Source organism: Amblyraja radiata, chromosome 16 (assembly GCF_010909765.2).
Source record: "Amblyraja radiata isolate CabotCenter1 chromosome 16, sAmbRad1.1.pri, whole genome shotgun sequence".
Classification (NCBI taxonomy): domain Eukaryota; kingdom Metazoa; phylum Chordata; class Chondrichthyes; order Rajiformes; family Rajidae; genus Amblyraja; species Amblyraja radiata.
In genome coordinates, this window is record NC_045971.1 from 14,525,413 (window position 1) to 14,800,488 (window position 275,076).

The following is a 275,076-nucleotide window of genomic DNA, read 5'->3' on the forward strand; positions in this document are numbered from 1 at the left end:
GGTAATTGGCAGGACCATCTGGACACCTGTACAAGTGATTAAAACCACTCTACAAAGTGGGCATTGACACTCAATCTTATGAGTATATATTTTGATGGAGGTAAATTAAACAGCAATACATAAAAAGTTCCAGAGTTTGACTTTTAAATGTGTAAGTAATCATGCCATCACAATTAAACAATGTGTAACAGAACTTTCATTGTAAAGTTTTGTGAGAAATCGCCTTATCTGGGCATTTTGGAGAATTAAAGTAGACCTGCAGCTAACAGAACAGGAAAACCAAAAATGTCCCACAGACATGTAAGTTTTAGTTAAAGAAGAGTTTTGAACTGATTAGGAATCTCAAAAAAGATTACGCTGCAACAGCATGGCAGAGGAGCAAATTAAGGACTTTGCATCTCTGTATAAAGGAAGATGATGTTGTCAATGTCACTGTCGTAGAAAAGCTAGTTAAGATACTTGAGAGCCTACAAATTGTTCAGAAGATATTAGAAGGACTCTTGGTGCTCTTACTTCTACTCTACTGATTTGCCAGGATGGATGAAATGCATCAAAGATTACTGAGGTAAGTAATAGTGGAATTTGCAGAGCTGCTGATTATATAATCTCGATTTGAAAAAAAGGGATAGTGCGTGTGTCTAGAGAACTACAAATGTTACACCTTATTCTGAAAAGATGATAAGATGTCAACTCTGCACTGATCAACTAAATGTTGATGGTGGGAAACCTGGAAATTATATGCCAAACCATAATTAATCATAACCATAATATACCATATCCTTCGCTCAGTCTGCCTGGACCTACCTGATCTACCAGTTGCCAAACACTTTAATTCCCATTCCCACACTGATTTATCTGTCCTAGGCCTTCTCCATTTTTTAGAGTGAGGCTAAACGCAAATTTGAGGAACATCATCTCATATTACGCTTGGGCAGTTTACAACCCAGTGGTGTGAACCTTGATTTCTCTAACTTCAAGTAACCTCTGCATTCCCTCTCTCTCCATCCCTCCCCCACCCGTCGCACCAGTTTCTCGTTCTCACCCAGCAAATTGCTTTTTCCTTTATCATTGTTACTTTTTTGCACATTTTTCATTCATTTGTTCTATATCTCTCTACATCATCATCTATATATCTCGTTTCCCTTGACCCTCAGTCTAAAGAAGGGTCTCGACCAAAACATGATCCATTCCCTCTCTCCAGAGATGCTGTCTGTCCCGCAGAGTTACTCCAGCATTTTGTGTCTATCTTCATAATTTATGATTGTTTGACAATAAAGGAGAGCTAACACCATTATTTTAACAAATTTGACAGGATTCTTTGGTGACTTTGGAGAGGATTGATGAGGTGTTTTAATTTAAAGATACAGCAGGGAAACGTGCCCTTAGATCCACGAAGTCCACGCCGACCATCGATCACCCGTCCACATTAGTTCTATGTTATCCCTCTTTCTCACCCACTCCCGACACACTAGGAGCAATTTACAGAGGTCAACTAAATAAAACTGCACATCTTTGGGATGCAAGAGGAAACCAGAATACCCAGAGGAAACCCACACTGTCACAGGGAGAGCATGCAAATTCCACACAGACTGCACCCGAAGTCATGATTGAACCCGGGTCTCTGGTGCTGTGAGGCAGCACCTGTACCAGCTGCACCACTGTGCTACTCATGAGATTGATCTGAGTACATTCGATAATATGTACATGATATATTTATCAGCAGCATTGGAGAACATGGAATAAAAGAGGCAATTGTAGCATGGATGCAAAACTGGCTTAGCAACAAAGCATGGTTATGAGATTGTTTTTCTCTCAATAAATTGCACTCCCCAGAGGATGGTGCTGGAGACAAATGTTTTTGACATATACATAAATAACTTGAATTTTGTACAGTGTTTTATTTTAGGAATGTGACAGACCTCACATGAATTTAGAATGGCCGTCACGGGCAAATGAAATATAATATAGGGATATGCAACATGATAAAGTGTTAGTACAAATGATAGTAGAGGAAATAATACAATGGGTGCATTTCTAAAGGGGGTATTGGATCACAATGGTCTGCATGTATGCATACACAGATCTTTGAAAATACCAGGAAAGATTAAAGAGAAGGCACATTGGATCTCAAGATCAAGATTGATATGTAGAACCAGAGGGAGGGATAGTGGTTGGAAGGGAACATGGTGGATGGAGGAAAGTCGGGGACCCAGAGTAGGAAGGGTGCGAAAGATAGAGGAGGGAAAAGGAACTGTGACGGGCAGTGGAAGTGGATCGATGTGCATGGGTTTCTGCTTCTGCAATCATTTAAGTGAGTTTCAAACTCCTGTCACTGGTGGGATATTTGCATTTCGTTGTCTCTGTACTGTACACTGACAATGACAATTAAAATTGAATCTGAATCTGAATCTAAATATTTCTTGGTCTACTCTAATCCTACATTATGCTTCTGCTTTTTTTTACCTCTCTGGCAATGAAAATAGGTCTTTCCATTTACTTTGCCTATCATGATTTTATACACGTCAAATAACTTTACCCTAAGCCTCCAATGTTGCAAAGGAAACAATCCCCATCTATGCAATCCTTTTTTTCAGTCCTGGACACATTTACATAAATGTTTGCACCTGCTCCAGTGTACTCACTTATTTCCTGTATTGTGACCAGAGTTTTACTGAGAACCAAACTACTCTGGCATAACCAACTTACTCTTCCATTGCATGCCCCAGATGACAAAAGCACTCAGTATTCTTTTTTAACCACTTATTGACTGTCTTGCCACCATTAAGGTCATAGAGTCATACATCACAGAAGTAGACTATTGCCTCACCTATGAATGGCTGTTGGGGTCACCCACTGTGTACAGTTTTATTTTCCTTATTTAAGAAATAATATATAACGCCCACATTGGAGGCATTCCAGAAGCAATTCATTGGACTAATTTCCTAGTTGGAAGGGTTAAAATACGTTTGATTGCATTCTTTAGAATATAGAAGAAAGAGGGGTGATCTTGTTGAAACATAAGGGCACAATGGCATGGTATAGGTCAAGATAATTTCACTGGTGGGTAAGTTTTGTATGAGCACACATAATACAAGATAAAGGGACGGTCATTTAAAGATGAGTTGGAATTTCTCACAAAGGATGGTGAATGTCTGGAATTCTCTACTTCAGAATGTTGTGGAGGCTACAATAGTAGTCACTCTGCAGAAAATGCAATGGAATTTCACACAGCTGCTGGTTCTTGGACACGCAATTGTTATAATAAGGTTTTGATTCTTCAGAGAACATCCACAGGCTACACACTGCGCTGCTCTACATGGGCTTAGATAAAGGCACATCGAGCACCCAGAGGCGCAGGAGCAAGCAACCTGATTCAAGGGCAGAGCCCTCAAATATGAAGATCACCACAGGAGGCAATCCATAATGTGAGATGGGTTGGAAGGTCTTCCAATGCAATAGCCGTGCTCACCTGGTAATCGGTTGTAGCAGAAATAGAAGAGAAAGGGAATAATGCACATTATTCTGCACATCAGCAGATACATGGAGCTGAAATCTCCAGTTGGCAAATTTAAAGATGATGTAGCTGTGTCAGGCTACACAGTCATGGATCTAGAGAAAATAAAACAAGACTAAGCACACAACCTTGAAGGCTCCAGTGATGATGGTCAGCGAGCTAGAAGTGTAGTTGTCAATACATTCTGACTAAGGTCTGCTGATAAGAAGTCGAAGAGCCAGTTGCACAGGGACAAACAGTTCCATGAGTTTGACGATAAGATTAGAAGAGATGAATGCTGAGCTGTGCTCGTTGAACACCAACCTATCGTATGGGTTCTTGTTGTACAAGTGGTGCAACACAGAGAAGGAAGACATCCTGCTGTTGACCTGTTTTGGCACATGCATCTCAACCACGCTCTCATTGGGCATAGAGATCATAGAACAATGCAGCACAGGAATGGGTCCTTCAACCGATTACCAGGTGTGCACGTCTATTGTACTGCCAAACATGATATCAAGTTAAACTGATTTAATCTACCTATACAAGATCAATATCCCTCTGTTCCCTGCACTTCCAGGTGCCTATCTAGAGGCCTCTTAAACACCACTATTGTATCTGCCTCCTACACCACCACTGGCAATGGGTTCCAGGCCAGCACTATTCTCTGTATAAAATTCTTGCTCTGCATATCTCTATTAAACTTTCACCCTCTCACCTTATAGTTAGAAACTCTAGTGTTAGATATTTTAACCCTGGGTAAAAAGATTCTGAATATCTTATCTATGCCTCTCACAATTATTTTACTTCTATCAAGTCTCCCCTCAGCTTTGACTGGAGCCTTCGTAGAGAATAGTCAGGCATTCATATGCCAGTGCATTCATACCATCAATCACGTAATCTCCTTTAAGAATATAGATTAGTTCATTGTATTGCTTTCATTTATTTTGCCTAACTTGGAGCACAAATCTCTGCCGCTAACTCTCAGATAAAAAGCAGGCAAACTGCAATTCTGAAAAGGATGCCTGATATTGCACTGAAGTCCAGCAACCTGAAATTAATTAATCACATCAAGTTGTTGAGGGTAAATTATGTGATTGTGATAGCATCAGTATTTTTCCATTATGCTTCAGCAGGACATTTAATCTAATACAGTAACATTATAACTTATCCAATGTCTGCACATTTTGCTCATGAAAATAACCCTGGTTATGTGGCTATTGAGCCAGATGAATGAAATACGCAGAGATTCTCAATGGAAGGAGCTTTTAGCCAATACAGAATTGATCTAATATAAAGAAATATTGTGCCCAGGCTGAGTAAATTTAGCCTAACATTTTCAGCAGTATCACAGAGGAATCATCGTGCATTTTTACATAATCTAGAGTTAAATAAACCTCTGTGTATTTCACTCAAAACTAGCACAATTATTCGAATCCACTGACAAGAGTCTACAGAGGGTAAAGTAAATTATGTGCTCAGGAAATGAGCACTTTTAGTAGTTGTATGAATGTCTTTCAATAGCTTCTGCTTATGTAGTCAATGAGAGAGTAATAGATTCTTTGAAATTTGGCCTCTTATATGGTACTGAAAAATAACTGCGGACATAAGAATGAGCCTGAAGAAGTGTGTCGACCTGAAACATCACCTATCCATTCCCTCCATGGATGCTGCCTGACCCCCGGAATTCCTCCAGCACTTTCGGTTTTGCTGCCAAAAAAAACATTGTCATGTTTGAGGGAAATTAGTGCATCATTTGAAGAAGTATTTGAGTGTGCTAGAAACCAAGTAATTCCTGACAGCATACCTAGAAGCCCCTTCTGTTCAGCATGCCTTTCTGATTTTCCATTGTTCAGGTCCTTTCTTCTTACTCCTCAATTTCCCCCTTCATCTTGTGATTCTTGTTGCTGCACCATTTGCTGGAGGTTCAGGTTTAGTTTAGTTTATTGTCACATGTACCGAGGTGCAGTGAAAGGTTCCTAACCACGGGCTCAGCAAAAACAACTGCCAGGTCTGAATGGTGAGAGCCTTGCATGCTGCTGCAAGGAGGTCTCAGTCATATGATGAAGGCCTGCAGCAGAATGCAAGACTCTCACCGTTCACCATTCACATCTGCCAAAGAGTCATACAGTTAGTCAGCTTGGCAAAAGGCCTGTCAGCCAAACTCGTACATCCATTCCTGAGCTAGTCCCATTTGCCTGAGTGTGGCTCATATCCCTCCAAGTCTTTTCTAGCCTTGTACCTGACCAAATATTTTTTAAACATTGTAATTGTTGCTGAATGATTTTCTGAAATGAGAACATAACATGGTGGCACATCATTTGGTGGTGCCAACGTCCTACACACAAGAAATCCCAAACATAAAACAATTATGTTGGGAAACACTGCCGAAGGAACGACATAGTTCACGTTGATTCAATTAAGTATAACAAAAATGCTTAATTGGTGCAAGTAAGAACAGATAGCATCTGCATACAAAACTGGACAGAAGACAGCAAAGCAGATTATTGGCAGTCAAACAAGTGAAAAAAGAAGTCCAAGAGTATTAGGACAGGTGGGAGGTGTGATCTTTTACCATTTATGAAGGCTGATTGTGTTATGAGATGAACTTGATTGTGAAAGAGATTCATTGAAAGAGCTGAGGATTGGTTGGAAAAATGCATTCAGACTATCAGGTCATGGATGGGTTTGAATGAGCTGCACTAATATAGGGATTTACTTAAGACACTTTGTGGCATGAAGTTCAGATAGAGGAGCTAGGTAAAAGTGATGTAGGATATTTGGTGTAGGATCTTGGTAAAAGTGGCACAAAGTGATTAGGAAACAGCCATTAAAATGGTTTCCAAAGTGACCAAAACCATCCAGCTGGACAATGAAGATGAACAATAGCTTCTACCCAAATTGCAACATTTGTATAAAGTTGTTGAATACATAGTTTTTGCAAAGTTCTCTTTTAGGTTCACGCCTGGATGAATGTAGGTAAGGAAAGCTAGCAATTCTTGATAATTAATGTGTAGAAGACGTTCTAGTTATGTGCTAAACTACCGAATGAGACACCAACAATATTCCAGGCAACCATGGTAAGGTGCTGTCGGGAGGAACTGCACCGAAGATAAAACACAAAATGCTGGAGTAACTCTATGGAGAAAACGAATAGGTGACATTTTGGATTGAGACCCTTCTTCAGATCTTAAGTCGAAACATCAACTATTCCTTTTCTCCATGGTAAGATGCTGCATGGGATCCAACATTGTCTGTGTAATCAGGATAACAGTCATGGAAGAGGAAAACTTCACGGAAGTGTTTGACAGATTGTGTCAGCACATTGTCAAAATTGATCAATCCATAAAGTGGTAATTACATGCTCCGAAGGCAATAGACAATGAATTTCCTGTCACAGTAGTGGATATGGCAGTTACATAAAGAAACCCAATTTAATGGCCAGGTGAAATACTTCATGGCCAGGTGAATTCAGGCACAAATTTGTCTCAAGAGGTGAAGCTGTTTCATTATGGACAATGCGAATTATCCATTAACAAGAACATGGAAGCAAGAAGAGAGTAGCAGAAGCATATATTATAAATGAACTTCACATTTGGCTACAGTAAATAAGAGGTACTAACCAGAAGATTTGTCTATTGATCTGGCATGAGTGAAGATGTAGAATAGTCACTGGATGTACATTATTTCAGGACAATTTAACACAACCACAAAAGCACCATTATAATTATGGAAGTGATCAGTTGGACCATTCCAATGGGTCCAATTCAACAAATGTAGTAAACTTTCAAAATTATGCTAAGGTCTTGCAATGGTTATGGAGAAAATTAATTTGAATGGCAATTGAAATGAAGGATTTTTTTTTCAGAGGAGCAAACATTGTTAACAAATAATTTAATAGCAGTTCCGAAATAAGGTTCTGAAATCTTCAGCTTGTTTCTTAACTGCAAATTGGGTAACAGGCATTGCATGTTTTAAAAACATTTGCAAAGCATTTCAAATTACCTCTTCCTCTTTCTCCCCTCGGGTTCCAAAAACTGCAAGCTATTTCCTAATACTGAGCCATCAAACAGAATTGTAATCGCACTGCAGTCAACAAATGTGTTGCTTAGTAAAACTCCATGCCAATTCAGCTGCATTGGGTGAGAACCTAAATGGCTGAGTGGACAAGAAGTTCTTAGTGGTTGACGGTTTGAAGGGCGATACCTTTTATAAGCAAAACACAACATTTTGTAGGAACTCAGCTAGTCAGACAACATTCATGGAGGGAATGGACAGACAACATTTTACATTGGGGCCCTTCGAAAATTGTCTGTCCATTCCCCCCACGGATGCTGCCTGACAAGCTGAATTCCTCCAGCATTTTGTGTTTTGCTCAAGATTCCAACATATGGAGTTCCTTGTGCACCATACCTTACATGTGGCAACTATCAGCCTGCATCTGCCCCTCCCCTTGCACCTACCAATTCACCATCACATAACATCCTCCCTTTATTGCTTTCTATAATTAAGAAACGTGCTTAGAAAATAATAATAATAAGCAAGTCAATCCAGATTTATGAAAGGGAAACATTTTTGACAAACCTTTTTTGATGTTGTAACTAGCAGAATGAATAAGGGTAAACCTGATGAAGTAGTATATTTAGAATTTCAAGTCTTCAATTAGGTTTCATACAAGACATTATAAATATTTAAAAATGAAGTATGCAGCATTGGTGGTGACATCCTGCTCTGGATTGAGGATTAGTTAACAGATTGAAACAAAGAGTAAGAATAAATGGTACACAAAATTGCTGGGGAAACTCAGCGGGTGCAGCAGCATCTATGGAGCGAAGGAAATAGGCGACGTTTCGGGCCGAAACCCTTCTTCAGACTCAGTGCGTATGTCTATTGTGCTCCATAGATGCTGCTGCACCCGCTGAGTTTCCCCAGCAATTTTGTGTACCTTCGATATTCCAGCATCTGCAGTTCCTTTTTGAACAGTAAGAATAAATGGGTCATTTGGGGGTCTGGAGTGTTCAATAGAGAGCATACTGACTGGTTGCATCACGGCCTTGAATGCCCAGGAGTGAAGAAGACTGTAATGGTTGTGAATACATCCCAGTCCATCACGGGTTCTGACCTCCTCACCATCGAAGGGATTTACCGGAGTCACTGCCTCAAAAAGGCAGCCAACATCATCAGAGATGCACACCACCCTGGCCATAAACTCATTTCACCCCTGCCATCGGGAAGAAGGTACAGGAGCCTGAAAACTGTAACGTCCAGGTTCAGGAGCAGAGTCTTCCTTACAGCCATTGGGTCCTCCTTACACCACAACCTTAAATATATTACACTATTATTTTTCATTTTTTATGTATGTATATATATATAATATGTGTGTGTGTGTGTGTGCGTGTGTATGTGCATATGTACATAGACACACACTGAACTTTTTTTTCTCATTTATTATATTGTTTACAGTGTACTATATTTACATATTCTGTTGTGCTGCTGCACATAAGAATTTCATTGATCTATCTGGAACATATAACAATAAAACACTCTTGATGCTTGACTCTTGGATCTTTGGGGATGCGGGGAACAATGTTGCAATTTAAGCTGTTCACAATCTATATTAATGACCTATGAGGGGATCATGTGCAATATGTCCAAATTTGCTGATGATGAAAAGCTGGATGGTTGTGTTGGCTGTGAGGATACAAGGGGGTTTTAGCGAGAAGCTAGGTTAAAAGAATGAGCGAGGACATGGCTGGTCAAATATAATCTGGAAGAGTGTGGGGTCACCTACCTTGATAGCAAAAATGGAAAGACATGTTATTTTTTAAATGATGGCATTATGAAAAATGTAAGTGTTCAGAGAGTGCTGTGTTAACATGTAGATGCAGCAAATGGTATGTTGCAAATGGGCTTGATTGTAAGAGGACTTGGCAACATCTCAAATGAAAGTTATCCAGCTCCAACTGTACAGAAACCTGGCAATATTAAATCTGAATTACTGTTTGTGATTGAAGGAGTGCAACAATGTTTCATCAGATTGATTCGTGGGGCCGCAGGCTTGTTGTCAGAGGAGATATTAAACACACCCAGCCTATACCGATTTGAATTTAAGAGAAAGAGAGGTAGTTTAACTTGCAAATTTCTTATAGGGCATGAATCATAAGATAGTGTTTCTACTGGTTAGAATGTTGACAGCCACTGGGATCAGTCATTCTGGACTGAGATAAGAAATCCTTCTAAAAGTTTAACTGCTGGGAAATGAGGCAGGAGGTTAGTGAATCTTTGGAATTCTCCACCAAAGACGGTTCTCGAGGCTCAGACACTCAGTGCATTCAAAACAGTGATATAGAGGGCTTTTTTAAAATAATTAAAGGAATCAAGGGATATTTGGATAGGAAAGTAGAGTTGGGGTGAAATATGAGCCATGATCTTCTCGAATATCAATGTCAGCAACAGGGATTGAATGAACTACTTTCATCAGAGAGTATGTTCTCAAATGTTTCCACCAACATCACTGTACACTCTCCCTCTTCACAACATCCTGCCAATTATGTACCACTATTTTCAGGCTTGGGTACTGGCACTGATTTCTCCTAGAGGATGGGTTCCTTGTGGTGAAGCCGGCACTGTTGCTGAGGGGAGATCGTACTGTATTCCGATTATTTTTGTCTCCTGCTGTTTCTGGTCAGGGTTACTAAATATATCTCTACTGCGTCAGCTAATAATCACTTAATAACCTAATTCCCCAAAATCTTCACCCACTCAGAGGTTCTCTAGTACTTTCAATGTGTGGTTGCTGTTGCCTGTTGCAGTGTCAGAATGCATCAGCCAGTTTGCCTTGAGCTGCAATATGAAAGAGAACAGATAATCTTTAACTACAAGTAATCATACAGATCAAGGTAGGGGGCATTCTAGGAGGAGAGGAACCACCTGATTGATGAATTCCAGTTCCAGCCATACCTCTCCAATGGACGAGGGATGAAGAGAAGGAGAGTGAGGTTCACCTTGTTCATGCTGCCGTACTGAATTCTCCAGCAACACTTGGCTTTACCCTATGGATAATAATCCAGCCTGAACCATCACCGGTGAAGATCCATTGCACAAAGCAGTTAATAAAAAAGGGAAGCAAACTGATCAAATAAGTTACGTAAAAGCTGCTGCGTGTGCAACAGGTTAGAGCTTGAAGTCAAAAGGCAGGGTAATTAGGAGAGGAAAGGTGAACTGAAACTGGGTCAAAATTCATCTGTGGTTGAGGTTTCCTTTAGCACTTCAGCTCAACCTTCAATTTATTGACAAAGAGTCTCCATCCTAAAACATTAACTTTCTCTTTCTACAATTACTGCCCGACCTGCTGACTTTTTCCAGCATTTTCTGTTTTTATTTCAGATTTCCAGTATCTGTGGATTCTTTTGGATTGGCTTGTTAGATAACCTTCAGCACCCTATTGCACTAACACTATAGAAATGCAGAAAATGAGACTTCCTCACCCACGGCCCAGAAAAGGTCACCAGAGGGAAGTGGTTGCGTGCGTTGTCTATATGAACACATTTTTCAATTGATTCATTTCAAATGCATGGATATTTCTAGCAAGGTAGCATTTATTTGTCCTTCTCGAACTACCTCATGGACCATTTCAGGGGCACCAGAAATTGCTTTGATCTAAAGTCACTAACAGGTCAGATTAAATAAGGATCACAGAATTCCTTTATTTGCCAGAGGGCCTGAGTAAACCGTGGGATTTTTTTTAAATCCTGACTTTTTGTAGTCCTAATGCAGCCAAATGAAATTAATGGTGATGGGGTAAAAGGTTCATGGTGGGCCAAAGGCTCCATTTCAATGCTGTACATTCAAGGCTTGACATTCTTTGCTAATACCAGCTCTTTATTCCATTTTTGTCTACATGAAATTTGAATTTCCTATGCTGCCTTGGTAAATTTAAGCCACCTCTCCAGATCACTGGATATGAATCTATTAACTTAGCAATTAAAAGCAAAAGAGAAAACCCACATGACTGGAGGTAGACTGGGAACAGATCTGCAATTGGTTGGTTGTGAAGAGAAGCTCAGATGAATGAAGTTCTCACTGACTGGAGAAACATACCAAGTACTATTTGGCAACAGTTTCAGTTGGGCCCTTATCTCTTCGTCGTACCTATTAATAATTTGGATGTGGAAGTGGGGAAGTCTTCATACCAGTTAACAGGTAACATTCAGTTACCAGACTTGGTTAGTAGTTTAGATGTGAGACAGATTTACAAAGGAATATAAACTAAGGGACAGGCAGAGAGAGTAAAATTTAGATACAGGAGAGCACAAACCATAGCGCATCTCCAACATACACTTAGATCCTGTGCCCAACTCCACCTTTCCAAGATCGCTTCATATCCTTTGCTTCCTGACAGGTTACGCTATTGGATGCATACTGATAGTTGTATTTGATTCTCAGTGTTAGAATTTTTTTCCTCAAGGGATTGGTGTATTCATGTTGAACAGGATACTGGGAAGAATTATAGAATCACAAGCCATGCAGGACAGAAACGGCCCCTTCAGCCCACTGAGTCCATGTTGATTATCAACCGCCCATTTACACCAATCCTACATTATTCCCTTTATATTCTCCCCACACTCTCACTCTCCCCAAGATTCTACCCCTCACCTACACACCAGAGGCAGATTGCATGGCAAATTAACCTACCAGCTTGCACACTACACACAAACTCCACACATACAGCATCAGAGATTAGGAAGGATCTGTGAGACAGCAGTTCAAGTAACTGCACAACCGTACCATCTCCTCAAGGAGCAAACTTCCCCTGAGTAAAGTGTGAGGGGGCAGTTGGCACTAGAGTTTTCCACACAGTGGTGATGGTTTCCAATCTTGCCCACGGAATACCCCTCTCAATGCCATCTACTCTAGGTAGGGCTTTGTAAGTGGGCACCAGCAAGTGAGAGCAACTGGAACCAGTGTATCCTGAACAGTTGGGCTGCTGGCCCAAGGAATGGAGGTAATTCAGATAAATGCGATGAGTTGCATTTTAGAAAAATAAAATCAGGGTAGGACCGTGAAGAGTGTTGTAAAACAGAGGGACCTAGGGGTGTAAGTACATTGTTCCACAAATGTGGTGAAGAAGGCATTTGGCAGGCTTTCCTTCATTGGTCAGTGTATTGAGTACAGGAGTCGGGACATCATGTTATAGCTGTATGAGACATTGGTAAGGCCACATTTTGAATACTGTGTACTTTGAATACAGCTCAGCCTGCTGTAGGAATAATGTCATTAAACTGGAAAGAGTGCAAAAAGAGATGTTACTGAGTCTGAAGGATTGTGTTATATGGACAGATTGGTTCTTCTTTGCCTGGAGCATGGGAGGCTTAAGGGTGACCTTATAGAGATAGTCACCTTATAGTGACCTTATAATATCATCAGGAACATAGATTAGGTGAACAGCCACAGTTGGAGTTGATCATTGCCTGTCGTTGCTGTGGCATGTGTTACAAGACATTTATCATCTCCAGCAGATGGTTTGGAGAATTTATTTGTGTGGGAATAGTTGCCAAGGAAACAGTGGTTTACAATCTGGAACTGAAATAGGCCACAAATCTTCAGTCTTATAAACATCGTCAGGATGTTGCCATAAACAATTAATGCCATCGCATTGCTAAATGTCTTTGTTAAAGTCTATCCAGACTTGTTAAGGAACATAATGTAGTTTAAACGTTTAAGAAGTATAGCTGCAGAGGGAGGAGGCCTCGGCCTCCTTTGGCATTCACAGAAATTGGCTCTGTGGCTCCACTCTCTTGCCCTTACTACACATTGCATGCTACCCTTACATACTAATCTCGTCCTGAAATCTTCAGTTCATGCCCAGCATTATACAGCCTTTTGGGGGAGAGACTCCCAAATATCTATTATCCTCTGATTGAAGAGGTGCTTCCCAATCTCACTTGGAAATTGTTTAAAAGGAGTACATGAGTTTGAACAAGCATTGAGTTTCCAAAGTGTTTAATTATAGGTAGGTAAGTAGGAGGTAATTTAATAGGAAGTTTTTTTTAAAGTTTATACTTTGTTAGTTGCATGAATGCAACAAGTGGAAGCAATGTAACGTGTCTCAGCCTGTGGAATGTGCATCATGTGCTAAGTTGGGACTCCAATGTCATGAACAAACAGAGGAGCAGGAATTGGTGTGAGTTGAGGGTGAATACTTTGGGCATCTAGTACCCTTTGACTGAATAAGTCAGCAGAAGGTCCTGGTAAAACTGAACGCACGGGGCAATGAGGGGAAACACTCCAGTGGTTGGAGTCATAGATCACACAAAGGAAGATGGTAGAAACAAGGAACTGCATTTACTAGTTTACAAAAAAAAACACAAAGTGCTGGAGTAACTCCTGGAGTGCTAGGTAAGGCAGCATCTCTGGAGGGCATGTATAGATGATGCTTCGGGTCAGGACTGTTCTTCAGACCCCACCAGGAGGATAGTTATGGTTGTTGGAGGACAGTCATCTCAGTCTCAGCATATCAAAGTAGGGGTTCCTCAGGGCATTATCAGGAGTCAAGATAGTTTACTTTGTCACTGACAATGAAACAATGAAATTCTTATTAGTTTCAGCTTTACAGGCCTCATTAATGCAATATCACACACATATACAATAATCAATAATACAATAAATTAATAATTAGGGCCCAACCAGCTTCAGCTGCATCATCAACAACATTCCTTCCACCATAAGGTCAGAAGGAGGATGTTCACTGATGATTGAGCTCCACGAATAGCTCAATGAATCTATAACTTATGAATCTAGGGAGATGGATCACGATGGTAATTTGGGTTTCACTCTATTCGCTTTGATTGTGAGAGGTCGCAGCATGGTGATTTTTATTGCTCATTCCTAACTGCTGCTGGGCAGATTGAGAAGCCATTTCCCGACTCATTGCAGGGCTTGTGCTGAAGGAACTTGGACAATGTTGTTATGGGCTCAGCTTCAACAAGAGGAGAAGTAAGCTTGCAGGAAATATGTTTCCTAATAAGGATGCTTTGTGGTTTGAGTTTAATTTGCATTAGATACAGTAACTAAGCAACGTCTGGCCTTATCTTTTTGGTGGTGCATGTCAAAGCTTCTGCTTGTGATGAACAGGAAGCATTGGTGAATTATTACTATTCCGATGGTACTTTGTGCATAATGAGGGCATTATGGCAATGTTCGATTACAGTGGGTCTGCTCATGGGGTGGCAATGCCGTGAGGCTGCTTTGTGCATCGTTCTTTGACATGCAGATCAGCCACACCCTAATCTGGTCCCTCCACACTGATGTTGTGATCGAGGAAGCACATCAGCAAATTTCATCTAAGATAATTCAGCATGTCCTCTGTTGAACTTCTGCAAATGTGCTTTGGAAAGTATTCTGACAGGGTGCATCTTAGCCTGGTATGGCAACTGCTCTGTTCTTAATCACTTGAAATTGCAGAGAGTGGTGAACAATGCTCAGAGCCACTGTCTATCTTGACAGTGCATTGCATCAGGAAGGCTGGAGGTATCGTCAAGGATGCCTGCCATCCTGGCTATTCCCCTTTCTCTCTTCGATCCTCTGAGAGAAGATGCAGGAGCTCGAAAGCCCAGACAGCCGGACTTAAGGACGACTTCTTCCCCATGGCTATCAGACTCCTGAACCAATCACTTCTTTCATACCCACTTCATGGAAGTGGTGCCACACACTCTTACTCTTAACTCTACCTCATTTGGTTATTCTGTTAATGTACTTCAATATTTTCTTGCACTACAATCTTTGTCCAATTCTGCTGTTTTGCACTTGTCATTATATTTATTGTTGTATTTATCGCTACTGTAAATTTACTGTTGACTTTTGGAGTACCAAAGAATTTCACAGCACTGGTGTATATGATAATAAAGTAATCTGAATCTGAAAAGGTAAAGGTTTCCTGATGTGTGATATTGCAATCAAATGGCCATCAAGGTGTTTTTTGAGTCACCACCTATTGCAGCTTTCCTGGTCTTACATCCCTTCTTCGTCTTTGCAGTTACATAGCCTCCAACAGTCTATTCCAGTGCCTGAGGAGGCATGGGCGGAAATCTCGGGTGGTATGGGTGGGACTCATCCCTCCCATGCTTTGAGAGGTGTGGGACAATCCCCCCTCCCCCCACCCCCCGTGTTTTGTAATCCAGAACTTCTGTGAAAAAAAAACTATTAAAATCTCCACTTTCTGCGAGACAGTGGGGGTGTTACTATTAAGCGCTTGTTAAATGTCTCTATTAACATCGTATTAACATGATGTGTCACCAATTGTGTTTTGTCCTTCAAGTATTATTGAAGGTATTCACAGAGAATTTTTTAAAGCTGTCTGATGCGGGTACAATTTCACATTTTTCTCTGGAATGTGAGCAGTCCGGGCAATAGGATCTCAACTTGAGCAGTGCAGAGTCACCGGCAAATGCTTAGTGGTCCTGCTGTAGATCTGACTCCAGCAATCAAATAGCCTGTGCTGGAGTGAGTTACCTCAGAGAGATGAGGTAACGTTCTCTGCGATCTGGTAGTGATGGCTGCCGTACAACAGGGACATCGGACTTGGAATAAACACATCATGTGAGCGTCCCACCAATGTGGCACAGACAGACCAAATGGGTTCTTAATGGCCCCACATTATCTGCAAGGTCAGAGTGCACTGGGTTAACATGTGAAACCTTGAGTTTTTAAAGATGCAGATGATCACTCCCCATAGAAAGCCCACAGCTTGAGTAACCTCTGCAAGCTGCCCTGTTTTCCCACTCCTCGATGCCAGAGCTCACAGCAAATTGTGGCACTTGGTGAATTTTATCCACCACTGCCAGGAATGATTTGGAGTCCAAGAGATTCAGGGGAGTAGTGACTTGCAACTTCATAGGCAGTGCAGTGCAGATTGGTTGCATAAGAACATATAGAACAGGAATGGAAGTAAGCCTTTCTAGCAGCTTGGTTGTTCATTTAGACCATGGCTGATCTAGCTCAGTACACCTTTCCTCTATTATTCCCATATCTCTTGATTCCCTCAATGTCCAGGAATCTAGTGATCCCTACAGATAGTTCTGACATAACACAATAATTGTGTTTCTAAAAAACTTTGTGTGATAGAAAATCTAGTTGTAAATACAATTGTATCAATGGGAAAAGGGAGTTTCGGGACAGGAGAGTTTCAGACTCCCAATACCAATTTTTTTCTCTTCAAGGATTTTTAAAAAATAATTATATTTTTATTTAGCAACAAATTATTTTTGTTACTGCAAGCTAAAAATACTAAAGGCTGTATGCGACATTGTTTGACAGAGTATCATTGCACAAGTGTCAATGGAAGCAATTATTATAAATTTCAATGGCCACTGGCAATGAATTGTGTTCTTAAAAGACAATTCACTGCCAGTGTTCTGATTACTGTTGGGAGGTTGCATGTAAACAGTTTATTTTCCTTCAATTGTTTTTTTTTCCAAAACAGCTTTTTGTCTGCTTGTCAATTTCCAAAGTTACTTTTGTGGTTCTCTCATTCCTCCTTATTCTTGCGAATGAAACGTAAACCAAAGGAATAGTTATATCTCAAGCCGGGTGTTGAGCAGCCAGGTTGTTGTCTCTGCGTCAATACTCCTGATAGAGGTTGTGTAATAATTAATTTGGCTTGCGTAATACATATAGTTTTCCTCACTTCATCTATCACGTTGTATCCAATTTACATTATACAACCACCCATTATAGCAGACCTGCCTGTGTTTTGATTGAACTTCCCCAGCCACCGGGGTTAGAGAATTCCAAAGATTCATCTTCGACTGCATGAGAAATTCTACACATCTTGCTCCTAAGTGGCCAAACTGATATTTTGAAGCATTGCTTCTTGGTGCCTAGCCTCTTCAGCCAGGAGAAAATTCTCCCCTGCCCAAGTTGCTGCTTGGCCTTCCACTCTTCAGCCATGGGAAACATCCTCCCTGCACCCCCTTTGCAGAGGTTGAAGCTCTGGCTGCAAAGGGAATCATTATTGGTCATACTTTGAAAACCTTGACCTCCAGGTGAAATGCCCTTTCGACAATTGAGCTAGAAACCTGTTGAAAGCCCATATTTTTGTCCTTTATCATTGTCTGTAAGGGTGGCCCTGCCCTTGGCTTCTCTCGGATGCAAGTACAATGGGATTAGAACTACAATACCCACAATAAAACAAGAAGGAATGGTGCATATGTGGGACCTGTAGATTCACATGGTCAGCTGCAGCCCCAAAGTTCACTGCAGCCGACTCCAACAGACTCTGTGCCATTGACTCCCCAGCATACCTGCCAGCTCAGTGGTGCAGTTGGTAGTGTCCCTGCCTCACCGCTCCATCTGCCAAGGTTCAATACTGACCTCTGGGACTGTATGTATGGAGCTTGCATACCTCCATGTGATAGTTGGGTGCTCTAGCTTCTTGCCACATCACAAAGATATGCAGGTTGGGAAGTTAATTAGCCACTGTAAATTCTGCCTTGTGTGTGGGGGTGGTAAAATCGGGGGAGAGTTAATGGGAACATGGGGAGAATAAAATGGGATGATTGTAAATGAATGCTTGATTGTCAGCATGAATTCAATGGGCAGAAAGGCCTGTTTGGTGTTGTAAGACTGTAACTCTAATTGTTGATCTCTTAAAATCACGCAGTGACTGGGCTGACTCTTGTTATTCATAACTTACATAAGCCTCACTATGATAAGCACTTGCACGTGAATCCACGTCGCAGGTGAGGAATCATTTGTGCATTGATCAACACCACGCTTACTTGAGTGATGAAGCATGAGGCTTGCCAAATGCAACTATTCATGTTTCACAAGCTATTTTCCATTGTGCTTCAACCCTGTACAACAAAAACATGTATTACTTGATTGAACAATATTTTCTTTGTGTCAGTTTGTTGTTTCCTAAAATATATCACACTCATGGGATCATCAGTGGCTTGGCATATGTCAACTACACTTTCTTTAGCTTTCTATTCATATTACCTCGTTATTTGATATTATACGTGGGACTTCTGAACCTCAGAGCTACAAATTAGCCTTTAATTGAACAGATTTTCAAACGCATCTGTGCAGATTTAATTTTTCACAGTTTTACGTGTTCAGCGTTTCTTTATAAAAAATCGGTTTCACTTGAATTCAAAGCCACCATTTCAAAGTGAGTTATAACTGTTATGGTGTCATACAGCACAGAAACAGGTGTTTGGCCCACCCAGGTCTATGTGGAAATCTATAGAACAATCCCAACAAGATGATCATCTATTTCTCAGCTCCACCCACGTAGCCTTGCTGAACAATCTCTCAGTAATGTCATCTTGGTTATCCGCCAATCTTACCAATTGATCAGTATTATTTGGCGATGAAGGTTACCTGCCCCACTATCAAGAACGCCACCAATCTTTTTTTTTTTTTTTTTTGGATTCAATTTATTGTCATTGCACTTTTCAGTGCAACGAAATGGTTTAGCCTGCAGTCATAACATAGAATAAATAACAAACACTCAACACAGTTTTAAGTCCCAAAGTCATTGTCTCTTCCCTCCTTGCTCCACCTCTGCGGTGAGGCAATCCAAGCCTCCGATGTTGCGACCCTGGTGGGTGATGGTAAGTAAGTCCCGCTTCATAACATCAGCAGCATTCCAATCATATGTTATGTCCACATCCAGATTGTTAATGAGTATCATAAACAGGAACGAGTGCAGCACTGGTCCCTGTGGTACATCACTGTTCACAGGCTTCCAGTCACAAAAACAAACCTTGACCATCACCCGGGTGCAGCAGCATCTATGGAGCGAAGGATATAGGTAACGTTTCGGGCCGAAACCCTTCTTCAGTCTGAAGAAGGGTTTCAGCCCGAAACGTCGCCTATTTCCTTCGCTCCATAGATGCTGCTGCACCCGCTGAGTTTCTCCAGCATTTTTGTGTACCTTCGATTTTCCAGCATCTGCAGTTCCTTCTTGAACACTTGACCATCACTCCTCTGCATTCCGTTGCCAAAGCAATTCAGGTTATCAGCTTGCCAAAATTCTTAATTCCCATGGACTCGAACCATATCAAAGGTCCACATGGATAACATCATCGACTTACACTCAATTAAATTAGTCATACACGATCTCCCATTAACAAAGCCATGCTGATTATTCTTGATTAATCTGCCTCTCCAAGTGCAAATTAATCCTATCCTTGAAAATGTTTTACAATAATTTCCATACAACATATGTTAGATTCAACAGTCTATAATTACCAGCCTTATCCCTGCTGTTCTTCTTGAATACAGTTGCCACATTTCCTGTCATCCAGTCATCTGGCATTTCATCTGTGGCCAAAGAGGACTTAAATATCCCTTCATGACTTCAATGATCTCCTCCCTCCCCACTACCCACCCCCCCCCCCCCCCCCCCCCCTCTCACACCCACCCCCAGACCAAGTTGGGAGCCATCATATCAAATCCTGGGGATTTGTCCTTCTTAAGACCGCAAAGATATCTACTTCAGGAATTCTCCTATCCTCCTCCCAGAACGCTTTAACTAGAAAATACTTCTCCTTGGTAAATATGGATGAGAGGTACCCATCCAAGGTCTCATTTATTCCCTCAGGTTCCATGCATGGATTGCCCTTTTGGTCCCCTAAGGGCCCTACTCTTTCCCAGGTCTTAAATGCTTGGTAATTTTCTTTAATCTTGCCCACCAGTGCTATATTATACATCCTCTTTGCCCTCCTAATTATATTTGTAAGAACCCTGTGCACTTTCCATACTGTTTTCACTTCTCCACACCAGCCATAAGCTACATGTTTCCTTTTAGCCAATCCTCATTATCTGCAAGGTTCCAGATGTCCAATTTACCTTTCACTCTCATGGAAACACATTGGCTCATTTCTCAATCTCACAATTTCATTTTAAAATAAATCCTACTGGTCTGTTGTAGATTTAATTGCAAATACCTGCTGTCAGGCCGGTTTTATACCATTAGAATCAGCTTCTCCAATTCAGGACCTTAGTTTCTGGTAATCTTTTTCCTTTGGAAAATGTATACGAATCTTGATTATTTTATGCTTATTGCAAGATGTTCCTTTACAGTCAGATTATTAATAAATTCTGGCTCATTACTCATTACTAAATCTAGTATGATCTGCTCCCTTGACAGTTCCATTTAAGAAAATTGTCCTCGATACACTAGAAATTTATTGTCCTTATGACTTGAGCCAAGTTACCTCGTTGTTCACTTCTGATTTACTTCATACCTTCTGCAATTCTTTTGCTTTCTTTTCTTTCAGATTTCTCTCCTGTCCTATTGATGTTGAATGTACACCAAGATCAAATTCAAAACATCCTGGCCTTTTCCATCCGGGCATTCTTCGCATCTAAGCCTAAATTAGCCTTGACATGGTGATCAATGAGAGCCTGTAAAATGGCCGGAGACATACCTAACACAAAGTAATATTGTTGAGGTTGCTGGCATCTTATCTTCTCAGCCTTGGGCAGCAGTACAGGAATTCCTGTGGGCAATCCTCCAGAAACTGCTGAAGGATTTTCAATCTGAGTCCTTAACTGATTTCTCTATCCACAGAGCCTACTTGACTGGCTGAGGTCTTCCAGCATTTCTCTGTTTGGTTCAGATTCCAATATCTGTGGTTTTATTTGTTTACCTCCAGAACTAAAGTCTGTGAACTACTTTATCACTGACTCTTTATAAGATGTTCACCGAAGACAGAAAACTGTTCAGTTCCATTCCCAACTCCTCAAAAAACCAAAGCAGATCATGTTTGCAACCTGATAACATTCAGGGTTGGATTGATAAATGCAAAGTAATGTTTGTGTCAAGTGACAGTCAATGGTCACCTCCAGCAAATCGGCGGCATATTAGCACAACAGGTACAACAGCAACCTCCCAGTTTCTGTGATGCGATTTTGAACCTAACCTCAGGTTGCTGTTGGTGTAGCATTTGCATGTTCTCTCTGTGACCATGTGGGGTTCCCTCAGCTGTGGTTACCTCCCACATCCCAAAGACATGAGGTTTGGTAGGTAACTTAGTTGTTGTTGGTTATATGTAGATGATTGGTAGAATCTATGGTGGGGGGTGGTGGCAGTTGTTGATGGGAATGTGGGGAAAATTACTGTAAGTGGGTGTTTGATGCCCAGCATGCACTTTGTGCACTCAGCAGGCAATGGGCTTGTTTCCATGCTGTACAACTCTATGTACAGAGAGTTTAACCACCTTCCTTTAACATCCAACAGCACTACTATTGTTGACACCATCAGGATTATTTAGTTTAGTTTAAAGATACAGCATGGAAACTGTCCCTTCGGACCAACAATCACCCATACACTAGTTCTGTTACCCTACACAAACTCTAGGGGCAATTTACAGAATTCAATTAACCTACAAACCTGCATGTCTTTAGAATGTGGAATGAGACCAGAGCTCCCAGAGAAAACCCACATGGTCGCAGAGAAAATGTACAAACTCCATACAGACAGCTCCCGTAGTCAGGTTTGAACCCGGGTCTCTGGTGGACCAGATTGACCCCGGGTTTTAACCAGATCAGACTCAAGGAAATGGAGAAGGGACTCTTTGTGAGTTTACGAAATGTCAGAGGAAGGGTCTCAACACCAAACGTTGAGCATCCATTTCCCTCTACGGGCCTGTTGAGTTCCCCGAGCAGATTGTTATTTGCAACAAGTTGGCAGGCTGGCACAGCAAAGACGGCTGCCTCACTGCTCCGGTGACGCAGGTTCGATCCTGACCTCAGGTGTTTGCACATTCTCCCTGTGAATGCGTGAGTTTCCAGCAGATGCACCACTTTCACATCCCAAAGTCATGCTAGTATGTTTGTTAGCACCAGTTACAGGTGGGTGGAAAACCTGGAGGGATTTGATGGTGTGTGAGAGAGAATGGGTTGCAGTGAAACAAGTGGGTGAATGAGACTAATGGGGTCACTGAGTCTTTATCTCCAGGGCCAATTTGTCACATTCTGTGCCAAGAAAATATAAGGTTACATTTTAACCGGCAGTTGTAGGGTCCCTGGAGATCCCAGGACTATCCTGGGGAAATTGGTAATCCTGGCCCAAATCACTTGCAGAAGGGGCCATCAAAATCAGTGGGGAATGAGCAGTGTTTTAAAAGGTAGTGTACCTAGCTAAGGAGCACATCCGCAGCCCGCGTCTAAGAAAGGGAACTGGTTCTGTCTCAGGGGCGATGAAGATAGAGTTGACAGCAGGCAGCGTCTGAAAGGAATTGGATGGTTTGAGCCAATCAACAGCCACATCCTGCTGACAGGCGCTTGTTTGTGCCGGGGGCTGACACACGGGCAGAGAGGCTACAACTCGGCGACTGAGGAGCTACTCGGCTATAAGCTCAAGCTAACGGCTGCCTGCAACCGGAGGACACTCATGGTGAGTGCATGCCCCCTCCAGCCCGCGGGAGCGCCCGATGCAGAGGGAAGGGGGAGAAAGAAGGGTCCGGGCACACATTGCATTTGCATTTGCATTTGCATTCCCCAAGTGCAATGAATCGGAGCAGGCTGGAGAGGGAGAGGGACCGCCCGGCGCCTGGGTGCATGCATACAGCGCACAATGAGGCTCGGGTCCATTGTTCAGCCCGGCTCCCTCAAGCAGCTCGTCTCCTCGCATTGCCCGGCCCTCGCTCTGCCGCCGGCCGGCTGGAGGAGACGGTCCCTCAGCCTTGCCACTGATGCTGGGAGCCGGCACTCTGCCAGCGGGCAGCTGCACACTCGCTCTCTCCCTCCCTCCCTACCTCCCTACAGGCGCAGTGACCCGGCTGCACCGCCTGCCTCCACGGCGGGGAAGCGGAGCGACCTCCCATCGGTCGGGCGGCGGCGGCAGCCCACGCTTCCCTCGGGCGGCCCCGCTCCGCTACACTTGCACCGAATCCGCTGACCCGGCCGTGGCTGATGTTGCGGTTCCCCCCCGGTGTGGGAATCAGTGACCGCCCCCAGTAACTGGGTGGCAACGCCCGGTGCCAAGGTGGTCAGATGTCCGTCCCCCTCCAGCTTCACTCACACCGAGAGATGGGGGCGACCAGAATCGCCGGGGGCTGGCTGTATCATGTGTATTGCTGGTGTGAGCATAGCTCTCCCCCTGATCACTCAGTGGATCTTTGTGTGTGGACACAGTACTTCACTCGGCGCCCTGAGATCGGGCGCTTCTCCTCTCGGGCTGCTGCGGCTGTTTCTCAACCATTGCTGTGTGGGCAGCAGTCAGTCGTAAAGGGGACTCGCATGCGGTGGTGTCCTCCGCCATCGCACCATTGCCACTCACTGTGTGCTGCCTGGCTGCCTACTGTTGCTCTGTGATGTGACTTACTCCCTCATCCACTGTCCCCACAACTGGACACATATGGTTCCCATCCCTTAACCCCCGCTGCAAATCCGATGTATGGCGTTGTGATCTCCCTCCACGCCGAGCTTGGACAGGAATGTGTTTGCATGTGGGTGTATGTTTGTACCAGGGTGGCGTGCGTGTGCATGTGCATGCATCCATGTTGGTGTGCACAGTGCACAAGTGGGTAGAGTGTACAGGTGGTACACACAAAAATGCTGGAGAAACTCAGCGGGTGCAGCAGCATCTATGGAGCGAAGGAAATAGGCAACGTTTCGGGCCGAAACGTTGCCTATTTCCTTCGCTCCATAGATGTTGCTGCACCCGCTGAGTTTCTCCAGCATTTTTGTGTACCTTCGATTTTCCAGCATCTGCAGTTCCTTCTTAAAAACAGAGTGCACAGGTGAATATGCAAAGTTTGTCGATAGCATACGCATGCAAGTACGCGATCACTGTTTAAACATTGTGCTGATACATGCCCCATCCCATGCCTGTACTTGTACTTGGCGTGTGTTGGCAATGTATGCATAATAATCACATTTCTCATGTATCGCAAAGTGATTTATAGCCAAATTGTTGCAGAAACGGGGCCATCAATTTGCATATCACGTCCATAACAGCATGTGAACACGACCAGTCTTTTACTTCATTTGAGGGAAGTGGGCATTACTGACGAGAGCAATATTAGCCATTAATGATTACCCTGAGAAGGTGCTGGTGAGCTGCCTTGACCTGAGGTGGTCCTTATGATGAAGTTACATAATTATGTGTTTGGATAGTGAGTCCCAGGAATTAGATGCACTGATGATGAAACACTGTGGTCCATTTGCAAGTCAGGATAGTGATCCTGAAGGGGAACTGCGGATGATGGTGTTCCTCTCTATCTGATCCCTTGTCCTTATGGCAGCACCGTGTGCAGTTTTAGAGGTTGCTGTTAAATAAATGTTGATGAGTAAATGCAGTGTATGTTGTAGATAGTACTCATTTAAGCTCCGGTATACCGGGGGCGAGGGGATGAAAGTATACAGGGGTGAATAGAATGATGCCTTGTCTTCGGATGTCTTATTTTGTCAAGCTGGATGCCTTGTCTTCGAATGTCTTATTTTGTTGAGAGTCATCCAGACAAGTGGAAAGTATTCCATCATACTCCTTGCGCTTTGTAGATGATGGAATATGTGACTGGAGTAGTTGAGTCTTTGGTCAGTGAAGACCTCCAGGATGTTGAGAGTGGGATATTCTGCAATGATAACGGCATTCATTGTTGGGGTTAGATTCACTCTTGCTGGAGATGGTCAATGTCTGGAACTGTTTGTGGCACAAAGATTCCTTGCCACCTATCGGCCCATTGCTGAATATGTCTAAGCCTTAAGACATGCTGGTGTGAACTGCTTCATTCGCTGAGGAGTTGTGAATGAGGTTGACGGCCTTCAAACTTTTTCTGACTTTGTGATGGAATGAACGTCAATGATAAAGCTGATGCTGACCATGCTCTTGTTCAAAATGGTGCCTGAGATGTTTCATATCTGTTTAGAATAACAGACAAGGCTTTGGGTTGCGTGTAGATTTTTGTGTTCAATAATCTGGAGTAAGCAGCAACTTTTGACTCCAGGCTTAGATGCTGCAATCTGAGCTATGACCAGCACAGCATGTGTAAATAAAATGGAGACACAAGGGACTGCAGATGCTGGAATCAGGAGCCAAAAACAAACCTCTGGAGGAACTCAGTGAGTTGAGCAGCATCTGAGGAGGATGGGTAGGAAGAATTGTTGACTGCATCATGATAGAGAGTGTGAAGGTAAAGATGGCCGTTCTAAAGAGATAGATGGAGGTGTGAGACGGGCCTGTGGGCGATAGATAGACTAGGGGGGTGGGGGGGTGAGGGATGATGGGCAGAAGGAGCTAAATGATGGAGGCAAATACTTGACAGGTCGGGCAGCCTCTGTGCAAAGGGAAACTGAATACATGTTTCAGATTGATGACCTTTCATAAGAACAAGGTCTTTCATTAAAACTGTGTCTCAACACAAATTAATCTCTTTCAAAATGGTCTGCCTTTTTAAGTGTGCAGAACTCATCTTAAATGCCATTGCACAATGCAGAAAGCATATGAAACAAGTATATTTTTGCACTGTATGTACTACATTTTGTCCATTGGTGAGGCAATCTTCCTTAGTATTGTTATATTAGAAAGTATAAAACAGAAACGAGTTGCAAGTGGTGGATTATCCTGCAGAGATGAGTGTGATATTTTGGAGATTCTGCTGCCATGAAGAACATGATATCATTTCTTTACTACAGAGGGGAGTGTGGTTTGTATGGTGGGCGATGTGTAGAAGCACATTGTCGGGTGAGCAGAATCATTTTTATGTGTCACAATCATCACAGTCTATGTGCTCTCAATTCACTGATTATATATTAGCAAGGCTAATATATTACTATTTGTTTTTTTATTTGCTAGTGTAGGTGGGTGGGGGGATGAACTGGGATGGGGGCGAGGGTGGGGGGGGGGGAGACGTTGATGGGTATGCAAGAGAGAATAAGGTGCTTGGGAATGTAAATGCAGGAATGTAAGTCGTGGTGTGCTCTAAGAACCAGCATAGACTTGATGGGTTGAATGGTCTCTTTCTGTATTGTGTGAAACTGTGAGAATGAGAATCAATACTGTTCTGACTAATCCAGTAACTGAAGGCAATGTAGGAGAGAGATGTTCTCTCTGGCCCTGGTTTCAGTTTGGGGTTTTGAATATCTTGTACATAATACAGTTGAACAACCATTGAAGTAACCCCCAACCCCACTGCATCTTCTTTATTGTGACCATTTTAGGGCAATGTAGGATTCTAGATCCTTGAGCAGCTGCCAGTCATTGTGTCCCAGAGCAGAGACTCACCAGGGGTGCAGGGTTCAAGATCATGTGAAGTTCTCTCCTGAGACAGTTGTTGTCAAACAGCCCGCTCTCTCATGCTGTCCAACTCACAGTGTCAGTGGAAATAACATGCACAACATACTCAACACTCACGGCAGATGGTGGCTCTTGTAAAGGATGTGTAACCAACCACCTATATGCCTGCATCTCAGAGCAATGTGCCGCAAGCTTGGGATTAAAAAAGCAGTGCCTTTAGGGAAATGGTGCAATGATGGTGTGCGTTACATTGGCAGAGAAGAATCTTCCTGTTGCTCTGTATTTCTGGTATAAGTATCACAAATCCAGAGATGATCCAGACATGTCACTGAAATACCTCGAGTTGTCTCGCTGAGTGTGTCCTCGCTGGCAGACACAGACATTTCCTGTGAAAGTCCATTCCCCCTAGTTTTGTACAGCTGGGGGCAGAGCCTGGCTCTGCAGCCAAACCCAACTGAACATGACTGTAAAAAAAGGACACAAAGTGCTGGAGTAACTCAGTGGGCCAGTCAACGGGAGAAAATGGATAGGTGATATTTCGGGTGTGGACCATTCTGTATGTGGGGGGATAGGGCGGGGGGGGGGGGGGGGGGGGGGGGGGGGGGGGGGGGGGGGGGGGGGAAGGGTTGGCTCTGTTTTATAGTCTCTAATATAACCAATACCAAGGAAGGTTGCCTCTAATGGACAAAATGTAGTACATACAATGCAGAGTCTACTGGTATCATATGCTTTCTGATGAATATTGAGTTTAGATTGTGCTCTGCTTTATCTATAATAATAATAATAATAATGGATGGGATTTATATAGCGCCTTTCTAATACTCAAGGCGCTTAACATCGCATTATTCATTCACTCCTCAGTCACACTCGGTGGTGGTAAGCTACTTCTGTAGCCATAGCTGCCCTGGGGCAGACTGACGGAAGCGTGGCTGCCAATCTGCGCCTACGGCCCCTCCGACCACCACCAGTCACTCACACACATTCACACACATTCACACACAGGCAAAGGTGGCAACGACTTTCCGAAGTCTGGTCCAAAGGGAGAAGCGGGAGGATTTTGTCTGCAGGCGAGGCAGCCCAGTCATTCCTTTATTTGCTGTTGAGAGAGTACATTTCTGTTGAGCTGGTAAATAATTGCTGATGCCTAATTCTGTTGTGCGTGTTTTCCCTTGCATGAAACCAAGTGCAGAGGCACACAATTTCTTCACTTACTCACTTATTATGCCACAGAAGGAGGACATTCGGCCTATTAAGTTTATGTCAGGTCTCAGCAGAGCATCCTGTTATTATTGCAGTAAATATAAACAATCCATTTTTTCAGCCAACTAAAGTTGAACATTGCTGTTGTCCCATTCCAATATTAGTTGCCTCTTAAACCTTGAAGAAATGCATTTGGTTGCTAATGTTAGTTTTGCTCAAACCCCATAACAGTAATAATTAATTATGGCATATCAAGTTTCATTCTGTACTGGTGTGTGCTTTTCTTTAATTCACGGCATTCTGGTGAGAGCTATGAGGTAAGGAAAGCGTTTTCCAGTACAGAAGGAAACTTGATTCCAACACGAACTAAGAAACACAAATGATAAACATCCACCAAAAACTGTAGTTTCAGCTAAATTGTACCTTGTCATGTTAACATATAAAGCATTGGTGAGGGTTCAAAATCATCAAGTTAAAGGAAATAAAAATCTTTAATAAGAGTTGGTTAAACCAGATCCCTACCCTCTGCAAGGTCTCTTGCAGCCTCTCACGATATATTATAACTAGATGGGATCGGCGTTCCCACAACAAGATACTTCTATCTCTGGGCTGAGCATCCTTGGTGCTGTTGTAGGGAATTGTTGTGGAAGAAAGACAATTACAGATTTTTTTTAAAGGCCATTCAGCCTACTTGAGTTATTTCATGTGATAGGAGCAGAATTAGGCTATTCGGCCTATCAAGCCTACGCCATTCAATCATGGCTGATCTGTCATGCAAATGAGTATGAAGAAGTTTCCCGACCCGTCGCCTGCCACATCCTCTAGAGATGTTGCCTGAGTGACCCGCTGAGTTACTCAAGTACTTTGTGTTCTATGCAAGTCTTTCATTGGTGACATACCTCAGTGTAAGGAGGCAGATGCAAACCAATTGTGAACTCTGCCCAGTGGCCGCTTAAGCTGATTGAAAACTCAGGAAAGGTTTAATTTTGCCACTGAATACTACCTGACGGACAAGAGCATCTCCCGCTCCCCCATCCCATTCCCTGACCAGAACTGCACATTCTGAGGCCTGTGGTTTTGCCGAGATCCCTCCTCGGCTTAACCCATCGTCCTTGGACTTTGGGGTCCAGAGCCCATGCGCTGTGAAGGATCTTCTCAGCCTCCTTGGAATCATTATGGCTGTCTGCACAGCATTGCCAGAAGTTTTAGTGTGGGGTCTTCTGCTGGGTGGTGGCTGAGTCTGCTCTAGTCGATGGGGATGTATCACCCACTGTCACCCTTCTCCATGTGGCTGAATGTATGTGAGCTGGACCTTGCGGAAGAAAGCTCCGTGACTGGAACACACACTCCCAGCAAGGATTAGGGATTGAAGTGGAATTTGGTGTCTATGCCTGAGACACAAACTGCTGGCCATCACTTCTGGATTAGGAGATAGCTGTGACAAGTTAATGGCTGCTAAAGAGAAAAGCGAGAGACTTGCATTCATATGGTCACATTGAATCTTGCCAAATCTCTTCACAACAAATGGAGGATTCTTTGTTGTGTGGTCATTGTATTAAGAGAAGTGAGGATGGTCAGATAATGTACTTCTCCCGTGACTGCGTTACACCATGTTCCTCAGAAGGAACACAAAAGAATATTTTAGGTTCACCTAAGAGGCAGTGAGTCCAACTGTTCAGCAGCCCCTCAATGCTTCATGAAGTATCAACCTGGGTATTAGTGCTCGGGTCACTGGCCTAGGGCATGAAGCTTTTACATAGGAGGCAGGCGTGTGCGAGGCTGTGCCAAGGTTGATTTAAAAAAGACACGCTAGTAATGCTGACTTGGTAAAATGATCCCTTCTTTGCACCGTGTGAGTAGGAGCATTTTGTGCTAAATTTGCTTATTTGCTGAACAGCTCGTGTTGCTGCGTGCTGTGTCAGGTTGTGGTCGGCCTTCCATGTGAAGCTGGGAGCAGCCTGACTGACATAAATGCTCCGTCACCGCACTATCCTATCCTCTCTGTAAACCAAAGTGTTCTGGGAATTATAGCATAAACAAAGGCAGTGAGTCAGCTCAATTTAAACAAAACCAGAAGGGATTACAGCAGCAGTGTTTCATCTCAATTGTTTTGGTGTTATCCTGGAACGTGTGGGGTCGGGTATAAAGTTTAATCTTGTATTTCCCCCTTATGTGCAGTTGCTACTGGTCTGACACCTGGTAGGGTCAGGGAGAGTTTGTTAATCTGTTCCTCGTGAGAAGGTTGGTTTAAAGTCCAAACTTTGGCATCTGATTCTGACTTAACATTCAGCCTGCAATCAAAACTCCAAACTCCAATAAGGCCACGACATCGAAAATTGGTTCGCAGGCTCCCAAAATACCAACGAGAACAAATATTGGGTTTAATTAGAACCACATTTCTTCCAGTGCGGGTTGGATTAAATGCACATGAGGGTAAAGAGGACAAGGCAGAAGCAGAAGCGCAGAGTTCAAGAGGCTCCACGCCTACATTCAGTGTGAGCCGCTGTGGATGAAGTGGGACCATTGAGATTTGATGTTTCCATCAGGTGGAGCTTGGACTGAAGAGGTGATTGTGTGGTTGGAAGTCTTACACAGAATCCTGGATTAACTGTAGGTTGTGAAGAGTAAAGTCTACTGAGAAGAATACTTGAGAAACAGATCGTCATTTGGACATATATCTATATCTACATGAAAAGAAAGTGTCTAGTGAGCTATGAGCCAAATGCAGCTAAATAGGACTAGACAAGTATGCCAACTTGGTTGGCATGGACAAAGTGGGTTGAAGGGCCTGTTTCTCTGCTCTATAGCTCCATGACCCAACGGCTTAAGGCAATGAGATCAACAGCTCGAGGGATGTGGAGAGGTGGAATGTTGATAATGAGTGTCTGGGTTATGGGGAGAAGGCAGGAGAATGGGGTTAGGAGGGAGATAGATCAACCGTGATTGCCTTGATGGGCCAAATGGCCTAATTCTGCTCCTATCACTTATTACCTTATGGGAATGTGAGTTACTTGTTGGAGAGATCAAACTAAGCTCAATGGAACCCAGGACCAAATTCTCTACTCAGCAGTACTGACTAGTGCTGGCACATTTAAATAGAGGCTATTTAAATATCAACTGCTCCCTCGGTAATGCTCTTATCTCCTCTTCTGCCACATGCTGTGAGTTCAAGTTCCATGAGAGAAAAATTACAGAGAAAGTAATGGAAAGATATGCTGCAGGATAGCTGAAGATGAGAAGAGGAATCAAGTGTCAACCAGTTGCCACTGTTTGTTTGTTGTGAAGCCAAAGCAACATTTAAAAATAGGAAGAGGTCCCGCAAGGGAATGCAAAGGGTTAATTCTGCAGGATGCAGTCGTCTTCTAATTCTCAGCTTGAGAAAGATGTTTTGGCACATTTCCACAAATTTTCACGCACCATGAGTTGGCATTCAGATAACACTGACCATTAATGTCAGTGGACTGTGGAAGTCTGTGCACGAAAGATATGTCATTATGAGTCTGTTTATAGAGGCAGATGTTGGATTTAGACTCTAGTTACTTTAACCCCTTATTGTACTCCAGCTTGGTTTAACCATTGGGGTCTTGCCACCAATTTTAACTCATCTGGCCAAACTCAAGAGAGCGAAGTCCAGAGCAGGTGAGTCTTTCGCTTTGGAAGAAGAAATGGGGCAAACACTTAAGCTGGTCCTCCTGGAGCGGTTGTTGCAAAGTAGCATTTCCTAAAGCAAAGATATACTGTGAGCTCTTTCATCAAATCAATGGAGACAAGTATGAAGGATCTTGTGTCATCAAGAATGAGACTCGGGTCATAAACATCAGGCAATCCAGCCTTGATAAGGTGCCAAGCTCTGGAATTCCCACCTGAACCTCTCTTCTCACCAAACCTAATATCGTCTTATGTGGCTTGATGAGATATTTGGGACACCAACGATGCTGTGAAGCACTGGGTTCATGTCCTGTGTTAAGCCACTGTATAGACTGCTGAATAAACACAGGGAACATACACACGCTTTCCCTCTCCATCTCAAAGGTATAGAAGGCACTACAGCTGCTATCCACAACCAAGATCAGTGAATTGGCACTGACAGGAATGAAAAACAAGTCCTCCACTGTGCAGCCATCCACTAACAGGTTCACAATTTCCCCCCTCTCATGTTCACTAGATTTATGGTATATCTATCGTACAATGAAAGTAGATAAATGATTAGCAAAACCTCAGGAACTAAGAAGATGTAAGGCTTTGTTCAAAAGCTCCAGCATTGCAAGGGAACCTACTGATGAAGTATGTTCAATGTTCCAACCATCTCATTCAAATTTACTTGACAAATGTTTATCGCTGATGAATAACACACACGTATATGCAGACCCACATGCATGTAGGGACACATGCACTGAAAACACATGTATACATAGACACACACAAACACATATACACGCATTTATACACATACACACCCACAACATCAAAGTAAACATCAACATGGTATTGAAAAATAAATCCACAGCTTTTTGATACCAGTGACCTCAGATCAATTAGCTATAATATAGGGGTAAGTTCTAAAATGGAGCACGGCTAACTTGCATGGGATTCCAAAAGTTGATTCGAGTTGGTTGTTAATGGGAAAAGGGGCGTACAGAAAATGGGATGCCTTTAAATGTAAGATAAGGAGAGTTCAAGGTATGTGTGTATTTTGTAGAGTGAAGGGCAAGGCAGGTAGGAATAAGCACACTGGATGACGAGAGAAATTGTGGTTCTATTCAGGAAATAAAAGGAGAAATGGGTCTGGTATAAGCACCTGAGATCAAGTGTTTCTCTGGAGGAGTAAAGGGGTTGAGGAGCATACTTAAGAAAAAAATCACACGGGCAAATGAGGGGCATGAGATATCTGTAATAGAAATGATTAAAGAGAATCCAAAGGGATTTTATGTATATTATTAAGGGGAAGTTGCTCCCTGTGTATTTTATGTTATACCGAAGTAGAGTGATAAAGGAGCTGGAATTGCAGGGTGCATTCAATAGAAAGGGATGGGATCGTAAACTGGCTGGACTGGTGCATTTTTCTTCCTTCTTTCTTTCCCCACCCCCTATCAGTCTGAAGAAGGGTTTCGGCCCGAAACGTCGCCTATTTCCTTCGCTCCATAGATGCTGCTGCACCCGCTGAGTTTCCCCAGCAATTTTGTGTACCTTGGACTGGTGCATTGTTGTCTTTACACAAGCAGTCAATGATGCTGGCTTTGTTACTTGGGACGGGGTAGGCAAGAGTTTGTTATTTTGAGCGGAAATAGTTTGTGCTCATGACATTCTAGTCAGAGCATGAGCGGCAGTCGTGCCTGCCCACAGATGTAACACCCAGCTGCACAGTGGTCACAGTGGCGCATCAGTAGAATTGCTGCCTTACAGCTGATGCAGCGCCGGAGTCAATCCCGACTACAGGTGCTGTCTGTACGGAGTTTGTAAGTTCTCCCCGTGACCTGCGTGGGTTTTCTCCGAGATCTTTGGTTTCCTCCCACACTCCAAAGACGTACAAGTTTGTAGGTTAATCGGCTTGGTAAATGTAAAAAAATGTCCCTAGTGGGTGTAGGATAGTGTTAATGTGCGGGGATCGCTGGTTGGCGCGGGTCTGGCGGGCCGAAGGGCCTGTTTCCGTGCTGTTTCTCTAAACTAAACTAAAGCAGAAAGATTTGCACACCCAGTTATGCAGCCAACACACACTTGATACGACAGAGAGAGTATTGAAGGTTCGCACACTTCGGGTCATGAGCACAAACCATATCCGCTCAAAATAACAAACTCTTGCTTCCCCAGTCCCAAGTAACAAAGCCAGCATCATTGGCTGTTTGTGAAAAGACTACAATGCACCAGTCCAGCCAGTTTCCGATCCCATCCCTTTCTATTGAATGCACCCTACAATCCCAGCCCCTTTATCACTAGCTTGGTATAACATCAAATGCACAGGTAGCAACTTCCCGCCACTTTGGCTGAAGTCCAAACCAATGGGCTGTTCTCCAGCAACTTGTAATACCCTACTCCTGTCCATTGACCGCAAGCAGTTACTCTAAGTTCAGTTGACTTGATAAGCTGCCCTAGTCCTTTATCTGTTCCGTCATCTCACAGGATATCAGTGCTCGAGCATTTCTTTGATTGAAGAGCTGTTTGCCAGTTTGAGCAGAAGGCTGAAGTTGCTTGTGGCATTTCTGTGAATGTATGACACACCAGCCTGCAAAGGCCACTGCGTTTGCACAGGGGCATCAAGCTCATTGCATACAATCTGTGCAGATGTTCTACTGTCTCCAAAACTCATGAAGATGCTGGAGAGTTGAAGCCTCGAGTAACAGGTGGCGTGCCCTGGGGGCCTCAACCTTTCACAACATGTACAGAGAACCTTTGCCCACAAGCCTAACCTATCCACATCCCTTTGTAGTAATGTAACAGGGCAGTCATTTGGAAAATGGAATATAGCGTAGAGAACTGCAAAGTTTTCCTTTTTGGCAGGAGAAATAAATTAAAAAATGATGCTTATCATCTCTGAGGTGCATAAAGATCTGGGTACATGATTTGTAAAAAATAATTTGGGAAGCTAACAGAATGTTACTGTTTGTTGTGATAGGATTGAATATAAATTTAAAGAGATTAGGAGGCTTCAGTTACATGGAGCTGGGGGTTAATTAGCCCGTATGCAGTTGAGGGGTAGAATTTAGAGGAAGGTAATGGGGCAGAACAAATATAGGATTTGTGGATGGTTGGTAGTTGGTAGGAGCATTAAGCTCCTGCTCACCCCTTAATCACCTGTGCAGTCATCACCTTTGTGCATCTACCTCTTAGCACCTTGCTTCTATTACCAGCATCAGCCTCTCTCCGACTTGCCTGACCACCTGCTCAATCTGCCTGACTCATACGTCTGAGCTTCTGCCCAATGCCATCCCCTAACCACGCATCGATCTTTACTTAGGCAGAAATGTCCCCAACTCTTGCGCTGAGATTTGAAGTCTGCCATGGCAAGAGGTTTTGTAGAAAGGGCCTGCTCAACTGTGCATGCGTTCCTGAGTCTCGTCCATTGTAGAATACCTGAGCTTCCTCTTAAGTGCGCTTCCCCTCAATAAGCTAAGCCATGAGAAGGTGGCACAGTGGCGCAGCTGGTGGAGTTGCTGCTTCATAGTACTGGAGACCCGGGTTCGATCCTGACCTCGAATGTTGTCTGCGTAGAGTTTGCCTGTTCTCCCTGTGACTGTGTGGGTTTACTTTGGGTGCTCTAGTTTCCTTCCACATCCCAACGACGTGTGGGTTTGCAGGTTAATCGGTCTCTGTAACATGTCCCTAGTGTGTAGGAAGTGTATGAAAAAGTGGGGGAAAAAGAGAACTAATATGAATGGGTGGTCGATATGAACTTAGTGGCTGGAGGGCCTGTTTCCATGCTGTATCTCTAAACTAAACTAAAATTAGTTTTTGTTGGCTGAGTGGTCTTGGTGTCCTTGTTGGCAGGCTGATCCGTTGACATTAGCTTTGAGCATCGTTTGACAGGTTCTAAGATGCACATGTCAGTGTCATCTCACTCGAGAGGTTGCACAAGTCAAGGCAAAACAGATTATGTTGCAAATACTCCACAGTTCAGGCAGCATCAGTGAAGAGAGAAATGGAGTCAAGGTTTCAGGTCAAGGACCCTTCATCACACAATCACCCTTCATGGCACAAATCAAGTGTTGTCCAGAGCAAGGCAAATTAGATGTAGTCTAATGAGAAAATGTACTTGGTGGAATCGTTCGATTTTTGGAAAACAAAAGTCAGAAGTTTTTGCGCATATTTTCCATGACTTAATGTAAGTTGAAAGAAGCCAACCAGTTCTTGTTGGAAGAGTTCAGTTCCAGCAGTTGAATGTTAATGAGATTGGGGCCTCCCTCCTTTCCCTCCCAGGCAAAACTGTGCACCTTCAGGACTGGTGGATGAAAAAAATGGTTTTCATAAGCACACTATAAGAACAAGACAGGGGCTCCTGATAACTGCCTTTAGTATATTGTTGGTAACATGAGCGATTCAGATACCACCACACAACAAGGCACAGTGCTTTGAAAACATGTCACTACTTTGTCTGATGGTAAACAGGAAAATGGTTTGACTTTGATAAATTACAAGATGACACAAAATGAAAAGTGCTGTCAAACAGAAGAGGAAGTAGGTAAGTGGTTTGATGGAAATGTGTTGCAAGAGTCTTTCATTACCTATTTAGGAAATGTTAGCAGTTCTCAATTGTGTTGCTGTTCTCAATTGATTTAGTATTTAATCTCAATGATATTCTGTTCCTTTAAAAGTACGTATTATGACAAACTGACAAGTCAGAAAACTACTTGACTATAAATAAACATGCAGAATTCTGTGGGAGTTCAGACGTCCCAGCAAAATTCCACGTCCCTCAATGTTTGTGTTGGCACACACGGATATATTTCGCAAATGTCCACTCTCAGCTCAGCGAATATGCACACATGATTCCAAAGTGGGGGGGGGGTCGTTAGATCTTGGAGGACTTTTCCCCCCAATCTTCAGTGTCACCTTGTCCATGAGGGAGAAAAGGTAGCCAGGATTTCCAGTCTGTCCTTTGGTCTGACACACTTGTCAGAGAACCAGTCTGTGTCGGTCAGCTAAAGGCAGGATCAGGAATAGCTCAATGTCTTCCATTCCTCTTCCTCTGCTCCTGGCTCTAGAGATTTAACATGGACATGTTCTTACCAAGGAACAGAAGGAAAGAACTTCCACTGATGATGCACAGTGTATTTTAATAGCAATTTGAATTCCTGTATACCACAAAGTTCCAGAATGGAACTATGACCAGGTAAACTATTTCAGTGATGCTGGCCATGGGATAAATGTTAGTGCAGTAAACAGGGAGGAAACTACTCTGCTCTTTGTCAAAATTTCCAAGAGCCTTGGGTCTAACTTGAAAGGTCAGTTCGGCATTGAATTAAACTCTCCTCCAAGTGACACCTCTAAACAGTTTTTAACCTATTTTTTTTCTGCTCTTTCAGGAATAGATGCCAGTATGATTCTCTTAAATTTCTTGTTCCGTTTGCAACTTTATGCCAGTATTAATTATAGTGAATATCACCATGCTGTGATAAATGAGTAATGAGATTGCAAACTTGCTGAAGTGTCTGCATATGTTATCAATAATCAGTGTAAAATAATACTTTTTAAAGTTGTTGTAGTTTAGATAGTGATGAAGCATTTCACCTACTACATTTATTTTGCTTCCACAGGTAGGTTTAATTAGGAATCTTATGCAGTTTTGCGCAATTGATTGGGAAGAGCAAGTCTGAACTGATCTCTGGAGATACTTAATGTACTTTGGGCTTCACTTATGTCAGCTAACTTCAGATTGCTACATTGGTCAACAGCATTGGCCAGCCTTTTAGATGTACCCTTTTTTTAGAGGCAGCTGTAGAGGTGGTATAATTACAATGTTTAAAAGGCATCTAGGCAGGTGGTGGGAAAGGTAGAAAAGAGGGAAGTAGGCCAACCTTGGGCAAATGGGTCTAATCCAGGTAGACAACATTCATTGTGGGCGGGTTGGGTCAAAGGGCATGTTTCTGTGCTGCACTGAGATATTAAAGAAAATATGTTTCCCCAGCACCCCACCATCGCCTTGTCAAATGTTGGTTAATTATATCAGGGGCACTGAGGGGATGGGTGTTTGGAGAAGTGGTTTAGGGGCTGGTAGTCATGAATCATAATATCAAGTAACAACGTGTTTCCACTTACTCTATTTGAGCAGGAAGACATAGATGGATATGTTGGGAAACCAACAGTGTGAGGGTGGATACACAAAATTGTTGGGGAAACTCAGCGGGTGCAGCAGCATCTATGGAGCGAAGGAAATAGGCGACGTTTCGGGCCGAAACCCTTCTAGGCGACGTTTCGGGCCGAAACCCTTCTGGGCGACGTTTCGGGCCGAAACCCTTCTTGGGTGAGGGTGGAGTTGCTGATCCTGTGATGAAATCTCGAGGAATGTGTTAAACCGGAATTGGTAGCCCTTCTCTCTCCTTTAGTTTAGAGATACAGCACGGAAACATGTCCTTTTGCCCACCAAGTTTGCGCCGACCCAGTGATTCCTGTACACCAGCACTAGCCTACACACTAGGGACAATTTACAATTTTTACTGAAGCCAATTAACCCACGAACCTGCACACCTTTGGAGTGTGGGAGGAAACCGGAGCACCCAGAGAAAACCCACGCGATCACGGGGAGAATGTACAAACTCCGTAACAGACAGCGCCCGTAGTCAGGATCGAACCTGGGTCTCTGACGCTGTAAGGCAGCAACTCTACCTCTTCGCCACCGGGCCGACCATTTAGGGCATCAGATTAAGATTAGAATTTGGGAACAGCATAGGATCTCAACATCAAAGTAACAAGTCAAGTCAAGTCACATTTATTTATATAGCACATTTACAAAAACAACTCTCGTTGGCCAAAGTGCTTTACATTTGTTATAAGAATAGTATAAACAAACAAACTACATACATATATACATATAGCCCTCGCTCAGTGGACGTCAGGAAAGGCTTGGGAGTATAGATAAGATTTTAGTCTTGACTTAAAGGAGTCGATGGAGGGGGCAGTTCTGATGGGAAGGGGGATGCTGTTCCACAGTCTAGGAGCTGCAACCGCAAAGGCTCGGTCGCCCCTAAGCTTATGCCTAGACTGCGGGATATTCAGTGATTGCTTCAACTGGGCAAATTGTGTTAAAGCTTCTCTTTTTGTTGCTGTCATTAATTGTCACATACGTAGGTAGTTACAAGTCAAATACATTCTTCTATTTTCTTCACCATTAATCTTATAAACATCAGAGGTTGAAGAATAGGTACCATGTTATGATCATTGTTACTCTGTAAGATGTTCTGTATTAAAAGGTGGAAGTTCCCCTTTATTCCCTCATTTCTGGGGAATTGCTGATTGCCTGTGTCTATCTTGCATTGGAAAGGTCAACATGTGGTGAATTATGGACAAAGATCATTCACGTTATTGCTTCTCAGTTCAAGATGTTAGTCTTTCATCAACTGACAATGATAGTGTGCCAGACCAAACACTCCAGGACAAGCACAAGATCTAAAGTGGCAGCCCAGAGCACCACTGAGCCATCTTACATATTACATACACATGTAACATTATTTATACAACACAAGCTTCTTCACACTCTGTTTTCATCTGGCCCTATCAGTATATTCTTCCATTCCTATCTCCTCTCCTAGCTTTACTGTAAATGCATCTATGCTGATAATTTGTTTTTACGTATTAAACTATAACCCTTTTTGAATAGGAGCGGTAGAATTCGTGTCTATGTTCTGACCAATATCTATCCCTCGACCAACACTGTTGAAAATTAACTCTGCTACATGATCGACCTTGCTGTGTTCTTCTTCCTTACTCTAGAAAGTGAATAGGCTTCAAAAAATACTTAGTTGGCTGTGAAGTCTTTCAGGCATTTTGAGGTATTGAAAGATTAACTTTATAGGCTTTCTTTTCAGTTTCATTATCCAGAAATGGGTGTACTGTGGATCATAGGAATCCCAGGGCACGTAGAGAATATACACAGTTTGATTGTTGCACATGGAAGACTAATGCTGAACATTGAGCAGTTGCCATGGTAATTGGTTAAATGCCACTGAGATCAGTGTGGCTAATATCGCAGCATTTGTTTTATTTCTTTCAGATGATGGTCTTATGTTAGTGCTCAAGGCAATATTTAATGCTCATGTTTGGTTTGGGTAGCATGTGGCTAACGTCATGGATAAGCCAGCAAGGGAGCATCAAAACAATCTCAGAACTTGTAATACATTTTTAGAAATTCCGATCTTTTATTATTTATTTTGATGTTCCAAGCAATTTTTTTTTTCTATTCCATTTCAGAATCTAAGCTTGTGGATTAAAAGCGGAAACTGCTGAAAATACTCAGCAGGTCAGGCAACACCCAAGATGATAGAAACAGCGTTAAAGTCCCATTGGCAATGCAGACAAATCACATAGAAATCATAAAAGGTTGGCAGGCAGATGCAGCAAGTAGTTAGGGAGGTAACTGGTATGTTGGCAAGAGGGGATGGATTTAAAAATTGTTGAGTTTTGTTTTAATTTTACAGGAAACTGGTGAAGCTAGACTTGGAAAACAGCACACCGTTTTTGCTCTCATCTCAGGAATTACCAGAGAATAGGATAGGAGTCAGTCCAATGATTCACTGGGCCAATTCCTTGGAAGAGACGATTGTCCTAAGAGAGAATAAACAAGTTGGGCTTGCCATCTTTAGCATTCATGAAAAAGAGGAGTGACCTCACTGAGACGTATAAGATCTTCAGGAGTTATGACAGGGTAAATATTGAGATGTTTTCATTGGTGGGAGAGTCTTGAAGAGCAGAATAATTTGCATGGTAAAGGGCTGGTCATTTAACATAGAGATACAGCAACCCGTTGCTTTTACAGACCTCTTTCCAAGGGATTTTGGTTATAACGGATGGACCTACCAAACCTCACCACCAGCTGGACTGCCGATGCCACCCCCCCTCCGGCTGCCACCGCCTCCCCGCCCGCTTCCTCACCATGCCTGCTGTCACCACAGTCTGTATTACTGTATTGAGACCTTGGGGCTTTGTAGCTAACAGCAGGCAAGGCTTTGGTCTTGTGTTTCAGATGAAAAGAGGCGCCTCTGCCAGTGTAGTTCTTGCTCAGCCTCAGTGTTATTGTTGGGTCCCTACACATGAACTGCCTTGTGTCACACTCAGTTATAGTCGACAATTGGCAATAACAGACGTCATCCTCCCCCCGCCTCCCACTATGGTCCGTTATAATGAGGGTTTACTGTACATGGAAATTCCTTCTCGCAGAGAGTGGTGGATCCATGGTATTTTCTATCATTAGATCATGAGAAATATGTAAAGCAAAGGTAGATAACTATATTGAATGCATATGTATTAGATTTTTAGAAATGATGGTCTTATGTTAGTCATTTTTCTGTGCATGCCGGCGGCCAACCCCTACTCCTATTCTTCTGTGTTCCAGTTCTCTTTGGCTGCAAGCATGGCTATGGAACATTAAACAACACTATGTCAAGAATCAAGAGTGATTTGTTGTCATATGTCCAGAAACAGAGTAATTAAGTTCTTACTTGCAGCGACTCGTTTCTTGCTTTCATTAGCTATGGCATTGATATTCAAGAGTGGAGAATTAATGGCACAACTTTATAAAATGTTGGTGAGGCCATAGCTGGAGTACTGTGTACAGTTGGTCGCCACACTATAGGAAGAAGAAGATGTACAGTTACAAATAGTTCCTGGATAGACTAAGTTTTCCTTGGAGTACCTGAGGGGAACTTGATAAAGGTGTACAATATTACGAGGGACCTATGTATGATTGATTGGAGGAAACCTTTCCCTATAGCAGTTATCTATACGAGTGGGCATAGGTTCGGGATGAGGGGTGGTGATTTGGAGGGGATCTGAGGAGAATTTGTTATCACTTAGTTGGTGGTTGAAATCTAGAATATACTGCACCCGAGAGTGGTGAAAACAGGTACGCTCACAATAATAAAAAATATATCTGGCTAAGCACTTATATTGCCAAGCCATTGAAGGCTACAGGATGGGCCAACATTGAATGGTGAGCCATGCTACCCACTGTATGGCTCTGGTGCTAAATTATTGGGAACAAATTCTGAGAATGGTATAAGTCAACACTTAGAAATGCAAGATTAGTCAAGGACAGTCAGCAAGACTGTCTCAAGAAACGGTTGTGTCTGACTGAAGATTACATTTTCTGAGACGACAGATGAAAGTAGTGCATTCTAAGTACATGAAACGGGTTTTGGCGTATTGTTGACAAAATGTGGCAGATTGATCAGAAATGTAAAATTCTAGGAGTTTAGGGTAAATTTGCATATTTGATTAAAAATTACCTCAATTACTGAAAGTTGAGTAATGATCAACAGGAGTGTTAATGACTGAAAAGTTGAATACCACAGAGCCTGGTGATGGGTTCCTGAGGTTTTAGGGCGTTAGCTAATCTGTACATCTTTTTAACCGCATCATCTATGTCCCACTATCTTTAAGATTTTATTTGTTCTTCCACACCGTTTTAATTAAGTACGAGGAAATGCACTGGGGAGAAGCAACAAAGTAAAGGACTATACAGTGTAAAATCCTGTTGCTACTCGTCTGCCCAAATGACCTGATCATTGATATCTCCATGCAATCTAAACCAGTCCAACCACAAACCCAATGTTTGTGTCATATGCAAACTTCTTTGACCCAACCCCTAAATTTAGGTCTAATCATTTGCATAGCACAAACAGGGCCGAGTACTCACTCTGTTGAACCCACGCTGGTATACCCCCAAGATATCCTTTTGAAATTTAGTTAGGGTCTTGTGACACATTTTCAGCACGGCTGATTGTTATTTTGATGCATGCTCTCCATGATGGAGATTTTCTTGGTAACCAGTTTTATTGCCCAGCAGCAAGGCGAAAATCAATGAGAAAAATTCACCTTCCTCCCCCAGTACAGATGGGGGTGTTTGGATGCAGCAGAAACAAGGAACTGCAGATCCTTGCAGGATACTGATCCTCCTGATTATAACTAAGATTCATCAACAACTACGAGGCACCTGAAATGGGCAGAAGCATAGGGACTCTGGCTCTGAAGCAAATGGTGCCATCGGCTGCAGAACATGAAAGTGTATACCTGATTCCAATCTGGTTGAATCGCAAGGAATGTTTTCTGTGGAACCTCTCCATATGCTTCCTGACTCAATCATTGCACTTTCCAGTTTATTATGGGGTGCAGCTGTGTTTATTTAAAGATTGAGAGCACTGGCCACTGGGCTGCATGTTGACTTACTGTACCAGAAGTGGGCTTTTAAAGGACGGTTTGTAGTGGGGAGTGGGAATAGTAACCAAGAGCCCAACACTGTGGGAAAGGGTGCAAAGCTTCCTATCTGCTTCATGCATCCTGTCAAATGAGCAGCAATTCAGCAACAGGCAGCCTGGCTTCCACTGGAGCTGAACCGCAGAATCAAATCATCTCCCAATACACACCAGGCATCAGATATTCATTTCAGAGGAGCGATTGGATGTTTATAGCCCCAAGCCATTTCTGGCAGGATAGAGAGATATAAACAGGCTGTTTATGAAGAGAGACAGTGTCTCTGGGGTTTACTGAGGCCAAGACTGCCATGTGATTGCATCATAAGGTTGCTTTTTGTTTGTTCAATGTTCGACATCTAGGCATCACTGGTTAGGCCAATTCTACTGTAGAGCTCTAATTGTCCTTGTGAGGTGGTGAGTGGCCTCCATGAACTACTATAGTCCTTTTGGTGAAGGTGTTTGCACTATGCTACGGGGAAGGAGTTATTTGATGAATAAAGAGTGATATATTTGTAGATGGCACAGACTGCAGGCACTGTGTGCCAGTCTTAGAGGGGATGAACGTTTAGGCAGATCGATAGGATGTTGTTAAAGCTGCAGTCATCCAGATAAAGGGAACATACTTAATCATGCTCCTGACCTGTGCCCTATACATGGTGGAAAGGCTTGAGAAATTAGGCCACAAGATACCTGATCTCTGACCTGCTCATGTCGCCACAGTATGAATGTGACTGGTCGGAGACTTGGCAGTGGCATTGCCATTCAACATCAAGAACAGAGCAATGGAGGTTGCCACAAAAACAAATCTATTGTCCCACCGAGTCCAAGCCGACTATAAGACACGCATTTTTACACTAATCCTACCCTAACTCATTTTATTCTCTCCACATTCCCATTAATATCGCCCAATTTCCACCACTTATCTACATACTGTGCATTTTACAGCGGTCAATTAGCATACAAACCTGCTTATCTTTGGGATATTGAACGAAACAAAAGTACTCATAATGGCAAACATATTCTTTTTTGCCATTATGGCAGAAAGATGATAGGTGAAGTAGCTAAAGATGGTTGGGCTGAGGACACTGCCCAGAGAAACTCTTGCAGTGAAGTTGTAGGATTGGGATCTCCGACAATCATCTTCCTTAGTCCAAGATAATAGACTATAGACAATAAACAGTAGATAATAGGTGCAGGATTAGGCCATACAGCCCTTCGAGCCAGCTAGGCTGATCATCATGGGATGATCAACCATGTGATCATGGCTGATCATCCCCAATCAGTATCCCGTTCCCGCCTTCTCCCCATATCCTCCTGACTCCGCTAATTTTAAGAGCCCTATCTAGCTCTCTCTTGAAAGCATCCAGAGAATCCGCCTCCACCGCCCACTGAGGCAGAGAATTCCACAGACTCACCACTCTCTGTGAGAAAAAGTGTTTCCTCTTCTCCGTTCTAAATGGCTTACCCCTTATTCTTAAACTGTGGCCCCTGGTTCTGGACTCCCCCAACATCGGGAACATGTTTCCTGCCTCTAGCGCGTCCAAACCCTTAACAATCTTATATGTTTCAATGAGACTTCCTCTCATCCTTCTAAACTCCAAAGTGTACAAGCCCAGCTGCTCCATTCTCTCAGCATATGACAGTCCCGCCATTCCGGGAATTAACCTTGTAAACCTACGCTGCACTCCCTCAATAGCAAGAATGTCCTTCCTCAAATTAGGGGACCAAAACTGCACACAATACTCCAGGTGTGGTCTCACTAGGGCCCTGTACAACTGCAGAAGGACCTCTTTGCTTCTATATTTGATAATTGATAATTGATATAATTTAATTGCCACACAACCAAGGTCGGTGGTATTTGGGTTGCCAGCAGCGGTACAATAATAAAGAACACAACCACAATAAAAAATTTACACAAACATCCACCACAGCATTCATCACTGTGGTGGAAGGCACAGAGCTTGGCCAGTCCTCCTCCATTTTCCCCCGTGGTCGGGACCTCCACCCTCCACAGCCGTTGCTGCAGGCGTCCAGATGGTAAGGGACAAAGTCAAAGTCAAGGTGAGTCCAGGATCGGCTCTTCCCAACCAGAGACCGCGGCTTCAGGCTGGTGTAGGTCGCAGGCCGGCGGTCAAAGTTTTAAAGTACCTGCCGTGCCGCAGCCGGAAGCACCGCAGTCTGCAGGGCCGGCGGTCGAAGCTCCCCTCCAGGGGAGATGATAAGTCCATACCACGCCCACGGTAGAAGATGGCCGCGGGCCGGCAGTGAAAGCTTCTTCTTCCACCCGGGTCCCCAACGTGAGATCCCGGGCTGTAGATGCCGCACCAGCTGGAGTTCTGCAGACTGCGGCTTCAGGCTGCCGGCTGCCGCGGGCCAGCGTTACGGAGCGCTCCCCTCCAGCGAGGTCTCACCCGCTCCGCGCCGAGAGTCCACGCTGCGCCCGCCGCTGAAGCTCCGGGCACGTCTCCGGGAAAGTCCGCGCCGATCCTTGCTGTTAGGCCACGGGGAGGCGACCTGAAAAAGTCGCCTCTCCATGGAAGAGGCGGCCGAAACGGTTTCCCCCTCACCCCCCCACACCACCCCCCACACATAACTCACAAAGAAACATTAAAAACACACTTTTAAACATACTAAAAAAATAAAAAAAGTTGAAAAAAGACGGACATGCTGCCGACAGGCTGCCGCCAGTGCAGCGCCCCCTACCGAATTTGATTCCTCTTGTTATAAAGGCCAACATGCCATTCGCTTTCTTCACTGCCTGTTGTACCTGCATGCTTATTTTCATAGGCTGATGTACAAGGACCCCCAGATCCCGTTGGACTTCCCTTTTTCCCAACTTGACGCCATTTAGATAGTAATCTGCCTTCCTGTTTTTGCTACCAAAGTGCTACCAATATATGACTCCAGCTATCAGCGTTTTTTTCCCCGCTGAAAGCCCTTTGACTTACCACAGATTCTGGATGTCATGTCAAATGTGGTCTTGATGCCAAGGGCAGTCACCCATCTCAGCTTTGAAATTCAACTATTTGGTTCATGTTTGATCAAGAATTTGCCGAGACCTGAAGCCCTGTGATCCTGGCAAAAACCCTGTTGTAACCGCAGGAACGCGAGACCAAATGTGCATTCCTAACTATATCAATAAAGCAAAAGTATGTTCTTTTATTTAGAACCATTGATAAACCTGTCTATTCCCTCAATGCAAGCCTTCCTTGTGTCTTTATCCTGTCTGATTGCTTCTGCAACATGGTTGCTAAGGCTCTGACCTTCAGTGAACGAGACTGCTGTGGTGCTGAAGAATGGCCTTGAATAGTCTGCGCTCAGAAACCGTGTTTAAGATTGCACCATCTCATTGTCAGCATCAGTAGTCTGGAATGGTAACAGGATGGTCGCTGACACCACTATGAGGGACCACATCGCAACCCCCTGAGGTGGATAACAGGTTCATTCTCCATGGGCTGCATCTGATCATAAGCAATCCTAACAATATCTGCTTCATAGCCAGGGATATCTGCACCATCAGTTGTACACACCCTGCCATACAATGTGCAGTAGAAATAAGGAACTGCAGATGTTGGTTCACAAAAAAAGGCCACAAAGTGCTGCAGTGATTCAGCAGGTGAGGTAGCATCTCCGGAGAATATGGATAGGTGACTTTTCAGGGTTGGGAATCTTCTTCAGAAGAAATATTCTTCAACTGTCCCGAAAGGTCACCTCTCCATGTTCTCCAGAGATGCAGCCTGATCTGCCAATCTGTGTTTTTTATGTGCCAATGAATGTTGCACAATGACATGGTAGATTAGCAGGCTGATGTGACTTGCAGTAGTGCTCAGCGTGTGAGGTGAGGTATATCTAAAAATGTTATCCTTGAATTTTGATTAATAAAGAGCTTTTTAGGTAAGGGATTGATTTGGTGCATGGGCAGTGTCCATGCTGGTGATGCCTAATGGTGAGATATCGCATTCACTGATCTAGAGCACACACAGGTCATTAAAGTTCCTACAGAATTTGCACCTTTGCAGCATTGGTATTGGTTAATTATTGTTACATGTACCAAGATACAGCAAAAGGTTTGTGTGCTGTTCAGTTAAATCACACTATATGAGTACACGCAAGCCATATACAAGTACAACAGCTAGTGCAAAGCGAAAAATACCAGAATGCACAATATAATGTTACAGCATTATCGTGTTACAGTTATACTTCATGGGAGTAATCAGATCATTTTACCTTTGGAAGGTTTGTCAAACGAGATTCATGGATCCTTGTGGATAGATCACATTTCTCCTACTCCCTACCTTCTTCTGAAAATCCATCAGTGCAATATTCCACAATGTTGGAACCCATTCTCTCCTAGGTTGTCTCGTTATGGAACAGGACAGCACAGGAACAGGCCCTTTGGTCCACAATTACTGTGCCGAACATGCCACGTTAAACTAATTCCTTCTGCCTGCATGTAATCCATATCCCTCTGTTCCCTGCATATTCATGTTCCTATCGGAAAGCCATTAAATGTCTCCTGCATATCGTATCTGCTTCCACTGCCGTTTGGTAATTAAAAAAAACTTGCCCTGCACATCTCCTTTAAACTTGCCTCCCTGTACCTTAAACCTATGCCCTCTAGTCTTTGACATTTCCACCCTTGGAAAAAGATTCTGATTGTCTACTCTTTATTTTCCATTTCAGAATAACTTCAACCATGACTTCCTCTTTAAAGGGTTCAGACTGACCTTTATGAGTTCAGGCTAATTATAGGGCGATTATAAAAATTGTCCCCTGCTGAATGAAAACCATAATGTACACATACAATTACAGTGCAAATTAACTGGTAACTAGCTCAAAGTTTACAGACTGCATCAATTGCCTGGCTATAGCAATATAGAAACATCATGAATAGGAGGAGGAATGGGCCCTTCGTGCCTGCTCCGCCATTCAAATCGTGAAGATGGAGTCAATGGGAGGACGTCTTGTCAGTATGATAGACTGGGCTACATCCACTCTGCAATGTTTTGCAGATTTGCGCTGAGTTGTTCCCAAACCAAGCTGTGATGCAAGCCAGCAGCATGTTTTCTTTAATGTATCTGTAGACATTTGTAAGAGTCATTGGAAACATGTTGAATTTTATCCATCTCCTCGGGTAGTAGCGACATTGGTTTGCTTCTTGGCTGTTAGTGCCATGTGGTTAGTCCACAACGGATTGATGGTAATATTTACACCAAGGGACTTAGCTCTCAACCATTTCCACTTTGACACCATTCAAGCTGATTGACCCTTGCTTTCTGAAGTTGATAACTAGCACCTTCATCTTGCCGACGTTGTTTGTGGAAATGTAGCGCACTCTGAGCCAATTGCTGTATTTCTTTATTATTAAATATGAAGTTACTATTGCGCTACATGCAGCCATTGTGTGCAGTTACAAACATCAGTGGCAGTGAGCTAACTCTTCAACCAGAAGAAAGCTGCAGTATTACTGTCTGCCACCCTTAACAGGCAAATTGGCTTTGCACTGACACTGCTGCTGTAATTGGACCTTGTTTCCTGCTTGTGTCCCTTGGTTCCTTCTGCTACTCGCAGATAGATAACTTAGATAGATATACAGGCTGATAACTTGCCCACAGCTGTTACTGTACTGGTTTATAAGTGGCCTGTTGCAAACTGTAGACAAGGAACCCAGGGGAGTTCCAGGCTTTACTCAACCCCTTAAAAGACACTATGGCCTGGATGGGGAATGCCACATGGACAATGCAGATCTCATCCTCACTGCACAATGTACTGAAGGGCCCTGTACATGGTATTGAATGCCAGTTATGAGCTTCTACTTGTGATCACTAGCACAAAGCAGGAGCATGTTCAAAAATAAACGGAATGAATTCGGCAACATTTTGATTTTGTGTGCAGAGGGTAATTGTAACCATTAAGATAGGTGCCTAGACATTGTGTTAAATTATTATTTAAAAAAAGGGATATTTAAATAAGATATTTATGTAGGAGATGGAGTTACTGCAGATTTCTCAGCCACAAATGGTTACTGAGTGCACATATTCTGTTACGAGAATAGTTACACAATATCGTGGAATTAAGATGTGTGGCATCAAATGAAGTACTCATGGGGGAAAAATAGCAGCCTCGTGCTGATCTACAAGTTTCTGCATGACGAGATATGTGTTCAAGGAAGTGTTCTCTTGCTTAGCTGCAGCAATCTTGATGAAAGACCAGAAGGAACTTTGGATAAACTGGCAAAATTCTCAAAGCTGAACAGAAAGGTTCCCCTGAAAATCGTAGCATTGAATTATACTGTGGTGTCTTTTACACAAGAGGATCGGCATTGATGCAATGCACTTTCAACTTTTATTGCTAACTCTAATGAAATGAATAACCAGTGGCAAAATCCAAGCTGACTCGAGCAAATGGGTGCTCGGTCTTACTTATCTGCAAATGTTTACTTTGCATTGGTGTCATGCCGGTCCTGATTCCACATTTAGACAATTGGCAATGAAACTGGGGAGCATGAAGCTGAACAATTAAAAATCCTAGATTGATACAGCACAGGAGGGTGCCATTCAGCCCCTCTGACCTATTGTTTAGTAGTTAACTACTAAAACCCTCTCCCTATAACTGTATATATTTTCTCCTTTAAATATTTAACCAGTTTTGCTTCTGCTTCCAGCAATCTTTTAATGTTCCAGATTATATTCATTGCATTTCTTGTTTTAAAATAATTTTCCTCAAGTTGTCCCTGCTTCTTCTGCCCAACATAAGTTTGTTTTCTCTGGTTAATGAAGCGTCTGACGTCTCTCCATATTTACTCTGTTAACACTGTTCATAACTTAGAGCATCTTAATCCAGTCTCCTCATACCTTCGCTGCCTTTAAACAGAAATTCCTAGCTTTTCCAAGTTTTTCTCATCATGTCCATTCAGTTAAGTCCTCACACTGACGCTGCTGTGGTACAATTAAATGAAGTGAAGGACGTGATTGCAGACAGGAGGATATGATGGAAGGCTGCCCTCTTCTGGTGGACAAGCTATTTACTGGTTTTACTGGTTATTATTTTTGTCACGTGTACCGAGATAGTGATATTACTCAGGCAAATCATATCATACGTGAATGCTTCAGGGAGTGCAAATGCGAAAGTAAACTGAGCACAGAATTTGGTATTGCAGCCGCAGAGAAAGTGCAGATAAAAAATGTGCCAGGATCACAACGTGGTAGATTGGAAGATCGGCGGAATAATCAGGATGCGAATGATCCTTGATGTTGTTGTCTGCTTTCCCAAGGCAGTGAAGTTTAGGTGGAGTAGTTGTAGGTGGAAGGCTTGTGTGATGGACTGGGCTACATTCATAACACTGCAATTTATTTGCGGTCTTCTGCAGAGCAGTCGCCAAACCAGTGCTTTAAATTGCTTCTTTCTGAATTTACTAGAAATGCCTTGATAATTCTGGAAGATCATTGCCTTGAAAGCCTAAGTCTCCAAAGATGCTGTCTGGTCTGCTGAACATTTCCAGCATTATCTGCTTTTATATCAGATCTCCATTTTCTCCTATATTTTTCTTTGAGATAATTCCTAGGTTCAATGAGAGTAATAAGCATGTCACTTCCAGAATCCACGCAGTGGTGCCAATCCAGGGCATCAACATGTTCCTACAGTCAGGAGCATTCCCACATCCAAACCTATTGCCAAGCAATAGAAGTGATGAGTGTAGACTCATGCTGAGGGTGAGTTAAAGCCTGATGCCATCCCTGCCTGCTGAACGAGAGAGAATGCGAGGTAACATACTACCAGTCAAGGCAACTGATTTGTTGAACAGATTCAATTTCCTGCTGTTAGGATGTATATTGAAATACATCTCACATGAGGCAGTGCAGGCCAATTCACTGGATGTTTTCAGGAGAGAGATATAGCTCTTCGGGCTAACGGAATCAAGGGATATGGGGAGATAGCAGGAATGGGGTATTGATTTAGGATGATCAGCCATAATCATATTGAATGGCGGTGCTTGCTCGACAGGCCGAATGGCCTACTCCTGCACCTATTTTTCCATGTTTCTAAAACAGGAGAATTCTGTTTAGCTGGGCGTGGTCAGACACATGGTGTCAGTGTAATTCTCAGAATGGTAATGAATGGAGAAGTGGTGAGTGCATAACGCTGGTCTTCAATCTGTACAGTGTTTGTACCACTGATGCCCATTGACTGTGGTCTCTTCCAGTCCATATTATCACTGTGGAAGCACGGAGGCACCCTTCATTCCAGCACTGACCAACGTCTCAGTTCAGAGCTAGCGATTGAATTGAATTGAATTTCTGTATTTGTCATTCAAAAAAAAGTTTGACTTGACTCAGAAAACGCGATAGATCTGACTATAGAAAAACATAATAAGATAGCAGTATTAAAATTTAAGCTACATCAAATTCTCTCGGCAGGAGTTATCAGACTATTTCAAATTACTAAACAGGAAAATTTTGAATTCGGCGATAAACCACAAACTTCTAGCACGCCAGTTGAGAAAAGTTGAAAAGGACCATACTATCCAAAAAATCAAATCAGATAAAGGTGAATTGTTAACACTTCCAAAAGACATTAATGAAAGATTTGCACAATTTTATCAAAATTCATATACATCCAAAACATTTGGAGCATAGATTTCAATTAAAGAAATAGAAGAGACAATCAATTCATTGAAGAATGGCAAAACACCAGGACCAGATGGGTTTAGTAACGAATTTTATAAAAGATTTTACGAGGTAATTTCCCCGCGTTTATACAACTTTTATACATACGCATTTAAAGAACAGACATTACCACAAACATTAGCTGAATCACACTTATACCCAAAAAATATAAAGATCTGGAAGACCCGGGATCATACAGAGCAATCGCCCTGTTAAATACAGATCAGAAAATATTAGCGAAAACTTTGGCAAGAAGATTAAGTAAATACATTAATAAATTAATACACTCGGATCAAACGGGGTTTATACCCAAGAGACGCTCGTTTAATGATTTGAGACACCTTTTTAACATAATGTACTCACACAGAACGATAAAAGAAGACATCAATTATTTCATTAGATGCAGAAAAAGCATTTGATCAAGTAGAATGGAAATATCTTTTTACAGTATTGCAAATATTTCAGTTGGGAGAAAATGTTATCTCATGGATAAAACTGTTATATGATAAGCCGACTGCCAGAATACTGACTAACCATATACTCTCACCTACATTTCAGTTATCCAGGGGCAATAGACAGGGATGTGCATTATCACCCCTGTTATTTGCCCTTGTGATTGAACCTCTAGCGGAAAGTATAAGAGTACATCCGAACATTCATGGCTATGATACTAAATACTCCAATAATAAAATATCATTATATGCAGATGATGTATTATTATATATCACCAATTCCCAAGTTAGCATTCCAAGTATATGAAATCTTATAGAGGAATTCGGTTCCTTTTCAGGATATAGAATAAACTGGAACAAAAGTGAAATTATGTCAATAAAACCTCAAGAGCTGATACACCTTCTAAAATTTCCTTTCAGAATTGCTACGGAAAAATTCAAATATCTGGGTGTTCAGGTAACCAGAAAATATACTTCTCTATTCAATGCAAACTTCCCTCCTTTAGTTACTAAATTAAACGCTCTTATTCAATTTTGGAAAACACTTCCGATGTCTCTAATAGGTAGAATAAATGCTATAAAGATGATCTTCCTCCCACAAATCCTGTATTTATTCCAATTAATACCGATACATCTTCCTAAATTTTTTTTCCAAAAACTTGATTCTCTGATTACAAACTTTATTTGGGATTATAAAACACATAGAATTCATAAACGGCATCCATGTAAACCCAAAGAAACTGGTGGATTGGCTCTCCCCAACTTCTTATACTATTATTGGGCAACGAATATTAAAAATGTAATTACTGGCTGGACAATACAGGCCAACAGGTAAATTGGTTAATAATGGCGAGAGAGGATTGTTCGCCTTTTAACATAGGCGCGATTCGTCTGTCTCCAATAAATTTGAAGAACACACTATATGAGAAAAATCCAATTATCCACATTACTTTACGAATCTGGAGACAAGTGAAATCAACCTTTAAACTGAGAAATTTATCTCTTCTTTCACCAATTGCCAATAATCCTTTGTTCAAGCCATCTATTTTAGACAAAACGTTTACATATTGGGAAAGATTAGGAATCAAAAAATTCGATCTTTATGAGATCATTCTCTCAAGAATTACAGTCGAAATATCACCTGAAAGGTAATCAATATTTCAGATACCTTCAAATTCGAGACTATCTGAAAACAGATACCCAAGACTACCAAGCTTTGCTGCCAGACATACTAGACGAATGTATGAATAGAAATTCAGAGTCAAACAAGTTAACATCATATCTGTATAACACCCTTTTAAATATAGAAATCCCATCGTCAGAAGTGATTAGAAGAGCGTGGGAAGAGGAACTTGGCCTAAAAATTCTAAAAGATAGATGGGAAGAAAACCTTTCATATATACACAATTGTTCGATTAACGTTAGACATTCGTTAATTCAATTTAAAATACCGCACAGACTCTACTACTGAAAGTCTAAACTGAATAAGATCTTTCCAAATGTATCTCCTATTTGTGATAAACGTCTCCTTCAGGAAGCATCTATAACACATTCCTTCGCCTCTTGCATAAAGTTACATAATTTTTGGAGAGGAATTTTTGAAATGTTCTCAAAAACATTAAAAACAAAACTGGACCCCGACACGGAATTGATTATTCTAGGTACGTCAGTAGCCAGCTCTGAGCTATCATTATTTCAAAGACGTTTCCTTAATTATGGCATGACAAACGGCAAAAAAACGAACACTCAAATTTTGCAAACATACATCTGTCCCTACTCTTAAAATGTGGATTACAAACATGTCTGAGACGCTACATCTTGAAAATATTAGACTTGTCTTAGCAGAAAATCCAGATCATTTTCCGAAGACATGGACACCATTCATTGATTTATTACAAGGATAGTATGGTACAACACAATTTTGCAGTTAAATCTAATTACGGATTGGGTGATGGGTGGGGAGGGATGCGAGGCAGGTATAACATCACTTTTCTCTACCTTTCTTTTTTGTCCTTTTATTCCTCTATTCCTTTTTAATTTCTTTTATTTACGCACTCTTTGGCTACATCACTTTGGTAGTCTAGGGGTTCTATCCTTGCACATTCCACTTTTTCTCTCTCTTTCTTTTTCTCCTTTCTTTTCTCCTAACCATAGCTAAAAGTCAAAATTGAAGCTGTACAATAACTGTATTATGTCATATGCCGTTGGTTATATTTTTGTACACTTGCTTCTAATAAATAAAAATTAAAAAAACAAAAAAAACAAAAACAAGTTTGAACAAAATGTTGTTGACATGCAGTCATTAGAGTAAAAAAGCAACAAAACACACAATTTAACACAAACATCCTTCACAGTGACTCTCCAGGCGCCTCCTCACTGTGATGGAAGGTAAAAAAAGATTTTGCAATTGATCACTGCTATTTTTCCATGGGAACTTGTAGCAATGCAGGTCTCTGCTATTGCCCTTTATTTTTCCAAGGCTCAGGCTAATGAGGTGTATGTATTTTACTTTTCATTCCAGGCATTTATGAGGACCACGCCACAGGAACTCTGCACTTCCTGCAATAAAACGGTGTATCCCATGGAAAAGCTGGTTGCTGATAAGCTTATTTTCCACACCACCTGTTTCTGCTGTAAGCATTGCAAAGCTAAACTGAGGTGAGATATGAAATTAAACTCTTGTAAAATTCTGCACTCAGCTCCACAATCTACGACACCAGCCACTGCACCAATAGCTCAGTTTAGCAGTAGGTAGAAGTGCAATTCACACCAGAAACCTTCCAGGTTAACTCCTGGTTTGTGCTGAGATATTAATGTGAACTGGCCTCATGCTCCATGAGGTACAGAGGTGGGTACAGCCAGCTGTAAGTGGCTATGGGTCAAGGTGCACATGGATTAGCAGTACTGAGGATGTGATGCCCAACGCCAACACCTAGCTCACCAATCCGCCATAACTAATTTTGTGCATGGATGTTGCTGCTGTAGTGAGGAACCTGCATTCACACCACCAAGATTGGACAGGAGCCAAAACAAAAACAAACAAAATCTGTTGTTGAAATGAATCATAGCCTCCAGGTCTCCAGGCTTTAAATGGTTAACTGCAGCTCTCGTCAATGACTTGCACCAACAGGTTACGGGATTCTTGCTGCTTGAATAGTGATTTGTGAATTTTCCGCAGTGGGCATAGGTAATGATATGTGAATCACTAGATATTGTTAATAGAGCAGCTTCAGTAGTTTAGCGTTGTTCATCTTCAGCACCTTCGCTGCTTGAGTAACTTTCTTTCGCTTACTCTTTCACTCCCAATCCACCTGCATGTTTCACAATTCCCTCCAGAAAGCATGGTTGCAAGGGAAGCAAAGGTTGGTACCAGACCCAAGGTCAGTGCCGCTCAGTAACTAATTATGGTAATGTGGCGGTCCCTGGGGGGTAGGTAGGCCACTCCTTGGATCATCCCCCTCGCCGATTGAGGGACAGGGGCATTGGTCTACCACGGGGTTTCCAGACGACCCTGGGTTTAGTGCTCTCGAGGTGTGTGTGTGTGGTGTACTCTCGCTGTAGGGATTAAAAGACTACTGTTTGAACCCGCCTGGCGTCTGGCCTTTTCCTGACCTCGGCCAGGCCGCTACACTAGACTGTATTTGTAGCTCATCCAGTAGCTTTCCCTCAACTCATTGTTCATTGTGGAATTATGGTGGCTCGAAACAGCATTCTGCAGTTGCCTGTGGCCTCCCAGGCTTCTCCTGGGAAAGTTTATTTCACCAGAAGCTCTCATTTGTGATTATTATTACATTAATGCTAATTAATAGTAAAATAACACGAATGGGATCATCTCAGAGACTCCATGATAGGTGAACCTTCGGGGTCAGAATGTGCACTCCATTTCATCCAATTAGAAACCCAGTTGGGTAGATTCTGCATCGGCATGGTTTCAAGATTCTTAATCATTTCATTGATGCGTCAAACAAGTGTGAAGACAACATTCTCTCCCATCTTTGGAAGGGCGAGGGGCATGGAATGATCTCTATTTACCAACCACAAAAGGGTAAAGAGAGTGGTCAAGATATTGGGAAGAACCTGAAGTAACATTTATGATCAAGACAGATTGAAAACTTATTAAGAATGATCAGACTAGAAGCCACTGCAAGTGATTTATTTAAAGTTCATTTTTTCACAAATGGATTGTGTTAGCAAGGCCTACATTTATTCCTGATGATAAGCCATCTTCTTAAACAGTTGATGGCAGTGGGGGTGGCAGTTCTAGGATTTAGACCCAGCATCAATAAAGGATTAATGATAGATTTTGAAATCAGTATGGCGATCTGAAGGTGGTGGTTGTTCCCAGGTGCTTGCTTTAGGAGGTACAACCAGGGAAGTGGGAAATATTTCATAGCAGTTCATCTTATCCATGAACCTGACCAAATGACTTTTAGACATTGTAATTGTACCTGCCTCTATAGATTCCTCTGGCAGCTCCTTCATACACCCACCACTTTCTGTGCAAAAAACCTCCACCCGGGTTCCCTTTAAATCTTGCCGTTCTCAGCTTAAACCTATGCACTTTTGTTTTAACTCGTTTACCTTGGGAATAGGATTTTGACTACACACCTTATCTTGAACACTCAACCTTGTTTCATTAGGCACAACTGTATCAAAAATCTGCCAAACTTTTTCAAAACGCCTATCTGGATTTTGCCATTTGAAGTTGTAATGTTTGATTCACCTGCAATGAATGAACTTCAACTGTTAAATAAATGGTTGTAAACTATTTTATGTAAATATTGTGAATCAGTTGACTTGGAAATGTAATGCCACTGAATGTCAAGTATAAGTGATCAAACACTCCCTTGTTAAAAATGCAATTGCTTGACACTTTAAGCCACAACTGTAAATTGAGACTGATCAATTCATGTTGTCAAAGTGTTGCCAATATTGACTGCTTTGTTTTCAGAGGTTGAGTGGAAATATATAATCATTAGCCCACTTATAATAATAATAATAAATTTTATTTAATGGGCGCCTTTCATACATCTCAAGGACACCTTACATAGTAATCGAAATAAAACATATAATCGGAATAAAACAAGTAATTAAAGACATCACAGTGACACAAATTAAAAACAGAATTCAATCCAAAAACAGAAAATCAAAAACACAGTGTGAAAAGAGAGCAGCGGCAGCCAAAGCGCGCCAGCGTCCACTCTCTCTTCACGGCAGCCATCTTGGACACAGACCTACAGGACTACAATTAGACAAAAAAATCATCCCCCCACAGTGGATAGCACTGTGGAGGAAGGCACAATGTCCAGTCCCCACCCCATGTTCACCCCAAAGTCAGGCCTATTGAGGCCACCGCAATTGCCTCTACGGAGGCCCGATGTCCCTGGCCGTTCTCACCGGGTGGTCTTGCCCCGGCGTCGGGAGAGTCCTTTCGGCGGCTGGGCCACTTGGAACGGCCGCTTCCTGGTTGGAGACCGCGGCTGCCGAAGCCGACAAGGCCGCGCCGGTTTGGCGCTCCCAGGCTCCAGATGAAAAAGTCGGCGCCCGCTCTCCGCACTGCCGCCTTGCCGCCTCTACGCACGCCGTCTCTCCGCACGCCGCCTCTCCGCTCCGCAAACCCGCAGCCCGGAGATGTTGCTCTCGGCGGTCCAGCTCGCCAGAGCTCCAGCGCGGCGACCCAGGCAAGGCATCGCCCGCTCCGCTCCGCTCCAGCGCTCCAATGCTGTGCCGCCACCCAGGCCGAGGTGCTGGGTGGTTCCCGCCAAGAAACGGCGCTCCAAGCCCGCTGGTAGGCCACGAGGACGGGTCGACGGGCAGCCCGGAAAAAAGGCTGCCACACCGACCAGGTAGGGACCTATAAATAAAGTAACACCTACCCCCCCACATTAAAAGACCATATCCCCTACAAACAAAAAAACAGGACTCACTAAAAACTAAAAAAAAAACGAATTTAAGACGGACGGCTGCTGGCTAGCAGCCGTTCACCAAGATGACCCCCATAATGGAAGTTAAGCTCTTTGATGAAACCGTGTAGAAGGTTGAGCCTGTGGCATTGATTTAAGATACTGCTGAAATTATGTTGTGGGCCTGGAATTATCGACTTCCAATATCCTTCTTTGTGCAAAGTATGACTCCAACCATTGGCATCTACCCCTTGATGCCCACTGACCTGAGATTTACTAGGACTCATTGATGCTACACTTGGTAAAATGTTCCCTTGATGTCACCCATGATACGATACGATAAAACTTTATTTATCCCTGGAGAGGAATTGAGTCTGCCGACAGTCACAGCACACAAGGTACACAAAAACGTGAAACTTGACATCCCAACTCGGCATCAGTAAGCAGGTTATTGGAGAGGAAGTGCTGTGCTTTAATGCAACAACACTTTCCATCAACTTGCTGGTGGAGAATAGACTGATTGGGCAGTAATTAGTTGCTTCGATTTGTCCAATTTTCCACATCGTTAGCTGGCTGCTGGAGATTCCATGTTACAAATGCTGGATGTGTTCAATCAAAATTCCCTCTGCTTCATGCCCTGCAAAACCTCGGGTAGGAAAGAGTAGCCAGTCTTTATAACTCTTTGCTTGTGCTGCTGCAATGGGGTGAGCTCACTGCCACCTGTGCCAGTGCTGACAACGAGACAAGAAAGAGGTATAGATAATGGACATCCCCTTGCTAGCTTGGTTTACCATTTTGATTTTGATTGTAACAATGCCATGGTCGTGAAATGTATGATGTGTTCCCATTTTGTCCCCTCAGTCTGGGAAGCTATGCAGCACTGCAGGGTGAGTTTTACTGCAAGCCTCACTTTCAACAACTGTTCAAAAGCAAGGGGAATTACGACGAGGGCTTTGGCCGGAAACAGCACAAGGAACAATGGCAGCAGAAGACGGCTGAGAGTGGCTCCAAGTAACCACTGCAGCATTGCTGGGGGATGGAGCAGGTGGCTAGCAGCTAACCAAGCGGGAAGCACTGGCACCTCGCCTCTCTTTAACTAGGGGCACAGCAGCTGCAATTCGTTAATTTGCTTTAAATAGCGTGTAATTTAGGGGCCATTGCTAACAAGAGGGAAGGATTGCTGTTGTTATTGTGGGTAGCGACATCATAAAAAAGGTCATGGGGAGGTAGTTACACAAACAACCAGCGTATGTCTGGGTTTATAGCACCCATCCAGGAGTATCTAAGCCTGTCCATGGACAACGGCAGGCCACAGGCCGAGGCATGCTCTGTTCATTGAAATCCCTGGTATTAACAATTATTCCATCTATTTAATAACGGAGGAAAATTGAAATGAAAGTATTTCTGGAAATACTGGAACAGGGTCGCCAGAATTCCCCGTCCTGATAACTTGTACCATGGACTACATGTGGCTTGTACATAACTGTAGTGCTACCACACTTTAATCAGAGCAATTCTTCCCTCATTACACATTGCTATGTCTTTGGAATGATAGCCCACCCCAGTGGGAACAGTTTGCAACTGCACAGAATACTCTCAACGATATATCTTTAAAAAGGACGGTATGATGCAGCATGATATGCCAGATATTACAACTGTGCTTTATAGAAAAGACACAGTGCCAGTTACGCATCAGTTGTGACTGAATTATCTGCTAAAGGATTCATAATCATAGTGCATCACCTGTACCCCTTGCTACATTGTACACTTCCCTCATTATCCAGAAGCCTACAACCCAACATAACTATCCAGATCACTTCTCTGGAGCAGTTCCTTCTAGAGATAGAGCAGATCTGCAAGTGATTTCAACGGTGCCTTGAGCATTTTGTAGTCAGACACATTACTCAGCAAATTGGACTGTAGTTCCACTGCAGACCCTTGCCTCATGCACCTCTCTCTTCTCACTCACATACCCCCAACCTGTAGCTGTTTCAGAGAACATGCACCCCAGCTGGGAAGAGAGCCCTGTTACAGTGACCAGTTACCCTCCCCCACGAGTTATTGTCTACCTTGTCTCCCATCCTGGTAGATGTCCGTGCTCTGCTAACCACTAGTTGCCATGATGCAGGTCACTGCTGCCACAAGTAAGAACTTAATTGTCCCGTTTTGGTACACATGACAATAGAACACTCTTGACTCTTGCTGCTCCATCTGCATACTATGACTCAGCTCTGGAATGAAACATTTATCTCCATACAGAAAGCAGACCTTCCCCATCACCAGCCCCCACCCCCTCCTCTCTATCTCTACCACCCATTTCCATTTAATTGCTGGTTGAATAACCAAGGATTTTAATCAGCCTGAAGAAGGGATTTGACCAGAAACGTCCCCATTTCTTCTCTCCAGAGATGCTGCCTGTCCCGCTTAGTTACTCCAGCATTTTGTGTCTACCAAGGATTTTAATTGTCAGATTTAGTGATGTCTGTGTCATTTTTCCCAGCTTGGACTGTTTTTATAAAGCGAACATGTGTCTGAAGTGCGTGGGATTTCAGTTATGTTCATTATCACAATGTGATATCCTGAACCACAGGCTCAGCAGATGGAATGCATTTTTTCCAACTTAAACTGTGCTTCAGTAATGAGTTACATATGAAGAATAATATTTTGGTACTTAAATGTTTACTGTTTGTGAACCATTGCATTTTACATTACAGTTAATAAGTCATAGATCATTTCTGGGTTTCATTCAAAAAAAATCACTGGTCTTTTATAAATAGTTGCTATGTGGCCAAGATTAGCAAACCATCTGAAAAATGCTCACGTTACTCTTCCCCAAACTAAAGATTGAAATGACTACTACTGAAGCCAAAGGACAGGGTGCTAGACCTGGACCAATGTCACTGTGATTAACAGATGTCCTACCCTTCATGCATTCAGCAAAATGGTGACAGTGTAGCACTCATTAACACTGCCTCACTGTTCCAAGGAATCAGGATCCATCCTGATCATAGGTGCTGTCTGCAAAGTTTGCAAGTTTCCTCTAGTTCTCATGCATATCCCACAGATATGATGGTACATTAATTAATTATACTATATTCCCACTTTGTCTAGGTTTAAGACAAAACAAGAATCAAAGGTGAGAGCATACATTGCACAGACAAATGAGGAGAGGGGGAATGGGGTCAATGGGATTTGTTTCCATGGCAGTTGGCCTGGACTAAATGACCTCCTCCTAATCAAAACAAGATCTCAATCATTCTCCAGTTCAGCAGCAGGCAAGACAATCAACACTTTTGCCCTTCATAGACGTGGCCTAGGAACTGGCCCAGATGACTTACACACTTCCATTTTCGTGGAAGTCTAGTGGCCCTTGCACTCGCATCCACCTACCCGCCCCTTTCCCATAACTTCAATTTGCCGTCTATTTTGTGATACGTTGCAATTCGAATGCCTGGGTATATGCAGTGTAGATGGCATTAATGGATTGCTGGAAGCAATAGGGCAGCAGCTGGAATGAGTCAAAGTCCAAAACAATGGCAAGGTCACCATGTAGACATTATCATCCACTATTTTCATCTACTGCTTGCAGATGAAGTCAGCTTTGTATCTGAAAATTCACTTTTTGCCTGTGAACCAAGGACAATGAGAATTTCCACACTGGCTTAGCATTATGCCCATTTCCAAATTTTTAGGCCATACTTGTGGATGAAGTGCACTTCATCGACAGCAACAAACGAATTAAGGCTATAGCTATATTTCAACCACTTTTAAACGGGAGTGCGGGGCATTCCATATTCATGTTGTTCAGCTTCCCTTATTCATGATTTCATGAGGATCGTACCAAAGGGAGATACTTGATTTCAGAGCTCAGGTTGAAAAACAATCAAATCCCCACAGGATTTCTACTTCGACCCATTTTCATCTCAGAAAATGGGGTGGATTAATTGCGCTGTTGAGGCTGGTGTGTTCTGCATTCCCATCACCTGGCCTAAGTTCTTAAAACTCGCAGTTCTACTTTCATTGGACCGAAGTGATCCTGTTGCACCTCACAACGCCATCATTGATGTGCAGTCACATCTACTATCATCCATAAGGAAGTGACTATACAACCAGAGCCTTAAAAGTTCTTCCATACCACAACTTCTCCATGAAATAAATAGAAAATGCTGGACACATTCCTAATCAGAGAGCATCTGTGGAAAGAGAACACAGAATTTTTAGTTGACATCAAAGACAATTGCTGTGCAGAATGGCAATCAAACACTCAATATCCACTACTCCTCACCTCCAAACCATCGTTGATTATGTGTATTCTGTGCAGCTGCGAGCTAAACACTCTCAGGTAAAACAATAGGGAGATAACAGGTGGTCATTCAGCCCCAGACCCGTTCTGCCATTGTAACATTATGGCTAGTTTGTATAATAACTCAAATTTGCCTGTCTTCTCTATATTCCCTGAATGCTCTTAAGGTAATTGAAATATTTTGATCTCAGGCTTGAAAATGTCAATGCCCCTTCATTTATGTCCCTTTTGTGGTGCTGAACTCCATCACTTCTTCTGCAAACATCTTTGCCTGATTTTACTCTTAACTGGCCCGTTACTAATTTTAAAGTTTACACGCTTGTTCTAGTTTCCCCACCAGATTTTCTCCCCACCCAATAAAATACTCACCCTAAACACAAAATACTCTCACCAACTTGATGAGAAATGAAGTGTTTTTGCAGATTAAGATCAATGCAACCTGGAAACTGAGGTTTTTAAAAGTGTGATGTTATTTTGAAGAAAATCTTTACTGCATGCGTAAATCTGTGATCAGCATTTCGGGACTTGGTGGTATATGATGTTTCCCCAAAGTGAAAAATGTTGAGTGCTGTTTTGTAATGGTTGCATGAATTTATTATATTGGTGGTTCTTGTTGTTTAGACACTTTGTTCTCAACAATGGGATAAGTGGATCAGGATCCCCCACTAACTACCCAGTTATATTGGATCTAATCAATATTGAAATTGGAAATTATTAAATACAATAACCGCAGCTACACAGCTCAGTTACAGATATGCTGGCCTTTGCCTAGTACATCGCATAAACGAATTGCTAAGATAAACAGAGTAATAATTTCCAAACCCTCATGGGTGGGGCCTCAGTGTTGCCAAGATGGTACAGAAAACTTGCACAATGATCAATACTGCATGTTGATGTTAAACAAGGAAGGGATGGGGCTTGGCTTGATGGCCAAAACAACCTGCAAGATGATTGTATTACATACTTACTTAAGAACAGCCACAATGAACTGAGGCTCTTGATTCATGTGCAGTTGCAGTTAACCCTTTCAGGAGGAGGGAAAGATGAGAAAATACAATCATTTTCAGGTATTTGCTGATCGCACAATATTCGATCATGGTCAGAAAGAAACAAGCAATTTACTCCAGGGCTTAGGTTTCAGACTGCAGTGATCTGGGGATTACTTACCAAACAACTTATGAAACAACCCTACATTATATACTTTGAATGTGAAGGCCTATTGCATTTGGCCTGCACCAAGTATTAGTGGGCCACCATACACTGCATATTGAACTAATTCCACGTGATATACGGGTCTAAGTTTGTTAGTACGCATTGCACACATTACTGTGAATTATCATATATTAGAGACACAAAATGTGATTAGAGACTGTAGTTTACAATCAGAGTCTGAACACATCTTGCTCTGTACATCAGTTATATATGGTTGTCACAATCACCTCTTTTACTTGCAAATGTTTTGTTCTAACTTAATACATTTACATGTAAAACAATTCACTGCCTTTTTGGTCACTCTGTATTTCACAAACTGTCCTGAAGGAAGCTGTCACTGGCAGGTTACTGCATTTACAATATTTTTTACACAGTAAATATGCCCCCAATATACATGCCTTATAAATATTGTATGTTTGTATCTTTTTTACTGTTTGTATATCTCTGATCACGACTGTTAAAAGTGCTGCTTTGAATCTGTGAATGCACCTCTGCTTTACAAATGTTAGAGTTTTAACATTAAAATATCCATTGTGTAACTCTGTGTGCAATATGCTACAAAATAAAGGGGGGGGGGGGGGGCAGTGGGAAAAAGGTAAGACTCTCCACACCTTCCTTGATATCTTTAATGTTCATTAGATGGTATCAATGTCCATAGAAAGATCAGTTGCCCAGAATATATATTTCCATTTTTGGTTCATTAGAGGCTAATATGAGATTCCAGAAGTGGTTGATTGTACTGATCCATTAATTAAACATAATATATCAGAAACAGTGCTTAGTAAGCATTGGTTCCATGGCAGTAGAGAGACACACAGAGTAGGAACATTTAAAACATTCAACCCCTGATCTGCCATTCCTTTGAATTATGAATGATTGGCAACCTCATTTAGCTAAATTAGTCCATAATCATTACCAATTTAAAAAATGCTAAATCTGTATCTTTTTTAGGAGAGAATTCCATATTTATTTTTCTTTGTGAAGAATTCCCTTGTAATCCTCATCATATTAGGAAATAGATTTAATTTACTAACTATTAGTTTATTATTTTTAACATTGCGTTTATATTACTCCATTACTTCCTATACTCAAAGCATTTTACACCAAAACCATTTAAGCCAGGGCATAAATTTTTATTCTGAATACTTTGTGTGTCGAATACTTTGTGTGTCTTATGCACAGAGGTGGAACCAACATTGGTATACCCAACAGCTTGGAAGCTGCTGCAACGCTATGATATAATGACCTTTGAAAATCAGTGGAGTAATCAATGGAAAAAGGACACCAAGTGCAAGGGTGCGACAGCATCTCTGGAGAACATGGATAGGCGACCCTTCAGGTCGGGACCCTCTGCAGACATAGTAATTCTAATTATGAATGGACCTGCTTCATCATCCAAAGACTGCACTCAAATAAACTATTAATCCTGACTTTGCCTGCTTCAGATGACAGTGGTAGCACAATGTTCAGAGGAAATAGAGATAAAAGAGACTGGAAATGCTGAAATTGGGTGCAAAAAAAACAAACTGTTGGAGGAACTCAGTGGGTCAAGCAATAACTGGAGGGAGAGGAACTGTTAACATTTCAGCTTGCAACTCTTCATCTGGGCTGAGAATGGAGAGGGAAGGTGGCCGGCGTAAAGAGAAGAGGTAGGTGAGACAGAGTCCTTGGGTGATATGTGGACCAGGGGGGGGGATGAGGAATGGATGCAGGAAGGGTGGAGTTAGGAGGCAGAAGCTGATGGGTGGAACAGATGAGAGAAAAAAGAGAAAAGATGAGAGCATCTGAAGAAGGGTCTTGACCCGAAACATCACCCATTCCTTCTCTCCAGAGATGCTGCCTGTTCCACTGAGTTGCTCCAGCATTTTGTGTCTACCTTTGAGAGAGCAGATTGAGCCAGATGGGGGGCGGGGGGGGAGGGGGGGGGGGGGAGTGAAGGTGAAAACAGGATGGAGGATGTCAAGTAGGAGCACAAAGGCTGCCAGTGCTAGAATCATAAACAGAAGTGATGTTGGACACAATTTAAGAGAGGGAGATGGACAGATAAAAGCAGAGGGGCGGGCAGAGATCCAATGGGTGATTTTAGTGGATATGTAGGTGGATGGAACTAGGTGTGGAAAGGGTTAAAACGGAATGAAGGGGAGGCTGTGTGGGAGGTCAAAGAATTAGGAAAGTAAGGGGTGAGGATTATCTTAAATTGGGAAGTCCAATTATAATATTGAGTCATAGACCTCTCACACATAAACTGAGATGTTCTTCTAGTTCACTTTTGGCCTCACCCTGGTAATGTAGAAGACCAAGGACAGACAGGTTGGTGTGTATATAGGAAGGGGGAGCTTAAATGGTATGCAACTGGGACCTGGTATGGCCATTAAAGAGCATAGGTGTTCTACAAACAGGTCGCCTGGTTTGCGCCTGGTCTCACCCAGTCCAGTCTCCTAGAAAAATGCAACTTCCTCATCCACACATAGGAATCCATCAAAGATAGACACAAAATCTTTTGAGTCTTGCTTTTAATTGTATGACTGACCTGGCCAGTGAAATTCCTCGTATGTTGCAAAACATACTTGGCGAATAAAATCTGAATCTGATTCTGAAAATGCTGGAGTAACTCAGCGAGTCAGGCAGCATCTCTAGAGAGAAAGAATAGGTGACGTTTTGGGTCGAGACCCTTCTTCAGACAGAAATAACATAGATAAGGTAAGAAAGGATGTGGGGAGGCTGTATGGGAGGTCAAAGAATTAGGAAAGTAAGGGGTAAGGATTATCTTAAATTGGGAAGTCCAATTATAATATTGAGTCATAGACTTCTCACACATAAAATGAGTGCCTGCATTGCACTATATGAATAGTGAAATTACCTAAACTGATGCAATTATTTGGATCTGATTAAAGAAGTGGACAGGAGATTGTTCATGGATTGAAAATCTTAGCTTGCTGGATTTCTAAAATAAAAACAGAAAATGCTGTAAACGCTCCACATATCTGGCAGCATCAGTTGAAAGAGAATCATGTTATAATTCCCTTCAACTATTCTCTTAACACTTCTTGTAACACAGCCTGATTCTATAACTCCAACATCCTGGATTGAAGGAGGCTGAAGAAATTGGTATAAATTGCACTGGCATACAGCACGGAAACAAGCCTTTCGGCCCAACTTGCCCATGCTGCCCCATCTACAAGAGTCCCACTTGCCTGCGTTTAGTCCTCTAAATCTTTCCTATCCATGTACCTGTCCAAATGTATTTTAAATGTCATAGTAGCCAGCAAAACGACCTCATCTGGCAGCTGCTCGTTCCATATACCCACCACCCTTTGAAAAAGTTGTCCTTTAGCTTCCTATTATTTTACCCCTCTCGCCTTATTTTCCCCCTCTCACCATCAAAGGGATCTTCAGGAGCCATTGCATCAAATAGGTGCCGTTTCGGGTAGGGACCCTTCTTCAGACTGAAATGTCTGACCCGAAACCTCACAATCCATGTTCTCCACACATGCTGCCCGACAAGCTAAATTACTCCAGCACTTTAACGTCTACCCGCGTTGGTTCTTCATGTTCTCGAAAAAAAAGACATAATATAGGGTCTCGACCCGAAACGTCGCCTGTTCCATCGCTCCATAGATGCTGCCTCACCCGCTGAGTTTCTCCAGCATTTTTGTCGACCTTCTTATATACTTTATGAACTATTGGAAGTTCAACAATATTGAATCCACTTCTTGTAGAACGACGGACGTTCTCCAAATTTGCTGCCTGATCTGCTGTGTTGGTCCAGCTTTTATGAAGGTGAACGGACACAAAAAGCTGGAGTAACTCAGCGGGACAGGCAAGGGTCAGTCTGAAGAAGGGTCTCGACCAGAAACGTCACCCATTCCTTCTCTCCAGAGTTGCTGCTGAGTTACTGCAGCATGTTGTGCCTATCTTCGGTGTAAACCAGCATCTGCAGATCCTTACTGCACACTTACGAATTCACTTATTGATTCTCATAGCTGAAGTCCTCATGGCCCCCAGCACCGCCCCGCCAGAAGAGCGGCTGGTCCTCCAACAGATTCCACCATGGGCCGTTATGACACCGTTGCCATCTTCCTCACTTCTCCGCTTCCCTCTGCAAATTGGCTGAGGCAGCAAATGGCGTTAAAAGGGGGGAAGAAATGAAGCAGTGGGTAAAGCGGGACCGGGCACCCGGCGTCACCTGTTTCTTTTCACCAGAGATGCCGCCTGACCCGCGGAGTTACTCCAGCTCTTTTTGTCCATCTTCGGGTTTAAACCAGCACCTGCAGTTCCTTCGTCAAACCGCCCGCGTCAAGGAGAGAGGGGCGTCCGCGCGTGAGCGCACGCAGCGGGGCCGCGCACGTCAGAGTGAATGTCAGAGGTGCGAGTCAAGGAGCAGCGGGGGCCGCGCACGTCAGAGTGAATGTCAGAGGTGCGAGTCAAGGAGCAGCGGGGGCGCGCACGTTAAGGTGAAGCGGGGCCGCGCACAGTGGCTGCTGAGAGCGGACAATTCCACAGGAATTCCACAGGATGCCGCCGTGCATGCGCACCAGGAAATCCCGACGGCTCCGGCCGCACGTTGGGGCGCACGCGTAGAGCGCCGCTGTGCAGGTTGGCGGCGCGGATTGGTGGGAGTCGTCTACTGAGATTCGGCGTTGGACGGATGATTGCTCGCCGTGCGGCCGTCTGCAGTCCGCCCGCCCGCACGGTTCTGGGGGCTGGGGCCCCTCTAACTCGAAGCCGCCATGGAGTCGCTGGGAGTTGCGCAGCGCCGGGGCTGAGTCTGCAGGAACTGTGGGGCGCGGGGCCCAGTGCCCCGGGATCTACCGGAGTCTGGAACGAGCAGAGCGCGGCCCTCGGCGGGACTCAGCCGCAAAGCCGAAGAGGGCCGCGAAGTACCGAAACCTGAAGCATTGAGAGCAGCACACATTAATGCAGGTATGTGGAGATCAGACGCCGTGTAGCGGAATGTGCGTGCGTTGACATGTTGAGCTGTTATTCACCAAAGTTAGCTGTCGATTACACTGGGGTGTCCAAATGTTCGTCTGCGAGTTTTGGGTGTCACTTTGATGTATTGCCCATTCCCAGTTACCTTGAGAAAAGTTGGCGACGAGCACCGTTCTGGCAGCCTGCGGTCAGTGTTGAATGTTGGGGAGTGAGTTCCTTGATTTTCACTCAGTTATGGCCCTTGTATTTTATGGCGTGTGTTTTGGGGAAATGTCCAAGTGAGAGCTAAATCAGCCACCCTTGCCCTTCCGGATTGTGGATTTCGGAGGGAATGGTACCCAGTGGTTGGAAGTTTATCAACTGTAACTTGTTTAAGAAAGGTGAGAGAGGTAAAATGGGGAACTATAACCTCAGTCTGTTGTCAAAGCAGGAGAGATACTAGAAGTGACTATTAAGCAATGAGTAACAGGGCACTTATTAAATAAGAACAGGATTGAGTAGAATCAACACAGATTTATTACTGAAAAATCACACTTAATCTTACTTTTTTTTAGGTTGTTTAAACAATAAACCATTGTAAAGAAGGAACTGGTGTATTTGGACTTACCAGGCATCTTGAATAAGATGCTGTGTGAGATTATTAAACAACATTGGAACATGTGATTGGGGGATAATATAATAAGGATAAATTAATAGATAGAAACCAGTAGGAAAAAATAGGTCAGTTCTTAGGATGGGAGGCAATGACCTTTGGGGTACTGCAAGGATCGGATCTTGTATACCAGTTGTTCACAATCACTGTCAATGGTTTGGATGAAGATGTCAAGTGTATTATTTTAAAGTATGTTTATGATCCCATGGTCAGTGACATTGTGGGCTGTGAGGAGGATCATAGAGAAAATACAGACAACAAAGAGATTAAAGACACCAAGGGATTAAGGAGATCAAGGTCATGGCTAATGGAATATAATGTGGAAAAGTGCAATGTTATCCACTTTGGTCAAAATTATAGAAATATGGCAATTTTTAAATGATGGCTGATGGGTGTTGATGTTCGATGGGACCTGTGTTGCACATAAATCTCTAAAAGTCAAAATACAGGTGCAACATACAATGAAGACAGTATGTTGACCTTTGTTGCAAGTCTTTTTGAGTATAAGGGTAACAACTCTGTATAATTGGTGCGGGAAGTTTTGTTGAGACCGTATGTGGACGATTATGTGCAACATCTGGACCGATATACTTGTGTAGAGGGAGTCTAGTAAAGATTCACCAGGTTGATTACTGGTATAGTGGGTTTGTTGTATCAGGACATATTATGTGGGCTGGGCCAATACTCGTGTTAAGAACGTGGTGTGGCAATTGAAACATACAAAGGTTCTTAAGGGATTTGATAGGGTAGACATGGTTTTGATGTTTCCCTGGCTAGGAAGAAAATCCCTGTAGTCAATGGGGATGTTGCATTTTTTCAAGGAGGCTTTGAGTACATTCTTGAATCTTTTCTGTAATTCAGCTGTTAATCTTCTCCCATGACAGCTCAGGCTCAACTGTCGGTTTTGGGAGTTTGGTGTCAGACATGCATATAGCATCATCTACTTAATGGTGCCGCCTGAGTGTCATTTGGGCCTCAGTGCTTTGGGATAATTTTGGTTAATATATCTAAAGGGTGCTGATTTTGTTTAATTTATCTTTAATCGCACCATTCATTCAGTTGGTAAAAGGCTGTGCCTACACTAAGATGACAACTTGTATTATCCCAGGTCGTGCTATGAATCATTATTGTCATACAGTGGGGCAATGTTGATAGAGTATGCTTCATTTAATGAGTTGACTAATTTAGAATTTGGCATCAATGTGCACAAACACAAATGTCATCTGTGCAGCTGGGAGGTTGATGTGACCTTGGTTTTGGAGTATAAGATGAATAGTTTCTCATATGATGAGATGCAGCAATGCAGTGAGAAAAAAAATACAAAGATAGACGCAAAATGCTGAAGTAACTTAGTGGGACAAGCAGCATCTCTGGATAGTAGGAATGGGTGATATTTTGAGTCTAGACCATACACAATGTGTTGGGACAGTTGCACAGCCTAGCTTGACAAAGATCTGTTGCAGACCCAATGGTTAAGGCCTCAACATGCATGCTTTGAAGTAAACTAATTCATGTGAGCAGCTGAATTTGAGGAGGGTGCTCCACAATTCCATCCACTTGACAGTGAAAAGGCCATTTTTACTAATCCTGGCATTTTGCTTGGAGTTGGTATGTTGATGAGAATCATATCCAGATGGATAGAAACCACACTGAAATTCATGGAGGAGCTCTTTGACCACTGGGAGAAAGCATCTGCGGAACACCCTCGCAATGACGTTGCTGGCAGTGAGCAGAGAGTTTACTCTCATGTTGCCACATTGCATTTCTTTCCTTTCCTGAAATGGGCAAATGGGCATGTTTATGGCGTCTACAGTACATCCTCCTCTTCCCTGATGGGGAAGCTGAGATCACAATTGCTCTTTGCTGAGCCTTAATACTTCAGCTGGGATACTGTCTGGTTCAGAGGCCTTGCTTTTTAATTAACTTGTCAGGAATGGAGGCAAGGTTGGTCCGAATAGGTTGCTGTGGAATGGTCTTAAGGGTACTTGCATGAAGGATAGAATTGCAGATTGGAAGGTCATTAAAATATTCCTTCCTTTGAACATTGATTGTCTTTCTATCATGGAAAAGTTCACCTCTGCTCTTGATTCTCTGTGGGGAGGTGTCATGGGTGTTTGGGTTGCAGATGACCAATGAACAAAACTGAAGGAACTGCACTCTTTCCACTTGCTATCTGTTGGCTTTAGTTGACTGGTTTTCTGCTGGACATCGGTCTTCATGTGTTTGTTGAGCTGTTATTTTTTTTCTTTGAGGCATGGTGAAACATCCAAATAAGTAGTGTCTTGTATTTTGAGTTAATTCGTTGCTGGATCTTGTACCAATTCTCGTTCAACCAGTCTGGACAGAGAACCCAGTCACTTCATGGATGTTAATTATTGGGACTTAAATGTAGTCCATGTGCAGTGGGATCTCTGGGTTCTATTGGCTGGGAATTGAGAAGGAGTCTTTGAAACACTGTCCTAGAGCTATCTTTATAGAGAACAAAAGAGCTAAGAAATTGATTTTCTTTAGCAACTTTTCTGTTGCTGTTTTGGGACCCGGTTGCTGGGGGTAACATAGCAGACTTAGTGGTGATCATTGCAACAGTTATTAGCACATGTTGTATGTGGGTGAAGCAGAACAATAGCTGTAGCTTCCAGGATTGCAACGTGTGCTGATGGTGGTTGGTTCCGAGGTTAGAATGAACTGAAGGTTCATGAGCCATTCACAAATTCCACCTGTTTTGTAGCTGAGACCTCTGATTAGCTTATTCTTTATGGTGAAGCCATGAAAACAGCATTTCTTTTTCTTTAAGTTTGCCTTCGCAGAAGAAAGTAGGTATGCTTGCTCCTTTTTTGAGTTGACCATCTCTTGCCTATCATATCTTACTACGGGCAGCAATGCCATTGTATTGAGTTCCTTATCAATGACGTTAGAGCAATGTTCAGGTTTGTATATTAGGGTTCATTAGGGTTCTGACGTTCCAGGTCCCAAACATCATATTGATGTGTGGACGTTGTCTGTGTATGATTTATTTTTACCTGGCACAGCCATTACACGCACCTACCACATGGATTTGACAGGGAGAGGCCTTGATCTCGAGGAATCTTAGATGACAGAAAACCAGACTGATGCATGGATGTTAATGCGCACACATTGGTGGACCTTCTCCTTGAGTATACTGCACTCCAGTCTGCCTTTATTTCAGAAATCGAGAGGCCTACATTAACCAGACAGATGTTCAAATCTCATCAAAACAGCTGTGACATTTAAATTCAATGAATTAAACAATCTGGATCTAAAAAAAAATCTGCTTCGTCGTGGCCCATGAAACTACCTGATTTTTCTTGAATAATAATAATAATAAATTTTATTTTACCATCTTGCTCCTTATGCCCTTGAAGAGAAATGACCTGCCAAGTGTATTGTGCCTGGACCTAGATAACTTGATCTAAATTCAGCGTTGTGATTGAATTAGAGTAGTCTGAAAATGTCCTGCATCCTGCTGCATCATCAAAAATGCTGGTTTGCCTATACCACTATCTCTTCTAGGGCAGTTTGGGATGACAAGAAAAGGCAGGTTTTATCACTGATGCCGTAAATCTGGGAAAATGAATAAGATTATTAATTATTTAAGATTATCTCAAACTTGATACTTTAAGCACAAACTCAGATTGACAACTGGCAGCATCCGAAGCACTGAATTTGGACTTGCAAAAAGATTACTCCCAGTCAAGTTCACCACGTAAATCACCCCATGACAACCTGGGATACTGGCATTTGATTTGAGAGGCATTTGGACAGACATGTGAACAGGCAGGGAATGGAGGTTATGTAGACCACTTGCAGGCAGATGAGATTAATTTAATTTGGCATTTTGGTCGGCACATATTATGGACTGATGGGCCTGAAGCTGCCCTGTGCAATAATCGATGAATGGTGTACAGTACATTGGAATAAATGCAAGTCATTGTAAAATCATTGCTTCACTTGGAAAGACTGGTTTCCTGGATAGTGGGAAGGAAAAGTATGAAAATACATGTTATACATCACTTGCTGTTGCAGGAGGAAGCGCCGTCATAAGATTGGCGGGAAGGGAAGAGTGGACCATAGAATCGCAAAGCGAATGGTCCTTAAGAAATGTTCTTATCGGGAGATGGGGAATGTGGAATTTCTTTGAAGGGGGCTGAAATTGAAGAGAATTATCTATTGAATAGAGAATGGCCAGCTGGAATATGATGACTGGGATACTTGATCCTTGTTCTGTCTCAGAGGGTAAGAACAGAGACATGTGAAAAGACAGGACTGGAGGAGAAAGGATCGAGTCAAGGAAGAAATAAGTGGGATAAGAGTGGCTGAAACATTGAGATTGTCAAGGCGATAGAAGCAGGCTGTGTGAGGCTGCAACACTCAGGCTGGAAGCTGTGGCAAGAGGGTTCCTGAAGAAATGAGGTCCATAACTGGGTGACCATACCTGATAATAGCTATTGTCATGATCCAAAGGAGCTGTGAAGAGATGTCTGTCAGCTGATGTTTGGTCTCTACTAAATATAGGTAATTCACCAGATGATGATAGCACCACCCTTAATGACAATATCAGGGTTAGTTCGAGAGTGGAATGTTACAAGTTCAGAAGGAGGTGGGTTAGAGCGTGACTATCAGTGTGTTTCTGGCATTTCTGTTTGTAGGAAAAGTCCACACTGGGCCGAAGAGCTTGTTTCCACACTGTACCTCTAGACTAAACTAAACCAGAAAGGTTGACTTTATTTCTCTTTACAAATGCGGCCTGACATGCTGAGTATTTCTGTCACCTTTGTCAAGACAATCTAATTGTTTTGGTCATTGTGACTAGTGTTAGTTTACTTTTATTTCCAATTCATTAAAGGGCCTGTCCCACTATACGAGTTTACCCAAGAGCTCTCCCGAGTTAAAAAAAAAATCAAACTCGTGGTAAGTACGTAGCGGGTACGTCGGAGCTCGGGACGTCTCTTAGCGGCTCGTAACGCTAACGGCAGGTACTCGGGAAACGCGGTAAGGTCATGAAGACTCATGAAGATTTGTTGAAAAATGTTCACGAGAGCCCCGAGTACCTACGAACGGCTATTACCGTAATTCTCCGAGTTTGAATCAGGGGAGACTCGGGAGAACTCTTGAATTACCTCAGGTTCACAAAAATGCTGGAGAAACTCAGCGGGTGCAGCAGCATCTATGGAGCGAAGGAGATGGGTAATGTTTCGGGCTGAAACCCTGAAGAAGGGTTTCGGCCCGAAACGTTACCTATCTCCTTCGCTCCATAGATGCTGCTGCACCCGCTGAGTTTCTCCAGCATTTTTGTGTACCTTTGATTTTCCAGCATCTGCAGTTCCTTCTTGAACGCTCTTGAATTACCTCGTACAGTGGGACAGGCCCTTAAATTAGTAATTTCCCCAACTGCTATGGTGGTATTTAAACTTTTATTTTCAGACCGCTATTTAATACCATTACTACCTTTAATACCATTCCTGGAACAATCCTACTTCTGAACTTTTGACTGGAGAGAATGTCATTAATGGCATGGATTGGGGCTAGCATACTGTCCTTCAGTAGCTCCAACAAGCATAGCCATGTTCCTTTGTGCTGATTATGGCACCAGCCAGTGATGAGTCAACACCATTAACTTCAATTTTACCAGGCTCTATGCCAAAATCAATCAAATGCAGCATTGGCTCACTTCTAATTTCACTCTTCCATGTTACCAGCTTCAGCCACTCGTTTGTTACATGGTTTGAATTCACGTGGTGCTGAGCAAGATTTTGGCTCAATAGTATTGTTAATCAGCCACCTTTATTTTTGAGTGCCAATTTATGAGATCATACCTGACTACTTTGGATTTTTTCCTTTTTATGGGCAGAGGATAACATTGAGAAATTCTCTGCTTGGGGAAGATGCTAGACTTGTAGCCGTACAGGGACAGCCTAGACGAGATGCAACACATTTTTACCACAGCCTTTATATTGTCTGAGTCCTTAATCTTTTCTAGAAACCCACTGTTCCCCAGTAGGATTTGTGTACACATTTAGTAATAGGATTGTGTCATTAATTTACAAAACTCCAGATTTCTGACCACATGTGCATTTAAATGTTTGAATGATGAGAAAATGAAATTCTACATTTACAGAGTTAATGCCGAAAGTAAGCTAATGTAGGGTTCATCAAGCGAGTAGCTGTACAACATCTCATAAGCTATTCATGTATGCTGACCTAGTGTAGAATATTTTATTATTCAAATACAAGTAAACTGAACTGTTATAAAAGCGCTATTGTGTAGGACAGGTAATAAATCCTCCTAATGATTTGCAGACTAATAATTTGCATCCAATATATACCACAATATTAATTTGTGTGTACAGGACCTGCAAAATGACACCACTGCACAGTATGTAGTTGGATATATTGATGGATTTATAAGCAGGTAGGACAGCACAGAATGTACTGATGTTCTGACAAATACAGGTATAGTGTTGGTACTAATTTCACAGAACTAATGCAAAATACATGGGGATATATTAATACAGTTATTGAAATGACATGTTAATCAAAGGTATTATTGTAGGCATTTTGAGCTACCACAGTTTATACTCTGGCAGATTGATGCATTAATTGCTCAAAGGCTTACGTGCAATGAGACAAGTAAAATGAATTAGTTGGGCATATTTCAGTCCTTGTCCTTGTGTAGAAATGGCTTAGTACATGGATTTTTGCATTGTTTACTAACATAGATGAATAAAGCCAGTGTAAACATTGGCAGGAAATACTATACTAGTGTTGATGATGGGATATAATAATGTAGAGAATACTGAAAGTACTAAGATAAAACAGCTCTTGTAGATTTCCGCAGTGGCCTCGGAACTGTATTGGTTCAGCCTTGTGGTCTGAAGAAGGGTTTCGGCCCGAAACGTCGCCTATTTCCTTCGCTCCATAGATGCTGCTGCACCCGCTGAGTTTCCCCAGCAATTTTGTGTACCTTGTGATATACTATTGTCTACATGTACAGCCACTGTAGAATATATGGTAAAATCAGTTGGCAACATAGCAAGACTTTCAGAAGCAAAGTCTGGGGAAGGGTTCCAATCTGAAATATCACTAATCCTTTTTGGATAAAATGCTGTCGCTAAGTTACTCCAGCATTTTGTGTCTATTTTCAGAAGGAAAGGTCTGATGGCTTTTTGTGTTAATGAAAGATTGGAGTATACTCAGGTCAAATGCCCTGTTTTCATGCTGTATCACTATGTGACTCCGTTGGTTTGGCAATAGGTGGGTAAAGTAGTTGGAAAGTAGGGGATTGAGGAAATGATCTGTGGAATGAAAGTACTGAAGATAAATTGAGAAGGAGTGTGCCCACTGGAGTGGGAGTGAGAGATCATGCACCATCGGAGAATGAGGCTTTAATCTGCAGCTTTTGAAGAGGTAAGATTTGATCTGTCTGCCTTTTACAATATTTGAGTAAGAGGAGCATTGCGATTAGGAAGTTGTGTACTGTATTGAGTCTGCAAGATTGGAGGGGAAGAGTAAAAAATAATTGGAGAAGAGTAAATTCTGTTTGAGCGGATGTATTTGCCCAAAAATACTACTGGAAGAATTTAGCAGGTCAGGTAATATCCGTGGAGTGAAATTGACAGACAACATTTTGCATTGGGATCCTTTCTCAGTAAACATCGTCAGTCTTTTCCCCCCCACTGGTGCTGCCTTGCCAGCAGAGTTCCTCTGGCAGTTTTATTTCGCTGAAGATTCTAGTAGCTGCAGTCTCTTATATCAGCAAAATACTGTTGATTGTATAAATCTGAAATTAAAATAAAACAGTGCTGGAGATACTGAGTAGATCAGATAGCATATGTGGTTAAACAAAACAGCATTTCTAAAAGATTAAGGAATCTTAAAGATTACCTGTTTTTGCCCATTTTAATGTTTGTTGTGATTTGGAGTTATGAATGGTAAATGGAGGACAGATATACTTCTGAAGACAGGGGATTACAATGAAAACTGGAAGCTGCCAGTAGTAGCTTGTCTGAGAGGAGACGCAAAGCTTCCATGCTGCTAATTAAAATGACAGAATTAGCAATTTTTAAAATGCGATTCAATTATGAGTTAATTATATATAACTATGAATCCAGTTTTATTTTGAGGTATTTTTGATCTTAATGACGAATCATGTTCATCCTTCAATCGCCCTGTGAACCACGATGATTTTGTTGTGTCAGCCATTGAATGGAATAATTGACGTAATCATGTTCTTGGGTCTGAAATGGATTAATATCACTAGCATGAATACAAAAAGCTACGATTAGCTACTAAACCTACCTGATCTCCCGGTTGCTACACACTCCCCCTCCCATTCCCACACTGACCTTTCTATCCTGGGCCTTCTCCATTGTCAGTGGAACATCACCTCGTATTTCACTTGGATAGCTTACACCCCAGAGGTATGAATATTGACTTCACTAACTTCAAGTAGCCCTTGCTTCCCTCCTCTCACCATCTCCTCTCCCTTCCACGTTCTCCGACATTTGATCTGTGTGCTTTGTTATTACCTTCTCCGAACTAACAATGATCTATTCAACATTTTCCATGATCTCATTCCCTTTGACCTGTTTTCACACCTTACACATCCTTATCTTTGCACCTACCTCTCCCCTGGCATCAGTCTGAAGAAGGGTCCCAACCCGAAATGTCACCTATTCGTTCTCCCCACAGATGCTGCTTATCCCGCTGAGTTACTCCAGCATTTTGTGTACACGATACGATTTGATAAACTTTATTCATCCCCGGAGGGAAATTGGTCTGCCAACAGTTACAACACACAAGGTGCACAAAATGTTGAAATTAAAAGTGGAAAAAAAAAAGAAAAGGACAAGCGACTGTTGGCTGGCTGCTGTGTGCACAGCGCCTAAAACGGAATGAATGAACAAACAAATGAACGCAGGCTTATCCCCTGGGCAGAGGATTCTAAAACGACAGTGCTCCTCCACATCAGGTCCCTCTTTGTACTCCCACCATCCCTCATGGTGGTCCCCCCACGCTGGGTCCTCCATTATTCTTCACGACGGCCTCCCTACGCTGGATCCTCCATTGTTCTTCATGGCGGTCCCCCCACGCTGGGTCCTCCACTGTTTGTCACGGTGGTCCCCCCGCACTGGGTCCTCCATTATTCTTCACGGAGGTCCCCCCAGCACCTCCAGTTTAAATTCCATTTGGAATATTTTTGAGGACCAAGTAACCAAGAACCCCCAAACCGGGTCCCCATTTTCTTCCACCCCACCTCATCCACCACCGCCACCTAGCCCCTGAGGCCCCTGTTGCTGCTGAGGCTGCCGCCGAGGCTCCCATCGCTGCTGCTGTTGAGGCTTGTTCAGCTCAGGCAGGCCTCACCACCGGGATTCTCCGCAGTTCCCTGGGAGGCTGGTGGGGCGAGTCAGGCCCACTGGGGCTATCTTGCAACTATAGGCTGGTAATCAAATAAGAAACGTGGAATGCTTTGTGACCTAAGCTCAGCCAGGGCCAGGATGCTGATATCTAAATATGTCTGGGATGATGAAGGGAAGAAACAGCTAGGGTAAATTAGGGTTCAGTAATTGAGTGTCTACATCAGACAAGAACCCAGCTATAAAGCACCCACTGTAAAGTGTAGAAATATTCATTTTGAATTGCTAGTGTTATGAGTGAGATCACAACCATGCAATTACTTTCTGATTGCGCTATGAAAGAAGTAGTGAAGAAAAGGTGAACTGAACACCCTCTCTTTATGGCAATGTTGCACTTAACTACTTTGAAACCTACATATATGCTGCCTTTTGAAGGGCAGACTTTTGCATTCCAAAGTTAGGACTGATACCACATTTGCCAACCTAAAATTGCTTTTGCTTTGTACTGTTGCAATGATTTTGGTTCAAGCTACACTGGTCAAAATAAATTTGGAATAACACTGAAAAAATGATTTGCTGTTGTATTTCTGGGACAATTTTTTTTAGACTGGCATGTCGAGGAGTCAACTGGGAATAGGCTATTCTAAATTTGGTAAAATGCAATGAAAGTTGATTAGTTATTCATCTTGTTGTGCAGTGTCATGTAGGAGAGAGTAACCATTATGGTACAAGACTTAGTCATGTGCCCTCTACCTCTAAAATTGGACTAATTGTAGGTAGGGGGGGGAGAAGTAAACTGGAAGAGGGGTGGTGAGGGACTTTCTTCAACCCCACACTCTGTCTGAAGAAGGGTCTTGACCCAAAACTATGTTCTCCAGAGATGCTGCTGTACCCAGCACTTTGTCCTTTGCTGTATTACCCAGCATCTTCAGTTCCTTATTTATACTTCCTGTTCGGCTCACCTGTCAACAAGGAAGAGGGGAAGCACATTTGTCATCCTCTAGTCATCCTCACTTGCGACAAACGGAAAGGTAAAAATCTCAGCCAGAATGCCAGCACTCTTCCTGGCCCTCCCACAGCAGCCTGGGATACATTTCATCCAGCCCCGTTGGTTTACCTTTTATGCCCACTAAAGCATTGGGTATCTCCTCTTTATTTTTGGAGATGTGCAATAGAATTTCACCACCTTTTTCACTGAGTTCCTCAACTACGAAGTTTGTTTCCTTTCTAAATTAAAAACATTTATTTAGGATCATTCTGGCTTCATGCCACTTGCTCCTGTTATCACTAATGGGCTTTACTCTTTCCCAAAGTATTCTTTTTATCCTTCATGTACGTAGTGCTAGCAGTTTTAAAGAATGGTTAAGGTGGATTAATCCCCACGGTCTGACCAAGTGTATCCTCGAACATTATGGGAAGCTAGGGCAGAAATTGGATCCCTGGCAGAGAGATTTGCATAGTCCAATTTTTTTCTATAGAAACAAAACTGAGTTTGTGAGTTGAGAAGGATGCAAAGAGGCAGATTAAGAGAGTGATCGTATGCATGGTAGATACAATATAATGTGGTATATATGTGAAGTAATAAAAGCCGAGATTTACTTGAGTCAATTGATTGTGAAGTGTTGATGTACAAATGATCTGGATGTCTGTACACTTATCACTGCAAGCAAAAGTGTTGGTGTGGCAAGCTGTTAAGATTCCAAATGAATTGTTGCCCTTCATTGCACAAGGTTTTGATTATATAATGGCAAGAATGTTCTATAATAATTTACTGCACCGGCAGTATTAGTGTGCAATTTTGCCTCGTTATGTATATTTGTCTGAGATAAAGTGCAACAGAAGCTCATTATGCTGATTCCTCAAATGGCAATCTTATGGGGGAAGATTGGCTTGACCAGGTCTGTAGCTACTAGGTTTAAAAGAATGAAAGAAGATGTCATTGAATGTACACAAATTGGACATATGTCTTCCAGCACGGAGGATGATTTCCCTGGCTATGATGCCTGTAACCAGAGATGACAGTTCAATATATAGTTTTAAGATATTTAGAACCAAAGGTGATAAATCTATGAAATTCTCAACCGCAGAAGGCTATACAAGGCAACTGTGATTGTGTTGATTGGTGGCATGGACACTGAGTCAAACAGCCTACACCTGTTATTTTTCTATCTTCTACACTCCCAGTTAGCAAGTGTTTGAGTTTGCTCCATTGTTTCTGTTGCTAAATCCAACTTTACGGGTCAATTGTGCAGGAAGGAACTGCAAATGCAGGTTTAAACCGAAGATAGACACAAAAAACTTGAGTAACTTAGCGAGACAGGCAGCATCTCTGGAGAGAAGGAATGGGTGACATTTTGGGTAATGCCCAGTCTGAAGAAGGGTCTTGACCCGAAACGTCACCCATTCCTTCTCTCCAGAAATGCTGCTTGTCCCGCTGAGTTACTCCAACTTTTTGTGTCTATTTACTGTGCAATTGGCAGACTTGTAGATGCAACATCAACTGGCACCAGTTTTTGCATTTGGGATTAAAAAATGGGATTTATTCTTTAAATGCCAGCAGTTGGTTCAACGACACTGGATTTTTAGCATCTAAATTCAGTCGAAAGTTAATTGATGTTGCACCAAATTCATTAAGTGTGACTAAGCAGTTGCTTGACACGATTTTATAAATGTGGCATCTTGGGAAAATAAACATTTTGGGTATGAATACTTGTTTCCAAAATTGGAGGCTGAGGCTAACTGTACTGAACAAATTTTAAAAAGCGAGTGGAAGAGCATAACTATACCTTGTATTTATACTGTGCCTTTAAATTTGTAAAATATCCTAAATGCCTTGGCAAGAGTTTCATCAAATTAAATTTGACAACTAACCTTAAAAGGAAATCTTAAGACATGTACGAGAAAAAGCTCGGAGATCTGATTTTGGAAAGTATCCTATACAAGGAGAGATTTTGAGTGGCGTTTGAACCTCTAGTGCTGTTTGGAGTTTGCACATTCTCCCTGTGTGTTTTCTGTGGGTGCTCCAGTTTCCTCCCACATCCCAAAGACTTGCAAGTTTGTAGGTGAGTTCCACCATGATTTATAAGAAGTGTGTGAGAAAGAGGGATAACATGGGACTAATGTGAACGGGTGATCAATGGTCAGCCTGAACTGGGTGGGCAGAAGGGCCTGTTTCCATGCTGATTCTTTAAACTTAAACTTTTGTGTGCAAAAGTAATAAACCAGTGAAAACTGGAGATTGTAACTATGGTAACGTCAACTTAAAGAGGTACCAGAGTAAAATGTACAGAAAAAGTATGATCAGAGAACATAAAGGTCCCACTTGGGTGACCTAATTGGCGAGTTTAGGAGAGTTTGAAAAAATGACATGTTGAAGACCAGCTACAACTAACTTCGGGAAAATTGGACACCGAATAGTGGAGAGTGATGATGACCTCCTTCGACCTACCTTCGACTGTGATGAAGACTATCTATGACTACCTTCGACTACCCTCGATTACCTACGACTAACATGCCGACCTACCACGACCTACTACAACTAAACCTACGAGTAAAAAAAGTATCGATTTTTTCCATGGTGACCTTTTTTTACTCACGGGCATTTTTCAACATGTTGAAAAATACGGCGCAACCTAGCTGAGGCTTCGAGTACGCGGGGACCACTCTCGAGCATGAAGAAGAGTTACAAAGACCTCCTACGACCTCGTGTCGACCATGCTGCAAGTGTGAGTCGAGGGCAAACTCGCCAGAACTCGAGGATTAGGTCGCCCAAGTGGGACAGTCCCCAAAATTTGTTTTATTTAGCTCAGCAAGAGAAGGGTTCTTGCTGGATTGTGCTTTGGGAAATAAAATTTGGCATGTAGAAAAGGGGTCAAGAGGATAGCACATCTGAGACTAATTCAGTTAGATTTAACAGTTATAAATTGGAGCAAGAATTTTTTTATTAAGATGAGAAATTATTTAGTAAAACAATTACATGAAGATAAGTCAAGAGTAAAGGGAAGAATTCAAGGAGGTGTTAAAGAAAATGCAAAACAAATATGTATCCAATAAAGAAATGGTGGTGCTTCTGATTCCCTTTGAAATCTCTAGAGATTTTTACCTGATCGTTTGGACAAGAGACTAACAAATCAATAATATGAAGGCTGGCAATAAATGGTGTGCTAAAGGAGTGGGGAAATTTTGGGGGATCACACAAATCAGCATTTAGAAAAATACGAGTTTCTTAAGGTCAATCATCGTTGATTGAACTTTTTGAGGTGGTAATAAGAAGCATTTATGACAATGCCCATGGATGTTATCAAGATGTTTAGACAAATACACCCATTTGCTATTGGTCAAAAATATTTAAATCACCAAATGGAAAGTAACAAATTGGTTTGGTGACAGAATGCTAACGATTGACTGGAATTTTCATGAATGGGGAGCTGTATACCTTAATGTTCTGCAGGGCTCAATGCAAGTTTTTTGTTTTACTTCCGTACAAATAAGGTGGCTGCAATTAAGTTTGTTGCCAATTTGAAAATAGTTGATAGTGAGAAAAGGAAGTTCTAGCCTGATCAGATTGCCACAAAAGTGGCAAATGAAATTTCTACAAAGGACAAAAAAGACTAGAGAATATATGAAGATAGACACAAAATGCTGGAGTCACTCAGCGGGACAACAGCATGAATGGAGAGAAGGAATCATAATCGTAATTTTTTAGCCAAGTATGTTTTGCTACTTACAAGGAATTTGATTTGCCATACAGTCATACAAAAAAAGCAAAAAGACACACAACTACATAAAAATTTGACATAAACATCCGCCACAGCGACTCCTCTACATTCCCCACAGTGATGGAAGGCAATAAAGTCTTATCTTCTTTCCTCCTTATCTCCCGCGGTCGCGGGAGTTGAACCATCCGCAGTCCTGGCAACGGAAGCCCTCGCGTCAGGGCGACGGACGCTCCCGCGTCGGGGTGGTCGAAGCTCCTGTGGCTTGGAGCTCCCGAAGCCGGCCCGTAACCAAGGGCCGCAAGCTCCCCGATGTTAAAGTCCGCAGGCTCCCGTGGTTGGAGCTCCCAAGGTCGATCCCCAGCAAGAGGCTGCCAGCGTGGACGGAAATATGACACAGAAAAAATCGCATCTCCATAAAAAAAGTTTCCCCGCCACCCCCCACATAATACAAAACTAAAGATAAACTAAAACATACATTTTACAACAAACTAAAAACACAAAGAAGGAAAAAGACGAGACAGACCGTTGGCAAGGCAGCCATCGTTCGGCGCCACCTGGGTGAAGTTTCGGGTCGAGATCCTTCAGACTGACAGTCAGAAAACTAGAGAGAGTTGGATAGAGCTCTTAGGGCTAACGGAATCAAGGGGTATGGGGGGGAAGGCAGGAATGGGGTGCTTGAATGGCGGTGCTGGCTCGAAGGGCAGAATGGCCTACTCCTGCACCTATTGTCTATGTATCCAGTGATATGGAAAGGTAAGGTGTGAAAGCAACAGATCAAAGTAGACGATGAACAAGGAAGTGTAAAAGGGCTCATTATTGGCTGAAAAGAAGGTGACAACGAGGCATACGAGCAGTAATATTAGTCAGGAGGATAGTGAAACTAGACAGAGAACTAGGGGAGGGGAGGGGGAACAGAGACAGAGGGAAAGCAAGGATTGTTTGAAAGTAGAGAAATCAATATGCATACCGCTAGGTTGTAAACTGCCCAAGCAATATACAGTAGGATATAAAGGAATGCAGAGGAACATGAGGATCTTGAAATAATTGCCCATAAATGTCTGGAGAGAGCAGAATAGGTAGATAAGATGCTTAAGAAGACAACTGTGATCTTTGCCTTTTAATGAATGCAAAAGCTTGTGCTAGAACTGTGCAAGACATTAGCCAAGCAGCAATGAGGTGCTATCTTTGATCCAAACTACAGAGAGGATGTAACAACACTGGTGAGAGTGCAGAGAAGATTTGAGGATGTTGCCAGGAATGTATTATAGTTACTGGTTACTCTGGGAGTGAAAATGGAGGGAGTAGATGAGTGGTGTTGGAGGGGATTTAGAATTAGAGGTGTTGAGAAAAATTAATTTTACTAAATGAGTGGTAGAGGGTGGAACTTGCTGCAGGGAAGAATGCAGAGGCCAAAAAACCTCACCACATAAGGAACACCTGGAATAAGCACTTTAAAAACATGGAAACATAGAAAATAGGGGCAGGAGTAGGCCATTCTGCCTGCCAGCACTGCCATTCAATATGATCATGGCTGATCATCCAAAATCAGTACTCTGTTCCTGCTTTCTCCCTATATCCCTTGATTCTGTTAGCCCAAAGAGCAATATCTAATTCTCTCTTGAATATACTTTAAACCATAATCTGCAAGGGTATTGCTCAATCTTTGGGAGATGAGATTAAATTGGCCCATGGGTACAATAAGGAAGTGACTCTTTCAGTGGTGTAAATTTCTGTGAGTCTTGTGCATATCCTTGGGTTGCTTTCTATATTATATTTTGGGATTTGTTATTTTGTGCTTTTTGGATGAGAAGCCAGCATCTCCCAGCTTCTATTTAAAGCCCCTAAACCACATATTTCAGCGGCACTAAAGACAGACAGTTGTATTTGTTTACTTTAAGAGTGATGGTTTGAATATAATGCACAATGAAATGTAGTTTTGGGCTGTGGCAAAATATTGATTAGCTGAAGGTACACAAAATTGCTGGGGAAACTCAGCGGGTGCAGCAGCATCTATGGAGCGAAGGAAATAGGCGACGTTTCGGGCCGAAACCCTTCAGATGGAATCGAAAGGGAAGTGGAGCTTGCTGAATGTTGAATATGTCATCTTACCTTCAAGACCAAATTCCTCAATTTAAACTTGAAAGCATTCTATCTTTTATTAAAATAGCAAACCTGACTGCAGGCTTTAGTTGAAAAATGTGCCATTCAGTCTTGGTCTCCGTACATTCCTGCCGCAAAATATATCAGTTTCCTGACCAGCACAAGCTGCCTTTTGTGAAGGGAGAATCTGAAATGGTATATTGCTGCAAAATGTGTCTTTGTAAATCTGCTTGCGCTCCCTTATGGTGGTGAGAAGAGGGAGCCTAAATCCTTCCAATCCTTGGGCTGGGCTTCATTGACGAACATTCTGTGGTAGTAATTAAGGAACAGTTCAAAGCCAGCCGAAAACTAACAGATGCTTTCAGTTAAGCCGAGAGAAGCTATAGTCCATGATGAGAATATAGCGAATATTTAACATTGTCAGTGCCAACTGCCAGTTGCTTCTAAATATCTGTGAATTATGATTTTCTAAGAACACAGATAGAATATTAATAACCTAGGAAATAGGAGCAACAGTAAGCCATTTGGTTCTTTAAGTCTGCTCCAACATTCAAAATAAACACGACCGTCCTTTCACTTCAGTACCCCGCTCCTGCTGTCTGAATATCCATTAATCCCTTTAGTATTAAGTAATGTTAAGTAACATTAAGTAATATATGCAATATTTATCTGCCTCAGATATGTTTAATGACCTTTATTGCTTAAGTGGTAGAGAAGTTTTCATATTCACTATTTTCTGGATGAATATTGATCCTGATCTTGGTTCTAATCCCTCTTCATTCTTCAAAACTCCAATGATTATACTTCCAATCAACCCAAAATACCGTTTCATGTCATTCGGGAAATTTGTCCAATGAACCATTATTGCACTTCATGGCCAGAACATTCTCGTATCAAAAGGAGATGAAAACCGCTGGTTTAATGAACTTATGGCCATTAAAGATGAACAATCTGTGTTTAGGACCAAGGTGGAAAATCTTACATTTACCCATGTATAATTCTTCGATGCATTTGGCCATGGCTCAGCTTGTTAAAGTCATGTTGAAGCCTCTTTGCATCCTCTTCAGAGCTCACATTCCATCACCCATTTTACCCACCAACCTTCAAGCTTTGTGTCATCCCAAACTTAGAAATAATACATTTTGGTTCTCTCAATCAGGGATATGTGATCCCTGTAGGCATCCTGTTTATTACTGCCTACCACCAAGAAAAAGATCAGTTTATTTCCAATCTGTTTCCTGTTTGTCAACAAATCCTCACTCAATGCCATTGTCACCAATCCCATGTGCTTGAATTTTTCCTCTTACAAGTGACCTTATCAGAACCCATAAGTCCAAATACACCACATCTAATTGAAGAAGGGTTTCGGCCCGAAACGTCGCCTATTTCCTTCGCTCCATAGATGCTGCTGCACCCGCTGAGTTTCCCCAGCAATTGTGTGTACCTTCGATATTCCAGCATCTGCAGTTCCCTTTTGAACACATCTAATTTATCTACTGGTTCTCTCACCTGCTCTATATTTACATCTTCAAAAAATAAAAGTCCATTGGATTTGCAGAGCATGATTTCTCTATCATGTCCCCATGGTGACTTTGTAGAATCCCACTAATGCTTTCCAAATATTTTTTTTCTATTTTTTTTTCTACTTGAATTTAACATTTTACTCATTGCTGGTGTTTGGCTTACTGAACTGTATTTCCTCCCTTTCTCTCTTTTTTAAGTAGTGGATTACAGTCCCCCTCCAATGTGTAAGAACTCTCTGGAATCCAAAGGATTTTGGCAGATGACTCAATGTATTCACTAATTCCAGGTGCACTTCCCCTGGGTTGCAGATTATTAGGCTATGGGGATGTATCAGTCTTCAGCTCCATTAAGTTCTCTCACACCATTTCTTTAACACTGATTTCCTTTAGATTCTCCTTCTGAATAGACCCTTGTTCCTTAATGTGTCTGGGAAATGCCTGTCTTTTATGAAGACAGAGCCAAAGTAGGTGTTTAATTGTTCTGAAATTTCTTTGTTCTCAATTGTGATTTCCCCCTTTCTTCTGCAGAGACCTACATTTGTAACCCACAACATTTTCTTCATCACATAAGCTTTTATGCTAATTTTTTAAAATGTTGTCAGAAGGTTAAAGCGCATGGTGCATCTTCCCTTTGTTGACATTTTTTTGCATGTCAAGTTTCCTTTAACTTCTATGGAAATGGGGGCTTTGGAGTGCTTTCTTGGCCGTACTATTATCCCCTTAGAGATTTGATGCTTGTAAATGTTTGTATTGGTGGTTGATGAATTCCCTGTTCAAATCACGTCCTTTCCTTTGTTATAGGCATTGATTCTTTTTAAGATTGCAAGCCTTTTAGTCTTCACCTCAATTACTTTTTTTTTTGCACGTGGGCACAGTTAGTAAATGTGAAATATATCAGGCTAATACAAAATATATTGCCACTAAGGGCTCTAGGTTTATATGGGAAACCTAGAGAATAGTAGATATAATTTATCATAACGGGAACTGGGACTGTAACTTCAGAAAAGCAAAGGGATTCAAAAGGCTAGTTGGCTTTGCTAACACTGCTAGCAATCCGTGGTAGAGCCTATCTACCCAACCAACGTGCAAACTAACCAAATTAGTGTATAGAAAGGAAATGCAGACGCTGGTTTAAACCAAAGATAGACACAAAAATCTGGAGTAAATCAGCGGGACAGGCAGCATCTCTGGAGAGAAGGAATGGGTGACGTCAGTCTGAAGAAGGGTCTCAACCCAAATCGTCGCCCATTCCTTCTCTCCAGTAATGCTGCCTGAGTTATTCCAGCTTTTTGTGTCTATCTCCAAATTAATGTATGTTGAGATTAATTGGATGTATAGTCTGGAACATTCAGGCTTGGTTTGTCCTCTGCGCAGGTCTGTACTTTTAACAGGTGAGGGGTGATTTGCTTCGTACTACCATTCCTGATAGATAGCGACAAATGTGCAGTAAAGCAAGTCTTTTCTGAAAATGCCGCTGGGTCTGGTCAAATGTAAAAAAGTACAAGGGACTCTGTACAAGAGATTGCCAATGCTGGAATTTTGAGCAAAAAACAAAAGGCTGGAGAAACTCTATAGGTTAGGCAGCATCTGTGGAGGCAGATGGATAGTGAATGTTTCCCATCAATGCCCTGCATCAGAACTGGGAAAAGTTGATGTTTCAGGTCCAGACCCTATCAGAGGTTGAGTTGTGTTTGGATTAGCAGGGTTTAGGTTTGTTTTACTTGTGGTTAGATTGGGAACACAATTAATTTAATTCCTAGGTAGCCCCCTAATCAGTGAATCAAAAATGATTACATTTGGCTTACCATTTTTTGCAGTCTCTGTTTTACTAGGCTAGATATAGACACCTCTATATTTTAAACTTATAAAAAAAAAATGCTAATTAATGGGCTTTTTCATAATTTTCTCTCACCACTAATCTAGAAATACTTAAATTTAACAATCTGAAAAAATGTTTAGAGGGATTAATTTGAAATTGATTGAACTGTTTTATTCCCCCATTAATAAAAGTGAAACATAATCTGCTGCATTCCTAGTTTAATGAATACCGTGTCTGCTCTCATAGTTGCCGTAGATGCCTGTTGAACAGCAGAAGTTCCACACCGACGTGAACTGAATTCTGGGCATTGCCTGCTTCAAACATGGGTAAGTGTTTGAGGTCCTTTCTTTGCAACTAACCTATTTTCCTCAAATAATTTTAACTCCTTGAGGTGTATTTGATTGGAAGCAGTCTAGTGTTTAAGCATAACTGCATGGGTTTATTAAAGAGGGAAGAATCTACGGTGCTTTTTGTATGTGTTAAATATCTGCTGTCATTTGAACTTTTCAGATGAGCAGGAAGCTTTAAAGTCCATCATGAAGGACCTTGTGGCCCTGCAAATGGGCCGAAGGAGCCGAATGAGCGGCTATGACAGTGTGAAGAGCAAAGGCAGCATCCATGCCAATAAGCAGGTGAGAAAATCTCTGGAATAGATTGATGTTAATATTGAAATGAAGTAATATGTTTGCATGACTGCAGGAAACCATGTTCTCATCAAAGTGCACTTCCTTTTATTGCAGAATGATGTTCGAATAAAGTTTGAACATAATGGCGAAAGAAGGTATGTAATTTTGCAATATCAATAAATTAGGACACTGTATAATATTTTTGTATAATCGTAAATGGGAGTCTGTCAAACACAGTTGATTCCTACTCCAAGTTTAACTTTTTTTTAGGAATCATAAATTATATATATTTTTGGAGTTTGGTACATATCAAAGGTAGACATAAAATGCTGGAGTAACTCAGCGGGACAGGCAACATCTCTGGAGAGAAGGAATGGGTGACGTTTCAGGTCGAGACCCTTCTTCAGACTGATGTCAGGAGTGGGCGGGACAGAGATAGAATGTAGTCGGAGACAGTAAGACTGGTGGAGGAACTGGGAAAAGAAGGGGATGGAGAGAGGGAAAGCAAGGGCTATTTAAATTTAGAGAAGTCAATGTTCATACTGCTGGGATGTAAGCTACCCAAGCGAAATAAGAGGTGCTGTTTCTCCAATTTGCACTGGGCCTCACTCTGACAATGGAGGAGGCCCAGGACAGAAAAGTCAGATTGGGAATGTGAGGGAGAGTTAAAGTGCTGAGCAACCGGGTGATCAGGTATGGTAAGGCGGACTGAGCTAAGGTGTTCAGCGAAATGATCGCCGAGACTGCTCTTGGTCTCATCGAAGTACAGGAGTTGATGCCTGGAACAGCGGGTATAGTAGATGAGGTTAGGAGGAGGTGCAAGTGAACTGCTGCCTCATCTGGAAAGACTGCCGGGGTCCTTGAATGGAGTCGAGGGGGGAGGTAAAGGGACAGGTGTTGCATCTCCTGTGGTTGCTGGGGAAAGTACCAGATGAGGGGGTGGTTTGGGTGGGAAGGGACAAGTTGACCAGGGAGTTGCAGAGGGGATGGTCTCTGTGGACAACAGAAAGGGGTGGAGATGGGAAGATGTGGCCATTAGTGGGATCCCATTGGAGGTGGCAAAAATGTTGGAGGATTGTATGCTGTATGTGACGGCTGATGGGGTGTTAGGTGACGACAAGGGGCACTTTGTCCTTGTTACAAATGGGTGGAGGGGGAGCAAGAGCAGAGCTGTGGCATATCGAAGAGACCTTAGTGAGAGGCTCATCTATAATGGGAGGGGAACCTCCGTTTCCTAAATAATGACGACAACTCCGATGACCTGGTATGGGAAACCTCATGCTGGATGCAGATGCAGCGTAGACGGAGGAATTGGGAGTAGGGGATGGAGTCTTTATAGGAAACAGGGTGGGAAGAAGTGTAGTCTAGATAGTTATGGGAGTCAGTGGGTTAGTAATAGATGAAGTTTGAGAAGTCAATCTTTTTCCTTCTTACACATTTTGGCACTTCTCGAGATGTGTTAATAATTGCATGAGTTCTGAGCTTAGAATATTCAACAAAATAGATTTTCTTTGTTGCCTTCCACAAATTTGCACCATTGATTTCAACAGACCTTTTTAGGGGCTCCATCCTTTTGCCGAGGTGACAACGTATTTTATGTTTTCCAGAATTTTATTAACTCCGGTAAACTTTTTACTCAATTTTTCTGGAGTATTCGAGTTACAAATATCTAAAATCTATTGTGCTCCGAAAGTATTCGGTAACGGATGCGACACTATCCTTTTGTGTTACGAACGCCAAAGGCTCGCCCCATTCTGAGTGAAGAAATTGTATCTTCGGTCCTGAATGGTCAATCCTTTAATTTTAGACTGATCTCTGTCTAGACACCCCAGCTGGAGGAAGCATCACTTCTGCCTCCACCCTCGAGCAATTTGAGATCATCTTTCATTCTTCTTAACTCAAATGAGCTTAGACCCAGTCTGTTTAATCATTATTAAGATATACTCACCATACCAAGAAACAGTCTAGTAAACCTGTGGTGCACTTCCTTAATTGCAAGTCTATCCTTCCTTAAGTTGCGAGACCAGTCCTGTAGACACAAGAAACTGCAGATGCTGGAATCGTGAGCAAAACACCGAGTACTAGATGAACTCAGCAGGTCAGGGTGCATCTATTGAGGGAATGGACAGACAATATTTAGGAACTGGACCCTTCAGGCAACCTGTAACCAATATTCCAGATACATTTTCACCTAGGATCTATAGCAAAATATCTTTATTCTTGTATTTTATAATGAAGACCGTCCGCACTGTAGAGAGCATACAGAGTTAAAACCTGGGTTAATTAATCTCTACCATGAGCGATCAGTGTCCCTAGACATGAACCTGCCCCCTTCTCAGTCTTGTGAAACAAAACTCGAGCACCAGTCTCTGAGCCTTGCTCACTTTTCTGATTGCTTGCCCCAGGCCAGATAATAATCTAGAAATTTTGAAACTTTGCTGTTCTGCTTTATAATTTGGATCTCATCAACTTTGAGCCATGGCTATCAGCTTCTACATACCACAGCTGAAAAACATGCACTGCACTGCCCTGCTTTATTTAAAGTAGTCATTTTGATTTCCCCTGTTTTACCCTTATCTCAACAAAATTGCTACACTGTATTCCTAAGCTACACTCAGACGGTACCGTGCTTTTTAAAATAACTTTTCATTGGATTGGTTGTGTCCTTAAATTACTTTCCAGTATATCATTCTTTCCGTGACATGAATTCAATGCCCCATGTCTAGCTGGTTGCCAAATTACCTGGGAGTCTAAGTTTACTTGTTTACCACTTCAATCAAAGAGTATGAGGTTAAGACAAATTCCACACTAATGTCAATAAATGCTTTATGAAAATAAACTTTTCAAAATATACACTATGTATGCTGCACTTTGAAAGACCATGCTAAAAAAAAAACACTATTCTTTTGATGGTGCATTTCCAAATGCAACTATCCTCTATTCAATAATGAGCTCTCTCATCCCTGGAGTATCCTGGTAACTCATTTCTGTAACTAACTGCTGATGCTTTACAGCTGAAATAAAACAGAAAAGGCTGGAAATATTCATAAAATAAGTTCTGATATTTTATCAACCTGAAGCATTAACACTTTCTCCCTCAGCGACATCTGCATGATCATCCTGAGTGTTTACTGTTTTAAATCACTTCAACTTCCTTTTTAAGGCATCTACTGATGTGATGCTCCGAACTGTCCACAATATAACAAATGAAATAGAAACCGTGAGAGCAAAGTTCTAATGTGATCTTTTTTGCTTTTGTGTTCTGTTCTTTTAATTATGAATAGCAGTAAACTGGAAGGTTTATTTATCATTTTATGAATGCCATATTTTCAAGTATTTTTTATCCAAGTTATCATATTATTCTGCCTGAACTAAGTGTTGAGCCTTCCTGAGGTGTCGTGGGCCTAACTCAAAGAAACGCCAGTGAAGGGAGGTGCCTACTTGATATCCCCAATTATATGCATCTACATGATCATTTTTTTTAATGTGCTTGTTAACATGTAGGTAACTGATTATTGCATATGTCCGTAGCATGAGTTTGTATAATCAATTTAGATAGTGCTTTGGGCTTGGTTTTCTTGGTTGTTCACTTATGCTGGTGTTATAGTGCAAGTACATTGTGTTTTAATTGTAATTTAATGGGGAGGAGAAATGCAAGCCATTTATTGTTATTTTTTAAAATAGTGTAAATACATATTTTGCTTGTTCAAGGACTTCTGAGAGCACAACAGATCATAACAGGATTAGAGTTATAGAGCTCTGCAACATGGAAACAGCCTCTTTGGACTATATTTTGGCCCATCCCTTTAAACCCTTGTTTATTATGTGATATTATTTACACAAAATACACTATAATCAAAATCCATTATAAAGAGGCACATTAAAACAAGGCTTTACCCTAATGTAAATGGCATTATTACCCTGCTAATTGCAGACTTAGTATTGCTACATGCTGTAATTTCAACCATTGTGTAATATTGGTCTCCCTTGTATTTTACTGAGTGCTTTGCTTTATGTTTCACTGAGTTGCACAGAACTTGAGTTTGATAATCACACTAAGTAGATAGACCTCAGAAATGTATTAGCCTACCTTGGGCTAGGACTAGAGGGTAGGATATAAATCTTAGTGTAAAACAGTTCAGCATTGAATGGGATTAGGTGAATCCTATGATTCTTTGCCAAGAGAGGGTTGACAATGGAAATAAAACAACCAGTGCAAAGTTAATGCCCATGACTTCATCACAAAGCTGAAGGCTCTGAACTGAGGTGCAGAGCGTACTTAACAATAAGGTAGACACAAAATGCTGGAGTAACTCCGCGGGACAGGCAGCATCTCTGGGGAGAAGGAATGGGTGACGATTCGGGTCGAGACCCTTCTTCAGACTTAACAATAATGTGGCACATTCCATTCTCAACAAATAAACATATAAACTCACTCTGATCTTCAAATGTATTTAGTAAACTAGTTATGTTTTGCATTAAATTTTGCATAGTTTGTGTATTAAGACGGCAAATATTTGTCTAAGAAGGAGTGCATTTCACAAGGGGTGGGGGTATAGTATTGATTCAGTGAGATTCCCTGCCAAGTGGCTGGCAAAATAGTCAAGTATTTTTGTTCAATTGCTTTGTTATAATTTTAATATTGATAAGATTGTTTAGGGAGAAAAAATATATAATGTTAGTTCAGAGTTTATACAGGAGCTGGTGACATTCAAGTGTGAGGTTAATGGCTGGGTCAGATTGTCACACTCATTGTGTTAAATTTGGAACAGGCAATGTGGTTTGAGCAGGGATGCCATTATCCAACCACAGAAATGCAAGGTAGATGGAAGGAATTGGGGCTCAAGCACATAATTAAAAAACTTAAAAACAAAGTTTGCCATTGAATTGTGCACTAGAGTTGAGAAGCATGTATTCATTTCCGAACATTTACAATGTGTGTTCTGAAAACAATTGCATCAGTAATTGCATCAACTATGCAAAACATGGGGAAATGTGAAAAACAAATTTGACCGACAAGAAGTAGAAGGCACTGGAATGCTTCTACTTCGAATATTTGTTTGGCAGCAGTCTTTATGATTTGAAGGTAAAAGTGGAAGGATAACCTGGTTTTAAGATTAATGAACTGTATGTTGATATTGAACCATACATCAGAAGATCTGAATCCTAACTAACGTTCACTTATCACCATTACGCACACTAAATTTCATTGCTCCCTGTCGAACAGTGCCTCAAATTAAATATTTTCTTTATGTAAAAATCTCTCCAAGGCTTTATCCTGCCTGTTTTCTATAACCCTCACCAATCATACAAGTATAATCCTCTGATTTTGACATCGTGCCCCTTTCTCACTTTCATCCATTTACCATTGGTTTTCATAAACTTAGCTCCCTTACCCTTGATAGCTAGGTCATGGTAGATCACACTACTCCTTTTGCTTTGGTTACACAAGAGATGCCCACATTGACACATCAGATATGTATAGGGGTCAAGAAAAGAGTTGGACTGATATGGATATCACAGAAACCTAAAATCTCACAGAATGAGATCACCACAGAACATTATGTCTCCATTTGCTTTTGTCATGATTTTGAACACCTTCATTGATTTTTTTTTCTCTAAAACCTGTCTAAAGAGAATAAACACAATCTCCACATTTGGGTACAATTCTGGTGCAATAAAGACTGAGAAATACTCAGCAGGTCAGACCATGTCTGTAGATATTGAGGTGTGGTCAAAGTTCCAGGTCAATTACCACATATTCTGATGAAAGTTCTCCAACCTGAAAGAAACTGCATTTCTTAAATGCCGTCTGACCAGAGTAATTTCAGCAATTTTGTATTGGGTTTTAGTTTTCACATATTAGCAAAATTCTGCTGCTCCTAAAATTCTAAACAAAATCTCTACTGCACCTACATAAAAATTGACACCCTTCCTAAACCATGTTCCGTTTTCCACCAGAACCCTGTTTCATAAAATATACTATCTTTTTTTAAGTTGCTAACTTAGTTTATAACATTTTAAAAGAGTGTATGTGCGCCAACTTTCTCTGCATCTGTATCCATTTTAAAATTGTACCATTTAATTTACATTAACTAGAACATGTTTTTCTTTGATTTTTTTTTTACATCTATTTTCATCTTTAAATGTTTTTAAAGAAATAAAATGTTATGAAGTGTCAAACTGGAGAATGAACTACATTTAATAGTTTGTATCTTTCATGTCCTGTGTGTTTAATTGTCACTGAGCTGTTAATGCTGTTTCGCTACCTATTATTGTTGAAATTGAAGCAGTCAAAGTTTCAACTGTCTTGAATTGTGTTTTAACATTTTTTTTTGTCCTCTTATCAGAATCATACAATTCAGCCGTCCAGTCAAATTTGAGGAACTGCACCAAAAAGTCAAAACAGTATTTGGGCAGCTAATGGACTTAAACTACACGAACAATGAGGTAATTACCAGCTCAGACTACTTTTACACTTTTAAATTTCCTCAATTGAACCTAATGTCTTTGTCTGTTCATTCCTCCCCATTGTACTCTACTTTCTGGAAATTTCTCACTTCTACAAGTATCTGTTAAATAATTTAGTTTGTGAGTGGCCCGCATGCTCTCTGAATCTTCCCCCTCTCTGGCCAGCATCTTGTCATCGGTTTCTCCTCACCCATTTTCTTTTCTCACCCATTTTTCACTTTTTTTCAAAGATGTTTTAACATTCTTTTTTTTTTTAATAGATGTTTTAAGATTCTCATTCCACAATCGGTCTCATATGATATCATCTTTATTTTCATTCCTAACATTCTTCATAAGTTCATTTATGTCACATACACCAATTGGTGTCGTGAAAATCACTGGCCAGGCCAGTCATACAATTTAAGAAAGCAACAGACTCAAATAAACACGTTTTAACATAAACATCCATCACAGTGACTCCTACACATTCTTCACTGTGATGGAAGGCGAAAATAAATTTCTTGAATGAATTATTACAATCTGGCCATATGATCATTTCACCGCACGCGCTGCATTTCCTCAGAGATGCTTCTTGTACCTTAATCTCTCCAGCCTTTGCCTCTCGTCTGCAATAATTATTCTGCAGTGTGTCAAATTTTCACGTGTCAAATGTGACTATATCTCTCCTCACAATTCATGTCACCAGGTTGTCGGCTCTATACCTCTTGCCAGTAAGAAATCCTGGGCAAGTCATAGTTTCCTGCAACTTCACTTCAGCTCTTGCCCTGTTGCAAACTGTACCTTTTTGTACAAAATGTAATTCCATTTTCTCTGGCTACTTCAGGCTTGCCCTTGAATAATACATTGGGCTTTTAACATCAAATCTGCCTCTACCAGATGGACCACTTTCAAAGAAAAAACATTCTAATTTCCAATATCTTTTAAGTTCTAAATGCATATCAGAATAATGGTTGGTGAGCTGAAAGTGACAATAGGGATGCAATACACTGATTCTATAACAAGGGGTGTTTAGCAGGTTATAAGAGAAGTGTTGAAACAAATGTTGATCGTGAGGAGCATGGTGATCTATAATCAGTGTTGCACAGTTGAAATGAACCATATTTTAGTTGGGTTTTGATTTCAATCTGGGTTTCAGCTTTGGGGGTAGCAGCTTTCAGGGCTACTGCATGAATGGAGAAGTTCTGAACTTATTGGCTGACTTCCACCATTGATTTTCCATCCATATTCTGTCACTGGAATCTAGTAGCAGAGTAAGAGATTGCTGAGATATTTCAGCATTTAAACCAGGGAATCTGATCTCATCTCTGATTCTGTGAGAAAGAAGGGTAAGGATTTATTTTTTATTTTTTTAATTAGTTGTTTTTGATTTTTTTTTGTTTTTTGTAAATGTGTTTTAATTGGGTGGGGTTTGACTGGCCAACCAATATCTCCATCAGGTGGATCACTTTTGATAAAAACGTTCTAATATCCAGTATCTTTTAAGAGCCAAATACAGATAAGAATTGTGGTCAGTGAGCTGAAAGTGACAATGAGAATACAATACGCTAATTCTATAGCAAGGAGTTATATCTCAGCTTCCCTAGTATTTCCAGGTAAATTAAGTTCCTTACCCCCAGAATTATTTTGGTAAATTTCCTCTGCACATGATCCAAGCTGCCTTATCTTTTCTAGTGTCCAGAATGTTTTGGTTGTGATCGATCAAGTTATAGAGTAATACAGCACAGAACCAGGCACTTGTGCCCAACTCATCCATGCAGGCCAAAATGCTCCATCCAAGCAAGTCAAATTTGCCAGTGGTTACCCATTACTCTCAAAACCTTTCCTATTAATGTACCTGCCCAAATGTCTTGTAATGCTATTATTGTATCTGCCTCAATTAAGTCCGAGGGCAGCTTATTCCAAATACCTACCCCCCCTTGTCTTAAACCTCTAGTTCTTGATTCCCAACCGTGGGAAAAAGACTGAGCATTCATCCTGCCATAGTGCATCATGATTTTATATACCTCCATGAGAACATCCTCGCTGTCCTGTGGAATTTAAGTTCTAACCGACCCAACCTCTCTCTGTACCTCAGGCTCTCGAGTCCTGGCAACATACTCTAAAATCTTCTCAGCACTTTCCAATTTAATGGAGATCTTTTCTGTAGCAACATGACCAAAACTGAACATAATACTCTAAATACGTCCTAACCAATGCCTTGCACAACTGTAACATAGCATCCCAATTTCTGAACTCAATTCCCTGACTGATGAAAGCCAGCGTGCTGAAAATCTTTACCACCATGTCATCATCATCGGTGGTCACTCGAAACGAGTATGACTGTCCTCTCATGGAGGATGCCTGTGCGTGACTTTGTTTAACGTGGGGAGACTGGTGCACAGACAGCCACCACACGGTCCTTGACAGATCTGGGTCACAATCCTGTGGCATGGAATCCAAGACGACCGGGGACCCTTTACTTCTGCAGCCTTCATCCGCATTCCCAGCCGTTGTGACACTTATCTAAAGTCAGCCATCATCCTCCGCCTGTTCCACCGTTGAGGTTGTGGTTGGATTGCTCTTTGTCAGAGACCTCCCCCTTGACCTTACCGCCATTGGTGGCCCTACCAGGAGCATAGCTCCAGACGTCATCGCTCTCAGGATCTCAGGACCACACAAGCTTCTCCACCATGACAAGGTGAAAATCCATGGCGAAGACTGGTGACTGGTTAGCATGCAACAAAAGCTTTTCACTATTCCTCGGTACACGTGACAATAAACTAAACTAAACGTAGCCACAGTACCACTGCTCCAAAAGGAAAGGTATTGTGGACAGCATCTGCCACTCACCAGGTCTCTGAATTCCCATCTGTTTTATTTTCTCCTGATTCCTGAAGGGAACGTTGCATGTCCTCGTTGTATGTATAGAAGCTGGTGATGTTGTCCAGCGCACGGAACCTGGGTCTGCTGGTGTCCCAGCGTTTCCTGCAATTCCCGGAGGCATAGCTTAGTTTAGTTTAGAGATAGTGCAGAAACAGGCCCTTCGGCCCACTGAGTCCACTGTGCAGTGACAGTCTCTTACGACCTCTCAAGGTTTTAACCCCCGATAGTGACTAATTTGCTGACCATGGTTCAGAAGGTAATCTTACGCATTTCACGAGCTCTCCACGAGACATTCAAAGCCGTCAAAAGATGAATATTCCAGAAACAGTCTCTTGATTAATAGTTTATTTATTGTGGTAGAACAAAACAGTAAAATCACTTATAAAAACTTCTTCTTGTATAAGTACATCGTCTTCCAGCATATATACGTTTCATTCGTGATCATGGTCGAAAACTATATCTTCCCCATGGTCTTCATCGAACTAAACTATCTGGAAGTCTGTGCCAGAATCCTAGCCACAAACACGCCCAAGACTAGGTATAAATCCCACCCACATAATTACTGGCAGATAAAAATTAAAGGTAACCAGACATGATTACAATAAACCTTCTAAGCTAAATGGCTTCTACACACCGTATCTACTTGCAACACCACTTTCAGGGAACTATGTCTGTGTTCTCCTATATACCTCTGCTTTACAATGCTTGCCAGGGCCTCGCCACTCACTGTAATGATCCTACCCTGATTTTGACTTCATAAACAACCAACACTTTGTACTCGTCTAAATTGAACTCCTTTTGCTATTCCTCAGCTCACTTGCTCAGCTGTTAAAGATCCTGTTGTAATTCTTAAGTACAGTCTGAAGGACGGGGTCTTGACCCGAAACGCCACCCATTCCTTCTCCCCAGAGATGCTGCCTGTCCCGCTAAGTTACTCCAGCTTTTTGTGTCTATCTTAATAGTTTGATCATTTGACACCACCAATTTTTTTTAGTGTAGTGTAAAGTTTCTTCATGACTCATGGCTCACTTTTGTGCGATTGCATATATCTATTCTGATTGGGTTTGGTTCTCTCCCCTCTTCCAGTTATTAATTCCTTTACGAAGCCAGGATGATCTTGACAAAGCCATTGATCTGCTTGATCGAAGCTTCAGTATGAAGAGCCTGAAAATCTTGCTTGTAGCTCAGGAGAAAAACCACGTAAGTGATCTTATTTTCCTTTTCAAGATCCTGATTCTGAAATTGATAAAAAAAATAATGGGAAATCATTTGTGGAAATGTTGGGTGGTAATTTGAGTTGTGTTGTAAAAAAAAGTTTCATTTATATTTTTTGAGAAAAATCTATATTATAAATGTCCATTAAACAATCTCTCAGATTATATGAGATTGGCATGCCAGGAAATCACAGTTGCTGGCTGAAAGTGTGACATGGTAAAAACATTGCAGTAAAGCTGCCAGAGTTCCTTCAGAATGCTGCAGTTCAGTTTATTCAATAATTTGTTGTTATTGTACATGTGTCAACCACTTTCTATGACGGCTCATTCCGTATTGGCAAAGTCCTTCTGAATGGAGAAGTTGCGTCAAATGTCTCTTTTAAACCTTCCCCCGCTCACTTTAAACCTATGCCCTGGTTCCCCTTTCCTGGGAAAGAGACTGTGTGAATCCACCCTATCTATGCCTCTCATGCATTTATACACATGTATGAGGTCACCCCTCCAAGCAAAGCCCTGGCCTGCTGACCTACCCCTGTAACTCAGGCCTTCGAGCCCTGGCAACATTCTTGCAAATATTTTTTGCACTCTTTCTAACTTAATGACACTCTTATCGCAGTGTAACCAAAACTGTACACAATACTGCAAGTGCAGCTTCAGCATAGTCTTGTACAACTGCAACATAACTTCCATACTCAATGTCCTGACTGATGAAGGCGATTGTGCCGAATGCCACCTTCACCACCCTATCTTCCTGTAACTTTCAGGGAACTATTTACTTATGGCCTCGGGTCTCTCTCTTCTGTGACACGCCACAGGACCCAGCGTTCACAGTAAAGATTCTGTTCTGGATTTATTAATAAAAATGCAACACCTCGAACTAATCTGTATTGAGCTCTGTTAGCTGTTCCTCGGGCCACTTACCTAGCTGATAAAGATCCCACCATTTCATTGTCCACGAGACCCTGGGACAACTGGTCTTTTTGATTTGGTGCTGGCGGGATGAAAGAATGATACATACTTAGAATGCAGCATGGTTTTCTATGAAACCTATGTGACATAGAAGCTGTGACATTTACAAAACGTAGTTGATGAAGGATGGCAAATCAGTAATACCCTGCTTTTATTGTAAAAGCATTCAACAGTTTCAATGATCCTTGTTAATTCAGAGCATTCTAACCACATTTAGAAATATTTCATTTTTTCATTCAACCTGCTGTTATTGTGGAGTAATGCTGGAACTGAACATAATTCACGAGAGCTCCCCCATAATGATGGCAATCCCTTTTTGGGTGTTTGCTGTACCACCAGTGGTTTATCCATACTCTCAATGGCTGCCATCAAAATTTCACTTAATGAGAATAGTGTGCGTATGCTCACCTTTTGAATATACGTAAATGAGTAATTCAGCAACATTTGGGGTGAACAGCATGTTGACTAATAATTGCCCTAATAGTTGATCAGAACTAGTGCTGATTTAATGTTGATCTGGTATTTTGTGTCTTTAAAGGGGCTGTACAATTACCTTCAATGGAGGAGCATTTTCTATACCATAACAGTTCATAGAAATTCTCCTTATTTCCACTCTTTAGGCAATTAATGTAAGCATTTCCATCAAAACCTTCTCTACCCTGAGAAAACTCTCTTCTAACTTAGACCCTCTGCCTAACCACGGTCCCATCAAGTACATTTGAATTAAGAAGGTATCCTTTGGCCCAATTATTGTCATATAGTGGCTGCCTGTCACCGAGAAAATATCATAAATATAATGTCACAAAAATCCACCAAGGATATCCAGGAATAATACACAGAAAAGTAGGGCTTATCACACATGATGTAAGAGAGAGAGATATTAAAGGGAGAATGGATAATTTGTTATGAATAAATAAAGGAGTCTTGGCATAGAGTTGTGCAGAGTGTAAACATCTCATAGAACTGTTGGGATGAGTACCCTGTGTAAAATGGGGTTTGTGAAATAAATAATGCATTGTGTGCATTATTTTTCCCTCCACTTGCCCCATCCCTCCTTGCTATGGATTAGTTCTAATTTCCATTGAGGGTACTAGTAGTAAATGGATACATTTCATGCCAGGTGTTCCAATGAATAAAGAAGATCAAAAATGAAATCCCTCCATGCTATAAATACACAGACGTTTGCATTTCCACTGAAGCCCATCAGAACTCAGTTAATGTTTATCTTTCCGACAAAATGAGATTCGTTGTGAGCCGTGGTCCAGGATTTATTGCTTGATCCTGTTGTTCTCCTTCAGAATTCTCAGGTTGGTCAGTGCCAGAAGTGAGAAGGTTTTTGTTTCAGATTGCTGGCTGTTTTTTCCTTGTGCTGTGAGTAATGTAGAAACACATGGCAGGTTTTCACAGAAATCACTGTTCTTCTGTGAGCTGCTATTTCCTGTTCAGCACAGAAATTTATTGGGACACTGAGATGTGTTTTTATTTTAAGCTTCTCTGCGTAAATTCTGTTGGCGGTCTATGTAAGTCACTGCATAACGTCACCTACATCTGCTGACTAAACATTTTTTCAATAATATACAAAGTTTGTTTTATTGGTGGATTAAAAACAAGTTAAGGGAATATTATATAGTGGGAATAGATACACAGTAGTATTTTCTTACTATTCTAATTTTCTCATTTTAGGAGATTTAATTTTAGATTTGTGTGTGCCAGTAAATCACCACATTTGTGTTGTGCAAATAACTAAATCAGGTGTAGTGAGTGAAATTTGAGCAAAAATACATTTAACTCCTCAAAGAAATTTCGAAACCCATCATAATCATGATATTTCAGAGGGAACTGGAGCACCTGGAGAAAACTCACACGGTTACAGGGCGAACGGGCAAGCTCCGTACAGGCAGCACCTGTGGCCAGGATCAAACCCAGGTCTCTGAAGCTGTAAGGCAGCAGCTGTGCTCTTGTGCCGTCCCCAGTGTGTCAGCCACATTTTTGTGAGTTCAGAGGTTACACGTGGTCTGACCAGGCAAGATAATATATATTTACCCCTGTGGTGGCTAATAGCAAACCATTGCCACAATCTTTTCAGTTCTAATTATCAATTAACATTAGAATAACTGAATTTAAATTCCACAGCCTCATTGTGGGGCTTTAAGTCTGGTTTCTAAATTGTTAGCCCAGGCCTTCGGTGTATGAGCTTGCTGGTAACTTCACCAATGTGCTATCACCAAATTACAGTGAAGCGTGAGGCAGCTATGCCTTTCCTTGTGGTCAAGCATTATCCACTTGTTATGCTTGCTGGCAACTGGTAATATAAAGAGAGTCTAGGACTGTAACAAATGAAGTTATTAGAAGGAACTGAAATCATTGGTTGTGCTTATCTAATTTCTTTTTTCAAACTTTTAGACAACACATGCACCTCCTGCTGTTTCGAAACAGGTCCGCATAAAGGCCTCTCAGTCTGTCGGGGACATTCTCAACACAATCTACCAGCCGCCAGAGCCACGAGGCCGACATCTCTCTGTCGGTGAGTATATAGGTATAGAGTCATAGAGCTATACAACAGACCCTTCAACCTCACTCGTCTCTGCAGATCAAGTTGCCTAACTGAGCTGGTCTCACTTCCCTGTGACAATCCCATATCCCTTTATGCATGTACCTATCAAAGTGCCTTTTAGCTGTCATAATTTGTACCAATCTGTGCCACTTGCTCTTAAAGCCCATATTTACACCACTCTCTGTATGATAAATTTGCCCATGGGTCCCTTTTAAATCTTTCCCCACGGATCTTAAACCAATACCCTCTAATTTTAAATCCCCTGCCCAGCGGACAAGACATGCTGACATCCTCATAAATCTTTCATGTGCCCTTTCCAGTTCAATCATACCTTACCAACAGGAGGGAGACCAGAAATGTGCACAGTACAGGTCGAATACCAATTTTGTTTTTCTGCCACCCTCTGGTCCAGAGCCTTTCTAGATTATCCGTTTTTCCGGGTCAACAAAGATGACATGATAATGAAACAACAATACACCCCAGGCTCGCTAATGACACCTCTCCCGTGTCTCTAAAGCACCATAGAGTGCCAGGAACGTACAAAAAAAAAATAACATAAAATGTAAACTGAACGTAAATGGAATGACCTACCAATCCATCCCCGGCTCGTACCGTCTCCACGGCCATTTAAAGTCCCGACTTCTGACCCACTTCTGACTGCTTACCACTCTCGACTGACCTCTTGCATTTTTTATCGCTCTACATTTTCCAATTTTTTTTTAAATTGAAAGAGAAACTACATTTGTTTTCCCAATGCCTCAAATTCAAGAATGTAAGATCCTAGCTTGTTGCTTTCTATCATCAGCCAATAACCGGTAAATCCCCAACTGCTCTGCGGCGGTCCCACTGGAAAACCAGGAGTTCTTTCCTTTTTGCAAAAGGGATCCCCACTTTCATTTCAATTCTGGGCTGGAATCAGTCAATCAAGCTAGTATAAATTTGATTTGATTTTCTGTCAATCTGTCAGATGGTATGGTTGCTCTTGGCACAATGATAGACAATAGGTAGTGTGGTATATGATGCATGCACATTCTCACCTTGAGGGATCTTGCAATGCACCTTGCCAGATTTAAAAGAGGAATGTGCAAAGTATATTAAACGAGTAAATACTACAGCATCACCTTTTTGATACTGTTTTGTTATCTCTAGACTTCAGTAGCTGAATATTTAAGCATTTTCCTAATAGTGTCTGTGGTGCTTTTGCTAGATTAATCCTTGCTGTTGATTTTTTTTTTTTAATACCCACTAAGTGTCATGTTATGAATGTTATGCTTGTTTTACAGTGAGGGTGTAAGAGATCTCAGAAGGCCTGTGATGCAGCAGTAGCATATTACTCAGCTGTGTGTTTATCTGTGAACATGATATGAGTTTAGCTACATTTGTATTTGTGGGAGAGATAAAGATCGGGCAGGATGAAAATGGTCCAGAGCTCAATGCTCTTGTTTTTCCATCCACTTCCTTTGATATACATGGCTTTGCGAGACTTCCCCTTCCTGTTAGCGAGATGTTGTTTCCACAATAATATTTGGAGGCTGGCCAATCAGATAAGGACTGCTTTTAGTATTGTGTGAAGGAGCGTTTGAGATGTGTTGGAAAAAGTGAAAGTTGTGGGGACGTAGTAATGCATTTGAGCCAAATGTTACATTATCTTGTTGGTTTGTTTCATTTGGAAGAGAATGAGAATGTTGAAATAAATATTTTGTATTCCTGCGCTGCCAATAACCTCATGGAGTGCTGTTTCATTAGTCTAATTCTCCAGCTTGGAGATGAAATTGTGAAACTTTTTAATGGCCACTTTTCCAAATCACAGAAAAGAAAACTTTGATTTCAAAGTTAACACCAAGCCTTTGGTGTATGAAGACTGCAGTGAAGAAAAAGAAAAAAACTTTATAAATCTCATTTGTCAAATATTCCAGGCTACTCATTCTGGCCCTTGTGATTCCAGGGTAAATGGTGTGGTTAATTCTTAACAGTCCTCATTGTTAACAAATCATTGCCACTGCCCCTTGTAACTGCATTTATTGCTTCACCTCTTCCCTTCCCCATGGTTCAGGGACCCAAACAGAATTATCTGTGAGGCAGTGATTTACTTGTACTTCCAATCTCGTTTACTGCATTCTGAGCTCACAATGTAGTCTCCTCTATTAAGTCCAGGTTGAGTGATCACTTTGTGGGACACCTGCATTCAGTCCACAGGGGTGACCTTGACCTTCCCATTCCATGCCGCTTTAATTTCCCATCCCACTCTGATCTATCGTGCTGTGGCCTCGTGCTCTCGCGGTGACACCCAACACAAGCTTATAGCATTCAAGAAGGAACTGCAGATGCTGGAAAATCGAAGGTACACAAAAAAGCTGGAGAAACTCAGCGGGTGCAGCAGCATCTATGGAGCGAAGGAAATAGGCAACGTTTCGGGCCGAAACCCTTCTTCAGCTTATAGCACCTCATTTGTCTGGGCACATTTCAGCCTTCTGGACTCGATAATAAATTCTACAACTTTCAGATAACTTCACTGAGAAGTGGGAAAGGTGTAGCAACACTTATAGGGGTGTATTATAGACCGCCAAATGGGGAACGAGAATTGGAAGAGCAAATATGTAAGGAGATAGCAGATATTAGTAGTAAGCACAAGGTAGTGATTGTGGGAGATTTCAACTTTCCACACATAGACTGGGAAACACATTCTGTAAATGGGCTGGATGGTTTGGAGTTTGTAAAATGTGTGCAGGATAGTTTTTTGCAGCAATACATAGAGGTACCTACTAGAGGAGGGGCAGTGCTGGACCTCCTGTTAGGAAATGAGACGGGACAGGTGGCGGAGGTATGCGTTGGGGAGCACTTCGGGTCCAGTGATCACAATACCATTAGTTTCAATATAATTATGGAGAAGGTCAGAACTGGACCTAGGGTTGAGATTTTTGATTGGAGAAAGGCTAACTTTGATGAGATGCGAGATGATTTAAAAGGAGTGGACTGGGACATTTTGTTTTATGGGAAAGATGTAGAAGCGAAATGGTGGACATTTAAAGGGGAAATTTTAAGAGTACAGAATCTTTATGTTCCTGTTCGGTTGAAAGGAAACAGTAAAAATTGGAAAGAGCCCTGGTTTTCAAGGGAAATTGGACATCTTGTTCGGAAAAAGAGGGAGATCTACAATAATTATAGGCAGCATGAAGTAAATGAGGTGCTTGTGGAGTATAAGGAATGTAAAAAGAATCTTAAGAAAGAAATTAGAAAAGCTAAAAGAAGATATGAGGTTGCTTTGGCAAGTAAGGTGAAAGTAAATCCAAAGGGTTTCTACAGCTATATTAATAGCAAAAGGATAACGAGGGATAAAATTGGTCCATTGGAGAAACAGAGTGGGCAGCTATCTGCAGAGCCAAAAGAGATGGGGGAGATATTGAACAATTTCTTTTCTTCGGTATTCACCAAGGAGAAGGATATTGAATTATGTGAGGTAAGGGAAACGAGTAGAGTAGTTATGGATACTATGAGTTTCAAAGTAAAAGAAGTACTGACACTTTTGAAAAATATAAAAGTGGATAAGTCTCCAGGTCCTGACAGGATATTCCCTAGGACATTGAGGGAAGTTAGTGTAGAAATAGCCGGGGCTATGACAGAAATATTTCAAATGTCATTAGAAACGGGAATAGTCCCCGAGGATTGGCGTACTGCGCATGTTGTTCCATTGTTTAAAAAGGGTTCTAAGAGTAAACCTAGCAATTATAGACCTGTTAGTTTGACTTCAGTGGTGGGCAAATTAATGGAAAAGATACTTAGAGATAATATATATAAGCATCTGGATAGACAGGGTCTGATTAGGAACAGTCAACATGGATTTGTGCCTGGAAGGTCATGTTTGACTAATCTTGAATTTTTTGAAGAGGTTACTAGGGAAATTGACGAGGGTAAAGCAGTGGATGTTGTCTATATGGACTTTAGTAAGGCCTTTGACAAGGTTCCTCATGGAAGGTTGGTTAAGAAGGTTAAACTGTTGGGTATAAATGCAGGAATAGCAAGATGGATTCAGCAGTGGCTGAATGAGAGAAGCCAGAGGGTAATGGTGGATGGCTGTTTGTCGGGTTGGAGGCAGGTGACTAGTGGGGTGCCTCAGGGATCTGTGTTGGGTCCACTGTTGTTTGTCATGTACATCAATGATCTGGATGAAGGGGTGGTAAATTGGATTAGTAAGTATGCAGATGATACCAAGATAGGGGGTGTTGTGGATAATGAAGAAGATTTCCAAAGTCTACAGAGTGATTTAGGCCATTTGGAAAAATGGGCTGAAAGATGGCAGATGGAGTTTAATGCTGATAAATGTGAGGTGTTACACCTTGGCAGGACAAATCAAAATAGGACGTACATGATAAATGGTAGGGAATTGAAGAATACAGTTGAACTGAGGGATCTGGGAATAACCGTGCATAGTTCCTTGAAGGTGGAATCTCATATAGATAGGGTGGTAAAGAAAGCTTTTGGTATGCTAGCCTTTATAAATCAGAGCATTGAGTATAGAAGCTGGGATGTAATGTTAAAATTGTACAAGGCATTGGTGAGACCAAATCTGTAGTATGGTGTACAATTTTGGTCGCCCAATTATAGGAAGGATGTCAACAAAATAGAGAGAGTACAGAGGAGATTTACTAGAATGTTGCCTGGGTTTCAACAACTAAGTTACAGAGATAGGTTGAATAAGTTAGGTCTTTATTCTCTGGAGCGCAGAAGGTTAAGGGGGGACTTGATAGAGGTCTTTAAAATGATGAAAGGGATAGACAGAGGATGTGATCAAGCTTTTCCCTTTGAGAATAGGGAAGATTCAAACAAGAGGACATGACTTCAGAATTAAGGGACAGATGTTTAGGGGTAACATGAGGGGGAACTTCTTTACTCAGAGAGTGGTAGCGGTGTGGAATGAGCTTCCAGTGGAAGTGGTGGCGGCAGGTTCGTTGGTATCATTTAAAAATAAATTGGATAGGCATATGGATGAGAAGGGAATGGAGGGTTATGGTATGAGTGCAGGCAGGTGGGACTAAGGGAAAAAAGTTGTTCGGCACGGACTTGTAGGGCCGAGATGGCCTGTTTCCTTGCTGTAATTGTTATATGGTTATCAGTCAGTATGTCATCCATCTGTAATATTGGCTCTTTTTTCTCTGCAGTCGAGGCAAAGAGAAAATTGGAAAGCAAAATCATACAATAAGCAGTTTAAAGATTGCTTATAGCTTCCACTGTGAAATCGCACAATAGACACATTTAGATGCTAATTTGCATTATTCATTGAGAGGCTTGCAAAACACCAGCCCATAAAAAGGATCTTGCAATATTTTGTCTTTTCTCAAGTGAATAGGGTATAAAATGTCGAAATTCCTCAGATAACTTTCTGGATATATTGACGATCCAGACAGATGCGTCAAACACAACCCTTTATTGCACTGATCCTGCACAGTTACTTAAACATATGCAAACTGAGCCTATTTTATTAGGCTTGACATAAAACTGGGGGGACAGATACAAAAACACATTAGCACAACAACAAAATTATACAAGAAGATAGATATAAAATGCTGGAGTAACTCAGCAGGGTCAAGCAGCATATTTGGAGAAAAAGAATAGGTGACATTTGGGGTCGGAACCCGATTATACAAGATCTCTCATGATCATTTTAGATTGATTGTATGCCATCTTGCTGCATTATATGTCTAGTTATTAGATAGAGATATCAATAGCTCTCACTCAACCACTTGACTGTATTAAACTCTTTCTTTATCCCCATCATGATTCTAGACTCCGGAGTGAGGGGCAATGGCATGCCTTCATATTCCAAGTCAAGCCCCTTGGTCAGTTTTGATTGCACTCCCACTATTATTCTTTGAATACTCTTCCACTATTATACACCTGCTGTACCTGCACATCAACACCCAAGTCCTTCCGAACAACAATGCTGCAATCTGGCCCATTAATAAATACGCTGCATGCTGATTTGTTTTACTTGGTTAGGTGTTTCTCTATGTGTAGGAAAGAACTGCAGATGCTGGTTTAAATCGAAGGTAAACATAAAATGTTGAAGTAACCCAGTGCGACAGGCAACATCTCTGGAGAGAAGGAATGGGTCTCGTTTCGGGTCAAGACCCTTCTTCAGACTGATCAGGTGTTTCTCTATTGCAGGTTCTCAGAACACTGGTCGAAGCTCCCCACCCCCAGGGTATGTTCCAGAACGGCAACAGCGGATAGCTCGCCAAGGGTCCTACACCAGCATTCACAGTGAGGGGGAATTCATCCCTGAGAACATGGAACAATGTGTGAGTAAAGATTTTGGCCAATAATGTGCACTGAAATACAAGAAACAAAAGTCATGATTTCTTACAATTATTTTACCCTTTGAGGATATTCATTACATCAGTGATTCCCAATCATTTAAATATATGGCCAACCTGTTCACGCATTGTAAAATATAAATCACTTTTTGTTTAGCTATACAGTTGTTTTTATTCTGCTTGTCAATTCCAAAGTAGCTTTTAAGTTGTTCTGTATTTCCTGATGGAAATAATAATTTCATAACAAATTTAACCCTGTTACAGTGTTGCTAATTCATCAGTCGCGTTAGAGCCAATTTGCATTATGGAAATACACATTACAGCAGAACTGCCTCTACCTCCTACATTCATATCCACACCATCAATGTATATGACAGTCATTAATGTATTTCAGTGTATTAATAGCAGACAGAGTATCGCTCTTCAGCTCCTTGTATTCTGACTTAAGCTCCCGTGTTAAGGTCACAAAATTGAAGTGTGTCTGCAGTTGGAATGGCATTAGAATTTCATGCATCAAAACCTGCTTGTGCAGATCAACCTCGCTCTACAGGAGGTCTGACCGGATACATCCTCTCAAGTCAGCACTTGACCAGCCACATTTTGGGCTTGTATTCGATAAAGGAAAATGTTATTAAAAATTCTATCTTGTATTGATGCTTAATTTCTCTTCCAGTGCTATTCCCAAATGGGTAGACGGGCAAGAAATTGATAGCACGAATCAACCAGATAGCTAAAAGCATCAGGCAGGGAAGGAATTGCCAATGTTAAGTAAACCTAAACAATAGCTGGAACGTTGGAAACCTGACTCCTATGTGATGCGTCAAAAGCATCTGAGCAATGTCGATAGTTATTGACAAGATCTGACATCTCAGAGTTTTGTCAGAAATATTGCAAATGAGCCCCTTCCTAATGATTTCTCCGTGTGTGGTGGATCACTCAGCCAGCCTCATCAACCTTGTAACGTCCTTATTATCTTTGCCTAAACTTCAATCCTTTGATACAGTTTATGATTCTGCAAATCACTTAAAACACTCTGCCAAAAGAAAACCTAATTCATCAACATGCTTGCTGAAATGGGTCCTGATGTGCCCGTCTCATGCAACTGAAAATTAACTAATTTTCTAAAAGACAATAATAATTAACCATTTTCTTGATTTTTATTTTTGCTCAGTTATTGCCATCCGGACTGTCCCAGTAATTGCTTTGTGGTCACTTATGTGGTGCAAATTAATGTCAATATTTACATGTACAGCAAACAGACACCATGATGTTAGTACTTCATTCATTTTCATTGGCCAGTTGCTGACAGTTTTACAATATCCTGGTTGTAGCCGCTTTATCCAGTAATTGTTCAATTTACAAATGTTTTATTTGCTCTTTTGCAGCAACGGTATTTTTGCTATAAAAATAGTGTGACGTTTTGACGAGCACAATCTATTAAAATGCGCTGTATTGAAATACCCAATCTTTAAAATTTTTAAAATAATTATGAAAGGTTTTCCAGGAACCCCTCTCTTTCTTAAATTGAGGAATGACTTTACGGAGATTAGCAGCACTATTTGCCCTTTAAAAGGCAGGAAGGAAGTGTCCTCCAAGACCCGTGAGGTTAAAGTGCAGCTTCTGCTGCTTCCCAAATAGGAGCTGGGAGTGTGACTAACTTGTTTTCATTGTGAGTGAATCATCCCAGGTGGGCCTCTGATTTCTGGCTCAATCTGCAAAACCTCTTGGCATCAAATTAATATCGGCTACAGTCTTAAAAGTGGAAACAAAATGGTATAGTTGGGAAGGGGAGACATCGAAAAAAAAGTGTCGCTGAATGTGAACAATTTGAGAATTCCACATGTAGCTGAGTAATTTCTGAATGGATGCTTGTTATGAGACAATAGGTTTTATATAGACTGTGGAAGTCAGAGCCATACAGTTGGAAACAGGCCCTTCGGCCCAATTTCTTCATACCAACCGAGATATCCCATCCAAACTTGTACTGTTGGGCAAATATGCCTCCAAAACATTCTTATCCATGTAAAAGCCAAAATGTATTTTAAATGTAGTAATTGTAGCTGCCTCAATTTTCTCTGGCAGCTTGTTCCATATACACATTGCCCTCTGTGTGGGAAAACGTTGTCCATGAGTTCCTATCACTTACCCTCTCACCTCTTAAATCTATGCCTTCTAATTCTTCATTTCCCCTTCTCCGGAGAGCAAGATTCTGATCATTTACCCTGGAAAAATGACACAGTGCATTCACCCTATCTATTCCCCATATAATTTAATACACCTGTTTAAAGTCACCTCTCAAAGTGTGCAACACAACAAACATCTATAAATGGCTGTGTCTTCATAATTATTGAATCAATGACAACGGCAAGTCACTTATTCTACCATATTCAGCTCTTCCTGTTTATCCTTGTGCAGTGCCCGCTTGTGCAGTTGCTGTGAATAGTATTGCAGCTCACGTTGGCTCTGAACATGTAGACTTGTTCCCACTCAATTCAATTCAATTCAATTCAATTCAATTCAACTTTATTGTCATTGCACAGATACAAGTATGGGTACAACGAAATGCAGTTTAGCGTCAGTCCGTAGTAATAGTGCAATATAGAAATAAAAATACAGAATAAGCAAACAATGTGGACGGAGAGACTGGAGAAATCTATCGGCGGGACTCCGAGTTCAGCAATGTGATAGTGTTGTTGTAGAAGCTGTTCCTCATCCTACTAGTACGAGACCTGAGGCTCCTGTACCGCCTCCCTGATGGGAGGAGGGCAAACAGTCCATGGTTGGGGTAGGAGGGGTCTTTGATGATCTTCCCGGCCCGTCTCAGACACCGTTTTCGGTGGAGGGCATCCATGGCAGGGAGCGGGGCACCGATGATGTACTGAGCGGTTTTCACCACCCGTTGTAGTGCCTTCCTGTCCGCTACGGTGCAACTGCTGTGCCATACCGTGAAGCAGGTGGTCAGGATGCTCTCGATGGTACAGCGGTAAAAGTTGGTCAGGATCTGGGGGGACAGGTGAGCTTTATTGAGCCTCCTCAGGAAGTAAAGGCGCTGCTGCGCATGACTCTATCGCTTGTCTCCTTGCCACTTAAACTGGCTGCCTGTTATCTAAATACCCCTCTGTGCCCACGGGTTTACTGGAAAGGCTGCAGTTTATCTCTCTGATGTGAAAGCACCTACAGTTGCACAGTTCTGATGTTTTGCTGTTGTACTTTCTTAGCCAAGTAGCCTTCCACAGCTTTCACTTCCTGTAACATTCTTCTACACAGAACACAGACAGACAAGCTATCTGCTTGCGGGTCTCTGCTTGTGCTGCAGATGGTGGGACCCTGCCAGAACCGACCTCACTGACTCACCATCTGCTCTTTACCTCACTGAGAGTATATATACTTCATTCTTTCTGCATAATTTATTTACTCTGTCTGGGCCTGAAGGAAAAACTTATGTCATTTGCCATTTTAAAAGAAATCTGAACTTGCATTAGCACAGGACTTCTCATGAATTTGGGGTGCCCCAAACCACATCAGAGTCACTGAATTATTTTAGCTATCTTTGAAGTCCAGTCACTTTAACCACATAGGAAATTCAGCAAATAATTTAAGCATAGTAAAGATCCACCAACAGCAGTGACATTGAGACTAGAATATATTTTTCAGTGATATTGGTTGAACATTAAATGTTGGCCAAAGAAGCCTGAACCATGAGTTAACATTTAATATGCAACACAGCTTGTTGGGCAGTGCCTTGACTGGGGTGGGCCCAGAAGATTAGTCATGAAGGTGGTACGTGAAAAGGTGGAAGCCCTTCTGCTTTGTGATATTAATTCTCACCAGTATTGTGATGTTATCTTGTGTCTTCACGGATGAGACTTCATAGAAAGCAAAAGACTGAGCTTATCTTCTGAACATGTGAAAGTGCTTGACACAAAAAAATATTAAAGTCATTCTTCTCTCATACTTAGCCAATCTGCACACAGCAAAATCCCAGAAATAGCCCGTGAGTTTTATTTTGTTGCCATTGATAATGGGGAGGTTACTGAGCACCACACTAGGAACATATTCTACCCTTTCAGCCGTCTCGGGATAACTTGCAGTACACATACAGTTTATGCACATCGTTAATGATGCATCTACAAACCTGGAGCTATTAATGAAACCTTTGCCTTTGGCTTTCTCTCTTGCAACTCAAACAGTTCACTCCCTTGAGCACCACTTTAACCATATAACCAAAGTTACTATAACAACAAGAGAGCTTTTTGTAAATGATAGTAGTTTAATGATTTGTAAACTGAAAATGTGAGGTGCAGTTGAAGTTATCAAGAGTGCAAGAAAATATGGTGCAGCACAACAAATTATAACTAAATTATAATGGTGCTCAATCCATACAATGGAAATGCTTCTACATTTTGTACGAATATAGTCAGCTATGTTCCACATGGTGAATCCTCAGTATGTGCAAGAATTTACATATAATTTAGGGAAATATTAATTGTTCTCATTCTGTTCATGTAAGATGGGTTAAATAATACATTTCAGGAGTTAGGATTCCATTCAAAAATGTTAAATCCAAAGGTTGCCTGTAAACTGGAGGCCTTTAAAGTGCAGATATTTTGAATGCGCATTAATTGTATTCCCATAGGGGGGGAAAGGAAGAGCATTCAAAACTAGAGCTTCCTGGTTAAGTTGATTGAAATTTAAATTAATCAGTGAAAGTAGAACCCAAATGAATAGAAAGTACAGTGTACTTTAAAAGGAAATAAAAGGGCCAGTGAGGGTGTGTGATTTATTGTATTATTGGTGACGTAGATGGAAATCCAAGGTATTTTATGAACATATAAGTAATATAAAAGTAATGAAATAGATAAGTTGAGCTAAAGCCAAAAAGTGATTCTTGTTATAGAAGCAGCGATAAGCCTGCGAAAGATAGGTGGGTATTTTGCAGCAGCCTTCCATTTAAAATGAGAGAAGGTATCATTCTTACGATATTGGAAAAGGTTTAAAAGGTTATCAACACTAAAAGTAGAAGAAGAATGTGGAATTTTTTGAAATGTATCCTAGATTCCACACGTGGTAAAAGCGGAGACTGGAGAAGCTTTGGTTAAAATCTTTAAAACCTTCTTGGATAAGGCAATGCCACCAGATGTCTGGAGACTTGAAATTGTCATTTATGTGCTGGAAAAAAGGGAGAAGGATTAGCCTGCAAACTCATGTTTTAATTAACAAATAATATGGATGAAGATTTTTGTTGGTGTTTGATATTGTGATTGCCTGGTGTTACATTTCAAAATGTTTTGAGCCACAACCAAATATGCAAAGGGTTAGAAGCATAGCATAGTGATTTAACAGGTCTCAAATACGTAGAAACATAGAAGAAACATAGATGCAGCAGTAGGCCATTTGGCCCTTCGAGTCCGCTAAAATCAGTACCCGTTCCTGCTTTTCCCCCCCGTATCCCTTGATTCCTTTAGTCCTAAGAGCGAAATCTAACTCTCTTGAAAACATCCAGTGATTCGGCCTCCACTGCCTTCTGTGGCAGAGAATTCAACAGATTCACAACACTCTGGGTGAAGATATTTTCCTCATCTCAGTCCTAAATGGCCTACCTCTTATTCTTAAACTGTGACCCCTGGTTCTGGACTCCCCCAACATTGGGAACATTTTCCCTATATCTAGCCTGTCCAATCCTTTCAGAATTTTATATGTTTCTATATGATACCCTCTCATCCTTCTTGTATTCACTGAAATTTAGGCCAGTCGCCCCATTCTTTTATCATATGTCAGTCCCACCGTCCTGGGAATTAACCTGGTGAACCTATGCTGCACTCCCTCGATAGCAATAATGTCCTTAAATTAAGAGACCAAAATTACACACAATACTACTGGTACGGTCTCACCAGGCCCCTGTACAACTGCAGTAGGACCTCTCAGCTCCTAAACTTCATCTCGTGATGAAGGTCAATATGCCATTAGTGTTCTTCACTGCCTGCTGTACCTGCATGCTCACTTTCAGTGTCTGATGTACAAGCACACCCAGGTCTCGTTGCACCTTCCTTTTTCCTAATCTGACACCATTCAGATAATAATCTGCCTTCCCCTTTCTTGCCACCAAAATGGATTACCTCACATATATCCGCATTATATTGCATCTGCCATGCATCTGCCATGCATCTGCCCACTAACCCAACCTATCCAATTCACCCTGCAGCCTCATCGCATCCTCATCGCAGCTGACACTGCCACCCAGATTTGTGTCATCTGCAAACCTGGAGATGTCACATTTAATTCCCTCGTCTAAATCGATAATATATGTTGTAAATAACTGGGGTCCCAGCACCGAGCCTTGCGGCACCTGAAATACATATTGCGATTGGAAAAGCTTGACAAATGTAACAGTATTTTTGCTAAACAGGTCCCTGTGCAAAAATTCAACTTTAATTATGAGCTACCTAATATTTGTCCTTCCGATCTGCCTCTTAGTTTTATCCTCTCCTCTTCCCTTGCTTCCAAACACCGCCCCCTGGTACAGGTTCCCAAATTTTGGTTGTAGGAGAGGAAGTTGATAACTGTCTCTGGCATATATTCCCAAAGTCCTTCATGCACCTCTTTTCCCTACCTCAAATCCACTCCCATATCTCCAGTGTCCTCTCTCCCTGCTCGCCAGCTTGTTGCACATGCCTCGGGCGTATTTGTGCCCACCCCATTACCACAGTCTATCATGTTTTTCAGAAACAAATTATCAAAATGATTACTTTTACCATGGCCCATTGTAGTCTTAAGTTCATTGTGTTTTTTCTTCCAGATATATGACCCACAGAGCAGTGCTGAAAACTCCATATCGAGCAGCTGTCAGTCTCTGGATAGGCGAGCAGATAGGTAAGTGCAGGCAACAAGCTGTCACTCTCAGTTGTTCTGTTGGCCCCTTGAATAATATTTTTGCCGATTATGGTGACAGTAACTACATGGATTCATCACTACCAAAGCCAGCGGTGGCTAAGGCGTGATTAGTAATGTGAAACTATAATCTAGCAAGATTTGCTGAAGGAATTCACCAAAGGAGTTATAACCAGTAGAAAAATTAAGAAGATCCCTTTTTACAGGAATGATCCCAGGAATGAGTAGGTTAACATATAATGAGCGTGTGACGGCACTGGGCCTATATTCACTGGAGTTTAGAAGAATGAGGGGGATCTCATTGAAACGTACAAAATAGTGAAAGGCTTGGATCGAGTCGATGTGGAGTGGATGATTCCACTAGTGGGACAGTCTAGCCTCAGAATTAAAAGACATTCTTTTAGGAAGGAGGAGGAATTTCTTTAGTCAGAGGGCGGTGAATCTGTGGAATTCTTTGCCACAGAAGGCTGTAAAGGCAAAGTCAGTGGATATATTTACGGCAGAGATAGATAGATTCTTGATTAGGGTGGGTGTCGGAGGTTGTGGGGAGGGCAAGAGAATGGGGGTTAGGAGCGAAGAGGTAGATCAGCAATTATTGAATGGTGGAGTAGGCTTGATGAGCTGAATGGCTAATTCTACTTTTCTCTTATGATCATGAATAAAATGCATGTTCCAGGGATATTTTCTAAGAGCAGTTCAAAGGTGATAATGCATCTAAAGGTTGTCACATGCAAAATATTTTATTTTGTTTTAAAATACAAAATGTTTCACCTTATAATACAGCGTTTCTCAACCTTTTTACTCTTGCGGAACCCTTGAAATAATTTTCACGTCTCAGGGAACCCCTACATTAAAATATTATATATCTTTATTAATCTCTTTCTTTCTCTTTCATAAACTTAAAGTTCATAAGGCAAACATAATATATATTTCGATAACTGGTTTAAGCAAAAAATTACGTACGTTTTTCTCAAGTTTATTGACAATGCAAAAACAATAACTGAAATCAAACTGCTTGTTCAAAACTGAAGCAAATAATGGCAAACAGAACATACCTTGGAGGAGAGAGAGAGAGAGAGAAAACACACACTAACAAAAACATACATAAATAAACTTTTGATAAACTAACACAAATAAACTTAAACGTACTTTATTTAAAAAAAATTAATATAACATGAATTTACATGTTGGGTGAATGAGGGACTGTACATCCACGCCAGGAAGTACAGACAGGACTGATGGAGACCGTGCATGCGACTGTACTCTCTTTTCAAGAGAGAGCTTGATAGGGCTACCAAAGATAGCAGTCAGGGGATATGGGGAGAAGGCAGGAGCAGGGTACTGATTGTGGATGATCAGCCATGATCACATTGAATGGCGGTGCTGGCACGAAGGGCCGAATTGCCTACTCCTGCACCTATTGTCTACTCGAGTGACTCACTTGATGATACACAAATCCGTCACGTACAGCTCCACAAAAGGCCGTTTCACACTGGCGCCTTATAGACGTCGCTAAATATGCCATACGTGTATAATAAAATTACGAATATGAAATTAAACACAAAATTGACTCGTGCATTTACATAAGATTAGCCTATTTATCACTATTTCTCTCGGAACCCCTAGTGACCTCTCGCAGAACCCTAGCGCTCCGGGGAACCCCGGTTGAGAAACGCTGTTATAAAAGTTGAAACTGCTTCTTCTAATTATTGCATCTGTCAGACGGGAATCCCAATTATGAGAGTTTGAGTACGACTGTTGTCCATTGCCCAAACTAGTGGCTCACATTCTTCAACAACACCATAATAAAGATGGCGTTTATCTTTAAAGATCAGCGATCTATATTGCTCAAATCTTTTGGCCATTGCTTGAAAGACTGCAATTGCATGTACTGTTTAAGAAATAACTTAATCCAGCATGGATTGTCAGTGACAAAAGCAGATGGGTGGGACATGGTTTAGAACCTGCCAAATCTCTTCCAAGGAATGTTACTATTTCTGTTTTGCACAGAAATAGCCTTCCTTGGGGCACGTGGGGTTGCAAACAAACACAAAAAAAAGAATAATTACTTTTGAGTCTTGTGTCCATATCTTGCTTTCAGATATTCTTGGTTTAGCAGAAATAATAATCATTTCACCAGTGGTGTTTGTTAAATCACATTAGCTGTGAGGAAGTTGTAGTCCACTATCTTGTAGATAAGGTGGAAGCTATGGTGTAGTTGCACTGTGGAAACTACAGAGGGGTCACCCTGCTTTCTGCCTCGTGGAAAGTCATTGCCAAGGACATCCTCAACCACAAGTGTGAATTGGAGTATGAATTATATCCATCCAGAGCCATCCAATCCATACTTGCATTTGTGCTCACTCAAAGGCTGAGTTCCGAGCATCGGCAATTCATTCACTGTGTGTATAATGACCTTCCGAACAATGCTTGGAAGACAAACGGCTCTCCGTCCCCCTTTCTATGCAATGCAACCTTCTGATTATGGCAAGTTCCTTGAAAACATGGACCACTTCTCTTAATATGGCAGTGGCATCTCAGCTAAGACAGACATTGATGATGAAATTCATCATTACCTTCAAAGCACCAGCGCAGCCTTTGTTAATTGAGAGAAAAAAAGGTGCCCATAGTTCAAGACTTCAAACCCAGATAATGCACATGGTCTAACAGTGATTTTGTGCTTTTGAGATCTGGACTGCAGCTATTTTAAGACTTTAGAAAGATGCCACCAATACTGTCTCTGCAAATTTTCCAAATTCATTGGAAGTTCCAATTCCAAGGCCAAATGCCCCAGCAATGACGCTCTTATTGCACTTGTGTCTTCATGAGACAGAATGTTTCATTGGTATGCCCGGTACCAGACTTTCAATGCAGACACTCCCACTGTGTTACTGAAGTTGTTATTTTCTTTTTAATTTACAGTCCATCATATCGGAAGTCTCGTATGTCCAGAGCACAGAGCTACCCTGACAACAGACAGCTGTACTTGGGTATGTTTGCCAGTTATATCCTGAACTTGCAGTTTTCTGCACTTCTTACCAGGAATGGGGAACACCTTTCATTGTCGCTTTAAAATGTTGCAGCTGTGGATTGAGTAGAACCGGCAGAAAGGGTTAACTGAAGATCAGTGTGATGGTCTATTACAATATCTATTTCATTTTTGAGAACTTGGCTTGCGTTCATTCTTATAAAGTCACAATGGTGAATACTGTGAGAATTGGAAGTCACACTGATGTGGGAGGGGTGTACTATTTTATTTCCAAAAGAGTGGTTAACAACAGTTTAGCACAGTAGAGAACTTCACCCCGGTATGCTGTGGCTTTGTGAAAGTACTTTCATGCAACGTTTAATTGGAGATTTCTTGATTTCCGCGACATCTGACGAGTGCTTTCTATCTTGTGATTACTCGATCCTGGCGCTATCATGTGATATGTTCTTTCCCAACAGGACAGGCTCGGGGCATAATTATTGGCATTGGAAATAAGCATTGAGTTTTCTAGAAGAGTATAGATTTATTGGTAGAATATATTTAAAATCATAACTTATTCCTGTCTCCATATTCTTTCCTTTTGAATCAGACCGTGAAAATCATGTCCCTGATAAGGCAGGAAAAGGAGGGACCTTTCCCCGACATTTCCACATACCTCTTCACCAGAAGGATTATGGTGACGGTGAGTACGAAGTAGTGGACTCATAGTATTTGTAAAACCATGTGTGTGGAATAATTTTACAAAAGACGCATGCTTATATGTATATGGATTGAACGAGCTTCAGGAATAAAAATAACTCTGAATGAGTTTAACTGCAGTGGTCCCTGTTTCAAATTTAATCGACAACACTGATAAATATTCTTTCCGCCCTCTAAATCCTTTTTTCCATCTATCCTGTACCTCATTTGGGTGTATGTTGTAGGATATGTAATCGAGCTGCCCAGCTGCAGATAGAGCAGCACTCCTACCTGAGCTGTTTCAACTGGTTCAGGAAAGCACCAGCAAACCTCATACCAGAAGACAGCTGGCTATCATGCTCCAGTGCCCACAGTTATAATTCTGCTGATTCTAGAAATCTACAAACGCGTTTATTTTCCGACCTGGTCCTGGATTATATTTGTTGGAGTGCAAGATGTTGCTAAAGAATCGTTCCTACGGCCGTTCTGTGTGTTTAAAAAAAAAAAAAAATTCGCCCGACATGTTAATTGCTGGAGTGATTTTAAAATTTGCTTCTGAAGCCGTCAATGCCGACAACGGGGCCGGATTTTATGTAGGGGACAGGTAAAAGAAAGCAGTTTATTTTTATGTATAAAAGTCTTTCTTAAGATGCATTTAATTCACATTTTAAGTTGCGAAACGGTGATTTTTTTCCCCGAAGAACCGGCAGTGTATTTGCTGCCGATATGGGGACTAAAATCACCGCAACCTCAGCGTTCCAAATGGTCCCGTTCCAGAAAAACCCGCAGGCAAGTTGATTTAAATGGCCATTAATTTACAGGTATTAAACATTAAATTCCTTCCATTTGGCCTATAAACCCATGACAATGAGATGTAAAAATTATGTTATATTCTGAATTCTTGTGTGAATGTTATTTGGACACTTAGGCTATTTAAAAATGTTAATCTATTCTTAAGAAATGGATAGATGTTTAGATCTAGTAATTGAATTTTGTAATTAGCTACAATTAGGTAACTAGCTAATTATATGCTTTAATTTCAAGTCATCTAAGTAAGATTGTTTCATATTTGTTTCAGAATGCTTCAATCTATAATAACTGAAATTTTATTTCAGTTCTCTTAAATTTTAAGAATGTTATGGGCTTTTACATGTCCTCGATCACAGCTTTCGTGTTAAGTCAATGAAAAAGCAATAGGGAACAAGATGCCAATTTCCGAGTATGAAAATGGCCATAACGTTTTTAATAGTGAAGATATGAAAGTGAATTAGGTGTCAAATTAAACTTCTTTTTATGCTTTATCTGATGGGATAAATTAAAGACTTGATTTTTTTAAATCACAAAATGTTGTAACGTTGCTACTATAACGCTTCCCTTCCTATGTGTGTGTTTTGCTGGTTCATTTAAGAAGGCAGGCACGGGTTATTGGGGACGATCAGTCATGATCACAATGAATGGCGGTGCTGGCTCAAAAGGCCGAATGGCCTCCTCCTGCACCTATTTTCTATGTTTCTATATATAGTGCATCCATTTGCAGGGATTACTACTGAAATTAAGCTTTCCATTTGTATTTCCGCATTTGTTGTATTGGGGATGGTGCCAGCCTGTTGGAAGAGAATGCATCTCAGAACTGTTTACATATTTCTTTGAATGGCTGGTCTCGGCTTCTTTCCTATTTTGGGAATGGTTCAAATGGAGGTCATGAGGGGAGAGTGGAGAATGCAAAAAAGCTCATGGACTTGAAGCATTAATGTTATTTCTCTTTCAACGACTGCCTGACCTACTGTGTATTTCTACATGTTTTTGTTTTTTGTGAATGGATGCAGTAATTAACTGTTTCTTTGCACAGCTGATTTGTACTAAGGTATTTTCATATGGGCATTCAGTCCTTCCCTTAACCATTTCTGCACAGCTTGACCAGGTTATGGAGTTCCCACCTTGCATCTGGTTATCAGGTAATGTTATCAGGAACAGAGACAATGGTGGATGCTGATGTGCTTAAGCACTACATTTCACAGCCCCACTGCCCCTCCCCATGATCAGCCAACATATGACTCACCAGATGTTTGAACCTGAGCTACTTATGTCCTTTCCGTCTTGGGACCATTATAATGTTAATGTTTATTTAATGACTTTCTATTTAAAATGACACATTTTCATTTCCTATTTCCTATAAATCACTTTCCAGAAAGGAGTTGGTGGATAGTGATCATAAATAAAATCCTTTAGAACTTAATTTAAGAGTGGTGAAACTATTGTAATGCAGTAAAGGAAGATTAGTCAGCAGTTCTGAGTTATATTCCTGGCCTTGATTATGGGCTTCTAAAATGTAAAATAAATTGGATGCAATCCAACAACGCTGCTTGAGGAGGATCCTGAAGACAAGCTACGGAGACCACAGCACAAACGCGGAGATCTACCGGGAAACTGCAACAAAGCCTCTCAGCCAGGACATAGAGGTACTAAGGATGAAATTTGCAGGACACGTACTCAGAATGTCACCAGAACGTGCACCTAAGATAGCAATGACATGGCTATCTGACGGAAGAAGGAAAAGAGGCCAACCAAAACTCACATGGAGGCGAACATTCCAGAAGGATTTGGAAGCCCGGGACATAAGCCTAGCGAGGGTGGAAGACGTCGCACATAACTGGACAGAATGGCGAAAGCCTGCTGCCCAATGCACTCAACAGTGTGGGAGGGTCTAAGTAAGACTAAGTTGGTGGATTTTAGCTGAGGCTGGAGTTGGCCTCACAATTACTGCTGGCGACTTAGTGAAAAATCAGCATATGTGAAAGTTTGGGTGAGGTTAGGATCACATCCAACTTTCACCGGGGTGAATAATCTACCATTGTTGTCCCTCAAACATTAAACGTGAGGCTCAAGGATGCATCTGGTCATAGGTCTTCCTGTGCAACTTGTGTATGCTAACCAAGGTGCCTTCCTGAGCTAGTTCCACTTTCCTGCATTTGGCCCTATTTTGCTGTAAACTTTCCCTACCCATGAACCTATCTAAATGTCTTCTAAAAGTTGTAATTGTACCTGCCTCAACCACTTCCTCTGGATGCTTGTTCCATATACGTATCGCTCTCTGTGTGGAAAAACTTGGAAAAACAAGGACCACGCTGATAAGCATTTATTTTATCATTCAGGGCGGAGAACCTTCCCAAGAATTCGCCGACAGCAAGGGAACCTGTTCACTCTCATCCCATCCAGTCGGTCGCTCAGTACAAATGGAGAGAACATGGGTTTGGCAGCTCAGTACCTGGACAGCCGAGGAAGAATCCGCAGCGGGGACAGCGAAAACACGCTCTCAGTGCAAGAGAGGAATGTTTCCACTAAATGTAGGCTACTCCTTATTTTGTTTTATATGCTTTGTACACATGTTGCCTGCACAGAGTGAGTTCAAGTCTGTTTTACTTTCTATTGGTGTAAGAAAGAACTGCAGATGCTGGTAAAATCGAAGGTAGACACAAAATGCTGGAGTAACTCAGCGGGTGAGGCAACATCTCTGGAGAGAAGGAATGGGTGACATTTTGGGTCGAGACCCTTCTTCAGACTATTTACTTTCATGTTTTTTGGTGTTTGAGCACCCTTACATGGACGTGAGCATATCTCTGGGGGTATCACGAATAGGTTTGGGTTATGTGAGCACTCTCCATAAAGGGTGATCTAAAGCAGGAATAGATTAAAATCAGCTTTACAGTTGGAAGAGACCTTTCACGGAATTCTGACAATGCTGTAAAGTCAGTATTTATTGACCTCTGTGTTTGTGCAGCGATGAAAAATCAGTGCACTTCATCATATTTTCCTGCCTGCTTCCCCATACCTATACAAATTTCTCCTGTTTTTAACATTTTTCCGATGTTGATTCAAAAGTTATTACGCATGTAATTCCACCACCAGAGTTATGGTGTTCTCTGCCCCTGTAACTCCTGATGTAAAATTCTTTAAATATTTTTATTCACAATCTAACGGCCTCTAGTACTACTAGCTGGAAGTGTGAATTTTCCTATATTTTTTTACAAACCTTCATAATGTTGCTATTTGGGCTCCTCTTAATTTTTCCTTTTTCAAATTGAGTGACACTGAGTTTCTGTAAACCCTGCACATGACTGAAGCTGCTTATTTATCTTTGTAATCATAGTGTCTCTCTTCTGCATCATTCTGCAGGCTCAGCATCTTTCCTAAAGTAGGACGTCCAAAATGGGCAGTGTCCCAAATGCAGTCTCATCAATTAATTAAGATAGGTTACAGAGTGCAAAAGTAAAAAAATACTAACTCAATCCCTTTGTACTCTGTAACTCTGCTTAATAAATTAGATCCCAATTATTTTTTTTGATGTCTGAATTTGTGAATCTGTGACCTTTGAAGTTTTACCATTCAGTGCATATTTTCTCATTGTTTGTCCATCCAAAGTAATTGTGCTCCCTGTTAAAATTTTAATTTGTTGTCTATCTGTCTGATCTATCAATCAGCTTTTTCTCGAGAAAGACACAAAATGCGGGAGTAACTCAGCAGGTCAAGCAGCAGCGCTGTAGACCATGGATTAGTCACCTTTCTGGTTGGGACCCCTCTTCACTCTGAAGAAGAGTCCCGACCCGAAAAGTCATCTATTCATGTTCTCCAGAGAAACCAATCTGAAGAAGGTTCCCGACCTGCAATGTCACCTGTCTATGTTCTCCAGAGATGCTGACCCACTGAGATACTCCAGCATTTTGTCTTTCTTTGGTAAACCAACATCTGCAGTTCCTACTTATCATGTATAGTCTTTTCTCCAAGTCGTTTCCAATAATTTACACTTTTGGTTCAACTCTCCCGCCCAAGACAGCCAAATATTAGAGCATGAAGAGCAATAACATGAACACTATTCCCAAGGAAGAGTAGTCTGAAAACAATGCAAAATCTTGATTGAATGACCAGATAGGCTGAGGAATGGTTGGAATTTAATACAGAGAAATGTGAGGTGTTGCATTTTGGGAACTCTTAACATGGACAGGACTTACACAGTGAATGGTAGTGCTCTGGGGAGTATTGTAAAGCAGAGGGATCTAAGAGTGCTGGTGCATGGTTCCTTGAAGGTGAAGCACAGATAGATAGGGTGGTCAGAAAAGCTTTTGGCACATTGGCCTTCATCAGTCAGAGTATTGTTGTGAGGTCATGTTGCGGTTGTATAAGATGTTGGTGAGGCCATATTCTGAGTATTGTGTTCAGTTCTGGGCACCATGTTAGCTATAGGGAGAGGTTGAGTAGGCTGCTTCTATTCCTTGGAGCACAGGAGGATGAGGGGTGATCTTATGGAGGTGTATAAAATCATGAGAGGACTAGATCGGGTAGATGCTTATCGTCACTCAGAATAGGTGAATCGAGAACCATAGGGTTAAGGTGAAGGGGAAAAGATTTAATAGGAATCTGAGCAGTAACTTTTTCACACATAGGGTGGTGGCTTATGGAACAAGCAGCCAGTGGAGGTTGTTGAGGCAGGGACTATCCTGATGTTTAAGAAACAATTAGACGGGTGCATGGATAAGACAGGTTTGGATAGATATGGACCAAACGTTGGGCAGGTCGGACTAGTGTCGCTGAGACATGTTGGCCGGTGTAGGCAAGCTGGGCCGAAGGGCCTGTTTCCAAGCTGTATCACTCTGACTCTATTTACTGTTCTTGATTTTCATTTAGTGATCTTACCTACTTAACATTTTATCAAACCTCCTCCACCCCTCCACAATAATTGTATCTTTTAAAGATCTAATTTTACAATGGCCACCTTATATTCTTCCTATTGATGTATTTTACATTTGTCAGACATTATTCGGGAAATAAAAAATGTAGGCATATGAAAGCATTAAGGAAGGCATTGGAATAATACATCTGGATTTTCAAAACTTTTAAGGTATCAGGCATTAGATAAACTGATTTGAAAAAAAATACACAGAACTGTTCTAACATTTGAGTATGGGTTTTTTAAGTTGGGAAGCGGTTCCCAATTTGCAACAATAACTCGGATGAAATTTTGCCAAGATTGCTAATCGTATATAAAAACGGAACAATTAGAAGCATAGATAATTTGATTTTGTAGTCCAAAAATCTTAACTATTTGTAATGAGCCTGATCCACTGCCATGCTTCAATTAGTTAAAATTGCAACATGACTCACTTCTCAAACCTGATTTAATTGTTAGCATTTAATCCAGGGAAAAACTGGTCCAAACAGGATAGGGCTTGCGTGCCCGTATGTTCTTCAGAACAGTGTAAATGCAATACATTTATTTCTGATGTACTTCACATACATCGCAGAAGGTAACTTTGACAGAATAAAAGATCTTGGAATCAGAAATAGGCCCTTCGACCCAACCCATCTATGCTGACCAAATTGCCTAACTGAGGTAGTCTCGCTCGCTTGTACCTGGCGCATATCCCTCCAAACATTTTCGATTCATGTACCTGCCTTAAGTGCCTTTTAAATGTCATAATTATATCTGCCTCAACCACTTCCTCTGGCAGCTCATTCCATATGTGCACCACCCTATGTGGGGGGAAAACTCCCTCGGAGCCCGTTTAAATTCCCCCCTCGTATCTTAAATCTATGCTCTCTAGTTTTAGATTCCCCAACCCTGTTTAAAATCTGCCCTTGTATATCTTGCCAAAATGCAATATTTCTCATTTTCTGAATTAAACTCCACTGTCTGTCTCCACTGTCAAGCTAATTTTGCATCCCATTGGCTAGCTTACGCTGGATCCTTTATGGCATCGTTTTTACATGCATCTTTCAACTCAAATTAGCAATTACTCACCAAATTATAGTGGTGTATATCCAACAGAACTTCTGTTGAATAACGATGAGCATTCATCTAACACAGATGCAGTGATTCTTTAACAGGTTCACATCCATCTAAAGTTAAGCTAATTATTAATACACAATAGATATATACTGAATAATGTCTAAAGCCATCAAACAATAAATGGGTCACACGCTACTAAATATGAGGATATTCTTGGGCGTGACTTTTCAGGTTGTAATGCATCTTCCAGTGAATTACATTTATTTTGCAATCTGCTTTTAGAACGGTCCAGCCTGTGTTAAGATGACTGATCTTTAGTTGCCCTTTCTCCCTCTTTGCCGCGGTGTACATTGGCAAGCTTCTAGTCCTCTGGCATAGCAGCTATAGCAAATGATGTCTGAGTCTTCTGGTCAGGGCTTCTATTTCCTCAGCATTCTAGGATGCAGGTTACACCCATTTAGGGAAGGAAGGGTGTGTTTAACAAATAGCTAGATGCTATAATGATAGACACTAGATTTGGCATTCAGGAAAGGATGAGATCAGGTAAATTGGGGAGTGTTCTTCAGTTTCACATAGTTTGAGGTTTGACCTGGGGTGCTGCTTGGAATTGGATTGAAAGTGGGCCTCTTGGATACTTCCCTCAGAATAGTGGGACAGATTCAAGGCAATGTTATATCTGGCAACAAAACATTTGCCTTAATCTTGTATTCATAATCTGCCAGGTTTTGAAAAGCTTCTGAAAATTGATATGTGAATTTCTCAATTTACTGACACCTACAGACTTGCTGAAGATTAGTGAAAACTCCCGAGGCAGCACACATTTGTCTGGCAATGCAATTGGGAAAGAAGAATGCATGGTTCCTGGGATAATGTAACAGGATGAGTGCAGATTGTGATGAGGATATTTCGACTCGGCATAAGGATTCTCAGTCGTAGCTTGAGCGAGTGAGCAAAATCTTAACAAATCCAGTTTAATGTGCAAAAGTGTGAGGAATGACTGCTCATTGGTAGGAGGAATCTAAAATCAGGCTATGATCCAAATGGGGAAAGCGTAGAGAAGAACGGAAGTGTTCTTATGCATGAGTCACAAAAGGTTAGCAGCCAGGTGTTGCAAGTGGCACACAAAAATGCTGGAGAAACTCAGCGGGTGCAGCAGCATCTATGGAGCGAGGATTTTCCAGCATCTGCAGTTCCTTCTTAAACACAGGTGTTGCAAGTGGTTAGGAGAGCAAATGGCACATTCACCTCAATTGCAAGAGGAATGAGGAAGTATTATTACAGTTGTACAGGTTGTTGGGGAGGCCAGACTTAGACTACAGTGGACAATTTTGGTCCCCTTGTTTATGAAAAGGTACGCTGGCATTGAAATAGAGTCTAATTTTTGGGATGAGAGGATTGTCCTTTCACAAGCAGCTAAAGAAATTAAAACTATGTTTTTCAGAGTATAGAGAATGAAAGGGAATACTGTTGACACACATTAGTTCCTGTGGAGGGATGTCAAGATGTTACGCTTAGTGAGAGGATCTTAAAGAGGACATGTTAAATGATTTAGAACTTGGGTGCAGGGAAGGGGAATGGAGCAGGGTGAGTGGAATGGTGGGGGAAATGTTTGCGCTTCTAGGTTGGGAGGGAGGGGGGGCGGGTGGGTGAGGGACAGGAGAAATAAGGGAGTACTTGAGATTGGAGAATTCATGTCCTTACCATTGGGTTGTATGCTTTCCAAGCAGAATGTGCTGTTCTTCTAGTTAGCATGGCCTCACTTTGGCAATGGACGAGACTGAGCGGAAAGTCGCCCTTCTGTCCATGTCCCTCTCTCTGGCTTTGCATTTCACTTGTCTTCTTTCCTTAACTCGCATCCTTTGGCTCCTTTTCACTCCACCCATCTGCCAATCAATCTCCTCACCTGTATCAACTTATTACTTGTCAGACTTTGCTCCACTCTCACCTCTTTTTTTCCAGCAGTCTTTCCCCCTCCCCAGTCAGTCTGAAGAAGGGTCCTGATGCAAAATGTCATCTGTCTATTCCCATTGAGATGCCTCCTGACCCATTAAGTTCCTCCGGAAATTTGGATTTTGTACAAGATTCCAGCACCTACAATTTCTCGTATTTCCTTACACATCTTTGACTGATGTTTATGAGCAATCATTGGAACTAGAATTGAAGTTGAGGACTAACTAACAGAGTGTGAAAAACAACGTTGATGTCCAAGTAATTTTGTGATACAGGCTTGTTGATAATGACTAAAAAAAACTTAAATTTGCAACTGCACCAATACATCTCGGTAATCTGTATTCTCTTCATCCCCATCCCTTCACAGGCTTTCTGTTGTTTTTTCCACCTTTCCTCTTGATTTTAAAACATAGTGGGGTTTTTGTCACTTTCCCAATTTCAATGAAAGGCTGTCAACCTGAAGCAAGAACCCTATTCCTGTCTCCACAGCTGCTGCCTGGCCTAAGTATTTCTGGTATTTTCAGGCTTTATTTGGGATTTCTGGCAGAGTTACTCATGTCGTTGGAAAAATGTGTTCAGTTCTGTTCAGTGCTTTGGAGAGGTGATTGAATGTACACATTGTGAGTATGACTGGGAGCAGCTGTGAAGAAAGATGAGAACTTTACAGCAAAAACAAACTGCTGGAGAAACCCAGGGAGTCAGGCAACATCTATGAGGGAAATAGACAGATGCGTTTCGGGTCAAGACTCTTCTTCAGACTTGTGTCTCCAAGAGAACATTTATGTATTTTGCATCAGACATTTAAGAGCTTAAATTCATCAGCCCCACCTATAAACGCATCTTGAGATAATTCAGACCACCATTGTTTTTTCCTGACTATTTAAACAAATACAGCCACCTCCCATTTTACGCAGGGGTTACATTTGAAAATCACAGCCTATCTATAAAACGTGTAAATTAAACATAATTTTACTATTTATGTAAATAGCACGTTAGGGGAAAAATCATACCTGTCTGCATCACACAATAAATAGTTCATTTATGACTGCCATTATTCTTTCACCTTATTCATTGATGAACAGTTAACAACCAAAAAAACTGCAGTAAAGACATCTTTAATAAACAATGTTTATTGGTTATTTAAAATTTATTTTTGTAATGTAAATGCAAACACTTTCATTGATGACTGGCGACTACTGCTTGCCCAAGATGGCGTAGGTGGAGGGTTGATGAGGAAAGTTACTGGGAGTGGGGGTCCTCCACATCAGCTGGTGAAATTGGAAGCCAAGGCGAGGGTATAAGTGAATCAGTGGTTGAGGCAGCAGTAGGCTGAGGTCTGGCGATGCCAGAGGTCGATGGCTGAGATTCATTGCTGCCAGATGTATTAGATTAACTCCCCATACTTTCGAGAAATATGATGACAATGTCTTTTGGGTGGCTTTTATTTCGTTTTCTTGCAGGATTTCTTTGCAACACTACTGTTCGCTTTCGACTATGCAGTCTTATTGAGAAAGCAGTAAGAGGCAGCCTGCTGAACGCCATCAATGTTGTACTGCACAGTACCTTGCCAGGCGTAAATTTGAGTGCGTTATTTCAAAAATACGACCGTGTAAATAAGGCTTTGGTATTAATTAAACAAACGAGTTTAGTTTAGAGATACAGTGCAGAAACGGGTCCTTCGGCCCACTGAGTCCACACCAACCAGCAGAGTGTCTTCCTTGCCGATTGGTGGGTTGAATTTGCCCCTTGCAGCCAGGGATCTGAAACTCTGAGCCGGCACATCCATTCCCAGAGCTGACTTATGAGGCTGACTGCAGGCCAATATCTCGGCTGCTCAGTTGCCTGGGCGGACTCGGGGGCCATGGCCTCTGTTGGTCTGGCAAAATGGATAATCCAGAAAGGCACTGGAACCAAGGATGCCAGAAAATTGGTGGTGGACATGTATAGTAAATTTAATGGCAGTCCCTGGCTGTTATTCCAGTTTGATATATATGCATCATGTTACATGTAGTGCCTTTGACCTTGAAATAAATCACACAATTAACATCTATCAAATGCACTGAACATAGAACAATTTATAACTAGGACTCGGTCATGTTTTAAAATCAATTATACATTTTTTTTTTCTCACTTAAATGTGTTTCTCCTCAAGAAACTCGCAAGATCTTTGAAATAATTTGAAAATCTCCAGGAAACTCTTTTCAAGACTTTGCAGAAAGTTAAGGTGCATGGTACTGAATAGATTCCTCCACTTAGAACCAGCATAGATTGGATTGGTCAAATGGCCACTGCCTGTACAGCAGTAATCTTAGCAAAATGCAAGTTTCTAAGAATGCTCTCAGATTTAGTTCTGACTCAAATTGGGTTAATTATCCAAGTTTGAATTTTTCAGTGTACAGAACTGAAATAAGTGTCTGTTCGTCAATTTACATTAGCAGGGCTTTAGCCTTTGATAAACATGAGAACTAAACATTTCAAGAATGAAACTGAAATTTGGAACGTCTCCAAATCCATTTATGCTAATTTAAAATCTGGGATGAATATGTTTTTGTTAGCCAAAGGAGACATGGCCAATATATTGGGTCGGGTAACAAAATAGCCATGATTTCTCTCATTGGTGGAATGTCCCTGAGGGATTAAATTACCTACCTACACCGTTTCTCTTTTTCTGACCCCATTGCCAACACCACATTCTGCACACCCAGTACTTAGCTGTATCATAACAATGTCACGTTCAGAGCTGACATAATTCCTCTAGTGTGAGAGCGGCATGTTTGGAACCTCACTTCACGTTCAGTACACTCTACACTATAATTGACATCATTTTTCAAGGGAGTATATAATTGTTTTACTTGCCTCTTTAAATTTAAAGCCCCATGTGCACCTACCAACTGGAGGAGAGGAAAGCTGCTTGGACAGGGGGCATTTGGACGCGTCTACCTCTGTTATGACGTGGACACTGGAAGGGAACTTGCTGCAAAACAAGTTCAGTTTGACCCTGACAGCCTTGAGACCAGCAAGGTAAGTACTGTGATATGTAATCCTAGTTAATCAATAGAGTAAGGTGCAGTTTAAGACACAGATTAATTGTTCAGCCAAAGATTGAAGATTTGATTTTAATCTTTGGCATATTAATAATCTCAAACCTGGAATCCTTGCGGGTCGTAGAGTTGGGATTTATTTTCTTTCCTTTTTTATAATCACTGCTGAAATAATCGCTATATTGTGTTCTATGTTCCTCTTAAACCTCAGTCATGATGCTCCAACTAGCCATAATCTCACCATCTTAAATGAAGGCTCAACGCAATCTTCTGCTAATTCCTACCTCCCACAGCCCCTTCAATTTCTCTGCAGACATCCATGTTCTCTACCTCAATCGTCACCTCAACAACTCTGCCCGTATTGTTGGCCTTGATACCTCCCCGTAATTGAGCATTTATTTCGTACATTCTAAAGGGGGAAAGGTTTATTAAAATAGCAAGTACCAATCAGTTATTATTCTGTAGAGCTAATAGGACTTGGTGTTTCAATCCCTGTAATAAGTCGGCACTCATGCTATTTACAGTGGGATTGGGGTGGAGAAAGGTAGGGTAGGTACGTCATCGGGGTCATCAGGTGGGCACCCTCCTTCATCAAATTACCTGTGGCATGGTACTTAGAAATATGCTGACCATTTTCATATCAATTCTGCCGACAAGGGAATTGCTTCCTGTCTAGAAGGCAGCATATAGGCGATCAAGCAATTAATTAATGGGTTATTTCCCAACAAAAATTAACAAAATTAAGTTATATATCATAAAGAATTATCCCTAAAGGATTTGTGGTTTATTTGTACAGTCAGAAGACATTGAAGTTTCCATTTTAATTTGATTGCTATTTAATTTCTCCAGAATTAGATGATTATGATTTATCAACCCCCTTGTTGTGTCTTGGGATAACTAATTTATCCTGCTGTTTCCTTTTAAAACTGAGAAAATATTTGGCACTTCCTGTGTGAGGGGAAAATCCACTGAGCGTTACATGCAGAGTGTTGGTGAATATAATGAGCTGCCAAGTCAAATGGCTGGATTTATACTTTGAGCCGAGGTGGCTTTATCTTCTCTGCAAAATCTACTGAGTCTTGTTGGAGCTTGGTTCAATATTTGATTGGCAGCCTCACCTAAGCTCTCAAATGCTCATTTACCAGATTGTAATTTCTCTCTATCCACCTTAACTCTCTAACTACCCTAATTGTAACGGTTTGTTAAATGTGCACTCCACTCCATTATCAGAGCTTTAGGGAGGAATGACCATAATATAGACTTTTGCGTCGGAAAGAACTGCAAATGCTAATTTAAATCGAAGGTAGGCACAAAATGCTGGAGTAACTCAGCAGGACAGGCAGCATGTGTAGGAAAGAACTGCATATGCTGGTTTAATTGAAAGGGAAAAAAAAATAACTGGGACAGGCAGCATTTCTGGGGAGAAGGAATGGGTCGACCCGAAACGTCACCCATTCCATGTACAGTTTTGCACTGTGTTTGAAAATAGTAGGTAATTTGAAACTAGGATCTTAAATCAAAACAAATATTCCGAAGGTATAGGGTGAGTTGTTTTTGGTAGATTGGGAAATGCCTTAAAAGGTCTAAGGGTGCACGGGGAATGGTAAACATTTGAAGTAATGTATAATTGCAAAAATAGAGTAATATTCCTCTGAGGCACAAAAAAACAAAAGGAAAAGTACTCCATCCAAGGCTAATGAGAGAAATTAAACCCCTCTCATTCCTTTAAACCCTGGCGAATACAGGTCTATACGCAAGATAGACACAAAATGCTGAAGTAACTCAGTGGGTCAGACAGCATCTCTGGAGAAAAGGAATAGGTGACGTTTCGGGTCGAGGCCTTTCTTCAGACTCAGACCCTAGTCTACGCAAATATCCAAGTGATTTTTTCCCCCTAAGTCTTGCACAAACCATTACAGGCATTGGAGGCACAGTAAGACCTCAAATTTCTACCATCATCTGCTGTTTCAACTTTGTATGGCACTTGAAGCACTCTTTTAAAACCACTTTCTGTGACCACACTAGATCCCGGGCTATATTTTTCTTCCCCACTTCACTAGTGGAATTGTTGCATTGCTCCTGAAAGTATTTTGGAAAATTCTAGAAATTGCAACTTCAATTACTTTGGGCTAGTAGTCTACCCAGGTTAACAACTGCCAACTGGATGGTTATTTTTGTATTGAATTCTGACATTGGTGCTTTGCCAATATCCAAATGTAAGTTTGATTTTTTTTTTTTAAACTCAATAATATTCAAGCTGTGTTGCGATCAACTCTGTCTCTACTTTGGCATTGCTCCAAAGTCTAATGCTGAAATAATATGCTAGTGTGTGAAGGATGAAGCAATCTGTTGGACTTCCCTCAAAATTATATTTGTGCCAATACATCTGCATGTACCATACCCATTCCCTATGTTACTCATAATTTGATCCTCTCAAATTGCTTCAGCACCACTGGTACAATAATGACCACATCCTGCAAACCTGCAGTTAGTGAGATATTCACCATGGCGCTGCACAGCTGGGGATATTTTTAGGCATATCAGCAAATATCACATCTCACTTCACTCTTGGAAGTTTTTCTCTGGTTCATGTGGATATTGTTGATGTTTAACATCCCAAAGAAGTGAAGTTATGTTGACTACATCATGAACACAACTGGCATAAGGAAGCGTACGAAGCCTTGACATGATTTCTGCTTGGAATCCCTCACTAGGAAGTAAGTGCTTTGGAGTGTGAGATACAGTTACTGAAGAACCTGCAGCATGAGCGGATAGTGCAATACTACGGCTGTCTACGGGAAAAAGCAGAGAGGACTCTTTCGATTTTCATGGAGTATATGCCTGGGGTGAGTAAAAAGAATAAAGAGCTACTCTTATAATTTCAAATCCATGGCATGTAACATTTGTGAATTGTGTTCATTAAGCAAATTGTGTGTAAAACCACAAGGTGTGGTAAATAAAATGGTAAAACTGCATGTACAAATAGCTATTTGAGATTGCGGTAACAAAGATATTAAAACATAGCTATAAAGAAAAGTATTGGGCTTATAATATTCCTGTAAAGAAATTCTAGAAAGATGAGGAAAGAAAGAGAATGAACATCCAATCCCGATTCAGATTAGCATCATATACACCAGGGTGCAATGAATGTCATTGAAGCTCTTAGAGTAAATAATATACATTAATGATAAATACAATGAAGAGTGCAAACTAGCATAATGGTGCAAGATTGTAGTGCAATCTGAACTAGTGCAAAAGAATATTAAACTACAACTACAGTTATATTAAACAGCATAACTGAATGAGGTAAGTTTAAGTGTAAGATATGTGGCAGCACCCCCAGGAAACCGTATAAAACAGCTTTTGTTTAAGAAGGAACTGTAGATGCTGGAAAATCGAAGGTAGACAAAAATTCTAAAGAAATTCAGTGGGTGAGGCAGCATCTATAAAGTGAAGGAAATAGGCAACGTTTCGGGCCAAAACCATTCTTCAGAAAGAGCTGATTTGTTCAGGAGTTTGATAGCTGTGGGGAAGAAGCTATTCTTAAATCTGGGCGACCAGCTTTCTGAAAAGGACACGTTAATTCCTACTCTTTGCTTCCTGTCTGCCAACCAGTTCTCTATCCATGTCAATATCCTACCCCCAATATAATGTGATCTAATTTTGCACACTAATCTCTTGTGTGGGATGCACACTAATCTCTTGTGTTTTCCTCAAGATTCACTTAGTGAAAAAAAGACGTTGTGTGTTCCTCAAGATTCTAGCATCTGCAGTTCCTCTTCTCCACTGTTCTCTCTCATGTTCCCATCAACTCCACCTTAAAAGCATTATTTTGTTTTGCAGGCTTCTACAATTCACTGCAAGGCATAAATCACATAGAAAATAAAGCAGTAAAACCTACTGAATCTATAACTGAACCCATAAATTATTTATGAAACATAAAATCATTTTAATCTTTCAAGCAATCTCCACATGAAACCTGTAAAATTTGGCACTTCGCCATTGCAATGTGATGTGGGTTTCTTAAACTGAAGAATTGGGAAAGATGGTGGCCAAATCATTTAGAATGAATAGAATCGCTGCCAATTAATTGGTGATAGGATTTGTGGTTTTAATTTACTGAAGCTACAGAAAACACTCTATTTGCTCAACAGTTTCCAAGTTCTTGACTAAACTTGCAGCAGAGTCTCTGCCCATGATCAAACACAGCAGCAACGAGAATCTCTAGAGACATGAACATTGCTGCAAAATAATTCTGTGGAAAATAGTTACATAATACAAACTAAATGAGTTACACAATACACACATTATAAAATCAATCTCAGTTATCTACAAGAGGGTTAAAACAAAAAGATGTTCACAGAGAAATAATCCTGTCATCTCCAAGTTCAACTGAGACATTTGGTGTCTTGTGTAGCAATTGTTTTAAGGCAGTTTGTCAAAGAGCCGATCAAGAGAGATGTTTTGCAATAGAAAAATCTAAATATTTTGGAAAAATCTAAATATTTTCTCAGCTCAGCTGCCAATCAATGCTAATTTACTTTTATCATCAAGCTGGAAGTAGAAAAGCATTTAACTGTTGGTTCAGACATGAAATCAAAAATTGTTTACTTACAATCTGGATCCACATCTAAATTCAGATCTTCAGTCTCAAAAGAAATTATATGGCACTTCACAAGAGGATTACAAAATTTGAAACTGAATGACATACAGGAGTATTATGCAAGAAACATAAAGTTTCAGCTAGGTGGTAGATTTTATGAATCGTATTAATTAATAGTGAAGTGTTTAATTGGCATAATCATCAGGAACAGAACAATGAAATTCTTGCAAGCTGCATATTTATCACACCATATCACAACAGATAATAATACAATAAAATTATCAGTTGTACTAACAGACCATAATAGTAACCATAGTACGCAGTGTAACCTACATAAAGTCTATAGTAGTTTGTTGCTGAGGTGGGGTATTAGGGGACAATGGAAGCAAGATTTAGGAAGGGGAGATTTATGGAGCTGAAACGTGTAGCTGAAGCCATGTGCATGAATAGTGGTTAAAATCAGGGATCTACGGAGGACCGGAGAGCCCAGACAGACTGAGGAGAAATGGGAGAGCCAAAGCCATGGAGCCATTTGAAAATGATAATGTGAATTTTACAATCAATATATTGTTTCAGTATGGGCAGCACCATGGCGCAGCTAGTTGAGATGCTGCCTCATTGTTCCAGCAACTGGATACGACCCTGAATTTTGGTGCTGTCGGCTCGGACATTCTCCTTATGACCACATGGGTTTCCCTTGGGTGCTCTGATTTCTCTCCAACATTTCAAAGCTGTGCGAGTTGCTAAGATAATTGGCCGGATGTAAATTGCCTCTGGTGTGTAGGTGAGTGGTGGAATCTCGGGAGTTGATGGGAATGTAATTGGTGCATGGTTGCTGCAAATGAGTGACTGATGGTCAGCACAGGCATGGTGGGCTGAAAGGCCTTTTGCATGGATATACACATGTACAGCAGTTGGCATGTATTGAGATAAGGACAGGCGAGTAGTAAATTAGTTCAAATTTATTTATGGGGAATGCTTTCTATGAGACCAGCAGAGAAGCCTCGGAATGACAAAGGCGTTGCAATGCAGCTGCAGATCAGCTGAGGGAAAAAGTGAATCAGACCGTGTCACAGATATACGAGGAAAATGCTTGGTAACGCTACAGGAATGTTTGTCGAGCAAATGGTATCATTTGGTGCCCCTAACCACAGTTTATGTTATAAAATATTTATAGCACAGAAATAAACTTTTTGGCCCATCAGATATTCTCACAAGCTTTCCCCCCTTATTTCATTGCATCTTAATATATCCTTCTATCCCTTTCTCCCATGTATATGAATTAGTTTCCCTTTAAATACGTTTACACTATTAGTTTGTTACACTTTTTAAATGGATATCCTACTCGACAATGCAGTGGTATGCTAAACTGCACTTTGTTCATCTGAATCTGTTCTAATCATGTGCAGCATTTTTAGCTGCGTCATTGTGCGTTTTTATTTTTACAAATTCCAGTTTAGTTGTGTGGTTAGCACTGCAACTTCTGCAATTCAACCCCCAGTACAAATGTCATCAATAAATCTGCAGTACAGTACTGAAGTACTGGTGTTCATGAGATATCAAAGCAGGATGTATCTTTCTGCTGTAAATGTAGGTTTGCACACTTTAAAGTGGAATAGGGCTTTCTCTTGAACTCCTTACAAGGTTTGTTTCCACAGCGTTACCCCGTCATTGTTTAAAAAATAAATTATACTGCTGTTAGTTTATTTAATATTTGTGGGATTATTTTATCCACAAATTGGTTGCCATATTTGTTCATATGACAGAGATTTAAAAAGAATCTGCTTGTTATGAGGAAGGGTATGATGGTGACACAGAAGTTAAGTTACCGGACTATTTGGTCAAGAGGCCCGCGTTCAAATCCTACTGGACGGAGTGTAGCAAAGATCCACCAGACTTGTTCCAGGAATAGCAGGATTGCAGTACGAGGAGAGATTTAGTAGACTGGGACTATATTCCCCAGAATCTCAAGAATGAGAAGGGATCACATTGAAACGTTAAATGATTTTAAGGGGCTTTCCAGACTGTATGTGGGGAAGACATTTCTCCTAGCTGAGGAATCTAGGACCAGATAGCACAGTTCCAAAACGATGAATTGAGATGACACTAATTTGCTTCCGGACTGAGTTTACAAGAAATGCCTTCATACAGTAGATGGTGAACCTTTGGAATTCGCTACCCGGGAGTCCTGTGAGGCACAGTTTTGTTAATTGACTGAACTGACAAATGTTTTGACATCAGGGGAATCGAGCGATATGGGGTTACGGCAGGAAAATGAGGGATAAGATTAACCATGATAATTAATGACCGAACAAGCTTGGGTGATCAGGTTGCCTACCCCTCCTATTTTATAATTAACTCAGTGTGTTGGAGCCTAGCATGATTACTTACACAATAAATGATAATGTTACCAGATCTTAACCGCAGGGACATGAATTAAGTGCACAATATTAAAGGGGAAGTGAACTACAGATTTAAATAAATGTATTATTTTGTACGATATTTGGTCTGCCTGTTCACCATTGCACAATAATAATAAATTTATTTATGGGCGCCTTTCAAGAGTCTCAAGGACAGAAGCCAGTTTGGTATTCTGAAAAACACAAGGAATCATGGGATTTGTCAAAGGTCACTCGCAACGAAGCGCTGGCAGATTTATGTGTAATAATATATTTAATCTGAGGAACAGGGGTGCCAATTAGCGGTAGAGCGGGGTGTAACAGCGAGACAGAGGGGGCAGATGCGAGTGAGAGACTGGACCGGCGGAGAGACATTATTGGCAGCTGCGCTCACACAGACCCGCGCCTCATCCGCAGCCAGGATCGACCCCGGCGCCGCAAGTGCTGCCGAATCACCACTGGACTGTCTCCTCCCCCCGTCCGTCCGTGACCCATCCTCCCGAGTGGGTCGGAGACGTCCAGGGCAATCCTGGACCAACGGGACAACGGCCTGGAGCAGCGGCCCACAGACGGCGCGGAGAAGTACCAACCCCAGCTCAACTCTGCCTGGACAAGGAGAGAGACCCACTGGGGAACAGCCTCTTTCTCCCCCCCCCCCCCCCCCCCCCCCCCCCCCCCCCCCCCCCCCGGGAACCGGAGCCAGCGCCTCCACCTCCACACCCCCACCCCCCCCCCCCCCCACCCCTGCACCGGCTGCAAGCCCGGTCCGACTCCTCCGGCCGGCCCTGGACTGGGACGGGACACCCGGGAAGGGACGGGGACAGCCCAGCAGCAACTCAACGGCGCTCGCAGCGCCGGAGACCCGGGTCCGACCCCGACCTCGCTCACTCACCGAAGCATAAAGCAATAAAAACGACAAAATAATCTTAGGTTTTAACAAAGGAACAATAAATACAACGAATTAATACCTAGAAAAATCACAGCTGGAAAAAACGGATGAAACATGTACACCGCTCCACTGCTTCCAGCAATGTTTATCCAGAGTGACCTTTGACCTGGGCATGTGCAGTCAGAATTACGAACTCGCTTATTCTGTAGCACTGATTTCTTTCTAAACATAATTTGGTAGCCTAACTGCTCCAAGTCCTTGTGAAGTGACCTAACCACAGATTTTGAAAATGTTGTCATAGAAGTAGTTCTATGTGTCGAGCTTATGTGTCGAGTTATATAATGATATCTTTATCATTAAAGCATTTTCAAGTCTTGGCTCAGATCTGATCTTTTCTAGCCTTTAGTAAATTTGTGAAATTGGCATTTAATGTTGTTCTTCGAGCTACATGTCCATGAATGGCCCTTTCTATCTTGCCAACCAAACAGCTAAACAGAATATCATTGTGGAACCTTCCTGACAGAAGTTCAGATTAAACTGGAATATGCCAAAAATTCTCAATATATTTTTTCTTTCACAATAATTGCTATGTTGATAAACAGAGACATCGGTTGCACATTGCTACGTCTTATTATGAGCTCCTAATCACACAGGTTTCAGGAAAACAAGTGGGCATGTGTTTGTTTTCATGGGGAGAAAAAAAGTTTTGGAAATGAGTAATACTGAATTGCTGCTTTGCAAAATAAGACTGTAGATATTCATGAAAAAAGGGAAATGAGAATTTAAGTGGAGAAATCGTCTCAATCTCTTGTTCTGTTGCGGTTGGGCATTACGTCTCCTATGACAGAATTTGTCCCAGGACTCGAGCAACTGTGCCAAATGGCCAACCCAAAAATCTTTCCAACTTTTTCCCATCTCTATTTTAAGATAATGAATAGGTTAAAGGGAAAATTCTGGTCTCATTTCTGATGATTGGTTAAGTTAGGTTAGGTTTATTTTTGTCACATGTACCAAGGTACAGTGAAATGCTTTATTTTGTATGCTATCCAATCAAATCTGACAATACTATACATAAATATATTCAAGTCTGACTCGCGTACAATAGGCAGAGCGAACGGAAAGATAGAGTGCAGAATATAGTTAGTTCTACAACAGTTCCAGAGACAAAATCCACAATTAGATAGCGGAGAAGGAAACTATCCCCTCTTTTATGGAAGAACCATTCAAAACGCAGATAACAGAAGAAGCTGTTTGAGTCTGGTAAATCATGCTTTCAACCTTCTGCCCGGCAGGAGCAGGGAGAAGGAGGAATGACTAGGGTGGGAAACGTGTTTGATTGTGTTGGCTACTTTCCAGAGGCAGTATGAAGTATTGATCAGGGCTCGAAATTAACGGTTGCCCGGGTGCCATTGGCCACCTAACGTCCTGCCGGGCAACCTAAAAGTTGTGTCATTTTGCCCGGCTTGGCAAGCACCCGGGACACCTGCCGTTCAACTCTGAGCGGGGCCCCCCTCTCTATCTCTCTCTCTCTCTCTCTGTCACTTTCCGTCTTCGCCCACCATCCGTGTCTGTGTGCGGGCCGCCGTGTCTCCGCTCTCCATTCTCCGCTCGCCGGCTGCTCCTCATCCGCTGGCATGGCCGGCCGCCTTGCACCTGCGCACAACCACGGGCAGCACATCATTGGCCGCCCGGCAGATGCGCACTGCCACGGCAACTGGTCGGCGCCGTGCACTTTCTCCCTCCCTTTGCATTGTGGAAGATCTGGCCGCCATTGCTGTCCGGTCGCAGCCTCGCCGCGACCACTGAAAACCAACGCAGAATCACTCCCTGGAGCTGGACTAACTCCCTGGAGTAACTTGCTTCTGGTTTCCTGGTCCTCCAAAAATATTCTAAATGGAATTTAAACTGGAGGTGGTGGAGGGTCCATCACCAAACTCTGGTTCTTGGGAAATAAGAGCTACCTTAAATTTAGTTGCGTCTGGTTGGGTAACTATGGTAGGGTGAAGACTATTCCATGCTTTAATTGTGCGAGGGAACTCCATGGAGCAGCCAACATCTCTGGATAGAAGAAATTGGGTGATGTTTCGGGTAGAGACCCTTCTTTAGACTCCCTCTGGTTTTCGTGATTTTAGTTTAATTTAAAGATACAGCGTGGAAATAGGCCCTTCAACCCACAGAATCCACACCGATCACCCGTACACTAGTTCTATCCCACACATTAGCAACGTAAGTCAAGAGTGTTTTATTCTCTCACGTCCCAGTTAGAACAATGAAAAACTGTCATTTGGCAACCTAAAAAGCTGCCAATTGCCCGGCTGACAACAGAGAGAAAAGGTTAAGCGAGAGCCCTGTAATGGTGGAGAGTCTGGTCTGCGTCATGAACGGGACTACATCCACTACTCTCTGCAATCTCTTGTGGTCTTGTGATGAGCTGTGATGCAACCTGGCAGTAAGCTTTCAATGTTGCCTCTGTAAAAGTTTGTAAGAGTCTTTGGAGACATGCCGAATTTCCTCGGTCTCCGGAGGAAGTAGAGGCTGTTGTTTCATTGTGATTGATCCACAACAGATAGTTTGTCAGATTTATACCAAGAAACTGGAAGCACTCAACTGATTAATCAAAATGGTTGCCACTTGAAGTCACTTTCAATATCTCTGCCTTTCGGAGAAATTAATTTTGTAGTGCATTGGTTGAGTAGAAGGTCCTTTAACTGGAGAAGTGGCTGCTGGATTAGCTTTGATGTTTATCTGCTGTCTGGTAGTAAAATGCTGATAACATCCGTGCTTTTTTTTTAATCTACTGCAAACTTTTAAATAGGCTGGTAATTTATTTGTTGATCTTGTAGGAAAGTGTACACAAGCTACCCCAAAGAGTTACTTAATTATCCTTTGAAAGACACAAAAAGCTGGAATAACTTTTTATTCTTTCAACTGAAGAAGGGTCTCGACCTGAAACGTTACCCATTCCTTCTCTCCAGAGATGCTGCTTTTCCCAATGAGTTACTCCAGCATTTTGTGTTTATCTTTGGTTTAAACCAGCATTTGCAGTTCCTTCCTACACATGTAAACTAATGATGTATATTCTACAGAAGTTTAAATCGCCAAACCTTCCAATTTATTCCTTGCTATCTGTATATGCCCCTCTTCGGCAATGTTGAAATTGGGTTATTATGAGGTGGTGACACGCTTTAAAAACATCCAAATTGCAAGAGGTATTTAATGCAGACCACTCAGTAGCTATCTCCCCCCCCCCCCCCCCCCTTCATTTCACATGCTGAGAGATTGTAAAAGTTTTCTTCACAGCGAAACAAGGAAGGGTCTCTGACCCGAAATGTCACCCATTTCTTCTCTCCAGATATGCTGCCTGTCCCGCTGAGATACTCCAGCATTTTGTATCTATCATTAGTTTACACGTCTCTTATAAATCTTGAAGGTAAAATGCTGCTTTAAGTTCTCTAAAGTTTATTATCTACTTGTTGGAAGGTTAGTGAATTGCAGCCCTAATTGCAGCTTTTGCTTTGTACTACAGCGCTTGTATGTCCCAGTGCTGGTGCCACTATGACTGCCAAGTTCTGCCATGTAATTGCATGTCACATGACAGGATACTGTGTACAAACTTGTAGTAGATTCAGCAGACAGGAAGAGTGTTTTAGTAAGATATTACACAGGTTAAATCTCCTTGTGTATATAGTGCACACATGATTCCATAATGGCTATAGTAATTCTATACTTGACGCCTTGCTACTCCACTTTGGCTTCTAGCTTGATTCTGCTTAAACTGTCAGAGTTTTGTTATATCCTTGTCTTTTATTGTAGTGTGTTGCATATTTATGATGTCAGTAATTGTACTTGTTTAATTGAACAAGGTCTATTATCTCTGTATTATCTCTGTGCCTTTGCACGGATGAATTTATTGTTGAGGAATGGCTGGTGCAGAATGTTAATGCATAGTAATTTACCTTTGGGATCCAGTCAAAAGTGACGCAATGAAAACTTTGAATTTCTGTGGTTTTCTGTTGACATAAACTGATTTTGGGCATGTTTTATTCAGTTTCTCAACAAAACACCTGGTTATCCTGCAAGAATTAACCCTAAGCTAGAAATATGTCAGTGAAAGTCTATTGAGATGTGTGGAATAAGTAAAGTGAGAGTTATAGGCGAGTTCGGTATTCCGAAAAACGCAAGGAATCATGGGATTTGTCAATGTTCGTAAGCTATAACGGTAAATAGATCTCAGCACTATAGATACAGTTAGTATATTTTTGGTCCGTTTTTTTTTGTTTGTTTTTTTGTTGGTCTTTTTTTAAGCTTCTATTTGTCTTGGCTGATTCAAAGTACCAAGATATGAAGCTGGAAGATTTTATGTCATGGAAAGTCGATGCTTTGAAGATTTTTTTAGAGGAGAGAGGGTTAAAAAAACGGGAAGAAAAGCTGAACTTGCAGGTCTTGCTGTAGCTGCAGCAGCCATGAGGAAGCCTGTGCTGCCAAATGCAAGTGAAGAAAAAAGGAACAATTTAAATCAGTACAAATAACTCCTTAAAGTCTATTGAAAGTTATAGAAATCATACATTTACTTCCATTCTCCCCACTCTCAAGAAAAAAAAATGCGTGTCATTTACTTTCGCGATCTCGCTCACTCATGGAGGCATGAACCACTAAAAACAAGAAAAACATCGCAGCTTTGTAGAAAGGCAAAATAAATGCAACTAATTAATAGTTTTATAACAGTATTTCCTTACCTAGAATAATGAAAGATCGAAAATACAGAGGAAATAAAGCCCTGTTTACACAAAGCAGCTCAGCGCCGCTCAAGAGACAGGGCGAGTGGTCTACACTTTGCTACACTATATTCCATCTACAACTTCGCTGCCCAATCTTCCAACCTATCCAAGTCTATCTGCAGAGACCCTGCTTTCTCTACACTACCTGCCCTTCCACCTATTTTTATTTTTTTTATCATCCGCGAGCTTGACCACAAAGCCTTCAATACCTTAATCCAAATAATTAAAATACAACATGAAGAGCAGCGACCCCAGCACCGAACCCTGCGGAACTCTGCTAGTTACTGGCAGCCAACCAGAAAAAGTCCCCTTTATTGCCACTCTTTGCCTTCTGCCATCCAGCCAACCTGATATCCATGCAAGTATCTGCCCTTTGATACCATGGGCTCTCATTATCCTTAGCAGCCTCCCATGTGGCACCTTATCAAAGTCTTTCCGAAAATCTAGGTGTACAACTGTTGTTCCTATATTCCATAATAAGTTTGAAACAATCTTCCTGAATCTAAAAAAAAAAAATGATTACTGTTTTCTCTAGGGTTCAGTGAAGGACCAATTGAAAGCGTATGGAGCACTAACTGAGAATGTGACCCGGAAATACACCAGGCAGATTCTGGAGGGAGTGTCCTACCTTCACAGCAACATGATTGTACATCGGGATATAAAAGGTGAGTGTGGCGCCCAGAGGTTTTTCTCGTACTGATGAAGCAGGAATTTATTGCTATACCTCATTATCCTGAGCATGTGATGTTGGATTGATTCCTTTAACTATAAGAACATTGAAGAAGCAAAGAAGTGGCCTAGTAGCCCCTAGAGGTTGCAAGGTGATCCAGTAATCATCTCGTATCCTGTATCTCATCCACTTTCACACCCAATGGTTCTCTTAGTGTCCAGAAGTATATCATTGTTAGTATTTAATGAATGTAATGACTAAACATTCGTAGTGCTCTGAGCTGGAAAATGTTCTCGCTTCATAAGATCATAAGTGATAGGAGTTGCATTAGGCCATTTGGCCCATCGAGTCTACTCCGCCATTCAATCATGGCTGATCTATCTATCCCTCCTAACCCAATTCTCCTGCCTGCTCCCCATAACCTCTGACACCCTTACTAATCAAGAATCTTTATCTATTTCTAAATGACCAGCCCTTTATCATGAGGCTGACTCTATTATAGATTATCTGGGTAAGATTAGGGAACCCTGGATGACAAGAGTTTTTGAGAGTTTGAAGAAGGGGGAAAAAAAGAAAGCTATGACAGCTACAGACAATTGAAAACAGGGAAGTTCCTTGAGAATGTACTGAAAACAAAATTAGGAGGACAAAGAGGAGACATGAAATATCACTAGCAGACAGGATTACGAAGAACCCCAAGGTATTTTTAGTATGTCGGGACCAAATGATGAGAGTAGGTCCCCTGAGGAAACTAAGGGGTTCTCTCTCATATGCTCTTATGTATCTTTTAACCAGATATTTCCATCACCATTATCAACTTGGCCTCAACTTTTCAGAAATATTCCCTTCATACTAAACACACTTGTTTTCTTTCCTTCACAGTTGTCGCAATGTGCCGTTAACCTGAAATATTAACTCTGTTTCCCTTTTGACGTTTACTGCCTAACCTGATCAGTTTTTCCAAAATTTTGTTTTTGTTTTGGATTTACAGCATTATACACTCACTCATAATGTTGATCATTGCCCTTAGTTTCATGCAAACATTTTAAAGTTGCCTTTCCCCCCCTGTGCTACACAAACCCATTCTATAACCCATTATTAGTTTAGTATTCTGTAATGTTATGACCACATTTCCTTAGGGGGTCCATGTTATGTGTTCACTAATTAACCATTGCAGAGATGAGGTCTATAATAAACTGTTCCCTTGTTGGTTCATGACACATTGTTTCAGAAAAATATACCAAAAACATTTTATAAAATCAAACTGACATAGCAATGGTGGATTAAAAGCATAACCAAGGAGGAGGGGTGGGGAAAGGGAAAATTTGGAGGGAAGATCAGAAGTTGGGTCAGATCCTCTTCAAATGTCAGAAACCATTCCATGCTTCACCCTGCTGTGTCTGTCACTGTTTGATGAATCTGAATGGCATAACCAGTTATTGGGGAGTTTAAAAACCTGCCATGTTTAAATGGGACTGGAGCCACTACTGGCATTTAATTTTGGTTCCCATTTGTTAAATTGAAATCAAATTCTCACTCTGACATGGAATGTTAGTGCAAGGCACACACTACATTATATCAGTGTATTATGCCACTTGCTACGTGAATATTGTTATTTTTTAAAACCTTGCATAGTTTGGTGAGTTTTGCTTAGAATTCGTTTTCTAATTGCTCTTTACTGTAAATCATTTGACCTATCAATGAGCACAAACAAACTGGTTATATTACACTGTCAACAACATTTCATTTCTTATAAACTGGTGTGGTAAGTAGTCCTGCTTCCTCATCCACATTGTCTTCATTGAGCTTGCATTGGAGGCTAAGTCAGTGGATATGTTTACGGCAGAGATAGATAGATAGATTCTTGATCAGTACACGTGTCAGAGATTATAGGGATAAGGCAGGAGAATGGGTTGAGGAGGGAGAGATAGATCAGTCATGATTGATTGGCAGAGTAGACGATGGGCCGAATGGCCTAATTCTACTATTCCGTATGATATCCAAAAGGCAGTGCATTAATCACCAAGAGAACGGTTATGAATGAAAGTTCAGTGCTTTGCCACGTCGGATAACATATTTTATTTTGCTCTTTGCTATTTAACATGAAGTTTTTGATCTATTCGTGTCCAACGTAAGAATTAAATATTTGATTATATAACTACTAAACTCTCGAGTCTACATTAACCTATGTGGTTTTGAAGCCGTGAGCAGTAGTCTGGTTTGGTAGCGCTTGGTCTTACTTTCCAATGGTCGCAAGGTTAGTTTTAGCCATTACTATTGAACAACTTGTGCCTCAGGCCACGGTCAGATAATTGGCATTGCATTGAAATTATACAAAATCTAATTGTATTACCAAATTAAATTACAAAAATCAATTGAGAACGATCAGCTTAATTGTTTGGTATATAGTCATACGCAAACAAGAAACTATTAAATTTTTCCAAAAAATGTTTTGGATTTCTATTTTCTTTTGTTTGTAATCTGGCTTGGAGCCAGAAGGGAATTACTTAATTGTTTGTAAGTGCTCTTCTGTGAGTTGCTGTGACCTAGATTGTTTACCAAGCGTGGTTTCTAGGAAGAATTAAAAATATATAATTGTTTGATTGTATTCTGGGTAGAATGTGTTCAATAAGAATGCCATTTGGGTCAATAGAGATCTGAAATTTCCCAGATCTTGTCATTTCAACCACCTTGCATTTACAGAATTAATGCAAGGACAGGTTAAATTAATCCAATTCCATCGTCTTATCATAATTTGGGGATTTAAAGGTATAGAAAGCTTTCTTTGTGAGTATCTATGGCTGTGGCTGGATTAAACTGCAATGTTGCTCGTCACTTCCTGTTGAACTTCTAGTCACCGATTGCTGTAACGGTTTATATATTGAAGGATGAGCACTCATATTATGGTCATGTGAAATCTTGGCATGCAAATGGGTCACTTGGCCCATAGTGCCCATGCCGGATAAAATACAGCTATTTAAGTTCATCCCACTTCCTTGATCTGTCTTTCAGTTTGACTCTTCAGTGTTCATGCAGGAATTGTTTAAATATTCTAAATGCTTTTACCTACATCATGCTTTAAAGCAGCACTCATAGTCACCGTAGAATAGAAATGTTCTGTCCTCATACCAATTTTATTACCAATTAACAAAAATCTATGCCCTCCAGTTATAGACCTCACTACCAAGGGATCAAAGTACTTCCTTTTCACCCTGTCGAAGCTTCTAATAATTATATTAATCTTGATTAGATGGCAAGAGCTCATGCCTATTCAGTCTCTCCTCATGATAATGCTGCGGTCATGGGCATGTCACAGATAATAAGGTCAAAACATAGAAAAATAGGTGCATGAGTAGGCCATTCGATCTTTGATGCAGGAAAAATGTTCCCGATGTTGGGGGAGTCCAGAACCAGGGGTCACAGTTTAAGAATAAGGGGTCAGACATTTAGGATTGAGATGAGGAAAGACTTTCACCAAGAGAGTTGTGAATCTGTGGAATTCTCTGTCACAGAAGGCAGAGGAGATCAATTCACTGGATGTTTTCAAGAGTTAGATTTAGTTCTTAGGGCTAAAGGAATCAAGTGATATGGGGAAAATGCACTTACGGGGCACTAATTTTAGATGATCAGCAACTAGCCTGTCCAATCCTTTAAGAATTTTATGTTTCTATCAGATCCCTTATCCTAAATTCCAGTGAATACAAGCCCAGTTGATCCATTCTTTCATCATATGTCAGTCCCGCCGTCCCAGGAATTAACCTGGTGAACCTACGCTGCACTCCCTCAATAGCAATAATGTCCTTCCTCAAATTAGGAGACCAAAATTTCACACAGTACTCCAGGTGCGGTCTCACCAGGGCCCTATACAATTACAGTAGGACCACCTTGTTCCTAAACTCAAAACCTCTCATAATGAAGGCTAACATGCCATTAGCTTTCCTCACTGCCTGCTGTACCTGCATGCTTACTTTCAGTGACTGATGTACAAGCACGCCCAGGTCTCGTTGCACCTCCCCTTTTCCTAATCTGACACCATTCAGATAATAATCAGCCTTCCTGTTCTTGCCACCAAAGTGGATAACCTCACATTTATCCACATTATTATACTGCATCTGCCATGCATCTGCTCACTCACGCAACCTATCCAAGTCACCTTGCACCCTGATAGCATACTCCTCGCAGCTCCCACTGCCAGCCAGCTTTGTGTCATTCGCAAACTTGGAGTTGTGAGGACCTTTCTGTCCTGGGCTTCCTCCATTGTCAGAGTGAGGCCCAGTGCAAATTTAGGGAACAGCACCTCATATTTTGCTTGGGCATCTTACGCCCCAGCAGTATGAATATTGACTTCTCTAACTTCAAGTGACCCTTGCTTTCCCTCTCTTTATCCCTCCCCCTTCCCAGTTCTTCCACCAGTCCGACTGTCCCTCTAATTACATTGTATCTCTGTCTGCTTTGATGTCACCTTCTCCTAACTAACAATGGCATATTCTACATTTTCCTTGATCTGCATCTCTTTTGATCTCTTACACTTCCTTATCTCTGTAACTCCCTCTCCCCGACACTCAGTCTGAAGTAGGATCTCGACCCGAAACGTCAGCAATTCCTTGTGTCCAGAGATGCTGCCTGTTCCACTGTTACTCCAGCATTTTGTGTCTACTATGCATTGATGAAGTTCTCTAGAGTGTATTTTAAAAGTGCATGCCTAGAGCTTCTCGTGCTGCTTGTGGCATAGTAGTGTGGTGGAAGAGCTCAGCACCAATTACCATTTTGGTCATTGGCTCTAGGCTGAAACTTGTAGTTGTGTTAGAAGCCACAACACATTGGCCATTTTCTTAACAGCGACTCAAGCGTCCTACCTGGCAGACCAGTCAGTAGATTGGTGACCACAAGACCAGTTGGGTCGTTGCAGTGACGGGAGTGAGTTGGAAGGGGGTGATGGCACGTTGGGAAGCACAGTGTTATGGGTGGAGCGGAAGTGGATAATTGTTTTTTTGTTTTGTTTTTTAATCAAAAAATATATTCAATTATTAAAAAATAATATTTACACTACAATAAAACAAGACAGAACCCACCACCATAATACAATACAAACATATACCCATAATAAACTACAATACAACTATGTTACAATCCTTATTGAGGATACATTCAACACCCTGTGGAGCCCAGCGGTCCCGGAACTCCCTCAGGGTGCCCGTGGACAGGGCGTATTCCCTTTCTAACCTCACCCGGGCACGGACGTAACCCCGGGAAAGGGGCAGGCAGCCGTCTCAGGTGGAGCCCTCCACCGCCTGGCGCCTTGAGCAACCAGTGGATAATTGTTGGAGGGGAATGACATCAACCCCTGTGCCCCGTTACATTTGGAAGAGTGGCTGAAAGCAGGAAGAAAGCAAAGGGATTTGCTGAGTGACGTGACCGGATAGCTCACTCACATCAGTAGAATGTTTGTTCAAAATATCAGCACCTTCAGAAGAAAACAATTTGAAGATCAGAAATGCAGTCAAAAGGACTTGCTTAATATATGAATATAACACATCGCCTTTAGTGATATTTAATTGGATTTATTGTTTAGATTGCTAAATTATTAAATTTTGTGAGCTACAGAGCAAGTCAGCTGAACCTTTGAAAACCATTGATCAACTGCACTCTAGACATCCACATTTGGAGATGTCAGAGAGGAAAGCATGTGCAGAACATGTCAGTTGGTGAAGAATGTGCAACATGAATAAGATGGGGAAATGGAGATAGTGTAAGGACTGGGTAATGTGGCTACGTGGCCAAAGTAGCAGGAAACTGAAGCAGGAAAATCGTGGCAATGGCAGAGGTCATGACTGACATCTGAGCCCTTTGTTGGCTTCGAGGTCTGGAAGGGGGAAGAGAAGTGTGCCCTACTCGCCCTGCCTTTCTGATAATCAGCCTAGAAGTCTGGAGCAGGAAGCCAGTCTTAATCTCTACTTAAGCAAACAAATATTTTCCTGTGTTTAAGCTTCTGTAGGGCTGACTGAAAACATTGTGTCCATTTGGTGTTCAGAAAGAAGATATTGAGAAGGGGTAGAGAGTAAGAGGGAGGCTTTATTTTAAGATAAAACAACAAAATAAGTATTTAAGAAGGAACTGCAGATGCTGGAAAATCGAAGGTACACAATAAAGCTGGAGAAACTCAGCGGGTGCAGCAGCATGTATGGAGCGAAGGAAATAGGCAATGTTTCAGCCGAAACCCTTCTTCAAAATAAGTATCCAGGTTCAAACTGAATTGAATGGAGGGATAAATGTTTTCAATTTGGCAACAAACTTGGAAGGAGATAGGCAGGTATATTAAAACATTATTTATGTAGACCGTGGTTAATTGGCATTAGGAGTCCAGTGGTGTCGCATAGCTGTGCAGAATGGCTTTGGGAAACAGGCTAAACTCTAAGATATTGTGCATTTCCTGCCATGGAAGCCTTGACTAATTCATCAACCGTCAACAATGAGAGATTGAAAGATACGTACACAGAGAATATTTGACCTGTGAAGTACAGAGGAAGAAGGGGTCGTGTAACAGTATTGCTGACTGAAGAATACAAGGCCATGCATCACACAGAGTTTCTGCTAATGACCCAGCCATACTGCAGTTGTTCATCTTAACCAACATACAAGCCCACTGCTTTTTCAAAGTTCACGTAAAGAACATGCATGAGGGCAAAACATAACTGGCATCCATAGATCCTTCATAAACTGTAAAGGAGTGGACTCACGTTTACAGATCAGTTAGGTTTGACTTAAGTGATTGGCAAATTATTGGAATCAGTTCTGAGGAACAGGGTAAACCGCCATTTAGGAAAATACAGATTAATCGGGTGATCAGGAGGGATTTTCTGCCTGACTAAATTGATTGTTATTTTGAAAGGATAATGAAGCAATACATTTGATGTAATCTACATGCATTTTGGCAAGACCTTTGGCTAGGTTCTGCGTAAAGGGGTTGTCCCACTTGGGCAACCTAATCCACGAGATCTGGCGAGTTTGCCCTCGACTCGTACTCATAGCATGGTCGACATGAGGTCCTAGGAGGTCTTTGTAACTCTCCTTCATGTTTGAGAGTAGTCCCCGTGTACTCGAGGCCTCAGCTAGGTCGCGACGTATTTTTCAACATGTTGAAAAATGCCCGCGAGTAAAAAAAGGTCGCCATGGAAAAAAATCGATACTTTTTTTTACTCGTAGGTTTAGTCGTAGTAGGTCGTCATGTTAGTCGTAGGTAATCGAGGTTAGTCAAAGGTAGTCGTAGATAGTCTTCATCATAGTCAAAGGGAGGTCGAAGGAGGTCGTCTTCACTCTCCAATTTTCCCGAAGTCAGTCATAGCTAGTCTTCAACATAGTCGAAGGAGGTCTTCTACGTGAAATTTTTTCAAACTCTCCTAATCTCTTTTTAAGTCGCCAGTTAGGTCGCCCAAGTGGGACAGCCCCTTAACAGCCCAATCAAAAGAGTAAAAGCTCCTGAAATTCAAAGGAGAATCAGCTCAGTGACAGGAAGCAAAGGTTAATGGTTTAGGGTGTTTATGTAACTGGAAGGCTTTTGGACTTTGTAATACATTTGAATGATTTTGGCTTCACTGTAGGAGTATGATAAAGAAGGTTGTGTCTGATACAAAAGTTAGCCTTGTGATTGACAGAAAAGAGGAAAGCTTTAGACTGGACATCACAGATGATTTGGTTAGTTTACAAGAAAAGTGACAACTTGAGTTTGATTCGGAGAAGCGAGAGGTAATGCATTTGTACAGGTGCATCAAGACTGAGAGGAATGCAGGCAGGTCATGCTAGAACTGTGCACAATACCAGTTAGATTGTGGCCTGAACACAACATTGCAGGAAAGATATGATTGCGTAGTGAACATGAAGATATTGCCAGCTGTGGAAGACTATAGTTATGAGAAAGGTTTTAGGTTTCTGTTGGGTTTGGGTTTTGAAAATTCTGAGATTTTCTTTGGATTAGAGGGAAGAATTAATTGGTGGGCTGAGGGAGAGTTAAAAGGAAGGACTTCACCTTAGTCGAGGAGGCTAAAGTCCGGAACATAGATTTAAAGTAATCGGCGGAGGGTTAAAGGAGCATTGAGGAAATAGCTTATCAGCTAGTGGATGGTCGGGATCTGGAGCTTACTGCCTGAAAAAGTGACTGAGGCTAATGTCTTCATCACATTTGAAGTGTGCTTGGATACATGTTTGAAGTACCATGACCGCTGGGATTCTGTGCAGTTCCTTTCGCTTTCACTCTTGCTGTGAAAAGGTGAGACGGGTAACTGATACCACAGCACAGCTACATCAGTGCATTGTGTAGGCCCGAGTGTCTATCGAAGTCATAACTCTATCTCTTCAGTTTTCTCTCCATTTGTGACATTTTGAATGTTATAAATCTTTCCAATCTGCTTCCAGGAGCCAACATTCTGCGAGACTCTGCCGGGAATGTAAAGCTGGGTGACTTTGGAGCAAGCAAACGACTACAGACAATATGCATGTCGGGGACAGGGATTCGCTCAGTCACTGGGACGCCATACTGGATGAGCCCAGAAGTTATCAGTGGCGAAGGCTATGGAAGGAAAGCAGATGTTTGGTGAGTAGATGTGGATTTGAGACTTTCCAGTTTTACACAGCAGAAACATTTAATCCAACACCACTCTGCCCAAGCCACTCTCTGAACTGCTTTCAGGCTGTGAATTCATGTAATCCTGTCATCCCTGTATCATCTAACAATCATCTAAAATCTTTAAAAACAAGACCACCAAGATGTCTTTCTTGACTATGATGAAAAGTTGTGGCTGAACTGGGGACATGAGCACACCTTGTTTCATTTCATTAATGGCTTGCAAGCTACACACAATTCATGCCCAGCCTAGTGAATATGAAAGAAACAATTGCAACATTCATAATTCTTTAGTTATTATTTGGTTGACAATATTCAGATCAGTTGCTTTTAGACTGAAATATAGAATGCAGTTTAGTTTAGTGTGGAGGTACACCGAGGAATTTGTCCTCATAACTAACCCCCGGCCCCAAGATGAACATAGCTGAGAAATATCATTGTTGTCATCCACAAGGAAGAGTACATTTAAAAAATAACATTGCACCTGTGTTAGTCTCAAAACACATCCCCCTCCCCACCATGAGCTCAAGTATTCCTTCCCCTCCTCCAGATTTAAATGACCCCTCATGCTTCCGTTCCATTATCCTGGTGTAGAGGGTGCTTCACCACGCCCTCTGTTGTCTCTTGTCGCACATCGATCCAAGTAAGCTTAAAAAATCTTAATGGAGTCTAGGTCACTGATAGTGGAAGCCACCTGCCCATGCACAGTCCAGAGCATAAACCCTTTGTGGTATATTGAGGGACACTGTTTGCTGGTGAGCAGCTTATTGGAACTAGACTTCTGGCTGAACGGTTTTGGCGAGCTGACTATTTTCCACGTGTGGGTCCCTTGAAGACAGAAACAGGTGAATTTATTATGGGGAACAAAGAAATGGCAGACGAGTTGAACAGGTACTTTGGTTCTGTCTTCCTTAGTGAAGACAGAATCAATCTCCCAGATGTACTAGGGGACAGAGGACCTAGGGTGACGGAGAAACTGAAGAAAAATTCACATGTCAGGAAATTGTGTTGGGTAGACTGATGGGACTGAAGGCTGATAAATCCACAGGGCCTGATGGTCTGCATACCAGGGTACTCGAGAAGGTGGCTCTAGATATCATGGACGCATTGGTGATCATTTTCCAATGTTCTATAGATTCTGGAGCAGTTTCTGGAGATTGGAGGGTAGCTAATGTTATCCCACTATTTAAGGAAGGAGGGAGAGGAAGCAGGGAATTATAGTCTGACATCAGTGGTGGGGAAGATGCTGGAGTCAATTATTAAAGATGTATTAGTGGCGCATTTGAATAGCAGTAACAGGATCGGTCCAAGTCAGCATGGATTTACGAAGGGGAAATCATGCTTGACTAATCTTCTGGAATTTTTTTAAGGATGTGACATGTAAAATGGACAAGGGAGAGCCAGTGGATGTAGTGTACCTGGAGTTTCAAAAAGCATTTGATAAGGTCCCACACAGGAGATTAGTGGGCAAAATTAGAGCACATGGTATTGGGAGTAGGGTATTAACATGGATAGAAAATTGGTTGGCAGACAGGAAACAAAGAGTAGGGATTAACGGGTCCCTTTCAGAATGGCAGGCAGTGACTAGTGGGGTACCGCAAGGCTCAGTGCTGGGACCGCAGCTATTTACAATATACATTAATGATTTGGATGAAGGAATTAAAAGTAACATTAGCAAATTTGCAGATGACACAAAGCTGGGTGGCAGTGTGAACTGTGAGGAGGATGCTATGAGGATACAGGGTGACTTGGGCAGGTTGGGTGAGTCAGAATTCATGGCAGATGCAGTATAATGTGGATAAATGTGAGGTTATCCACTTTGGTGGCAAGAACAGGAAGGCAGATCATTATCTGAACGGTGTCAGGTTAGGAAAAGGGGAAGTACAACGTGACCTGGGTGTCCTTGCACATCAGTCACTGAAAGTAAGCATGCAAGTACAGCAGGCAGTGAAGAAAGCTAATGGCATGTTTGCCTTCATAACGAGAGGAGTTGAGTATAGGAGCAAAGAGGTCCTTCTGCAGTTGTGCAGGGCCCTGGTGAGTCCTCACCTGGAGTATTGTGTGCAGTTTTGGTCCCCTAATTTGAGGAAGGACATTCTTGCTATTGAGGGAGTGCAGCGTCGGTTCACGAGGTTAATTCCCGGGATTGAGCGACTGGGCTTGTATTCACTGGAATTTAGAAGGTTGAGAGGGGATCTTCTAAAAACATATAAAATTATTAAGGGGCACGCTGATGCAGGAAACAAGTTCCCGATGTTGGGGGAGTCCAGAACCAGCTGCCACAGTTCAAGAATAAGGGGTTGGCCATTTAGAACTAAGATGAGAAAAAAAAAATTCACCCTGAGAGTTGTGAATTTGTGGAATTCTCTGCCTTAGAAAGCAGTGGAGACCAATTCACTGGATGCATTCAAAAGCGTTAGACAGGGCTAGCGGAATCAAGGGATATGGGGAGAAGGCAGGAACGGGGTACTGATTGTGGATGATCAGCCATGATCACATTGAATGACGGTGCTGGCTCGAAGGGCCGAATGGCGTACTCCTTCACCTATTGTCTGTGTATTTATGTAAAATGGTAAATACCAACAATTAAATATCTGCTGGTCGGGTAATCAGAAGATTCAGGCACAAGAGACTGCAGTTTTCCTCCACTGATGCTGTCTGACCTGCTGAGTTTCTCCATCAGCTCTCCTTATTGCAAGCAGGAGATTCAGCTCATTTGGCGCCACAGCATGGCAACTCTGCATGTTGGTCCCAGAGGAGGACCTACTATCATCCAATACAACTCTTCTACTCTTTTAAATCTCTTTTTTTTTTTACCTGTAAATCTAGCACCGTTTCTAGTTTTTGCTACAATGCAGAGAACTATAATCTGCACTTTATTATATTTTCCTTTGAGTTGAGCTTGATTGTATTTTTGTATAGTATCATCTGATCTGATTGGATCGCATGCAAAACAAAGTTTTTCACTCTACTTCAGTACATGTGACAATTATAAACCCAAACTAATCCCATTTTCTGGAGTAGCCCTTGCTTGATTCAAGCCAAACCTCCAATGGCCGAGAGAACGAGACAAAATAGGGTCAACTATTAACGGCCATCAACAAACACCCTCGTTGGGAAGACGTCTAAGTTAGACCAGATTTCAAGGAGGATGCTTTCCTGATTGTGATTGGATGAAGCACTTGAATGTTCAGCCGCTGCACGGTTTCTTGGTTCACATGAATTACCATTTTGGTGACCGACTGAGAGGTCCAGAGGCTTATGGAAGAAGATTGGATATTTAGCTCCTCAAGCTGTCCTAATCAACATGACCTTGTACTTCCCAGTGTTAGAGCAGCACCCTGAGGAACCTCGTGTTACTGCAATCAAATAACAGCATGGTTGTTTGGATTTGTAATGTAAAACTCCTATCGATCGTGCATGCAATGAGTGTGGTACAGTGGATCATTGTAAATATTATGCAGAAAAGCATTTGCTTTAGTTAACAGGACATCGATTTCAATTTCAGTAGAACTTGCAGGCCTGAAGAACTTCCCCCATCTTCTCCACTATCTAAGCTAACTTGTTTTTCTCTTTCCCAGTTCTGATGAAGGGTCCCACACCTGAAACATTGTTTCTCTCTCCACCTAATCTGCAGCTTTTTAGCTATTTCTGTTTCATTTTATGATTTGAAGCATTGCACAGCCAATGGGAAATATTTTTAGACTGCAGTTACTTCTGTAATGTAGGAAACACAGCAGCCAATGTGCAGCAAAGCCCCTGATGCTAACCAGGTAATCTGTTTTAATGATGTGGATTAGCTAAGAGATAAATATTGAACAGGTTGACCCCGGCTCCTCGTCATGCTAGTGGGATGGAATATTTTACTTATTCCTGAGAAACCAGGCAGAGCTGAAGGAGAGCGTACACTTGCTCGTTCTTCCCAGTAAAATTCCAGCCTTTGTGTTCAAATTTCTGGGGAGACTTAAATCCTTAATGTTCTTGAGCTGAACTATTACTATCATCAAGCTCTATAAATTTAGCAAAAATATCAAAAGTATACACAATTCAGAGGGGCGCAGATAAAGTGAATAGTCAGTCTTTTTTCCCCCAAAGGATTCTAAAACTCGAGGGCACAGGCTTAAAATGAGTGGTTTGAAAGGGAAATCGGGCAAATTTCTCACTCAGACGGTATTCTGTATCTGGAACGAGCTGCCAGAGGAAGCCATAGAAGCGGATACTATTACAACTTTCAAAAGATATTTGGACATTTGTATGGATAGGAAAGATTTAAAGGGATATGGACCAAATGCGGGCAAATGACACTAGCCCAGAATAACAACTTGGTCGACATAGATAAGTTGGGCCGATGGCCCTGTTTCCACCTATGACAATCTGAGGCAGAGTAGAGATGAGCATGATGGATGTGGGAGACTGTTTTTATGTTTATGTTCCATGTAATTCTTTAATTGGGATTTAAAAAAACACACCTGAATCAATAATGTATTGACTTTAAATCAGAATATATATTGAATATTATTTGAAACTACTGTGATATTGCTTCAGGATATTTGGACAATTTGAATAAAATGTGCCACAATAGTTGTGATTTGGTGATTGGAATTTTGCCTGGAATCATAGAATCAAATTGCATGATTAGTCCCATTTCACTGCATTTCCTCCACGGTCGTGCTAATTATGTGTTGGTACATTATTGTAGCTTCAGGCTCCACCCTGGAGAAATGACCAGCTGAGCAAACCTGATGTTCCAGTGCTCTTTTAAAGATGTACTGCTGAGATGTTAAACCATGCCAACCTATGCCTGTCGAATATGGTTGCAAAGGATTTCATGTCACTTTTCCCAGAGTTTTACTAGTCTTCTGGCCAACATATTTTCCAGTCAAACAAATTGTCTTTTTTATGAAATTTCCTTTTAAGCAGCCTTTTTAGTTCAGTTGTGCCCAAATCAGCCACTTTCTTTTACTTGTTTTACAACTGTTACCACAATTTCAATAGTGGCACATTTGACTAAATCTATTTGGAGCACCCTGAGAATGTAAATAGCATGAAACAAATACAAAAGCCAAATATCCCCCCTTCTCTGAATTATTTTGAATTATTAAAGTCAGATATACTGAGCTTAGTTTTGATTGCTTTTATTAAAGTGATTCAATAGTATAGTGAATAATGGGGCGTTAAGTTGCATTCCACTTAAATCATTGTAGTCTCGTGTTACAGGTTATTTAATTAATGGGAAGGTCGTGCTTTTAGTTAGATCAGTGATTAATGGTAGCTTTATACATATTCAGTGTGATTGCTTGCAGGAGGCATTTAATGTACCTTGATAGCCAGAATATCTATTGGGCAATTGATGCTATTTCATAACACTCCTTTTGTAAATTTGCTACAAATGACCATGTGATGCTGGACACAGTAATCCACCCCATTCTAACTTCAACACACAGCAGATGTTTGCTGAATATTATAACATGAATTCTGACAAGGTCCATTCTTTCACATGGACTTTTGAACTTTTTATGGGTTTTTTGAGCAAGAGAATGACGTGAACATGACTTGATCTTTGATTATTATCTATTGTTATTATTATTGAAGGAGGGAGACTGGTGTCTACAAAATGCTTTAGCCTGCCTTGTGTGGCCCTTCATTACGCCACACTTATAGAATGTAGAAGGACGGCAGAAAAGACCCGCGTCCCCAAGATCCAATGTAGTCTGTGTGATTTCACAAAGTGAATGGTCTCCACATTAGGTTGGCTTGTTTTGATCTTATTCCTTGTGTAATGCCTTAGTGGATTGGTAGATTTTCATCAGGAGATTTGGATCTGGCAACGAGTCAGGACTAAGTGGCTATTTATAGGGTGGAATTTTCCTATTTCACAGGCTACAGTCTGGGAGCACAGTAAAGAAAATAAGGAAATGTGGCAATGAAGGGAATGCAATGCCAAGTGAGTTTGTTATTCCAAATGACATTTGACATGGTGTTTTTGTTGCATTATTAGGAGGAATTTTCCATGATAGAGAACAGCAGCTCAATGTTCCAGTACACCAGACCAGCCCTGCGCATTCAATTAGATGCAGGCTAACATGCCTGGTTAAAAACGTATTGAAAAGAAGATAATTTTCTGAAGCTGCAAGGCTTTTAACTGGGTATACAATAACAAGGAACTGTAGATGCTGGTTTACCAAAGAAAGATACAAAATGCTGGAGTAACTCACTGGGTCAGACAGCATCTCTGGGGGACATGGATAGATAACATTTCATGTTGAGGCCCTTCTTCAGACTTGCAGGGTAGGGGGAAGTGAGCTGCAAGAGTAGAGGGGCAGAAAAAAGCACGGCTGCTCTTAGGTAAACACAGGTGAAGGAGATTTTTAATGGACAGATTGTTGGAAAAAGGCCAGAGACAAAAAATAATGTGAGACAAAAGGATCAAGTTATGAATTGTGAAGCTTGAGGATCAAATAGTTGTGAATTGTGAAGCTGGATTAAGGAATGGAGAAATCAGTGCAAGGTCAGCCAGGGTTCAGGAGAGGGGAGTGAGGGGGAAAGCAGGTTCAATGTTGGGTTGTAAGTTACCCAAGTAGAATGTGAGGTGCTGTTCTTCCATTATGCATGTGGCTGCACTCTGGCAATGGAGCAGGCCCAGGACCGAAACGGCAATATGGGAAGGGTAGTTAAAATGCTAAAATTTTCATTAGGTGTGTTCACTTGCATCTAAATAAATGTACAGGACTGGACTTTATTTCTTTATTTTTTCCCCTTTAAGTTAATACTGGCTCCATTGTGAAGTCTGGGATTCTAACAGTTTGCCATTGTGTTTATCTCTTCAGGAGCCTGGGGTGTACAGTGGTGGAGATGCTAACAGAGAAACCTCCATGGGCAGAATATGAAGCAATGGCTGCCATTTTCAAAATTGCAACTCAGCCGACAAATCCCCAGCTGCCTCCACACATTTCAGATCACTGCAAGGACTTCCTGAAGAAAATATTTGTGGACGCCAAGCAAAGACCATCAGCAGAGGAGCTGTTCAGAAACCCATTTGTGCAGATCATTCACTAATGGAGGTCGTTGCTGTGGAGCTGGGATTTACTTTTGGAAAAACTATCGTTTGGTTATTATGCCTCATGCTTTATTCAGTCACTATACTCAGTAATGAGAGTGCCTATACCCAGGATAGCAGTTTAGTCCAGGGGTATAGTGTGAGTGTGAAGAGTAACTGGACATCTGTGGGGTTCTCGATGCATCTGTGGACACCACTGATGGGCTATTCAGCAGAGAATCACATCTCGGCACTACGTTCCATCGGAGAAGGGCCGGCCGGATGGGGTGTAGCATTTGGAAGGAGCGTTGAAGCAGCTCAATTAAAATTTGTGGTATAACAAATGCGGAGCTAGAGATTATGACTGTGGTGAAAAGTATGCTATCTTTGTCCATAATGGAAGTTACACAACCTCTCCGCGGAATATATTGAACTAGAGTATCTTACAAAACTGCCTTTTTTACTCTCCGTCCACCTATCTTCATCTAGAATTATTCCATGTAGACAAAGCCTTCCACCAGGAGGTGTACTTTAGGTTTTCGAAAGGGGCTTTGGCCTATAGAATTTCACAGCTATATTTGTCTAATTCATGCTTCTAACAGAGGTGATATATTCTGTGTGTTTGTGTATGTGTGAGGCATCACGCACATGCACACACACACACCCCACATGCGTTCACATACATGTACATACATAACATGTATACCAAAGTATGATTATTTTGATTCTATTTTGCCCAAACTTGAATGTCCTCCTTGATATGATGAGATTTAGATCAAGTTAAACCATACTGTGGTTACCACATGTCTAATAACCAGTTGGAGCCTGTAGAATTCAACAATTGTCGAATCCATTGTGCTTTTACCAATGTTGTGGGTCTTCATGTTGTGGGTGAGAGGGGCAGTTCATTTTTTGCACACGTTAAAGGTGCCAATCTTCCACAACGGAAAGAAATGTATTAATTCCCCCATTTTAACCCTGTGCCTTCTGGTTACTCTGTAAAAAGAAATAATTTATTGCGATTCTTACTTTTTTGATCTGCCAGTGAATCCTTCAGTTCAACAAAGTAATGACACTGAAATTAATTTTAGAACTTGAGATTGTTGAATGACTCCATGCAGCAGCAGAGCAGTAACCTCACTAAGTATTGCCTCTATGTAATTCAGTTACAACATTGCTGTGTAACTGACAGGGTTTTGGTGATTCTTTGGTATCTGTAGTGATGGGTAATTTAGCTCGGTGCAATCAGTGTTTCCGTTTTATTTTGAAGATTCCCACCCTATCTCTTGACACATAAGCAACAGTCCGCAACAGTTTTCTCCTCCCAGATGTGCTTGTGGTCTTCTGTGGTGTTATAACCCCCACCAATACTTTTAGCCAACACTGTTATAATCCTGCAGGTCTGCTGGAAAGTACTGAAAGACCATACTTGCAGCACGTGTACAACGGTGTTAAATAATGGCAAGCAACATTCTCCACATAGCTATTGTGGTTTGAATGAGTGTCTGCCCTCTATTCCTGGCATGCCCAACTGGGGCTGACTTGATACCATTGACAATCTCATCAAAAACACTATTCTTTATCCAGTTGATTTTAGCAAAATGTCATAATGGATGGAAGTGGAAGCCATGAGTTTTAAGCTTTCTCTCTTTGGTGTGGCAACCATGTCATGAAACAGACCTTGTTCCACCCAAGTCTGACCACCTATCCTCAGTGTTTTTTGAATGAGAATCTATGCACATTGCAGTTTTATTTTCATTAATTAAAGGAATGGTCATCAGGACTTTACCACTGATATGAACCCCCTGTACACTATGATCAAATAGCAGTCATATTATTGAAATGAAAGCCCCTGCTGTTGCCACACTTTCTTGTGTCAACTGAGCATCGAGCTTCAGGAAAATTCTTGCATAGTATTGATATATTTTTAGAAAGAGTCCCAGATCTAAATATCCACTGGCCAGCATGTGCTTCGAAATCTTCATTTAATCATCAAACTTATTGCTCGACGTCATCAATCGATCACATTTCAAAAATTTGTCTGTGAATTCAGAGAGACAACAGTGACTTCAAGCCAATTCTTTGAAAACTGGCCCCACCATCCCTATCCTGACATAAGAATACCAGCCCATTATTTGTGGCCTTCCAGTCTCATATACACCCAGAATGATTGTACCAGAGATATTGCCCATCACTGGAACCATGAGTTGTAAAACAAATGGACAGAGATCTCTCTCCCATTTTCTGAACAAGACGGCTATCAACTGCTATCAGCTCTGTGAAGATGCACTTTCTTGAATGTATTTTGTACTGAACTTATTTTTTAACTTTCTCTTTGCTGATGTAATTTATGCCTCTTTATACTTTTATTTTTTTATTTATGAGATGCTATTTGGTTTAATATATGTATGTGTATATATCTATATATACATATATATGACGCAAGACTGTTGCATAAATCTAATGCAATTACGGTGCCTTTAAGAAAAAGCAACTGGTTTTGCAGATATTGGCAGGAGACTTTAAATACGTTCTGTGCTATCCAGCATGTTGTGAAGTAATTTTCACCAAAATGGGAGCAAAGTGGAGAATGTGGTAGAGGTGCAGACTGGGAGTGTGCTAATTTTGTGTTAAGTACTTGTCATGAACATTAGAAATTATTATGCCAGAGGAATGCAAGAGTACAAATTTTGAAACGGATAACAGTTCTCAATTGAGAGCTGAAAGTATATTTTTTCATAGTTTGTCTTCAGTAAGGTGTTAAATGTGTTTTCACATGATAGTGGGCGAAAGCATGAGCAGCTTTCCTTGTCACTGAAGCTATGTCCCTAGCTTGGTCCAATGTTTTGATTCCAATCATTCTTGATATGACTGCACTCTCCTTGGCCTGCTTCCTTCAGTAATTGTTCTACTTCCTCCTCCCCCCCCCATACAGCACAATGCTTATTCTACCCTCTCTCCTATAAGACTTACCTCCCCAACTTCCAAAATCCCCTCAAGACGTGCAAGGGCATCTTTGATTATTTGAGGCTTAATAATCTATCTATAATAAAAACAGAAAATGCCTGAAACACTCAGCAGACGAGCTGAAACATTAAATGTATTTCTCTTTCCACAGATGCTGTCTGACACGCTGAGAGTTCTGCTTTTATATCAGATTTGCAGCACCTGATTTTTTTTAAATTTTCATTTAATCTTCTACCTCCACATTCTCACATACTACTGATTTGCTTAATCAGTAGTATCTTGCATTTTTGGATTTAAGACCAACTCCAGAGAATTGAGCAAAAATAGGGTGACTCAACAAGGGGCACTGCACTTATCATGGTGGTATCTTTTGGATGAGTTATTAAAAATGCTTTCTCAAATGGATGTAGATAAAATTTCAGCACTATTTCAGACAAGCGCAAGGAGGTACCCACAATACTGGCCAATATTTCCCAACAATCTACATTATCAGGCCACTATCACATTGTTATTTGTGTGACATTACTGCTCACAAATTGACCACCATTTTCTCCAGTGAGTTAAAACAGTGTCCGCACGTCAGAAGCTGGGATAGAGCATTGAGCTGGACAATGAAAGATGTCCATGTTTCACCACCTTTAATCTTGAGTCATTTTGCTTATCTCGCACCTGTTCATTCCGCCTCTAAACCCTCTGAAATTTACCAGAATGTTCTTTACGCTATTTTAGACATTCAGGAGATGCACAATTTGAACAAGTAACAATGAAGTACTTAAGAAGTAGGAAAACAAGGGTCCCGACTTTCATAACAAGTTCCTTTCTGTTCTTTCCTGTAGAACATGAAAAGCCACCAATTCCCAGCTCTTTCATTTATTTTTCAGAGTTCGGAGAACTAGAGATTCTGTGCATTGCTGGTGTATGCAGGGTTTTGAAAGGTTGAGTATTGTTTTTCTCTGTAATGTTGAACAGCTGTCGGCAGGAAAGGGGAGTGATTATTCCTGGCAGCACACAACCTGGTCTGCACAGAACATCTGCGTAAAGTCTTCAATCACGTGGGCATGGCAGGCTCAAAGAAGCACGAAAGGCTTGCGGTGTAGTCACTACATTGTTTATAAATAATGCCTCATCACTATTCATATTTTTGATAAGTAGAAATGCATTTACACCATTTAATTTTTTTCCAGATTACTATTTTTCATGATACTTGAATGTTTTAATTGAAAATAGTCAGCCAAGTCTACTTTCCTTTCATCCTTTGGCACCAATTTCTCTCTGGCCTAACTGTTCCAAAGCAAGTGTCTAAATTCAGAGACGTTTATAGGTTAATCTAGGTTGTTTCTTCAGATGGTTTCTCACAGCTGCCTTTGAAGGGATTAGTACTTTGAAGGGTTCAAAAGGGAACTGCAGATGCTGGAATATCGAAGGTACACAAAATTGCTGGGGAAACTCAGCGGGTGCAGCAGCATCTATGGTTAGAGAGGAGGTTGTGAATGCTGCTGCACCCGCTGAGTTTCCCCAGCAATTTTGAGTACTTTGAAGGGGTTTGATGCACACAAACTGTGGTGACCTGTTACCTTTGAATCTTTGCAGCACTTCAGGTCCAGAAAGTACATTAAACATTTGAAGTCACAATCAGACAACCTGTCTGCATTATAGAGGCATCAGAAGCTGAAGGTCAGCTTTGAGATCAACAGTGGGAGAGGAATGTTTGTAAATATATTGGCCTGCAGCCCAGCACAGGTACATTTGTTGTCAGAGTATCTAAGGATTTGTTTGATCAGAGTTTCCTTCCACAGCTCCAAATCCATGACAACCAGAGACCGAAACACCAGGCTTGCAGAAGCAGATGTCAGATGATTTTGAGCATCTGGATCACAATTTGCCATCTCCATTTTACTCTGTTCTTCACTCGGTGTTGGTTAGTTTGACCATGTGTGACCAGAGTCTGAGAAAATAATCTGTTGAGCCCATTTTAATGATGCATCTTCTCTGGATGGTGTGGTGCAATGCAACCTGCGCTCGAGCTTTGGATACAAACCAATGTCCACAAATCCCCTCAGTTTATGCCTGTGGGAAGGCATTTCATGTGAATTTTGGGGTTGCAGGCTGGGCAGTCACCACATTAATCTCTCGCATACCTGGCTTGGCAAAGAGCTGCGGAGTTCTGGATGAGAGGCATTAAAACAGCCCCCCCCACCATGGTTACAGTGAGTTACATGGTGGAGGATCAAATCAAATCTGCCATCCTCCAGAAAAGTTGAAATATTCACTTCGCGAAGTAAAATAATCATAGTACTTATTAAATTGCCAATGTAAGAAGAAATCATGTGCTTTCAGAGGCCCACTTCTGACTAGATGTTGTGTGAATTACTCAGTTAATTTTTTAATACCAAAAGTGCCCGGTCTTCACTTAGAACCAACAGCAGACGGTACTGCTGTTGGTGTCCAAGTATATAACATAACCACAAAGCCAAAGACATTGTTGCATAGATGAGCCTGAACTGTACAGAATCATGTGACCCAAGTCCTTTCCTGACTTCATCTCGTCCTGTGCACTACACGTGGAGTGGGTTGGGCACTTTGCATGCCCACATGCTTGCTAAACAATCATCTTCCCCACTACCCCCACCTGCCATTTTCTTCTTTATATCTCATGGGGGGGGGGGAAAGGTCTGCCATTTAAAATGTGACTGCACAAATCTTTTACCCAAGTGTGAATTACCACCTGAAACTGAAACATAAATTTTGAACAAAGCCCTAGATGTAAAGTATCCTTTATTGTCAATTAAGACAATATTTGCTAATTAAGACTTGTAACAGGTAGTTTGGAGAGATAAACTTTGTAACAGGTAGTTTGGAGAGAGAAACCCATACGCACCTCTGAAAATCTGCCATGGTTTTGGTAAGGTGCAGTGAGCCTGGAATATACAACTTCTGTACAGTGTTAGAGGTATGGAGATATGTTTCAGCAAACTTGGATGTGCTTTTTACTGCATTCCAGAATGGAAACTTAAGTCATGTATCATGCATATTCCTCTTGGGGAAGATTTGCTCCATGATGCACTCAATTCAAACTGCTTGCACTCTTGGTTACAGAAATGAACACTGATAAATATCTATTTAATACTATTCACAAAAGTTTTTTTTTTTAAATGAGTATTGTTTGTCAGAAAGAGAACCTTCGCATATTGCCAACTCCCAGGCTGGAGAAAGATTGCCATAGTTTGATACTTTGGTGTATATAATTATAAAAGTTGTTTTGCAGAATATATGCTTGTACAGTTCTATATATTTGTACAATGAAGTGCCACAATGCAGTTTTTCACTGCGGCTTTTACAGATTAGACTCTCGGTCTTCTAACGGCTGATGGATTCATTATGGTCATTCGGACACTAGATCAGATTTTGGTTTGTTTGGCAAGTGTCCAATTTAATTGAGCTGGATGGATCATTTTCCCATTTCCTATCCATCACAATGGCTTGTGTGTTTGTTTTTCACTGATTGGCAAGCACAACTAAAAATTTGGAAATAAAATTGTAATTGTCTGCATTTTTCTTCCACCGGGGTTTATACTAAGGCTTCCAAGAAGACTGAGCAATGCTAGCAGTAATGCTTAACAGTTGTCAGCCTGCTACAGTATATCTTTGTTGTACCAATATATGTTATACCCTGACTTTCATCCACCCACCCTGACTGCCATAACCTTGTAATTCATTGTGGGGTGAGTTGGAAGGGCCAGGGTTGTCTGCTGGCCAAATCATGCAGTCGATATACTGTAAGTGATGTCTGTGAAACGATGTTTTGATCTGTGTTTCCATCTACACCACAGACATCACGGCAGGCGCTGACTTTCTGGATTACTTGCAGAAACATTTCCCATTCCATTTTAATCACAATTTGGCCATCCACCACACAGCATGTGAATGCTTGTCAGTGATATCTGCAGCCCAATGAAGAAATGTACACTAAGCAAGTTTGAGACAAACTCATCCAGAATTTCAATACTGGAAGAAATGTATCCCATAATTGGGATTCGGATTACTCGTTAAATGGGTTCATGGTCACAATGGAAGCAGGTAGGGGTGGCACAGGACCAGTTTGGGATTAAAATTGACTTTAGCAAAACACTCCTGTATGTCAGTGACCTTTTTGAACTCACCTCTGCCCATTTCAAAGTGATTGTGAGAATTGGGTGAGGGGTTTGCAGCAAACTTGCCAAGAGCCCTCAGTACCACCCTGTGGAATACGATGCCATAGGTGCATCAGTGGAAGTCTTAATCTGTAGGTATGCACTTTGTCGAAGGGAGCTTGGCCTCGTGCTGGTCTCATTGAGTGTGCATCTCCCCTTTTGTACTATTCCTACAGTGTCGACTGCAAACCAAGAAATTTAAAATTATGTCTGCCCATTCCATTTCCAAAAGGAATTGTTACTGCAAGCAATTATACTGCAGCCAGCCAAAAGGGGGAACAATTTCATGGATTCATCAGTACTTTAAACCAAATACAGAATTGTTAAGGATTAAAATGTAAAAAAATGCTGGAAACGTAAAGGTTTTTTTTTTATGCAAATTGCCAGACCTGTGCCATAAGACTGTGCTTATCAGAATCTGAAGGGTCTCTGTTGAAATGAGGGTCCCCATGATATTAACAACTTGCAAGTTTTATTTAATGCCAAAAACCACAAACCACTAACACTTAAAATATGATTGCAGATCAGTGAGTTACCATTCAAAGAATGAGGAGATGAGTAGGGACCGTGATAGAATCTACTTGGCGAATGCCTTGTTTTGAAGTACAGTATTTTATGTATTTTGTAAGTGTGACTCACACTGCAGCAAATGTATGTTTGATACATTTTCTTTAAAAAATGCTTTCTGCATACTAATATATGCACTACATACACTAATGCAGTTTATTTTGATAAGCTCTTACACTCAGCATTTAAAATGACTGTATAAATTGAACAGTATTCTGTATTGATGTAATATAGTTTTTAATCTTTTATTCCCCGATTGCAGTATTTTATACATTTGTTTATTGATGCTTGTACGTAGCATTATATGTTTTTAAAAGTTTTACAAATATAGACAAAAATGATATCTTGATACTGTTATTTGGCTTTTTATTTGCATCGTAGGTTTCTGTATGTTTTATTGTCTTTCATGGTCTAATTGGGATCAATCAATTATTTCCACCATCCTTCCTTTCATTTGACCCTCCGCTACCTCTGAGACTTTAGGCTGATCCTGACCCACTGCACAGTACATAGCACACATAGGATTCAATAATCCATTCTCTGCAGCAAGAGATGATGAAATTATACAAGGAAGCTGGTTAAAGTGCCCTTTAATATGATGATTTAATTATAAATACCATCTGAATGTTGAGTTAAGACTGGTAGCAAAAGCCTTGAAACTGTAGAGGCTTCTTGGTGCCATCTGTCTAGCCGATTGACTGGTCAAAGCTCTTCTGAACAGCCACATCACCCGATCAAAATGGCCTGGAGTTTGGATGCTACTGATATTTTCATTGGACATCTAACCCCAACAGTGGTTGGCATCCAGCCCCAACAGTGGTTGGCATCCAGCTGCTGTGCCCATCTTCAGAATTTCTAAACAAATGTTTTTCACTTGAATGCTGACTTTGAATATGCTTTCTTTCCTGCACCCATTTAAACTCATTTTGGCACACTTTTAACCTTATTTTAATCTAATCTTTAGCACCGTATTCAAAAAATCTGATTATCTTTTAATAACAATTGCTTTAATTCTCACATTGTAATCTTTATTTCCTAAAGAGAGGATGAATTGTAGGTAGGACAGTGATGAGAATGGAGCTTGTGTAATTATCTGGCTGGTAATCTGAGGATTTGGACAGTTAGCATCACTTGAGTTGCAATGACTGTTCAGATTATTCTCATCTCGAACCCACAGCGTCCATTAATTTACTAATTCTATCACTTGTATATTAATGATTTGGATGATGGGATTGAAGGTTTTGTGGCCAAGTTTGCAGATGATACGAAAATAGGTGGAAGGGCAGATAGTGTAGAGAAATCAGGGACTGTGCAGAAGGACTTGGATAGGTTGGGAGAGTGGGCAGAGAAGTGGCAGATGGAATATAGTGTGGCAAAGTGTGGAGTCATGCATTTTGGTAGTAGGAATAAAGGTGAAGGTTATTTTCTAAATGGGGAGAGAATCCAGAAATCGGAGGTGCAAAGGGACTTGGGAGTGCTGGTGCAGGATTCCCAAAAAGTTAATCCGCAAGTCGAACCAGTAGTAAAGAAAGCAAACACAATGCTAGCATTTATTTCGAGGGCTTTTATACTAAAACAGGGATGTAATGCTGAGGCTCTATAAGGCGCTGGTTGGACTGCATTTGGAATATTGTGAGCAATTTTTGGCACCATATCTGTGCTGGCTCTGGAGAGGATCCACAGGAAGTTTACACGAATGATCCCAGGAATGAGTAGGTTAGCATATGATGAGCATTTGACAGCACTGGGCCTATATTCGCTGGAGTTTAGAAGAATGAGGGACCTCATTGAAACGTACAGAATAGTGAAAGGCTTGGTTAGAGTGGATGTTGAGATGATGTTTCCACTAGTGGGAGAGTCTAGGACGAGAGGTCACAACTTCAAAATTAAAGGACGTTCTTTTAGGAAGGAGATGAGGAATTTCTTTAGTCAGAGGGCTGTGGAGGCAGTCAGTGGATATATTTAAGGCAGAGAGATTCTTGATTAATATGGGTAGAAGGCTCTATAAGGAAATTGCCCAATTGGTGCATGTTGGCAGAGAATCTGTGAGTTTGAAAGTGAATAATTTAGTCAATCTATAGCTTTAAGATGCTTTGCTACTTCGGAATTATAACTCCATAAACAACCCTGCCCCGTGTGTGGTTGATTGTGAAGCAGTCTGTTTAAGGGATGTTCATATCACTAAAAACTGACGCATCAAAGCAACTAATTCAAAAATCACTACTAAGTTATGAGATGGAACCTCATTGTCAATACCCTAGATTGTTTATCAGGAGTGAAAGAGTGAAGAGATGGCCACTATAAATAGAGGAGGTAGCCACAACAGCCAGAGCGCAGGTAGTTCACTATGCCGTTGCCTCATCTGCATTTGGTCTCACTGATGCAGAGCACAATGCAATAGACCGGGGTTTGGGGAGGTGCACGTGAACCACTGGTCACCCAGAAGGGCAGCTTGAATCCCTGTTTGTTGGGTTTTACAACAGGATCACACCAGTCACTCCCCACCTTATCTGCTTTCCACAGGTAGCACTCTGACACCCTGTTTTGTTCATCACTCCCCATCCTCGGGCATTTTCTCCTTCATCATGTGAGGTGTGACACCTGTTGCTACACCTCCAGCTCCTCCAGGGACCCAAACAACCCTTCCAAGTGAGACAGAGGTTTACTTGCACCTTCGCCAGGAAGAAGAGTCTTGACCTAAAACGTCACCCATTCCTTCTCTCCAGAGATGCTGCCTCCTGCTGAGTTACTCCAGCTTTTTGTATATATCTTCGGTTTAATCCAGCATCTGCAGTTCCTTCTGCTCCACTGTGGAATCTCTACTATGTCTACTTTGAAGAAGTTCTCTCTCCGCCGAGAGTTCTGCAACATCCTCTCTGGCTGCTCTCCCTCTGTGATTCCTCCTGCTCTCCGATCACATTTTAACCCAGACTCGCTACCACAGCCACATGTTTTCTCTGTGCTTGCCTGCGCCTCTATCTTCTACCTCGGGGATTCCAGCTCCGGTTCCAGGCATCCTAGTTCAGACCCAACCCGGATTACAGGTACCGATAGTCAATCTGCCGCATTTCGCAACAGTTCTCATTCCGTGCTTTGCGTTCTAAAATGGCTACGATGCGCTGGCACTAGCAGGCCCTTGCTGACTCCCGCAGCTCCGGTTCTTACTCACCCAGACCTGCAATGGGCCCCAACTGTACTTCATTTAACGCCAGATCCACACCCTCTACCAAGGATCACAATCCTGCCCGCCTCCGGACGTTCCCTCCACCGACACTCCTCGACTCGACCACCCGCAGGCCCGGGGCTTCACCGCTGGATCGCGCTTGCCGACTCTCACCGTCTTCCTGGGGCCGCAGCTGTTGCCGACCTTCACTGTCTCCCCGGGGCCACCGTTGCTGCTGCCGCCGACCCATATCTCTACTCCAGCCTCCGACGGGCCTCCACCAGCGACCCTGGCGAACCTCGCCTCTCCACGGCTCACCAGTGGGCCTCATCTGAGTTTTAGGCTCAGCACCAGGCCCACAGCCTCCACAATGCAGACTCCATCCTTCTGCATCCCCTCCCCCTACAGGGAACCTCAGTAATGATTGGTCTTCTACTTCTTCTTTGGAGTTTTACGGCAGCCGGCATCCACAATGTTGCATTGCTGCCACCTTCTGGCTTCACTCCAGTCCTCATGTCTTTACATTATATCCTTTTTATAAGGCCAGAGGCCCTCAAGAAATTAAACAACACCTTTACTCCTTTTCCTTCCCCTCCATATTCTAGAATGTTCTTTTCTGATATATCTGTCATTCCAATTTTCTTCATTTCACTGATCAAAACTCTTCTTTCTGTTTCATATCTTCTACATGCAACTAGAGCATGCTGAACTGTTTCCGGCTGATGGCATTCCTCACACAGCCCAGTAGGGTGTTTTCCCAACATTTTTAATGTGCTGTTCAGGTGAGTGTGTCCTATCCTCAATCTTGCTAATACTACCTGTTCTCTCCTGTTCCCCCCTCTTCTTGCTGTAATGCCCACTCTATTTTGTAGCGAATAGAGGTGTCTCCCCTTTGTCTCCTGTTCCCAGTATTGTTGCCATTCCTGATTTATTTTCTTCCACACAATGTGTTTTCCTTCAGATTTGGATAATTGTAAGTTTACCTCTATGTTCTCTTTTTTAACGGCCTCTTTTGCTAATTTATCCACTTTTTCATTTCCTAGCACACCAATGTGTGCTGGGACCCACAACAAAGTCACGTCACTGCCCTTCCTTGTTACTTGGCTTAATAGTAGTAGAATTTCATACACTAGGTCAGGCCGCCTATGGGATGCACCAGACCCAATACTCTGGATTGCAGACAATGAGTCACTACATATTAATACTTTGCATGGTTGCACCTGTTCTATCCACCGAACTGCCATCAAAATAGCGTACAGTTCCACTGTATATACTGCCAAATAGTTATTTGTTCTTTTGCAAATCTCAACATTCATCCCTAGCACTACCACAGCTGCCCCTGTTGTTTCAGCTACTGGGTCCTTTGATCCATCTGTGAAAATTAAGAGGTGTTCCCTGTATCTATTATATATATGGTTATGTTATTCTGTTTTTAGGTCCGAATTTTTTTCCCTCCTTTTTGCCTCCCATATCTCCAGATCAACTTTTGGGATGTTCAGTAACCATATTGGGACAGATGGCCACAATACTGCAGGGCAGAACTCTTTGTCCTCTACTTCCATGTCCCTTGCCACACCTCCTCCAACCCAGCTGAAGCTTCCAGACTGAGCCACCCCTCTCTCCCAGCACTCCTGTACTACCTGTTTTGTTGGGTGGTTCTCTCCATGACCCTTAAGGCTTAGCCAGTAATTAGCCATTAGTTGTCTGCGGCGCAGTCTCAACGGCATCTCCCCAGTTTCCACCTGTAGTGCACATACAGGTGACGTCCGCACACCTCCTATACAGATTCTTAGCCACAATTATCTAAAGCCACTCTGATAATTAGCCACTATACCGTTTTTTTCCATTAGATGCATTAATCTTTCATTTACCATTCTTTCCATCAGTTTACACATGTGTGCTGTTAAAGCTATAGGTCTATAATTTACTGGATTACTTGCATCTTTCCCTGGTTTCCTAATAGGCACAATGATTGCTTCCTTCCACCTCTCCGGTATTCGCCCTTCTTCCCACACCTTGTTATATAGTGCAAGTATCTTTTGGAGTCCCTCCTCACTTAGATGCTTTATCATTATGTAGCAAATATCATCCTTCCCTGGGGCTGAGTTCTTACACTTGGCCAGAGCTCTCTTTAGCTCCCCCAAATTAAATGGAATATTGTACTTGTCCTCTGTGATACCTTTCCTTTGTAAGGCCTCAACATTTTCCTCTCTTGTTCTTTCCCTACCTCTTCTTCCTTCATCTGATAAGTTGTGGGAGCTGTGAACCCTACTAAAAGTGTTAACCATTAGTTCTGCTTTGTCTTTATTTGAGACTACAGTTTGATCTCCATTTGTTAGGATAGGATAACTCCACTCCCTTTTATCACCTTCCATTTTTTTAATCATCCCCCATATCTCCCCTACCTGTAGGTACACAAAATTGCTGGGGAAACTCAGCGGGTGCAGCAGCATCTATGGAGCGAAGGAAATAGGCGACATTTCGGGCCGAAACCCTTCTTCAGTCTGAAAGAGGGTTTCGGCCCGAAACGTCGCCTATTTCCTTCGCTCCATAGATGCTGCTGCACCCGCTGAGTTTCCCCAGCAATTTTGTGTACCTTCGATATTCCAGCATCTGCAGTTCCCTTTTGAACACTCTCCCCTACCTGTGTTGTGTTTCCAATTGAATCACAATACTTCCTCCAATATGCTCTTTTTGTTTGTCTTATAGTCCTCCTTACAATTGCCTGAGCCTGTTTGTAATTAATCATGTGTTGGTAGTTATGAGTTCTTTTTAATAATCTGAATGCTCTGTTTCTATTCACCACTGCCTCTTTACATTTATTGTCCCACCATGGCACAGCTTTCCTTTTTGATCTTCCTTTACTTTTAGGTATGGAAACTAATGCTGCTCTTTTGATACCTTCTGACAATTTATTCTCAAAGTTTTCTATATCTGTCTCTTCTTGTATCGGTTTTACATATCTATCACTTTCCTCCTTAAATTTCTCCCAATTAGCCTTTCCAAACACCCATCGTCCACTTCTGTTTTCTTTACTCATAGTTAAAGTAATATTTATTTTGCATAGCACAGGATGACGATCACTTCCTATGGTACCCTTTTCATATACTTCCCAGTTACATTTAGCAGCAATCCTATTAGAAACAAGTGTAAGGTCCAACACAGACTCCTTCCCTGTCCTAACATCTACCCTGGTCTTCTTTCCATCATTTAGACATACTAGATTACCATCATTTAATAATTCCTCAATTACCTGTCCATTATTATCTGACTTTCCACTGTCCCATAATGTATTATGTGCGTTAAAGTCCCCATACCAAATAACATTAGATTTGCTCTGGCCTTCTACTTCCTGTAACTTATTGACCTCTAATCGCTTACATGGATTATAGTAATTTATTACCACTATTTTCCTCCTCTCAGACCACACTTCTATTACCACATATTCCTGTTCCTGCCCAATTCCTAATACCTTGTATGGTATCCCTTTTTTAATGAAAGTGGCACAACCCCCTCCTCCCCCATTTCCCCTATCACATCTCACTGCAACATAATCATATAGAACAAAATCTAAACTTGGTTTCAACCAGGTTTCCTGGATACATACGACATCTGGTTTTTCCTTCCTACTGTCTATGAATTGCTTAAAGTCTTGCCCATTGGCTAACAAGCTTCTTGCATTCCATTGTAGGATTAACATTAATATTATTAACCCACACATGTTGACTCTTGGCTCGCCTGGATACTGAGACCATCATGTATTTCCTCCCACTTCAATCCTGCCATGACCAAGTGGTGGACTGCAGCCTTTACAATGATTTGGATCCTTTCTGTTTTGGATTTTACTTCTGCTGTCGCATTTATTACTCCTGCTATAAATATAACCAGGTTTTTCTTTTCTTTCCATATACTCTTTTCTTTTTCTTTTATTGTTTCCATTATGCCCATATCTTGCTCCCTCCTGATCCTTCTTTCATTCATCTGTTTTGTAGGGTCAGCCTTTTTTGCTGCCTCTGCATAGGAGACCTTTTCCTTCACTCTTATGTTTTGTACTTCAGCTTCACGTTTCATCACCTCACAGCCCCAGTAAGCCACACTATGCTCTCCTCCACAATTACAGCACTTTGGTCTGACCCCCTCTCCACACTGACCATATTCATGGTCCCCACTACACCTTGCGCATTTCCTCGCCCCCTTGCACATTTTAGCTATATGCCCAAATTTCTGACATTTGAAGCACCTCATTGGTTTGGGTATGTACTCTCTTACACTATATCGCATGAATCCAAAATGGACCACTTTTGGAAGGGATTCTGTCTTGAATTCAAGCAGGACTGACTCAGTTTCCTCTTTCTTTGCTCCTTTGGTAATTCTTTTGGCATTCATAATTAATTCACATCTCTTTCTGAGTTCCTGAACCAGTTCACTCATATTGACTTTGAGAGGGATTCCATAGATAACCCCTTTACACCCTGCCCTCCTCCGTTCTCCCTCTCTCACTACTTTGATTATTTTGATTTTGTCAATCTTGTTCATTTTCATTGCCTTTTCAACTTGAGCCTCACTGTTGCACCCTATTAACATGTTTCCATCTTCCAGCACTCTTGCATACTTTACTTCCCCAACCTGGGCTCTGATTATTTTTGTCAGCTTCATTGGCTCTATCTTCTTTACTCCTCCTTCTCCTTCAAACCTCACCACTACATTTAACGAAATTTCCTTTTCTGGTTCATTTCCTGGTTCCTTGTCTTCACTCTCCGATCCACCAATATTGCTTTTCCTTCTTTTACGGCTGCTCTTCCTGGGACTACCCCGTGTTCCCACGGTTTCCCACTCCTTCTCAACATTTCCTTCATTATCCTCTCCTCCACTGGCCTCCATACCACTAGACCCTCTCTCCTGTCATTTTGTAACAGCAGGGAATATTGCCAGAGCACCGTTTACCGGACCTATACAGGCCGTCGGCCGATACCCCAATACAATATCTCCCTACTATTACTACTCAGTGTCTCCTCTCTCTCTCTCTCCCAACCTCCGGACCGGCGCGGTCCCTCCCTGCAGCTGCACTCAATCGACAGCCAAACTCCGTGAGCGGCGTTCGAGCCAACTCTCAGAGACGGTGATTCCCGACGCCTCACTCCAGCACGAGGAACTCCTCCGTAATGATTGGCCTTCCCATTCCCTCTCTTTTAACCAGGTTACCCCGACCACACCCCATTCATACAAGAGTCCTTATGCCCCCCTCCTCTCTGAGCACCCACCATCAGATCTCGCCTCGGCCTTTGTCCACTCTCCGGCCCCTTCCCCCCCCCCCTTGATCCCAACCTTGTGTGTTCACCATCCCCCATGACCTCCCCCTTTCTGATACGGAATGGTCTGTCCTCAACAGAGGCTTCACCTTCGTTCCCCTCCACCCCCACCTCAACGAGTTCCGGGTCCACCATGACATAGAGCTTTTCTTCCGTGGAAGGTGGGTCTCGACCCGAAACGTCACCCATTCCTTCTCTCCAGAGATGCTGCCTGTCCCGGCGAGTAACTCCAACTTTTTGTATCCTTCTCCATCCTTGTGCTACATTCAGGTGATGTTGACATATCCAACACTACATCGGTGAGACCAAGCGTAGACCAGGTCAACATTTGCCCACCTCTTACTCCATCCCTTCTCACCTAGAAATATCTCTGTCTGGGTCTCTGCTCCTAATCCTCCCCCTGCCCTAAGCCAGGGTCTTGACCCCAACCATTGCCTGTCCATTCCCTCCAGACGCCGCCATGCAGTCCCCGCGTCTCGGTGAGTGGGCCAGCAGAGTTTTATTTACGGAACCGTGTTCGTAACATAATACCGTAATACAAAGTACGTATTAGTATTATGAACATTGCTTGCGGAACAATAGCGCGTTTACTTACAGCAGCACAACAGGTATGTTCAACGGTGCTTGTACTGTCACGTGTACTATGTAAACAAAGTACGGTGGGAAGTTGGGCCGAATGGCCTGCGCTCCACGGGGGAGGATGGGCGGGAGTTACACAAGGGGACTAACACTAGTTAGTTACCGCGGTAAGCGCTAGTTATGAGCTGGTTACCGAGGAGCTGCCGGGAGGTAACCAGGCGCAACTAGTTACTAGCTACTGGGATAAGCGCTAGTTACTGGGGCTGCCGGGAGGTAACCGGGCGCAGCTAGTTAGTTACCGGGATAAGCGCTAGTTATGAGCTGGTTACTGAGGAGCTGCCGGGAGGTAACCAGGCGCTACTAGTTACCGGGATAAGCGCTAGTTATGAGCTGGTTACTGAGGAGCTGCCGGGAGGTAACCGGGCGCAACTAGTTACTAGCTACCGGGATAAGCGCTAGTTATGAGCTGGTTACTGAGGAGCTGCCGGGAGGTAACCAGGCGCAACTAGTTACTAGCTACCGGGATAAGCGCTAGTTATGAGCTGGTTACTGGGGCTGCCGGGAGGTAACCGGGCGCAGCTAGTTACTAGTTACCGGGATAAGCGCTAGTTACTGAGGCGCTGCCGGGAGGTAACCGGGCGCAGCCGCTCCTCGGCGGTGGGTGACGTTGGCGATGACGCCTGCCGGATGTGACGATACCGCGCGTTAGTGTTGGGAGGCGGGGCCTGGAGACGGAGCTTCGCGGATCGCGCGTCAGGTAAGCGGCCGCCTCGGCGCACGGTGCGGCCCAGCCTAGAGTAGAGTAGTTCAGGCCCCGCTCACCCTCCCGGTCACACGGCCCTCGCTCACCCTCCTGCCCGCCCGGCCCAGAGCGGGCCCCGCTCACACACTCCTGCCCGCCCTGCAGGTCTCACTCCGGCCCGGCGGAGCCAGTCACCCCCCCCCTTGTGGAGTGGGCCAGGGGCGATCCCCCCCATGAGGGGAGCTCTCTCCCCGCGGTCTAACTGTGCCCCCACCCCACTCTCTCTCTCCGCCTCCCCCCGGTCGAGGCAGCGGGTTTACTTCCCGCTCCCGCGCTCTCCTTCCCCATAGTTCCTTCATTCTGGTCTTCGGCCCCCTCACAAGTGCACTGTAGTGACTTTCATTGAAATCTTGCCGTTCATGTCCTATCCAACACACAACAGGCCAGTTGCTTTCCCAGTTTGGGCAAACGTGGTGTAATATTACCCTCTCGTGCAGCGCGTTTTGCGAATCTCTCAATTTTGCACGGACCCACTCAAACTTGCATGTAAGGCAGAGCGTCATGGTTTCTATCATGCTTGGCGTTCAGCTTTCCAATTTTGACCTCTTAATTTCCTTGTATAGAATTGAATGAATTAGTGACTTCCATCACTGCTGAACATGGCGAGTGATTTTTGATTGCTTAATGTGTTTCCGGTTCACCATGCGAAAAAAATGATCATAGAGTTGAAGGGACTACATTCTTTCAATGTTTTACATTGATTTTTTTTTAATCGGCACTCGTCCACCCTTAGGCAAGTGGTATCTACCTAAGATACGGCCTTGCAATACCACCTTGAGGTGTGAGCAGTTTTTGGTGCCACGGGTACTGGGCATGGGGACTACAGATTTATCAAGATGTTGGTTGTAATTCAAAGGTGAATTCACACAAAAGGAAGATTGTACTCCGTGCATAATAGTTTGAACTGAAGGGGCAAATTGAAACACTTTCAATTTGATGAATTTTGGTGAATTTTTACTGAGTAAAAATTAGAGCTAGAGCTTTGACAGGGAAGTTCAGAAACAAACATACGAAATGTGATACAATCAGGAAACCTCTGTTACCAATAACGTGATGTAATATCAATTGTACATCAGAATTCTGAATAACATATTGTGAGAAAACATATGTAGATGATGTCTACTTGAATGCTAGTAATGTATTTGGTAAAGTTGTCCATGGTCGGCCTATCCAGAAGATTAGGATGCATGGGATTTACAGCGACTTGGTCATGTGGATTCAGAACTGGCTTACTCGTAGAAGATGGCATTGTGGTGGAAGGGCATTATTCTGTCTGGAGATCTGTGACCAGTGGAGTTCTGCCGGAATCTGTGCTGGGATTTCTGTTTGTGATTATATATAAATGACGTGAACATAAATGTAGATTGGTTGGTTAGTATGTTTGCAGACAGCATCAACATTGCAGGAGTCGAGGACAGTGAGGAAGACTGACAGTATAGCGCGAGTTAAAGATCAGCTACCGAAATAGGCTAGGAAATTATATGGATTGTAATCTGTATAAGTGTGAGACATTGCACTTTACAAAGGTTGAATATAAGGCAAGAACCGTAACAGCATTGAGGTACAGAGGGATCATAGGTCTGGGTTCACAGCTCCCTGAATGTGGCAACACAAGTACAAGTACGAGTGGGAAAGAAGGCGTTTAGTACGTTTGCCTTCATTGGTCAGAGCATTGAGTATAATTCAGGAAGTCACTATGCAGCTCTATGAGACTGGTTAAACTGCATCAGGAGTATTGCATACAGTTGTTGTCACCCCATTACAGAAAGGAAATGGACACTTTGGGGAGGGTGCAGAGGAGCTTTCTCAGAATGCTGCCTGGAATTGGGGGACATTGGCTACAAGAAGAGGCTGGACAAACTTGGATTGTTTTCTCTGGAGTACTGGAGATTAAGGGGAGCCCTGATAAACGTATATAAAGTTATGGCAAGATCTGATAGAGAAGACAGACAGAACCGTTCTTCCGGGGTGAAAATGTCAAAGAGATAGCTTCAAGGTGATGGGCAAACTCGTGCAGAGCAGGGGTTTTTACACCCGGGTGTTTGGTGCCTGGAACACACTGCCAGAGGTGGTGGTTGAGCAGATACTATAGGGACATTGAAGAGGCTTTACTGGGGGATACTCTGCAATTTATTCTGATTACAACTGATTGTGCTCAGCTCTGTTTTTTGTCTCGCTACAGTAACCATTTATTCTCTTACATCATGCATCTATCCACTTCTGCCTTAAAAATATTCATAGGCTCTAGTTCCATTTTCCTTGAAGACAGTTCCAAGGATATAGGACCCATTTGAAGAAATTTAACTTTCACTATCTTAAATAGGTAATTCCAACATTTAAAATAGCAATAACCACCTAGATTATCACAGGAGATAAAAATGCTCTCTTTACATCAATCCTGTCGCAATCCCTCAGGAGCTTGTTGCCTCTTACTCTTTCAAAATCTAGGGTCTACCAGGCTTTTCAGTCTAAGCTTTCTGATACCATTACAGCTTGGACTATTTTCACTGAACTGTTTCCAATGCATTTCTATCCTTACTTTATTGGGGGCACGCAGTATAAGGACTCCAGAAGTGGTCTCACCACTGCTATATGTAATTGAAGCATAACATCATTACTTTGTATTTTATTCCCTTAATAATAAGTGACACCATTATTAGCTTTCCTAATTACCCACTGTACCTGCAACATCTACCTTTAACAGACCAAGAAATAAGGCGCACAGTTCTATTTGCATCTCAGCTCTGCATCTCCCATTGCTCAGATAATCTTAATTTTCCTACTAAATGGGCAGCTTCACATTTTCCTGTTCACCAGTTCTTTTGCTCACTCACCTTTGAAGTCCACCTTTATCTACAAACTTAACAAGCATACCACTGATACCTTCATTCAAGTTTGGTATATCAATTGTAAAAGATTGAAGCCCCAAACTGATCTCTCTGGCACACAGTGTTGCATCTCGCCAACCAGAAAAAGATGGTCTACACTTTCCTGTTAGCTATTCAACTCCACCACCCACAGCATAAGATTTATTTTTTTGCAAAAGATGATTTTGATGTAACACTTTATCCAATGTCTCTGTAAACCTAGGTTTAGTGCTTGTTCCTCTTCATCCATAGTGCATATTATTTTTTCAAAGGACTCCAATAGGTTGATCAAATTTGATTTCCCTTTCAAAAAACACATTGGCTTGGCTTACCTTCAGTTGTTATAACATTTTCCCAGTGATTTACAGTGCCCTCCATAATGTTTGGGACAAAGACCCATCATTTATTTATTTGCCTCTGCGCTCCACAATTTGAGGCTTGTAATAGAAAAAAATCACGTGGCACATTGCAAGATTTTAATAAAGGCCATTTTTATACATTTTGCTTTCACCATGTACAAATTACAGCAGTGTTTATACGTAGTCCCCCCATTTCAGGGCACCATAATGTTCTGGACACAGCAATGTCATGTAAATGAAAGTAGTCATGTTTAGTATTTTGCTGCATATCCTTTGCATGCAATGACTGCTTGAAGTCTGCGATTCATGGACATCACCAGTTGCTGGGTGTCATCTCTGGTGATGCTCTGCCAGGCCTGTATTGCAGCCATCTTTAGTTTATGCATTTTTTGAGGGCTAGCTAGCCCCCTTCAGTTTTCTCTTCAGCATATAAAAGGCATGCTCATTTGGGTTCAGATCAGGTGATTGACTTGGCCACTCAAGAATTGATCATTTTTTAGCTTTGAAAAACTCCTTTGTTGCTTTAGCAGAATGTTTGGGATCATTGTCTTGCTGTAGAATGAACTGCCAGCCAATGAATTTTGAAGCATTTGTTTGAACTTGAGCAGATAGGATGTGTCCATACACTTCAGAATTCATTATGCTACTACCATCAGCAGTTGTATCATCAATGAAGATAAGTGAGCCAGTACCTTCAGCAGCCAGACATGCCCAGGCCATAACACCCCCAACACCGTGTTTCACAGATGAGGTGGTATGTTTTGGATCTTGGGCAGTTCCTTCTCTCCTCCATACTTTGCTCTTGCCATCACTCTGATATAAGTTAATCTTCATCTTATCTGTCCACAAGAGCTTTTTCCAGAACTGTGGTTGCTCTTTTAAGTACTTCTTCGCAAACTGTAACCCGGCCATCCTATTTTTGCGGCTAACCAATGGTTTGCATCTTGCAGTGTAACCTCTGTATTTCTGTCCATTGACGGTCAGTGGTCATTGACAAATCCACACCCGACTCCTGAAGAGTGTTTCTGATCTGTCGGACAGGTGTTTAGGGGGTTTTCTTTATTATAGAAAGAATGCTTCTCTCATCAGCTGTGGAGGTCTTCCTTGGCCTGCCAGTCCCTTTGCGATTAGTAAGCTCACCAATGCTCTCTTTCTTCTTAATGATGTTCCAAACAGTTGATTTTGGTAAGCCTAAGGTTTGGCTGATGTCTCTAACACTTTTATTCTTGTTTCTCAGTCTCATAATGGCTTATTTGACTTTTGTTGGCACAACTTTGGTCCTCATGTTGATAAACAGCAATAAAAGTTTCCAAAGGTGATAGAAAGACTGGAGGAAAGACTGGGTGCTGAGAGTTCTCTTATACCTTCATTAAGCAGGCATTTAAACACACCTGATCAATTACAAACACCTGTGAAGCCATGTGTCTCAAACATTATGGTGCCCTGAAATGAGGGGACTATGCATAAACACAGCTTTACAATTTCTACATTGTGAAACCAAAATGTGTGAAAAACCGCTTTAATAAAATCTGACAATGTGCACTTTTAACCATGTGATTTTTTTTCTATTACAAATCTCAAATTGTGGAGTACAGAGGTTAATAAATAAATGATGGGTCTTTGTCCCAAACATTATGGAGAGCACTGTATGTTTAGCTATCTGATCTGTAATTTCCTGCAGATCTATCTGCATTTAAATGCAACAGAACCGTTTCTGAATCTGATACATTTTGGAAGATTAAAGGCGAGGTCAGGTGCCACATTGCCTGGTGTCCTCAAATATTTGATGGATCTAGTATTTTGGGAAGAGGTGCTGTTTGCCAATTTTATCCACTAATATAGGTATGATTCATAAACCTTACCTTGTGGTACTAATTTATAAACAACGGTGAATAAAAGATTTCGCAGTGCAAAATCATATGTGTCATGTTTTCTCAGCATGAGAAACCATATCCAATCCAGTTTCCCAGCCCTTTTAATCCCACATTGTCTTTTCCCACTCTCCATATCTTTTATCAGTCCTGCAAATCCACTTGCCTCTCCTCCCTCTCCATCTCCCTTAATACTTGTCTTATCTTGAAATCTCATAATCCTGATGAGAGAATTTGCAGTGTTGGCATTCTTTGGATTATTCTATTCAGGGTGACTATGGGTACTCAGCTGTGGTGCATTTTCAAGACTGGTCAAAAGATTTTGGGATAGATATCAAAGGATTTGGATTTACAGGTGGGGGGGGAGGAGAGTGAGAGAAAATAAATAAGAGACCAGCTGTGATTTAAAGAAATTATTTGCGAGTATGGTGTTTGTTTCCACATTCAGGCCAGCTGATTTGTAATTCAGCATGTAGCAAAGTTTATTTTAGTGCCCTGTTGAATGCTGTGAGGAGAATCCAAATTAAGTCCGTGACTTTTTAAAGTGCTTGGATGGTACTCTTATTGAACCCAAATTTATCCAAACATAACCAGCTGCATCACCTAACAGTACTTGTCTGTTCTCCAGGTTTCTGTCATGTGTTAAGTTTGATAACTGACATCTAAATTTTGTGTTATGCATTTAAGTGGTGTACTTTTAACGAAGTTATGAAAACTCCTTTAGCTGATATTATAGTGAAAGAAAATGAGACGTGCTAGTATTGGAGCTGAGTCAAGAGCTTTTGTTTTCCCGTGTTCTGTTGCGTAGGAAGAAAGAGATGCTGATGGGCCCTGATATAAGGGAACAAGTAGTTTAGACGGTCTTCCACAGCAAAACTTGAGGTCTTGTGGACTAATCTGTCTTCCAATTGTAGACTGGTGTTAACTGAGAAGCCAAGATAAAGCTGAAATTGCCAAGGAAGTGTGGATGTTCTCATTGACCCTCTTTCGTGTCTTATCAATCTATTTGTATCGCTCATCCTTGTTATTGAATCATTGCTTGTAGCATTTTGTTACACATGCACATTCAAAATGGCATGCTGATTATATTGTACATTAGGTTAAATATTGTGTCCCACGGAGTTTTTGAATATGCCCTGTACTTTCATCGTCTTTGTTTTCTGGCTATTGGAGTGGTGGTGGTGGGGGGGGTGGGGTGACATTCAGTTACTCGTGCTCCTTGTAATGTCCCATGGATATTGAAGATTACTTTCAATCTGGTTCTGTGGGTTCTGAGGTGGCTGATGAGGCCAGTGTGGAACCCAGAAAGGGCCACAGTCTGTCTTCTGCCATTTATGTTGTGCTCCTGTGTACTACTGATGTATGGACATATGGTTCTCAATGCCAATCAGATACTACTTCTCCACTTTAAGCAGTCATAGTCCAGGGATTCCAGAAGTCAGTACGACATTGCACATTGCATTTTGATGTCTTGATTATCAAATAAACTTTTCCTCAGATGATCAAAGTCTGTGCTGACTTACTGAAAGTGAAGTAGAATTTCATCAGTGTCTGCCTTCGCCAAGAAGGCAAGATATGCGGGACAGTCATGCTTTACAGGGTCTTTCCAGGGGCCTTTAGGTTGGAAGGCAGTAGAGGCAGAGTTTTTGAATGTTTTAAAGCAGAGGTAAAAAGATATTTGTTGAGCAAAGAGGTAACCAGGAATATGGAGTAGTTGTTGGATCCTATCATCCATGATCTAATTAACTAAAGGAACAGGTTTGAGGGGTTCAAATGGCTTACTCTTACTCATAATTCTATGCTTGTAAGTTAACCAGCAAGAAATAAAAACAAAAACAGAGTAAGGACATCAACAAGAATACACAGTTGAACAGCACAGAAACCAGCCTTTCAGCCCACCCATATCAGCTCTTTTGCGCATCTACATAATCCTGTTTAATTGTTTTAAACATGTGATTGTATCTCATTCCATCACCTTTTCTGGCAGTGTGTTCCAGATACCAACCACTATCAAATCACCTTTAAACCTGCTTCCTCTGCCCTTGAACTGGTGCCCTCTTGTTTTTGATACCTCTAGTGTGGGTAAGTGATCCTGACTATCTCTCCTATTGATGTCTCTTATAATTTTAGACATTTCAATCGGGTCATTCTTCAACCACCTTCATTCCAAGAAAATCTAGCCCAGCCTTTCAGTTCTTCTCAAACCTACATCCACTAGTCCAGTCAACATACTGTCTCCAGCAGTGGAGAATCTCTCTGCACTTTCTCCAGTGCATGTATAAAATATACAAAGGAAGTGAATGGCACCGTTAATTGTTGGTAAAGTAATTGGTAATAAGTAAATGACAGATATATTAAGGGATAGCACCTGAACATTAGAGACAGCCTGTTAATGAGGGATGTCACGATGCCTTTCACTTATGGAACAGTGGAAACTTAGAATTTGCTTTCCTAAAGTGATGTTTGGACAAGAAAATTTTGAAAATGTCAAAAATGTGGTTGGTGTGATTTTGTTAAGCAGGGGTGTTAAGGGTTACTGAACTAAGTAAGGCCTGTAAATGGATTTACATTATAGATCTGTCAAAGTCTAATTGAATGATAAAATAGATTTAATGGTCTGAGTAACTTCCTTTTCCCGACGAAGATGAAGCAGATCAGAGGAGTCAGTGCTTTTATACACATTCTGTCTGTTCTAACCATCTATTTCAGGCTGAAGCACCATGCGGCTCTACCTTCTGTTTCTCCTCCTCGTGCAGGGCTGTGGCCTTGTTGTTGGCAAGTTCGATGACTTTGATGACACGGATGACATTGTAGAGTACGACGACAATGACTTTGCAGAGTTCGAAGACGCAAACGAAGATGCCGCCGAGGAGGTCCTGCAGAAAGTCACTACTGTACAAGATGACGAGGAAGAGGCAACTGTGGAGCTGGAGGATCAGGAGGATTTTGAGGACCCAGACTCAGTAGGAGTAAGTGTGCTACCACACAGCAACCAATTAATAGCTATGTCTCCAGCAGTGGAGACTTCTGTTATTGGAGGAGGGTTGGGAGCAGTACTGTAGAATGCAGCACAGCATCTGGACTTTATGCCTATAAAGACACCCACTATATTTTTATCCACATAACAAGCTCATTGATCTAATCCCAACTGTCCCTATAATCTTAATGTTCTAGCAGTTATCTGTTTCCTTTTTGTGAACACTTTCAGCGATGGCTTGTGACAGAGAATTATACATGCTCACTAAAATTCCATCTAACCTTTTACTTTTGATTATTTTAAACAAATATCCTATTGCTGATACTTAAACGGATCTGTCACGTTTCACCTTGTAATTGTGAACCTCTTCAGCATCCAAACCCTATTTTAAATGAATCCATCCTCCACCTAAAATAGTCTTAAGTAACATGACCATTTCCTTACTGCTGCTCAGCTCAATACAAAAGAGGGTCTGAGTGGACTTTCTATTTCAGGTTCCAATGCTAGGGTGTTACTTCACTATCACACAAATTCCATTCCTTCCAGTCTCTCTGGGGTATTAATTGTCTGGCCAGGTTGTAGCCTTTTTTCGTTAATTGCCTGATCTCTATTTTAATATTTAAACTCCGATTGTTTTTGATTGGTGTTATTCTCTGCATTTTCGTATTGAGTTTTCACTTGGACAATTTTTCCACCGATTGCTGACCAATATCATTTTAATACAATGTTGTCCTGTTTGAACTCTTGCAAGGCTCGAAATTAACAGTTGCCCGGTTGCCAATGGCCACCTAAAGTCCTGCTGGGCAGCCTAAAAGCCATGTCATTTTCCCCTGCTTGGCACTACAGATACTGGTTTATACCGAAGATAGACACAAAAAACTGGTGTAACTCAGCGGGTCAGGCAGCATCTCTGGAGAAAAGGAATAAGTGACGTTTCGGGTTGGCGGCGGCGATGGCTAGTGCGGGGTGACGGAGGGTCGGAGCGAATGATGGGCCCCGCAGTGCGGCGGTGGCGGCTCCACCCATCCATCCTGTAGTGATCACCCCATTCATCTTTTTCTGATCCCACCATTCATCCTGTACTGCTCTCCCCCATCCATCCTGCACTGCTCCCCCCATCCATCCTGCACTGAACCCCCCCCATCCATCCTGCATTGATCCCCCCCATCCATCCTGCACTGATCCCCCCCATCCATCATGCACTGAACTCCCCCATCCATCCTGCACTGATCCCCCCCCATCCATCCTGCACTGATCCCCCCCCATCCATCCTGCACTGATCCCCCCCATCCATCCTGCACTGATCCCCCCCATCTATCCTGCACTGATCCCCCCCATCTATCCTGCACTGATCCCCCTCATCCATCCTGTACTGATCCCCCCATTCATCCTGTGCTGACCCCCCCCCCCCATCCATCCCGTACTGACCCCCCCCCCCCCCCCATCCATAATATGGAGTATCAGTACTGTAGTTATTTAATGAGCAACATTCACAACTATGGATTTATCCAGGTTTTACTTCTACAGTCGGTCATATACATCACGAATTTGGTCAGGAGATAATTCAGTTGAAATTTTAACATTAATTCTGAAGTGGGAATGATGGAAACAGCGTTTATCAATAATTTTTTTTAAATCTGGTGCGTACAAACTGGGTATCTTCATTGCTGTTCACAACACATACATCTAATCTGAATGTCCGGTAATGTGGCGTCTTGACACCTTTAAACATATTGCCAAAAGAACATTTGCTGCAGTTGTGTCCTTTGGCCATCTATTGTCAGTTAGTGTAATGTTTAACCTGTCAGATGGGTATAGTCGTTTTAACAGCTATTATCTTAAAATGAGTTTAGAAATTTCCTTGCAACCTGCATATTTTGTTGTGGATAAATTATGTGGGAAGCAAGAGTGTTTCTGTACCAATAGCAATAACGACCCATGCTATGGCCATGTCATGATAATTTTCGGTCCTTCACAGAAAACATGCTTGCATCAATCTGTAGTGTGCATGGTTAAGCATATATGTTACAATGGTCCAGGATTTATTGACACAGGTTGATCATACGCTGAATAATCCAACATTTTTGTTTGGAAGTGGAAAGAAATAATATAAATTGCATTCATTGCAACGTGTAAAAAGAGTTGAGATACTGTATTATAATTTTGCTGCATGCCATTGTGGTATATATCATGTCTTGATTGGTGAATATGTTTAGTTTGTGACTATTTGAAGCAGAAATAAAATGTGAATGCTTCATTGAGCATAATTCCGACTGGTAACTACGCACTTCGTCTGTGCACATTATCGCACGCGTCATGCAAGCCGTCTTAAATGACCACCTAAACTCATTTGGCAACCTAAAAAGCTGCCGAGGTTGCCCGGCTGGCAACAGGGGAAAAAAGTTAAGTGAGAGCCCTGTCTTGACCTTTATACCTCATTATTGCACGAATCCATACACCTGTGTGTGTTTTCTCTTTCAAGCTAATCATAAATTATTCATTCATTCCAATAGTTTAGTTTAGAGTTACTGCGCAGAAACTGGCCCTTCGATCCACCGAGTCCGCACCGACCAACGATCCCCACACTACTCGCACACACTAGGGACAATTTTACATTAACACCAAGCCAATTAACGTACAAACCTGTACGTCATTGGTGTATGGGAGGAAACAGAAGATCTTGGAGATAAACCACACAGGTCGCGGGGAGGTTGTTCAAATTCCGTACAGACAAGCACCCGTAGTCAGGACCAAACCCAGGTCTCTTACGCTGGAAGGCAGTAGCTCTACCACTATGCCACCGTGCTGCCCCAACACCCCAGCCCCAGCATTTCACGCAGAAATCTTTTATCAAATCTGAGGAAAGGAATTTGAGTCCCCTTCAAACATGTTCCTCCATTCAGTTGGATCATAACTGATCTGAGCATGATTTTTTAAATTCCACCTTTGCTTCAAAGGGGAAAAAGCTGCTTATTTCAGTTGTTAAATTATCAGGAGCGACAGCCCTTTGAAGATGAAATCACGAAAGTTGCTGCAAGTGTCTGAAGCACCTCTGATCGGTAGTGTAACTTATTGGTCAGTATTGTGTTCAGAAAGCTGTGCTTAGTATCTACCCTGTCAGATGGCTGCTGCTTCTTGCGTATGGCGTGCACAGCCTATAGTTGTAGGTCAACTTGTTTTATTTGATCTATTTGTTTGTGCACGTCGGGTTGATTGCATTAGTCGAAACAGGGTGGACCACGCAAAGGTTTCAATCGCCCAACCCTGTCAGATGGCTGAAATGAGGGCACAGGATGAAACGGTGTAGAGGAAACCTTGACTTGCTAACTTTGCATCTGAAGCTGGAACAGTGCAAAGGCAGCCTTATTTTGTCCATCTTGTGAACCGTTGGGAGTGGGTGGGGGGGGGGAAATAATTTGCTAATGGCGCATGCAATCAGCTTGTGATCTAACGTCACCGCAACTTCGGGAAATGGCCTGCAGTGGCTTTGGATTGTTTGATGCGGAACTAGATCAAGAAAAATGCCATGTTTAATTTCTGATCTTGTCAGAAGCAGTGACAGAAATAGTTGTCCTATTGGTACCTACATTTTGAAATAGGGAAATTGATAATTCCCATTACACTTCACTATCCCCTGAATATAGTGCATGTCTAATCTCTAAAAAGGTGAAAACTGAGAGGTGGTCTGCCTGAGATGTATAAAACGCTGAAAGGGTTTATTAATAGGATGGATTGCAGAGATGTTTATACTTGAGAAAAAATGCAAACCCTGAGTACAAAACGTACTCTAAATGTAAACAAAAAAATCAACAAAGGAGACCATCAGGAACTTTTGCTGCAGAGAATGATGAGAATATAAATTCCGTGTCAATTGGTTGAACAAATGGCACAGATGCATTTAAGAATAAACTAGATTGCTATGATGGCAAAGGTTAGGAGAATATATTGATAGAATTACATACAGTCAGTTTGAAGGTGCCTTAGTGGCGGATGAACTTTGCAGATACCAAGTAAATCAATGGTCATTTTCATTATACCTTCTTTGCAAACTTGCAGGCTTTTATTAAATAGCATGTGGAAGCTTTGTGTAGAGTTCAAAACAGTTGTGATTAAACAGCCTCGTTGTTTCACATGAGTTATAAGATCTATGAGGAGACATTGTGTTATGCCAAATGTTGAATCACAGTCTAAGAAGTCCTTGCTTTTACATAGCACCTTTCACGACAGACGTCCAGAAGTGTTGCAGTCATTTGTCTTTTTGATGTGCGGAAATTGTGGTATCCAATTTGTGTGAAACAAGTTGCTTGCTGAGGGATAAATATTGACTCTAGATCACCTGCCTGTGTGCTTTGAATTTGTGCCATCCAATCTTTTGCATCTTCTTGAGAGAACAGGAGGGGTCTTGATTCTCCAAAGGTCAGTGTCCCTCAGTACTGTACTGACTGTCAGTTTGGATTATGTGTTGAATTGTCTATGGGACTTTAAATCAATGCCTACCTCTGGAGAGAACTACCAATAAACTAAGGTGCAGCTAGATCACTCATGATCTGTTATTAAAATTGAGACTAATAAAATGTCACTTTAAACCAGTTCCACTATTTGCTGGGTTTGATTTGTTGTAATTTGTGTGATACATATTTTTGCCCTTGTGTTTACGCGACAGGAAGGAGATGCAGAAGGAGAGCCGTTCGATGATGAAGAATTTGAAGGTTATGAGGAAGCAGACAGACCTTCCAGCAGAAGCAAAGATCCAATTAAAATCGTTAATGTAAGCACGCAGTATTAATTACACTACATTTTATCATCTACTGCTTACAACATTTGGGCATTGCTCCAGGGTAGCTCAAGAGACAAAAATGCATTTCAGTCCGGTATCGAATTTCAGGAGCTGAGGTGCTCAGGCTGGATTCCCAAGATGTCAGCTCATGTGTACTAGGACAGCATGCATGATGGCGGAAGAATAGCCAAGAATTCTCCTACTGTCCCCACCATGCACCTTTCCCTTTTTCTTCACTGAGCGGAGTATAAGGTGCTGAGAGCCAGTGGCAGAACTTGTAGTCCAGTGCTGGTGGTAGCAGCAGGATATATGCAGCTAGGCTTTAGACTTTAGAGATACAGCCTGTAAAAGGGCCCTTTGGCCCACGATGTCCGTGCCAGCCAGCGATCACCCTGTACACTAGCACTATCCTACACACTAGGGACAATTTACAGAAGCCAAATAACCTACAAACTTGTATGTCTTAGGAGTGTGGGAGGAAACAGGAGCACCCAGAGAAAACCCACGCGTTCACAGAGAACATATAAATTGTGTACAGACATAACCCGTAGTCAGGATTGAACCCAGGTCTCTGCCGTTGTAAGGCAGCAACTCTACCGCTGCGCCGATGTGCTGTCCACACTGAGCTCGCAGAGGAATTTAGTGCTATGGGGCATCTTGTTCTGCATGAATCAGTTGGGCTAAAGGGCTTATTTCCAAGCTGTATGATTCTAAACAGCATTGTCCAAGGACAGCAGGTACAAGACCCACACTCCTAATGTGCAAACTGCAGAAATGACAATACTGAGCCCGAGAGCTAGGCTTCCATGGTGAGGGGAGATGTGGGGACAGGGTCCCTTGGAATACAGTATTGGAGAAAGCCGTCTTTAAAAATTAACGGTTAGGTTGTTCAGAAAGTAGCAATCTGTTCATGCAAGCTTAGTTTAGAATAAACCTAAAGACTGGAGAAGGAACCCTGTCTCAAGTTCTTAGAGCCAAGGAAAGTTTGGAATTTCATGGATTCTTTCAATGCATGCTTGTGTAGTGTACAGAGAATGTAGTTACTTGAAGAGATGATGCAAATCAAGTTAGGGACATGCTGCCATAAGGATACTGTAATTACAATGCTGGATTCATTTAATTTTGTTGAATTAAATCATGTTTATAACTGCTTGACTTCCAGGTTCCTCATCATCTACAGAACAGCTGGGAGAGCTACTACCTGGAGATTCTGATGGTGACAGGCCTTTTGGCTTACATCATGAACTACATCATAGGCAAAAACAAAAACAATAGACTGGCTGCTGCTTGGTTCAACTCTCACAAGGAACTGCTGGAGGGTAACTTTTCCCTAGTTGGTGAGTCCCCGATTCATTGATTATTTTGGGATGTGGTTTATTCCAAAGACGGTGTCTGGGGTCTGTAACCGAGAGTGTTCTCTACCTGCATCTATGGTAGTTACATGGGTGTTATTCTTAGTCTATTACAGCAATTGTGTATGAAACTGGAAGCCATATTGACCCTCTGAAGAAATATCTCGACCCACATGTTCTCCAGAAATGCTGCCTGACCTGCTGAGTTACTCCAGCACTTTGTGTCCCTTTAACTACTAAACTATCTTTACTTTTCAGTGTTGGGAATTGCGCTGGAATTTATTTTGAGTTGCAGTGTATAATAGTTTATTTTCTGTTTTGCACCGTAAGATGCAGCAGCTGATGTAAGTTCTTTATTTGCAGGGGATGATGGGGTTAATAAGGAACCCACCAGCACAGGGAAGCTGAACCAGGAAAATGAGCACATCTACAATCTGTGGTGCTCGGGGAGGGTATGTTGTGAGGGAATGCTAATTCAGCTGAAGGTGAGGACACTACTTAAATTTAGCCTCAATAGGGGAGAGTTAGAAAATCTGTGAATAAACCATTGCATACGTTATGGGTTCTGCCCAGCTTTAAATTTGTGTCATGTACAAACGGGTAAGTGGTGAAGAAAGCTGGCGGAGGGAGAGTTGTGCCCTTTACAATGTGTCACCAAATACCCCCGGCACACTTGGCAAAGGTTAAATGGAGTAATTGCCTTGTATTCTTCCATTAAAATGTATAAGACAAGTACAGCATGAGAGAAACTAATTATGCACCACATTATCGCACTCCTTTGACCCCATACTCCTTTATTTCAAATAAATCATAGTTGTGACTTTCTGGTAGTTGGATTAGATATTCATGCATTGGAGTTCAATAAGAAGTTGGAGTCTGGCAATGGCAGTAATGCCTACACTGCCCTGTTGAGTTGGGACAACCAAAAAAATGTATTTGTGGTTGCCTACTTTTAATTTACTGGGCCTCTTGGATAAATCTCAAGTAGCTGCGTACCAGTATATGGCCTTAAAGTCCAGGAAATCATGTGGGAAGCATGTTAAAAAAATAATGAGAAGAATGCTATTTCAGTGCAAGTGTTTGAAAAAGACATGAGGCAGTTCCTTGGTATTCTGTTAAACCTGTGGCATGTTTTGAAGTTGCTAGAACAGAACTGAGCCAGTTTAATATCTTATTCCTAAGAATGCTGCCACTCTAAAGGCAGTAATTTCTCACTGCTGACCTAAGATGATATCCCTGACATGGGAGGAGGGTTTTCATTTTATCCCTTGGGGCTGAATTCAGACAGCTGTTAAAAGAAGTCAGCTTTAGTGAAAGGATGGAATGCTAATAGGTCCACTGCTTGTCAGCATGTAGCTCTGCCAGACTACAATCAGAGTAGGATTTAGAGATTGTGAACTGCCAATTCTGTATGAAATATCAGTTTGTAATGGAGCAAAGAACTGCAAATGCTGCAGTTTGTAATAAGAACAGGGTACATTGGAGCCAGTATTTTGTCAGCATTTGAAAAAAGAAACCCTTAGGTTTCAGGTAAAATCATGAGTGTTCCATTTCAATCAACTAATGTCTGAAGGCTAATTGATAAAGTGAAAATGTGTGCTGCAAAAAGTTGAATAAATTGGGAAGCAGATTACACAGGCCACTTCCTAAGGATTCCAGTTGTAAGGATGTTTGTGATGTTTGCCTTGAAAGCAATTGCATCTCATTGTTAAAGTAGTACTAATCCCCATTTTCAAATTGTGCAAGGAACAAATGTGGGGAAGATGTGTTTTTTTCCTAATGAAAATACCTTTATGTAATCTTTTGCCGTTTGCATTTTGTTTTTAGTTCTTGAAACGGCAGGATCTCCTGAATGTACTTGCAAGAATGATGAGACCTGCCAGTGACCAAGTGGTAAGCATAATATTAATCTTTAATAACATATTTATGGTTTCTCTATGATATAGATCAAAGCAAAGTTTTCTAGGGTCTCAAAGCTTAGATAAGATACTGTTGTCAGTTGCTTAGGGAAAAATTGTTAGAAAGGAATTCCATTACAGTAGCTTTTGAATCAATGCCAACTCTTCATTCACAAAATCTTTCTCCAGATCTCCCAGAGAACAATGATTTCCAATGCCCATTAGGCTGCATCATCCACTGATAATACTCCGCTATTTCAACCTATTCCCCATCTATTCCAAAATCAAAATCTTAAGGGTATTTAAGTTTCACACTGATCTTTAAATTTAAGAGGATACATTGAAAAGCCTTTGGGGCGGGTGGGGGATGTGCTTAGGATCCTTATTTTTTATTAAGAGGCACGCAGTACCATTGTAGGACAGTTATGTTAAATTATAAATCATTAGCTGAACAACACAGTGTTCGATTCTGGGTAATATAGCATTCACTAGAAAATATGCCACGGTCTTAGAGAAGCAAAAGAGTTAAGAGTTATACCGAGGAGAAAGGAGCAGATAATTTGGCAGACTGGAGTTATTTTCATTAGAGTAAGTAAAACTGGACATCTGAAGAATTCAAAATCTTCCAATAGTTTCAATACAGTAAATATGGAGAGTTTTACCTGAAGGCTGATTGCTTAAACTGTTTGGTGAATGCACCCGTAGTGGTGTGGAATATGTTATTCCATGGTGTTACACAGGCCTCAAATACCTCAATTCTATCATTCCTCCTCCTTTCCTTAACTGACACCCTTTTGACTCGATTTCTTCTCTAGCTTACTCTGCCCATCTGCCAATCAATTTTCCTTCTCCTGTAACTACTTATCACTTGTAAAGCTTTGCCCCGTGCCCACCTCTTCCATCTTTCTCCCGTTAACTGTCGGAAGCAGGGTCCCGATTAAAATGTCATCTGTCCATTCCCTCCACAGTTGCTCCCAAACCAACAGGATTTCTCCAACACTTAGCATTTTCTCATGATTCACGCATTTGCAGTCTCTTGCGTCTACATAGAAACATTCCCTTTGGCCCACAATATCTGTGCCAACCACCATGCCTGTCTATATTAATCCCACTTTCCTGCATTAATTCCATTTCACTCTATGCCCTGCTCATTCAAGTATCTATCAAGGTACCTCATAAAAGTTGTTACAGTTTCTATTTCCACTGGTTCATTCCAGAGTTGTGATCTGCAAGATACCGTCTGAAAGTATTCGATGATAACCTTAAAACAAATTGTATAAATATGACCCACATCAGCATTGAATTATTTGTTTCCATGATCAAATTGAATGGCAGTGCTGGCTCGAAGGGCCGAATGGCCTACTCCTGCACCTTTTGTCTATTGTCTATTGTTTGGTTACATGGTTTCTTTATTTTGCACCACTGTAATGTTGCTTCTTTCTATCCCTATCATAATCACGAAAGATTAATTGTATGACACAGTCTGGTGGGAAAGAAGAGATTACATTACATGACCAGTAATGAGTCAGGGCTAAACTAATAATCTAGGGGACCAAATTCAAATCTTACCACTGCCGCTGTGAAATTTAAATTCAATAAATAACCTGGAATTTGGCAAAACAACAACTCGTCTTACCAACGGCAAACATAATATCTGTCAAGTCTTCTAATGTTTTTGCAGATTCCCCGCTTGAAAGGGATTTGATTTATCTACCCCGAAATCATGAACTGGATTCACTCAAACCAAACACTTCTTTTCCACCTTTATTATTTTCTCCTCCTTTTATTTTGGCAGATTAGTCTTTAGCAGTTTTAGTCTTTACCAGGTGGAAAACCCCGGCTGCTAATCGGGTCTGTAGAAAATCAGTCCTGCTTGCCTTTTCTGGCTATCGCGGCAGTCTTTTCGGACAGTCCTTTTGATTTACTGTTCAAGTTTTGCCGCCCGCAAGTCTCTTCCGTCTTCTTCCCTGGCTTCTGGTGCTGTGTGCCCTTTTGACCCCCGGGCAGAACTCAGCAGGCTGGGGTTCCGCCCACTTTAATCACTGTCTCGTGATTTCAATGTAGCATTTCTCTGCACCTGTTCTTTCATTTCAGTTTGACTTGACACCTCCCACTCGATCTTCCAATGGAACCACTTGGGAGATCGACGCTTTAAAGTCAAACTTTGAAGTCTAGGTTTGAACTTGGTCTCCTGATGCATTTCTGTCTTGTTCTTCTACTGGAAGTAAGCCAACCAGCCGCCTAACATCCCTGTGAACAGTCGTGGCTTGGATCCTCTCCTTCCCCTGAGTGGAATGCCTTGCCCTTCCTTTCAAAGCCTTTGTCAGAGGAATGGAGTAACTTGGAAAGATCCGTACATTAACGTCTCTCACGATGCCTTTGCGGTCTGGATTGGAGCTGACGACTCTGCCCAGCTTGAATTGCCCCCCTCAGTGCATTTTGGTCACTTAACCAGACAATGTCTCCGGCAGTGACATTTCTCTGAGTGGTGTGCCACTTGCTGCTTCCTTTTATGACCCAAGCCTTTCTTCTCATTTTAAGCAAGGTCCCAGCCACTCCGTCATGACTCTCCCTGTGAGCCTCCTGAGCTAGCAGCATGGACACCCAGGCCTCAACGAGCAGGATGGGAACAGCAACTTTATCCTCTTCAAAGCTCTGCACTCTACCACCACAAACCATCAGCCCAGAATCTTGGTCTTTATAGGCTACCAGTCGATCTGTTGTGGTGCTTGGGAAAGTTGTGCCCAATTGCGCAGCACCAAAAATGTCTTTTAGAGCATTTTCTCGTTCTCTTACTGTAATGACTCCTGTCAAAGAGATGGCCTCCCACTTTGGATTGTTTAGGGCTTTGTTCTTGCCAAGAAACCTCTTTGCTGCTCTCCAAATCCATGCGACTGTCTTGATCAGTCGAGTTAGAATGCTGAACCGCTTGACATCAACAAGGTTCTGAATAGCTGACCCTGCAAGTGGTCTCTTTGGGTTTGTTGGTTCCGGTTCTTGGTTCTCTACTTTGGCTCTTGATAGTGCTGCAACAAAAGCTTTCTTCTGTAACTTGTTGATGTTCTCTCTGGCAGTGGCAGCCAGTTCTTTAGCTGATTTTATTGGCCACTCACTCACAGGCAATACCAGGAACTTCGGTCCATTTTGCCACTCCGAATACTGATCAAGGTCTTGAGGGCTGGCACCTCTGGTGATTACATCAGCGATGTTTTGTGGGCCAGGAATCCACCGCCAGTCCTGAATGTTGGTGCTTGTTTGAATCTCTCCAATCCGATTGGCGAAGAATGTCTGAAATCCGTAGCTTTTTCGCTGCATTGCACCAAGAATTGTTTGGCTATCCACAAGATGATACCACTTCTCCACTTGAATTCGACTATGTAGCTCAAAATACTTCTTTAAGCATGAGGCGAACACTGCTCCGCACATCTCTGCTTTATCAGCGTCTCCTCTGTGGTCCAAGGGAGTTAACTTGGCCTTGGATTCCACAAGTCTGACAATTGGGCCATGGTCTGAATCCCTTCTCAGGTACATCACTGCCCCGTAGGTGTGCTCACTTCCGTCAGAAAAGGTGATTCCCAAGGGTTCAGTTGCGGAGCAAGAGGGAGTCAGTGCCCTGACGAACTTGACTTTTCCAAGTTGTACGTACTCTTCAAAGAGCTTAATTGCATCCTCCCTGAGTCCATCTGAGAGTGCCATGTCCCATGTGTCTCTGACCGAACAGCTTCCCTCTTTTGCTTCTTGGAAAGCTCTGCGTACTAGAATCGCTCCCTTTTGCTTAACAGGAGCCACTATGCCGATGGGGTCATATCGCCCTGCTACCTGGCTGAGAAGCTCTCTTCTTGTTAGGGGATTTGGCGTCTGAGTTTTGATTTGCTCTTGTAGAAGGCCTTGACCAAGCCGCATCTTTTTCTTTCTCTTGGAGAAATTGATTCCCACCATAACGTGGAGCATGTCCTCTTCAACAATGTAGCCCAGACCAAGTGCCTTGTTATCATCATCATCATGCATTTGGTTTGGTAGGATCATGCATTTAGTTTTGCTTTTCTTTAAAGCATCACTGTCCTCCTTCCTCCCACTTTGGCCAGACAGAGCCCAAGGCTTGAGCTCAAATCCACCAGCTTTTAGGATTCGTTCCACATTTGCTGTGATGATTCTCAACTGGTCGAGGCTGTTGTGAGATGTGAGGATGTCGTCAACATAGCTGTCTTTCTGGAGTACTTGCTGCTCATCCTTGAGGTGGGTAAAAGAAGGAAGATTAGCAGTCTCACGCATTGCCAACTGTGCAATGCACCCCGCAGGTTTGTCTCCGATGTTCACTCTTGTGATAGCATACTCTCCCAGCTCCTCGTCCTCGGAATCTCGCCAGAGGAATCTGTGTAAGTGTACTTCACGGTCCTCCAACCAGACTGAGTTATACATCTTCTTTATGTCTCCCAGAGCAGCATAGATTCCGCCTCTGAATCTGAGGAGGACAGGCGCGAATTTGGTTGAGGACGTCTGGACCTTTCATCAGCAAATCATTTAAGCTGACACCATTGCACTTTTGGCTGCTGTTCCACACTAGTCTCACTGGGGTTGTGACAGAGTGGGGGTTTGGAGCAATAAGGTGACTCACATACCACACTGGTCCCTTCCAGTTTGCAATCATGTCTTCGGACAATTTGATTGCAGCCTTTCGGTCTACCATGTCGTGCACCTGAGCTGTGTAGGCACTTTTCCATTCAGGTTCTCTGGATAGCTGGCTCTCCGTCCTGAGAAATGTGGCTTCCACTGTCCTTTTATTATTTGGTAGAGAAGCTGGGTCTTCCAACCAAGGATAGCTAGCATGCCAATGTGGGTCTTTACTGTGACGGTCTCCTGTTACGTAGGTGAGGCCTTCCCTTACCACTTCGAGCTTTCTCTCTTCAGCAAGAGTCATTTCTTTTCCGCCTGGCTGGCAGTTTCCACAGCGGCAACCCCCGCACTTTGGCTCGCATGCTGCTCCAATGCTATCCCACTTCCACCAATCCAAGAAGTCCCGATTGGCGGTTGATGTGCGCGACTTCTGGACTTTGACGGCGACCTGTCCGTTTGGTGAAAGTTCCTCAGGGACTGGGGCAGTGAGCTCCTCGTACTTTAAAGCAACTGCTCTCATTGATCTTGCGAAGTGTGTTTTGGACATGTGGGCTGACATGGTAAGCTTCTCAAACAGCTCAGGATGACAACCTCCAACAGTCTTTCCCAGTGGTCCATCCCACAGAATGAGATCTCCAACAGTTCTAATCTTCTGAGGCGCTAGCTGACCTTCTCTATGGCTTATGAGCAAATGTATCTCTTTTGGTCTCACAGGTTCCTCAAGTGGGACGTCTGGAAAGAACTTTTGCAGCTGCTGTGGTGTCACATGTTTGTGAACATCTGCAATGCTGTCCAATCCATAACAAACTAACTGGTGCGACTTGAGTGTGCCCTTGGGAGTCTACACTCGGATCTTTAGAAGGTAGCGCCTCGTCTCTACGTGGACCTTCATCCCCCCCCCCAACTCCATGGACGATAAGCGTGATGTCTTCACTCCTAAGGTTCAGTCTACTCGCAGCCTTGTGAGTTATGTAGTTGGTATCTGAAGCCAAGTCAATTAATGTCCCAACCTTTTGTCCAGCATTTGCTACGACCTCCAGAAGCATCATAATCACTGGATGCTCTTGCAGTCCACCTTCCTTTAGGAGGCTTGGCTGATGCTTTGCAGTTTTGGCGCCGACCTGTAGGGGGTATGGCTGCCTAGCCTGCAGCAGTCTGTTTTTCATTTCTTTTTTCTTATTTTTAGTTAGTTTAGTGTTTTGTTTTTAAGGAGTTCTAGTTTTTTTATGTGTGGGGTGGGGGGGGGGAAGGGGGAAACTAATTTTCATGGTCCCTACCTGGTCGGAGATGCAGCTTTTCTCCGGGCTGCACTTTCGACCCGTCCTCGCGGCCTACCAGCGGGCCTGGAGCGGTATTTCCTGAGTGGACCGCCCGGAGCATCGACATCGGCGGCGGCGGCTGCGGAGCTGCGGGTCCGAGGAGCGAGGGGACCGCCCGGAGCCTCGGCATCGGCGGCGGCACCGGCATCGGTGGCGGCAGAGCAGCGGGTGTGAGGACGGCGGTGCAGCGCTGGAGCGCCATTGCGGGGCGGGCGGTGCCTTGCCTGGGTCGCCGCGCTGGAACTCCAGTGAGCTGGGACCGGCGTTAAAAACATCGCGGAGTTACGGGCGGCGGCGCTGAACTTTACATCGGGAGCCTGGGATCTCGCGATGAGATCGCCAGTTGAGCTCCATTCGGCGCGGCCTTGTCGGCTCCAGAAGCCACGGTCTCGAGGGTTCCCAAGCCGCTGAGAGGACTCTCCCGACGCCGGAACATTATCACCCGGCGAGGACGGCCTGGAACATCGGGCCTCCGTAGAGGCAACTGTGGAGGCCTCAATAGGCCCGACTATGGGTGGACATTGGGGATGGGACTGGACATTGTGCCTTCCCCCATAATGGGAACCATTGTGGGGGGATGTTTTTATGTTAAAGCTATTTATTATTGTTATGTTTGTATTCTTTTTTATGTGCTGCATTGGCAAAAGGACTTTCACTACATCTAGGTGTATGTGACAATAAATCAACCTTTGACCTTTGTTGAAGGCTCTTGATGCAGTGTTGGAGAACACATCTCGGCATTGTTTTGCCAACTCTGGTGGAAGTTTGCTGAAAAACTCCTCTTGGTCCACTGTATATTTCTTCTTGCCTTTATCTTCCTCTGGACCAAATTTACTCCTTCTCTGATCCACACTGCTTTTCCTCATCTCATAATTGGGGCACAGATAAAAATGATGCTCAGGAGTCTGTTCATCCTTGCAGATTTGATTTTTACACAGATATGCAGGTTTGCAGTATGAGCCATCATCATGAACTTCAAGACACTTTTTGCATGCTCCCAACTTCTTTACTGCAGCTCTTTTCTCTGTCAGCTTTAGCCCTCGAAGCTGCTTGCAGAAGTACAGCTTCCTTTTATGCTTTACGTCACCACAGACTACACAACTTGTGTGGTCATTTCCTGACTTGGTAGACTTGGTTCTGGCATGTCTTGGTTCAGTCCGAGTTTCCTTTCTACTCGGCTCCTCGTCCCTCAGTTGCTCGAGCTGTTCGTATATGCTCTCCTGCTCTTTGAGAAATGACAAGAGACTGTCAAACCGTTTCTCTGGTGCCACAGCATTCCTCTTGTCAGCTACATAAACCAGCCATTCCTTCTTGAGGGTTTCTGGAAGCTTGGTTTCAATTGATTTTGTCATCAGTTGATTTTTAATAGCGCCTGTGTCTCTGAGATAGCTCAAGTCCTTAAGCGCCTTTTCCACAGCTTGAATTAATTCCACTATTTTACGTGGCTGATGTCCTCTGACAGGTGGGATTCTCTGAAGCACCTCCACTATCTCAATAGCAATAGCTGTTTGATTTCCAAACCGGTTTTCTAGGACACGAAAGATATCATCTGCAATGTTATAACTTGTGAGGCGGAGGTCTCTTGTAATTTTGTCCTCCAGACTGTCCAGCAATTGAACCTTCTTCACCTCATTTGATCCAGTGGGTTCACCTTGCTTTTGCAGTGCTTCCCAATCCTTCCTCCATCTATAAAAGTCACGCTTGTTTCCAGTAAACTTAGGAAGGGCCGTGGGTCTCAGTCTGATGGCTGGTGAAGGATAATTGAAAGCATTCGCCGCTTGTGCTAATCCTTCAGCGTCCTTCTTTATTCTTGCCTGTATGAAGTCAGCCTTCCTGGAAACCAGCTTGGGGACGAGAAGCTCGAGTGTTCTTAGGTGTTTCTGGAAGCTCTCTTGCTCATCCAGAGGGACCCAACGTTTCCACCGACTGTACGTCTCCTTTGCAGTCTCTACCAGTTTCTGCAGGTGGTTAAGCATGAATTCATATGCTTCTTGGTTGCTATTTGATGGTGCGGTGGCAGCAGCAAGTTCACATGCACCATCTGCTGTCTGTAGTGAGGTGGATAATTCAACATTTCCAAAGTTTGCCCATAGAGTGTCCTGGATGAGCCCTTTGACCTCTTTTAGTTTTGACTCACACTCCTTTGCAGTCTTTGCCAGGTCGGCTTTTTGCTGTTCAGTTAACAGTTTCCTCATCTGCGTCCAGCTCCGCCTCCAGCTCTGCAATGAGTCCAGCCTCCACATCGTCATTGGCTTCCATGACTTTTTCGGCCTCCTGCATGAGTTTGTTGAAATTATTCCTGAGCTCCTCTTTAGACATTTCTTTATGGTTCCTAATGATGCTGTTAACAAGGCGAGAGAATGCCCGTTTTGCTGTTGTCCTCTCCACCTTGAGCTGCTCACCTGACTTTCCAGTAACTTCATCAGCCATGATTTATCTTGACTTAACTGTCTCTTTTCCAGGTTTCCAGATCTCCTGGTCACAACGGTTTTTCACTGTCAAGTCTTCTAATGTTTTTGCAGATTCCCCGCTTGAAAGGGATTTGATTTATCTACCCCGAAATGATGAACTGGATTCACTCAGACCAAACACTTCTTTTCCACCTTTTTTTATTTTCTCCTCCTTTTATTTTGGCAGATTAGTCTTTAGCAGTTTTTAGCAGTTTTAGACTTTACCAGGTGAAAAACCCGGCTGCCAATCGGGTCTGTAGAAAATCAGTCCTGCTTGCCTTTTCTGGCTATCGCGGCAGTCTTTTCGGACAGTCCTTTTGATTTACTGTTCAAGTTTTGCCGCCCACAAGTCTCTTCCGTCTTCTTCCCTGGCTTCTGGTGCTGTGTGCCCTTTTGACCCCTCTCAGCAAGCTGGGGTTCCGCCCACTTTAATCACTGTCTCGTGATTTCAATGTAGCATTTCTCAGCACCTGTTCTTTCATTTCAGTTTGACTTGACAATATCTACTAGATTCTTTTAAAACCCCACCTGGTTCACCAATATTACTCAGAGGAGGAAACCTACTGCCTTCACCTGGTCTGGCATCATTGTGACTGTACTTATTTTGACTCTTCAGTGACTTCCACTTTAATACCATTCAATTACACCGTTTATTTTCATCAGAATTACTGCAGATGTTAAAAATGACAGCTCACTACCTCCTTAAAAGCAGTTAGAATGAGCAGTATATTACTCACTTTATCATCATTCACAATGTAATAATCAGGCCTGTCGCTTAAATTTATTCCAACATACTATAATTTCCAGATTATCTCAGGCCTTCTGCAAATGCACACCGTTATGCAAGTTAGATACCATTTTTGGAGGAACAGAAATCCATTAGTTGACTTTCCAGATATAAAGACTCTTTTTGGAATGTCTATACAGATTATTTTAGATTTCTGTGGAACATGCAGTATTTTGCGTTTTGTTAATCTCATTATATTATCTATTTTTGTCCTTGTCCAAGTTTCTGCCTTTTAAAACTCTCGAGCAAGTACTCCATCCAGAATTATTATTCAGCATCAAAAAAATATCTTCCATTACTAACACAGTAATTTGTGAAAAGTGTTTCTTCCTGAACAGTCTGATGTGATACATTAATTTTCCAACCCCACATTCTGAATTTCTCCCATCTTTTTCGCCTCAGTTTATTGTGCTCATTTTAGTCTTTCAAAAGTAGAAATTAGAGTTTGTTGTGATTCCTTCTGTAGCAAATCAAAGTAACCATGAATGAAGAAGATATGGACACCTATGTATTTGCCATTGGGTCACGGAAGGCCATGGTCCGAATGCAGAAGGAAATGCAGGATTTGGTATGTATTTGTACAAGGAATAATGGACAGTGTCTGTGGCTGCTGCCACTAATGAGCAAATTGTTTACTATGGTCCATTCCCAGGCGATCAGATTCTTACTATTGCAACAAGCATTCTGCTTGGTGTTCTATGCACAACGTAGTACACTATTACTGACATTCGATTGATAGCTTTTAATCTTCTGATAAATAGATTTATTATCAATACAATCAGTTCTGCAGATGTGGCTCAAAGACTGATAAATTGTGTTAAGTGAATCAATGATGGTCAGAATTTGAGCAATGAATCTGATCCAGTCACCAAAGGGAAACATAAGTAGGCAAATTAATAGTTGTCTTTAATTGCAGGAGGTTTTTTAATATAGGAGCTAAGAGGATACCTTTAAACAATTATGCAGGGCCTTTGTGGCACAAACCTGGAATATTGGGTACATCAAAAAATTGTAGATGCTGGAAATCTGAAATAAAAACGGAAAACGATGGAAATACTCAGCAGATCAGGCTACATCTGTGAGAAGAGAAACAGGGTTAACTTTCATGTCGAAGTACCTTGGTTGGAATATTGCACGCTGTTTTGGTCTTCATATCTCAGATGACATACTAAGCATAGGGAACCAAACTGCACTCACAGGGCTTTTGTATGAGGGGAGATTGGATCGATCAGACTTATATTCACTCCAGTTTAAACGAATGTGAGAAGATCTAATTGAAATGTACAACATTCTGGTGCAGCTCAACTGGCTGGATGCAAGGAGGATGTTTCACCTTGCTACAATCTCCAGGACCGGCTTCAGAAAGCGGGATAAGTCATTGAAGACTGAGGAGAAATTACGGCACTCACAAAGTGGTGAATCTATCTACTTTTCTAGAGAGATTGGAGTCATTGAATATGTTTAAGAAAGGGTAGATGCATTTCTATGTACAAAATATATCAAGGGAAATAGGGAGAGTGCAAGCATGGTATTAAGATATTTTTCCTTTTCTTTTCTGACATTTTATAAATACTATAAAAATTATATTATTGAATGGTAAAGCAGATGTGGGAGCCTTGATCAGCACTTCTTAACATTGTAGCATAACAGGAATTGAATAGATTCCTGAATACCTGAATGTTTTCCTTTGAATTAGAGAATGGAAATCATTGAGCTAGCTGCCCTTCAATAGTCTCTGCCACTAAATGCAGATTTTAAGCAGGTTAATACATGCAAAGATACATGTTTGACAGGTGGAACCGATTGCAGAGTTTTCTGTCACACTATAACCATTGCTGGAAATAAAAATATGGACTGTGGCCTTTGATACTAATACTTAAATAAGGGCAGGTGGTGTGAGCATATTCCTGATTATGTGCAATCTCCAGTGTTTTTAGTGGATCGAAAGACATTTGGACAGATATATAGATAGGAAATGTTTACAGAGCTGTGGGCCAAAAGCAGGCATATGGGACGAGACCATGCTTGGTTAGCAAAGACAAGGTGGGACGAAGGGTCTATTCCCATGCTGGATACCTCAGTAACTCTAATAACTTACTGCTGACCTTCCAATCTTTTAACTGGAGCACTATTTCTTGCACATATGGTCACAGTTAGAATACCATCTGCTTTGTTTTCAGAGCGAGTTCTGCAGTGATAAGCCCAAATCAGGGATTAAGTTTGGGCTTCCTGATTCGCTCTCTATCCTGTCTGAAATGGGTGAGGTCACCGAAGGTATTTTGGACAATAGGGTGAGTATGCTGAAATGGGCAATGAGTTGAACTTGTGTAAAAGCTAACAACATTTCTTATCAAACTCAGTCTTAGTTTGAGATTTGCTCCCAGAGCTCAGCTATGCATGTACACATCTATGTTCAAGTGTGTGTGGTATTATTCAATTTTATATTGATGCTCTGCACAATTACCTGAGATAAGGACGAAACCTTTGTGACCACCTTTAGCCAGAAATGTCAATTAGATATTCCATCTCTCCTTTCTAATAATAATTATTATATATTTTATTGTCATTGCACATAAGCACAACGAGATTTGGTATGCAGCTTCCAAACCGATGTCATAACATAAATAACTAATAAAATTTGGATTTAGATATTGATATCCCGAGATTCTCCTGGGATCTCTACCGTCAGTGAAGCTAATCTTTAAAAATTGAAAAGGCTTTGCAAAGTGAGATAGGAAGAGCTCAGAGCCAGCATCCTCTTGTTAGAGTGAAAGGCAAGGCTGGTAAGATTGGGGGATCTTGGCTGATGAAGGATATTGAGGACCTGGTAAAAAAAAGGTGGCAAATGTTAATTATAGGCAGTTGGGATCCATCAAGTGCCTTGAGGAAAATAGTTGATGTAGGAGTACAATAAAGATGGAAACTAGGGCAAAATGAGCCATGGTATATAACTTAAAGAAAACTCAAAACATTCTCTAAGTATGTTAAAAGAAAAAAATTAACTAGGGAGATAGTAGGTCCCTTAAAGATTCGATGTAGTAACCTTTTTTTGGTACCCCATGCTGTGTAGCTCTATGACACGCCTTTTCTTTCTGAACCTAGATGGTGCACTTCCTTTCAAATCACGCCGATAAGATAGAGTCTGTTCATTTCTCGGACCAGTTTTCTGGGGTGAAAATTATGCAAGAGTAAGTGTCAATAAGATCTGCATGACAAATTGTGCTTAACGTTTTGTAATAATCAATTATTGCCATTGGGAATCCTGCTTCAGTAAAGATTGTTTTTTTTAAGAATTTTCATTGAAACACTTTTCTGGGTTAGAATTTGTAGTTTATTTTTGCACTGGAGTGGAACAAGATTGTGTATATTATAGCAAAAAGTAAACTGATTGAACTCAGTGGGCCAGGCAGCATCTGCAGAGAGAAATGGATGGTTGACTTTTTGGGTTGGCACCCTTCATTCAGACTAAAGGAGTCTAAACTTTAGAGGAGTTTTGAAGAGGGGATATATACAGTATAAAGAGGCGAGGGTGAGAACTGGCAAGCGATAGCTTGATCCAGGTGCAAGGGGAATGAATGACAACTGTTTTCAGAAGGGGAGGGAAGGGCGAAGATAGTGGCAGAGGCAGCGAGGTGATAGGTAGAGACAACTGGCTTCATGTGGTGGAATCTGATAAAGGACAAGTAGAACCAAATAAGAGAGGGATGACAGGCTGATGGGAGCAGTGGGTGAGAGTATAGGGTACCCAATGGGAGGATCTGCCGATCAATCTCTCCTCACATGATCCGTCTGTCATGTGCCACCATTTGCCCCACTCCTCTCTTCTTAATATTGGCAATCTTGCCTGTCTCCCCTCTACTCTTTCAGTCCCGATGAAGACTCCCAACCAGAAGTGCCATCTGTCCATTTTCCTGCAGTCATGCACACTTGAGTTCCTCTACAAATGTATTTTTCGCTCCAGATTCCAGCATCTGCAGTTTCTTGTGTCTACATTATTTGTATTGGGGCCATGGAAGTGAGATTTGTTTGGAGCCCAGGATTAATAGATTTTCCAGCCTGTGGGTCTGGAGATATCTAGCAAACTGTCAGAACACACATTTGCAAAGCTGCGTTCCATGATCTCTGCGTCTCTTTATGAACATTTCTGGCCTATGAATATTGCCTCTTCCTCGTAGAATTATTGGTGTCAGTAACTTCTTGGTTTAATAATGTAATAGTCCCTACATGATGTAGATGATGGCTTCCCAGCATGATTTGTTGCTGAGGGTACGGGTCATCTTCTTCATGCGTATGGCGTGTACAGCCTAAAGTTGTAGACACCAAAACACAACATCTAAATGTTTATGCACGTCGGGTTGCTTGCATTAGTCGTGACAGGGTGGACCACGCGAAGATTGCAATCTCCCACCCCGAGGCCACGGTGCACTGTTCATGCTCATCACATAGTTACAGAGGTCTCTGATACATCCTCTATCTCTGAAATAGACTGATTAGTGGTACAGACATGGTGGAAAAAATACCTAGGTTCCGAATGACTCTAGGTGCGTGTGTCAGACAAGTGCAGCATTGGGCTTGGCTGTAATCCAGCCCATGGTCTTTATTTGGAGATATGAAGTACAGGAGTATGCTGTTTGTCTGAAATCTGCAAGGAAACATACACTCCTTTGCGAACAATAAGATGGAATAAACTTCCTCTGACTAACCTCTAACAAAAGTGGAATATTAAACCCATGCTGGAGCACTTCCAGTGGTGGCCTCTGAAAATGTTCCTTGAACCTGCTGGTTTCTTCCAGGTTTTGGGATGGAAGGCGTAGTGAGGAGGTGGTGGATTTCAAGTGGGCCAAGTTAAAACATTTGTTTTAATAGTCATTTTTTAATTCTTTGTCAGTGCATAATAATTGCAATGCTTAATTTGTTGACTGCCTGAAGTCAAAGTTGGTTGAATTTCTCTTTTCTTTTTTTATTCAGAGAGGGTCAACCCCTCAAGCTGCCTGACACTAAAAAGACACTACTGTTTACATTTAATGGTAAGTGGGGTAATTTTTATTGCCATTGATTCACATAGCTGGGAGCGAGCCTCCATGCTCCCCTGGATCGGGAGATGTTATGCATGCTCGGTGAGTAGTGTGCTTCCATGCCACTGTCAACACAGCTATGTTGCCTGTGACTGACTTGGATCAGCTGAATTTTAGGGTGTTACAGACTCTGAAGATGGCCATCCTGTAAATACAGTAGTATAAAGAACTGAGATGTCAGGCCCTTGAGAAGCAGCCAGTGTCATTTCATTGAGAGCTGGTACAGAGACAGCACAGGAGCTGGCCCAAGATTTGCATGTAAAACCCTTAAACAGTCCAGATGTGATCCCCACAGTTGCTATAGCCTTTAACTGACCAAATGTCCCATCGACCTCTGGACCTCTCTGCACAGCCTTCCTGTGAAGCAGAGTAGTCCATGAGGGACTTTTCTTTGGGTAGCTGACCCAGCAGTCCTGTTGCTACACTCCCTTGATGGGTGTTAAGAGTTCACACAAAGGCATTTTTAACTGTTTCTAGATTTAAAATAGCATTTTAAAATGGACTAAATGGATTTAAAAATACTACTTTTAGTTTAAATGGTGATTCAACAAAAGCTTTAATATTCAAAAAAATAAAGAAAGCATCTTCACTTTATGAACTGCTGGCAAAAATTACACTTCAGCCAGTGATTTAGAAGAATGTGGAAAAAATCCGTTGGCCCTGTCCTGAGATTAAATTTGACCAGTTTTCTCGTCTTATTTTTGTATATGTAACATAATTTATTGTGATTGAGCTTGGATTGTGTATCTGTTTCCCCGCAGTGCCTGGAATCGGCAACACTTATCCAAAGGACATGGAGTCCTTGCTACCATTAATGAATATGGTTATTTACAGCATTGACAAAGCAAAGAAGTATCGTCTCAACAGAGAGGTAAGAGTACAGTGCATCATCTTTGCTTATGTCTGATTTATCTGCAGATCAAAAACACTCAATGGCCATCTGTTGTACCTATTTTAATGCAATGGGACCAACTAGTAAGATAAATGAACTCAAAACCTTAATTAACACTTAGAAGACATTTGGACAGGTGCATGGATAGGAAACTTTTACAGGGATATGGGCAAAACGTAGGCAAGTGGGACTACTGTAGGTGGGGCATCTTGGTCAGCACAGGCAAGTTGAGGCCTAAGGCAAAGAGTGGTCATGCTACATCACTGGCCGACTGGATTAAGGTAAATCCAAATGTGTTTTATGTATATTAAGGACAAAAAAGAATAACCAGGAAAAGAGTGGGGACCTTTAGGGATAATGCACAATCTGTGTGTGCAGCTGGAAAGTGTAGTTGAGATTCAAAATTAATACTTTTCATCGGTATTCACAAAAGAAACAATTGGCAGTCACAGTGAAAAGGAAAGTGAAATGCAAATGTATAAATATAGAAGTATTCGATGTCTTGGTGTTAAAAGTAGATAAACCCACGGGACCAGGTGAGAATTATCCCAGGCTCCCATCAGTGTAATATATGTGACGAAGAAGGTGCACGTGTCTGAATCATGCATTCTTCTCCACTACTCCCAAAACAGGGTAAGCTGAAAGCTGATAAAAATCGTGCTCGTGTGGAGGAGAACTTTCTGAAGATGACGCATGCACAGCGTCAGGAAGCTGCTCAGATTCGCAGGGAGGAAAAAAAACGGGCTGAAAAAGAAAGAATTATGAATGAGGAGGACCCAGAAAAACAACGCAGGCTTGAGGTACGGAATAATCCTGCGTTGGCAATTATGTGATCAGGAACTAACCAGTGGTATCTCTTAAACCAACCAAGGAATGTCAGCAGCAAGGAGAGTTACTTGGTAGGACGTAAAGGACATCTTATGTTGACGTTGCCCATCGATTCTGCGGAGGTTGCATTACACAGTTCCTCGTGTCAGTGCTTACAAAGTAGGAGCAGGAGCAGCACATTCAGATCCTCAAGCCTGCTCAGCCATTCAATAGGATAATATCTGACTCATTGCAATCCTTCCTCTGCAATTCCGCCAATTCCCTGTGAGAATCTTATCTCCCTCTGCCTTAATAAAAACATTCAAAGAAACTGCTACCCCTGCCGTTTGAGGAAGCTGTAAAGATGCAACCTTTGATAGAATACAGCTGAACTCTGCGTTAAATGGACAACTATTTTTGAACAGTAAAAGCAAGTTCCAAAATCTCCCATGAGAGGATTTTCCCCATGTTCATTGTATTGAAATCCTTCAACAGAGTCCCCTCTATATCCCTTAACTTTCCTCCTTCCCTGCTACCACTACATTCTTGTTTGATCTCCCACTTCACTGGTTTCCTATATCATGGTGTTGTGGTCATTAGTTTACCCACCCTGCAGCCTTGGTTAATCGCTATTGTCATTTCAGAACTGTTTGCACATATGCACAGTTGGTTTGCACATATTGTGATCCCACAAATAATAATGTAATGATGTTCAGATAAGTTAAGGTTGAGAGAATAATTTTGGTTGGATGTGGAAGAGGAACTGAGGGAATTCTCACCAAATTGTGGCAACAGATTGAGGAGAAACAGGGCTTCAATTCATCTGAAAGACTACTTCAGTGATGTACTACTCCCCCAATATGTGTCCGTCTAGGTATTGAGCTGAAATCTCCATTGTAGAAGGAAACCCCAACTCCCCGTGACATATGCCCAATTTGTTGCAGGGTTTCATTTCTCCCTTGTGCCCCTTGCATGGTTTAATTGTTTCCTATTCCTCACAGGAGGCCGCTCTCCGTCGTGAGCAGAAGAAACAAGAGAAGCGGCAGATGAAGATGAAACAGATCAAAGTGAAAGCAATGTAGAACCACCAAATAACCAGGGGCTGGGAAAGGTGGGCTGCTGTCTGGAGACAGCAGACCACATCAAATTGAAATGTTTGATTTTATTGAGAAAAAAAAACTCAGGGCACTCAAAAGTTGGTTCTGCAGTTTTTACAACCTGTTCCGTATGCTGTTCTTGGACAATCTTGAGTAGTTTACTCTTCTTTTCTCTTCATCTACTCTTGTCCTCAATTCTGCATGAAAGTCTTTATATGTTCTATATGGTGCTGAGGTCAGGCATGGAGTTTAAGCTGATGGTTTGGGCATTTGTGCCACATAGCAAACAATGGGATTCAAGTGCTGTTGTGGATCCCAGTTTAACCCTCTAGTTTACAGCAGACCAAAATTGCAGATGATAGATTTATCACACTGGTACACCCTGCATATTCAGCGTTTTTATTTAATGAAGAACCTCAAACAAGTTTCATTGAATTCGAATGGTCATTAAAGACTCTTGGCAACACTGAACTGCACGGATTAGTGTGAAAGCTGTGATCTGTCCCATGCAATATGAATCCTGTGGAGAATGAGGCTGCAACCCAGTGACTGAAAGCAATTCTCAGTTGCTGGACTGGTTACTGGGCTCAGTAGTTTGGGCTGTAGTTCTAAATCTCCTATGTTGCTGCACTAGAGTGGCAATGTCTGCTGGGTTTCTGCACCTGAGCATTTTCATTGTTCTTCTTTGCCTTCTTTACTACTTCATGGCTTCTTCTCACGAATTGCACTCTTGGACATCAGGCAAGGACACGGTTATTGTATCTTTGCATTAGCTTAACACATTAAACAGATGATCAAAACTCCACATTAGTGAGTGGCCAATTTAATTATGAAGAGTAGACATTATTCTAGAACAAAACCATGCTTAATCTGTTTCAAAGAGGGACTTTATGTTGGGTGGGGATGAGAATGGAAGGAGTGTGGAAAAATGTCATTCTGGCCCGTTGCTGCAATTTGGACCATGCCTGGCTCCACATATCTGAATCTTTGGTCAGTGAGAAACATCCTCCTTTGTTCATTCAGGTGTCTGGACATCTCCAGCCACAAAGCAAGTAGTTTTTACAGTGTCCTGGTGGAATGAACAGGCCACACGCTATCCAAATCCACAGCGGTGCATGTTCCTCTTGTCAAAGGCCACTGCTCAGCAGCAGTCATGTGATGGGAACTGCAAAATGTACAGGAGGCTGCAGATCTTCAGCTTAAGGCCTTGAAACCTGTCATTTTATTCATCCCTTAAGTTAAGTTGTTGGGACTGCCCTGTGCATGTGGCCAACAAAGGCAAACAATAAAGATATGTATCTCCGTGTGATGGAAAGCATTTGGTTCATGTATTGGCTACAGATTTCATGGCACCATCTAACAAAGATAGCATAGATTTTCAAGGTCCAACAAGTGCTTAATATGTGCTCTCTGAATCTAGTCAGTCCCTGGCAGGCTTTCATATGGATTTATCTGGCATGGGGAAAGAAGCAAGAGATGAAGATGTTGGGTCAACAATGCAATCACTCTTTCCAACACTCAGTTTGCTGCCTTGTAACATTCACCAGTAATCCCAAAATACACAAAATGCCGGAGTAACTCAGCGGGACAGGCAGCATCTCTGGAGAGAAGGAATGAGTGACCCCACCATCCCCCCCAGCACCAGACCTCACAGGGTCACCCATTCATTCTCCAGAGATGCTGCCTGTCCCGCCGAGTTACTCCAGCATTTTGTGTCCATCCCAAAATACATGTTAACATTTCCAGTGGCCTAGCATCTTTCCCATTCAAGATGTATTTTTGGACTTGGCTACGGACTGTGTTAGTGCTGGAAGCGTTAGTGAGCTCTTTGGAGGATTATCTGTGAATTCAAGATGAGGCTTACCGAGACGTGTCACCTAACTGAAGAATTGATTTGTCAACCTGTTCCTCAGCTTCAGCCATTAACTCTGTTGCTGACATAATCCTGCATCTAAACACCACATGGAGGCCAGAACTTGAACTGCAATATCAGATATTTGCCCCTCGACTGATGAGAATGTGGTGAATAAGTGTTTTGGAATCCATCCTATGGTACTGCATTCTAGGACAAGCCTCCACAATTGGTTTTAAATGTGGTTTTAAAAGGAGCGTAGACAGTCACTCAGGAGTATTTAGTATGCAAAGGATAATGCCAAGCCAATGAGTTTAATACATAATTCCTGTAAAGTGGTTAAATGATACATTTTAGTAGAATATTTTAAATCTGCTTTTTGACATGTTAAAATGTTGGACTTTCAATGTCTTCTGACCCCTTTCATCTGAGTAATTCTCTCCTAAACTATATTGCCTTGACATTTTCTTTCTCACACCACACACTCCCACCTTATGCCGTCAAAGTTCCAGATTTCTATTGTTTATATTAATAGGTGCTTCCTGATATCACTTCAAAATTGCCCAATACTCCCTGAAGCCTGAATTTTGCACATGTTGCTCATGCAATGGTCCTGGATTTTTATAAAATCAGCAAGAAACTGTTTAACCAAATGCTTAAATATATATTAACCCTGTCTTCCAGACCAGCCATAATATGGGATTCAGGTGGTATGATGCCAAGCATCAGCCTCTACATTAGAGCAATGAACCAGTTTAATCTTAAGCACCATTGATCGGTTATGCAATTTAAACTACATGTGCAAGGTATTGTGGTTTTAAAAGGAGCTTAGACAGTCACTCAGGGGTATTAGTATGCAAAGTAAAGTACCATATCAATGAATTTGGTATAGTTTCTGTAAAGTGGCTAAATTTGGCCAACAGTAAGACTCAAAAATAGTCATGAGCCAGACACTACTGGCTGGCCTTGTGTGCTGGTACCCACTCTTGAATAACCCAAGAGGGTTCAGGTTGCGCCTTCAGTGGGTTAGTTCATCTCAAACCCTCAATCATGGGTTTGTGTGCACAAAGATCCTGGGAAGGGGGTCAAAAGAGTTGCATCCCAGCAGTGTTAACATGCCCAAGATAGAAGAGGGGGAAATGGGTAGAAAAATAGTTACATATTCAGTTGTATATTGGACTAGAGCCTATAAAATTCAATATGATGTTAATGTTAAAGTAAATTTCCACTTGTACATTTGAGGCGAAAGGAACTTTCCTAAGGATATGAATCCAGTCCTTGGAATTTACAGCCGCAGGGTACAGCCGTGACTAATCTCTGTTCTGGGTGTAAAGCCTAAGCCCTTTGCCACTTTACACTAAAATTGCTTCTCCTGGTATTTCATGCATTGTATCTGGCATTTTAAATCAATGCTGCAGAGTCACACACGTTTGAAAGAGGGGAGGGTGCAAGCAGAATCTTTATGTTCTTGAGTTTATTTAAGTAAATGGATAATTATTGAATCTATCATGGTATGTGTGTGGTAAGCATGGACTTAATAAAAAAAACTTTTATATTAGAAAAAAAGCCTTGCGTTATGTAGTTCTGTTTTTCTTTGGGTTTGAACTAAATGGATTTCCATCACACCCAAATACAGCAGAAGCTAGAAATAAAAGCAAGAAGCCATAGTATCTCGGGCAATAATAAAGTGAAATGTATAACATTGCAAGTCAAAAATCTTCCATCACAACATGTCAACATTCTTTCTTGCAAAAAATTGTTCTCTGCACTTTTTTTTAAGGAGTTCCCAAAGCACATTGGGAACATAGCTTTAATGTGAATTTTGTGCTGATCAGAATGAGGATTTTGAGTAATGACAGATCAAACACGCCCAACAATAAAAGCATTCATTTTTTTCTTTCCTCGTGGCATTTCCAACATTTTCTGATTCAATGTCGGTATTCCACAACTTTTAGCTTTTGGTTGCAAATAATTAAGGACAGGTACACCAAAGATTAGATATATTGTGCTTCAACCTAAAGGGTAGTAACTATAAGGAGTGGTTGCACAAACTTGGACTGTTTTTTCTCCTGGAGCCTTCAGTGGCTGAGGGGAGACCCGATGAAAATACTTAGATTATGAGAGGGTACACACAAAATGCTGGAGTAACTCAGCAGGACAGGCAGCATCTCTGGAGACTGTAGAAGGGTCACGACCCAAAACGTCTCCCATTCCTTCTCTCCAGAGATGTTGCCTGTCCTGCTGAGTTACTCCAGCATTTTGTGTCTACCTTCTATTTAAGCCAGCACCTGCAGTTCTTTCCTACACATAGATTATGAGAGGCATGGATAGGGTGGACCGTCATGACCTTTAACCCCAGGTGGAAATGGCAAATACTGGAGGGCACAGCTATGAGGCCAGCGAGAGAAAGTTTAAATGAGATATGTGGGGTGGATTTAAAAAAAAAACAAGAGTGTCAAGTGGCATGTGACTTTTAAAGAGGTGTTTACATAGACAGATGAACAGGTAAGGAATGGAGTGATTAATTTAAATTGGTATATTGTGCAGCACAGCAATGGTGGGCTGAGGGGCCTGTTCCTGTGCTGTACTGCTCTATGTTCTAACTATTGCCTGTTCTCCATGAGTGATAAGATTACATTTTCAGCACCAGTTGTTCTAGGTGAATTATTATTGGAGTAAAAAAGAGTTCAAAGGTTCAAAAGCAGTTTGTGCTGACTGCTTATTTGGAACTAGATTGGATTTGAGAATATGTATCCTGTGACCCAACGCTTGTTTAGGAAGATTCACTTTGGGGTGCCTGCCAAGGAGTTATATAATGTGTACTGTAATTATGTACATTTGAGTTTTGCTCGTCTGGTAAATGAATTAGATTAATTGAAATGCATCCAATCTTCATATAATTTCCATTAGTGCACATAATTAAGCTGCTCTGATAGATTAGTTCTTTCAGAAATCATGTAATTGGGCAACAGTAGCAAAAATTAATGTACTGAACTTGCAAATTAAAACGTTGGATTTCAGAAAAGAAAATCCAAATCACCATGACAGCTGGGCGACTCAAATAGTTACATTATGGAATGAAAAGTTAGTATCAGTGACTGTGACTTTCACTATTCAGATCTACCAAAGTATATTACTAATCTTCCAATTGTCTACATATGTAGGGATGGTGCCTGACGACTGGAAAATTGGAAATGGTACACCCAATTGCTTTGATTTTTTTTTAAACAAAAGCTAAACTCCAGATCAGTCACTTTATATCTGATAGGGGGGCATACCAGTAATAATCAGAGGCAGAATTAGCTGTCAAATTAATAAGTGTGGATTGATTAGAGAAAACCAACAATGGATTTTTTTTTAAGGCAGACAGACATTAGCCTAACTTGATTTTCTTTTGATCAAGTAACAGAGCCCATGATGAAAATATTTTAAGGTATAGGAAACTGGCTTAAGAAATGGGAAACAATAATGGGAGTGAAGTGTACACTTGAGTTCCCCAGGGATTGGTAGTTGTCTATTGTCTCTTCTAGTATATCTAAATTATGTATCTTGATGCATTGTGGAGGAAGTGAATGTTTAGGGTAATAGATGGGGTACTGATCAGTGGGGCTGTTTTTATCGTGGTTGGTGAGGAGCTTAATGGGAGTTGCTTGCACTGCACTCATTCAGGGAAGTGGAGATCATCCCATTATGTCACTTTTATCTGTCTTTATGAAAGGCTTTGACGCCCTAAGAAAATAGGAATCTGCCACAGAATGCCCAGCCACTGGTCTGATTTTATGGCCACGGTATTTATGTGGCTATCCAGTTGAGTGTCTGGTCAATGATGACCCCCAGGATATTGGCGTGAGGACGGCCTGGCGAGGGGCCGAGACGCTTCCGTGAGGGGCTGTGGCACTCCCGTCGGAGTGGCCCAGCCCGTGGGAGGAACGGCACTCCCGTCGGAGTGGCCCAGCTCGAGGGAGGAACGGCACTCACGTGAGGGCGATCCGGCTCGGGGCTGGAACGGTGCTCCGGTGGCTGGGACGACGTTCTGGCGGCGGTGACCTGAGTCCTGGGTTCAGCTGCGGGCCAGCGGCTGCGTCCGCTGGACTGGAGGGCGGCAGCTTCGACCACCCCGGGCCGCGGTGTTTGAGCCGGCCCGTTGCGGGGTTCGGTGAGCCGCGGGACTGATTTACCATCGCCCGGTGGGGTATCGCCTCAGCGCAGAGGGAGAAGAGGAGGGAAGAGACTGCAGCCCTAAGATTTTTGCCTCCACCACAGTGAGGTGCTTGGAGGACTCACTGTGGTGGTGTTAATTTGTGTTTATTGTTGTTATTATTGTATGATTGTATGTATGACTGCAGGCACGAAATTTCGTTCAGACCGTAAGGTCTGAATGACAATAAAGGCATTCAATTCAATTCAATTCAATTCAATTGATAGTGGAAAACTTGGTGATAATAATGCCATTGGTTGTTAAAGGTTAAATTCTCGTTGGGATGGTCATTGCCTGGCATTTTTGTCATATAATAACCATATAACAATTACAGCACGGAAACAGGCCATCTCGACCCCTCTAGTCCGTGCCGAACACATAAACGTTCAGTGTGAACGTTACTTGCCACTGATCACCACATGCCTGAATGCTATTGAGGTCTTGCAACATTCAGTCTTGGACAGCTTCATTTGCTAAGGAAATGTAAGTGGAACTGAAAACTTATGCAATCATTGACAAACATATCAATTTCTGAATCTATGCTGGAACAAAGGTCGTTGAAGTAGCTAAAGATACTGAGAACACGGCTCTGCCTTGAAGAACGTTTGCATTGATCTCTTGGTCCCACTATAACCATCTTGCTTTGTACAAGGTATGACCCCAGTGGAGTGTGTTCCTTGTGATTATTATTTGTCATAACAAGATTCCTTGCTACCAAGAACAGTCACTCAACCTTGGAATTCAGGCTTTTGGTCCTCGTTTGGATAAAACCTCAGATGAGGGCTGGATCACGGTGTTGCTGACACGGGCTCGTTGGGCCGAATGGTCAAATTCTGTTTCCATTCTGGTTTATACCTACCTCTGCCCGTCTCCCTCACAACTCCCGGTCCTCTGTCCCACTGTGTAGGAAGGAACTGCAGTTGCGGGTTCAAACCGAAAATAGACACAAAATGCTGGAGTAACTCAGCGGGTCAGGCAGCATATCTGAGGAGAAGGTATGGGTGACGTTTCAGGTCGGGGCCAGACTGAGTTGCTCCAGCACTTTTTTTGCATTTCCTTGTTTCTACAAGAGTCCATGACCCCGAATCGTAAAGATAATTCAAGAAATGCTGGAGAGCAGAGGTCGTTGGAAACAGCAGGTTAGGCACGATCTGTGGAGAAAGAAACATTCAAGTTGAATGAAAGGTTCCACTGAAAGGTTTTGTGCGGAAAACAGAAACGTCATTCATTCCTTCTGTCCAGAGATGCTGCCTGTCCCACTGAGTTACTCCAGCATTTTGTGTCTATCTTCGATTTAAACCGGCATCTGCAGTTCCTTCCTACACATCCCAAGATGTTTCACAGGAGTGACAGTAGACACAGTTTGATAGAGAATCACTCAAGGGTGTGTTAGTGCACATGGCCAAAAGATAACCCAAAGAAGTTTTAAGGTTGTCTTCAGAGATGAGAGAGGGAGAAGTGAGATTAAGAAGGGAACTCCGCTATTTACTTGCAGTTGGCAGCAAATATACTAGAGGCGCTCTCCTCTAGGATCTTTGGTTGGCAGTCCCACTGTGTCAGGCTGGGCTACTGTCGCGCATGCGAGCTTGCTCCCCTGCCGGCGCCGCTCCAGTGCGCAGGCACAGGCCAGGTCGGCGCCGCTCCAGTGCGCATGCACATGCCACGGCCGGCACCCGACTGCGATCGCTCGTCTCGTCCACCGGATGTCTGTGAATGCGCGGGGAGCCGGTGAGTGAGTGAGTGGCGAGGAGTGGCCCGCGGCCGGGCCTGGTCATGGCGGATCCGCAGCGTGTTAGCTGGGGCTGCTGGGCGACACCCGGGCGTCTGAGTCTAATGGCCCCTGTTCGTTGCGACGGGCAAGATTGGAGCTGAAGTGGAACTCTCGGCTCTGGGGATTTTAGGAAGCGGCAGGATGTCGTTTGTGCAAAATAGAACATGATCTGAACGGGACTGAAATGTTGACACGTTGACCATTAAATTTTTGCAGCCAACACAGAAATTGTCGGAGTTGTGGATAGTGAGGGAGGTCGTCTAAGGATTCAACAAGTAAGGTCATGGAGTTATCTAACAGTGAAACAGGCCCTTCAGCCCGACTTATCTATGCTGACCATTATGTCTACCTGGGCTAGTCACATTTGCCTTCATTTAGCTCATATCCCCATAACCTTTATGCGTGTACAAATGTCCTTTAAACATTGTAATTTGTACCTTTCTCTGGCAGCTCCTCTCTACCCGGAGAAAAAGACTGACTTTTCATATTGTCTCCGCCCCTATGGTTGTGTAAACCGCCATAAGATCACATCCTCAACCACCAACACACCAGGAAAATGTCCCAGCCTATCCATTTTCTCTATAATTCAAGCCCTCCGGTCCTGGTAACATCCTTATGAACGTTTTCTGTGCCTTTACCATCTCAATTACATAATTTCCTATTGCTGAGCAACCAGAACTGCATGCAAAACGCACAGGATCAGTCTTGTGCTTTAAACACAGTACTCAATAGATAATATAAACAAAGATAAATCAATGTACATCACAATTTCACGTGAATGACAAAAAGGCAATGCATGTTAAACTTGATTAGACCATATGGACCACAATGAAGAACAAATAAATTGGTAGGGTCAATCATGGCAATCAGTACTCAAATGGGTTAGTCAATTTTATTCAATGATGTGTACGAGTGGCATAAAATTAATGCTACAAGCAGGCACAGAGAGATTGGTTCAATGAAAAATTATAAGATACAGATTGAGAGGTTATACCTACCTGAAAAAAATGAGGAGATTTTGCCCACTTTATGTAAAAATTAATAGAAAAGCATAAGGGATGTTCTAATACAAGATGTTATGAAATAAATTAATGGACTGGATAGACTTCCACTTCTGGGGATACCAAAGTATATGAGCAGTACATAAAATGGTTAGTAAAAAAATCCAATAATGAATTTGGGATAATTAACTGGTGTGCTGAGATGCAACTTCCTGAAGGATGATTAGCACTGATGTATTTCAGGGGGATATACATGAAGGAGGGAGCAAGGAGTAGAAGGCCATGGTGATGGGGTTGAAAGAAGAGGGGCCGGTTTTGTGGAGCATAAACATTGGGATGAACCAGCTGTGCTGAATAGTTATTTGTTCATTATTCTAGTTTGTCCAGAATAGTAAACTTACTAGAAAAAAACAATAAATAATTGGAGAGATTCAGGCATGATTTGTGGCTGCTATTTGCTCCTGATCCAACACCTTCAGTCCCTTGTGTTCATGTTGTTCATCCTTTTTTGCAGCTGGTCAATCGGATTTGCCACCATGGCTAGAGTTGCCACATTTCGAAGTGTTTGCTTGCGGAATAGAAACTACCTCCTGTCGTCACTGTGGAATTCAGCCGAGTTGGTGGCAAAGCGCAGAGCTCTCTCACCGGCCTCCATTTCCCTCTGCGCCCAAGCAAGCTGCCAGTACAGTCTCCTAGTGCCGTGTGCTGAGATCCACATGTCTGCAGCTAATCATGCAGGACATAACAAGTGGTCAAAGGTGAAACATATCAAAGGGCCAAAAGATATTGCCAAGAGTCAGGTGTTTGCCAAGCTTTCAATCATGATTCGCATTGCAGTGAAAGGTAATGTGGAAACAGTTCATGAATTTTGCTTTTAGCTGAATATGTGTTTACTTATTTTGCTATAATACATTTTATCCACTGGATTCATCTGGTTATAAGAATAACACTAGCAAAAAATTACTGAACTTCTTATGAATATTTGGCAAAGTTTTCTTTGAATAAAAATTATGGAAATATTTGATTCTAAGATTTCCATTGCACAGTTTTAACTGCTGCAACGGGTTGAGGAGAGCTACTATGCTATTTCTATACTGAAGTCCCAGACACAAATTCATTTTATTATAATTATTTTTGCAGAAGGTGGTTCAAATCCTGAGTTTAACTCTCAGCTGGCAAACCTCATTGAGCAGTGCCGAACCAAGAACATGCCTAAAGCATCTATTGAAGCTGCAATTAAAGGTGCAGTAAGTATTGCATTGCCATCTTGTAACTATTTCAACTCCTGCTATATAGAATCTTTACTAAACAATTTCCTAATTTCTCCTCCAATTCTTCTATCACTTATTTTAAATATAAGCCCCTCTGCCTTTTGACTCTTCTGCAAATGGGAGATTGGTCTCGCTTATTTTCTCAAATTATACCCTCATTATTCCCTGCATTTCAATCTCCTCTATCCCAAAGAAAATATAATATCCAGCTTAATGAAGTCCTTTCTATAGCAGGGCATAAGATCTGTACTCCAAATATGGCCTTCCCAACATCTTGTGCAGCTATGTCCCAAGTCGGAAAAATGTACTCGCTTCTTCCTTGCAGCGTGGTGACCAGAACTAAGTGCCGAACCCTTGCAGTATTAAGAAGATGGCGGCGCTGGCTTAACAGCTGCGGCCCACCTGCAGTCCGTCTGTTTTTTTCTTTCGTTTTGTTCTTTGTCATGTCTTAGTTAATTTTGTTTTATTAAGTTGTGTATGTGTGTGGGTGGGGTGGGAGAAACATGCTTTGGTCTCTTCCTTCGGGGGATGCGACTTTTTCTTCGGTCGTATTCCCCGTCTCCGTCTGCGCCGAGGCCTAATGGCGGAGCTGGCGGCATTGGAGCTGTAGCAGCAGCAGCAGCGGAGACCTGACTCGGCCCCGAAGCTGTAGCGGCGGCAGCAGCAGCAGCGGAGACCCGGCTCGGCACCGAAGCTGTGGCGGCGGCAGCAGCAGCAGCGGAGACCCGGCTCGGCCTTGGAGCTGTGGCGGCGGCAGCAGCAGCAGCGGAGACCCGGCTCGGCACCGAAGCTGTAGCGGCGGCAGCAGCAGCAGCGGAGACCCGGCTCGGCACCGAAGCTGTAGCGGCGGCAGCAGCAGCAGCGGAGACCCGGCTCGGCCCTGGAGCTGTGGCGGCGGCAGCAGCAGCAGCGGAGACCCGGCTCGGCACCGAAGCTGTAGCGGCAGCAGCAGCAGCGGAGACCCGGCTCGGCCCTGCAGCTGTGGCGGCGGCAGCAGCAGCAGCGGAGAACCGGCTCGGCACCGAAGCTGTAGCGGCGGCGGCAGCAGCAGCGGAGACCCGGCTCGGCACCAAAGCTGTAGCGGCGGCAGCAGCAGCAGCGGCGGAGACCCGACTCGGCCCTGGAGTTGTGGCGGAGGCAGCAGCAGCAGCGGAGACCCGGCTCGGCACCGAAGCTGTGGCGGCGGCAGCAGCAGCAGCGGCGGAGACCCGACTCGGCCCTGGAGTTGTGGCGGAGGCAGCAACCACCCGCGGAATTTGAACCGTCGCCTCGGCGCAGAGGGAGAACAAAGAGGGAAGAGACAGAGACTTTAAGATTTTGCCTTCCACCACAGTGAGGATGTGTTTGGTGAACTCACTGTGGTGGATGTTAAATTTGTGTTGATTGTGTGTTTTTGCCATTTTTTAAATTATATGTATGACTGCAGGGAAACAAAATTTCGTTCAGACCGAAAGGTCTGAATGACAATAAACCAAATCTAATCTAATCTAATCTAATCTAAGAGGGAAGCCGTGCAGTGACATCCTACGTCATTGCTGTATGACACACAGCATTGTTAATGGTGCCTCTGATAGTATTTCAGCTTTAGCTGTTTATACTGTTTATATGCATGTTTCTTATTTGTCAGAAATCCAAGGCTTCAATCTACTCACTGTATGAAGCAAGAGGTCCAGGAGGGTCGGCCCTGCTCATTGAAGTCCTCACGGACAACAACAGCCGAACACTACAACAGCTAAAGAGCATTCTGAACAAAAATGGGTAAGAACAAACTAAGGGACAGTTTTTCAGGGTTTGCCTGACGAGGCCCAATTGATGCTTGTTGCCAAAGCTGTACACAAACAACAGGTGTTGCGGGTTAGTGCAATGCATTACCGTGAGGGATAGATTTTGTTTGTAACCATCTCCCATCTGTGTGCTCCAAGTTTAAAATGCACAGTAATCTGAATGAATGTATAGCAAAGCTGATTTTAATTGTTCTAGAAAGGAAGTTTTCAGTGTATTTTTTCCATTATTTGTCTTGGGACTTTATCTATCTGGGGAAATGACATGGCAGCTTGGGTTGGTACGGGTGCGTCGTCAGGTTGTAATGCTACAATCATCGTGAGTGTGGGACAGCCCTTTACTTAAAAATGAACAGCCCCTTCTGTTCAATGTCCAGTTGTTGCTTTATGAAATGGCTTGGATGAGAAGGCTGGACAGAAGACACGCATTTGAGTAGTGTATTTGATACCTTTGGGACATTGTGTGTACTTTGCATTTCAAAAATAATTTGTTGGTAATGATCATTGTCAAAATGTAAACATTCCTCAGGTGGGATTACAGTGTTTTGAAGTGGGGATTAGGTGCTCATTTAGGTCGGGTGTGGGTATCATTACTGACATCTGACCATATTATTTCACGTGGGGGAAAAGGTCTTACATTTCATTTGATATTCATGTTGGGCTCAGAGTGACCATATACTGGAGCTCACAATGTCCTGTTGAAATCTATGTTATATCCCAGATGTGGAGCCTTCTTTCTCTGCCACAGTTTATTGTAGGGCTGACTGCACTCTATCAATAAGGATTTGAGCTCAGTTATGTTTTCTGCATATTTCCCTGGGATTTGTTGAAAATAATTATAGCCCGATAGCTTGGTCCTCATCCAGCACTTGAAGCTGCTGCTGATAATAACAAAAACTCTATGCATCACAATCCAGATCACATCTGTTCCCATCTTCATGCCAATCATACTTGACCTCCTATTCTTGTCTCAATTACTCACCAATCACATCCGATACTGAACAAAATTGCCAATATGCCTGCAACTGGGTATAATCCTGAGCCCATCAAACTGGATACTCTATCCATAGTCTGATCACACAAAATATAGTTACTAACTGCTGTGCACTCCGAAAACTGCATGCCAGACCTCACCTAATGTCTTTCATATCTCTGCACTTCCATGCAGAATAGACTCAAACTCAGAACTTTGGAGCAGTTAGCTTCTCTTCTTCTCCAAGGCTTCAGATTGGAAAGTGATTTGGCATCCTGTGAGTGAAAGATTGACCAGATTATTTAGGGGGTGGTATTTTCAGATGACATTGTTTTAAGTGGTGTAAATGTACTGGTTTATGGAAACAATACTGTTTCAAATGCCACTTTGGTTGAGTGAAATTTCATCAGTTTTGTTAAAACACCATTATGATGTCTTGTTAATACCAGGGGAATGATGAGTGATGGAGCACGCCACTCTTTCCAGAAGAAAGGGGTGGTGATGGTGAATGGCCTGGATAAGGGCGGTAAGGATGTTCTGTTGGAACGTGCTTTGGAGCTGGCAATTGACTCTGGAGCTGAAGATGTTAAGCAGATTGAAGATGAAGAAGATCAAGTCATGCTGAAGGTGAGAACACATTGGCACTCCTCACAAAAGGACTTCAAGGTCTAATGTGGGCACAGTATGTCTAATCTCCATCAGCAGCACAGTAGGAAGGAAATGACATGCCATCCTTGATGTGTTTAATCAGAACAAAGTTACATAAAGAGCAAAGCTTCCCATCAATTATTTGCTAGGTGCAGCGGGGGTTAATGCTCCTTCCACACTGTTACATCAATATTCCCAGGGCCGGGCCAGCTCAGTTTGGATAGACTGTAATACTTTCTGCACAGTATGTCATTTTATTTCCAGTGCAGATACAGCACAGATTAAATGAAATATCATGGATGCAGTGTTTTGACCAGAAATGTTGACCATCTCTATGTCACTACAAATGCTTCTTGACTTGCTTGCTCCAGATGAAATATGAAACATCCTCTGTACTAACCTGATGCTTGTTCTCACCTGTATCCAGTGAAGAGCAAAAATAAATGTACACAAGCCGTCTTGTTGCATTTGTATCACCGGGATTCTTTGTTTTCCTTATGAAACTAAGAGTTTAATGCCACCCGAGCCAGAATTGGCAACAATTTTGTAATTCCAAGTTCAAAATGGTATCAGCATTAATTTCATGAAAAACAAGTCAGGTTTATCATCATCAGAGTGTGTCAAACTGCTGTGCAATCAACCAATTATTTCAGTACTGTGACCTTTTGAAGCAGAAAATAGCAGCCAATTTATACATTCCGATCTAGAGCGTCAACAGACATGCTGTCTTTGCTTCAAGGGCAGTGTTTACTGCTCATCGCTGGCTGCCTGTGAGAAGATGGTAATGAACCATCTTTGTGAGCCATGGTGACTCGCCCTAGGATGCTGATGGTGGGCAATGCTTTTTTAAAACTGGATTTAAATTCCCCAGCACCTCTGGTGGGATTTGAATATATCTCTGGATTAGTGTTCTTGACTTAGAAAATAGGTGCAGAAATAGGCCATTCGGCCCTTCGAGCCAGCACTGTCAATCAACATGATCATGGCTGTTCATGACTTGTTCAAGAACAATCAAAGTTTAAAAAATTCCATGATTATCTGGATTGATAGATATATTTTGGCCTAGACACTGAAAGCTACCCTCTGTCTTTAGATACCGTTATGTCTACCACATTGACACCAACAAGGACAGGGTCACAGGACCTTTAAACAGTGTTTAATAATTCTCTGAAAATCAGTCCTGGCTCAGAAGAGTTTTATCTATTTTTGAAAGCAATTGCAGGGACCCAAGTTCAATGTGCCTTTGAGCACTACATTTGCCACTGCAGCTGTCAGATAAACCCTTCAGCACCAAGTGGAAATACGACAATGTGAGAAATATGGTCAAGTGTGGAATGGCTAATTTACCGATACCGCCACATTTTATAAGGTGCAGAGTTGTACTTGCACAAGACAAAACTAGGGAATACGGGGAAGAATTTTTTTTTAATTTTTGTGTTAAATAAAACCTGTAAAGCACTCATGCCATACATAATGTTTTCTAAATTATTTTTCAGTTTGTTTGTGACTTGTCCTCATTGCGGGAGGTACGAGAGAGGTTGGATTCATTGGGACTGCTGACCACTGATTCCGGACCTGAATTTATCGCCACCACAACGGTTCCACTAACGGATAGAGATTTGCAAACAGCATTTTGCTTGATTGAACAAATCGATGAGAATCAGGACGTTATTAAAGTCTATGATAATATAGACTTGCAAAGTTAACTGCAAGAAGGAGAGGGTTTATTGTGCATCATGAACAATGACCATGAATATCAAACACAGTTGAATACTGAGTTTGTGTGCAGTGCACTGTATGTGGATCATTTCAAGGTTTTCTGAGTACTCCCAACAATTTTGCCTCAAAACATAAATATGCTGCGCGGTAAACTTACAGTTATGACTAATTGTAGAAACTAAACATTTTATCCATCAGTTTTCATCCTTTGCTGAAGGCTGCTGGGGTACAGTTCTACCAGCACCATGTGCTCTGCAGCCCCTCATCCAATTCACTATTCTCTGTACATTGAATGAAGTGCCATGGACCAGCCTATACAGTACTCATAATTAGGCATAGTTTCTTGTATGTTCATCAGCTAAACATAGGATAGGGCCCGATTCTCCCTGCGGTGGATTGGTCATCTACAGTCCTTGTCTGGCTTGAGAAGGTGCCATGCCCAAATGGCTGAGTCTTCAGAAGAAGGAGAAAATATGCCATTATTTTAACAATTGCTGAAATATTTAATCGGATTTCAATAGCTTTTGTGGGATTTTTTGCGTAAAATTAACATTTTTTGCATAAAATAAACATCAATGTAATGCATGTCAATCCTAGGATTACATTAGGTAAGCCCCGGTGAATGTGGTTCAAATCTTTCTGAAATTCCCCGAATAAATAGCAGGAAATAACAGTAACAAAATACTGTCAGCGTTTGTTTTTATTGACAAGATATTACTTAGTAGGTAGCACTTTATTCTTACCTTCCCCAGTGCCACCTCTCTCTTCCCCACTCCATCTCATCTCCCTGCCAAAATAAGGCATTATTGCCTGCTAACTCTCAAGCTGATAATGATGTACTGCTCCTGCCAGCAGTTCTGCCAATGAAACAGTTCCCAGAGATATCTGCAGGTTAATAAGAGGAGAAAAATTGTGTTGGGGCAATTGAATTCCTCCTGACTCTTGCCTTCTGAACAAACCATTTGAGGATGATACCTCTTGATATTCCCCTTGGGGCTTCCTGCCAATGCATCCATGGTCAAAGTGGCTTCAGAGTTCTGTAAACTGTGAAGTCGCTCTTTGGTTCCTCAGTGTTCTCTGGGAGTTAGCAGCTTGGTGTTCAACTTCCATATCCCCCTGCCTGCCTTCTGGTCTTGCAGGGGGCAGGAAGCACAAAAGCTTTGTTGAGGGAGACAGATGATCATGGATCTGGAAAAAGCTGGAACTTCCAGCCTACTCTTAATATATATGAGAGTCAAACAGAGGGCAGGTAGTTGAGATGTGAAGCTGATTTGTTCTCATTCTTGTCAATGAATCTGATCCTGTCGATAGAGTGTCCATCTATCAGCTTGATAAGAATGTAGGTAGGATGTGTAGGAAAGAACTGCAGATGCTAGTTTAAATGGAAGGTAGACACAAAATGCTGGAGTAACTCATTGGGACAGGCGGCATCTCTTGAGAAAAGGAATGGGTAAGAATGATAAGAATCATCCTCTTGTTAAGAATGATTGGCGATCTCCGGCCCGTTAATCAGACATTTGCCACCAACTACCTGACTGGACGACCACAATATGTCAGGCTACAGAACTGTGTCTCGGACATGGTAGTGAGCAACACAGGGGGCCTCACAAGGGACGGTCCTCTCTCCTTTCCTGTTCACCATCTACACCTAGGCCCTCAGATATAACCGGACTCCTGCCACCACCAGAATTTTTCATCTGACTCGGCAATTGTGGGCTGCATCAGTGAGGGGAGGGAAGCTGAATACAGAGGTGTAGCCAACGACTTTGTTGAGTGGTGTGGGCTGAATCATCTGACAAGACTAAGGAGTTAATAGTGAATATTAGGAGGAGAGGAACACCCCTGTCTGCATCAATGGTGTGGGTGTGCAGTTTATGGGCCTGTCCCACTTCAGCGATTTTTTAGGCGACTAGGGCCTAGCACCGTGGAGCGGCCTCCAACCTGAACGACCCGGGGGCTCGGGAGACTGCGCTGCGGACTACTCACCATCGTGGGGCTGGCCGGCCTCGGAACGTGGGGAGCGGTGGTGACTCGCTGCTGCGACTCGACTCCTGGGACTCGGAGGCTCCAGCAACGCAGCCGCAGGTCTGGTGGACTGGGACATCGGGAGCTCGCGGGTCCGGGGGGAGAGAGAGACCGCTTCCCGGAGCTCCCGCAACGCGACTTCTCCAGCCCGTGTCGCGGGGTTTGGAACGACCCGGAGCGGGGAAGTACATCACCCGGCGCGGCTTCATGGCCGTGGGACATTACAGCGCCCGCCGGGGGCTCCAACTTCGAGACTTCTAGACCGGGAGCGGGGCCGTAAATCGCCCGGCACGGCCTAAAATGGCCGTGGGACTTATCATCGCCCGCCTGGGGCTTGGACATCGGGAGAGACATGGAGAGCGGGGGAGAGAAAATACTTTTGCCTTCCATCACAGTGGGTTCACTGTGATGGATGTTTGTGTGAACTTAATTGTGTGTATGTCTGTAGGACATTGTTTTTGTTTGTATGGCTGTGGAAACAAAATTTCGTTTGAGTCTCACTGGGGCTCAAATGACAATAAATTTGTATTGTATAGGGTGTAGCCTGTATGGTCGTGAGTAGTCTCCTCAGTCGCCCAAAGAGTCTTAGTGTCTGGTCGCGGCTGGATTTTCAACATGTTGAAAGATTTTCTGAGACAGTCGGTGACAGTGGATTTGACGCCAATGGGCATAGCTTGACTTCTCCTGACTTTGGTGCTGTTGTAGGTTGTCGCCAGGATGAGTTAGGTTGTCGGCAGGTGAAGAAGGTTGTCGCCGGTGCCGACTTCGGTGAATTCCATTGGCGGCCACATATGTCAACCGGCGACAGCTTTCGCCGACTGAATTATTTCAAGTTGTCTTCATTTTTCGCCGACAGGGTCATAGCTTGTCATACCTTGTTGTGTGTGGACGTAGGTTGTCGTAGGTGTGGTCGTAGGTGGACGTCCTAATGGGTCACCGGTTGTCAGTATCTTACCGTAGCTTGATGTCGACTAGGTGGTAGGTTGTTGTAGCTTGTCGTAGACATTGTCGTAGGGGTGTCCAGTCGCCGGTTTTTCGGCAACCTGATACGACTATGATAGTCGCCGGCAGTCGTAAAAAATATACGCCTAAGTGGGACAGGCCCTTTACCAGGGAATACAAATACCTTGGAGTGTACCTGGTCAGTACACGACTGGTCAAAACTGAAGCCATGTACAAGAAGAAACAGAGCCGCCTACTTTTTGAGAAGGCTCCACTCCTTCAACGTCTGCAGTAAAATGCTGCAGAAGTTCTACCAATCGGTGGTAGCCAGTGTCATCTTCTTTGCTGCCATGTGCTGGGGCAGTAGGACGAAGGCCGTGGACGCCAATAGTTTTAACAAGCTTATCAGGAAGGTTGGATCTGTCCTGGGGGTGGAGTTGGAGTCATAGGAGGTGGTCTTGGAGGAGAGGATGCTCCTCAAACCAAAGATACTCATCTAGGATCTTTGCCTCAAACTGCGGGGCATCCTGGACAACACAGCTCACCCCCTCCATGACCCACTGGTCAACCTGAAGAGTACCTTCAGCAACAGACTGGTTCCACCAAGATGCAGGACAGAACGCCACAAGGAGATCCTTTTCCCCTGTGCCCCCACCCCCAATCATCCCATCTTTGCACATCCCCAAACCTTTCCACTCGTCACTTTAATTTCATGTTTCATGTGTTTTGTGTTTTTATTAGTTGATCCTCAAATCAGATTGTAAGCACACGCAAGGTGCCAACAGTGAGCCCGCCCACCGAATGCTTGTACCTGATTGGTCTGATCCCTCGTCCATCATAGGTATCAATGGCCCGCCCATCAAATGCCTCTATCTAATTGGCCCGTTTCGCCGTCCATCATGGCAATTATAAACCCGCCCACTGAATGCCTGTACCTGATTGGTCTGTGCTGCCGTCCATCACATGATCTATTGGCCCGCCCACCTATGTCCGCCTGCGGCCACTCAGTCAGCGACGGGTTTCCGTTGTGAGTTTAAGCGGTTTATTGTTGTGAGGGGCGGCGTTGACGGGCCGCGCCGGGCAGGGCAGGTGGGCCGGAGCCGAGCCGAGGCGGACAGCGGGCCTCCCCATCCCAAGATGAGCATGCACGGCAAGAGGAAGGAGATCTACAAGTACGAGGCGCCATGGACGGTGTACGCCATGAACTGGAGCGTGCGGCCCGACAAGCGCTTCCGCCTGGCGCTCGGCTCCTTCGTGGAGGAGTACAACAACAAGGTGCAGATCGTGGGGCTGGACGAGGAGAGCTCCGAGTTCATCTCCCGCAACACCTTCGACCACCCCTACCCCACCACCAAGATCATGTGGATCCCCGACACCAAGGGCGTCTACCCCGACCTGCTCGCCACCTCCGGCGACTACCTGCGCATCTGGAGGGTGAGGACAGGCCGAGGCCTAGCGGAGGGGGGAGGTGGCGGCGAGACCGAGACCCCGAATGTTGGGGTGGGGAAGGAAAGGGGGGAAGGTTCGTGGGGTGGGTGGGGGGAGGGAAGGAAAGAAGATCGAGGAGGGGAGGAATGGAGGCGATGGGGGGGGGGGTACGGGGGTCCATGGGGGAGAGGAAGGCGGGCGGAGGTGGGGTGGGTGAGTGAGGAACGGGGGCAAGGCCCGTGGGAATGAGGGAGGGGATGAGGTCCCTTAGGAAGGGGGGGGGGGGAGGAGAAAAGGGGGTGAGGGCATGTGGGATATGGGGGAGAAGGAGCCATGGGAGCAATATTGTGACTAAGTAGCGTCAAAGTATGGAGTGCTGCAGCAAACCCTTACTCCGTCTTGATAATGCGCCTTTATTCGATCTCTCCATTTGTCATCCATTCCATGCCAATACATTAGCCCCAGTATAAAAACTAACCTCTTACATGGGATCTTGTCAAAAGCTGACTGAAAATATAAATTCATTGCACTCTATGCATCTCCCTTATTATTCTGCTATTTGCATCAATAGATCTCTTAAGCATGATTTTAATTTCATAAACCCACAATAACATCGTCCAATTTCAATATTCCTTTCCAAATGTCCTGCTATCACTTTTTTTTTAAACTAGATTCTGGCTCTTGTTCCCATTACTTGCATTATGCTTATTGGTCTGTCATTTCCCATTTAATCTACATTTGTAATTTCCAATCTACATTTGCCCCCTTAGATGATTTTGAATGATGGCAGGGGAGCAGAGTTATGATGAAACAAAAACATGGGTATATGATATTATCAGGTGAATAATTCCAATGTGAGCCAGGCTGAGTGCGATCGATTAGATGGATGAAGAGAATGTGAGACAGGAATGACCATTCATTTAAGGAGAACTTGGGTAGTGAGAATTAAGGCTGGGCCTAATAAGATGAAACATAGGACATAGGTGCAGGAATAAGCTATTCGGCCCTTCGAGCCAGGACCGCCATTCAATATGATCATGGCTGATCATCTAAAATCAGTACAGTTCCCCATATTGCTTGATCCCTTAGCCCTAGGACCTAAATCTATGGAATCCTTCCATAGAAACTGAAGATAATACTGGAATATGCAATACATATTTTGTATCAATCTTTACCAAGGGAAAATAATATTACTAATATCTCATTTTGACCAAAGTTACATGTGTTAATTGTTGAGCTGCTAAATGATGGGTCGCATGCTGGTTGTGCTTAAATAAATGAATCACTTGATCCAAAAGGCAAGCATCCTAAATTGCAGAGGGAAGAAGGCTGGAGGTCTCAGAATGGCAAGTGCGAAGTCACGGTTTGAAAAGGTGTCTGAGGACATGCCAGGCAACTTCGAGCTGTTCAATTTAACATTGATGATGGGGACGATTTTGTGAACATAGTGGAAAAAAGTTTAATAGGTACTTGGAGAAGCGTGAGTTAGAGACCCATCAGGGATTTGTTAAAGGCCAATAAAATTTGACTAACCTGATCTAAAAATTATTTTGCAAGTGACAACAGAGGAATTTGTATGTCGAGTTTTAGAAGGCATCTCATGCGGTGCCACTCAAAATGTTGATCAATAAAATTGAGGTCTTAGGCATAAGGCAACATGGAAAATTAATGACTGGGTTTGTTTCTGAGTAGAGAGTTTTATACAATTTAGTTGGATAGTTTCTGAATTTGCAGACAACAATAAGAAGCATTGAGGAGGTCCGTGGAAAACTAAAAAGTCATGTTAGCAGATCGGTCGGGTGGGAGAGGGGAAGGGGGGGGGGAGGAAGATGAAAATTTCCCCCCACCTCACACGCACAATTGGTCTGAAGAAGGGTTCCAAACTCAAACTTCACCAATCCATGTTTTCCAGAGATGTTACCTGACCCGCTGAGTTACTCATGCCTTTTCTGTAAACAGTACTCTTCTGTAATCCAGCATCTGCAGTTTCTTGTTAATACAAATGGCAGGTAAAGTTTGTTAGAGAGGTGTAAAGTGGTACATTCGGCATGAAATAAAGGGATCTTATAAGCTGAATGATACAGGCTACTTGGGAATTTACAATTAGATGGGCATAAACATTTGACCGTGGCTAGTTGAGAGAAATTAGTAAAGCCTATGGGACCAGGGCTTTTCAAATAGGGATATAGTGCTTTAGTAGGGTGGTTTAGATGAAATAGACGGCCAGCTCTGGAGGACAGTGTCCAATTCTGGTATCTACATCATGTCTTGGAGACCTAAAATCTCATGTACCTTGATCATTATAATGTTAAATTCTTGGAGAGGGAATAGAAAAGAGTTACAGAAAATGGATTTGGCAATAACTGACTTAATATACAAGGTTAGACTGAAGGAGCCAAAACAAAGAAGGTGCACGGAGACATGATTGCACGATGATCTGTTGCCTCTCTGGTGGTGGGTGAAGGATAATACTGAGTCCCTGCAGGACATTCTGGGGGGAGAGTGGCCAGAGGCTGTGGTCCAAAGCAACACTACCATCGAAGATTATATCCTGCACGCAGAGTTTAGGAATTAAGAAGATTAAGTGGCAGCACCTGGAAGGTGGTAATCTCTGGATTACCCCTGGTGCCATGTGTCAGTGAGTACAGAAATAGGACACTGCACCAGACTAAGTGGGACGCGTTGGGTCCCTGCCACACGGGAGGCTTGGTCCCCTCCCCTCTATCCCATTTTGCCCATCACCCCTTCTACCCCCCTCCCTACCCTGTTGCACTCCACCACCCCTTTACCCCACTCCCTCCCTCTCTTTCCCCCCTCCCTCCCACTCTCCCTCTCTCCCCTCTCCCTCCCACATCCCACTCTCCCCTCTCTCACCCCTCCCTCCGTCTTCCCTCCCCCTCTCCTGTGCTGTGGGCCGGGCTGCGGCACTCCCTCTCTCTGTGTACCAGTGTGGTGCATCAGAGCCGCTCCCAGTGTCCACGCTCGCGGGCAGGAGCCACTGGAGCGCTGTCTGTCGCGGGACACGTGGTGTCCCGAGACAGCGGGCTCAGCGCTGCCCCCCTCCTTTCCCCCCCAATCTCCCTCTACCACCCCATCTGCCTCCACATTTCTCTCATCCTCTTCCCCCACTCCCATTCCCTGTCCCAGCACATACCCAAATTATAGAATAGCGCCAGGGCCTGGAACTTGGCCTGGTTCTCGTACTCGGCCCGGCCCTGGCTGTAGGCGGCCGAAGCACTCGCGGACCTGGGCCTCGACGGAGCCGGGTTCGCTGTTCCGGTGGCGGGGTGAGGATCCTTGGTTCCAGCCCAGGCTCAGTCCCTGGGATCGTCCTTGGCTCCAGTTCCCGGGCTCGGCCCGCGGCACCACCCTCCCCACCAGGTACTGCACGGCCACAGCTCCTCGGGCGGTGGCGGCGCCAATCCTTCACCGTGGCGACCTCCAGCCGATTGACAGCGGACACGGCCAATCAGTGCGGCGATGGTGCCAGGAAGTGACTGACAGGACAGGAGAGGAGACCAATCTATAGTTTTTTGCCTTAATAACGTTTACAATATACCATTGATCGGAACAAAACTTCTTGCACTCGCAGCACAGGAGAACGGTGAAAGCTGGCGAAAAATCGTAGCGCTTTCGCGTACCGTTTTTGCGCAAATAGAAAAACCACACAAACCGGAAGAGCACAAGATTAGAAGTTTAGTTATGTATAGATGTGATTGCGTAGCAGGAGATGCGCAGGGAGCAGAATCCTTGGTCATTACGACTGGTTCTGGGTAAAATGTTAACACTTCCATAAACTTTAATTTTAAACCTAAACTAAATAGGGGTTTTGGAAGAAAGTTGAGTTGATCAGGTTAGATGCAAGGGTTTTATGAAGATAGCCAGGATTGAGGTGAACTTGTGAAAGATAATCTAGGACTTTCTTTTGTGTAGAGAGGGCTGAGTATAAAATTGCATAGCCTCTATAAAATACTGGGGATCTGATTCCCAAAGGGAACCTAAAGCAGGCATCACAGATTTTAAAATAGCAGAAAGAATAGATTGAAAATGAGAGCGGTTTCTAGACAAGATTAGATCAGAGGTAAGCAATTTTCTTCCACCCAGAGGTGGTGGGGTCTGGAGCTCACTACATGAAAAGATGGTGAGAGGCATAAATCATCGACACATTTGGAGAAAACCTGGATGTGCATTGCAGGATCCATGACTTGCAGGGTCAGGAGCCTACTGGAGAAAAAAAAAGGACACCAATGTTGGAGTAATTCAGCAGGTCAGGCAGCATCCCGGGAGAATATGGATAGGTGATGTTTCAAAATGTCACCTATTCATATTCTCCAGGGATGCTGCCTGACCCACTGAGTAACTCCAGCACTTTGTGTCCTTTTTGTAAACCAGCATCTGCAGTTTCTTGTACTGAAGAACGTGGGGGTAAAGCTGGGTAGCTTTTTCTTTAATCAACACAAATATGATGGTTCTACTAACTTCCAATGTTGTAAAGTTTCTATGCTTTGATTCTATAACAGAGGTGTGTAAATAGTCTTTGTTGCTGTTTTTTTTAAATTGTATCAATATTTACTCGTACCCAAATGTATGGATTCTCGGTGTTATTGTTTGGTATGGTTATTTCCCCAGTTGGCGAATTGCTTACCAATGTTCAAAGTTCACTTGCAGCATGGTAATTATGCCACAGATTCAAAAAGAGCCATGGGAACATGACGCACGCATTAGGAGCTAGACTCAGGGGGGAGTGGAGACTTGTCAAGACTGGGAAGAATTATACAAGTAACGAATATCTGCAAATATTTTCTTAACATTCTAGGTGAGCGATACTGAAACCCGGCTGGAATGCTTACTAAACAATAACAAGAACTCTGACTTCTGTGCTCCTCTGACTTCATTTGACTGGAACGAAGTGGATCCAAATCTCTTGGGTAAGGAAGAGCTTCAGGCTATGCATTGTCTCTCAGCTAATTAGATACCTTCTGGGACTCTGGTGATGGGTGCCTCATAATTTTGCACAATTAGATCCAAAAACCTTCCATGGATTTTGGGTAAAACCTTTATAATGATGCCAGACTACTTAGAGCAGATGGATTGATTGCCCAGGGGAGGTCTGTGGCTGTGAGTGAATAGTCCTTCCTTGATGTGTTTGCTGGTTTATTGTACAGATCTTTTTGTAATGTTAAACAGATGCTTAAAGCTGAATTTGAGACAGCATGCAACTGAAAAAGATAAACCATTTACTTAATGGTGAACTTTATGATCAGCATTATGTGACGTTTAACCCTGACTCGGTTTGAAAAATGAATACCTGAAATAGGTAAGGAAAGAGCAGGTGAAAAAAAACCAGTTGGGACCAGTTTATTTCTTACATTATCCAATCAGTGATTTTTCTGAGATTGAACTGCTGAAAGTCACCTTTCCTTTTCAATTAAATCCTTATGTAAATATTAATTGAAGGATATTTTAACCCCAAGGGCAATCTGATAGTAAAAACAAAATAATGAACTTAAAATGTTGTATTGAAAACCAGTTGAAAATTTCAAAAGATGGCATATTAGACATTATTTGGGACTGCACTTGGAAATTACAATAGTACAAAATGATATGTGGGTGTTTCCGTAAATAAGGGTACCAACCTGTGACGTGGGTGGCCAAATTTGAAAGTTATGAAATCATAATGAAATACCACAGCATTAAAAATGGGCCTACCGATGATCACTTTGAGCTAATTTGTGATTAACATCAACCAAAATTTAATACTTTCAAAATTTAAAGGAAAGAAAACGAGAGAAAAAAAGTATATTTATAAGACTGATGGGACACTTACTGATTTCTAAACTCCCAAAATGTCAGCACCTAACCCACCACGAGGCCCGTAGTTCACGCCAGGGTCATTATAACCGTGATGAGTGCAAAAAGCCCTGTTATAGCTCTATAACGAGCGTTGATAACCTTAGACAATGGGAGGGACTACAGAATGAGACATCACTAAAATAGGTGAGCAAACTAGATTTTTATTTCATGATTTTGTTCTATTCATTATTATTTCAATGGAAAGCTTAAACACAAAATATAAACAATAAACAAAGAAACAATAAATGTAAAAACGGTTACTCTGCTTTTAATTCATACATTTCACAACGTGACCAAAGCGGCACCACTTCTCACGTTCTGCTGTGAAAACTTGCGGCATCAGAAAACCATCTTATCGGATGATAAATGATAAAAATCATAAGCATAATCAGAATTTGGCTTATATAGAGTTATTTAATTGCAAAATTTATGCAATCAAAACACGGGGACATATCTGATATTTTTCTTTGTAGAAACAGATTTATTTTGCTTCATCTCATTATTTTGGCTATACACCATGATCTATACTACTTAAAATACAGGATATGAAACAATGGGAATATTACATTAAAATAAAACAGGAAAATAACCTGGAAGTTTGGAGACCTTCAGTTTCACTACTGAGTGCTGTATTTACAGAAACACCCATGTGCAGGTTTTTTTCCCTTTTCCATTTGTAAATTGATACCTGTCCTGTTACACCTGCGGAATGGTAAGTAGCTTTTCAGAATAATCTCTATACTTGCTGCCATGGATGTAAGCTCCAGTGAGAGTGATCCTGCAATGAGCAGACCTGGGGTTTCAAAATCAACTAAGTACTAAGTACTAAATTCCAAACCTGCACCGTCTCGACATCTTCTGTGGCAAAAATCCAAGATGGCAGCACACGTCTCCTCTAACTGTGTCTGTTTGTTTTACAAATATGATTTCGAATTTTCCAAACTGCAATATTTGAATATGTTTTTTTTATAGACGTGTGTGAAGCTGATTTATGGCATATCAATAATCATGCATTCTTCGGGCATCTGCCTTAATATCTTGTCCAAGCTTCAAATTGTCTTTTGAAGCATTTTATTTGCTATTAACACAGTTGCTGGCATTTAACATTTGAATTGTAGCATGTTTCAGCTGTTCGGCACATTGGGCTTATTTTCCTTCTGCTTTGAGGTTCTTTATCCATTAACCAGCCTCACCACCATCGACTCCATCTATACTTTGTGGTGTCTTTTGAAAACAGCTAACATAGACAAGGATCTTTCTCACCCCAGACATTTCCTCTTCTCTCCTCTTTGGGCAAAAGCATGAAAGCACGTACCACCAGATTCAGACACAGCTTCTCCCAACTTCACACCACTGAACGGTCCTCCCATATGCTAGGATTTAGTCCTGATCTTCTAACCTACCTCATTGCAGACTTCCTCTTTAATTCTAACATTATAATGCTCGAGCATTATTCTGCGCTCTGGTATTTTTCTTTTTCATTACCTTTGTGCATTTGTATGACGTGGTTATACTTGCGTATAATATGATTTGACTAGATAACGCACAAAGGACTTTTCCCTGTATCTCGGTGTACCTGGCAATAATCAATATCACTGCTCTAGGTGGTAAGTGTTTTCAAAGTGCAGAAGAGACCAGGATCATTGAGGTAGATCATGAATGTCTGTTTGGGGTTTGGTCATTGAATGCCGTTTTCCTTAGTTGGTCAAAGTTTGTGCTGGTGTACCAGAAGTACAGTGAAATACCTTATCAAAATCACCAAACAGTTTGGCAATGGCTTAGACCTCTGCCTCTGAACATGAGTGTCTGTAAGCATTGTTTGTCTTCTGTAGCCCAGTAACTGAGTTGAAGTGACCTTGGTAGTTCAGTCCTGTGGGAGTTTGGCTGTGAGGAACAATATTGCATAAAGAACAATTATAAAAATGGTTGGAGTAATTAGGAATTACTTGATTAAACTGCACTGAGCTTGGGCCTGTGGTGGATCTGTTGGTTAAAATCATACCCTACATGTCATTGAGTGGCGGACATGGAATGGAGATGAATTTCTGCAGGCAATTTGAGAAGAATGTTCTCCAGTCATCCACAATTGATAGTCAAAAGGCTTTTGGACGTTTGAAAAAGACCATGTGTAGTGCCCTACATTTTTCTTGGAAATGTTGCGCTGTGAAGATCACATTTGTTGCACCATGTCCATGAAGGATGATACCCACTGTGATTCAGGGAGCATCTATTTGACCACTGATACAAGGAGTTTAGTGCCTTGGAATTACTTTTGGGAGTTTGGGAACAAATTACCATTTGGTTGCGATCTCCATCCAAACATTGATGCCCAGTGAAAAAGCACATTCATTCAGACAGCGTATTATGATGAGGAATCCGCGTGATTAAATCAATGGTGGACACCTCGGAGTATGTCTGGCTGCATGCTCGTGATGTAACAGTGTTGAAAGCTGGCGGTGTTGCAGGTGGTCATGTGTACTTGTTTTTCCATAAGTTTTCACAACACAAAGGAACTTTTTCAAAGATGTGAACTCTCTAGCTGGCTCCTGCATTGCAGATATATTAGAGTTGTATCAGACTGCGGGTAAAAGATACTTTTCCAATGCAATCAAATCTTCAATTTTGTCTGATGTTTGGCACTCCTGACGTTTGGATCGGCTTAATCTACTTTCCAATTTTCCAGTCCTACTTTAATTGCAGCTGGTTTTTTTAAGTGTTGCTTTTGCTGCCACATTTGAAGTGTTATCTTTGTTTCTGCTTCCTCTACAATTGGTGTTTGTAGAGGTTCCAGTATTCACTGCAGAACCCATATTCTCTTGTCTAGACTGTCGTAACTGCAGTTTGGTACAAATGGGGTCAGCATAATGAAAACTCCATCTGGTAACCTGTGCCAGTCGATATCATTCTGTTCATGTGCCTTTTAAAGTCCAGATGGCCCCTACCTTTCTGATTGATCAGTCCCTCGCATGCCCCACCTCACCCAAAAAACGTGGATTGTGGAGTGCAGGATGGGCTTGGGGTAGTAGACCATCATACTGACCATCTGGTGAATTCTTTCACCAGATCAGCAGTAAATTCTTTTGGAGCTGGGCCTTTCAAATTTTTGCTGCAATTCTGTATTTTCTGTTCTGTGTTTTGCTTCATTCACCAATTGATTCGTTATCACTTTTCATGCACTGAAACACTGAGGAATGAAACAATAAAGCAAATGACATTCTAGCGAAGGCATTAAAATAGAAAAGGGTCTATGGAATCTAGTTTGGTCTGTACTTAATCCTGGAGTGTCTGGTTTGCATAGTAGCCTCCATTGAAGAAAGCTGGCACTAAAAGCAGCTCCAATTTTCAATGCTTTGATGTGAGATTCTTCCAAGCGTATGAGTAGTGCATATTGTTCAACCCTAGTAATCTCAAAGCCACATGTGACACTGGCATGGGAGCAAAATTCCAATTCCAGAGATGTGGGGGAAAAATCCAAACTAGCAATTCAATGGTGATGGTGGTGTGGTGACTTTGTGGTTAACTTGCTGCACTAGTGATGTAGTGGTCAGAATAAAAAATTGAGAAACAAGTTCAAATACAATTGTAACAGCTGAGAAATTTAAGTCTGGTTAATAATTTGGAATAAAAATACTAGCATCAAAAATGAAGACAATGAAAGCGTTACCAATTTCACTATTATTGTAATGGCAAATTTCCGACTTTCCAGTGGCCTCTTTTCCAGTTGCCATTACTACACAGGTAAGTAGGAGCAATCTTACGCAGACCTAATAGAACAGTTCTTCCAGTCGTTATTTCCAGTCGTAAATTGGTTGTTTATTGAAGTAGTTGTTCAAACAAAGAGATGAACGTACACACAATTGCTGGGGAAACTCAGCGGGTGCAGCAGCATCTATGGAGCGAAGGAAATAGGCGACGTTTCGGGCCAAAACCCTTCAGTCTGAAGAAGGGTTTCGGCCCGAAACGTCGCCTATTTCCTTCGCTCCATAGATGCTGCTGCACCCGCTGAGTTTCCCCAGCAATTGTGTGTACCTTCGATATTCCAGCATCTGCAGTTCCCTTTTGAACAAAGAGATGAACGTACCAGGTTTTCCTTATTCTGCATGCAAGATGTAGCTGGCTGTTCTGTACCCGGTTTGGTGAGAACTGTATGCTCTCCCTCCCTGTGCCTGCCACTTCCTGTTCCCTTTGCCCTTATATATATACACGCCACTATGCATCTAATGACTGCCCCAAGTGTCCAAAATAACACGGCAAGATATATGTAGACAAAATAATATAATATGCCAGCAGTAGTTAGCCTAAACATAAATGGCTCCTACAATTATTCTTAAGTGAAAACTCTGTCCAATCTATTCCGTCTGGCCTACATTCGAGTACAAAACCAAGGAATATAGTTGATTATTTTCTGACCACCTAAAGTGGCTGGGAAAGCCAAACAGTTCAGTAGCAATTAATGATGGAAAATAAATGATGGCGTCGTCCAATACAATACAATACAATACAATTCAATTTATTGTCATTTGGACCCCTTGAGGTCCAAACGAAATGTCGTTTCTGCAGGCATACATTACAAACAAATAGACCCAAGACACAACATAATTTACATAAACATCCATCACATTGCTGTGATGGAAGGCCAAAAAAACTTCTCTCTCCACTGCACTCCCCACCCCGATGTCAGAGTCAAAGTCAAAGCCCCCGGCGGGCGATGGCGATGGCGATTGTCCCGTGGCCATTAAAGCCGCGCGGGGCGATGATGTAAGGCCCCGCTCCAGGTGCTCTTCAACCCCGCAACTCGGGCCGGAGAAGTCGCCGTTGCGGAAGCCCCTAAAAGCGGTCTCCCTCCAGGGACCCGCGGGCTCCCGGTGCCGCCCGCCAAACCCGCAGTTGCAGCCACCGAATCTCCGGGGGTCGGGCCGCTGCAGCGTCCACCACAGCACAGCTCCACCCACTCTGGACTCGGCCAGCTCCGCAACTGTGAGGTGAGTAGTCGGCACCACAGCACCCGGTCTTCCTGTTGGAGGCCGCTCCTCGTTGCAGCCCCAACGACAACGGAGACCCGACAAAGAAAAGGTCGGGTCTCCCGTGCAGGGAGAGATTTAAAAGTTACCCCCTCCCCCCCACACCACCCCCACCCCCCCCCCCCCCACACACATACCCCAACAAAAAATAACAAAAACTACATAAAAACATAGACTTAAATTAATAAAAACGCAGACGGACTGCAGAGGCCGCTGCTGACGAGAGTCGCGCCGCCCCTCCCTATACCCTATTTTCTATGATTGCATTACATATTGAGAAAATAATGCATTGTTACAGATGCTGCTCTTTAGATAGACTGGGATGGGAATAATATTGTGACTTTCATTGTACAAGATATGGAGGAAAGAGTGTTGTTATTAATTTATAGGGTTTGCGTGAGATCACAACCAGAATGCCTAAAGTAGTTGGGGTGGGTGTTTATCTCTAAGCAGCGATGAATAAGATCTATGTTTATAGAAATTCTGAAGAATCAGACGTATTTCCAATGAAATATAAAATTGTTGAGAGAAATTAATGGTTGGTGACTGGGTGCATGTTCTCCAGATAAGGAGTCAAGGCATGAAATTATTTATTCTTGAAGACATTGGGTACATATTTGTTGAATACATTCAAGACTGAGATTGATACATGTTTGCCTACTAAGGGAATTGAGAGTTATGGAAATCAGAAGGAAAGTGTGAAAATTGATTGTAGTGAAGAGAAAAATAGCCACTTAAATTATCTCGTCATCAGAATTGGGCTTCGGCATGACCATGAGATTAAAAATGTTAAGCTATATATTAGAAACAATTTTTCTCAATTTTCAAAGAAGGGATTCTATAGGAATCTAATTAATGTTTCTAAGATTGTAAAGAGAATTAATGGGGGAAAAAATTGCCCAAGAATTCATTAACAAATTCTCAGGGACTAAGAATACAAAGACTGTTCCAAGCGTGATATTCTTTGGTGTGAAAAGTTATTGATATTTTTTTTTACACAAAAGAGATAAGTGTTACTTTGCAGAGTAAATGGATTGAGCAATTTTCAAAAATTGTGTGCAACTCAATAAAATAGAGTTCTGTTCTAAGTTTAAGAGTACCAAGAGTACCAATCCTGTTCTTCAGATTACTAATTGCTTATTTTCTCCACAGGTACTTCCAGCATTGACACCACTTGTACAATCTGGGGTCTGGAGACTGGTCAGGTGCTTGGCCGAGTTAATCTAGTCTCTGGTCATGTGAAAACGCAGCTCATTGCTCATGATAAGGAGGTAATGAGGTTTCAATGTTTTTCCAATGCTCCGTTCATTGCAGATGCAAGATTGCTCAGTCAGTCACACAGTGAAGGCAACATATACAGGAAAGAGCTCGGGGCCTGATTTGATCCAATTTTCTTGCTAAAATTTCTGACCGTGTTAAGTATGTTTCAATTTTCATGCATATTTACCCTGTGTGGGAGGGCTGAGAGTAATGTTCTTAAAACAAATGGGGACATTAGTAGGCTGCAACAGTCATTAAATATTGCCAGTGGCGTTGCATTGCGTCTGAGTGCTGCAATATTGGTATTAAGTTGCTCTTAACAATCGCTGTTCTATCAATTAATACAATTATTACAGTGGTCATTGCAATTCAGTTGTAGTAACACATGATAGTTTGCTATTCTACAATTAAAGTTCTCTACAAATTTTAATCTTCATGGTACAACATGTTGGTAGTAATGTTACGAATGTGCCCTATATAACTCTGCAGTTTTTTGGGGGGGTTTTTTTTGTTTTTTTTATTAGAAGTTAATACAGTACAAAACAGTACAGTGGAACCTAATTTTAGGTGCCAACTATGTCATACCGTAATCCATTCTATGTACAGTTTTTAACTGGTGTATTGTGAAAATGTAAACAATCAAATGTACCATTCCAACTTTGAACATAAACCAAAAGATGTTTGGTATATTGCTGTATGCCTGTGCGGCTGTTTCCCAGTATGTAGGCTCAGAACCCCAAAGCAGGTCATGTAACCCATCAGAGACCTGTTTCACGGTTCAAAGTATTGCAGTTGATCTGAACTTTGGCACCTGTCATTTTCATAATTGAGTTTCTCCATAACTTAGTGGTCCTGCAATCCTCTTTTGAAAATAACTGGTTATGATTGAGCAATCAGATGTTTTGAAATAATTTTGGATGGCTGAATTGAACATGAAATCCCATTATTTGTGTAGGTGAGGAAAAGTTAATGATGAATAACAGAGAACTGCAGTACAGGGGAGGAGGAGGCGGCTTTTCTATTCCTTGAATGTGAGCCATCTTAATTTAGTTGTTTTTGAACTTGCATTTTAAATGCTTCTGATAGCTTAAGGAGCTGACATGCATGAAGAAAGGAAGATTTGAAATAAGTACATGAGAGATGGAAAGTAAAGTGAATGTTGACTGTCAAACACAAGTGAGCTAACTTTTGTCCCCACTTGCGGATTTGTGAAGATTGTACCTGTATAGTCTATTGGTGCTGGCCAATAGGATATTTTCCTATTGTGCAATATAGCTACATCTAGCATTTCTAGCTGGAAAGTAAAGGTCCTTTTGCTCTGCCTGAATTCTGAGAATTATTATGATTGGATACCTATTTACATCTGCTTTTACACACCAGGTGCTTCTTTTCTAGTGAGAAGGATTGCAGATTAATCCTTAATTCAAGACTACTTTGATGGAACCTGTTTCAAACTTGCTGACATCGGGTCTTTCTGTTTGTCAGGCATTTAGGTCCAATTTCAAGATGGGAATAAGCAAGACCTTATTCATGCATTGCAGAGAGATCACTTTTCATTCTCATGGGAAGGAGGTGCATTCAACCTGGAAGACTCCTTTACACGTGTAAAATGTGAATGGAGATTAATTGTGTCACCTGGCCAGCATGTTTAAAAACATTGATTCAGAAATGTCCTACATTGGCTTTACAGTGCAAAGGGACTTTAGAAATGCAAGATAAAAGCTTTATTGAAAAAAATATGAATCAAAGCTGTCAAATTAGGAAGCTAGAATTTTGTATTCCCAGCCACTTGTACTCCAATCACACCTTCAACATTTCCAGATGCCATAGTCCACCATGTCAAGTGTTGCCCTGTGTATATCTATTGGTTTCACACAATTATTTCCATTGGGATTTGCTTGATAACAATTATAAGTGCATCCTCTTCCTTTCCCACCCTTAATAAGTGATCTTAACGCTAATTAGCAGCTTGATGCGACGAACATATAGTGCTGGAGTAACTCGGCAGGTCAGGCGGCATGCCACTTCCTGACCTGTTGAGTTGCTGCAGCACTTTGTGTCCTAAGCAAGATACCAGCCCCTGAATGCAGCTCAGAGAGATCGCTGGACTTGGGAATTGAAGTAAGGCCTTTCTTGATTAAAAATTTTTTTTAAATCTGTTTGTCTTAATCTGCAAAGATTCATTGCCTCTTCCACTTTGGAAACCACTAATGGTTAGACTAATAACTTGCATCTTATTTTCTCCCACTCGCAGGTGTACGATATTGCATTCAGCAGAGCAGGAGGTGGCAGGGACATGTTTGCCTCTGTGGGTGCAGATGGTTCAGTGCGTATGTTTGACCTTAGACACCTGGAACACAGCACCATCATCTATGAAGATCCGCAGCACCATCCATTGCTTCGACTGTGTTGGAACAAGCAAGATCCCAATTATTTGGCCACAATGGCAATGGACGGCATGGAGGTGAGCATAGAAAATTAACGGTCCAGTAATATGGTGTAGTAATATGTATAATATGCCTTGATGGGCAAGAAAATAATTGCAAGACTGAATTCTACGGACTTGGGCAGTCTCCAAGTCCAAATGTCAATGTATCAACAAGTGATGGGTGAGGAGTGAATGTGGAAGCTGCGGGGATGGAATGTGACGACTAGGGAATTCTATCCTTGGTCTGTCCCGGGGAGAGGAGTTGACAGCAAAGGCATGAGAAATGGATGAGATAGTCAAGGAATGGCAGAGAGGAAGCCACAATTCAGAAAGAATGCCAACATAACGCAGTTATCCAGTTATGGCACTGATTCACTTGCAGTTTCATTCTGGTATACTACATTCAATGTTCACAATGTAGCTTCCTCTACGTTGCAGAAACCAAATGCAGATTGGGTGATCACTTTGTGGAACATCTTTGTTCATTCTGCTTCCTGTCGCCTGTCATTTTAATTCCCCCTCCCACTCAGACCTATGGTCTGTAACCTGCATTGTCATAGTGAAGCCCAGCACAAGCTTGAAGAACCCTCATTCATTTCAGCCCGTGGCCTTCTGGAATTGACATTGAATTTTTCAGTAACTTGGTAATTTGCCAATTTCAGATAACTTGTTTTTTTCAGTCAGTATCAGTCATCCATCTGTAATATTAGCTCAGCCTATTCTTTCCTTTTCTACCTGGGATGAAAGACAATCCCAGCCGGGGAATCTGCGGGGTTTGTCCTGTAGACATATTTTTTTGTCTCTAATTGCTCCCATTCACTCGTTGACCCGATAACCTTGTTAAACCTGGTCATTTGTTTTATGCTCTCAGAGACATCCCCCACCCTCCCTGCAGATTGATTAGCTTTTCTCTAAGTTCTGATGAAGGGTTTCTGTCCTGCAGCAGTGACTCGTCTTCTCACAGATGCAGCCTGACTGGCTTGAGTTTTTCATGTTTAGTGACTGGTTGAATGGATGCAGTAACCACTTGCACCTGATGGCTTGGCATGTGACTGATCTAAGAGGAGATAGCCTGCAGTCGCTGAATAATGCCCCATCATGACTTATGGTGCACAGTAACACATTAACATGTTACAATATTGGAGTTGCAGATTGTATGCAGGGTAAGATTGTTTCATGTGGAAGTTGGCAACTTGGGAGAGTAGAAGGTCAAGCTGATAAACTGATAACGTTTTTTTTTACTGTATTTACATAAACATTCCATTCTATACTGAAGTTTATAATCAATCTTGCTTTTTAATGGTTCCATCAATATCAGGGTAACTGGTTGCTTTCCAAAAATGCTTTTGGTTATATAATATTTTTCAGTCTTTGAGTGAGAGGGTGTGGTTATTGCAGATTCTGTCAACCTTATTCTATTAAATCTATTTCCTAATTTGGATCCTATTCACCTTGCACTTAAATTGCTTCGGAGGCATTAATTGTCAGGTAAAATGCTACTTCACTCTTTTAAAATTTTCTTTTGAGTCTGTTAAACCAAAAGCATTTACCTGTCGGTTGCAGGTGGTGATTCTTGATGTCCGTGTGCCCTGCACTCCTGTGGCCCGGCTAAACAATCACCGGGCATGTGTGAATGGCATTGCCTGGGCTCCACATTCATCCTGTCACATCTGCACTGCAGGTAAGGACTTCCTTTGTTCATTTACAACTGAACATCATCTAAAGACTTTCCTTAAACGTGATAATAAATAATTCTTATCTTAGTTATTAACATGTTTAAGAAACGTTACCTATTTCCTTCGCTCCATAGATGCTGCTGCACCCGCTGAGTTTCTCCAGCATTTTTGTGTACCGTAGTTATTAACATTCTTTTCTTTCACACTAACCGTTTAAATGTAAAGTTAATTTCAATTTAACACATTTCATTGTGGAAATTTGTAACTTAAATCCAACAATTATTATCCCTGGAAACATCCTAATTTTCCCTGAGACCTGGCCAATGATCTGTGTAGGCTTATCAATAACTTGTCACTTTTGCATACTGTCCATAAAATTACAGTTCAGTTTCCTCTTGTTTTCTCAATGTATACAAGTTTCTCTGGCAATCACTTTATAAAATTTTATAATTTCCTGTATTTCTACCTCTTTTTCCTAACATTTTATATTGGGCAAATATATTATCCTGAAGCAGGGTCTCACCTGAAACGCATGTTGCCTTCCCAGCTGCTGCCCAACCTGCTCGAGTTCCTTCAGCAGTTTGTGTTTTGTTCCAGATCCCAGCATCTCTAGTCTGTTGTGTCCATACTAACCTGTCTGCCTTTAGTCAATTGACCTATTATTCCTGTACCATCTACACCAGTTGATGTTGCACTCTGCACCTACCCAAGAATATATATTGAGGATCAATATTGAGGATCAGTTGGGGATCTCACAGCTCACATCTGAACTGCCTCCTGTAGTTTTGTTTTTTCAACTGACTTTCTATATATTTTGCCCAACTTTGTTTTCATTTTATTGGCTACCCATGGCCCTAAATTTATCATAACCCATTTCTAAATATTTAAATTTTAAATTCTGTACTCGTCTGAGGAGCTTTTTCTCCCTATTACGAAAAGGCGTCCAGTCATAGTTCTAAATTATCTATGGTTTGAAATCTTCCTTTCAAGTCTTATAAGATTTGACATGGCAACATCTTTGGATTAGTTCCATATTTAACGATGGAATTGGCTACTGAACTTAAATACTGTGTTTCTGTGTAGCTATCCTTTATTCAACAGGTGTGGTTATTTCTAGCCCTTCATTCTGGGCAGAATTTGAACCTGTGGAATTTGTAGAATAAGGTAGGACTGGCCATGAACCCTTGCCACTGACAGGAGAATTCCCATTTTTGCCACCTCTAAGTGCAGCTCACTGCCTGACCTTCAACACAGGATCCCTCTGTGGGTTTTACCCAGTGCCTGCCTGGCTCCTGTTTGTTCCTGTGTCATTAGAAATAGAGGAGGAAAAAGTTAGGCTATCATAGAAAATGGGTGCAGGAATAGGCCATTCGGCCCTTCGAGCCTGCACCGCCATTCAATATGATCATGGCTGATCATCCAACTCAGTATCCTGTACCTGCCTTCTCTCCATACCCCCTGATCCCTTTAGCCACAAGGGCCACATCTAACTCTCTCTTAAATATAGCTAATGAACTGGCCTCAACTACCTTCTGTGGCAGAGAATTCCAGAGATTCACCACTCTCTGTGTGAAAAATTTTTTCCTCATCTCGGTCCTAAAATATTTCCCCCTTATCCTTAAACTGTGACCCCTTGTTGTGGACTTCCCCAACATCGGGAACAATCTTCCTGCATCTAGCCTGTCCAACCACTTAAGAATTTTGTAGGTTTCTATAAGATCCCCCCTCAATCTTCTAAATTCTAGCGAGTACAAACCGAATCTATCCAGTCTTTCTTCATATGAAAGTCCTGACATCCCAGGAATCAGTCTGGTGAACCTTCTCTGTACTCCCTCTATGGCAAGAATGTCCTTCCTCAGATTAGGAGACCAAAACTGTACGCAATACTCCAGGTGTGGTCTCACCAAGACCCTGTACAACTGCAGTAGAACCTCCCTGCTCCTATACTCAAATCCTTTTGCAATGAATGCTAACATACCATTCGCCTTCTTCACTGCCTGCTGCACCTGCATGCCTACTTTTAATGACTGGTGTACCATGACACCCAGGTCTCGTTGCATCATAGGATTTGAACTAATTCAACATTGTTTATTTTAGGTGTATTATTCCCTTTGAATTCTTATGTTAAACACTGAAGGTTCTGCACCACCAACTGGTACTGAGCCAGGCAGAGTGCATAGTCCTGAAAGTTATTCGTGAGCATTTCAATGGGTAGAATGTCTTGCTGTCAGCATTGTTAACTTTAAAGATGAATGCAATCATTTTAACTATATCCACAATTGTGTTTCAAGCTGATGACCACCAGGCACTTATTTGGGACATCCAGCAGATGCCACGTGCCATTGAAGACCCCATCTTGGCATACACAGCGGAAGGAGAAATCAACAATGTCCAGTGGGCATCTACCCAGCCTGACTGGATAGCCATTTGCTACAATAACTGTCTTGAGATCTTGCGGGTTTAGTTCTGATGACTGACACAAGCCGGGAGAGGGGGGGGGGGGGGGGGGGGGGGGGGCTGTTGGTGTGTGAATGGTATGAATGAGTTAAAGTTGAGAATGATTGTGCAGATTCTCAGTGTTGTTATTATTATATTCTGAGTGCAATTTGGCCTTTCTAGGTCAAAATTAGCCATTTGGATCCCTGATCTTTCTCCACCTTTAAAGCAAATGCCTAAACCTGTTGGGAAAGGGACACTTTTGTTTAATCAGCTAACCTTCTGGTAATGTACATGTACCATGATAAAAAACTTTTTTAAAATGTCGCTGTAAATAACACAACCATATTTTTATGATTGGAATAGCTCAATCTGGGATAACTAGTTTCAGAATAAATCCTGGTCCCTAATCCACTACATCAGGTTGTGTGCCGGCAGGGTATTGCATTCCTATATTTCATGCCTGGTTTGTGACAATGGTTCTATTTTGATAAGAAAGATCAGGATCTATCTTTTCAGAAATTATTACATTTGTTTATAACTATAATATTGGGCCATGGTGAAGTTTACAGATTGGAGTGAATTTCCTCTGGAGTATCTGGATGAAGATTTTGCTGAATGAGGCAGTAAACAATCATCTGGTTTTGAGAACATGCTTTGTTTGGTCCTGCCTTGGACACAGCCCGCAGGACACCATTCTTCTTTCAGTAGGTTTGCCTTTCTCCAAGTTGGGGCCTCAATGACCGCATTGGCTTTTGGAATGCAAACAAGGTATTATCCTGTTCTTTGAAGTGGGCGACACTACATTTTGAAAGTGTGGTTCAGCAAAGTTGCCGCATTGCAATGACTGACACTTGCACCACTTGTCATTGGGATTATCATTTTAACTCGGTTGCAGGCAAACAACCCATTCATTTAATCAAATATGGAATTAGTTTTCCTATTCAGTGGCTCATTCAGCAAGCTTCCCACCAATTCTCCAGCAACGAATATTAAACCATGAATGGACTTTGAGAGACATCCTGTGTTTGCATTTTTGGAATCTGTTATGAATGTTGACTTTGCCTTCTAATCTAAACGGGCTGAGTTTAGAGTAGGCAATTTCAGTCTAGGTATAACTGATAGTTAAGTGAAATTTAATACAGTTAGTGCTGTGCAATTGAGCCTTGCTGAAATGGGGTCTTTGAATGCAAGGACTTTGCATTGCCTTTCCCTTCTGCTTGCTCACCTTCAAGACGGCAGTGATTTTACTCAACCGGCTGTGTATTTTGGGGGTGGGAGGGATCCGGTTTGTTTTGAAACAAACAAGGGTGTTTTGAAAATCCCTGTTTCTCTTGATGGTGTGCCTTCAATGAGAGGCGATTAATTTAACATAAGTAGATGCCGGAACCTCAACAACCACCCCCTGAGCTTGCACTACTGCTCAGTAAGTCCATGCAATCTGTCACCACTTCTGGAAGTGGTTTATCATGAGGCAGATGGACTCCCTATGCAACCCTTTCATGGTCTGTTTCCCCCTCACCCTGTGAAGCAATGTTTGATAGACAGAATAATATTGATTAAAAAAAGATGCACTGCGATAAAGTACAATTGAACAGCAATAAGAAGTCTTTATGGCTACAAGACTTGTGGCTGTGTTGGGGCTATGATTGTACATTTTAGTTCCTGTTTCTGCAATCCAGGCAAGCCATTTTCCTTTGTCGAAGCTGGTACATATAGGCCTGATATAGTCATTTAGAATGTGACGTATTTGTGAGTTTGATGGATCTTTCAGCAGTAGTGAATTGTGGATTTTTGTTATATAGTTTACTATATGCAGTGTCCTGGCCTGTTCTGGGGATGGAACTGCACAAGTGAGAGGATGTAGAAGTGTGTATGTGGGTTGGCTTTTACTCAAGTGCCAGAGTTAACCAGCTTTAGTTGTTAACTAAGTTGAGACTGAAAGGTACCCTACATTCCCAGACTTGCAGGCAGTGAGGCGTAACAAGTAATAGATCATTCTTGAGAATTCTTTATTTGGTGGATACCCAAGACCAGTTCATTTTCTGCTAGTGTATTCGGTTAAATAAAGAATTGGTGAATGTGAGATTTTCTAAGCAGGAAAAGGCATGGTGTGTTCTGTTTGTACTGTATTGGACTGGGTACAATGCACTGTGCACGGCATACTTGGGAAATGAAGTTACTTGTTACTGATTTGGGGCATTCTCTATCTAGACCTGAAGCTGGATGTGTTCAATTGGTGCTTTTTGGTCTTGCTCTAGGAAGTAGTGGAACAGATTTATTTCACCAGAACAAGAGATGGAGCAATGGAGTTCATTACATTCAGAGCATTAGTACACTGATACTGTGTTTAGCGCGAGGGTTGTGTTCCCAGGAACAAGAATGCTAACCGAATCAGCACTAACGGGTCAATATAGCATTGTATTTAGAAATGCTTTACTGACACTGGTGTAGTGCTGAGAGCCTAGTGCTCTTCCTGTGACATTGGGGATATAGTAAATGTTGAAGTTCTGACACTCCAAAGTTTAGTGGTTATAGATAAATTACTTTTTCACTAGTGGAATAAATTAAATTGAAAGGCTCTAAGGTATTTTGCTGTTTACTGATGTTTGTTTAATATTTTTCTGTTATGCATTGGCACCATGGATTCCTGTGACCGATTATTTTTGAAGTTCTTCCATCATCTGGTTGTTTTCTCAATGCTATTGGGGTTCTTTTCCAGAGCCTCGATATTAATTACTGACATTAGTATATTGTTGGCATGAATATTGAAAGATTAAACTCAGGGAAGGGTTAGGTGCTAGTTTAGCAGCTAATATTTTCTAGTTTGTATGTTTAGTTGTGGGGCTAAAATCTAAGCTAATCTTCAAACACTTAACCTTCCCTGGATTCTATTGTATTTTATTAACAACCTGTGCACTGCACCTTGCATGAGCTGAGTAAAGCCAATGATATGTGCTCTTTGTCAATCCAGGCCTTGTTCAATTTTCAGTTTTTATACTCTTGACCACAGAAAAATTGTGCCCATATACTGTGGCAGATTTTTCTTAAAGTCTGCAGGAAGCCAGCTGGATCCTGCTTGGACACAGTCAGGCTTCCAGTACCATAGGTGGGATGGATTTGTTGCCATCTAGCGGTGAAAGTGCTAAAGTGCAAATTCTCTCCCGTCCATAGTACTTGAAACTACCGGCACAAAATCTGAAATAAAAGCAACAAATACTGGAAACACTCTGTATACCCAAGTAGACCTGAAACATTAACTCTGTTCCCGTACCACAGATGCTGCTTGACATTGAATGTTTCCAGCATTTTCTGTATCAATTTGTGTCAATAATATACCAGTTAAAGTGTATAAACGCATGCATTGGTAGTGAAATATCCAGCTTCTGTGGTGAAGTTGAACTAACTAAAGCCTTGAAACTTCAGCATGTTCAGCCATCTCCCTTCAAACTTTGGTTAACTATTTATTGAAGATATTTGCTCCCATTTCTTTGACTTTTAGCAGGTCCTTCACTCTAACTTCTGTCTTTAGCAGGGCATATTTTGTAACTCTTGAGTCAGCCAAAAGTAGGGAAATAATAACGGGTGGCTTCTCTGCCTTTTTCTTGGCGTTTAATTTCCCATTATGGGCAAAAGATGGCCTTCCAGCCAGGTGTCTCCTTGAATTTAACATTTTTGTTAAGGCACAGGTGGCTACTTCAGTCAATCAAGGCTGTGTCGGCTCACAAGCAATCTCATTGCTCCACTGATTTTTCTCTAACCTATTCTTCTCACTCCCCTTCAAGTCTTCAGTCCACTTCTACCTGCATTACATTCTACCACTCACCTACACAACAGAGGCAATTAAAAGTGACCAGTTAGCCAACCAACCTACATGTTTATGAGATATGGGAAGAAACCAGAGCATTTATGGGGATGGATGCTATCTCCACTTAGATAGCACTAGAGGGTAGTATTTAACTCTAGTCGCTAGTGTTATAAGGCAGAATTGGACTAACTGCGCCATCCCTTTGCAGGCTCTTTTACTTTAAGATCATTTTTCACCTGTTGCAAAAGTTCAAATTACCATCTCCCAACTGATAAAAATTCAAAAATTGCGATGCTGTGGTTGTCTAATTCTTCCTTATAAATGAGCATCCTACAGTACAAGAGGGCCGTATTAGAATAAATCAATTGATGGGTCTGCTAATGGCTAAAAAAATGACTGCTTTGAATAGTATTTGGCTTTTTGAAATGAGAAGTTTTCCTGCCATTGCTGATGGAGACTACGTGCAGTTAGGTGGCATCCCTCATTCATCTTGCGCTGCCTCATTTGGATACACAGCAATTGAAGAGAGTATCACTGAGTATCATAAGGAGGGAATCGGTCAGGAAGAAGTACTGATGTTCATTGCAAAAATATTTGTCTGGAAAGTGGGAATGAATGGAAATGTCAAACAGTTGTGATTACCAGCTTACACCTTCCAGTTGGGTTCACAGGGACATGGGTGAGATATCAAGTGGCAGAGGGACTTTGAAACAACGATTTGAGCCATGTCTGTACAACTTTGCAGAGCAATCACAAAAATTGTAATCAGGTTTGTTGTAGGTTAGTGATAGTTGCAAGTAGTAATGCCATAAACTTAGCTTACTCATTGTTTTACCAGTAGGCTCAAGCTTTTCTAAGGACTTCCAGACCTGGGCTGTCTGTCGAAGGTGAGTGCTTGTTTTGCCCCAAGCTGCTGCTGCTGCTGTTGTGAGTCAGGCTTGATGAGCAGTGATTGTTAACCATATGATTTCTCCTACGCTATTCATTTTAGTGTAGCAAGGGTGCTGCTTTAGACATGCAGGGATGTTGTGTAATATTGATGGACAGGAAATATAAATTTTAGTTTCAGAAGGAACTGCAGATGCTGGAAAATCGAAGGTAGACAAAAATGCTGGAGAAACTCAGCGGGTGAGGCAGCATCTATGGAGTGAAGGAAATAGGCAACGTTCCATAGATGCTGCCTCACCCGCTGAGTTTCTCCAGCATTTTTGTCTAATGTAAACTTTAGTTTCTGATGTGGAAGATTTGTTTCTGTTGAGTTTGGACAAGGAATTCCTCTGCTATCTGGTTCTTCATCTGAGAGCACATAAAGAGCGTCAACACAAGGGCACCAGGTACAACGACAGAGGCTCATTTTGTGCGTGTGGTTTTAGAGGGCTGGGGCTGGTCAACTAAGCGATAAACCGTAAAGTCAATCATCTAAGCAAGTTCTCTGCTATTATCACCTGGGGCACAATGTCATTGAAACACTTTCACTGCATTGGGTTGGGAGGGGACTTACCTTGGCATCAAACAATGGTTAAACTCGGACATTTATATTTAGTTACTCTGCTGTTCGCACTGGGGAAAATCGTTTAATTATTTTAAATGCTCTTTATTATTTAATTAATCAAATTTCCTTTTATAAAGACATTCAGAGCTCTAGTGGTTCCTGATGTGGGTATCCAGTATCCAGCCAGTCCAATTTAGGTTTGGCTCCCTCCTCTGCACGTGCTACATCTAGGTTTGTGTGTAGAGCATGCACATGCGCCGACTAGAATCGTAGCATTTGTCCTGGTATAGGCTAGTACAGGTATAGGGGATATTAGGGCAATCTAAGGGGAATGTGAAACAGCAATGCAGCAAAAAATTATCTTATTGCCAAGCATTTTGGATCCCAATTGGTGCTCTGAGTAAAATATACCCAGTCCCAACACTCGCTGAAAAGTCCAGTTATTAAAGACTTTCACTGACAGTACCCGCCTTTGTCTTGTGCAAATAGTTTGTGTTGTCGACAGCTCATAGTAAATGTAACAGTGACTGGCCTTATCCTCAGATTTATAACCTGATTGAGTTCTCCATTTGATGCTTTTATTTTTAGCTATCAATTATCTTTTGTTCTGTGCCATTTAAATTTCAGATTTGTATAGCACAACCTGAGTTTTTGTATTGACAGTATTTGTAGTGTGTATAGAGATATTTAAAGTATTAATGCATGCTGTTTGAGGGGCAAAGCTGGTTAGCGAATGCTACCACCATTTGCTTACCTATCTGGATCTCTGTGTCCAGTGGTTGGTGAGGGCTTTTGTTTTAAGGAGGTTGCACACCTGCTTGGCTTCAAACTTGTGTACTGCTTATGCTGTCCTGGTGCTTTTAGGTAGCCTTCGGAGTTGGGCTTCCATAGTTTAATCAGCATTTAAACAGGCAGCCAACTGCAAGCCTAGGCTCTCCCGCTCCACAGTGTACTGTATCTGAAAACTGAAGCCTTTCTTTGTTGTAATGTTACAATCTGTATGTCATCTCTAGTCCATACCTTTCTTCTTGTGTTTTTTTTCATAAATGTTTGATGTAATGTAACTCTAAAGGCCTCTCCGTTTTACTGTGTTGCTGCTGGTTGAGCTTAGCTGCTGCCTGTTTTTTGAGTCAGGTGTGTACATCAGACAGAGGCCGGGATCATTTGTGTGTTTTTTATTCCTGGTGTTTTGATCTCATTAACCCATATGCCCATGACATGGTGTGAGCTGGACATGTTTGTACTGAATTCCTCCCCTGCTATTTATGAGGATTTTAATTTTGATCCAACACTTGCAGCTGATTCCCCAAGGTCTACTTTGAAGACAAGTGTGTTCATGGTTTGAAGTAGAATCCATCTTGCAATGAAGAAATAATTCATCTTTAATTTAAAATGTCCTCAAATTTCTGTTTGTCCACTTCTGTATGCTGTAAATGGCACTTTTAGTATTTATATTGTGCGATTTATTTTTGTTCAATTTCCGTTAATTATTGAATGCATAGCTGATTGCTTTCTTAGAACTGTAGAATGTTTGTTTACAATGGAATATATATAAGATGTTAACTTTTTCTTAATAAAATTATTGAAGCGTGTCAATATTTTGTTTTTCTATTTTTATGCATTTTTCTACCATCAAAGTGACCAAGTATTGCAGAGATCACGAGGCAAGATCAACTGTATAATGTCGATGTATAACTGGACTTGATGGCAGCCATCATTTCACTTAAGTCACATACCAGTCATTTATCCTGCCTTAGTGTTTGCCAAAGACTGACAGGGCTCTGCTGTGGATTGCTTCTGTTGGATGTTTCTATTTCAGTTATGCACTAAATCCAGGCAAACAGCTGAGAAAGGCTTTCTTTAATGCATCAGCGTGTGTTTCTCCAGTCTGGCATTGATAAGAGATATTTGGTTTTGCTTGCAATAGTAGGACTTTCCTTGGTAGGAGCCAGACATATAGTACATTAAGGAGTCTGTTTTGCAGTCTGCACCTTTGGTTCTCGTTGAGGAGGTCTCTTAAGAATGGTATGCATAAAGCATGGGCTCATTGGGGATAGTCAGCATGGCTTTGTGTGGGGAGTTCATGCTTCATGGACTTGATTTTATGAGAAGGTGACAAAGATGAATTCAATCAGTAGCTGTTGTGTATTTGGAATTTTAGTGAAGCATTTAACCACGTCCCTTGTGGTAGGCTCATAAAGATCAAGGCATGTAGGATCCATGGAAAATTAGTAGATTGGATTCAAAATTGGTTTGGCCAAAGAAGACAAAAGATAGTGGTGAAAGAGTGTTATTCTCTCTGGAGGTCTGTGACTAGTGGGGACCAGGGATCAGTGTTGCAACCTCGTGTTTGATATGTTTGGACAAAAATGACGGCTGATTAGCAAGCAGGCGACATAAAATTTGACAGTTGTGGATAGTGAGAAGATTGTCAAAAGATACAGCAAGATATAGATCAGATGAGAGTACGGACAGGCAAATGGCAGATGAGGTTTGATCAGATCTGGTGCAAGATGGTACATTTTGCAAGGTCAAATGTAAGAGAAACGTATACAGTAAATGGCAGGAACCTTGAGAGCATTGATGGACAGAGAGATCTTAGGCTGCAAGTCCATAGCTCCCTGAAAGTGGCAGCACAAGTAGATAGTCATTTAAAAGGTGTACCACAGACATGCCTTCATTGGTTGGGGCATTCAGTGTGTAAAAGTTGGTACATTTTGCTGTAGCTGTATAAAACCTTGGTTACGCCATATTTGGAGTATTATCTGCACCAAAGTAAGGATGTGGAGGCTTTGAAGAGTGCAGAAGAGGTTCACCAGGATGTTGCTTCCATTAGAGAGCATTGGCAATAAGGAGTCATTGGAGAAACTTGGGTTGGATTGTTTTCTTTGGAGCATCAGAGGCTGAGAGGTGACCGGCAGAAGTGTATATAATTGAGGCATTGATAGGTTAGGTGGTCAGTGTTTCTTATTCCCAGATGGAAATGTCCAATACTAGCGGTATAGCTTTAAAATGAAAGAGGCAATGACTAAAAAATTACGAGGCACATTTTGGCTACACGGTGAGTGTCTGGAGCGTACTGTCAGGGGAGGTGATAGAAGCAGATAGGATATCAATATTTGCGGCATTTAGACAGGCACATGGAAACTCAGGCTTGCCACCTTATCCAAGCAGAATCGATTAGTTGGCATCAAGTCGGGCATTGGCATCAGGTCAGCTTGACTTAATGGGACAAAGCGTTCCTATGCTGATGAGATCTCTTTGATGTCAAATGCTTGACCTGGGAGATTATAGTGATGCCTTGAGTTTGAGCCAGGCCTGGAAGAATGTTTTGCTAATGCAAAGTTCACTATCTCCATCTGTTTTTGCTCATATTTTTGTCATGACTTGGCCCCCAGGGCAAATCATTCTAGCAGTGATCAGCCCCATCTATCTGAATTTCCTGCTATATGTGCAAGACCAACAAAATTGAAAGGTGAAGAAGTGATTTTAAAAGCCAATTATGAGATTAAGAAAAATATGGCACCGTTGAGTTCCAGATGTTGGAAATGCAGGAAACAACAAGCTCAAGGGGGGAGAGTGCACCGAGTCTCGATTTCAGAGACCCTTGGAGAAATGTTTGGAAATACTTTAATCTTTCCTCAACGCCCTCTAGGACTTAGACGTTTGTGAAGCGCTTCTAAAACAAAAAGGAAGATCCCTCCAATTATCAGTATTTGCTGGCAGTTCTGCATTGAACTTTGTCCGATGGTTCTTTATTGTCATGTATGCACTGCACACTGAAATTCTTACACCTGTCGTCATATTTTGGCAAATGAAGAATGAGACTATCAGTTGAAAGGTAAGATCACAGCACTGAAAACCGACAGTAAACATTTGTGGGATGTGTGAGAAGGAACTGCAGATGCTGGTTTAAACCAAAGATAGACGCAAAGCTGGAGTAACTCAGCGGGACAGTTAGCATATCTGGAGAGAAGGAAAGGGTGACGTTTGTGGATGTTGTCTTTACATCCCCAATCCACATTGGTAATGCAAGCATAGTATAAATCGGGAAGTTTAGAAGTGCATGCCTATCTACATAGAGACAGGGCAAACGTTAGCAGTGATACTGCAGGAAAATTTCAGAATGTATAGAGATGGCTTTCTAAATCGGTCTGATAATGAATCAATGGAATAACAAGCTACATTCAATCTAGTATGTAATGGGCATTGCTTAATTATTAAACTTTAGTCCTTTGTGGAAGAATGATTGTAATATGGTTGAATTTTATAGAAAGATTGAAAGTCCAATCTGAAACCACGGTCATAACCCTGAATAAAGCAAATTGTAAACGTAGATGGCATGAATTGGCTGCAATCGACTCTTTGTCAATGAAGTCTTACAGTAAACAAAAAAATGACGTAACTTTTAAAGAATTAGTACACAGGCCTGTAACAAAAATATGTATCGATTTAAAAGGAAAAAAACAACAGACAAAGTGGTTCAGCTGTGGCAAATGAGGGCATTAATTCTAAAGGAAAGGCCTGTAATGTTGCCAAGATGAGCAGTGAGCTAGAGGACTGGTTAAACCTCAGCAGAGGACAGAAGTTGAGGGAAAATAGAAAATATGACAGGAGGCTGGTGGGAAACATAAAAACACACTAAGTTTTGATGGAGATGTCAAAAGGGAGAAAATAAACAAATTTAAGGATTACTTAGAGATGGGGAAAAATTGCAGGTCAAGTTGAGTTTATTAGTATTTAAGAAGGAACTGCAGATGCTGGAAAATCGAAGGTATACAAAAATGCTGGAGAAACTCAGCGGGTGCAGCAGCATCTATGGAGCGAAGGAAAAAGGCAACGTTTCGGCCAGAAAATTGCAGGTCAAGTTGAGGCAACGTTTCGGCCAGAAACGTTGCCTTTTTCCTTCGCTCCATAGATGCTGCTGCACCCGCTGAGTTTCTCCAGCATTTTTGTGTACCTTCAAGTTGCGTTTATTGTCAGGTGTACAAGTACAATGAGGTCCATGTCCAAGAAAAACCTTCTTGCAGCATTGCAGGCACATGACCAGACAGCACACCAACCATAAATGATACCTACATTATATTATGGAATAAGAAAGTGGTGGAGAATTTAAACACATATTGTGGCTGCCTTCATGGAAGAAGACACGGAAAAACTCCAAATGATGGGGAAGAGCTGAAGAATGAGACCCGAGAAACTGATGAGATTGTGATAGAAAATGACAGAAGGCTGGTGAGAAACATAAAAACACACTAAGTTTTGATGGAGATGTCAATAAGTTTAAGAAAGGAAGGAGTCCAAAAAATAGGGAATTACAGAGCAATTAGCCTGATATCAAGAATAGGGAAATGTTGGTATCTGTTATTTAAGGAAGTGGTAATATGGGAAATAAGTCAGAAAGTCAGCTTTCGTGTTGACAAACACACCAATCTTTCCAGTGACAGTCAGGACAAGACACAGCAGGGGAAACCTTGAGGACATTCAAGTGCCGATGTGGTTATAAGTCACACGAGGTGGTCCTAGCAAGGAAAGCTTGGCTACCTTTCTGAAAGGGCAATAATGGCCCTTTAGTCATTTACTTCACTAATATTTATTTCTAGGTTCAGAAAGAGCAGATTTCAAATCTCAAACTGCTGGTATTTGAACCACACTCATGTAGTTACAGTAGCTGTGCAGTGCACAGGCATCATAACAATTACACCCTCACAACTAACAACAACAGCTCAAGGCTAGAGCACATGAACGTAATGAACTGTACATTGTCCATAAAAAGGTATTTGTCACTGGAGAGGTTTTCACTGCTTGCATCCCTTTTGATGAATCATTTTTAATGTGGGGGCAGTAATGCAAGTCATTCCTTTTATGAACACTTATCTGAAATACCAGCCTGTGACAGAATGTAAACCAAAACATATCTGTTCCCATGCAAGAGGAAATTAATGATGCAGAATAATGACATGCTACAGGAAGAGGCACAGCCCATTCATTAATCCAGCAGAGCCAGGAATTTGTTGTTGAGATCCAACAGTTTTTGAAGTAAGTGACCAGAGAAACAGACAGAAGATAGACAGATAAGGAGGATCATTTTAGGCTGTGGATTGTTATCATCTGGAAGGCTCACCATCCAACTTAACAGAAAATTAGGGGAAATAAATGAGATATGTACCAAGGTGCCTTGTGAAGAAAGTGTAGGGTTTGCTCTTACTTTAAAGTTGATGGGGTTTCAGTTACGCTATTAAACAATGTCAAGTGGTTAACCATTGCCACCTGCCCCTGGACTCAGCCAACAACAACTGCGAGCGTAAAGAAAATAAGGTCAGAAGATACCCAAAACACTCAGCAGATCAGGCAGCATCTGTAGGAGAGATGCAGTTAGTGTTTGAGTCCTGGGTCCCTTTGTCAGAATACCTGTTGTGTTCACTTGATTCTCTGTATTTGAGTCAGACAGTGGGCGACAGTGAAACACACTGCACCAGCCAACGTGACAAGATGTGTGGCAATCACAGGCAGCCTTTAACGTAAGACTGGGTTGTAAAAGTGTGGGAAAACAGAAGGCTTTTGACGAAACTAAAACAAAATAATCACACGCAGAAAGAGGGCTGAAGATGAGGTGCCAGGAAGGCCGCAAGTAAGATGTATCGGAAATCCCTGGAAATATGATGAAGCACAGGAGACATTGAGCATTTACTGGGAGAGTTTGGACATGATGTTTGAGGCTGCGGACATCGCAGAGGCTAGGGGCAATAATGGCTCGATTGTAATCATGTATTGTCTTTCAGCTGACTGGTTAGCACGCAACAAAAGCTTTTTCACTGTCCCTCGGTACACATGGCAATAAACAAAACTGAAAATGAAGTTAAAGGAGAAAATGCAGAGATCGGTGAGCAGAGTGGCCTCCAACACTCACTCAACAGGAACAACCCTGCTGGAACCCTGGAGTGCAGACACCTCTCATTCGGTGAAGTTGCTGAGAAGTAAAGATATATTTCACTTCTCACTTCTCTCCCCTCAATCGGGGACATTGCGAGCAAACGTTGCTTGTCTAAGGCCAGCAGTATTATAAAGGACCCCACACATCTCCATCATGGACTGTTCACTCTGCTGCCCCCGAGCAAAAGATATCGTAGCATAAGGAGCAGAACGTCAAGGTTTTGCAACAGCTTCTTCCCACGAGCCATCAGACTCTTGAATGCCATGTAATGGGCTGCCACCATTATCTATTTTATCCTTTTATCCATGTTATCCTTCTGTTTAATTTGTGTTGCACCGGGAGCCAAATGCAACGGAATTTCGTTTAGAATTGCATATATCGATGTATTTCTAAATGACAATAAAGTTTTGATTGGAGTGGGGGATATTTAACCAGCACCAGCTACGGTATTGCTGCGTTACAGGCTCAGTCCCGGTGACCGGATGCCAGGGGAGGTAGTTGGGATCCAGTGACAGTCTGAGACTGCCTACAGGGCAGGGAATCTCAGCACATTCTCGGTCAGAGATCTGAGGGTCAGGTTAGTGTGGTTGACTGGTGAGAGAACACAAAGGCCAAACTGTGACACACAAGACCCTTTGGGGAGGACAAAGACCAAGGTTGGAGTACTGTGCGCAGTTCTGGTCACCATGCTGTGTGAAGAATGTGATTGGTGGGGAGGTTCACTGGGATGGAGCATTTCAGATGTGATGAGAAACTGGATAGATTGAGTACGTTTTCCTTTGAGTGGAGAAGGCTGAGAATAAAGGTACACAAAATTATGAAGGTTACAGGTAAAATGGATGGTAGGAATCTTTACTTTAAGACTGTTTACAACTAGAATATGAAGGTTTAAAATGAGGAGATTCAGGGGGAGTTGAGGAAAATGTTTCATCGCGAGGAATGTTGGAATCTAGAATACGATGTGTTTGAGGGGTGGTGATGACAGACACGCTCACGTTTTAAAAAATATTGACATGATCACTTGAAACACCAAGGTATAGAAGGCCAGGGGCCGAGTGCTGGGAATTGGGATTAGTATGGATAGACACATGATGGGCCGAAGGGTCTGATTCTATGCCGTGTGACTGCATGGCTCTTTGTCAGTGGAGAAAGAGTGTGGAGTCATGTGTGTGCAGAGCTGGCAGTGCAGTGGCTCCAGAAGAGAACAAAGCCTGACTGGTGATTAGAGGAATTTAGAGGGATTATAGAAACATTGACTGCTAAGCAATCTGACGCCAGCCCATCGACTGAGCTCAGGGCGGCTGTGAATGCATCGAGCACCAGACTTGGCACAAGGCCTTTCCCTGTGGAGTGAGGGGCGGTGTTTGAAGCAGGAGTTGAAGGAGGAGCGCGGGTTGAGAAATCTGGAGAAAGTATTGAGAGAAACTATATCAGTTTAGTTTTTTGTCATGTGTACCGAGGTACAGTGAAAAGCTTTTGTTGTGTGCTAACCAGTCAGCAGAAAGACAAAACATGATTACATGCGAGCCATAGATACATGATCGGGGAATAACGTTTAGTGCAAGGTAAAGGCAGCAAAGTCCGATCAAGGATAGTCTGAGGGTCACCAATGATGGATTTGGGACTGAGGGTGACAAATGCTAAGCCTATGGTTACTTGGGAACAGCAACACGGTGCACACCAGTGCTGCATGCATACCCCCCTGCTCTGCCCTTTACACCCATGACTGCGTGAATAAACACAGCTCCAATGCCATCAAGAAATTCACCAAGGACACCACTGTGGGCTTTAACACAGCGTATAGGAGGGAGATAGAACACCAAGTTGAAATGTCCTGGAACAAATGTAAAGTCCCCAAATTCCCAAAAGCTGCAGGATGCAGGATACTCTGTTACATTTAAATCACTTCATCGGTGACCTTTTATAGCGTGTAAAACATTTTTCTTTTTCAAAACAGAGTTTCTCATTTAAATATACTTTATTCATAAAACTAGCAATATAGGTGACTCCTGCATCAGAGTAGAGGGGTGGGGGTATAGAGTCCATGAACAGGCTGATTGTCCAATACCTTCGTACTCTCTTGCTTGCTAAACTAAGAAGTCGCTAGCCAGTATCTGTTCATTAACAGAAGATAGACACAACGAGATTTTTGTTTAGGTTAGTTTAGAGATACAGCGCGGAAACAGGCCCGTCAGCCCACCGGGTCCGCGCCGACCAGTGATGCCCCACACATTAACACCATCCTACACACACTAGGGATAATTTTGTTTTTACGTTTACCAAGCCAATTAACCTACAAACCTGCACGTCTTTGGACTGTGGGAGGGAACCAAAGATCTCGATGAAAACACACGGGGAGAACGTACAAGCTCCGTACAGACAGAAACTGTAGCCGGGCCTTTGGCGCTGCATTCGCGGTGAAGGGGCTGACCCACTGCGGCGACCTAATTGGCGAGTTTAGAAGAGTTTAGGAAAGTTTGAAAAAGTGTCAAGTCGAAGACCTCCTTCGATTACGTAGAAGACTAGCTGCGGGAAAATTGGACACCGAATAGTGGAGAGTGAAGACGACCTCCTTCGATCTCCTTCGACCTCCCTTCGATTATGATGAAGACTATCTATGACTACCTTCGATTACCTTCGACTACCCTCGATTACCTACGACTAACATGCCGACCTACTACGACCTACTTCGACTGAACCTACGAGTAAAAAAAATCGACCATTTTTTTACTCGCGGGCATTTTTCAGCATGTTGAAAAATACGCCGCAACCTAGCTGAGGCCTCGAGTATGAAGGAGAGTTACAAAGACCTACTAGGACCTCGTGTCGACCATGCTGCGAGTATGAGTCGAGGGCAAACTATTCTGAACTCTGAGCTGCAGTGGGACAGCCCCTTAATGCAGCAACTCTACTGCTGCACCAACGTGACTGAGATGGAATAGCCCAGCGGGTCAGACAGCATCTCTGGACCTCACTCTCAACAACTTCTCCTTCAACTCCTCCCAGTTCCTCCAAATCAAAGGCATAGTAATGGGCACTTGCATGGACCCCAGCCTTCCTCTTTGTAGGGAATGTTGAACAATCCCTGATCCAGGTGTACACTGGCCTTGTCGCGGAACCCGATCTCCCCTACATTGATGACTGCACCCGTGCAGAACTCATGGACTTCATTAACTCCACGACCAATTTCCATCCTGCACTCAAGTTCACTTGGCCACCTCTCTCCCCTTTCTTAGAAACATCTCATCTCATGGTTGATCATCTAAAATCAGTACCCCGTTCCTGCTTTTTACTCATATCCCTTGATCTCACTGCCTCCATCGCAGCAGATAGACGATCGACTGATGTCTATTATGAATCGACTGACACCCACAACTAGCTAGACTACATTTCTTCCCACCCTGCCTCCTGTGAAGACTCCATCCCCTATTCACAATTCCTCAAAGAGGCCGTTTTAATTAGTGTGTTTTTCTGACTGGCTCTAATCCATCAGCTAAATCCAGCAGTGAGTCAGGGATAATTAATAGCATGTCTCTTTGCAGCAGATGCCATTCCCTTTAATCACACCATCTCATCTGTGCAGTAATCCTGCACAGATGAGATGGTGAACAGGTAAACGCTGGGAGCCAGGCTACACACCGAGTCATTCAGTGACACACTGCAGACACCACGCTGTCCACGACACAATGTGAGACACCGTGGGGGACACTGCGAGGAACGCTATGGGAGACACATCGTGTGAGACACTGTGATAGATATGAGAGACATTGAGTTGGTGAGAGATGCCGCGGCACACACACTGAGGGCACTGACAGACACTGTGATACACTCTGTGACACACACTGTGATAGATGCACCCTGACACCATGACATGCATCATGAGACACACATTGTGATACACACTGGGAGTTACACTGTGCGGTGACACAAACTGTAATGAGACAACGAATACTCCAACAAACTTCCACAGGTGCACTGTAGAAAGTATCTGACTGGTTGGATCATGACCTGGCTCAGCAATTCCAATGCACAGGCACACAAGAGCTCCCCACCATTGATGCATGCACTTGAGGAGCTGCCTCAAGCAGGTGGCATCTATCATCAAGATATCATCATATCATCTATCACCACCATCTGGGCCATGTCCTCATCTCACTGCTACCACCGGCAGAAGCCTGACATCCCACAACACCAGGTTCAGGAACAGCTATTTTCCTACAACCATCAGGTTCTTGAGCCGACCTATGCAACCCTAATCCTATCTCAGCAGTGGGACACTAAGGACCACCTTTTGCACGACCACGGACTTGTTTTCTATGTGTATTTTTGCACTAATGCCTTTATGCACTCTTTTCCTTTTTGCTGTCTTATAGAATTTACGTGTAACTTACCGGTAAGTCTAGTTTGCTTTTTATGTGTTGTCTGAGTCTATCTTCATTTGATGCTGCTGTAGGCGAGACTTTCATAGTACCTGTATCCCACTGACTTCACTGAGACACACACTGTGAGACTCACACTGCCAAGGAGACTCTATACACCAAACTCAGTAGGTCTGTGTCCTGCTCAGAATCAAGCAGAAAGGATTCATGCTGATCAGTTTATCGAGTGTTCAAATTCCAAACAGCTGATATTTCACTTCCCACGCTCAGATACGCTTGCTCTAACAGCAAGTTGTGTTTATGCAGCCTCCAAACATATCACCATAAACCAAGGCACTTTCAGTGTGTAGCAAACAAAATTGCAGTTTAGAGATGTTAGGAACTGTGATCACAAATCCTCAGGCAGAGGGTTCATAAGGAGCACTTTGAAGCAACAAGGTGAATTGGAGACAGAAAGGTTTAGGATCCAATGTCCAAGTTTAGGGTCTGGGTTGGAGCATGCAGTAAGCAGGGGCAGCCCGAGATGCAAGCATTGGAGGAACGCTGGATCCCTGGGGGGGGGGGGGGGGGGGGGGGGGGGGGGGCAGGGCTGCCGGAGGCTGTGGACACAGTGGGTGGCAAAGCCAGGGTGGAATTGGACTTTGACAATGGGAATTTTAAAACTGGTGCCAAACAGGGAAATAAATGTGTCAACTGGGACTAGAAACAAAGAACTGCAGATGCTGGTTTATACCAAAGATAGACACAAAGTGCTGGAGTAACTCAACGGCAGCATCTCTGGAGAAAAAAGACAAGTGAGCCGACCCGACCCAACTCGAAATGTGTCCATTTCCTCCAAAGATGCTGCCTGACCCACTGAGTTACTCCAGAGCTTTGTGTCCATCTTTGTCAACAGGGGGGAGTGGGAATAGGTGAATGGGACTTGATGGGCAATGAAAAGATGACTTTACATGGAAGATGGAATGTGGTCAGATGGCCACAGAAGAACTGGAATAGTAATTTTTCAATGTAGTATTTAACAATTGTATTGTTTTAACCTTGATGTTATCCATTACTTTCTGATCTAACTCTGCAGTTTAGTTTAGTTTAGTTTAGTTTAATAATAATAATAATGGATGGGATTTATATAGCGCCTTTCTAATACTCAAGGCGCTTTACATCGCATTATTCATTCACTCCTCAGTCACACTCGGTGGTGGTAAGCTACTTCTGTAGCCACAGCTGCCCTGGGGCAGACTGACGGAAGCGTGGCTGCCAATCTGCGCCTACGGCCCCTCCGACCACCACCAATCACTTACACACATTCACACACAGGCAAAGGTGGGTGAAGTGTCTTGCCCAAGGACACAACGACAGTATGCACTCCAAGCGGGATTCGAACCGGCTACCTTCCGGTTGCCAGCCGAACACTTAGCCCATTGTGCCATCTGTCGTCCCAACTGCCATCTGCAGTTTAGAGATACAGCGCGGAAACAGGCCCTCCGGCCCACCGGGTCCGCGCCGACCAGCGAGCACCCTGTATATTAACACTATCCTCTACACTAGGGACAATTTACAATTTTACCAAAGCCAATTAACAAACAATTAACTGCAAACCTGCATGTCAGGATGGAAACTGGGTCTCCAGTGCTGCAAGGGCTATAAGGCAGCAACTCTACCACTGCGCCACCGTGCCGCCCCTGTTTTTCCATGAAAAAAAACACTGATTTTCCATTTTAATAAAGCTATATATTATTTATATATGACAATGATTTGAGTATAACCCACCATTTAATGTCTGGCCTGCCGACTAACTTCAGACTAATTTGACCAATCCTCAATGTGTTAAAATTTAAAAAGGAGGTTGCTGGAGACATTCGAAAGGTCTGGCAGAATCTGCAGAAAAAGACACAAAAGAAACCTTGCAGTGGATAAGCTTTTCAAATCGTTGGACTTTAGAGATACAGCGCGGAAACTGGCCCTTCGGCCCATCAACTCCGCTCTGACCAGCGATCACCCTGTATACTAACACTATCCTATACACTAGGGACAATTTACAATTTTACCAAAGGCAATTAACAAACAATTAACTACAATCCTGTATGTCTTTGGAGTGTTGGAGGAAAACCGGAGCACCCGGAGAAAACCCGTGCAGTCACAGGGAGAATGTACAGCCCGCACCTGTAGTCAGGATGTCTCTGGTCTCTGGCGCTGCTTTACTGCTGCGACACTGTGTCGACCCGCACATTCACCCAGAATCTCATCATACATTCACTCTGTGAAATACTGCCTGATCTGCTGAATAATGTTCTGCTCGAATAACACAATGGCTGCCCCAGGTCGTGGAAAGGATTCTTCTGGAGTCACTCATCACTGAGAGAAGGAAGCTTAATAATTTCTGGAATGAGCGGAAGACCTGAGTAAAGCGGCGGTGTGATAAAAGTGTAACAAATTCCAAGGATTTAGACTCCATCCTCCTTATTAGTCCTTTTGTAACAGTGTGAACTCACCACATAGAAACCCAGCAAAAGAATATCAATATCAAAACTCCAACTAGCTGCTGCTTAAGGAGGACCCAGAGAGAGAGGGCTGAGAACTGATCACACCAGACCTGACCCTTGAATCATGGATTGGTTGAGATCTTGCCCCTATAGGCCAACTCATCAAAGATATAGTCTTGTGAACAATTATATTATTATCACTCTGTCCCAACGTCTCAAATGTAATATTTTTGTTAGGCATGAAGCCCTGTCTGAAATAATTCATTTTGGGGCTTTGGGTATTGGTGTGGTGATGTGGTGAACCCTTCTTACCCTTGAGTAGGTGTTGTTGAGTCATAGAGTTACAGTGGTTTGCAAAAGTATTCATACCCCTTGAACCTTTCCACATTTTGTCACGTTACAACCACAAACATAAATGTATTTTATTGGGATTTTATGTGATAGACCAACACAAAGTGGCGCATAATTGTGAAGTGGAAGGAAAATGATACATGGTTTTCAAATTTGTTTACAAATAAAAAACTGAAAAGTGTGGCGTGCAAAAGTCTTCAGCCCCCTTTACTCTGATACCCCTAAATAAAATCCAGTGCAACCAATTGCCTTCAGAAATCACCTAATTAGTAAATAGAGTCCACTTGTGTGTTATCTAATCTCAGTATAAATACAGCTGTTCTGTGAAGGCCTCAGAGGTTTGTTTGGAGAATATTAGTGAACAAACAGCATCATGAAGCCTAAGGAACACACCAGACAGGTCAGGGATAAAGTTGTGGAGAAGTTTAAAGCAGGGTTAGGTTATAAAAAAATATCCCAAGCTTTGAACATCTCACGGAGCACTGTTCAATCCATCATCCGAAAATGGAAAGAGTATGGCACAACTGCAAACCTACCAAGACATGGCCGTCCACCTAAACTGACAGGCCGGGCAAGGAGAGCATTGATCAGAGAAGCAGCCAAGCCATGTGGGGGACACAGCAAACATGTGGAGGAAGGTGCTCTGGTCAGATGAGACCAAAATTGAAGTTTTTGGCCTAAATGCAAAACGCTATGTGTGGTGGAAAACTAACACTGCACATCACCCTGAACACACCATCCCCACTGTGAAACATGGTGGTGACAGCATCATGCTGTGGGGATGCTTTTCTTCAGCAGGGACAAGGAAGCTGGTCAGAGTTGATGGGAAGATGGATGGAGCCAAATACAGGGCAATCTTGGAAGAAAACCTGTTAGAGTCTGCAAAAGACTTGAGACTGGGGCGGAGGTTCACCTTCCAGCAGGACAACAACCCTAAACATACAGCCAGAGCTACAATGGAATGGCTTAGATCAAAGCATATTCATGTGTTAGAATGGCCCAGTCAAAGTCCAGACCTAAATCCAATTGAGAATCTCTGGCAAGACTTGAAAATTGATGTTCACAGACGCTCTTCATCCAATCTGACTGAGCTTGAGCTATTTTGCAAAGAAGAATGGGCAAAAATGTCAGTCTCTAGATGTGCAAAGCTGGTAGAGACATACCCCAAAAGACTTGCAGCTGTAATTGCAGCGAAAGGTGGTTCTACAAAGTATTGACTCAGGGGGGCTGAATACTTTTGCACGCCACACTTTTCAGTTTTTTATTTGTAAACAAATTTGAAAACCATGTATCATCTTCCTTCCACTTCACAATTATGCGCCACTTTGTGTTGGTCTATCACATAAAATCCCAATAAAATACATTTACGTTTGTGGTTGTAACGTGACAAAATGTGGAAAAGTTCAAGGGGTATGAATACTTTTGCAAGCCACTGTTATATGGAACAAAACCAAGCCCTTCAGCCCACCCAGTCTGCGCTGACCATCAAATACCCATCTCCACTATTTACGAGCATTTGGTCAGTAGCCTTCTCTCCCATGGCGATCCAATTGTTTGTGTAGAAACTTAAATGTTGTGAGACTCTCTGCCTCCATCACTCCTCCGTCTGCGCGTTCCAGATCTCATCCACCTTCGGGGAATAAAAGAGTTTTCTCAGGTCCCCTCTATATTTCGTACCTTTTACCCCAAGCCTCTACCCTCTATTTTTAGATGCCTCTAGAATTAGGTGAACAAATTCAACCATTGCTATCTCCTATTATTTACCCTACCTACTCATCTAATGTATTAATGTCTCTATCAGGTGCTTCTCAACCTAAAAGGCCATGTGTGATTTTTAATCCAAAGTGCCACTATCCCTTAGATCCTCTGGGCTTTTAGGTTTGTGTAAACTTTCAGCTCACCACGTGGAACTTTGTTGAATGCCTTGTTAAAATCCCTCTAGAATACATCAACCATGCTGCCCTCATCGACCTCCATTGACACCTCCTCCAAATGTTGTATTAATTTCACATACAACCTTGAGAGTTACAGTATATCAGACATCAGCCCTTCTATTCTACTGTGTCCATGTTAACCATGAACCATCCACCCATACTGATACCATTTGTCTCTCTGTTCTCATCAATTTCCCACCTCCAACGCCCATGTCAACTGCTTCTCTTGCCACCCATATAAATGAGAGCCAATTTACACCAGTCAGCTTCCCTTTAGCATATGGGTGAAAACCAAAGCACCCAGGAGAACCCCATTCACAGGGAGAACGTGCAAACTCCACACACACAGGACCACTGGACCGAACCTGACCTGTGAGACAGCAGCACTAACTGCTGCGTAGTTCAGCTCTGCCTCCCTTAACAAACCCATACTCCCCGACTAATTTGTGCCTTTCTAAACTAAGGTTTAATCTGTCCATCAGAATTTATATTGATAATGTTCCACCACTGAAGTTAAACTAATTAGCCTGTAATTACATTGTTTAAACCTTCCCCCTTTTAAAGCAATAATCCTCCCATTCTCTGGAACCGTTGGTAGGCAGGTAGGAATGAAAGATTTCAATCAGAATCTCTGGCATCTCATAGAGTCATAGAGTCCTAGAATCATACAGCATGGAAACAGGCCCTTTGGCCCAACTTGCCCATGCTGACCAACATAGACCATCTTCTCTAGTCTCACCTGCCTGCGTTTGGCCCATATCCCTCTAAAACCTATCCTATCCATGTACCCATCCAAACCTGGGGCATTTCACCTGGGCCAGGGGATTTACCTGCTTTGAAATATGCTGAATACTCAATATGTCCTCTCTTACCCCATTCATCTCCTCAGTCACAATGTTGGCACGAACACATTATTTTGTGGAGACCGTGTGAGATATTCTACTCACACCTTCTGCATTACACACTTGGAAAATAATCCTACGTTATCTACTTCCCTACACGATGGCACAGTGGTAGAGTTGCTGCCTTACAGCGCCAGAGACCTGGGTTCGATCTTGACTACCAGTGCTGTCTGTACGGAGTGTGTACGTTCTCCCTGTGACTGTGTGGGGTTTCTCCGGGTGCTCCTGTTTCCTCCCACACTCCAAAGATGCACAGATTTGATGGCTAATTGGCTTTGGTTTAAAAAATGTACACTGTCCTTAGTGTTTACGACAGAGCTAGCGTGCGGTGGTCGCTGGTCACTGGTCGGTGTGGACACAGTGGGCCCAAGAGTCTGGCTCCGTGCTAAACTGAAAACCTAGAAGATTTCTTGCCAATTTATTATCAGATTCTGTTCCTCGCTCTTTGCTGGTCCCATAACTCTGACAACCCTCAGTAATTTTACAGCAATACTATATTTAATGTTTGTCACTAATTGCACCGTACAAACCAATCTTTTCCTAAAAAAGAACAAGCATTAAAGATTCCTGTTATTTTGTAACCAAGAAGAAAAATTACAGAGTTATTCTGTACAAATACACTCAACTCTATGTGGAAAGTTATTATTGAATCTGTCTCCACCAACTTCTGGGGCAATTTATTCCAGATTAAAGCAACCTGTTATTAAAAAAATAAGTTGCATCTATCTTTGGCATTTTTGGGGAAATTATCTTCAATCTTTTCCTCCTGCTGCCACTGGATACCGCTTCTGACTCAAAACCCTGGCGCCCCCAGGTCAAATCTTCGTTTAGCTTGGTTTGTTTCATGCAGCCAGCATACCTTGGGAAAGAAACATTTTGAAAGCCTTCATGTGACAACGTGAGATCAACGGGAAGGAGCCAGCACTTGGACACACCAAGAATATTAACAAGGGATCAAGCCAAAGGCCCACTCCTTAATTTAGAACATTAGAAATAGCAGGAGCAGGCCATTCTGCCAATTCTTTCCATTCCATTATTTACCATTCCATTAAACCATGGCTAATCTTCTGATTTCCTGTACATAACCGCTTATTTCTTGAGCAAAAAAACATAAGAAATAGCAGGAGCAGGCCATTCAGCCCATTCTTTCCATTCCATTGTTTGCCATTCCATTAAACCTTCTACCTCAGTGCTACTTGCCTGTGCTAAAACCCTATCTCTTGATTCCCTTAATATCTTAAAAACAAATGATCTCAAGAAAGTCAAGAGCCAAGAGTGTTTTATTGCCGTATGTCCCGAAATGGAACAATGAATTTCTTATTTGCAGCAGCACAATGGATATGTGAACATAGTACTCTGTAAATACCATAATAAAGAACAAGTCTATATAGTTTGGAGTCTGTTTGGAGGTTGAAGTGTTTAATAGCCTGAATATGCTATTAGCCGGTATGTCAGAGAGGATTCTCTTGAACTTCTACAGGTGTACAGCAGAGAGCATACTGACTGGTTGCATCATGGCCTGGTTCGGCAACTTGAACGTCCAGGAGCGAAAAAGACTGCAAAATGTTGTGAACACTGCCCAGTCCATCACTGGCTCTGACCTCCCCACCATCGAAGAGATTTATCGGAGTCGCTGCCTCAAAAAGGCAGCCGGCATCATCAGAGACCCACACCACCCTGGCCACACACTCATTTCACCATTGCCATCGGCTAGAAGGTACAGGAGCTTGAAAACTGTAATGTCCAGGTTCAGGAACAGCTTCTTCCCAACAGCCATCAGGCTATTAAACACGACAACCTCAAATAAGCTCTGAACTTCAATAGGCTTATTATTATTATTATCAATATTATTATTATTGCACTACTATTGTTTGCTTTTTGTGTGTACATATGTGTGTGTGTGTATGAGTGTGTGTACATATATTTGTGTGCGTACTTGTGAGTATGTGTACATAGACACACTGAACTTTTTTTTCTCTTGTTTATTATATTGTTTAACGAGTACTATGTTTATATATTCTGTTGTGCTGCAGCAAGTAAGAATTCCATTGTTCTGACTGGGACATATGACAATAAAATATTCTTGACCCTTGAATCATAGAAAGGAACTGCATAGAAATGATCCTTTTCTGCTTACCTCGTCTATGCCAACCGAGATGCCTAGTAATCACATCTGCCTGCAATGCACCTGTATCTCTCTACCGCTTTCCTGACCAAATGCCTTTTAAATATTGTAATAATCCCTGTCCCAATCATTTTCTCCGGTAGCTCCATCCAGATAACCACATTGCTGTAAAAAACATACCCCTCAGATCCTTTCTATTTTCCCCTTTCATCTTACACCCTCTGGCTCCGGACTCCGCTGCCCGAGGGAAATATTCTATTTGTCTTATCGGTGCCCCTCGCAATTTTATAAACCTCGGGGAATCTACAGCTCTCCGGGGTAGAGATTCCCAAAGGTTCATCGCCCTGGAAGTGGGATAGGACTAGGAGGATCACCGCCTAGGGCGATGAAGGTGATCTTATAGGGGTGTACAAAATCATGAAAGGAATAGATCGGGTAGATGCACAGAGTTTCTTGCCCAGAGTAGGCGAATCCATGACCAGAAGTCATAGATTTAAGATAAAGGGGAAAAGATTTAATAGGAATCTGAGGGGTAACTTTTTCACACAGTATGTGGACCAAGCTGCCAGAGGACATGGCTCATCCCTACATTTCAGACCCAATTTTCCCAACTACTTAAAAGATGGGCTCTTCGATAAGACGGGGATTAAATGTGTTGCATCAGAGTTGCTGTCACCTCTACAAAGCAGTATTGTTTTTTCATGCTAAACTACCAAATACAGATCAGTTCATCCATTTGAGCCCCAAACATAAAACTTGCATTCTACATCTGAATTTCTGAGGTAACGTGCGGCACCCAAAGCAAAGAATGAATTCATGGGCTACGTTGCTTGGAGTTCACATTCTAC

At 42.2% G+C, this 275,076-nt stretch overlaps 5 protein-coding genes across 11 annotated transcripts; all 5 read left to right on the forward strand.

Moving 5' to 3' along the window:
• Window positions 1-22,674: 22,674 nt before the first annotated feature.
• limd2 (LIM domain containing 2) lies at window positions 22,675-63,913 on the forward strand. The gene is made up of 3 exons (XM_033035158.1): window positions 22,675-22,898; window positions 54,478-54,614; window positions 58,721-63,913. Exons 1-3 carry the CDS (start codon window positions 22,896-22,898, stop codon window positions 58,872-58,874), a joined length of 294 nt encoding a protein of 97 aa, XP_032891049.1. The 5' UTR covers window positions 22,675-22,895; the 3' UTR covers window positions 58,875-63,913.
• Window positions 63,914-67,951: 4,038 nt separating this feature from the next.
• map3k3 (mitogen-activated protein kinase kinase kinase 3) lies at window positions 67,952-165,174 on the forward strand. Its single transcript, XM_033035159.1, has 17 exons — window positions 67,952-68,297; window positions 88,742-88,821; window positions 89,006-89,127; window positions 89,236-89,276; window positions 95,472-95,571; window positions 99,541-99,654; window positions 103,041-103,161; window positions 109,354-109,487; window positions 116,299-116,372; window positions 119,313-119,380; window positions 119,969-120,061; window positions 123,210-123,401; window positions 131,661-131,809; window positions 134,544-134,675; window positions 145,034-145,163; window positions 153,578-153,755; window positions 160,613-165,174. The coding sequence occupies exons 2-17, from the start codon at window positions 88,818-88,820 to the stop codon at window positions 160,839-160,841; spliced, it is 1,881 nt and encodes a 626-aa protein (XP_032891050.1). The 5' UTR covers window positions 67,952-68,297; window positions 88,742-88,817; the 3' UTR covers window positions 160,842-165,174.
• Window positions 165,175-178,270: 13,096 nt separating this feature from the next.
• Window positions 178,271-214,958, forward strand: ccdc47 (coiled-coil domain containing 47). Of its 3 annotated transcripts, none has more exons than XM_033035160.1 (14): window positions 178,271-178,353; window positions 185,483-185,577; window positions 186,205-186,464; window positions 191,136-191,240; window positions 192,412-192,586; window positions 192,965-193,086; window positions 194,429-194,494; window positions 204,136-204,237; window positions 205,850-205,960; window positions 206,772-206,857; window positions 208,638-208,696; window positions 209,506-209,615; window positions 210,269-210,436; window positions 211,445-214,958. In XM_033035160.1, exons 3-14 carry the CDS (start codon window positions 186,216-186,218, stop codon window positions 211,523-211,525), a joined length of 1,434 nt encoding a protein of 477 aa, XP_032891051.1. In that variant the 5' UTR covers window positions 178,271-178,353; window positions 185,483-185,577; window positions 186,205-186,215; the 3' UTR covers window positions 211,526-214,958. The 3 variants fall into 3 exon arrangements, with proteins under 3 accessions (XP_032891051.1, XP_032891053.1, XP_032891052.1); XM_033035161.1 differs by having other exon boundaries at window positions 178,347-178,884; XM_033035162.1 differs by lacking the exon at window positions 185,483-185,577 and having other exon boundaries at window positions 178,300-178,353.
• A 4,266-nt stretch (window positions 214,959-219,224) lies between these two features.
• LOC116981937 (translational activator of cytochrome c oxidase 1) lies at window positions 219,225-227,436 on the forward strand. 5 transcript variants are annotated; one of them, XR_004414318.1, is made up of 7 exons: window positions 219,226-219,318; window positions 220,877-221,205; window positions 221,503-221,609; window positions 223,261-223,391; window positions 224,837-225,014; window positions 226,532-226,954; window positions 226,987-227,436. XR_004414318.1 is itself a non-coding variant. In XM_033035165.1 (7 exons), exons 1-7 carry the CDS (start codon window positions 219,304-219,306, stop codon window positions 226,739-226,741), a joined length of 978 nt encoding a protein of 325 aa, XP_032891056.1. In that variant the 5' UTR covers window positions 219,243-219,303; the 3' UTR covers window positions 226,742-227,436. The 5 variants fall into 5 exon arrangements, 4 of the variants coding, with proteins under 4 accessions (XP_032891054.1, XP_032891056.1, XP_032891057.1 ...); XM_033035165.1 differs by adding an exon at window positions 220,667-220,674 and having other exon boundaries at window positions 219,243-219,318; window positions 226,532-227,436; XM_033035163.1 differs by having other exon boundaries at window positions 219,225-219,318; window positions 226,532-227,436.
• Window positions 227,437-230,723: 3,287 nt separating this feature from the next.
• On the forward strand, window positions 230,724-250,139 carry dcaf7 (DDB1 and CUL4 associated factor 7). Its single transcript, XM_033035168.1, has 6 exons — window positions 230,724-231,155; window positions 235,966-236,077; window positions 243,176-243,294; window positions 245,538-245,747; window positions 247,275-247,392; window positions 249,679-250,139. Exons 1-6 carry the CDS (start codon window positions 230,859-230,861, stop codon window positions 249,849-249,851), a joined length of 1,029 nt encoding a protein of 342 aa, XP_032891059.1. The 5' UTR covers window positions 230,724-230,858; the 3' UTR covers window positions 249,852-250,139.
• The last annotated feature ends 24,937 nt before the right edge of the window (window positions 250,140-275,076 follow it).

Coding starts and splice junctions, on each gene's coding strand:
- limd2 (XM_033035158.1), top strand. Junction 54,615..58,720: donor CATTGCAAAGCTAAACTGAG/GTGAGATATGAA, acceptor TTGTCCCCTCAG/TCTGGGAAGCTATGCAGCAC.
- map3k3 (XM_033035159.1), top strand. Junction 134,676..145,033: donor TCATGGAGTATATGCCTGGG/GTGAGTAAAAAG, acceptor TGTTTTCTCTAG/GGTTCAGTGAAGGACCAATT. Junction 153,756..160,612: donor GGAAGGAAAGCAGATGTTTG/GTGAGTAGATGT, acceptor TTATCTCTTCAG/GAGCCTGGGGTGTACAGTGG.
- ccdc47 (XM_033035160.1), top strand. CDS start 186,216: ATGCGGCTCTACCTTCTGTTTCTCCTCCTCGTGCAGGGCTGTGGCCTT. Junction 186,465..191,135: donor AGGACCCAGACTCAGTAGGA/GTAAGTGTGCTA, acceptor TTTACGCGACAG/GAAGGAGATGCAGAAGGAGA. Junction 209,616..210,268: donor AGTATCGTCTCAACAGAGAG/GTAAGAGTACAG, acceptor CTCCCAAAACAG/GGTAAGCTGAAAGCTGATAA.
- LOC116981937 (XM_033035163.1), top strand. CDS start 219,242: ATGCACATGCCACGGCCGGCACCCGACTGCGATCGCTCGTCTCGTCCA. Junction 223,392..224,836: donor AGCATTCTGAACAAAAATGG/GTAAGAACAAAC, acceptor TGTTAATACCAG/GGGAATGATGAGTGATGGAG. Junction 225,015..226,531: donor AAGATCAAGTCATGCTGAAG/GTGAGAACACAT, acceptor ATTATTTTTCAG/TTTGTTTGTGACTTGTCCTC.
- dcaf7 (XM_033035168.1), top strand. CDS start 230,859: ATGAGCATGCACGGCAAGAGGAAGGAGATCTACAAGTACGAGGCGCCA. Junction 245,748..247,274: donor TGGCAATGGACGGCATGGAG/GTGAGCATAGAA, acceptor TGTCGGTTGCAG/GTGGTGATTCTTGATGTCCG. Junction 247,393..249,678: donor CTGTCACATCTGCACTGCAG/GTAAGGACTTCC, acceptor TTGTGTTTCAAG/CTGATGACCACCAGGCACTT.